At 42.4% G+C, this 288,358-nt stretch overlaps 11 protein-coding genes across 24 annotated transcripts in view; 8 read left to right on the top strand and 3 right to left on the bottom strand.

Moving 5' to 3' along the window:
- mogat3b (monoacylglycerol O-acyltransferase 3b) overlaps nt 1-6,964 on the bottom strand; it is an 11,674-nt gene extending 4,710 nt beyond the window's left edge. Inside the window, exons 1-6 of the mRNA XM_021618214.2 lie at nt 6,055-6,964; nt 5,558-5,648; nt 5,075-5,182; nt 4,836-4,906; nt 4,511-4,715; nt 4,145-4,319 (exon numbers count right to left, since the gene is read on the bottom strand). Of these exons, the coding sequence (XP_021473889.2) occupies nt 4,145-4,319; nt 4,511-4,715; nt 4,836-4,906; nt 5,075-5,182; nt 5,558-5,648; nt 6,055-6,066 (662 nt within the window). The 5' untranslated portion in view covers nt 6,067-6,964. The remainder of the gene's footprint in view (nt 1-4,144; nt 4,320-4,510; nt 4,716-4,835; nt 4,907-5,074; nt 5,183-5,557; nt 5,649-6,054) is intronic.
- A 15,297-nt stretch (nt 6,965-22,261) lies between these two features.
- LOC110533732 (neuronal tyrosine-phosphorylated phosphoinositide-3-kinase adapter 1) lies at nt 22,262-64,062 on the top strand. The gene is made up of 7 exons (XM_036990128.1): nt 22,262-23,046; nt 52,366-52,616; nt 55,092-55,468; nt 55,595-57,376; nt 57,568-57,822; nt 58,254-58,360; nt 62,730-64,062. Exons 2-7 carry the CDS (start codon nt 52,426-52,428, stop codon nt 63,153-63,155), a joined length of 3,138 nt encoding a protein of 1,045 aa, XP_036846023.1. The 5' UTR covers nt 22,262-23,046; nt 52,366-52,425; the 3' UTR covers nt 63,156-64,062.
- A 4,794-nt stretch (nt 64,063-68,856) lies between these two features.
- LOC110533731 (sodium/potassium-transporting ATPase subunit beta-2) lies at nt 68,857-102,900 on the top strand. Its single transcript, XM_021618212.2, has 7 exons — nt 68,857-69,330; nt 95,999-96,127; nt 96,307-96,405; nt 96,546-96,751; nt 97,003-97,062; nt 102,221-102,316; nt 102,531-102,900. Exons 1-7 carry the CDS (start codon nt 69,240-69,242, stop codon nt 102,696-102,698), a joined length of 849 nt encoding a protein of 282 aa, XP_021473887.2. The 5' UTR covers nt 68,857-69,239; the 3' UTR covers nt 102,699-102,900.
- Nucleotides 102,901-110,934: 8,034 nt separating this feature from the next.
- On the bottom strand, nt 110,935-116,766 carry gltpd2 (glycolipid transfer protein domain containing 2). Its single transcript, XM_021618211.2, has 4 exons — nt 116,167-116,766; nt 112,127-112,185; nt 111,786-111,964; nt 110,935-111,586 (listed from the first exon to the last, which is right to left on the bottom strand). Exons 1-4 carry the CDS (start codon nt 116,234-116,236, stop codon nt 110,959-110,961), a joined length of 936 nt encoding a protein of 311 aa, XP_021473886.2. The 5' UTR covers nt 116,237-116,766; the 3' UTR covers nt 110,935-110,958.
- A 25,808-nt stretch (nt 116,767-142,574) lies between these two features.
- Nucleotides 142,575-151,119, top strand: LOC110534897 (acetylcholine receptor subunit epsilon-like). The gene is made up of 7 exons (XM_036989347.1): nt 142,575-142,691; nt 143,789-143,861; nt 145,551-145,751; nt 146,679-146,793; nt 147,008-147,131; nt 147,996-148,187; nt 150,347-151,119. The coding sequence occupies exons 1-7, from the start codon at nt 142,575-142,577 to the stop codon at nt 150,359-150,361; spliced, it is 837 nt and encodes a 278-aa protein (XP_036845242.1). The 3' UTR covers nt 150,362-151,119.
- A 3,544-nt stretch (nt 151,120-154,663) lies between these two features.
- LOC118966630 (cornifin alpha-like) lies at nt 154,664-155,173 on the top strand. The gene has a single exon (XM_036989346.1). The coding sequence runs from the start codon at nt 154,664-154,666 to the stop codon at nt 155,171-155,173; it is 510 nt and encodes a 169-aa protein (XP_036845241.1).
- A 204-nt stretch (nt 155,174-155,377) lies between these two features.
- LOC110533729 (phospholipase D2) lies at nt 155,378-191,572 on the top strand. Of its 7 annotated transcripts, none has more exons than XM_021618210.2 (25): nt 155,379-155,533; nt 155,663-155,715; nt 159,355-159,508; nt 159,660-159,790; nt 159,922-160,064; nt 160,235-160,328; nt 160,601-160,666; nt 160,753-160,811; nt 160,936-161,181; nt 162,448-162,591; nt 162,696-162,779; nt 163,150-163,228; nt 163,713-163,823; nt 164,056-164,265; nt 164,396-164,570; nt 164,704-164,822; nt 173,176-173,292; nt 173,396-173,500; nt 174,258-174,346; nt 174,715-174,828; nt 184,636-184,682; nt 186,171-186,305; nt 189,617-189,770; nt 190,447-190,564; nt 190,721-191,572. In XM_021618210.2, exons 3-25 carry the CDS (start codon nt 159,367-159,369, stop codon nt 190,943-190,945), a joined length of 2,907 nt encoding a protein of 968 aa, XP_021473885.2. In that variant the 5' UTR covers nt 155,379-155,533; nt 155,663-155,715; nt 159,355-159,366; the 3' UTR covers nt 190,946-191,572. The 7 variants fall into 7 exon arrangements, with proteins under 7 accessions (XP_036846020.1, XP_021473885.2, XP_021473884.2 ...); XM_021618209.2 differs by having other exon boundaries at nt 155,663-155,868; XM_036990124.1 differs by having other exon boundaries at nt 155,637-155,715.
- Nucleotides 191,573-194,554: 2,982 nt separating this feature from the next.
- LOC110533727 (misshapen-like kinase 1) lies at nt 194,555-242,200 on the top strand. Of its 7 annotated transcripts, XM_036990118.1 has the most exons (33): nt 194,555-194,626; nt 195,656-195,713; nt 205,497-205,562; nt 206,957-207,139; nt 207,342-207,452; nt 207,609-207,699; nt 210,780-210,910; nt 210,991-211,045; nt 214,774-214,852; nt 216,422-216,597; nt 219,803-219,872; nt 220,072-220,285; nt 225,760-225,867; nt 226,475-226,561; nt 226,951-227,130; nt 227,432-227,602; nt 228,074-228,331; nt 233,401-233,480; nt 233,981-234,084; nt 234,219-234,319; nt 234,645-234,668; nt 234,803-234,954; nt 235,282-235,402; nt 235,583-235,699; nt 235,810-235,924; nt 236,211-236,366; nt 236,506-236,649; nt 238,389-238,523; nt 238,703-238,803; nt 238,970-239,119; nt 240,881-241,040; nt 241,132-241,271; nt 241,372-242,200. In XM_036990118.1, the coding sequence occupies exons 2-33, from the start codon at nt 195,657-195,659 to the stop codon at nt 241,453-241,455; spliced, it is 3,921 nt and encodes a 1,306-aa protein (XP_036846013.1). In that variant the 5' UTR covers nt 194,555-194,626; nt 195,656; the 3' UTR covers nt 241,456-242,200. The 7 variants fall into 7 exon arrangements, with proteins under 7 accessions (XP_036846013.1, XP_036846015.1, XP_021473874.1 ...); XM_036990120.1 differs by lacking the exon at nt 194,555-194,626 and having other exon boundaries at nt 194,654-195,713; nt 228,182-228,331; XM_021618199.2 differs by lacking the exon at nt 194,555-194,626 and having other exon boundaries at nt 194,654-195,713.
- A 9,052-nt stretch (nt 242,201-251,252) lies between these two features.
- Nucleotides 251,253-263,779, bottom strand: LOC110533726 (guanine nucleotide-binding protein G(I)/G(S)/G(T) subunit beta-2). Its single transcript, XM_021618196.2, has 10 exons — nt 262,933-263,779; nt 256,418-256,521; nt 255,721-255,759; nt 255,371-255,477; nt 255,177-255,240; nt 254,600-254,762; nt 254,121-254,187; nt 253,136-253,337; nt 252,711-252,927; nt 251,253-252,466 (listed from the first exon to the last, which is right to left on the bottom strand). The coding sequence occupies exons 2-10, from the start codon at nt 256,472-256,474 to the stop codon at nt 252,360-252,362; spliced, it is 1,023 nt and encodes a 340-aa protein (XP_021473871.1). The 5' UTR covers nt 256,475-256,521; nt 262,933-263,779; the 3' UTR covers nt 251,253-252,359.
- Nucleotides 263,780-270,089: 6,310 nt separating this feature from the next.
- Nucleotides 270,090-272,945, top strand: LOC110533725 (zinc finger protein 467). The gene is made up of 2 exons (XM_021618195.2): nt 270,090-271,551; nt 271,651-272,945. The coding sequence occupies exons 1-2, from the start codon at nt 270,927-270,929 to the stop codon at nt 272,388-272,390; spliced, it is 1,365 nt and encodes a 454-aa protein (XP_021473870.2). The 5' UTR covers nt 270,090-270,926; the 3' UTR covers nt 272,391-272,945.
- Nucleotides 272,946-275,586: 2,641 nt separating this feature from the next.
- Nucleotides 275,587-285,450, top strand: LOC110533724 (solute carrier family 12 member 9). 2 transcript variants are annotated; one of them, XM_021618193.2, is made up of 14 exons: nt 275,588-275,935; nt 276,369-276,632; nt 276,867-277,001; nt 277,659-277,796; nt 277,991-278,290; nt 278,502-278,609; nt 279,192-279,303; nt 279,450-279,607; nt 279,727-279,809; nt 279,906-280,030; nt 280,207-280,399; nt 282,260-282,434; nt 282,711-282,857; nt 283,072-285,450. In XM_021618193.2, exons 2-14 carry the CDS (start codon nt 276,431-276,433, stop codon nt 283,920-283,922), a joined length of 2,727 nt encoding a protein of 908 aa, XP_021473868.1. In that variant the 5' UTR covers nt 275,588-275,935; nt 276,369-276,430; the 3' UTR covers nt 283,923-285,450. The 2 variants fall into 2 exon arrangements, with proteins under 2 accessions (XP_036846012.1, XP_021473868.1); XM_036990117.1 differs by lacking the exon at nt 277,659-277,796 and having other exon boundaries at nt 275,587-275,935; nt 276,867-277,016.
- The last annotated feature ends 2,908 nt before the right edge of the window (nt 285,451-288,358 follow it).

The following is a 288,358-nucleotide window of genomic DNA, read 5'->3' as shown; positions in this document are numbered from 1 at the left end:
TAGTGAGTTTGGTACACATCCGGTGGATAGAGAGCCATTTATTGTGTTCAACGTAGGAGGGCCAAGCACAGGAAGCAGCTCTTTCAGTAGTTTAGTTGGAATAGGGTCCAGTATGCAGCTTGAAGGTTTAGAGGCCATGATTATTTTCATTTCATCATTGATATAGTACTAAAACACTTAAGTGTCTCTTGATCCTAGGTCCTGGCAGAGTTGTGCAGACTCAGGACAACTGAGCTTTGAAGGAATACGCAGATTTAAAGAGGAGTCCGTAATTTGCTTTCTAATAATCATGATCTTTTCCTCAAAGAAGTTCATTAATTTATTACTGCTGAAGTGAAAGCCATCCTCACTTGGGGGATGTTGCCTTTTAGTTAGCTTTACGACAGTATCAAAAAGTAATTTTGGATTGTTCTTATTTTCCTCAATTAAGTTGGAAAAAAAAAATAGGATGCTCGAGCAGCAGTGAGGGCTCTTCGATACTGCACGGTACTGTCTTTCGAAGCTAGTCGGAAGACTTCCAGTTTGGTGTGGCGCCATTTCCGTTCCAATTTTCTGGAAGCTTGCTTCAGAGCTCGGGTATTTTCTGTATACCAGGGAGCTAGTTTATGAGAAATGTTTTTAGTTTTTAGGGGTGCAACTGCATCTAGGGTATTGTGCAAGGTTAAATTGAGTTCCTCAGTTAGGCGGTTAACTGATTTTTGTCCTCTGACGTCCTTGGGTAGGCAGAGGGAATCTTGAAGGGCATCAAGGAATCTTTGTGTTGCCTGTGAATTTAAAGCACGACTTTTGATGCTCCTTGGTTGGGGTCTGAGCAGATTTGTTGCAATTGCAAACGTCATAAAATGGTGGTCCAATAGTCCAGGATTATGAGGAAAAACATTAAGATCCACAACATTTATTCCATGGGACAAAACTAGGTCCAGAGTATGACTGTGACAGTGAGTAGGTCCAGAGACATGTTGGACAAAACCCACTGAGTCGATGATGGCTCATCAGGCTTAAGCCATGTTTCAGTCAGGCCAATCACATCAAGATTATGATCAGTGATTAGTTCATTGACTATAATTGCCTTTGAAGCAAGGGATTTAACATTAAGTAGCCCTATTTTGAGATGTGAGGTATCACGATCTCTTTCAATAATGACAGGAATGGAGGTGGTCTTTATCCTAGTGAGATTGCTAAGGCGAACACCGCCATATTTAGTTTTGCCCAACCTAGGTCGAGGCACAGACACGGTCTCAATGGGGATAGCTGAGCTGACTACACTGACTGTGCTAGTGGCAGACTCCACTAAGCTGGCAGGCTGGCTAACAACCTGCTGCCTGGCCTGCACCCTATTTCATTGTGGAGCTAGAAGTTAGAGCCCTGTCTATGCTGGTAGATAAGATGAGAGCACCCCTCCAGCTAGGATGGAGTCCATCACTCCTCAGCAGGCTAGGCTTGGTCCTGTTTGTGGGTGAGTCCCAGAAAGAGGGGCAATTATCTAAATGTCTATCTTTTGGGAGGGCAGAAAACAGTTTAACCAGCGATTGAGTTGTTTGAGTTTATTTTTTATTTTTACAGGGACAGTGCACATTAATCAACGTTTCAGTAAAAGTGCCGGTTTTAGCCAGCCGGCTAATTTTCAACCGCAGTCCCTGGGCAGGTTATTAAAAACAATTACAATATAGACAATAGCAGCATAGAACAAGCAAGACATAGCAACATAGGACAAGCAAGACGTAGCATACAGACAGAGCAACATAAAACAAAAAGCAGCAAGACAAAATTCATAAAAGCAACAAAGTGTTTCCACACCTCACAAGCTACAGACAACAGACAACATGGAAAGCGGCAACACACAGCTAGGGACCATGTTCACAAATCTGATTGACCTTTAGCCATGTCTTCATGCATTTTGTGAAAGTGTGATAAGTGGTGCAGTTATGTGTGTCTGATGGCAGTGTATTCCAGACATGGGAAGCTCTCACAGAGAATGCAGATTTACTAAAGGTGCTTTTCCTTAGGGGAACTATACAGTCACCTCTCATGGCAGACCTTGTGGATCTGCCGCCATATGTCTGGGTTTTCTGTTTAACAAAAATATTGAGTGGAGGGGGAGCCAGGCCATTAAGGATCTTGAATACAAGACATGCGTCGGTGTATTGCACAAGATTTTCCCAACTCAAGAGCTCATGCTTTCTAAGGATGTGACAATGATGATGGCTATTGGGCTTCCTATCAAGCACTTTGAGAGCCTGTTTGTAGACAGACTGAATAGGTTTTAATGTTGTACAGCAAGCTTGGGCCCAACTAGTCAAGCAGTATGTTAAGTGGGGGAGTATCATAGATTTGAAGTACAGTTTTGCTACCTCTGTAGTCAAACAATTTCGTATAAATCGGAAATTAGCTAGGTTGAATTTGGTTATTTGAATTACCTTTTTCACATGCTTTTTAAAAGAGAGGTTGGAATCAAGTATGATGCCAAGGTACTTAAAATCGGATACCACCTGGAGCTTCTCCCCTGACACAGACATCTGGCTCAGTAGCATCTGTTGCCCTCTTTGTGAAGAACATGCAAACAGTTTTTTTCACATTGAGATGCAAACACGAGTCACTGAGCCACTTTGTAACCTGGACCATTATAGTAGTGAGTTCTTGTGCAGCTTGTTTGCTCTTTGCATGCACATATATCACTGTATCATCTGCATACATTTGAACTTCAGACCCAGTACAGACAGAAGGCAGATAATTAATGTACAGGCTGAACAGGAGGGGCCCCAGTATTGACCCTTGGGGCACGCCCACATCATAGCTACGAGTGGGCGACAGCTCATTGCTCACTCTGACACACTGAGTTCTGCCTTCAAGGTATGATTTCATCCATCTCAAGGCATCAGGGGAAAAGTTGAACTTGGACAATTTTGTGATGAGAATCTCATGGTTAACAGTATCAAAAGCCTTCCTTAGGTCCAGAAACACAGCCCCAACAGCACCCCCTTTGTCCATCTTGGACTTCACATTTTCCAGAAGAAAGCTGTTGGCCGTTTCTGTGGAGTGTTTCGCTCTGAAGCCAAACTGCATGGAATGTAATGTGAAGGGGCTGTTGTTGAGGTGGGCAATCAGTTGTTCTGCTACACACTTTAACAACCTTTGACACCACAGGTAGTATACTAATGGGCCTGTAGTTACTCACGTCAGCCCTGTGAGACTCTGCTGTAGAGCTCATCACTCCCCCTGACTGGGAGGGGGCCAGAGACAATTACTCGATGCCGACATATTTCTAGCTGATTTACACGCTGAAGCTATGTTGAGCTTTGTGACCTCTGACTGTTTCATCCTAACATCGTTGGTGCCGACGTGGATAACAATCTCTATACTCGCTAGTTTTAGCTTTAGCCAGCACCATCTTCAGATTAGCCTTAACGTCGGTAGCCCTTCCCCCTGGTAAACAGTGTATGATCGCTGGATGATTCGTTTTAAGTCTAATACTGCGGGTAATGGAGTCGCCAATGACTAGGGTTTTCAATATGTCAGAGCTAATGGTGGGAAGCTTCGGCGTCTCAGACCCCGTAACGGGAGGAGTAGAGACCAGAGAAGGCTCGGCCTCTGACTCCAACTCGTTGCTTGATGGGGAAAACCGGTTGAAAGTTTGTCGGCTGAATGAGCGACACCGGTTGAGCATTTCTACAGCATTTCCCTCCAGAAACCGTGAGAAAGTTGTCCGGCTGTGGGGACCGTGTGAGGGGATTTATACTAACATTACTATCTGCACTTACTGGTGGCACAGACGCGGTTTCATCCTTTCCTACACTGAAATTACCCTTGCATAGCGATTGCGTCTGAAGCTGGGCTTGTAGCACAGCTATCCTCGCCGTAAGGCGATCGTTCTCCTGTATATTATGAGTACAGCGACTGCAATTAGAAGGCATCATGTTAATGTTACTACTTAGCTTCGACTGTATGAGGTCCTGACGAACCATGTCCTGATAAAGCTTCCGGAGTGAAAAAGTTGAATGAAAAAAAGTTGAGTAAGGGAAAATCCCAAAATATAAACGGTAATTAAAAAGTAAAAACCGTAAAGGTGTCAGGTAGCAAAGTAAGGTTGGCCTTACTAGATTGGCAGTAGTCTGCATCAGTGTGAGTGATAAGATAGATCACTCACCCAAACTCCAGGGCCACCCGGACGAAGCCTTTCCTCTGCTTCATATACACAGTATTGACCCCAGGCAGACTCAGCAGAGACTCAGCAGCGCCCCCTATCACAATCACTACCGCATTGCCTTTCCCACTTTTAGACAGAAGGTGCTCTAGACTGGGCCTGCTGACTGGATAACAACCTGATGAGAGGAATAACAGACAGAGTAATTTATTGAACAGAGGAGAGTAAAAGGATATTGTGTTACATTAAGGGGGGAATTCATGGCAACACCACAACATCCCTTTTCCTCACATTAAACATTTACATCTCCTTACAATATCCACTACTACAGCTTCCAGAGAGCTAAACTTCCCTGGAAGCCATATATACCTGTGGCCATGGCATATTCCCTGTAGAGGGGGACCTTGAAGATGCCACCTAGTATGCAGAGGCAGGAGCGCACCCCAGGGAAGAGGTCCATAAAGCCACAGGCCTCAGTGCTGAAAGAGGTAAAGGCTCCCATACTCATGACTCCATGAGGATGACACCCTAAGATGTAGTTCTTGTTTGGATTCAACTCCGCTGTCTTCACCAACTGAACAAAGGCAGGGAGAGAGATACAGATTGGGAGAGAGAAGCAGGGTGTTTAAAATGATTAAGACAAAAAAACAAAACAATCATTCAGGTCAATTTACAAAGCTTGTCATCAACATACCTTCATTGGGAAGTAGTCCCTTACATGTTTCCACATTTTCCAGTTTCTCACAAATGCAGTTCTCCTGCCACCTGGTGGTGACAGAGCAGAACTTTCACACAAGCAAATTAAGTTGCACACATTCAGGAATTCATTTTTTTGTTTACTTGAGAGTTAAATAGGACCTTAAAAAGAGATTAGTATCACTTGAAAAATGCACAACATTGAAGAATTCAGGGCAACATTCAGTATGCCAGTACCTCTTTCAGGTGTGTGCCAGTCCTTCAACTGCCATATGAAGTAGAGAGTAGGCAGTGGCCACAGAGAGGTAAACATAAGGTACACCATCAACCCAATACAAGCCAGACCTGAGGAATAGGGAATGGTGAGTGGGTCCACAGGGAGGGATGCAAAATATGACACATACATTTTGCTCAATGCCAGTCAGCATAAGGGCTCCCGAGTGGCGCAAGGCACTGCATCTAAGTGCTAGAGACGTCACTACAGACCCAGGTTGATTCCAGGCTGTATCACATCCGGCTGTGATTGGGAGTCCCATAGGGCGGTGAACAATTGGCCCAGCATTGTCTGGGTTAGGTCGGTGTAGGCAGTCATTGTAAATAAGTTGTTCTTAACTGACTTGCCTAGTTAAATAATGGTTAAAAACATTTAATTAAAAAGCATGTTTCTCTCTCACACACACAAATGTACAAGCACAGATACATGTAAACATGGGGTCTCACCTAATAAGAGGAAGGTCAGTATCCATTGCAGCACACTGATATTCTCGAGGAAATCCTTCCATTTAGTCTTTTTCTGCTTCATCCCTTCAACCTAAAGAGCAAAAATAGATAGTTCAATATGATCAGGGATTCCCATCTCTGTCAGCAATTTGTGTGTTTCAACTGAGATGGTCTTGGGGACGTGTAGGCCTTTAGGCTAGGCTACTACACTTGTTGGAGACTTGAGATGATAAATCAAATGCAGTGGTATTGTCTACATCACTAATCTAAATTCAATTTGACTTGTGACCTTAACATTGGCGATAGCACTAATGTCTGTGCATCAATATATCATCATGTCTAGCCTACGGAATATCAATCAAAAGATCAGGGCAATGTATTAAATGTAACATCGATAATCCACAAAAAAGTTTACTTGACAATCTAGACAAACGACAATGCATTTTGGCAAACTGATTAAATTACATTTAATAGGAAAAGGATTTGATTCCTGTTACCTTTCCTGTCATTTCCCCTAAATTGTTCACAGAGCAACTGTCCGGAGTAGCCTAGTATACCTAACGTTATATCCTGCATGGACGTAGGCTACTTCGATCGACTGTCCGGAGTAGCCTAGCAGACCTGACGTTATACCCTGCATGGACGTAGGCTACTTCGATCACAGTTCAAGTTGCATATATGGCAAATAACGATCACTTCCACTCCCCCAACACTTTGACAATCTAACGAGCTATTGTTAGTGTGTCTAATATGTTGAACCATTGACAGTAGAACAAGTTACTATATTAACAATACTATTATCTTTAATAGTAACTCAATATCATCTATTTACTAAAACAAATCTCGGAGCGGAAGAGTATGTCCCTCAGTGAGTTTCCGGATCAACAGTCGAACCGCAGATAGAACAATGAGACAGATATTTCACTGGATGTATAAATATGAAGCATCCGCTTGGCGTTTCCACTCAATAATACATATGGTAGTGATGACGTTAGATTGATTTTGTCCAACGTTCCGCAGAATTTTTCCAAACGCTATAATCTGTTACGAACAGAGCGAACAACGTTTTTTAGACTTTTCCCCAAAGATGTAAAAAAAATTGCATTGTTTAAGAAGGAGTGCAAAGGCGAATTGGGTTTTGCACCCGCACACTTCACATAGCAGACGTTCCCTAACGGAAATATGCAAAGATCTGTAAGAACGCACCAATAGGACCTGCCAGCTTGTGCTTGGCTCTGCCCACTATGACTAATTTGTTCCCAATAGAAACGACGGGCTGTGGTCTATCTTGGTTTTGCTATAAAAAGTATTTGGTCAAACGATAGACAGCAGCCTGGATTCTTCTTCTGTGTGGTTTAACTGCGGTTGGCGTTCAAAAAAAGCATTACCGCCCCCAATTGGACAATAGTATAATTCCATTATACTTTTTGATACAAAATGGCAAAAAATGAAAATAAAAAAAAAACACCCAACTAACACTAACCCTACCCCTTTCCACTACTTTGACCTTATCTGTTCCTGCACCATGCCAACTGCCTGGGAGGACAGAACACCACCACTCAACACACCCTGTATCTCATACACTCAAGTACGTCTCTGCAGCTGCCACCACAACCTAAATTGTCTGTGATTTACGTTCCATTTCAGCGATACGGTTGATTACCATTGCTATGAACGATAAGAAGCCAACCTTACTGAAGCATATATCTGCTCCTTTTATTCTCTGTCCCCAACACATTAGACAACCAGTTCTTATAGCCTTTAGCCGTACCCTCATCCGCCTCCTCTGTTCCACTGGTGATGTAGAGGTTAACCCAGGCCCTGTAGCCCCTAGTTCCACTCCTATTCCCCAGGCGCTATCCTTTGTTGACTTCTGTAACCGCAAAAGCCTTGGTTTCATGCATCAGAAGCCTCCTCCCTAAGTTTGTTTTACTCTATGCTTTAGCACACTCTGCCAACCCTGATGTCCTAGCCGTGTCTGAATCCTGGCTTAGGAAGGCCACCAAAAATTCCAATATTTCCATCCCCAACGACAACATTTTCCACCAAGATAGAACTGCCAAAGGGAGTGGAGTTGCAAGATACTGCAGAGTTCCCTGCAGAGTTCTGTCATGCTATCCAGGTCTGTGCACAAACAGTTTGAGGTTCTACTTTTAAAAATCCACCTTTCCAGAAATAAGTCTCTCACTGTTGCCACTTGTTATAGATCCCCCTCAACCCCCAGCTGTGCACTGGACACCATATGCGAATTATTTGCCCCCCATTTATCTTCAGAGTTTGTACTGTTATGTGACCTAATCTGGGACATGCTTAACACCCCGGCCGTCCTACAATCTAAGCTAGATGCCCTCAATCTCACAAATTATCATGGAACCCACCAGGTACAACCCTAAATCCGTAAACACGGGCACCCTCATAGATATCATCCTGACCAACCTGCCCTTTATATACACCTCTGCAGTCTTCAACCAGGATCTCAGCGATAACTGCCTTATTGCCTGCATCCGTAATGGGTCAGCGGTCAAATTACCTCCACTCATCACTGTCAAACGCTCCCTGAAACACTTCAGCGAGCAGGCCTTTTTCATCTACCTGCCCCAGGTATCCTGGAAGGATATTGACCTCATTCCGTCAGTAGAGGATGCCTGGTTATTCTTTAAAAATGCTTTCCTCACTATTTTAAATAAGCATGCCCCGTTCAAAAAAATTTAGAACTAAGAACAGATATAGCCCTTGGTTCACTCCAGACCTAACTGCACTTGACCAGCACAAAAACATCCTGTGGCGTTACTGCATTAGCATCGATTAGCTCTGCGATATGCAACTTTTCAGGGAAGTTAAGAACCAATATACACAGTCAGTTAGGAAAGCAAAGGCTAGCTTTTTCAAACAGAAATTTGCATCCTGTAGCACTAATTCCAAAAAGTTCTGGGACACTGTAAAGTCCATGGAGAATGAGAGCACCTCCTCCCAGCTGCCCACTGCACTGAGACTAGGAAACACTGTCACCACCGATAATCTACAATAATCGAGAATCTCAATAAGCATTTCTTTAAGGCTGGCCATGTTTTCCACCTGGCTACCCCCACAGCACTGCACAGCACAGCACTGTAGCACCCTACAGTCAACAGCACTGCACCCCCCACAGCAACTTGCCCAAGCCTCACCCATTTCTCCTTCACCCAAATCCAGATAGCTGATGTTCTGAAAGAGCTGCAAAATATGGTCCCCTACAAAATCAGCTGGGCTAGACAATCTGGACCGTCTCTTTCTAAAATTATCCGCCGTAATTGTTACAACCCCTATTACTAGCCTGTTCAACCTCTCTTTCATATCGTCTGAGAGCTCTAAAGATTGGAAAGCTGCCGCGGTCATCCCCCTCTTCAAAGGGGGTGACACTCTAGACCCAAACTGTTACAGACCTATATCTATCCCACCCTGCCTTTCTAAAGTCTTGTTAACAAACAGATCACCGACCATTTAGAATCCCACCGTACCCACCGATTTGATTGATTGCTTTTGTGGACGGGTGTCTTTTATACAGGTAACAAACTGAGATTAGGAGCACTCCCTTTAAGAGTGTGCTCCTAATCTCAGCTCGTTACCTGTATAAAAGACACCTGGGAGCCAGAAATCTCTCTGATTGAGAGGGGGTCAAATACTTATTTCCCTCATTAAAATGCTAATCAATTTCTAACATTTTTGACATGCGTTTTTTTGGATTTTTTTGTTGTTATTCTGTCTCTCACTGTTCAAATAAACCTACCATTAAAATTATAGACTGATCATTTCTTTGTCAGTGGGCAAACGTACAAAATCAGCAGGGGATCAAATACTTTTTTCCCTCACTGTATTTATTGCCTTACCTACTTAATCGTATACATTTGCGCACACTGTATATAGACTTTTCTATTGTGTTATTGACTGTACGTTTGTTTTTCCCATGTGTAACTCAGTGTTGTTTTTTGTCGCACTGCTTTGCTCTATCTTGGCCAGGTCGCAGTTGTAAATGAGAACTTGTTCTCAACTGGCCTACCTGGTTAAATACAGGTGAAATAAATAAAATAAAAATATATATTTCACTCGTTTGCTTATCCCTCTGTGCTGCACAGATCTACTACTCACAGGGATCCTCTCAGGATTCCTCACTCTTGACCCATCCTCCTCTACTTTCTTCACTGCCTCAGCATACGACACCTTCTGCACTACTCTGACTCTGGCCACCTCAACCTGCCTCTCTTTCACCAGACACTTCTGATCCCCAGCAACATAGGCAGCCCTACAGTTGACACAGACAACTCTTTCCACCAAAACAACATAATCCTCTGTCCCATGCACTCCTGCACACTTCTCACATCTTGGAATCTCTCTCCTACACACTGCTGCGACATGACCATAAGCATTTTACCCGAAACACCGATGTGGATTCGGCACAAAAGCTCTAACAGGATGACTGATATATCCTAACATGACTCTGATTCAAAACGCAAAAGGACAGACTGTGACAACTCTGCTTCACCACACTCCCCATCGGGTCTGCGTCACACCAAACGACGGGCGTCACAAACACCAGGGATGTTCAACTTCAGTTGCTCCACCTCCACATTAAACGGTACCCCAGAAGTCAATCATTTCAATGGTGCCCTGTTCCTAAGAGCAAATGAAGAAACGGTACTTGACCCGAGTTGCGTGGCCATTCCCTTTTGGCAGAAGAAAACCAGACAAACATTACAGGTCCACTTTGAGTTACCTTCACTGATTTAACAGTACTCAAAATCTTTTCCACCCAACCTGATACCACACATGGAACAGCCAAAAGGCCTGAATCTCACTCCCACTGGGCCAAACTCAACTTTATTATAACCATGTCCATCGATGCAAGACTCACCGCACCTTTCATCTCACTTAAAACTCCCTCATTCACTTCCATTTTACCTCCAGAACTCGGTCTGGCAGATATCTCACTCTGTTCAGACATCTCACTCTGTTTTTACTTGACCCCAGTCATCTTCGACAGACCATCTCCCTTTTAATCACTATCTTCATCAAATTCAGATTTAACCTCAGCTTTCCTCATTCCCTTTGACCTCTCCTTTCTCTTTACCCTCCTCCATTCCTCCTCCGAAATCCACTTTTCCATGTTCCTGTCCCAATATTTCTCTTCTCCCGGCTTTGCTAGTGGCCTGGTGGCATCCCGACATACAGTGCCTTGCGAAAGTATTCGCCCCCTTTGCAACCTTTTGCCACATTTCAGGCTTCAAACATAAAGATTTAAAACTGTATTTTTTTGTGAAGAATCAACAACAAGTGGGACACAATCATGAAGTGGAACGACATTTATTGGATATGTCAAACTTTTTTAACAAATCAAAAACTGAAAAATTGGGCGTGCAAAATTATTCAGCCCCTTTACTTTCAGTGCAGCAAACTCTCTCCAGAAGTTCAGTGAGGATCTCTGAATGATCCAATGTTGACCTAAATGACTAATGATGATAAATACAATCCACCTGTGTGTAATCAAGTCTCCGTATAAATGCACCTGCACTGTGATAGTCTCAGAGGTCCGTTAAAAGCGCAGAGAGCATCATGAAGAACAAGGAACACACCAGGCAGGTCCAAGATACTGTTGTGAAGAAGTTTAAAGCCGGATTTGGATACAAAACATTTCCCAAGCTTTAAACATCCCAAGGAGCACTGTGCAAGCGATAATATTGAAATGGAAGGAGTATCAGACCACTGCAAATCTACCAAGACCTGGCCGTTCCTCTAAACTTTCAGCTCATACAAGGAGAAGACTGATCAGAGATGCAGCCAAGAGGCCCATGATCACTCTGGATGAACTGCAGAGATCTATCTACAGCTGAGGTGGGAGACTCTGTCCATAGGACAACAATCAGTCGTATATTGCACAAATCTGGCCTTTATGGAAGAGTGGCAAGAAGAAAGACATTTCTTAAAGATATCCATAAAAAGTGTCTGCCACAAGCCACCTGGGAGACACACCAAACATGTGGAAGAAGGTGCTCTGGTCAGATGAAACCAAAATTGAACTTTTTGGCAACAATGCAAAACGTTATGTTTGGCGTAAAAGCAACACAGCTCATCACCCTGAACACACCATGCCCACTGTCAAACATGGTGGTGGCAGCATCATGGTTTGGGCCTGCTTTTCTTCAGCAGGGACAGGGAAGATGGTTAAAATTGATGGGAAGATGGATGGAGCCAAATACAGGACCATTCTGGAAGAAAACCTGATGGAGTCTGCAAAAGACCTGAGACTGGGACGGAGATTTGTCTTCCAACAAGACAATGATCCAAAACATAAAGCAAAATCTACAATGGAATGGTTCAAAAATAAACATATCCAGGTGTTAGAATGGCCAAGTCAAAGTCCAGACCTGAATCCAATCGAGAATCTGTGGAAAGAACTGAAAACTGCTGTTCACAAATGCTCTCCATCCAACCTCACTGAGCTCGAGCTGTTTTGCAAGGAGGAATGGGAAAAAATGTCAGTCTCTCGATGTGCAAAACTGATAGAGACATACCCCAAGCGACTTACAGCTGTAATCGCAGCAAAAGGTGGCGCTACAAAGTATTAACTTAAGGGGGCTGAATAATTTTGCACGCCCAATTTTTCAGTTTTTGATTTGTTAAAAAAGTTTGAAATATCCAATAAATGTCGTTCCACTTCATGATTGTGTCCCACTTGTTGTTGATTCTTCACAAAAAAATACAGTTTTATATCTTTATGTTTGAAGCCTGAAATGTGGCAAAAGGTCGCAAAGTTCAAGGGGGCCGAATACTTTCGCAAGGCACTGTAACTCCATCTCTTGATCGTCCTGCTCACCTCTGAAACGTGTAATTTTCAGAAACTTTGGCAAACGGTAAAATCTACAAAACTTAGTCCACTCTGTTCGTAATAGGTTCTAGTTTTAGGAACAGAAACATATATTGAGATCAAAGGTTTCATCGATGAGAAAATTAGCAGAATGTTGTCCGAAATCCATCTCACTCAATCTTCTCCCACTGCCGGCCACTGGGCTTCCTCTCATCACCATATTTGGCTCAGATGAAACATCTGGTGAAACATCTGGCTCATTGTTCTATCTGTGTCTATACTACTCGGTCTAAACTCTAGAGTCTAGACCACAGGTGTCAGACTCATTCCACGGAGGGCCGAGTGCGGGTTTTTGCTCTCCCCTTGTACTTGATTAATGAATTAAGGTCACTAATTAGTAAGGAACTCCCCACACCTGGTTGTCTAGGGCTTAATTGAAAGGAAAAAACAAAAACCTGCAGACAATAGGTCCTCCATGGAATGAGTTTGACACCCCTGGCCTAGACTGTCAAGTGGCAGAAAAGTTGGTGGGTAACTAAAGATAGTTCACTCAGGCCATTTACCATTGGAAAAAATTGTAAGTTCCAGTCTACTTAACTAGGTGTCTCCCATAGACACCAATGCAATAGCAGGTCAGCCTGGTCTACTTGTTTCATTGACTTTCATTGAACCAGAAAACAAAACAAAACAACAGCGAGCGGCACTTCCTCTTCCATCTCTGATGACAGCCATTGGTGACAGCTCATAACAGGGAGACAATGCATGGAGTGCTTGGCAAGTTTCGGGAAATCATGTCAATCGCAACGTACCAGCTTGGACGCACATTTACATCTTACATGGTAATACATCTTACCAGATATACATTCTGCGCAAGCCTGCTCATATTAGAAGATAATTATATGATATTCATGTGGTTCATGAGACGTAAAAGCTTATCCAGGCATTGGAAAGCAGTGGAGGCTGCTGAGAGGACAGCTCATAACAATGGTTGGAATGGCGCGAATGGAATGGCATGATGTATTTGATACCATTCCACTGATTCCGCTCCAGCCATTACCATGAGCCCATCCTCCCTAACTAAGGTGCCACCAACCTCCTGTGTTGAAAAGATCTGATGTTCTACACACGCCTGCCCAGAATTTGTGTATCTGATACGCTCCTTATATGTCTTCTGACTATGGCTGTGTTCGAAAAGGATCATAACTGTAATGTATCATGATTAAATTGAGACTGACTGATCTACAAATAATAATGAGTAGTTATTTATGATGCAATGTTCTTTGTAGATCAGTAAGTTGGTAGTTGCCTGCACCTTTGGCTGCAATGTCGAACAAGCCCATTGTCTTTTGACTTTCGAGACCATGGGAGGAGGCCTGTAGGTCTAATACTATAGAGATGGAAGGGCCCTTCCGAAAGCGTGTGTTGATTACCACATCTGGCTATTCAGGGGCTGTGGAATATGAAAGCAAGGTGTGGACTCTCCAAATATTAATAAATATTAAAAGGGACTCACCATAAGCTACATTATCTTGGATATGTTTCTTATTGAGTTGATTATTGATTTTATCTCTGGCACATTTCTTAAATAGGCTACACTCTTAGAAAAAAAGATGCTATCTAGAACCTAAAATGGGACTTTCCCCATAAGAGGTCCCTTTGAAGAACCTGTTTTGGTTCTAGATAGAATCCTTTTGGTTCAAGGTATAACCATTTTGGGATCCAAGAGTAACCCTTTCCACAGAGTGTTCTACATGGAATCCAAAAGGGTTCTACCTAGAATCAAAAAGGGTTGTACCTCTAAGCAAAAATATTTATCCTATGGGGACAACTGAAAAACCCATTTGGGACACTTTTTTTTTCTAAAAGTGTAGATCTACTGGTGCTCTATATGCCTAGCGTCACCTGTTTCCCTTCAAAGGGACACAAACTATCATGGTCCAAACACTCCAAGACAGTTGTGAAGAGGGCATGACAACACCTTTTCCCCTCAGGAGACTGAAAAGATTTGGCATGGGTCCCAAGATCTTCAAAAAGTTCTACAGCTGCACCACCGAGAGCATTATGACCGGTTGCATCACCACCTGGTATGGCAACTGCTTGGCATTTGACCGTAAAGCCGCTACAGAGGGTAATGCATAAGGCCCAGCACATCACTGGGGCCAAGCTTCCTGACATCTAGAACCTAAACTCAGAAAAAAAGAAACGTCCCGTTTTCAGGACCCTGTCTTTCAAAGATAATTTGTAAAAATCCAAATAGATCTTCATTGTAAAGGGTTTTTTTTCCCATGCTTGTTCAATGAACCATAAACAATTAATGAACATGCACCTGTGGAACGGTCGTCAAGACACTAACAGCTTACAGATGGAAGGCAATTAAGGTCACAGTTATGAAAACTTAGGACACTAAAGAGGCCTTTCTATTGACTCTGAAAAAAAAAGAAAGAACCAAAAGAAAAACCAAAAGAAAGATGCCCAGGGTCCCTGCTCATCTGTGTGAACATGCCTTAGGCATGCTTCAAGGAGGCATGAGGACTGCAGATGTGGCCAGGGCAATAAATTGCAATGTTTGTACTGTGAGATGCCGAAGACAGCGCTACAGGGTGACAGGACAGACAGCTGATCGTCCTCGCAGTGGCAGACCACATGTAACTCCACCTGCACAGGATCGGTACATCCGAACATCACACCTGCGGGACAAGTACAGGATGGCAACAACATCTGCCCGAGTTACACCAGGAAATCATAATCCCTCCATCAGTGCTCAGACGGTCCGCAATAGGCTGAGAGAGGCTGGACTGAGGGCTTGTAGGCCTGTTGTAAGGCGGGTCGTCACCAGACATCACCGGTAACAACGTTGCCTATGGGCACAAAACCACCGTCGCTGGACGGACCAGAGAGGACTGGCAAAAAGTGCTCTTCACTGACAAATCGCGGTTTTGTCTCACCAGGGGTGATGGTCGGATTCGCGTTTATTGTCGAAGGAATGAGCATTACACCGAGGCCTGTACTCTGGAGGGGGATCGATTTGGAGGTGGAGGGTCCATCATGGTCTGGGGCGGTGTGTCACAGCATCATCAGACTGAGCTTGTTGTCATTGCAGGCAATCTCAACGCTGTGCGTTACAGGGAAGACATCCTCCTGCAGAATCATCCTGACATGAGCCTCCAGCATGACAATGCCACCAGCCATACTGCTTGTTCTGTGCGTGATTTCCTGCAAGACAGGAATGTCAGTGTTCTGCCATGGCCAGCGAAAAGCCTGGAACTCAATCCCATTGAGCATGTCTGGGACCTGTTGGATTGGATGATGAGGGCTAGGGCAATTCCCCCCAGAAATGTCCAGGAACTTGCAGGTGCCTTGGTGGAAGATTGGGGTAACATCTCACAGCAAGAACTGGTAAATCTGGTGCAGTCCATGAGGAGGAGATGCACTGCAATACTTAATGCAGCTGGTGACCACACCAGATACTGACTGTTACTTTTGATTTTGACCCCCCCTTTGTCCAGGGACACATTATTCAATTTATGTTAGTCACATGTCTCAGTTGTCACATGTCTCAGAATCTTGTTATGTTCATGCAGTGAAGGAAAAAAGTATTTGATCCCCTGCTGATTTTGTACGTTTGCCCACTGACAAAGAAATTATCAGTCTATAATTTTAATGGTAGGTTTATTTGAACAGTGAGAGACAGAATAACAACAAAAAAAATCCAAAAAAACGCATGTTAAAAATTTTATAAATTGATTAGCATTTTAATGAGGTAAATAAGTATTTGACCTCTCTGCCAAACATGACTTAGTACTTGGTGGCAAAACCCTTGTTGGCAATCACAGAGGTCAGATGTTTCTTGTAGTTGGCCACCAGGTTTGCACACATCTCAGGAGGGATTTTGTCCCACTCCTCTTTGCAGATCTTCTCCAAGTCATTAAGGTTTCGAGGCTGACGTTTGGCAACTCGAACCTTCAGCTCCCTCCACAGATATTCTATGGGATTAAGGTCTGGAGACTGGCTAGGCCACTCCAGGACCTTAATGTGCTTCTTCTTGAACCACTCCTTTGTTGCCTTGGCCGTGTGTTTTGGGTCATTGTCATGCTAGAATACCCACTCACAACCCATTTTCAATGCCCTGGCTGAGGGAAGGAGGTTCTCACCCAAGATTTGATGGTACATAGCCCCATCCATCATCCCTTTGATGCGGTGAAGTTGTCCCATCCCCTTAGCAGAAAAACACCCCCAAAGCATAATGTTTCCACCTCCATGTTTGACGATGGGGATGGTGTTCTTGGGGTCAAATGCAGCATTCCTCCTCCTCCAAACACGGCGAGTTGAGTTGATGCCGAAGAGCTCCATTTTGGTCTCATCTGACCATAACCCTTTCACCCAGTTGTCCTCTGAATCATTCAGATGTTCATTGGCAAACTTCAGAAGGGGATGTATATGTGCTTTCTTGAGCAGGGGGACCTTGCGGGCGCTGCAGGATTTCAGTCCTTCACGGCGTAGTGTGTTACCTATTGTTTTCTTGGTGACTATGGTCCCAGCTGCCTTGAGATCATTGACAAGATCCTCCCGTGTAGTTCTGGGCTGATTCCTCACCATTCTCACGATCATTGCAGCTCCACGAGATGAGATCTTGCATGGAGCTCCAGGCCGAGGGAGATTGACAGTTATTTTGTGTTTCTTCCATTTGCGAATAATCACACCAAATGTTGTCACCTTCTCACCAAGCTGCTTGGCGATGGTCTTGTAGCCCATTCCAGCCTTGTGTAGGTCTACAATCTTGTCCCTGACATCCTTGGAGAGCTCTTTGGTCTTGGCCATGGTGGAGAGTTTGGAATCTGATTGATTGATTGCTTTTGTGGACGGGTGTCTTTTATACAGGTAACAAACTGAGATTAGGAGCACTCCCTTTAAGAGTGTGCTCCTAATCTCAGCTCGTTACCTGTATAAAAGACACCTGGGAGCCAGAAATCTTTCTGATTGAGATGGGGTCAAATACTTATTTCCCTCATTAAAATGCTAATCAATTTATAACATTTTTGACATGCATTTTTCTGGATTTTGTTGTTGTTATTCTGTCTCTCACTGTTCAAATAAACCTACCATTAAAATTATAGACTGATCATTTCTTTGACAGTGGGCAAACGTACAAAATCAGCAGGGGATCAAATACTTTTTTCCCTCACTGTACAAATATTTACACATGTTCAGTTTGCTGAAAATAAACGCAGCTGACAGTGAGAGGACGTTTCTTTTTTTGCTGAGTTTATGTACTAGGTGATGTCAGAGGAAGGCCCCAAAAATTGTCAAAGACTCCAGTCACCCAATTCATAGACTGTTCTCTCTGCTACCGCATGACAAGTGGTACCAGAGCACCAAGTCTAGGACCAAAAGGCTCCTTAACAGCTTCTACCCCCAAGCCATAAGACTGTTGAACAATTAATCAAATGGCCACCGGGACTATTTACTGCTACACGCTGTTTATTATCTATGAATAGTCACTTTACAAATGACCTCGACTAACCTGTACCACGCACATTGACTTTTTTATTGGTACCCCCTGTATATTGCCTGGAAATTGTTATGTAATTTTGTTGTGTTACTTATTTGTATTTATTTTTTTAAACTTTATTTAGTAAATATTTTCTTAACTCTATTTCTTGAACTGCATTTTTGGTTAACGCTTGTAAGTAAGCATTTCACGGTAAGGTGTTGTATTCAGCCCATGTCGGCTGGCCCTCGCTACATATTCGTCGCCAGACCCACTGGCTCCAGGTCATCTACAAGTCCATGCTAGGTAAAGCTCCGCCTTATCTCAGTTCACTGGTCACGATGGCAACACCCACCAGTAGCACGCGCAACAGCAGGTGTATCTCACTGATCATCCCTAAAGCCAACACCTCATTTGGCCGCCTTTCGTTCCAGTTCTCTGCTGCCTGTGACTGGAACGAATTGCAAAAATCGCTGAAGTTGGAGACTTTTATCTCCCTCACCAACTTCAAACATCTGCTATCTGAGCAGCTAACCGATCGCTGCAGCTGTACATAGTCTATCGGTAAATAGCCCACCCAATTTTACCTACCTCATCCCCATACTGTTTAGATTTATTTACTTTTCTGCTATTTTGCACACCAATATCTCTACCTGTACATGACCATCTGATCATTTATCACTCCAGTGTTAATCTGCAAAATTGTAATTATTTGCCTACCTCCTCATGCCTTTTGCACACAATGTATATAGACTCTCTTTTTTTCTACTGTGTTATTGACTTGTTAATTGTTTACTCCATGTGTAACTCTGTGTTGTCTGTTCACACTGCTATGCTTTATCTTGGCCAGGTCGCAGTTGCAAATGAGAACTTGTTCTCAACTAGCCTACCTGGTTAAATAAAGGTGAAATAAAAAATAAATAAAAATAAAAATGTGACGAATATCATTTGATTTGATTTGAAAGGGTATAAAGCACAAAAGGTTGGCCTTTAACTAATGGTAAAATTAAGTTAAGACTATGAGTCGAATAGAGAATACATAAAAAATGTTAGTTATTTATCTAGAAAGGATATTACACATATGCACTCAGCTATTTTCGATTTAGGCAGCACCCCGCACCTCTCTGATTCAGAGGGGTTGGGTTAAATGCGGAAGACACATTTCAGTGGAATGCATTCAGCTGTACAACTGACTAGGTATCCCCCTTTCCCTATCTTTACTCTCATTTCGTCCATCTCCCTGGTTTGGAGCTTAGGCCTACACAGTAGCCTAATGGATATGATTCTTTCTATGATAGCGATATTTGCATAAAGTTGAAGTCAGAAGTTTACATACACCTTAGCCAAATACATTTAAATGTAGTTTTTTGCAATTCCTGACATTCCCTATTTTAGGTCAGTTAGGATCACCACTTTATTTTAAGAATGTTAAATGTCAGAATAATAGTAGAGAGAATGATTTATTTCAGCTTTTATTTCTTTCATCACATTCCCAGTGGGTCAGAAGTTTACATGCACTCAATTAGTATTTGGTAGCATTGCCTTTAAATTGTTTAACTTGGGTCAAATGTTTCAGTTAGCCTTCCACAAACTTCCCACAATAAGTTGGGTGAATTTTGGCCCATTCCTCCTGACAGAGATGGTGTAACTGAATCAGGTTTGTAGGCCTCCTTGCTCGCACACGCTTTTTCAGTTCTGACAACAAATTCTCTATCAGATTGAGGTCAGGGCTTTGTCATGGCCACCTTGACTTTGTTGTCCTTAAACCATTTTGCCACAACTTTGGAAGTATGCTTGGGGTCATTGTCCATTTGGAAGACCCATTTGCGACCAAGCTTTAACTTCCTGACTGATGTCTTGATATGTTGTTTCAATAAATCCACATAATTTTCCTCCCTCATGATGCCATCTATTTTATGAAGCGCACAAGTCCCTCCTGCAGCAAAGCACCCCCACAACATGATGCTGCCACCCCCGTGCTTCAAGGTTGGGATGGTGTTCTTCGGCATGCAAGCTCCTCCTTGTTACTCCAAACATAACGATGGTCATTATGGCCAAACAGTTCTATTTTTGTTTCATCAGACCAGAGGACATTTCTCCAAAAAGTATGATTTTTGTCTCCATGTGCCGTTGCAAACCGTAGTCTGGCTTTTTTATGGCGGTTTTGGAGCAGTGGCTTCTTCCTTGCTGAGCGGTCCTTCAGGTTATGTCGATATAGGATTTGTTTTACTGCGGATATAGATACTTTTGTACCTGTTTCCTCCAGCATCTTCACAAGGTCCTTTACTGTTGTTCTGGGATTGATTCGCACCAAAGTACGTTCATCTCTAGGAGACAGAATGCGTCTCCTTCCTGAGTGGTATGATGGCTGTGTGGTCCCATGATCTTTTTACTTGCGTACTATTGTTTGTACAGATGAATGTGGTACCTTCAGTCATTTGAAAATTGCTCCCAAGGATGAACCAGACTTATGGAGGTCTACCATTTTTATTCAAAAGTCTTGGCTGAATTCTTTTGATTTTCCCATGATGTCAAGCAAAGAGGCACTGAGTTTGAAGGTAGGCCTTGAAATACAGCCAGGGTACACCTCCAATTGACTCAAATATGTAAATCAGAAGCTTCTAAAGCCATGACATAATTTTCTGGAATTTTCCAAGCTGTTTAAAGGCACAGTCAACTTAGTGTATGTAAACTACTGACCCACTGCAATTGTGATACACTGAATGATAAGTGAAATAATCTGTCTGTAAACAACTGTTGGAAAAATGACTTGTGTCATGCACAAAGTAGATGTTCTAACCGACTTGCCAAAACTTTAGTTTGTTAACAACAAAATTGTGGAGTGGTTGAAAACCGAGTTTTAATGACTCCAACCTAAGTGTATGTCAACTTCCGACTTTAACTGTATAATCACGGAGAGCCTATGGCTACATACAGACAAAGAATACACTTATACAAACATTTCTCAGGAGGGACCAGGAATGCACAACTTTTTATATTACCTGTAACAAAGCATGTAATGGACTGTTGACTGCATGACTGAGACCCCAAGCATTGAACCCCTCCCTGCGTTGTAACTGGCATTGTAGAAGCCGCAAGTACAATGAAGATATCTCTAGCCTGCAGGAATCCATTGATAATCCTCACCGCCTCACAAACATTCAGCAACATGGCAACATGGGCAGTTAAGAGTTCAGCTCAAAGTCAACAGAAACTTTAGCACCACTGTTCAACTGAACAGCAATGCGCTCAGGCCCACACACCTTTTAGCACCGTGGACAGGCCCGCGAACGGCATGAAGTAGGCTAGCCTAAACAGAAGACTGACAGTTGATTCAGCACCATGCCACTGAACAGCGCTGCGCTCATGAGCACGGTAGTTCAGCACCATGGACAATACCGCAAAGGCGAAAAGCTAAGTAAAGAGAAGACCATCTAGATTCAGAACCACAGCTTCTGAACAGCGCCGCACCCAGGCAGCTCATATCCTGAGTGAACATTCCAAACCTCTAATTGTAGGCGGAAAGCCTGCTGACAGATTACATACTTTGCTATTGTTTCCATTCCCCTTTCCAGTCCCCCCTGAACTTTAGAATTGCGAACTTGTAGGAAATAAATAGAACATAACTGCAAAACTGCTCTCAGACTCTTTGGTATCCCGTTACACCCTGACAGTGTTCAGCTTCTGAGAATAAATCTGCTACATGTTTCCCTTCTTCACATGCCAACCTGTCATATAAGACAGTGATGATGGTGCAGCCATTTTCAAAGGTGCTTCTATTTATAGATTAAGAGGCGAGTGATGGGATGGAGAGGAGAAACTAGGCGGGATTGAAGGAATACCAACATGAAAGTAAGCCTTAGAGAACTTTAGGCTAAATAGGCAACTGTTATAGAGTGGTAATTGAATAGACTGGCTATCTGTTTAAAAAAGATCATAGTGGAATGTCAAACAGTTTTGGGACACTTCCACCGCCGACAAAATCCCAATTTAACTCAATCCCAATTCAGTTTGCAGTTCACAATATTGAAAATACAGACCTCAGGATGGGAAATAGGACTAGCCTAACGAAGTGACAGGGTTAATGCCTGTAATAAACTGTTCATAAGTAGGCCATAACTGGCTAGTCGGCAACGTCCTGAAATGGTTTAATGTATTTCTGAATAATTGTTTTGACCCTGTCTGTTGAAGTTCAATGAGTTTGGTGTGAATATGTGTCATGTCAACCGGTGCACAATGTGCTTTTCGCAAGCCGTGTGTTATTTTATGTGTGAATGTAATGTTGTAGCCTATGTCTGTCAGTTCCTAAGGTGAAGATGGGCTGCTATTGGGGATGTGCGTTTAGGAATGCACACGCTGTCAGTCTGCTTACGTCTGCAACGAGTCCGCAGACGAAATTGTAAATAGCCTCCTGGAGCCGAGTCAATTGATAGAGGTGGAGAAAAGGGCAGACATATACATTTAGAAAAAAAACGTCGTATAGAAAATTCGTAGGCTACTCGGTCAGGCGGGCAGATATGTTGACTCGACCATCGAAAAAAACGACGTCACATCGGGTTGAACGAGACGCGCATTATATAATCTTCATAAACCTGCCTCGTTGCATCCGTTTTTTTTTTTATCAACCAATGGCCTCTTCTGGACAGCTATGCATATGAATATAAATGCAAATATCTGGTAGCGCACTGCTTGAACCGAAATGTCTGTGTTTATTTGTGCTGTTGTTATTTTTAGCCAAAACCATCCATGTTTCATCTGATGGTTCCGAAAAGGCGCATAATTTAATAGCATTACATTATTTTATTTGTGAATGGGGTTTATCACTCTGTTTTTTTGGAGAGGAACATTTTTATAACGTCGCAATGAACTGCATCATGGATTTCAATCCGATTTCTTAGGGTATGGTGCCGGTTTAATCGGTGGAAAGAGGGAAACGCTGTTCATGTAAACAAGAACCGAGAATCCTCTCAGATCCGCCCCATTTATTTATTATATCTTTCAGTATTTCTTGACACATTTGGAAAAGTGTTTTTTTCTACCGTTCTTCCACAAAGACGGCAATGTCATCATCAACATCCCGGCGTGGTTTTGTTGTTGTCTGATTTTACTACTGGATATCGGCAGTTATCCCTGCGCCAAGCCATACATCAGTATTTCTATAAGGTAATGCCTTTACCTTCATTTCCCATACCATGTTATAGGAACAGCAAATGTTGCCCCAAACACCATAGATGAAATCAGATCCCTTAAATAGGTTTTTGCATACAGCCTTCCTTACTGTAATATTGCATGTGAAGTCAATGTAAATAGGAGCTAGAGGTCGGTGCAAGTTGTTTTTCCACAATAATTTACATGTATGCAATTTCTGCTGTAGCACAAGTAGGCATGGTAGATGATATATCGTGTGTTTGTATGCTATGCCATTTCCCACAGAAACTCAAGTCAGCATGTCTGCTTTATTGGCGATAGAATAAAGATAACGTATCCAATGTTTTAGTACTGTGCGTTTAACTTCAGTCGTGACGTGACTAGTGCTCGTAAATATTTCACAGAAAAACAAAAAAGTCCAGCAGCTGACTTGTGATGATGGATCCCATGCACGGTATCTTTCTAATCATATTTTAACGGATGGCTTTGTCAAAAAACCTCTTATCAGACGTGGCCATCGCGTAAACATACCAACAGTGTCGTTGGAATTCATAATAATGACATTGTTTCTGTTGTTTATGTGAATAAATGTGTAGACATTAGGCCTACGCACCGCGTCTGTGCGCGTAGTCAGGTGAATGGGTTTATCATGCGCGCGTCTTTGGGGTGTTGGGGTTGGGGATGTGCTCGTCTGGCTGGGATGATAATTTGTTTTGAGTTCATGAAGCTATTTTGATATCAGTGCTTTAGCTAATATTATTTCGTCTTAAACACATTTAATGACAGCGTGAGAATGCATATGCCACATGTACAGAATGCATCTATCAAGCTGGTCGTTAAATTGGACAAACAGAGGCGTGGGGGCGTGGCGTGTGTAACATTTTAGTGCTGGATACGCTGAGACGTGACGAGTACTCAGATACACCTTTCAGGATAAAATATTTGTATTGCAGACTGACAAATTAACACAGAATATAGGCCTATTAAATCACAGGAGGGAGTTTGGTGGGGTGGGGGATTCCAATATACACTATCTGTAAGTTATTTGTGTGACTGTGACTGCAGTCATTTGTCTCCACCCTTGTATTTGTCTCCACCCTTGTATAGAAAAGCTCCATGTGGAGCTTTTCTATACAAGCATATTTTCTATGCCAATACTTATAATCAATTTTATTTGAATACCAGGGTGTAGTGAGGAGTTTTAGCTTGGGGAAGGAAGCTTTGATAAAAATTAAAAGATAAGAAGCTCCACATGATAAGAAACTCCACATGTACAATGATGTCTACACATGTCTGGAGGCTAACAATTTATGTGACTGAATCCAATTTCATGTTCTGTCACAAGTTCCCACTGTATGTACAGTTGAAGTCAGAAGTTTACAAACACTTAGGTTGGAGTCATTAAAACTCGTTTTTTCAAACACTCCACAATTGTCTTGTTAACAAACTATAGTTTTGGCAAGTCGGTTAGGACATCTACTTTGTGCATGACACAAGTCATTTTTCCAACAATTGTTTACAGACAGATTATTTCACTTATCATTCAGTGTATCACAATTGCAGTGGGTCAGAAGTTTCCAAACGCCCGAAGGTACCACATTCATCTGTATAAAAAATAGTACGAAAGTATAAACACCATGGGACCATGCAGCCGTCATACCGCTCAGGAAGGAGATGTCTCCTAGAGATGAACGTACTTTGGTGCAAAAAGTGCAAATCAATCCCAGAACAACAGCAAAGGACCTTGTGAAGATGCTGGAGGAAGCAGGTACAAAGGTATCTATATCCACAGTAAAACGAGTCCTATATCGACATAACCTGAAAGGCCGTTCAGCAAGAAGAAGCCACTGCTCCAAAACCGCCATAAAAAAGCCAGACTACGGTTTGCAACTGCACAAGGGGACAAATATCGTACTTTTTGGAGAAATATCCTCTGGTCTGATGAAACAAAAATAGAAATGTTTGGCCACAATAACATCGTTATGTTTGGAGGAAAAAGGGGGAGGCTTGCAAGCGGAAGAACACCATCCCAACCGTGAAGCACGGGGGTGGCAGCATCATGTTGTGGCAGTGCTTTGCTGCAGGAGGGACTGGTGCACTTCATAAAATAGATGGCATCATGAGGGAGGAAAATTATGTGGATATATTGAAGCAACATCTCAAGACATCAGTCAGGAAGTTAAAGCTTGGTCGGAAATGGTTCTTCCAAATGAACAATGACCCCAAGCATACTTCCAAAGTTGTGGCAAAATGGTTTAAGGACAACAAAGTCAAGGTATTGGAGTGGTCATGACAAAGCCCTGACCTCAATCCGATAGAACATTTGTTGTCAGAACTGAAAAAGCGTGTGCGAGCAAGGAGGCCTACAAACCTGATTCAGTTACAGCAGCTCTGTCAGGAGGAATGGGCCAAAATTCACCCAACTTATTGTGGGAAGCTTGTGGAAGGCTACCCGAAACGTTTGACCCAAGTTAAAGGCAATGCTCCCAAATACTAATTGAGTGTATGTAAACTTCTGACCCACTGGGAATGTGATGAAATAAATAAATGCTGAAATAAATAATTCTCTCTACTATTATTCTTCTGACATTTCACATTCTTAAAATAAAGTGGTGATCCTAACTGACCTAAGACAGGGAATTTTTACTCAGATGAAATGTCCAGAATTGTGAAAAACTGAGTTTAAATGTATTTGGCTAAGGTGTATGTAAACTTCCGACTTCAACTGTATGTTCCTATGAGTGTACATGTGCAGTAATATGTGTCTGATTTGTGGTCATTTTCATTTAATTTCTGGTCATTTGAATTTAACATCAACTTCCAGTGCAATGCCTGAATTGACTGGCATCAAGATGGCAAACTGCTTCTTACTCGCTTGTGTGTTTGTTTGACAATTTTCTGCTATCGTGAAAGTTTACATACATATTGGTATTATACTATAAATGTGCATGCATATGTCGGGATTTGATCATATTTATATGTGAAAATCAATCTCCATATAGGTATTTATGTGCGTGTGTCTCTGTGTATGTCTATATTATTATAGGGTACCAATGTATCCTAAAATATTGTTGAAAACAAAACTTAAAAGCATTAAGTAGCCTAGTGGTTAGAGCTTTGGGCCAGTAACCGAAAGGTTGCTAAATCAAATCCCTGCCCTGACAATGTGTAAAAACCTGTCGTTCTGCCCCTGAACAAGGCAGTTAACCCACTGTTCCTAGGCCGTCATTGTAAATAAGAATTTGTTCTTAACTGACTTTCCTAGTTAAATAAAGGTAAAATGGTAGAAAAAGTATCATCATCCTTACCCAAAGTCCCTAAACTCCTCCAGTGTTCAGTGATTATAGCAACAAGATCATCTATAGCAACTCCTAGTGGTTGTGGATTAGAACACACAGCCTAAATATTTATCTTCCTACTAAGGTGGCTGATGCCACCGAACCCTTTCTCCCTGAATGTCACAGAATTCTGTTTTTTTTCTTTGCCAATGCTACCATCCACCTGAGAAAGGACAGTTACAGTGGAGTCGATGGACCTAATGAACCCTCTCTATATTGAGCAGCTTCTGACTGAAAGTACATGAATGAAAAGCACATGTTTCAGCAGCATTGCAGGAACCCTCTCATTCATTTTGACATCCATTTCCAGATATCAATGAGTAGGATGCAAACAGCGACACCGGCGTGGATTGTGTTGTGCCTTCAGAAAGATTTCACACTCCTTGACTTATTCCACATTTTGTTGTGTCACAGTCTAATTTCAAAATGGATTAAATATATGTTTTTCTCACCTATTTACACACAATACCCCATCATGACAAAGAGAAAACATGTTTTTAAAATCTCCTGCAAATGTATTGAAAATTAAATGCATTAATATCTCATTTACATAAGTATTCACACTCTCTAAAGGCTTTCCACACTTGGATTGTGCAACATTTGCCCATTATTCTTTTCAAAATTCTTCAAGACCTATCAAATTGGTTGTTGACCATTGTTAGACAACCAAGTTAAGTCCGTGTCATACATTTTCAAGTAGATTTAAGTCAAAACTTTAACTCGGCCACTCAGGAACATTCACTGTCTTCTTGTTAAGCAACTCCAGTGTAGATTTGGCCTCGTGTTTTAGGTTATTGTCCTGCTGAAAGGTAAATTCATCTACCAGTGTCTGGTGGAAAGCAGACTGAACCAGGTTTTCCTCTAGGATTTTGCCTGTGCTTAGCTCCATTCCGTTTCTTTTTTTATCCTGAAATACTACCCAGTCCTTAACGATTACAAGCATACCCATAACATGATGCAGCTACCACTATACTTTCAAATATGGAAAGTGGTACTCAGTAATATGTTGAATTGGATTTCCCCCAAACACAACACTGTATTCACTACAAAAAGTGAATTGCTTTGAGACTTTTTGTTACAGTATTATTTTAGTGCCTTGTTGCAAACCGGATGCATGTTTCTGAAAAAAAAAAAATCTGTACGGGCTTCCTTCTTTGCCCTCTGTCAATTAGGTTAGTATTGTGGACTAACTACAATGTTGTTGATCCATCCTCAGTTTTCTCCTATCACAGTCATTAAACTCTTTAACTGTTTTATGGATGCTTATATCTTTGTAGTGACTGGGTAAATTGCTACATCCAAAGTGTAATGAATAACTTTACCATTCTGAAAGTGATATTCAATGTCTGCTTTTTTAAAACCCATCTACCAATAGGTGCCCTTCTTTGCGACGCATTGGAAAGCCTCTCTGGTCTTTGTGGTTGAATCTGTGTTTGAAATTCCATGCTCGACTGAGGGACCTGACAGATCATTGTATATGTGGGGTTCAGAGATGAGGTAGTCATTCATAAATCATGTTAAACACTATAATTGCACACAGAGTAAGTCCATGCAACTTATTATGTGACTTGTTAAGCAAATGTTTACTCCTGAGCTTAGTTAGGCTTGCCATAACAAAGGGGCTGAATACTTATTGACTCAAGACATTTGAGCTTTTCATTTTTTCTTAATTTGTAAACATTTTTAAAAACATCATTCCACTTTGACATTATGGGGTATTGTGTGTAGGCCAGTGACAAACAATATTTAATCCATTTTAAATTCAGGCAGTAACACAACAAAATGTGGAAAAACTCAAGGGATGTGAATACTTTCTGAAGGCACTGTCGGTGTAAAACTGGTGATGACTAAAAGAGGGAAAACGAAAGGGTCCACTGCAATGAACGAGAGGGAAAGAGAGAGAGCCCACTATCTGGCCATTTGCCTGAGGAGGCTTAGACATTCCATCAGACACAGACATGCAGTGGGATTCCAGAGATGTTGAGTGATTGAAAGATGGAGGGATACTCAAATGAGCCTGACAGACAGGGGGCAAGAAAAGGCTCACAGAGGGAAAGACGGAAGAGAGACAAAGAGAGAGAGGACAGAGAGAGAGAGAGAGCACCGAGAGAGTGAGAGAGAGAGGACACAGAGAGAGAGAGAGAGGAGAGAGAGAGAGAGAGAGGACACAGAGAGAGAGAGAGAGAGAGAGAGAGAGAGAGAAGAGAGAGACAGAGAGAGGACAGAGAGAGAGAGAGAGGACAGAGAGAGGACAAAGAGAGAGAGAGGACAGAGAGTAAGAGAGGACAGAGAGAGAGAGAAAGACAGCGCGAGAGAGATGAAGGGAGGAACTGACGAGTGTCAGACAGACATGGCAGATGCTCACATTTAAAGCTCATTTCTCCACTAGAGTTCCGCACTGCTGGGCTCCTGATCTGGCTGATCCGCAATGAATCTTTTACTGCAGATGTCCTGGAAGCGCAAAATTTAATTTGACTGGACCAGAGTGTGAACAGTATGATTATATATAGTATGATTCAGAGCCCTGTTTGTGGGGAGGGGGGGAGAGAAAGAGAGAGCGGGAGAGAGGGGTAGAGAGAGGGAGAGAGAGAGAGAGAGAGAGGGAGAGAGAAAGAGAGAGAGGGAGAGAGAGAGTATGTGAGTGTGGGTAAAGGAACCAGAGCAGGTGTAGGAGTAGCACAGACTGTAGTGTGACTGTGGTGTCCAGCTGTAGTCCTCTCTAAAGCTGAGGACTGATGGGAGGAGGAGTGGGGTGCTCACGGGATCAGGATAATTCCCAGATTTGTTAGTAGATTAAGTTAAGGAATAAGAGGAACAAGGTGGCGGACTGAACACAGCAGTGCAGTTCACCTCAATATAAAAACTTAATATTCAATATCTGTAAGTTAGTCTAAATATTAGCACTTCACATACTGGTAGGTAATAACCTGGATAACAACACAAAACAAATCATAAGGGTAGAGAAATGTATCGACAAATATTACAAAAACAAGCAACACCCAAACATGATGGAGAACCAATCTCCAAAAGAAAACGTGACTCCTTGACGGACACAGACGATTTAAGCTTTTCACCAACAGGAATGGGAAGGGTGGATAACCGATCTGTTAAAATTGATAAATCACAATCTGGGCATACTTGAATTAGTTAGTGAAGGTATTAAGGAGTTGAAGGCGAGCCTTGAGATGAGTGATGAAAAAGCTGTGACAATGGAGAAAGAAACAAACAAGCTAAAAGGGACAGTCAATAAGATTGAAACGGACGTTAATGAACTTAAAAAGGAAACATCTTTCTGAGAGAAGCCTTAATTACATTCAGACCAGATCTAGGAGAGAACATCCTGTATTACTGGTATCCAAGAGAAAGAAGGAGATGTTCCTGAGGGTGTAGTGAGGGAGTTCCTCCTTACAGCGCTTCAGATCCCACGCAAAGCTGTCGACAAAATCCAAATGGAATGTGTACACCGTTTTGGACAGAGAGGACTGAGATATGAGCGCCCAATCGTTGCCAAATTTGCTATTTAAAGATCAAATAATGCTTAAAGCCTGGGTAAAATACTTGCTAACACAAAAATAGGCATGAATGATCAGTTCCCGAAGGAAAATGAAGAATGGCGCAGAGTTTTGTTCCTAATATTCAAGGAGAATAGAATAAAAGGGAAGCGTGAGGCTCTCAGAGTCAATAAACTGTATATTGATACAAATGTTCTGAGACACAAAGATGACTTCATGGCCATTCTAAATATTACAACGTTCCCATGGAAGAGTTGAATAATGGAACACCCAATACTAGCCATGTTAGGGATTGTAATAAAACAACTATTGTTAAAGAAATAAACTACAACTACACTATACCATTCTAGATGGGGAATGTTGTAAAATAATTAGTATTAGACTTTCCATTTATATTATTTCATGAATTGATAAGACAGCATTAGAAGAAAAGATAATTAGGGAAACAATACATTTTCAAATATAAGGAACTGGAACACAAAAGTACTGAATCAACATGGTAGAGATAAAACACAGAAGACATAGAAGGCTCAGTATGTTGGTATGTACAGATGTATTGTGATGGAAGGTGGGGTGTGTGTTTTTGTGTTTGGAAAAGTGTGGAGTTAAGTGAGTGAAAAAGGATAACGGTTGCAAATCCCAGAGCCCATGTGTGTTTGCGAGCAGGGTTTGTAAGCGAGAGCTTTTTTGTGCAGATATGGGATATACATTTGAAAATAAATGAGAAATATAGTTGATTTATTTATTGTCCTATCATGATGGAACACTCCCCAACCCTATACCCTAGACACCCACCTGAGAGACCCATACACTAAGGAGAAGTCCTTATCTGTTTATGGGCCTACTGTAAGTAGCCTATATGCAGCCAAATCAGAAAGATTAATGTGGTCAGAGACCTACTAGAGCAGCACCGCCCCCTCAAGATTCTGATCCTGTGGGGCCTCCCGGGTGGCGCAGTGGTCTAAGGCACTGCATGGCAGCACGAGCTGTGCCAACAGAGGCTCTGGGTTCGAGCCCAGGCTCTGTCGCAGCCGGCCGCAACCGGGAGGTCCATGGGGCGACACACAATTGGCCTAGCGTCGTCTGGGTTAGGGAGGGTTTGGCCGGTAGGGATATCCTTGTCTCATCGCGCACTAGCGACTCCTGTGGCGGGCCAGGCGCAGTGCATGATGACCTGGTCGCTAGGTGTACAGTGTTTCCTCTGACACATTGGTGCGGCTGGCTTCCGGTTTGGATGCGCGCTGTGTTAAGAAGCAGTGCGGCTTGGTTGGGTTGTGTTTCGGAGGACGCATGGCTCTCGACCTTCGTCTCTCCCGAGCCCGTACGGGAGTTGAAGCGAAGAGACAAGACAGTAACTACAAACAATTGGATACCATGAAATGGTTAATCAAATCTACCAATTTTTTGCCTTTTTTGCTCAGTTTTCCCTGCCTTCTTAAACAGCTGCAACTGTATATGCATTTGTAAATCAAGACGTTTCTTGAGTTGGGCTCGGGGATGGTGCAACTGTTGAGAATCTGAGACTATGGTTGGTTGTGGGGGAAGGGGTTGAGTGTGTGTGTGTGTGTGTGTGTGTGTGTGTGTGTGTGTATATCCCACAACTGTTGCTAGGGAGTAAAGATGTTAAGGACAATATAGGATGAATTACAATAATTGTTTGCTAAAATAATAATTGCTTGCTAAAAATGTAATTTTTGTAATGGAAATCCTGGTTAGAGGTAACAATCCTAGTTAGATGTAGCAATCCTAGTTAGAGGTAACAATCCTGGTTAGAGGTAACAATCCTGGTGGGAGGTAACAATCCTAGTTAGAGGTAACAATCCTGGTTAGAGGTAACAATCCTAGTTAGAGGTAACAATCCTAGTTAGAGGTAACAATCCTAGTTAGAGGTAACAATCCTAGTTAGAGGTAACAATCCTGGTTAGAGGTAACAATCCTGGTGGGAGGTAACAATCCTGGTTAGAGGTAACAATCCTGGTTAGAGGTAACAATCCTGATGGGAGGTAACAATCCACCTACATTATTACAAATATTATTTGTTAATTATGGAAATTAAGATAAGCAGGATTTTTTATATATATTTTATAAGCTATACTGTATATAATGCAAATTGAGGTGAGGGCGATGGAAATGCTTTTGGCTGTTGATCTGCTTCACTATGGTACTTTTTAATGATGAGTTTACAAACATATATTATGATAAATAGATTTGAAACTTGTGTCTCATTATGGTAAATGGTGAAATAAGTATAGCCAGTTATAATTGTAATGGCTTAGCAGATAATAAGAAAAGACTATCAGTGTTTACCTGGCTAAAAGAGAAGGAATATGATATCTATTTTTTTTTACAGGAAACTCAGTCAACAATTTTAGATGAAGTTGTGTGGAAAAAGGACTGGGGGGGGGGGGGGGGGATATACTTCTCCCATGGGCAAAGAAATTCAAAAGGGGTGATGATATTAATTAATAGTAATTTTGATCCGAATGTGCAAATTTTCGAAACAGATCCTCAAGGTAGATGGATGATTTTAAATATGTTATTGGCCCATAACAGATATGGCTCATTAACCTATCCGGTCCAAATAATGATGATTCACTCTTCTTTGAAAATATACAGTACCAGTCAAAAGTTTGGACACACCTATTCAATCAAGGGGTTTTCTTTATTTTTTTTACAATTTTCTACATTGTAGAATAATAGTGAAGACATCAAAACTATGGAATAACACATATGGAATCATGTAGTAATCAATACATATTTTCATATTATATTTAAATATACTCATATTTTATATTTGAGATTCTTCAAAGTAGCCTCCCTTTGCCTTGATGACAGCTTTGCACACTCGTGGCATTCTCTCAACCAGCTTCTTGAGATAGTCACCTGAAATGGATTTCAATTAACAGGTGTACCTTGTTAAAATTTCATTTGCGTAATTTCTTTCCTTCTTAATGCGTTTGAGCCTATCAGTTGTATTGTCAAATCAAATCAAATGTAATTGGTCACATACACGTGATTAGCAGATGTTATTGTGAGTGTAGTGAAATGCTTGTGCTTCTAGTTATGACAGTGCAGCAATATCTAACAAGTAATATCTAACAATTCCACAACAGATACCCAATACACACAAATCTAAGTAAAGGAATGGAATAGGAACAAATAAATATATGGATGAGCAATGTCAGAGCGGCATAGGCTAAGATGCAATAGATAGTATATGTCGTGTCTTTGGCTTTGCCGGATTAAGTGATATGACATGCTATAAAATCCTTTCTCTGTAATTAATATTACCTGATTGAGCTAATCATGTAAATGTAATTAACTAGAAAGTTGGGGCACCACAAAATAATATTTATGGAGCTGTTATCTTCAAAATAAAGTCTTAAAGACCTAGTAATATTTTACATCAATAGCAGTAAACATTAATCGTCACATTGTTTCAGTCTCATCTGAAAGTTGTAAATTCTTGGTTATCTTCACGAACCCTGGCTAACAAGTTGAATCAGCAATACAAAATTGGGTTTATTTATTTATTTACTTAATACCTAACTAATCACACAGAATTACATATACACAGAATGAATCATACATTGATTACAAATTATGTCATGAAGGAAAACGTCCCTAGTGGGCGGAACAGATATGACACAAAGAACGGGGGCTGGGTTTGAGTGAAAGAGCGGGAAGACTTGAGGAACAAAGGTAGAAGCCATGCTATCGTAAATACAGTATCTTATGCATTCTAAATTACTGCCCATTTGGAAAAGGAAAATGCAATAAATATTTACTCTGAGCTGCGCTTCAATAGGTTGGTGGTAGATGGAAGGCCGTGTTGCCCAACAGAGTCCTTTGTCCTTTGAAGAGTGTCTCTGGTGGTGAACGGGTTATGTTGTAGTGTCGTCGTTGTGTGGTAGAAGGGATACTCTGTCTGTCCTTTCCTAGCCCACGTTTACAGCTGCTGTTGCTAACTCAATGGCTAGGATTTCTCACTTCTTTAGTGAATAAGAGATCAAAGTTCATACCATTCACAACCAAAGCTCACGCTGAGGTTGGCTTAGTTCTGTCATCAGTAACACACTACCCCGCCATGGACTCAAATCCTGCAGTGCCAGACGTGTCCCTCTGCTTAAGCCAGTACATGTCCAGGCCCGTCTGAAGTTTGCTAGAGAGCATTTAGATGATCCAGAAGAAGATTGTGAGAATGTCATATGGTCAGATGAAACCAAAATATAACTTTTTGGTAAAAACTCAACTCGTCGTGTTTGGAGGACAAAGAATGCTGAGTTGCATCCAAAGAACACCATACCTACTGTGAAGCATGGGGGTGGAAACATCATGCTTTGGGGCTGTTTTTCTGCAAAGGGACCAGGACGACTGATCCGTGTAAAGGAAAGAATTAATGGGGCCATGTATCGTGAGATTTTGAGTGAAAACCTCCTTCCATCAGCAAGGGCATTGAAGATGAAACGTGGCTGGGTCTTTCAGCATGACAATGATCCCAAACACACCACCCGGGCAACGAAGGAGTGGCTTCGTAAGAAGCATTTCAAGGTCCTGGAGTGGCCTAGCCAGTCTCCAGATCTCAACCCCATAGAAAATCTTTGGAGGGAGTTGAAAGTCCGTGTTGCCCAGCAACAGCCCCAAAACATAACTGCTCTATAGGAGATCTGCATGGAGGAATGGGCCAAAATACCAGCAACAGTGTGTGAAAACCTTGTGAAGACTTACAGAAAACATTTGACCTCTGTCATTGCCAACAAAGGGTATATAACAAAGTATTGAGATACACTTTTGTTATTGACCAAATACTTATTTTCCACCATAATTTGCAAATAAATTCATTAAAAATCCTACAATGTGATTTTCTGGATTTTTTTTTATTCTTGTCTGTCATAGTTGAAGTGTACCTATGATGAAAATTACAGGCCTCTCTCATCTTTTTAAGTAGGAGAACTTGCACAATTGGTGTCTGACTAAATACTTTTTTGCCCCACTGTATATATATATACAATATATATGGGGGATTGGAAATTATGCAGAAAATTACATTGATGGAAGCTACAATCTATCTGCAATATTAAAGCTGATCTAACCCCTAAAAACATATACATTATAATAAAATAAAAGTTCCCCTACACAGAATATCCCCAAATGATGTAAGGTTCTGAGTCACATGGAAGTCTAGATCAATCATAATAACTGTCTTTATATGGCAATAAACTTGACAGAGATGAGGGTTTCAATGAGATATTGTGATGTGTATGTCTCTCATAACAACAGCCCCCACCTCTCCTCTTCTCTCCTCTCCTCTTTGAGAACTCAGCTTGTGTGGATGAGCTCCTCTCCGTCTGATCGAAACCCAGATATTAATTTATTAAACACTATATTTTTCTGCGCAGACATTAGTCCAACATTAGTATCTTCCAACATCAGTCGCTGTATCATGAGTCTAGCAGCGAGACTAGTCCAACATCTATTTGTGATCTGGTCGAGTTGACCTTTCAAATTGGAGGCACAGTACAATATGCCTTACAGTAGAATGCTGGTTGAAATGACCATAATGTGATTAGTGTTAGTGTTGTGTTGATTAAGTCCATTTTGTTGGAGCCAGCAATAAAAGCCATTCACCCACTGAACTGCACAAAGCTGACATACAGTATAAATGAAGATAAATGAAGGGGAAAGGGTTAATCAACTATTTAGACTGTAGTGAACAAGAGAGAGAGGGAGAGAGAGGTAGATTTAGAATATGATTCCTGCTCAGTAACAGTGCAGAATTTTTTTGGGGGAAAAGAGGCAGTTGAAAGGAACAAAAGAGGGCAGCGATAGGATAAAAACAAATAAACCACATAAATGTTTCAAAGAAGTGGTTTATTGGAACATGAATCATACACAACAGCGAGGGAGCGAAACAGGCATGGAAGGCAGTGCAGAGCAGCAGACCTCCTTCCAGTAGCATCCCTTTCTCCTCTCTTTCGCTGGCTGGCCCAGAAACAGGTAAACATTACAGAAACACTGCTCCTTGCTGCTCGCTCCACTTCAGAAGAGGTCAAAGGGTACACACCCCCAGGGGTAGGGCTCTATCTTCTCCAAATACTGTGTTAATTGTCATGGATCTCATCTCATCTGGGTTTGCCACACAGTATGTAAATATATTTAACTCAGAAATGTTTATATATTTAACTCAGAAACCTCAACTACAGTAGACAGACAGACACACTCTTAGACATTGGTGTCTTCTCAGACAGAATATGATGACAATTTTGGGAGATGGTAGAAATGAAAGGGGTTGGTACATGACTGTGGATCATGTTGTATGTATTTCACATAGTCCTGATTCATTGCCTCATGATGCTACTACATTTTTAATGATGTCAGAGGCATTGTAGGTTTGCCTAAAAACAAATTTGCATCCATGTTTTTCAATGTTTCATATATTTTCATAATTTTTTGATTGGTCAAGAAACAAACAAATGCTCTGAATTATACAAAAGATTTCAGAGTACCAAGGAGGGCGCAGGGCAATGTTGCAGGGAAATTGGCATCAGACGATAGGATAGTCAGATCCTGTTTCGGAAAGAATGCTGGCTTAGTGTTCAGGAGTGTGTGTCTTTAGGCTTCAGCAGAACGGGGCGCCCCGTCCTCCCTGAGGAACTGCATTTTTACCATTTTCATTACTGATACCAATCCTCTCTCTCTCTCTTTCACTCCTCTCTCACTTTCATTCTCTCTCTCTCTCACTCTCTCTCTCTCTCTTTCATATGCACACACACACACACACACACACACACACACACACACACACACACACACACACACACACACACACACACACACACACACACACACACACACACACACACACACACACACACACACACACACACACACACACACACCTCTTTCCACACTCACATGCCTTCTCTATACCTTAGCTACCCAGAGGGGAGGGATGAACCCAGTAGCACAGACAGCACATGACAGGAAGTAGTCACAGGAAGTACCCTCAACTAGCCAAGATGCTCCCCAGAGATTTCGAGGTGGGAGGGATATCAGTGTGTGTTTGTTTGCATGACATGCTGTTTTTTGTGTGTGCATGATTGAGTGTAAGTAAGTGAGTGTTTGTGTGTGTTCCTGTCTGTGGGTGTAAGACATGATGGTGGATACCAAATTTCCCATGGCAACGCAGGACACCAGCAGCAGGTCAAGCTGGCCTGGTCATTTGGAGTGTGTGAATTTCGGCTCACAGAGGCAGCTGAGGCAGAGTGTGTCTGTGTCTCAAGGGCAAGCTATCCTGTTGTATGAGAGACTCAGCAGCAACCCATTGGTGTCACTGAGGAGTGTGATGTGCTGTTGTGCCAAGCCTCTCATTATGCACATACTGTACCACACATGCTGAGCTTTCAGTGGCAGTATATACTCTGTCTCTTCCTCTCTCTTTCTTTCTCTTCCTCTCCCCCCTTCTCTCTCATTCTCTTTCTCTCTCTTCTTCTCTGGCTCCTCTATCTATCAACTTTCTCTCTCTCTCTCTCTCTCTCTCTCTCTCTCTCTCTCTCTCTCTCTCTCTCTCTCTCTCTCTCTCTCTCACTTCCACTCTCTTCGTCCCCCCTTCTCTCTCTCTCTTCCTCCCCCCTCTCTATCTCTCACTCTCTGTCTTTCTCTCTCTCTCCCCCTCCCCTCCCCTTCACCCTCTCTCTCTCTCTCTCTCTCTCTCTCTCTCTCTCTCTCACAGAGCAGCACTAAGGTATTGTCTGAGACAGTAGAGGTGGTTGTGTGTGTCTGGAGCTCTGGGGTTGTTTTAGCTTCTCTTCCATTTGTAATTTTCTTGAGCACAGTATGTGTGTGTGTGTGTGTGTGTGTGTGTGTGTGTGTGTGTGTGTGTGTGTGTGTGTGTGTGTGTGTGCGTGGGGCCAGTGAATGTTCATGTGTGCTGAGTGCACTGAGTCACCTTGGTTACTGCAGATACCAGCCAGAGATGATGAAGCCAACGGCAGGTTGGGGTAGGGAATGGAGGGCAGGAGGGAGGGAGGGGGAGAGGGAGGTCATTGAGTGCCTTTGTATGTTGACTACACCATGGTGGGAGAACGAGAGAGAGAGCACGACTAGTTTACTGTAATTTTAATTTGCTTGCAAAAATAAGAAAGAATCATAAGGTAATATACAGTATGGTTTTGGCCTTAAAAACATACTCAAAAAAAGTTACACTAATTCACTATGTACGCAAGTGTACGGTGGATTGGGAAAGTATACACCCCCTTGGCAATTTTCCTATTTTGTTGCCTTACAACCTGGAATTAAAATAGATTTTTTGGGGGTTTGTATCATTTAATTTACACAACATGCCTACCACTTTGAAGATGCAAAATATATTTTTTGGTGAAACAAACAAGAAATAAGACAAAAAAAATGAAAACCTGAGCGTGCATAACTATTCACCTGCCCAAAGTCAAAACTTTAAAGATCCACCTTTTGCAGCAATTACAGCTGTATGTCTCTATAAGCTTGGCACATCTAGCCACTGGTATTTTGCCCATTCTTCAAGGCAAAACTGCTCCAGCTCCTTCAAGTTGGATGGGTTCCGCTGGTGTACATCAATCTTTAAGTCTCAATTGGATTGAGGTCTGGGCTTTGACTAGGCCATTCCGAGACATTTAAATGTTTTCCCTTAAACCACTCGAGTGTTGCTTTAGCACTATGCTTAGGGTCATTGTCCTGCTGGAAGGTGAACCTCCGTCCCAGTCTCAAATCTCTGGAAGACTGAAACAGGTTTCCCTCAAGAATTTCCCTGTATTTAGCGCCGTCCATCATTCCATCAATTCTGACCAGTTTCCCAGTCCCTGCCGATGAAAAACATCCCCATAGCATGATGCTGCAACCACCACGCTTCACTGTGGGGATGGTGTTGTCAGGGTGATGAGAGGTGTTGGGTTTGCGCCAGACATAGCATTTTCCTTGATGGCCAAAAAGCTACATTTTAGTCTCATCTGACCAGAGTACATTCTTCCATATGTTTGAGGAGTCTCTCACATGCCTTTTAGGTGAACACCAAACGTTTTTCCTTATTTTTTTTCTGTAAGCAATGGCTTTTTTTCTGCCCACTCCTCCGTAAAGCCCAACTCTGTGGGGTGTATGGCTTAAAGTGGTCCTATGGACAGATACTCCAATCTCTGCCATGGAGATTTGCAGCTCCTTCAGGGTTATCTTTGGTTTCTTTATTGCCTCTCTGATTAATGCCCTCCTTGCCTGGTCCGTGAGTTTTGGTGGGTGGCCCTCTCTTGGCAGGTTTGTTGTTGTCAGGGTTTTCGCTGCTGGTCATTCGAGTCAAGTGCAGGACAGCAGAGAATAGGTGATCAGGCGGCTTCATTAGCCAAGAGCAACAAACAGATGGGCGCAAACAGCTACAACTCAAGCCAACTGGCAAAAGTGACAAGCCCAAAATACCGTATAACAATAAGGTTCATAATTCCTCAAATGGGGAACAGGCAATGCCCATGGTGAAAAACCAGACTGGCGCGATACAACAAACACAAAACAAAACCATTCCACACAAAGACATGGGGGGAACAGAGGAATATATATATATGCAGTGTGATTAGGGAATGTAAACCAGGTGTGCGGGGAACAAGACAAAACAAATGGAACAATGAAAAATGGAGCGGCGATGGCTAGAAGGCCAGTGATGTCGACCGCCGAACGCCGCCCGAACAAGGAGGGGAGCCGACTTCAGCGGAAGTCGTGACAGTTGTGGTGCCATATTCTTTCCATTTTTTAATAATGGATTTAACGGTGCTCCATGGGATGTTCAAAGTTTAGTATATTTTTTTATAACCCAACCCTGATCTGTACTTCTCCACAACTGCATCCCTGACCTGTTTGGAGAGCTCCTTGGTCTTCATGGTGCTGCTTGCTTGGTGGTGCCCCTTGCTTAGTGATGTTGCAGACTCTGGGGCCTTTCAGAATTATTTAGGGGCTTGATACATGAAATTCAAATAGAAATCCATTTAAATTACAGGTTGTAAAGCAACAAAATTGGAAAAACGTCCGGGGGATGAATACTTTTGCAAGGCACTGTACACACACACACACACACACACACACACACACACACACACACACACACACACACACACACACACACACACACACACACACACACACACAGAGCTCTGCTATTGGCTTTTCTTCACATAATGCAATGAGACAGAAATATATGTGAGGACGGAAGAAGGTATTTTGAGTATCTTTTTGGTTCCAACTCAATGAAAGATTCATCGCTCACTCAGTTTGTACAATGCAGAGGAAGAGGATCAGCCGTTGACTGGGCTGGGGCTGGAGCAGCCATTGCAGGGGTGGAAGAGGGATATGCCAACCAAGGAGGATGTAGTGTGTTTATATACAGTGTGTTTGTGCTTGTGTGTATGTGGTGTGCGTGCATGCGCATGTGTTTGTGCTTGTTTTTGCGCGTGTGTGTGTACGAGTCTGTATGTTCTTTGAACTAGGTGACTATACCCAGTGCACTTTGTTAGGGTCAGCATCCAATGTTTTTATTTAAAAGTGTACTCTCTCAGTTTAATTTGTTTCAGTGTCTTTCTCTTTCTATTCTAATTTTATTGATCTGGTAAAATTGAGTCTGTCATAATTATCACACAGAAATGGAAGATTATACTGCCTACCATATCAGTTTTAGTCAGCTTAGTCAATTGTATTTTTAAGTCCTCATGCATTTTAACAGTACATTTTCATTGCTCCTCCTCCCCCAGTATTCTCGGGAATACATCTGTGGAATGCCAGATAATCTATTCATTTTTTTTCTTTTTGGGGGGGGGGACTCAATTGGGGTCTCAACTTACTGTTGAGAGTTAGAATAGTAGAATACACAAGGTGCAATTTAGAAATGTGGTTGTGCATCAGCAGTTTTTCTCTTGCTATGTCAGACACTGACAATCACTCAATTAGCTCATGTCAGCTAACATTTTGCAGATTGGTAAATTAGTCTAGCCACCTATCTAAACTTGTATTAATCATGGTCGAATTACAGAACGGGGTGCCCCCAATGATTTTGTTAGTCTCTATCACTCAGATGTCAGGTTAAAAACTGCACCAAAATTTCACTTAGGGTCCCCAAAAGTCTAGGGCCGACCGACTCTGACTCCATGTGTGGGTATGGATGTGGGTATGCAGACTCTTGAGCCAATGCGACCCCTCATGATGAGTTCAGATTTTTTTGTGGTCCCCACCCCTTCTAAATTGCCCATCACTGACCTTCAGAATTGTATTGTACTTGTCTTGTACTCAATCTATATTCTATACATTGCATTATTTAATTATCTTCATTCTGAAGTGCTGCCGGTCACATGCAGTCATTTGACACCCAATACTGCTCTATTTCTCATGCATTGTAAGAATGAAGGTCTTTGTATTCATTTGTTTTAGTGTGAGGAGCCCAGTGGTTGGCAGTGATCCCATGGAGTGTCCCAGTGGGGTTCCTTTCTGACCATACATTACATCACAGTGACTCAAAACACTGTACTTTCTTAACTACCACAACAATATACACCAAATACAGCGTGATAACATCATCACACCATTGGAAAAGTTGCGTCCAATTTAATTTCATAATAGGCCTGTATGTATTTTCGTAATACATATATGTGGAATCGACTGGTAGCCTTAGAGATGACTGTGTATAATTTGGAGAACATGTGGAAATGGCACTCTACACAGTGTATGGTATCTATATTGTAGATATACTATGGAAATTAAGACACAATGTAGGTGTACACAGAAAGGCTAATTAAGCGGGGTAGAATTGGATCCCTAGCATGTTAACTTTCCCATTCAGATAATCATGAACGACAGCGCTAACATCCCCCTTTGTGAATATTTAGCGGTTGGAGAGAGACAAGTAGCAGACAGTGTTGCTAGGAGACCACACACGCATTGACTGGTGTGAAAGACATGTTGGTTTCACATGCAGCCCTCCCCATTCTTACAGTCCAGCTCCTTTTCTCTTTCACTGTTTATCTATTGCCTCCTTTTTTCTCCATTTACTCATCCCCTCGCTCTCTTTCTCCATCTCTATTTCTCTCTATCAATCTGTCCCCATTTCGTTTTCTTGTTTATCTCTACCTTGATCTCTCTCTCTGTCTCTATTTATCGGATTCCCTCATCCTTCCCCATACCTCCTCTCCTCTCTCCCCCATACCTCCTCTCATCTCTTCCCCATACCTCCTCTCCTCTCTCCCCCATACCTCCTCTCCTCTCTCCCCCATACCTCCTCTCCTCTCTTCCCCATACTTCCTCTCCTCTCTCCCCCATACCTCCTCTCCTCTCTCCCCCATACCTCCTCTCCTCTCTTCCCCATACCTCCTCTCCTCTCTCCCCCATACCTCCTCTCCTCTCTTCCCCATACCTCCTCTCCTCTCTTCCCCATACCTCCTCTCCTCTCTTCCCCATACCTCCTCTCCTCTCTTCCCCATACATCCTCTCCTCTCTCCCCCATACCTCCTCTCCTCTCTTCCCCATACCTCCTCTCCTCTCTCCCCCATACCTCCTCTCCTCTCTCTGTCAAGCTCCTGCCTGAGCTGTCTTCCTTCCTCTCCCTTCCTCTTCTTTTCTCTCTCCTTGTCTATGCATCTCTACCCATCCTACTCTAGAGGACCATTTATTTCTCCCCTCCTCCCCACTCCTCCCCTGTCTCTCTCTCTCCCTCACCCACTCCTCCCCTCTCTACCTCTCCCTCTCCCTTATCGCTCTCTTTCTCACTCTCTGTATCTCTTTCAATCGCTATCTCTCTCCCTTCCTCTCGGTCCCTCTCTCCCTGACTGATTGGCTGCAGTGTGTTGGACTGCCACGGCGTATAGCCGGGCGTGTCAGAGTGTGGTGATTGTGACATTGTGAATGCGTGCGGCATAACACGGCCACAGGGGTCAGGCCATAATAATACGCCATGTGGATCTGTGCTGTATGCTGTGACGGTGTGGCGGTGTGGTGGAGCCCTGTAACAGGCCAGCAATGTGGAGTGACAGACAGCTGCCCCACGGCCCAATAGAGCAGACGACCTGACAGCTAGGTGCAGCTAGGTCTCTGCCACCACTGGGAGGCAGGATGGGGGAGGAGGGAGGGAGGGAGATGCAGGTGGAGGCAGGGAGGGAGGAGGGAGACAGACAGAGAGGCAGGGAGAGAGGAAGGGACGAGGGGAGACATGGGAGACAGGGTGGGGAGACAGAAATGAGGGAGACAGTAGGAGGGGGAGAAGGGGTTGATGATGTTGGGCTCACTGTCTCGGGAGCACTGTCTCCCACAAACAATCCAGATGGCAGTGAATGCAAAGCCTGAATCCAGAAGTCATCCAAGGTTGAGTTTAAATAGGAAATGTAGAAACAGCCACAGTCCTTTGACACCCCAGATCCTCAATATACTGTATGCCTATAATGGTTAGCCACTCCCTTCCCTTTTTTTTATAACCAGAGATACTTCTCACAGTAATTATTGTTTGATTAGTTTAAATTGTGGGCATATCTCATTTTCACATATTTTCCCACATCATTACTGTGGCAAGTGTCTACATTCTAATACTGTGGCAAGCCTCTATATTCTAATACCGTGACAAGCCTCTACATTCTAATACCGTGGCAAGCCTCTACATTCTAATACTGTGGCGAGCCTCTACATTATAATATTGTGGCAAGCCTCTACATTCTAATACTGTGGCAAGCCTCTACATTATAATATTGTGGCAAGCCTCTACATTATAATACTGTGGCAAGCCTCTACATTATAATATTGTGGCAAGCCTCTACATTCTAATACTGTGGCAAGCCTCTATATTCTAATACCGTGACAAGCCTCTACATTCTAATACCGTGGCAAGCCTCTACATTCTAATACTGTGGCGAGCCTCTGCATTATAATATTGTGGCAAGCCTCTACATTCTAATACTGTGGCAAGCCTCTACATTCTAATACTGTGGCAAGCCTCTATATTCTAATACCGTGACAAGCCTCTACATTCTAATACCGTGGCGAGCCTCTACATTATAATACCGTGGCAAGCCTCTACATTATAATACCGTGGCAAGCCTCTACATTATAATACCGTGGCAAGCCTCTACATTCTAATTCTGTGGCAAGCCTCTACATTATAATACCGTGGCAAGCCTCTACATTCTAATTCTGTGGCAAGCCTCTACATTCTAATTCTGTGGCAAGCCTCTACATTCTAATACCGTGGCAAGCCTCTACATTCTAATTCTGTGGCAAGCCTCTACATTCCAATACTGTGGCAAGCCTCTACATTCCAATACTGTGGCAAGCCTCTACATTCTAATAGTGTGGCAAGCCTCTACATTCTAATTCTGTGGCAAGCCTCTACATTCCAATACTGTGGCAAGCCTCTACATTCCAATACTGTGGCAAGCCTCTACATTCTAATACTGTGGCAAGCCTCTACATTCTAATACCTTGGCAAGCCTCTACATTCTAATACTGTGGCAAGCCTCTATATTCTAATACTGTGGCAAGCCTCTACATTCTAATACTGTGGCAAGCCTCTACATTCTAATACCGTGGCAAGCCTCTACATTCTAATACCGTGGCGAGCCTCTACATTCTAATACCGTGGCAAGCCTCTACATTCAAATTCTGTGGCAAGCCTCTACATTCTAATTCTGTGGCAAGCCTCTACAGTCTAATTCTGTGGCAAGCCTCGACATTCGAATTCTGTGGCAAGCCTCTACATTCTAATTCTGTGGCAAGCCTCTACATTCTAATTCTGTGGCAAGCCTCTACATTCCAATACGGTGGCAAGTCTCTACATCCCAATACTGTGGCAAGTCTCTACATTTCAATACTGTGGCAAGCCTCCACATTCTAATACTGTGGCAAGCCTCTACATTCTAATTCTGTGCAAACCTCTATATTCTAATACTGTGGCAAGCTTCTACATTCTAATACTGTGGCAAGCCTCTACATTATAATACTGTGGCAAGCCTCTACATTCCAATACTGTGACAAGCCTCTACATTATAATACTGTGCCAAGCCTCTACATTCTAAATCTGTGGCAAGCCTCTACATTCTAATTCTGGGAGCATTTGGGGTTGTAGCTCCAAGGGTTTTGTTTGTGTCCATGTGTCACAATGTGTGTAATTGTTGTCCATGTGTCACAATGTGTGTGTTTGTGTCCATGTGTCACAGTGTGTGTGTTTGTTGTCCATGTGTCACAGTGTGTGTGTTTGTTGTCCATGTGTCACAATGTGTGTGTTTGTGTTTATGTGTCACAGTGTGTGTTTGTTGTCCATGTGTCACAGTGTGTGTGTTTGTTGTCCATGTGTCACAATGTGTTTGTTTGTGTCCATGTGTCACAGTGTGTGTGTTTGTGTCCATGTGTCACAGTGTGTTTTGTTTGTGTGTGTGTCTGTGTGTGTTGTGTTTGTTTATGTGACACAGTGTGTATGTCTGTGTTTGTGTGTTTTGTTTGTTCATGTGTCACAGTGTGTGTGTCTGTGTGTGTGTGTCTGTGTGTGTGTGTTGTGTTTGTTTAAGTGCTGAATGGCTAAATTTTCTGCAGCCTTGCATGCAGATCCAGGAATGTGAATCACGCCTCCATCTGCCTCCATCTGCCTCCATCTGCCTCCATCTGCCTCCATCTGCCTCCTAGCTCTAACGAGGTGGATTTAAATGACTTCTGACCCTGTAAATGCCTCTTAAGCTTCTTTTACAATCCCTGAATTGCTGATTTAATGTGTCAGTGTGGGGGCTTTGGTTGCATATCTACATTGTGGGCTGCATATACAGTATAGCCTATGTAGTGTGTGTGTGTGTGTGTGTGTGTGTGTGTGTGTGTGTGTGTGTGTGTGTGTGTGTGTGTGTGTGTGTGTGTGCGCGTGTGTATGCTTATAGCACATGTAAGACCTGATTAAAACTGGGACGTCTATGTGAGCGATGCTGTTGCCTCCATATTCATTTAGGCTCCGTTAAGGACATACAGTAGCTGCAGAATTTGTTTTGATTTGTGGGTGCTGGAGGGTGGGGGGTACAAACATACCCCTTTAAAGTAAAGCATTGCATGCATCTATAACACATACAGTTGAGCAGACATGTTTTTAGTTGCCTTTTATAAACGCATTTCTGCATCATTTATATGCTAGAAGACATTAGTAGAATATGTTTTAATACCACACAAATGGCCAATGCAGGCAACTCACTATTCAGGTAGGATGCAATTTTTTTACTTTATTTTTTGTTTTTTTTGTTCTATCATTATTATTATTTTAAATCATTGTTATTTTTGTAGACCTATTTATTCATCTAAACCAGTTCTTTAAATATGCAAATTATGTTTTGTTTCATTCTGTTTTGTTGGCTAAATGAAGTTTGATCTGTTTTGATCTTTTTAATTGTGTGTTCCTTATTTGGTTTAAGATTATAAGGTTATAAGTAGGCCTTTCAATATCATTAGCCTATTGCTGTCATTTGTTGGGTACTGCAGGCACTAGCTTTTCTTGGTAATTTCGGCAATATAGCCTTTTCAAAACTTTTATGAAGGTTTAAACCACTTAGCAAGTGTTTTGTTTAATTCTGTTGAGCCATTTTCTTTGGCCAAATTAAGTTTCCAACTGTAATGTTGTGTTTGCCATGATATAATATCCTGCTGGTATTTTCCCTATAAACAATGGCTTGACTTGGTGTTCCAACTGACTCCGACAGTTGAACTTGAGGTGAGGATGAATGTTTTAGGCCTACCAGAGTTACTCCTATAATCTAACAACATAATGCTTATTTTTACAAAAAATATTCTGATCGAAAAAATAAAACATTTGCCTTCTTCTGTATGCCTATATCTTTATAGCAGACAGCAGTAGCCTATCCGACAACGATAAAGCATATCTCTCACTCTCTCTTTCTCTGTGTCTAGGCCGAGGCTTCTCTTCATATCATACATATCATAGGCTTCTATTCATATCATACAGTGGAAGCCTAGGCCTATATGCATGTCACACCCTGACCTCAGTTATCTTTGTTTTCTTTATTATTTTGGTTAGGTCAGGGTGTGACAAGGGTGGTTGGTTTAGTTTTGTATTGTCTAGGTGTTTTTCCCTGTCTAGGGTATTTGTATATCTATGGGGTTTTAGTATGTCTAGGTACATGTAGGTCTATGGTGGCCTGAATTGGCTCAGGCCAATTCAGGTTTTGGTTTTGTGGGTTATTGTCTATGTGTAGTTGCATGTCAGCACTCGTGTTATAGCGTCACGTTCATTTTGTTTAGTGTTCTTTGTTTAATAAGGAAGAATGTATTCATATCACGTTGCGCCTTGGTCTCCTTGTTATGACGAACGTGACAGAATAACCCACCAAACAAGGACCAAGCAGCGTGAAAAGGAGGAACAGCGCTTAATGGGGAGATGGACCTGGGAGGAGATATTAGGTGGAGCAGGACCCTGGACACAGCCGGGGGAGTATCCAGTGTATCCTGTGCCTCTTCCCCGTACTCGCCCTGAGGTGCGTGTCACCAGCCCAGTACCACCAGTTCTGGCACCAGGCCTCCAGTGCGCCTCTAGGGTCCAGTACGCCCTGTTCCTCCCCCCGCACTCGCCCTGAGATGCGTGTCCCCAGCCTGGTACCACCAGTGTCGGCACCACGCACCAGGCATACAGTGCGCCTCGGCATTCCAGAGCGTCCGGCGACAGTACCCAGTCCAGAGCGTCCGGCGACAGTAACCAGTCCAGAGCGTCCGGCGACAGTACCCAGTCCAGAGCGTCCGGCGACAGTAACCAGTCCAGAGCGTCCGGCGACAGTACCCAGTCCAGAGCGTCCGGCGACAGTACCCAGTCCAGAGCGTCCGGCGACAGTAACCAGTCCAGAGCGTCCGGCGACAGTACCCAGTCCAGAGCGTCCGGCGACAGTACCCAGTCCAGAGCGTCCGGCGACAGTACCCAGTCCAGAGCGTCCGGCGACAGTAACCAGTCCAGAGCGTCCGGCGACAGTACCCAGTCCAGAGCGTCCGGCGACAGTACCTAGTCCAGAGCGTCCGGCGATAGTACCCAGTCCAGAGCGTCCGGCGACAGTACCCAGTCCAGAGCGTCAGTCCAGAGCGACAGTTCACAGACCGGAACCTCCAACAACGGGCCACAGTCCGGGGCCTCCAACGACGGGCCAGTCAACGGGTCCAACGACGGGTCCCCAGTCCAGAACATCCGGCGATGATCCACACAGCGGGGATCGGCGAGGATCCGCAGTCCAGAGCCTCTGACGATGATCCACGGGTCAGTGATACAAGAGCGGACTCAGTGTAAAGAAGGGGGGCGGTGTCCAGAACCAGAGCCCCAACCAAGGTTAGATGCCCACCCAGACCCTCCCATATAGGTTTAGGTTTGCGGCCGGGAGTCCGCACCTTTGGGGGGTCACACCCTGACCTTAGTTATCTTTGTTTTCTTTATTATTTTGGTTAGGTCAGGGTGTGACAAGTGTGGTTGGTTTAGTTTTTGTATTGTCTAGGTGTTTTTGCATATCTATGGGGTTTTAGTATGTCTAGGTATATGTAGGCCTATGGTGGCCTGAATTGGTTCCCAATCAGAGACAGCTGTTTATCGTTGCCTCTGATTGGGGATCCTATTTAGGATGCCATTTTCCATCTTGGTTTTGTGGGTTATTGTCTATGTGTAGTTGCATGTCAGCACTCGTATTATAGCGTCATGGTCGTTTTTGTTATTTTGTTAGTTTGTTTGTTTAGTGTTCTTCGTTTATTAAAGAAGAATGTATTCATATCACGCTGCGCCTTGGTCTCCTCGTTATGACGACCGTCATAATGCATGCAATGCCCTGATGGATTTAGTAAAGACATTACGAAAATAACACATATGGAATCATGTAGTAACCAAAAAAGTGTTAAACAAATAAAATATGTTTGAGATTCTTCAAAGTATCCACCATTTACCTTGATAACAGCTTTGCACACGCTTGGCATTCTCTCAACCAGCTTCACGAGGTAGTCGTCTGGAATGCACTTCAATTAACAGGTGTATCTTGTAAAATAAGTTAATTTGGGGAATTTATTTCCTTAATGTATTTGAGCCATTCAATTGTGTCGTGACAAGGTAGGGGTGGTATATAGAATATAGCCCTATTTGGTAAAAGACCAAGTCCATATTATGGCAAGAACAGCTCAAGTAAGAAAAGAGAAACGACAGTCCACCATTACTTTAAGACATTAAGGTCAGTCAATATGGAAGAATTTGTGCGACTGCACTTGAAGTCGCAAAAACCATCAAGCGCTATGATGAAACTGGCACTCATAAGGACCCAGGGTTACCTCTGCTGCAGAGGATAAGATCATTAGAGTTACCAGCCTCTGAAATTGCAGCCTAAATAAAAACTTCACAGAGTTCAAGTAACAGACACATCTTCACATCAACTGTTCAGAGGAGACTGTGAATCAGGCCTTCATGGTCGAATTGTCGCAAAGAAAGAAATACGAGCAATGGATATTAGACCAGTGGAAGTCTGTCCTTTGGCCTGATGAGTCCAAATTTGAGATTTTTGGTTCCAACTGCCGTGTCTTTGTGAATGGATGATCTCCACGTGTGCTTTCCACCTTGAAGTATGGAGGAGGAGGTGTGATGGTGTCGGGGTGCTTTGCTGGTGACACTGTCTGAATTATTTAAAATTCAAGGCACACTTAACCAGCATGGCTACCACAGCATTCTGCAGCAATACACAATCTGGTTTGGGCATAGTGGGACTATCATTTAGACTATCACACCTTCAGGCTGTGTAAGGGCTATTTGACCAGGAAAGAGAGTGATGGCGTGCTGCATCAGATGACCTGGCCTCAACAATCACCCGACCACAACCAAATTGAGATGGTTTGGGATGAGTTGGACCACAGAGTGTTGGAAAAGCAGCCAACAAGTGCTCAGCATATGTGGGAACTCCTTCAAGACTGTTGGAAAAGCATTCCTCGTGTAGCTGGTTGAGAGAATTCCAAGAATGTGCAAATCTGTCATCAAGGCAAAGGGTGGCTACTTTGAAGAATCTAAAATCTCAAATATATTTTGATTTGTTTAACACTTTTTTTGGTTACTTGTTGATTCCATATGTGTTATTTCATAGTTTTGATGTCTTCACTATTATTCTACAATGTAGAAAATAGTAAAACAAGACAAAACACTTGAATGAGTAGGTATGTCAACTTTTGACTGGTACAGTATATATATATATATAAATACTGTGTGTCCAGTGACACTGACTCACCCAATGATGAAGATGAAGCATAGGCTACTCACCAGTGATAAGATACTTTGAAAAACAATGCTGTTCACTCAGAATCCCTCAACAGTTGTTGATAAAACAATTGTTCGCTTCTACAGACAGATTAGTCTTCTATTTTCAGCAGTAGGCATTTGCTTTCCAAATGGTAGGCCTACGTTTTCTCGCTGATATCTATGGCCACAATGCTACAAGCTGTTCTATATTTAGCACTTGTTCTGCCCAAATTGTGACTTGTGATAAAGCTTAATCCACAGCTATTTTTTGAAGCTATTGATCCTCTTTAGCTAAATGATGCTCTCTGGTGTAGTATTTAGAATAATTTTATTTATGTCTGTACAGACAGGAGCAATATAATTTTGGGGGAAAATATGTTGTATGGCCCAAGGCTATGGATAAGACATGCTCTAGGAGTAGAGGAAGTGTGCTGTATAGTGGACTAGTGAACCTGACGAACCGTCTCCCAAGCAGTGTCCTTTTCCTCAGCAGCCTGCGTAATTGCACACTTCCCCACAGCTGTAATGCGACAATTGTACGGCTGCCTACTCAGCTGCCAGATCCTGGAAGCCCAAATCAGCGGCCCTGTTAACAGAAGCCCAACCTACACCGTCTCAACTCCCTAACCTAATTAACACTGAGTCATACAACACGCCACCCCACGCCATGCCACGCAGGGCAGCCAGGCCACAGCAATGCAGCAGGGCATTGTGTGTAGCGAGGCCAGGGCACTGGACAATAGGAATAGCGGGAGCTACAATGGCACACAGGGTGACACACAGGGCCATGTCAGAATCATGATGGGATGACACTGCTCTCTGTATGATGTCATCTCTCACTGTAGAGAACCCTGTGTTCTCAGAGCCATATTGTTCATGACTCTGCAGCCTGCGCTCTTCCACTGGAATCAGATTAAGGTTTAGATTTGTATTGGTTATAGATATTAAATTGGTCTCTTACTTATAGAATGCCAATCAGTAAAAATAGATAGTTCAACAGAACAACAAAGTACAGAGACAATAATTGATGTGTAACCTAATGGAATCAGTTTAGAGAATTCCCCGTGCTGTTGGAGAAGGGTTAATAAGGTTATGTATGGGTGGGTTCATTGAGTGCATTCTTGAATGTGTAGTAGCAGTAGGCCTCTAAATGAATTAGTCTACATTGTATTGTGTGCGTTTCATCCAATGTTTGCGTGATTATGTTCAAACTAAAACCAATTGCAAGGAGTGTCCCATGCAGTATAAGTTAAACCACCAAAAGCACTTGAACACTCACACTCCATTTTTATTACATTTAAGATGGAAAAATACTGGGAACCCTCATACACCAGCTGACAGCTGCGCTTTTCTTAGCCAATCGCAGCGCCGCGCTCACATACATACTCCAATGCACACAACACTGTTGGGCCCTCAAATATCTGCCCCACAACAAGCCTGACTCTTCATGGGGTGAATAGCGTGTGCAGGAAGCCCTGCGTGCGCTACATATGACAAACCACATTACTGCCTGGGTAGCAAACAGCCCTAGTTAGGCCACCCCAAGGCCCCCAGCCAGAGAGAAACACTGCAGCTGAGTTACCATGCTTACTCAGATAGTCATAATTGGATAATGAAAATATAAATAGTGTTTTCATGTGATCCACTGTAGGTTGGGCGTTGGGGTAAACAACACAGTGGACTGGGTAAACATACAATACCTTGCTACCTCACTACCTGGCTGCTTGGCTACCTGGCTGCTTGGCTCCCTGGCTCCCTGGCTACCTGGCTACCTGGCTACCTGGCTACCTGGTTCAATGCCCAGTTTATTTTACCCTGGAGGAAAGGATGTCCATGACACAAGGAGCCTTATTAGTTATGTTTCCTGCCTGTCCATCTATATGGATGTTTTCACATATTTTGGTCAGATATTGTGTCAGACATGGTTTATAATGCGACTTCTCTGGTTTTTAACTTTCACTTCTGGTAAGTCCTACCCTGTCTCTGAGCACCTCATTATGTCTGGAGGAATCCCTCCTGCCCTGTTCACCTGTAATGAAGAGAAGGAGCCAGGTACTATAACCATGTTGTAATTGCTACTGCCCTACATACAGCATGTCGACATGAGAGCTGTGTAGGGGAGCTGTATAATAGGACAACTGGACAGGGCTCTGTCATGTCAGCTCAACATATAATAAATGACTATTAACAATGACAATGTCCCCATCTTCTCCATGTCTAGGTGACTCAAGCTTGGTCTGCAGTGACATTCATCAACTTCACACTATTGGTCTTCTATACCATGAGCTCTGGCTCCGCCCAGGATGTGGCGGTGGAGCATTTCTTGCGTGACATAGAGAGGAGGGGCAAGCGGCTACATTGCGCTGTGATTGGCTGCGAGGAGGAGCAGTGTCCCCGCGGCGACATGAACCTGCTGTATCGTAAGAGCCGGCTGGACTGGAGGCACAAGGACCAGGAAGGCAATAAGAAGAGGTGAGGAGAGGTGAACTGATCTCAACTCACAGCTGCATGCTGCACTGGAGAGATGGAATGAAGATTATTCAGTTCAGTTCAATTGTACATTTCTGAACTGAAGTGGAAGAGTTTTGTTGTTCATATTTTATGTGCAACCTCTTAATTGTCATCCTAAGGGGAGTGGGGGCATGTAGAAAGGAAGATAAGAAACCAGATGAGAGGAACAGAAAATGGGAAGAGAGGAGCTTTATGGCCTTCATTACAGGGCCAATGTGGCCCATTGGTGTCTATCTAGATTATGGCACGCACACACACTTCCACACCCACAGGCGCACACACACACATATACACACAGGCACACTTAAAGACACACACACACACACACACACAGAGAGAGCTCTGCTCTTGGCTTTTCTTCACATAATGCAATGAGACAGAAAACAGTTGCATCTCTGTTCTCCATGATGAACATGCTCAGTGCTGTTTCCTCTCCCTGCGCCAGCTTTCCTCCCCTCAAAAGGAAGGTGCAAAGCTCACATTGTCTCCCTGCTGCTTCACCGCTTCAGAAGGAATGATGGCAGAATTAAGGCTCATCAGTAGTACAGGACACATTGTGACCTAAAAATTAGGCCTACATTTGACGTGTAGTTTGTTATGTTTTATCGCTCTTGCTTCCTCTAGCTCAAACAAACAAGGCAACATGCACTCAGGGTTCACTCACCTGCGATAACCTCCTAAATGAGGCCTTTGATTGCATGCTCAGAAGCTCAACATCTCCTCCTCCTCTTCTCACACACGTAAAGACCCAGTTACCTAGGCTTGCTCTTTCTCTCTTCTCTCTCTCTCTCTCTTTCTCACCAACACACACACATACCAGACATACACATACACAGATGTGTGCACCCACACACTCAGCCCTCACTCGTTCCCAGCAGGGAAACAAAAAGGCGGTTGTTGCCCCCGGCAGCATTCCTCCAGCACCATTTCTTCAGCACCATTCCTCCAGCACCATTTCTCCAGCACCATTCCTCCAGCACCATTTCTCTGGTCCTGCTAGGGAAGTCAGATCCCACCCATTCATCCCCTCTTTCCTTCCTTACAATGGCTACCTCTCCTCTCGTCGCCACGGTGGAACAGGATCAATAGAATCTGAGAAACAGGTTGAAAAGGACACGAGCCATAGCTGACACTCAGTAGAGGCTTTCTGTTCTGTGCCAGACAGCCAATCATTTCCTTCTAGATGGTTGTAGCGGTATCATTTCAGCTCTTTTCACGGTAGTTGTTGTGCACAGTGTTTTTCTAATGACTTCAGCCACTGTTGTTACAGCTGAGTCAGCTTTATAAAGGTTAATTTACAGACCTATACTGTATATTTCATATGCAATAACTCCAGATTTGGACCATGTCAGCTGCAACTCCCCATCCCATGTTGTTGCTCATCAAGATATACACTGTTGTATGGATTCTGCTCCAATTTAATCAATCAGTAGCTTTATTGTAGAGATATAGATTTTGGTTTCACCTGTTAGGAAACCAAAGATGTTCTGAATCTTTGGTGTTCATGCATGATGGTAGTTTGGATGTGGTCTTGATGACCTTCAAAAGACCTTCAGGGATTATCCATATGAAGTTTTTGAAAGTAAAATTGGCTTTAGAGAGCAAATAAGAATGGAGTACTCTGTTTAATCAAAGGAACAGCACAGTACTTTATACATTCAACTCCAATATATTTTAATTGAAGAAAACTCCAGTTTGAATTTTTATGCTGCACTGCCACACCTTTTTTTCCAGGCAATAAATAGCCCCAAAAAATTGCAGTTCCTTTGTGTGCTTGTTTGCAGTATGTTTAGTACTGTACATTGGCAAGCAATACCATGTGAAATTTCATGGGTTTTTAAGACAAACCACTAAACCAATAAACAGGCAAGCCAGTTGCCATGGAAACAGATCAAATGCTTGGCAGAGGTCATGACGAGTGTAGTGAAGAGACAACGTAATAAAACAGATAAAGAATTAGTTAGAGATACCCAGTGACACAGTGATGTACATACAGGGAGATTACAGTCAGAGAGGAGTTGCTAGATTTTGGGGAGTTTGATTTTAGGGGAAGTAATTTCCTAATTGAATGTGTTTGTGAGCTAGGGGAGCAGATGTGGAGGGAAATGGAAGGACGGAAGAGTCCCCCCTACACACAATACTGGCATGCACAGCTGCTGCACTGCCTCGCCCAATCTCTCATCACTCACTCTTCAACGGGAAGCTAGTCTCTCTGTGCCATCCATGTATGAGCAGCAGTGTGTGTGTGACAGACAGAGGGAGAGGAAGAGGAGTACAGGACTGAAGCTATTTAAAGAACATTTCTGAAGAGAAAAAGAAAACGGGAGCGAGGCAGAAAAGGGGAGGGGCAACACAATGGGGAAATAAATTAAGGTCCTTGACTGAGACGTGATTAACTGCTGAATGACGGAATGCTGTGCTTCCTGTGTTCTCCAGCTCCAGCCAGAAAGACCCCTCCTCAGCCACGGTGGGCAAGGTCCGTGACCTGGCGTCCTTCCGACGCCACTTCCGCATGGGCTTCATGACCATGCCTGCCTCCCAGGATCTGTCCCCTCACTCCTGTGCCTCTGCCATGGCCCCCCGCTCCCAGTCCTGCCATGCCGTGGGCGCTAGAGACACAGGTCTGGAGAATGGGGAGGATTACTCTGACACCCAGTCACAGCACGGCGGGCGCTGCCCCCCTACCAAACCCAAACGACACCCCAGCACCCGCCTCAGCTCCTCAGACCCCAGAGCACCTCACGTCCTCCCGGACACCCCTCCACCGCCCCTACCCACTCACTCGCAGGCCAAACACTCAGAGAAGAAGAATGGTAGGCTACTGCAACAGTAATGAGGGCAGTGAAGTGGGGAAATTTGGAAATTCGGGTTATTATTATTGTCCCTGTTGTGATGATTGAAATATCTCTAGTTCATTGCTCTGTCTCTTTCCCCTCCAGCAATGAAGAAGTCAGACTCGGGGGACATGTCCAAGAAGGTGCCGCCTCTGAAGCCCAAACGAAGTCCCAGCACTCAGCTCTCGTTCGACCCCCCACCGGCCCGCGTGCCCCCTCCTGCCACGCCCCTGCCTTTCCAGGGGGGTGAGGGTAAGCCCCAGGGTGAGGAGGGGGATGATGAGCCTGTCTACATAGAGATGGTGGGCCAGGTGTTCACAAGGGAGAGCCAGACTGCCACCCCTCACCCTGTCACTCCTGTCGCCACCACACCCGACTCAGACTCAGACCAAAACGAGGCCATCTATGAGGAGATGAAGTACCCGTTGCCAGAGGACAGAGAGGGACACAAACGCATCCCTCTCAAACACGAGAGACTCAAATCCTCCAAACACCACTCCTCTGGCATCTCTGCCCCTCTACCTCGCCCCTCCTCCTCCCCCTCCTGTTCCAAACCTAAAGCCACAGTGTCCATTTCCCACTCCTCGCCCCTCCCCTCCTCCACATCCACCACCCCTGTCCCCCAGCCACTCTCCTCTAGCCCGCAACCCCCACGGGCCCCTACTCCCTATCTCCTCCAGGGGAACAAATCAGAGACAGAGTCCACCAGTAAGATCCCGGCCCCCTTCCCCAACCTGCTGCAGCACCGGCCTCCGCTGCTCGCCTTCCCCCAGCCTGCTGCTGCCTCCAGCGGGGTCGGGGTCCAACACAAAGCTGTTGCTGCCAAACTGGGAACCATCAGCATCCAGACCTCCTCCAGTATGACAACGCCATCCAGCACCTCCTCTGCCTCTACCACCCCCTCCTCCAATCTCCCCATGCTCCTGTCAGGCTGTAAGGAGTCTAAGGAAAGAGACAAGCAGAGCAGAGACAAAGACAAAGACAGAGACAGAGACAGAGACAGCCAGCTCGACCCTGCACCGGGTCTAAGGGCCAGGAGCCACTCCACACCGCTGCCCCCTTCCTCCAAGTCCACCTCCCCTTACTCCCACCAGCACCACCACCCCCACCACCGCCCCTCACACTACCACCACTACCGCAAGCCAGATAGAGGAGACTCGCCCAACCCCAACACCAACAACAAGAATGGCTCAGAAACCTCCTCCAAGTCCACTGCCCAGACCCAGACCCAGGGCTCTGGCAAGGAGGGCAAGTCTGTGAGCTTCTACTTGAAGTCAGACAAAGGAGACAGGGACAGGGACAGAGAGAGGGACAGAGAGAGGGAAAGAGACGGTCACAGGGACAATCACAGAGACAGAGACAGGGACAGTGACAGAGAGAGACACAGGGAGAGAGACAGAGAGCGAGACCGTGACAGAGACAGAGAAACAGGGTCCCACTCTACCTCCTCTCAGGCTGAGAGCACTCCCACCACCAACAGCCATTCATCCCAGACCAGCACCAGTTCAAACCCAAACCAGTCCTCCTCCACCTCCTCTCACTCTCGCCCTCACTCTCGTTCCCACCTCCAACGCTCCCACACCCCTCATGGCCTGCCTGCCTACAAGCCCCCCTCCTCAGACAGCCCCCTGCTCTGGACCTACCCCTCAGTGGGCTTCCGGAGACCCCCGGCGTACGACAGCCTGCGAGGAGGGTCTCATCTGCCCTCCTTGCACCACCAGGGTCACGGTGATGTGGCCTCCAAAAGCAGCACGGTGCCTGGGCCCGTCCAGGGGAAGGCTGGGTTCATGCCCTGGGACAGCAGTGGCTTTGGAGACGACGGGTCCTACTGGCCCTTGCAGAGGAAACTCTCCTTCAGCCATGGCAGCCGAGAGACAGCAAGAGAAAGTAAGTTAACATGTGCTGGGGGGGCATCATGGGTTAAAATTAAATATGTATTTTTATCAGAAGTTCCTCTCATCCCTTTGAGGGATAATCAGACTATTAGACTGTAAATTGAGTGTCATCTGTTACTATACTGTCAATAGACAATCATTGTATGTTTACTCAACAATTCCCTTCTGTCATTCCCCTCTCAGAGGACGAAGGACGTGCATGGAATGGTAGTGCCGATGCCCTCCTGAGGGTGGACAAGGAGGAACTGGTCCCAGGGCATCGAGGAAGAGGAGGAGGAGGAGGCCACTCTGGGATCCCAGTACGCTTCACTGGAGGGAGGGGGTTGGGCCACAGTGAGTCCCTGGCCGGGATGGAGGAGGGGTTCTTAGGGTTCCGAGCCCTGCCTAGAGGGGGTCTCCCTCTCCCCTGCCAAACCTTCCCAGCCTATCGCAATGGAGGTAAGCACCTAGACACCTAGAACAGAATCCTTCTAGCAGAATCTTTCTGAGGGAAAGTGCTCTAAAGTATGTCAAGGATTTCACTTGCACACAAAAAGTTATTTAGAAAAGAGATAACATCAGCAGATGCCTCTGAAGATCCTATTAGGTGGATTTCTTCCATCCCCAGTCACATGATCATGGTGTTATGGGTTAAGATCATCAGTGGCAGCATGTGTAGTACCAGAGCTATATATACACACATATACACATACTTATGCACACAATACCTCCCCCACATGTACCAGCGGTTGTACATAGACACATGTAAGAATGCACTGCCTTCTATATGCACAGCTGTTCTCCCTGGCAACATGACCAGCACAATAACCATTATTGATTTGTGGCTATAGACAGGTGTATGAACATTGCTTGTTATTTTTGTGTTCCAGAACTGGGTCGATTCGGCCGCTCATCATCCACCTCTGGGGCGAGGCAGGTGGGTGGATGCGACGTTCAGAGGCAGAGCAGCCTGCCTCATCGAGAGGCACTGAGTCAGGTGAATAATACCTATTATTATAATAACGATGATCTTTGGTATTACTGTGATTACTATAATTTGTACAAGTAGTAGTATTGGAATTATTCTGAAGAATATGGTCATTCTTATCATGCCCTGTGCTGATAGCAACAACCCTCCTCCTGAGCTATTTATAGTGTGGAGATATGTTCAGTGAGCAGAATAAGGATGTGGCCAGCAGCCTTAAAGAATAAGTCCAGGAGAGAGCAATGCTCTAACTGACATATGCGGAGATGTAAGGAGTATGCTTCTCTACAGTGTTTTGGAGCAGTGAGCCGATGTCCAATCGTGTTGCGTTTTGCCCAGTCACTTGGCTGCATCTCAAATGCTGACGCAGTTCAAGTGTGCTGTGCTGTGCTGCAGAGACTGTCTGCGTGTGCTGCCTGACCCTCCCTCGCACACCACGGGGAGCCCCAGGCCCAAAGATGGTGTCACACTGCCCCCTATTGGCAGGAAATGGTGCAACACATTATTATTGACCCTGTGGTGGTTGCTGAGCTTGGTCTTCAATACTCAAATAAAATGGAATTGTATTTGTCACATGCTTAGAAAAAAACAGGTGTAGACTAACAGTGAAATGCTTATTTATGGGTCCTTTTCCAACAATGCAGAGTTAAAGATAAAATAAAAAATGTAATTAGTGACACAAGGAATAAATACACAGTGAAAAATGAATAACAATAACGAATAAATATAACATGGCTCTATACAAGGAGTACCAGTACCGAGTCGATGTGCAGGGGAATGAGGTAACTACAGTATATACAGTTGAAGTTGGAAGTTTACATACACCTTAGCCAAATACATTTAAACTCAGTTTTCACAATTCCTGATCCTAGTAAAAATTCCCTGTCTTAGGTCAGTTAAGATCACCACTTTATTTTAAGAATGTGAAATGTCAGAATAATAGTAGAGAAAATTATTTATTTCAGCTTTTATTTCTTTCATCCCATTCCCAGTGGGTCAGAAGTTTACATACACTCCATTAGTATTTGGGATCATTGCCTTTAAATGGTTTAACTTGGGTCAAACATTTCAGGTAGCCTTCCACAAGCTTCCCACAGTAAATTGGGTGAATTTTGGCCCATTCCTCCTGACAGAGCTGGTGTAACTGACTCAGGTTTGTAGGCCTCCTTGCTCGCACACACTTTTTCAGTTCTGCCCACAAATTGTCTATAGGAGGGAGGTCAAGGCTTGAGGATGACCACTCCAATACCTTGACTTTGTTGTCCTTAAGCCATTTTGCCACAACTTTGGAAGAATGCTTTGGGTTATTGTCCATTTGGAATACCCATTTGCGACCAAGCTTTAACTTCCTGACTGATGTCTTGAGATGTTGCTTCAAAATATCCACATAATTTTCATTTCTCATGATGCCATCTATTTTGTGAAGTGCACCAGTCTCTCCTGCAGCAAAGCACCCCCACAACATGATGCTGCCACCCCCGTGCTTCACGGTTGGGATGGTGTTCTTTGGCTAGCACGCCTCCCCCTTTATCCTCCAAACATAACGATGGTCATTATGGTCAAACAGTTCTATTTTTGTTTCATCAGACCAGAGGACATTTCTCCAAAAAGTACGATCTTTGTCCTCATGTGCAGTTGCAAACTGTAGTCTGGCTTTTTTATGGCGGTTTTGGAGCAGTGGCTTCTTCCTTGCTGAGTGGCCTTTCAAGTTATGTCGATATAGGACTCGTTTTACTGTGGATATAGATACTTTTGTACCTGTTTCCAGCATCTTCACAAGGTCCTTTGCTGTTGTTCTGGGATTAATTTGCACGTATCGCTCCAAAGTACGTTCATCTCTAAGAGACAGAACGCGTCTCCTTCCTGAGCGGTATGACGGCTGCGTGGTCCCATGGTGTTTATACTTGCGTACTATTGTTTGTACAGATGAACGTGGTACCTTCAGGCATTTGGAAATTGCTCCCAAGGATGAACCAGACTTGTGGAGGTCTACAATTTTTTTCTGAGGTCTTGGCTGATTTCTTTTGATTTTCCCATGATGTCAAGCAAAGAGGCACTGAGTTTGAAGGTAGGCCTTGAAATACATCCACAGCTACCCCTCCAATAGACTCAAATTATGTCAATTAGCCTATCAGAAGCTTCTAAAGCCATGACATCTTTTTTTCTGGAATTTTCCAAGCTGTTTGAAGGCACAGTCAAGTTAGTGTATGTAAACTTCTGACCCACTGGAATTGTGATACAGTGAATTATAATTGAAATAATCTGTCTGTAAACAATTGTTGAAAAAATTACTTTGGGTCATGCACAAAGTAGATGTTCTAACCGACTTGCCAAAACTTTAATTTGTTAACAAGAAATGTGTCGAGTAGTTGCAAAACAAGTTTTAATGACTCCAACCTAAGTGTATGTAAACTTCCAACTTCAACTGTACATACAGTGGGGCAAAAAAGTATTTAGTCAGCCACCAATTGTGCAAGTTCTCCCACTTAAAAAGATGAGAGAGGCCTGTAATATTCATCATAGGTACACTTCAACTATGACAGACAAAATGAGAAAAAAAATCCAGAAAATCACATTGTAGGATTTTTAATGAATTTATTTGCAAATGATGGTGGAAAACAAGTATTTGGTCACCTACAAACAAGCAAGATTTCTGGCTCTCACAGACCTGTAAGAGGCTTCTTTAAGAGGCTCCTTTGTCCTCCACTCGTTACCTGTATTAATGGCACCTGTTTGAACTTGTTATCAGTATAAAAGACACCTGTCCACAACCTCAAACAGTCACACTCCAAACTCCACTATGGCCAAGTCCAAAGAGCTGTCAAAAGACGCCAGAAACAAAATTGTAGACCTGCACCAGGCTGGAAAGACTGAATCTGCAATAGGTAAGCAGATTGGTTTGAAGAAATCAACTGTGGGAGCAATTATTAGGAAATGGAAGACATACAAGACCACTGATAATCTCCCTCGATCTGGGGCTCCACGCAAGATCTCACCCCGTGGGGTCAAAATGATCACAAGAACGGTGAGAAAAAATCCCAGAACCACACGGGGGGACCTAGTGGATGACCTGCAGAGAGCTGGGACCAAAGTAACAAAGCCTACCATCAGTAACTACGCCGCCAGGGACTCAAAACCTGCAGTGCCAGACGTGTCCCCCTGCTTAAGCCAGTACATGTCCAGGCCCGTCTGAAGTTTGCTAGAGAGCATTTGGATGATCCAGTAGAAGATTGGGAGAATGTCATATGGTCAGATGAAACCAAAATATAACTTTTTGGTAAAAACTCAACTCGTCGTGTTTGGAGGACAAAGAATGCTGAGTTGCATCCAAAGAACACCATACCTACTGTGAAGCATGGGGGTGGAAACATCATGCTTTGGGGCTGTTTTTCTGCACAGGGACCAGGACAACTGATCCATGTAAAGGAAAGAATGAATGGGGCCATGTATCGTGAGATTTTGAGTGAAAACCCCCTTCCATCAGCAAGGGCATTGAAGATGAAACGTGGCTGGGTCTTTCAGCATGACAATGATCCCAAACACACCGCCCGGGCAACGAAGGAGTGGCTTCGTAAGAAGCATTTCAAGGTCCTGGAGTGGCCTAGCCAGTCTCCAGATCTCAACTCCATACAAAATCTTTGGAGGGAGTTGAAAGTCTGTGTTGCCCAGCAACAGCCCCAAAACATCACTGCTCTATAGGAGATCTGCATGGAGGAATGGGCCAAAATACCAGCAACAGTGTGTGAAAACCTTGTGAAGACTTATACAAAACATTTGACCTTTCTGGATTTTTTTTTCTCATTTTGTCTGTCATAGTTGAAGTGTAACTATGATGAAAATTACAGGCCTCTCTCATCGTTTTAAGTGGGAGAACTTGCACAATTGGTGGCTGACTAAATACTTTTTTGCCCCACTGTATGGGTACAGGTAAAGTGACTAGGCAACAGGATAGATAATAGACAGTAGCAGCAGCGTATGTGGTGAGTGTGAAAGTGTGTGGGTGTGTGTGAGTGTGGCATTAGTATGCATGTGTACGCATGTTATTTGTGTGTGGGTGTATGTGTGTGTTGGAGTGTCAGTGTAAGTATGTGTGAGTGTGTGGGTAGCGTCCAGTGTGTGTGCATAGAGTCAGTGCAAGAGGGTCAATGCAGGTAGTCCGGGTATTTAGCAGTCTTGTTTAGTAGTCTTATGGCTTGGGGATAGAAGCTGTTCAGGCATTCAGTGCTACAACAAAGATTCAGTGTTTACAGGGATACAACATGGATGCCGTATTCATGCATACCCCAGGTTAAATTGAAGGTAATGTACTGATACAAAATACCCAAATCATGCATCTTCCTTTAACTCCCCTTTTTCTCCCTATCTGCCTCTCTCTGGCCAGTTGCATGGGCTGTCTCACTCCTCCCAGACACCCTGCAGTCCCAGTCTGTCTCGACAGCAGCAGCAGCTCCAACTCCATCAGCAGCAGCTGCAGTTACAGCAACAGCTCCAGCAGCTGCAGCAGCAGCACCACCTCCAGCTGCAGTTCCAGCACCTGGCTCAGCTAGCCCAGGGACAGCCTCCCAACACCGGGGGCGCCGCCGCATCCGCAGCCCAGACCCAGAGGGATGGTAAGCTGCTGGAGGTCATCGAGAGGAAGCGCTGCCTATGCAAAGAGATCAAGGCCCAGCGGCGCCCAGACAAGAGCCTGTGTAAGCAGGACAGCATGCCTATCCTGCCCAGCTGGAGACGGACCCCTGAACCCCGTAAGACAGGCACACCTCCCTGCCAGAGGCCCCAGGCTGTGGTGTGGGACACTGCCATCTGAGGGGGGCGGGTGGGGCAGGAGAGGTACAGTAGAAAGATAGGGGCAAGTACTATGTACTAAATAAGAACTATTGGGCACAATTGTTGTGAGACACAAGAAGTTTACAAGTGGAGAGAGATGGTGGAAATCACTTTCTACAAAAGGTGGAGGATTGTTTTCTCTCTTAGGAGTGACAGTGTGATTACCGCTGACCACAGAAGAGAGAGAATATGCATGAGAATAAGATGAGAGTTTTGTGCTCTCACATGGTAAGACACACTTCATGTGGAGCTGATACAAGGTCGTCAAGGTTACTGAGATGTTTAGAGGTGTGTGGGCCAGAAAAATAATGAACAACTGAAATATAAACGTGATTTAAAGTATGACTTTGTAGAGATGGAAAAAGATGGGGAAGATTCAGTTGAGGGATATACCAATACAACATGAAACCAAGAAGAGACATACAATCAGTCAGTACTGTGTGATATTTTACACTTTAAATGTGATTTCTTACCCTTTAAATGTAGTATTCTAAAAGCCTTTCCTTGACTCTTTATTCGTTTATTAAACTCTAGTCGACTCAACTTCGCTGATATAAAATAAAAGGGGAGTATTTATACTATAAGAGGGAGTATTTATACTCTAAGGGGGCGTATTTATACCCCAAGAGGGAGTATTTATACTCTAAGAGGAAGTATTTATACTATAAGAGCAACACTGGTTCAATTCATTTGGCCTAATTTTCCCTAAATTAAAGTAACTGTCCAGTGTTTCCAGATTACTATGAAATATTACCTATAACTACTTACATTATGAGTGAAATAGTTTTCCTTCCAACATTTTATAATTAAGTATGTTAAAAATGAGCTTTTCTGTGTTGGAATGGCGTGGGCGTACCAGAACAACAGAATGGTGTGGGTGTACCAGAACAATAGAATGGTGTGGGTGTACCAGAACAACAGAATGGTGTGGGCGTACCAGAACAACAGAATGGTGTGGGCGTACCAGAACAACAGAATGGTGTGGGCGTACCAGAACAATAGAATGGTGTGGGTGTACCAGAACAACAGAATGGTGTGGGCGTACCAGAACAACAGAATGGTGTGGGCGTACCAGAACAACAGAATGGTGTGGGCGTACCAGAACAACAGAATGGTGTGGGCGTACCAGAACAACAGAATGGTGTGGGCGTACCAGAACAACAGAATGGTGTGGGCGTACCAGAACAACAGAATGGTGTGGGCGTACCAGAACAACAGAATGGTGTGGGCGTACCAGAACAACAGAATGGTGTGGGCGTACCAGAACAACATAATGGTGTGGGCGTACCAGAACAACAGAATGGTGTGGGTGTACCAGAACAACAGAATGGTGTGGGCGTACCAGAACAACAGAATGGTGTGGGCGTACCAGAACAACAGAATGGTGTGGGCGTACCAGAACAACAGAATGGTGTGGGCGTATACTGGTGATTCAAAATATTAATGTGAGTAGGCCACTCAGGAGTATAGGAGGAAATAGCATGCATTTTTTAAACCTCTGAGATACAAGTTTAAGTAGTTTTTTCTCTCCAATGTATACTTTGGCCACAAATACAAGTATAGGACAAGTCAACAACATTATTTGGTATGAGTTAACAGAATATGAACTTTTGATGTGAGATTTTCACTGAACAGTTACTTTAAGTACAGCTTACATCAACTCATGGTTGACATGAAACCTCTCTCCCTCAAATGTCATGGACATTGGGAGGGAGAGTTTGAATGAGACTTAAGGTTGATCCTCAGCAAGATACATTTTATACACACTTGTGTTCAAGCATATAGACATAAACTTGGTTTCCATCCAATTGACGACAGATTTACATGCAAATATTCTCAAATCCACATAAAAACAATACGTGCATTTTCCCACCAGAGATGTGTTTCCATTAAATGAACTTGCTGCACATAAAAGGCTGTGAGTAATGAATTAGTGCACATAAAAATAAATGTTGCTATTAAATTGTACTGCATAAAAAATACTTTTTCAAGTCTACTGGTGGTTTTCGAACAAAACATGTTGCTTTATTATAGCGAGTGTGCACACCGATATTGATGAAAGATTATCATGGACAAAAGAGCAAGATTATGTGCATTTGTCAAACGGCAGCCAAGCATCGATGATCATGTCACCCGAATAAAACCATCAATATTTATTGGAAAGTAGCATCAAGCTCATCACCTTGCACGTTCACCACCCTGTGAACTTCATCGTAATTTATTTAATCTGTAGCCTTATGAACTGCATCCTTTCCCGACGAGTCCTAGTGAGATGACCACACAACATGTCATCGCGTGACTTCAAATTTACTTCGATATGATGGTTATAATATTAATATTTGCGCATAATAGCATTTACACCTATATTTCTTGCATAAATAATTTTACAGACACAAAAAGATCCCACCTTCTCTAGCATATTTTGTTTTGTCGACGTTTGAAAAGTTTACCAAAAAATGTTCTGTTTCCATCAGGCCTGGCATTACATTTTTTTTGTACTTTCCTCACAAAAAAAAGTTTGGATGGAAACCTGGTTACAGACATTTAAAACACACTTCTCTCTAGCCTTTTATAAAAATAAGATGGGATAAGGGATTCTTACTATTATAGAAACATTGAAAGATGTTGAGTACATATGAGATGGATTGGTTTGCCTTGTTGTTTGGGTAGAAGTAGATTGTTATTGTGGAGATGAAGTAATCATGATTGAAGAGGGAAATACAACCTGACTGTTTGCATATTTGTAATGTAAATATACAGACTTTCTCAAAGTTTCTGCAATTTTATAGCAATATGTTCCCAATGTGGGAGTAACGATGTTAAAGTGTGTCAGCTGGCCAAAACATATCTCAGACTTGAACTCAAAGTCACAGTTAACGTGTCATATCCTGCATGTCATCGATCAGACATACAGTACTGTTTAAAACCACATCAATAAATTGTGAGGAGATGGTCATTTGAGATTTTAACATTATTCTTGAAGATGCCATTATATAACTACATATAACTTGAAAAGTCCTGCTGAAATGTTAAATTGGAGTTGTTTAAAAATATGAAAGTGTTGCTGGGGGAATCATTTAAAAATACATTATGACAGATGGCACATTCTGTAAACTCAAATGCAATACAAAAGGACACAGATTAATTGTACAAAAAAACATCACCAGTGAAAGAAAACACCACTGGTCATGTGACTCACTGTTGCATATTGCTGATGAAAACAAAGCACGGACACACCTATCAACACAGACAGTAGAAGAAGCTGCAGTTGATAGGGCTGTGTAACATCATCACACACACACCTCAAACAGAATGCTGGAAGATCCTGCATAAAAACATAGCATAGGCTTACGAGAAACAAAACCCCTATATATTACTGTAAATATATGTACAACTGTATTGAAAATGTAGCAATTGTTTCCACTTTCATACTTGTAATCAATAAATATAATGTAGCATATAATGTATAAACGTACATTTGTTCAATTGTTTAAAAAAAAGAATTAGTTACTTTATCTGTTGCAATTGGTCTACACACACATTACTGTATGATTCCACCAATAAATGACAAGCCCTCAAGACGAAGGCAATGTCTCACAATTGTCGTATCATATTTGTGCAATATTCCCTTTAAGCAGTACATACAGTTGTTGTATTTATGCCCTTTTCTACATACATTGTATTTATGTACAGGTTTGAACAACTCAGTTTGAACATTGTTTGGACATTTTCTTAAATACTTTGCTGCTATCTCGAACTACTACTACTACTGTTGTTGTTAATTAAATTACAAATACAATTTCAGTATTCATGGCCATATCTAACATGACTACTATTGTGGTTGTTACATACTTGTTTTTATTTACTGAAAAAGCCATGTGAGATGGAGTTTGTACTTTGATGAGTCAATCCCTCTGTACTTGTATTCTGGCACTTGAATGTCTCCTGGTTGATGTTGTTGTTTTAATAGTTCGCACCAACCTGTACATTTACAGTTCCACCCTGTGAAAAAGTATCCAAAATGTTGAGGTGACATTGCACCAATGTTACTAAGTCACTGCTTCACTTTTTGCCCCCTTCACCAGTCAGTTTTGATGGTCCAGGTTATTATCAGTCATGTGACTATAGTTTAAAACAAACAAGCAATGATGAAGACCATCTTGAGGTCGAGAAGGAACTGCAATGCATGCAGGGATTCCTTACATTGAAAACATGTCAGAGTTTGGGTTCTATCCCAAATCCATTGAAAAGTGTGCCCAATTGTATTTCAGATATACCAAGTTATCATATTGTTTTTAATTCATCACAACAATTGATAACTTATGCATCATTTACTAACTAGTTTACAGAAGCTGTCAGCTTTGTGTGTTGACTAAAACAGTGGCCAATATATGAGTGCCATTCTATATTGATATGGTAAGATACGGTGTACCTTGGAAATCACTGTAGTGCTATATTCGCATTGATATTGTAATTAAATACATTTTATATAATGAACAGGATTTTTGCATGTTTATGTTTCATGTCATGACATACAAGCGTGCTAACAAACTCTTTGCTTTGCATTATATCTTCACATTTCTTATGTTTTAGGTCTTATATCTGCTATCATTGGTAACACAAGTAGTGGTGAATGTAGAAGATTGTCTCTGGTTTAAACCATTGCAGACAGTCAGAATGCACTCTAACAGGATTCTGCTGCAAGGCCATGGACCCGGTGACACCGCCCAGACACACACGTGTTGTAATGTCTTAGATCTCCATGTGAGGGCACCATTCTCATCAAATCAAATTTCATTGGTCACATACACATATTTAGCAGATGTTATTGCTGGTGTAGGGAAATGCTTGTACCAGTAACTGTACCAGTTACCAATCTCTGAGATTCATCAATGCAGTATACTGTATGTACACGCACACGCGCACACACACACACACACACACACACACACCCGCGCGGATGGATGCCAGCGGCAGAGCAGGCCACGTCATAATATGGCACCGGGACTACTGCAGAGTAATCCATCAGACTTTAGACTTGACCGTGCCCAGACACCACTGCCACGCAATGCAGGGATCAATTTAACTAAGGCAACTCCCCAAAAGATCTGGACAGGCTTTATACTGACTCTGCCTATAATCAGATCACCCTGCTTTTCCTTGTTGGCTAGCCTCTTTTACAGTAAGCTACGTTATCATTGACATCCAGTTGCCAGTTGTGTGCAAATAAGCATCACATTGATATTGTGTGAGTCAGCTCCATATGGCTCTCCTTCCTCTTCATTCCTTCCCTTGTGACGGCCAGGTTTAGAGGACTGCAGGGGAATTAACCACAAAATAATAAACACATCCTCGGGGGAATCTGCATTATTCACCGTGTGGGTTTCAGGAAGGGGATGTTGAGGGGGGAGACATTTCATTCAGATGGATGTGACTATGAGCTATGTTCAAGACTCTCATTCAATCCCACCAAATATTGAATATATTTCTGTGGCACCACTGTCTTTAGACACATGCACAGGCTGCAGTTGGAATCTCCAGTGCTTATAATTAGCTGGAATGCTTGTCACTCAAGTCCTTCCTCTGACGTTAACTGAACAACACAGGTTGTAGGGGGCCATATGATTGGTTAGAGAGGGATGGGTAGGGGTGAGGTTTGAGTGACGATGAGCGAGAGAGAGACTGGTAAAGAGAGAGAGAGATGAAGAGAGAGCGCTTTACTGCAGTATCACTACATTTCAGCGTCACTCATCAAAGCTCTGCGGCATGCTGACGAGAACGGCAGATGCCGGGGTTGTACCGAGTGTAGTGTCAACATTAACTGTAATTAGATACCCTAGCACGGAGCTGCCAGATTGTCATCCTTCTTGCAAAGCAGCTCTTCATTTGTGCACTTGATAGCGGTTTTCTGCTTTCTATCTGAGTAATTGGCACCCGTTTGTTTCCAGAGCAACTCTGTAACAAGTTTTGTAGTGTAGGCCTACCTCACAGCTAGATACTTCACATATCACCCTAACAACTATCTACATTAGGCTATAAAGCCCGGTAATAAAAACATCTAGAAATGGCAAAAGATGCCGAGAAGAGCACTTGGAAGGACACCATATGGAACCCCAGTACGCGGGAATTTTGTGGCAGGACAGCGAGCAGCTGGGGTGAGTCTACTCGTTGACCTGGTGATGGTCGCCTGCAGCAATGCAGCACATATGGCCCCTCTACCTCTAAAACCATGGAGGAAGACAGGTCTGTCTGTCATCAATGGCGTGAAGCCCATTGTTTAGTTTAGCAACAACCACGAAGGGTAAAGAAAGCTTCAAAACATCGGGAAATCCAATTACATGTGTTTTGCTTGAAATTAACATGCTATATTTGTAGGTTTAAAAAGTATTCGTGCGATTTGAAATGTCTGTATAATAGATAATTTACTACAGCGCTACTAATATTCAACTTGGACTTGAATAATGTATTGTAACGAGCCTGGGTTTATAAACTCGTGCGGAAATCGACTGCCGTACGAGCATGCTTTTGCGGCACAGTCGATAGCGCGCCGGACCTCGAGCTCAAAGGTCGAGGGTTCGAGACCTGCTCCCTGTTGTTTCATTACAGTATTTTCTGTAGTGTAAGTATTTCGCTAGCTAGGTGCCCATCGCTAGCTGGTTGGATGGGCGGCTAGCGGATTAAACTCAACGATTTACGATGGAGTTGAGCAGTGACTAGTGGATATCCGACGTCACACACATCAGTTTCTTTATCAAAAACTACTTACAGCACCCCAAAGTATAGCCCGCAATTTCACACAGTGTAGGCAGGTTGGTATGGCATAGATAACTAGCATTACAGATCGACAAAAAGTTAAAGTATTATGCCGGCTAGATTAAGCTAGCGTGTAACCTTATTTGGGTTATGAAACAAATTCCTAATTAGATAAATTAGCTAACTAGCTAACTTGTAGTATTTGGGTTGCTTGAAAGTTGTCATGTTCAAAATGCTCAAAAGCTTGCAGTTTAATCAGTCACTTTAGACCGCGCAGTCAGTCCCGACCGTAAAACACATGTTATTGGTGATGTCGTTTTCTCATCAATATGTTTTTATTTATGCTGATGAAGAGTGACACACTGTTTCTGAATTGCCACAAGCTATATATAGCTAGTTAGGTATGCATAAACATGCACGAGTCATGACAATTGACAAACGCTCCTCATTTTAGTTGTCTCATCGATATTAGCTAGCTACTTTGTCAGCCAGTCATGACATTGGCTGCTAAGTAATCCAACCCATAATGTGCACGATATAGTTCCAGTCCTAGCCTCCAGAAATACGCTGCAGTGGAGAAGTAAAGAAAAACTCAATGATAATGTTCCCACTCACGCTAGATAACAACCCAGCAAACATGTCTGTTTTTACAGTGGCACGGGACACCCGCCTGCATGCAGATACTGCATTTAGTTACTGCATTTAGTTAGAATTTTACTACTTCGGCTTCATAGTTTGAAATAAATGGTCAAAGTTATTTAATTTTTAAATTAGCAGGTCCGCAGCATCTCGTTATCTATAGGCTTTACAATGATGTCATGAGCATCCTTTAATTGTACACTTAGGAATGCGTAGTCAATTTGACCAGGCGGAAATGTAGAATTTGTGAACAGATTGTAGCATAGCCTGTAATGCGCAATTTAAAGCTTCTGCCTCACCCGAGCATCAGTTAATAAGATTGGTTGCTGTTGTAACGATTTTCCTCTTCTTCTGACAAGGAGTAAGAGAGGTCGGACCAATGTGCAGCGTGGTAAGTGTCCATTTTAGTTTATTAAACTGAATACAAAATAACAAAGTGAATGATACAAACGAAAACCCGAAACAGTCCTGAAATGTGAAACAAACATTACAACAGGAAACAATCACCGACGACTCAAAAGTGAAACCAGGCTACATTAGTATGGTTTTCAATCAGGGACAACGATTGACAGCTGCCTCTGATTGAGAACCATACCAGGCCAAACACAGAAATCCCAAAACATAGAAAAAGGAACATAGACAACCCACCCAACTCACGCCATGACCATACTAAAACAAAGACATAACAAAAGAACTAAGGTCAGAACGTGACAGCTGTCCAGTGCAAGGCTGTGCTGAAGCTCAGATGTGCCATTATGTGTGGTTTGAGCTTGTGTGAGCTCATGAAATTTTGCCTACATTATTATTTGTATTTATTAATTTCACTGAGTTTTATACGCAATGTGTCTGGACATACAACCTGACTTCATAGACTAGACGAAACATAGTAAATGGTAAATCCCGGACACTTAAATTAGTATAATATGTTACATTTGGTATGGTTGCGTAAGACAAAAGGTTACTGAAGGGTGGATGGGTGGGCGTATAACGCAAACATCTAGCAACCTGAAGGTTGCATGTTCAAATCTCATCTTGCACAATTTTAGCTACTTTGCAACTACTTATTATTTTTGAGCTACTTTGCAACTTCTTAGCATGTTAGCTAACCCTTTCCCCAACCTTAATCCTTTTAGCTAACCCTTCCCCAAACCCTAAAGTTAATCCTTCAACCTAACTCCTAACCTTAACCCTAAGCTTAACCTCTAACACTAACCCCTAGCCTACCTAACATTAGCAACAACAAATTGGAATTTGTAACATATCATACGTTTTTAATATTTGTAACATGTTTTACATTTTGCAAATTTGTCACATACATCCACCAATGAATGCATGCCATACGAAACATAACATGTTTCTACAATTCCACTACAAGGAATTGCAAAAATCACTGAAGCTGGAGTCAGATCTCCCTCACTAACGTTAAGCATCGGCTGTCAGAACAGCTTACCGATCATTGACACAGCCCATCTGTAAATAGCCCACCCAACTACCTCATCCCCATATTGTTATTTATTTAGTTGCTCCTTTGCACCCCAGTATCTCTACTTTCACATTCATCTTCTGCACATCTATCACTCCAATGTTAATGCTACATTTGATTTATTTTGCCACTATGGCCTATTTATTGCCTTACCTCCCTAATCTTACTACATTTGCACACACTGTATATATATTTTTCTATTGTGTTATTGCCTGTATGTTTGTTAATCCCATGTTTAACTTTGTGTTGTTGGTGTCGCACTGTTTTGCTTTATCTTGGCCAGGTTGCAATTGTAAATGAGAACTTGTTCTCAACTGGCCTACCTGGTTAAATAAAGGTGAAATAAATTAAACAAATTAAATGGAGTGTATCAGATTTTTTTATTTAACCTCTATTTAACTAGGCAAATCAGTTAAGAACAATTTCTTATTTACAACGACGGCCTACGTACATTTATGTACAGAATAATCCGAAATGCTCTGTGACCAGGTTGGGACATAAGGGTTGAAGCAGTGGAACTACACTATATATACAAAAGTATGTGGACACCCCTTCAAATGAGTGGATTTGGCTATTTCAGCCACACCCGTTGCAGACAGGTATATAAAATCGAGCACACAGCTATTCAATCTCCATAGACAAACATTGGCAGTAGAATGGCCCATACTGGAAAGCTCAGTGACTTTCAAGGTGGCACCCTGCTAGAGCCCCCCCCCCCGGTCAACTGTAAATGCTGTTATTGTGAAGTAGAAACGTCTAGGAGTAACAACGGCTAAGTCGTGAAGTGGTACGCCACACAAGCCCGCAGAACAGGACCGCCGAGTGCTGAGGCACGTAGAGTGTAGAAATTGTCTGTCCTCGGTTGCAACACTCACTACTGAGTTCCAAACTGCCTCTGGAAGCAACGTCAGCAAAAGAACTGTCGGCTGGAGTGGTGTAAAGCTCGCCACCATTTGACTCTGGAGCAGTGGAAACGCGTTCTCTGGAGTGATGAATCATTCTTCACCATCTGGCAGATGAATCTGGGTTTGGCGGATGCCAGGAGAACGCTACCTGCCCAAATGCATAGTGACACCTGTAAAGTTTGGTGGAGGAGGAATATTGTCTGGGGCTGATTTTCATGGTCCGGGCTAGATTTTCACTAGTTCCAGTGAAGGGAAATCCTAACGCTACAGCATACAATGACATTCTAGACAATTCTGTGTTCCCAACTTTGTGGCAACAGTTTGGCTAAGACTCTTTCCTGTTTCAGCATGACAATTCCCCCGTGCACAATGCGAGGTCCATACAGAAATGGTTTGTTGAGATCGGTGTGGAAGAACTTGACTGGCCTGCACAGAGCCCTGACCTCAACACCATCGAACACCTTTGGGATGAATTGGAACACCGACTGCGAGCCCAACATTAGTGCCCGACCTCACTAATCTGAATGGAAGCAAGTCCCTGCAGCAATGTTCCAACATCTAGTGGAAAGCCTTCCCAGAAGAGTGGAGGCTGTTATAGCAGCAAAGGGGGGACCAACTCCATATTAATGCCCATGAGGTGTCCACATACCTTTGGTCATGTAGTGTATTTTAAATTAAATTAATATGCCGTTGACCATCATTTAAAATACTATTCTCTGTTGTACTTTGTAAAGACTACAGTGGGCCTCTTTAGATTGAATACTCGTTACTTTAACCTGTCTTCTGGTGCAGAGCGAGATTTGAGGGCCAGTTGCTACTTCAAATAGCCTCAGCGTTGATAAGGCCTGTTATTAACCCGAAAAGGCTATACAAAACGCAAAAGTAGTGGGTTTGTGCTATTGATTTCAACTACATGCTATTATGTTGCAATCAATATTACAATGCAGGTTTTGTTTCAGTGAATAATTATTTTGATAAGAGAAATGATATCTGCTAAGTGTCAAGATCAGCACGATTATCTGCACAACCAAGATCTGCAATAATATATGGTAATGTATCTAACATGCGAGATTTGAAACGATGACCGCTACGTCATAAACACCCGACCTGAAACTATTTCAAATGTTCATGAAAATAATTGTGCGCATATCAAGATTAAAGTTTTTAATTTCAAGTGCAGAAGTGTAGTGAAATGAATTTCTTTCTCCAAACCGAACAATGCAGTAATCAATATCAATGTAGTGCTGAACATAACATAAGGTAGAACAAACACACATGAAATAAAAATAAGAAATAAGAAGAACACGAGAAAGTAAGCATACTATGTACAAAGTCAGTTCCAATACCATATCACTCAATACCATATCACTCTATATGTATAGGGTAAGGTGACTAGGCATCAGGATATAGGATAAACAAAGTAGCAGCAGCATAAATGATGATTGTATGTGAGTGCGTGTGTGTAGAGTCAGTGTCAGTGTGTGGAGTCCTGTGAGTATGCATATAATTAAATACATTCTGTTAGCTATTTAGCAGTCTAATGGCATATGGCTCTTTTCTTCCAAAAATGTTTTTTACCCCCTTTTCTCCCCAATTTCGTGGTATCCAATTGTTAGTAGTTACTATCTTGTCTCCCTGTCCTGTCGTACGTTCTAACCAGGTCAGGTCATACACAGTTTAATTGTTCTCTGTATCTTAGTCACACACACACACATTTCTACTTGTCTCGACCAAACCTTATTAGACTGAAGTTTATCATTCTAATTCATTATATATGTTACATCATCTTAATAATTACATTTCAGGGTGGAATTCTTTAGTCATTACCTTAAACATATAAATTCCCTTATCAACCCGCCATACTCAATCACACACAAAGACACACACACACACGGGCACCTGACTTTATCTGAAAGTGGGTGTGTAAAAAAATTGTGTATTATTTTTTTGTGAATTGTTTTAACCATTTCGTGCAAATAAACATTATAATATATTTTTAGAACACAAGTGCACATCAATGCCTAATCTATCATAACCATTACAGATAACAAATCCTAATTGCTAAATTGCCCCATATACATATATATTCAGTCAATAAAAAAACAAGTGCCATTTTAAGATTGATTTATTGAAACCATAATATCAACTTGGGTATGATGCTACAAGCTTGGCACAGCTGTATTTGGGGAGTTTCTCCCATTCTTCTTTGAAGATCCTCTCAAGCTCTGTCAGGTCTCTCCAGAGATGTTCGATCGGGTTCAAGTCTGTGCTCTGGCTGGGCCACTCAAGGACATACAGAGACTTGTCCCGAAGCCACTCCTGCGTTGTCTTGGCTGTGTGCATAGGGTCGTTATCCTGTTGGAAGGTGAACCTTCACCCCAGTCTGAGTGCTCTGGAGCAGGGTTTCATCAAGGATCTCTATGTACTTTGCTCTGTTCATCTTTTATTTATTTATTTATTTAATTAATTAATTTTGAATTTGACCCCTTGTTAGTAATTACTATCTTGTCTCATCGCTACAACTCCCGTACGGGCTCGAGAGAGACGAAGGTCGAAAGCCATGCGTCCTCCGAAACACAACCCAACCAAGCCTCACTGCTTCTTAACACAGCGCGCATCCAACCCGGAAGCCAGCCGCACCAATGTGTCGGAGGAAACACCGTGCACTGCGCCCGGCCTGCCACAGGAGTTGCTGGTGCGCGATGAGACAAGGATATCCCTACCGGACAAACCCTCCCTAACCCGGACGACGCTAGGCCAATTGTGCGTCGCCCCACGGACCTCCCGGTCGCGGCCGGCTGCGACAGAGCCTGGGCGCAAACCCAGAGTCTCTGGTGGCACAGCTAGCGCTGCGATGCAGTACCCTAGACCACTGCGCCACCCGGGAGGCTCTGTTCATCTGACCCTCAAGCCTGACTAGTCTCCCAGTCCCTGCTGATGAAAAACATCCCCACAGCATGATGCTGCCACCACCATGCTTCCTCCAGGCGTGACTCTTGGCATTCAGGCCAAAGAGTTCAATCTTGGTTTCATCAGACCAGAGAATCATGTTTCTCATGGTCGGAATCCTTTAGGTGCCATTTGGCAAACTCCAGGCGGGCTGTCATGTGCCATTTACTGAATGTGTGTGTGTGCACTCTGGACACGTGTGTAGAACGCAATTGAGTGAGTGTGACACAGAGGGGAAAGGGAATTTATGGAGAAGAACTGCGTGATGCCTGACTTGTTTTTGTTTTTTTCCTACGCAAATGCGCATGTAGGCCTACAAATGGAACACTAGAGTCAAAGCAATTCAACATGTCTTGAAGACAATAATAAATAAATACAAATCGGGACAAAATGTCACTTGCCCATTCGGGTAGCCACAAATCAGATTCCACCAGATAGTTTCAGTATTTGAAACAAATGTGATCTCTGGTTAAAGATCACATGTTGAGGTCTGTCGAGACTCATGCCCATCCACACCTCCGACGTTAACTTTTTTTTTGTTAGAGGCTAAATGCTAACGATCAAAAACAAACATAAACTAATTGCAAAGAAAGACAAATCCAGGTCATTAAGTTAGACAAGCTAGTAGCTACCAAATCTAATTTATGGTAAGTGTGGACATATACAGTGCATTCGGAAAGTATTCAGACCCCTCATATTGTTACGTTATAGTCTTATTCTAAAATGGATGTATATATATATATATATATATATATATATATATATATATATATATATATATATATATATATATATATATATATATATATATATATATATATATATATATATATATATATATACCTTAATTACATAAGTATTCAGACCCTTTGCTATGAGACTTAAATTGAGCTCAGGTACATCCTGTTTCCATTGATCATTAGCCTTGAGATGTTTTACAACTTGATTGGAGTTCACCTGTGGTAAATGCAATTGATTGGACATGATTTGGAAAGGCACACACCTGTCTATATAAGGTCCCATAGTTGACTGTGCATGTCAGAGTAAAAAATAAGCCATGAGGTGGAAGGAATTGTCCATAGAGATCCTACATGACTGTGTTGAGGCACAGATCTGGGGAAGGGTACCAAAAATGTGTGCAGGTCCCCAAGAACACAAAGACCTTCATCATTCTTAAATGGAAGATGTTTGGAACCACCAAGACTCTTCCTAGAGCTGGCCGCCTGGCCAAACTGAGCAATCGGGGGAGAAGGGCCTTGGTCAAGGTGATGACCAAGAAGCCACTCCTCAGTAAAAGGCACATGACAGCCTGCTTGGAGTTTGCCATAAGACACCTAAAGGACTCTCAGACCATGAAAACAAGATTCTCTGGTCTGATAAAATCAAGATTGAATTCTTTGGTCTGAATGCCAAGCATCACGTCTGGAGGAAACCTGGCACCATCCCTACAGTGAAGCATAGTGGTGGCAGCATTATGCTGTGGGGATGTTTTTCAGCGGCAGGGACTAGGAGACTAGTCAGGATCGAGGGATAGATGAACGGAGCAAAGTACAGAGAGATTCTTAATGAAAACCTGCTCTAGAGCGCTCAGGACCTCAGATTGGGGCAAAGGTTAATCTTCCAACAGGACAATGACCCTATGCACACTGTCACGTCCTGACCTTAGTTCCTTTTTTATGTCTGTATTTTAGTTTGGTCAGGGCGTGAGTTGGGGTGGGCATTCTATGTTTTGTGTTCTATGTGTTTGGCCTGGTATGGTTCCCAATCAGAGGCAGCTGGCAATCGTTGTCTCTGATTGAGAACCATACTTAGGCAGCCTGTTTTCCCACTATGGGTGATAAAGACAGAGAGAGTTGTATAGGGTGATAAATACAGAGAGTGGTATAGGGTGATAAAGACAGAGAGAGAGTGGTATAGGGTGATAAAGACAGAGAGAGTGGTATAGGGTGATAAAGACAGAGAGAGTGGTATAGTGTGATAAAGACAGAGAGAGAGTGGTATAGGGTGATAAAGACAGAGAGTGGTATAGGGTGATAAAGACAGAGAGGGTGATAAAGACAGAGAGAGTGGTATAGTGTGATACAGACAGAGTGGTATAGTGTGATAAAGACAGAGAGAGAGTTGTATAGGGTGATAAATACAGAGAGTGGTATAGGGTGATAAAGACAGAGAGAGAGTGGTATAGGGTGATAAAGACAGAGAGAGTGGTATAGGGTGATAAAGACAGAGAGAGTGGTATAGTGTGATAAAGACAGAGAGAGAGTGGTATAGGGTGATAAAGACAGAGAGTGGTATAGGGTGATAAAGACAGAGAGGGTGATAAAGACAGAGAGAGTGGTATAGTGTGATACAGACAGAGTGGTATAGTGTGATAAAGACAGAGAGAGTGTTGTAGTGTGATAAAGATAGAGAGAGTGGTATAGGGTGATAAAGACAGAGAGAGTGGTATAGGGTGATAAAGACAGAGAGAGTGGTATAGGGTGAGAAAGACAGAGAGAGTGGTATAGTGTGAAAGACAGAGAGAGTGGTATACGGTGATAAAGACAGAGAGAGTGGTATAGTGTGAAAGACAGAGAGAGTGGTATACGGTGATAAAGACAGAGAGAGTGGTATAGTGTGATAAAGACAGAGAGAGTGGTATAGTGTGATAAAGACAGAGAGAGTGGTATAGTGTGATAAAGACAGAGAGAGTGGTATAGTGTGATAAAGACAGAGTGGTATAGTGTGATAAGGACGGAGAGAGAGAGTGGTATAGTGTGATAAAGACACAGAGAGCGAGTGGTATAGTGTGATAAAGACAGAGAGAGAGAGAGAGAGAGTGGTATAGTGTGATAAAGACAGAGAGAGAGAGAGTGGTATAGTGTGATAAAGACAGAGAGAGAGAGAGTGGTATAGTGTGATAAAGACAGAGAGAGAGAGTGGTATAGTGTGATAAAGACAGAGAGAGTGGTATAGGGTGAGAAAGACAGAGTGGTATACGGTGATAAAGACAGAGAGTGGTATAGTGTGAAAGACAGAGAGAGTGGTATAGTGTGATAAAGACAGAGAGAGTGGTATAGGGTGATAAAGACAGAGAGAGTGGTATAGTGTGATAAAGACAGAGAGAGTGGTATAGGGTGATAAAGACAGAGAGAGTGGTATAGTGTGATAAAGACAGAGAGAGTGGTATACGGTGATAAAGACAGAGAGAGTGGTATACGGTGATAAAGACAGAGAGAGTGGTATAGTGTGATAAAGACAGAGAGAGTGGTATACGGTGATAAAGACAGAGAGAGTGGTATAGTGTGAAAGACAGAGAGAGTGGTATAGTGTGATAAAGACAGAGAGAGTGGTATACGGTGATAAAGACAGAGAGAGTGGTATACGGTGATAAAGACAGAGAGAGTGGTATAGGGTGATAAAGACAGAGAGAGTGGTATAGTGTGATAAAGACAGAGAGAGAGTGGTATAGGGTGATAAAGACAGAGAGTGGTATAGGGTGATAAAGACAGAGAGGGTGATAAAGACAGAGAGTGGTATAGTGTGATACAGACAGAGTGGTATAGTGTGATAAAGACAGAGAGAGTGTTGTAGTGTGATGAAGATAGAGAGAGTGGTATAGGGTGATAAAGACAGAGAGAGTGGTATAGGGTGATAAAGACAGAGAGAGTGGTATAGGGTGAGAAAGACAGAGAGAGTGGTATAGTGTGAAAGACAGAGAGAGTGGTATAGTGTGATAAAGACAGAGAGAGTGGTATAGTGTGATAAAGACAGAGAGAGTGGTATAGTGTGATAAAGACAGAGAGAGTGGTATAGTGTGATAAAGACAGAGAGAGTGGTATAGTGTGATAAAGACAGAGAGAGTGGTATAGTGTGATAAAGACAGAGAGTGGTATAGGGTGATAAAGACAGAGAGAGTGGTATAGTGTGATAAAGACAGAGAGAGTGGTATAGGGTGATAAAGACAGAGAGAGTGGTATAGGGTGATAAAGACAGAGAGTGGTATAGGGTGATAAAGACAGAGAGAGTGGTATAGTGTGATAAAGACAGAGAGAGTGGTATAGGGTGATAAAGACAGAGAGAGTGGTATAGTGTGATAAAGACAGAGAGAGTGGTATACGGTGATAAAGACAGAGAGAGTGGTATACGGTGATAAAGACAGAGAGAGTGGTATAGTGTGATAAAGACAGAGAGAGTGGTATACGGTGATAAAGACAGAGAGAGTGGTATAGTGTGATAAAGACAGAGAGAGTGGTATACGGTGATAAAGACAGAGAGAGTGGTATAGTGTGATAAAGAAAGAGAGAGTGGTATAGGGTGATAAAGACAGAGAGAGTGGTATAGGGTGATAAAGACAGAGAGAGTGGTATAGGGTGATAAAGACAGAGAGAGTGGTATAGGGTGATAAAGACAGAGAGAGTGGTATAGGGTGATAAAGACAGAGAGTGGTATAGTGTGATAAAGACAGAGAGAGTGGTATAGTGTGATAAAGACAGAGAGAGTGGTATAGGGTGATAAAGACAGAGAGAGTGGTATAGTGTGATAAAGACAGAGAGAGTGGTATACGGTGATAAAGACAGAGAGAGTGGTATACGGTGATAAAGACAGAGAGAGTGGTATAGTGTGATAAAGACAGAGAGAGTGGTATACGGTGATAAAGACAGAGAGAGTGGTATAGTGTGATAAAGAAAGAGAGAGTGGTATAGGGTGATAAAGACAGAGAGAGTGGTATAGTGTGATAAAGACAGAGAGAGTGGTATAGTGTGATAAAGAAAGAGAGTTGTATAGGGTGATAAAGACAGAGAGAGTGGTATACGGTGATAAAGACAGAGAGTGGTATAGTGTGATAAAGACAGAGAGAGTGGTATAGTGTGATAAAGACAGAGAGAGTGGTATAGTGTGATAAAGACAGAGAGAGTGGTATAGGGTGATAAAGACAGAGAGAGTGGTATAGTGTGAGAAAGACAGAGAGAGTGGTATAGTGTGATAAAGAAAGAGAGAGTGGTATAGTGTGATAAAGACAGAGAGAGTGGTATAGTGTGAGAAAGACAGAGAGAGTGGTATAGTGTGAGAAAGACAGAGAGAGTGGTATAGTGTGATAAAGACAGAGAGAGTGGTATACGGTGATAAAGACAGAGAGAGTGGTATAGTGTGATAAAGACAGAGAGAGTGGTATAGTGTGATAAAGACAGAGAGAGTGGTATAGTGTGATAAAGAAAGAGAGAGTGGTATAGTGTGATAAAGACAGAGAGTGGTATAGTGTGATAAAGACAGAGAGAGTGGTATAGTGTGATAAAGAAAGAGAGAGTGGTATAGTGTGATAAAGAAAGAGAGAGTGGTATAGGGTGATAAAGACAGAGAGAGTGGTATACGGTGATAAAGACAGAGAGTGGTATAGGGTGATAAAGACAGAGAGTGGTATAGTGTGATAAAGACAGAGAGAGTGGTATAGTGTGATAAGGACGGAGAGAGAGAGTGGTATAGTGTGATAAAGACACAGAGAGCGAGTGGTATAGTGTGATAAAGACAGAGAGAGAGAGTGGTATAGTGTGATAGACAGAGAGAGAGAGAGAGTGGTATAGTGTGATAAAGACAGAGAGAGAGAGTGGTATAGTGTGATAAAGACAGAGAGAGAGTGGTATAGTGTGATAAAGACAGAGAGAGAGAGTGGTATAGTGTGATAAAGACAGAGAGAGAGTGGTATAGGGTGATAAAGACAGAGAGAGTGGTATAGGGTGATAAAGACAGAGAGAGTGGTATACGGTGATAAAGACAGAGAGAGAGGTATAGGGTGATAAAGACAGAGAGAGAGTGGTATAGTGTGATAAAGACAGAGCGAGTGTTGTAGTGTGATAAAGACAGAGAGAGAGTGGTATAGGGTGATAAAGAAAGAGAGTGGTATAGGGTGATAAAGAAAGAGAGTGGTATAGGGTGATAAAGACAGAGAGAGAGGTATAGGGTGATAAAGACAGAGAGGGAGTGGTATAGGGTGATAAAGGCAGAGAGAGTGGTATAGTGTGATAAAGACAGAGAGAGTGGTATAGTGTGATAAAGACAGAGATGTATAGTGTGATAAAGACAGAGAGAGTGGTATAGGGTGATAAAGGCAGAGAGAGTGGTATAGTGTGATAAAGAAAGAGAGAGTGGTATAGTGTGATAAAGAAAGAGAGAGTGGTATAGGGTGATAAAGACAGAGAGGTATAGGGTGATAAAGACAGAGAGAGAGTGGTATAGGGTGATAAAGGCAGAGAGAGTGGTATATTGTGATAAGGACAGAGAGAGAGTGGTATATTGTGATAAAGACAGAGAGAGTGGTATAGTGTGATAAAGAAAGAGAGAGTTGTATAGTGTGATAAAGACAGAGAGAGTGGTATAGTGTGATAAAGACAGAGAGAGTGGTATAGGGTGATAAAGACAGAGAGAGTGGTATAGTGTGATAAAGGCAGAGAGAGTGGTATAGTGTGATAAAGACAGAGAGAGTGGTATAGGGTGATAAAGGCAGAGAGAGTGGTATAGTGTGATAAAGAAAGAGAGAGCTGTATAGTGTGATAAAGACAGAGAGAGTGGTATAGGGTGATAAAGACAGAGAGGTATAGGGTGATAAAGACAGAGAGAGAGTGGTATAGGGTGATAAAGGCGGAGAGAGTGGTATATTGTGATAAGGACAGAGAGAGAGTGGTATAGTGTGATAAAGACAGAGAGAGTGGTATAGTGTGATAAAGACAGAGTTGTATAGTGTGATAAAGACAGAGAGAGTGGTATAGTGTGATAAAGACAGAGAGAGTGGTATAGGGTGATAAAGACAGAGAGAGTGGTATAGGGTGATAAAGACAGAGAGAGTGGTATAGGGTGATAAAGACAGAGAGAGTGGTATAGTGTGATAAAGACAGAGAGAGTGGTATAGGGTGATAAAGACAGAGAGAGTGGTATAGGGTGATAAAGACAGAGAGAGTGGTATAGTGTGATAAAGAAAGAGAGAGTGGTATAGGGTGATAAAGACAGAGAGAGTGGTATAGGGTGATAAAGACAGAGTTGTATAGTGTGATAAAGACAGAGAGAGTGGTATAGTGTGATAAAGAAAGAGAGAGTGGTATAGGGTGATAAAGACAGAGAGTTGTATAGTGTGATAAACACAGAGAGTTGTATAGTGTGATAAACACAGAGAGAGTGGTATAGTGTGATAAAGACAGAGAGAGTGTTGTAGTGTGATAAAGACAGAGAGAGTGGTATAGGGTGATAAAGACAGAGAGAGTGGTATAGGGTGATAAAGACAGAGAGAGTGGTATAGGGTGATAAAGACAGAGAGAGTGGTATAGTGTGATAAAGACAGAGAGGTATAGGGTGATAAAGACAGAGAGGTATAGGGTGATAAAGACAGAGAGAGTGGTATAGTGTGATAAAGACAGAGAGCTGTATAGGGTGATAAAGACAGAGAGAGTGGTATAGTGTGATAAAGACAGAGAGAGTGGTATAGTGTGATAAAGACAGAGAGCTGTATAGGGTGATAAAGACAGAGAGAGTGGTATAGTGTGATAAAGACAGAGAGAGTGTTGTAGTGTGATAAAGATAGAGAGAGTGGTATAGGGTGATAAAGACAGAGAGAGTTGTATAGTGTGATTTAGACAGAGTGGTATAGGGTGATAAAGACAGAGAGAGGTATAGGGTGATAAAGACAGAGAGAGTTGTATAGTGTGATTTAGACAGAGTGGTATATTGTGATAAAGACAGAGAGAGTGGTATAGGGTGATAAAGACAGAGAGAGGTATAGGGTGATAAAGACAGAGAGAGAGTGGTATAGTGTGATAAAGAAAGAGAGAGTGGTATAGTGTGATAAAGACAGAGAGAGTGGTATAGGGTGATAAAGACAGAGAGTTGTATAGTGTGATAAACACAGAGAGAGTGGTATAGTGTGATAAAGAAAGAGAGAGTGGTATAGGGTGATAAAGACAGAGAGAGTGGTATAGTGTGATAAAGACAGAGAGAGTGGTATACGGTGACAAAGGCAGAGAGAGTGGTATAGTGTGATAAATACAGAGAGTGGTATAGTGTGATAAAGACAGAGAGAGTGGTATAGTGTGATAAAGACAGAGAGAGTGGTATAGGGTGATAAAGAAAGAGAGAGTGGTATAGGGTGATAAAGACAGAGAGAGTGGTATAGTGTGATAAAGACAGAGAGAGTGGTATAGTGTGATAAAGACAGAGAGAGTGGTATACGGTGATAAAGGCAGAGAGAGTGGTATAGTGTGATAAAGACAGAGAGAGTGGTATAGTGTGATAAAGACAGAGAGAGTGGTATAGTGTGATAAAGACAGAGAGAGTGGTATAGGGTGATAAAGAAAGAGAGAGTGGTATAGGGTGATAAAGACAGAGAGAGTGGTATAGTGTGATAAAGAAAGAGAGTTGTATAGTGTGATAAAGACAGAGAGAGTGGTATAGGGTGATAAAGACAGAGAGAGTGGTATAGTGTGATAAAGACAGAGAGTTGTATAGTGTGATAAAGAAAGAGAGAGTGGTATAGGGTGATAAAGGCAGAGAGAGTGGTATAGTGTGATAAAGACAGAGAGAGAGTGGTATAGGGTGATAAAGACAGAGAGAGTGGTATAGGGTGATAAAGACAGAGAGTGGTATAGTGTGATAAAGACAGAGAGAGTGGTATAGTGTGATAAGGACGGAGAGAGAGAGTGGTATAGTGTGATAAAGACACAGAGAGCGAGTGGTATAGTGTGATAAAGACAGAGAGAGAGAGTGGTATAGTGTGATAGACAGAGAGAGAGAGAGAGTGGTATAGTGTGATAGACAGAGAGAGAGAGAGAGTGGTATAGTGTGATAAAGACAGAGAGAGAGAGTGGTATAGTGTGATAAAGACAGAGAGAGAGTGGTATAGTGTGATAAAGACAGAGAGAGAGTGGTATAGGGTGATAAAGACAGAGAGAGTGGTATAGGGTGATAAAGACAGAGAGAGAGGTATAGGGTGATAAAGACAGAGAGAGAGTGGTATAGTGTGATAAAGACAGAGCGAGTGTTGTAGTGTGATAAAGATAGAGAGAGTGGTATAGGGTGATAAAGACAGAGAGAGTTGTATAGTGTGATTTAGACAGAGTGGTATAGTGTGATAAAGACAGAGAGAGAGTGGTATAGGGTGATAAAGAAAGAGAGTGGTATAGGGTGATAAAGAAAGAGAGTGGTATAGGGTGATAAAGAAAGAGAGTGGTATAGGGTGATAAAGACAGAGAGAGAGGTATAGGGTGATAAAGACAGAGAGGGAGTGGTATAGGGTGATAAAGACAGAGAGAGTTGTATAGTGTGATAAAGACAGAGAGATGTATAGTGTGATAAAGACAGAGAGAGTGGTATAGGGTGATAAAGACAGAGAGAGTGGTATAGTGTGATAAAGACAGAGAGAGTGGTATAGGGTGATAAAGACAGAGAGAGTGGTATAGGGTGATAAAGACAGAGAGAGTGGTATAGTGTGATAAAGACAGAGAGAGTGGTATAGTGTGATAAAGACAGAGAGAGTGTTGTAGTGTGATAAAGATAGAGAGAGTGTTGTAGTGTGATAAAGACAGAGAGAGTGTTGTAGTGTGATAAAGACAGAGAGAGTGGTATAGGGTGATAAAGACAGAGAGGTATAGGGTGATAAAGACAGAGAGGTATAGGGTGATAAAGACAGAGAGTTGTATAGTGTGATAAAGACAGAGAGAGTGGTATAGTGTGATAAAGACAGAGAGAGTGGTATAGTGTGATAAAGACAGAGAGCTGTATAGGGTGATAAAGACAGAGAGAGTGGTATAGTGTGATAAAGACAGAGAGAGTGTTGTAGTGTGATAAAGATAGAGAGAGTGGTATAGGGTGATAAAGACAGAGAGAGTTGTATAGTGTGATTTAGACAGAGTGGTATAGGGTGATAAAGACAGAGAGAGTGGTATATTGTGATAAAGACAGAGAGAGTGGTATAGGGTGATAAAGACAGAGAGAGGTATAGGGTGATAAAGACAGAGAGAGAGTGGTATAGTGTGATAAAGAAAGAGAGAGTGGTATAGTGTGATAAAGATAGAGAGAGTGGTATAGGGTGATAAAGACAGAGAGAGTGATATAGTGTGATAAAGACAGAGAGTTGTATAGTGTGATAAAGAAAGAGAGAGTGGTATAGTGTGATAAAGACAGAGAGTTGTATAGTGTGATAAACACAGAGAGAGTGGTATAGTGTGATAAAGAAAGAGAGAGTGGTATAGGGTGATAAAGACAGAGAGAGTGGTATAGTGTGATAAAGACAGAGAGAGTGGTATACGGTGATAAAGGCAGAGAGAGTGGTATAGTGTGATAAATACAGAGAGTGGTATAGTGTGATAAAGACAGAGAGAGTGGTATAGTGTGATAAAGACAGAGAGAGTGGTATAGGGTGATAAAGAAAGAGAGAGTGGTATAGTGTGATAAAGACAGAGAGAGTGGTATAGTGTGATAAAGACAGAGAGAGTGGTATAGTGTGATAAAGACAGAGAGAGTGGTATACGGTGATAAAGGCAGAGAGAGTGGTATAGTGTGATAAAGACAGAGAGAGTGGTATAGTGTGATAAAGACAGAGAGAGTGGTATAGTGTGATAAAGACAGAGAGAGTGGTATAGGGTGATAAAGAAAGAGAGAGTGGTATAGTGTGATAAAGACAGAGAGAGTGGTATAGTGTGATAAAGACAGAGAGAGTGGTATAGTGTGATAAAGACAGAGAGAGTGGTATAGTGTGATAAAGGCAGAGAGAGTGGTATAGTGTGATAAAGACAGAGAGAGTGGTATAGTGTGATAAAGACAGAGAGAGTGGTATAGGGTGATAAAGAAAGAGAGAGTGGTATAGTGTGATAAAGACAGAGAGAGTGGTATAGGGTGATAAAGGCAGAGAGAGTGGTATAGGGTGATAAAGGCAGAGAGAGTGGTATAGTGTGATAAAGACAGAGCGAGTGGTATAGTGTGATAAAGAAAGAGAGTGGTATAGTGTGATAAAGACAGAGAGAGTGGTATAGTGTGATAAAGAAAGAGAGTTGTATAGTGTGATAAAGAAAGAGAGAGTGGTATAGGGTGATAAAGACAGAGAGAGTTGTATAGGGTGATAAAGACAGAGAGAGTGGTATAGGGTGATAAAGACAGATCGAGTGTTGTAGTGTGATAAAGATAGAGAGAGTGGTATAGGGTGATAAAGACAGAGAGAGTTGTATAGTGTGATTTAGACAGAGTGGTATAGTGTGATAAAGACAGAGAGAGAGTGGTATAGGGTGATAAAGACAGAGAGTGGTATATTGTGATAAAGACAGAGAGAGTGGTATAGGGTGAGAAAGACAGAGAGAGAGGTATAGGGTGATAAAGACAGAGAGAGTGGTATAGTGTGATAAAGAAAGAGAGAGTGGTATAGGGTGATAAAGACAGAGAGAGAGTGGTATAGGGTGATAAAGACAGAGAGAGAGGTATAGGGTGATAAAGACAGAGAGAGAGTGGTATAGGGTGATAAAGACAGAGAGAGTGGTATAGTGTGATAAAGAAAGAGAGAGTGGTATAGGGTGATAAAGACAGAGAGAGAGTGGTATAGGGTGATAAAGACAGAGAGAGAGTGGTATAGTGTGATAAAGACAGAGAGAGTGGTATAGGGTGAGAAAGACAGAGAGAGTGGTATAGGGTGATAAAGACAGAGAGAGAGAGTGGTATAGGGTGATAAAGACAGAGAGAGTGGTATAGGGTGATAGACAGAGAGAGTGGTATAGTGTGATAAAGACAGAGAGAGTGGTATAGTGTGATAAAGACAGAGTGGTATAGTGTGATAAAGACAGAGAGAGTGGTATAGGGTGATAGACAGAGAGAGTGGTATAGGGTGATAAAGACAGAGAGAGTGGTATAGGGTGATAGACAGAGAGAGTGGTATAGTGTGATAAAGACAGAGAGAGTGGTATAGTGTGATAAAGACAGAGAGAGTGGTATAGTGTGATAAAGACAGAGAGAGTGGTATAGGGTGATAGACAGAGAGAGTGGTATAGGGTGATAAAGACAGAGAGAGTGGTGTAGGGTGATAGACAGAGAGAGTGGTATAGTGTGATAAAGACAGAGAGAGTGGTATAGTGTGATAAAGACAGAGTGGTATAGTGTGATAAAGAAAGAGAGAGCTTTATAGTGTGATAAAGACAGAGAGAGTGGTATAGGGTGATAAAGACAGAGTGGTATAGTGTGATAAAGACAGAGAGAGTGGTATAGTGTGATAAAGACAGAGTGGTATAGTGTGATAAAGACAGAGAGAGTGGTATAGTGTGATAAAGACAGAGTAGTATAGTATGATAAAGACAGAGAGAGTGGTATAGGGTGATAAAGACAGGGATAGAGATGTATAGTGTGATAAAGACAGAGAGTTGTATAGTGTGATAAAGACAGAGAGAGTGGTATAGGGTGATAAAGACAGGGATAGAGTGGTATAGTGTGATAAAGACAGAGAGAGTGGTATAGGGTGAGAAAGACAGAGAGAGAGGTATAGGATGATAAAGACAGAGAGAGTGGTATAGGGTGATAAAGACAGAGAGAGTGGTATAGGGTGATAAAGACAGAGAGAGTGGTATAGGGTGATAAAGACAGAGAGAGAGAGTGGTATAGGGTGATAAAGACAGAGAGAGTGGTATAGGGTGATAGACAGAGAGAGTGGTATAGTGTGATAAAGACAGAGAGAGTGGTATAGTGTGATAAAGACAGAGTGGTATAGTGTGATAAAGACAGAGAGAGTGGTATAGTGTGATAAAGACAGAGAGAGAGGTATAGGGTGATAAAGACAGAGTGGTATAGTGTGATAAAGACAGAGAGAGTGGTATAGTGTGATAAAGACAGAGAGAGAGGTATAGGGTGATAAAGATAGAGAGAGTGGTATACGGTGATAAAGACAGGGATAGAGTGGTATAGTGTGATAAAGACAGAGTGGTATAGTGTGATAAAGACAGAGTGGTATAGTATGATAAAGATAGAGAGAGTGGTATAGTGTGATAAAGACAGAGTGGTATAGTGTGATAAAGACAGAGTGGTATAGTATGATAAAGATAGAGAGAGTGGTATACGGTGATAAAGACAGGGATAGAGTGGTATAGTGTGATAAAGACAGAGTGGTATAGTGTGATAAAGACAGAGTAGTATAGTATGATAAAGATAGAGAGAGTGGTATACGGTGATAAAGACAGGGATAGAGTGGTATAGTGTGATAAAGACAGAGAGAGTGGTATAGGGTGATAAAGACAGAGAGAGTGGTATAGGGTGATAAAGACAGAGAGAGTGGTATAGTGTGAGAAAGACAGAGAGAGTGGTATAGTGTGATAAAGACAGAGAGAGTGGTATAGTGTGATAAAGACAGAGAGAGTGGTATAGGGTGATAAAGACAGGGATAGAGTGGTATAGTGTGATAAAGACAGAGAGAGTGGTATAGGGTGATAAAGACAGAGAGAGTGGTATAGTGTGAGAAAGACAGAGAGAGTGGTATAGTGTGATAAAGACAGAGAGAGTGATATAGTGTGATAAAGACAGAGAGAGTGGTATAGTGTGATAAAGACAGAGAGAGTGGTATAGGGTGATAGACAGAGAGAGTGGTATATTGTGAAAAGGACAGAGAGAGAGTGGTATAGGGTGGAAACGACAGAGAGAGTGGTATATTGTGATGAAGACAGAGAGAGTGTGATAGGTGAGAATTGTCTGTTAATTGAATGATTAGAATATTCCGACCCCTGAAACATAGAATTATATGGAATTGATTGGAATATATAAAATCATAATCAATACATCCTAGTGTCCTCCTAGTCAGAATTAGGGTAAAGACAATATGTCTTTATGGTATTATAACCACAGACTGTCTGAGCTTGGTGCCGACCTGACTAGAGATTGGGAGAGAACAGGGAGTACGTGTCAAGAACAAGGTCACAAAGCTCTGGCGGCTGGGTAGCAGGACATGTGTATGCGTCTGTTTATGTGTATGTGCGTCTGTGTGTGTGCGTGTGAATGTGTGGGCGTGAGAAGTCAGTATAAAATGAATTGTTTTGTATTCTTGACTTTAAAACGTTCTCTGAATAAACTGTACTAACCTTTTGTATAAGCTGAGTCTTTGACTAATTATTATTATACCCATGGTCTTACAAACCTCGGGAGTTGGTCAGAGCTATTGATTGATTGTTATTATCATTGGGATTGGAAATTCTCTTAGAATCCGTCTCGAAGGACCAATTGATATCTCAATGTATCTGCCCTGTTTGCTTAAAATATGTCCTGTCCAAACCTCAAAGGACCATATCTTCCCCTATTTATTATCGATGATGAATAGGATTTCTGTTCCTGTTGTAATACCAAATCAATACGAGCCAATTCGAAACCTTCACAGACAGTGTTTACAGAATCTTGAACCTCTTCCTCACTAGAGTGTATTTCCCCGCTCCCCATAATTTGTCCTGTCTCAATTCCACTTTCTCCTCTGAGACTTGCTGTACCTAGTGAACTGCTTATCTCTCCACCTCTCCTAGCTCGGCTCGCCCCCACCCTACCAAGTTCTGTTTCATGGTACGGCTTGTCTCGGGACGCATTCCACTGAGGAAAGCAATTTTTAATTGTTGACTATACGGGGCCAAGAGTCCCTCCACTGCCGGGGATTCTTTTAACCAAATATTCTCCCGGAGCGCTATATAAATACTACTACTGGTCAAAAGATAAAACTGGTCAAAAGATAAAACTGGTCAAAAGATAAAACTAAATTTTCAAATAACATGACCAGATCACAGTTACTTCTCTGGAACCCTCCACCAAGAGAACTTATTGTACCCTTGTGGCCATTGGAAGAGAGACTCAAGAATGTCTGCCCTTAGTCCAAGGCTATGCCATTTCTTTCTTCTCATTGGTTCAAATTACAACTATGTCAAGGAACTATAAACTCGTAAATAATTATCAGTTACTCAATTTAGCTTAAAATCAGTATCACAAATTACCTTAAATCATTATCCAAATGGCCCTCCCCTGAGGCTGATCAGACCCCAAAGGAAAAAGCCATGATAGAGGTCAAGAGTCATACCACCCTTTTACAGTCGTGTTACTCAATTGATATATTCCCAGAACATTCCCGTATCATAAGAATTCACGTGTTTAATTAAAACTCATCAAATAAAACGTATCATATTCCACACACCCCTTTAAGATTTCGTGTCTATAGAAAAATGGAAATCTCCACAAACCCTAAAGCTAAAAACGAACACAACATATCCAGGACTTTTCAATTTTGGTAGAAACATGCCTCTATTTCACTCACTCGCTCCCTTCAAGATTACAACCCCCGGAAAACATTTCCACAGAAAGACAATGAAGCATTACTTTTCCCCCCAAAAAACCTTTGTCAAATTACCCCAATTCAGTAACCCTAACGTTAACTACAACAAAACCTAATCATTCCATTTTACTCCTTCCAATCATTCGTTTTAGATTTCCTCAATGGTGATATATGAAACCCATTCAGTCCGTCTGCAGACAGTCTCCCAAAATTCTTAATAGGAATATCCTGCCATTAGATACCCACAACTGGGATTAACGTGCACTGTCCCTTTAAAATAAAATGAACTAACCTGCAATCCCCTTTACCGACCGGACATGGTTCCACGTAATGGAAACAGATTATAATGTTTGGAATACGTTAACATCCTGTTCAAATTCACTGGTGTTACCTAAACAATCAAACCAAAAATCAATAACCGGGAACTATCACAAAACTTTTACGATTCAACTATTCAGACCTCCCTCTCTTACAGCCAAATATAGCCCAGTGAGCCCCACCAACCAGTGATGCCCACCTAGCAATTTTGTTGCTAGATTTAGCATCTTTTCAGACTATCCTGACAAATTCAGCTACTTTTAAAAAATGTATTTGGAACTTTTAGCAACTTTTGAAAAGTGACTCAAAGCAATAATGCACGCATTTCCCCTCTAAATGACACAAACAATTTTCTCTGTCACACCCTCAGTCACAACATCATTTCCTTTGTTGCAAAAGTGCATTGTGAGTGATAGCAGTAGCAGGCGCTCAGCCCGAGCCCAGGCAGCAGCAACTTCAGCGAATTGCAAATCATTGTTGGCTGACTGCAGCAGCAGTAGTACGGGTTCGACTAGCCAAACCCAATGAATAAAGTTGGTCACGAATGTTTGATCTTGAACAGAACTTACAACATCAATCAACATCTCTCAATCAATATTGTACTGCCAGAAGTACAGAAAAAAGTGAGAGTCTCTACCTGAACAACTGTCAAATCAATTTGAGTAACGTTATTGTGTATTCTACTTAATGACGCAGTTTTACGTTATCACTCAATGTTATCACAACATCATTTAGCAACAAATCAACCTTCCTCTAGCAACTTTACCCTGAAAATTAGTTTGCAACACTGCAACCAACTCTCCTATTCCTGCCTCTAGGCAAAAATCTAACCCCTATTCAGACTGAGTTCTGCTTGAATTCTATCGTAAGAGTGAAACCAAACTTTCCAACTTTCTCTTCTCTTTCGGCTTCCCTTGTATGAAATGTCCAACATGTAAAAGTACCATGTACTTCGCTAAATTTATAACGTATGTCAGTCAATCCATAGGAATGAAAAACATTTCGGTGGGCACCACTCTATCGCAATTATCTCTCCGCTATTATGTAGAATTCATTAGACTTGGGTAACTGTCTCTTCTATGATTCAGTCATTTAAATACGACTCCATTCCCAATACGTTATTCCAGCAGATCATTTAGGCAAGACAACGCATTCCATCAAAATCGCCCCGCTATTATTTAGAATGGATTAGTCTTTCAATTGAACCTAAACAAGCTATTAAAACATTCAGTTTATATCCTAAACAAACACTACACTAACTAACAGTATCTCTCCCGGAAAAAAACATATCAGTATTTGCATTACAATCAGAATGAATTTTAGTCTATCGGTGCCAAGGCTGAGATACGAACCCGAGTCTCCCGCGTTGGGAGAAAATAGTCATAATTTAAAGGTCCAAGCGTTTCCCCAGCGAGGCTTCTCCTTACTCTCTCTCCCTTGGTTCTCTCTCTTGACCCTTGTCACTCTCTCTATCTCCTACTCAGAATTGAGGAATAATTACTATTATGACTTTTGATAAGTTATTAGGTCTCAAACACACATACTTTCCCCCCCTGCTGATATCCTTCTTGTAACTTTCTCGATAAGGTTGATAAATCCTGTCCTGGGGTCCCGTCACCGTTTCTTTTTAAAATCTTACTTTACTTTATTTCGCCTTCTATAGTACGTTTTCCGGCTACTGTACTTCAACCAGTTTTACTTTTAGGTCTTACTGTTAGATACCGTACTTCTACCAGTTTTACTTTCAGGTCTTACTGTTAGATACTGTACTTCAAAATGTCTTAATTAGATCTGTGACCCAGTGCCGCCAACACTAACATAGATACTTTTGTCTTAAACTTTCTCTACATTAGATTATATGGACGGTATACCGATACAAATCTTACTTGCTGTTAGTTTTACAGTTAAAATCCTCCCTCACATTTATCTTGCTCTAATTTTTTGTATGTTTAGAATTTAACCCCAAACGAATGAATAAAGATCACAGCCCTTATCTTGCAGCTGAGAATTCAATTTTGGTTGGATTTCGTCACCGTGTTCTGTCGTGTACCAGTTTGCCACCGGCCTGAAATGGAACCTCAATTTCCAGAGGTCAGGTCTTTAACTTACGGATCTCTGATCCGTCCGTGCACGTTTTTCGGCGCTCCCATGGGACGACAGAAAACAGGTATTGAAATCCGGCTCGAAGGACCAATTTGATAAGAGAATTTCCAATCCCAATGATAATAACAATCAATCAATAGCTCTGACCAATTCCCGAGGTTTGTAAGACCATGGGTATAATAATAATTAGTCAAAGACTCAGCTTATACAAAAGGTTAGTACAGTTTATTAAGAGAAAGTTTTAAAGTCAAGAATACAAAACAATTAATTTTATACTGACTTCTCACGCCCACACATGCACACACATACACACAAACATACGCACACACATGTCCTGCTACGCACACACTGCCTGTCTCACTACCCAGCCGACAGAGATAGACCTTGTCCTTGAGACGTACTGCCCGTTCTCTCCCAAATCTCTAGTCGGGTTGGCACCAAGCTGAGACAGTCTGTGTTTAAAATACCATAAAGACATTGTTTTATCCTAATTCTGACTAGGACTACACATTTATTGATTATGATTTTATACATTCTAATCAATTCCGTACAATTATATGTTTCAGGGCGGAATATTGTAATCGTTCAATTAACAGACAATTCTCACCTATCAGAGTGGTATAGAGTGATGAAGAAAGAGAGAGTGGTATAGTGTGATGAAGACAGAAAGTGGCCAAACTAAGTATTGTCTTGGGTCTTAGACAATATAACACCTACTCTACATGACCTTTTCACTTTTCAGCTTTTCAGGCTTTGTTTTTACATAGGGCAAAATCTTAATTGGTACCCTAATCTGTATAAATGAAAAATATGGAATGGCCATATTCTGTAATGGCCCCAGTGTAAAGGTAATAGGGTGCCATTTTGGACATACAGTGGGGCAAAAAAGTATTTAGTCAGCCACCAATTGTGCAAGTTCTCCCACTTAAAAATATGAGAGAGGCCTGTAATTTTCATCATAGGTACACTTCAACTATGACAGACAAAATGAGAAAAAAAATCCAGAAAATCACATTGTAGGATTTTTTATGATTTTATTTGCAAATTATGGTGGAAAATAAGTATTTGCTCAATAAAAAAAGTTTTTCTCAATTCTTTGTTATATACCCTTTGTTGGCAATGACAGAGGTCAAATGTTTTCTGTAAGTCTTCACAAGGTTTTCACACACTGTTGCTGGTATTTTGGCCCATTCCTCCATGCAGATCTCCTCTAGAGCAGTGATGTTTTGGGGCTGTTGCTGGGCAACACAGACTTTCAACTCCAAAGATTTTCTATGGGGTTGAGATCTGGAGACTGGCTAGGCCCCTCCAGGACCTTGAAATGCTTCTTACGAAGCCACTCCTTTGTTGCCCGGGCGGTGTGTTTGGGATCATTGTCATGCTGAAAGACCCAGCCACGTTTCATCTTCAATGCCCTTGCTGATGGAAGGAGGTTTTCACTCAAAATCTCACGATACATGGCCCCATTAATTCTTTCCTTTACACGGATCAGTCGTCCTGGTCCCTTTGCAGAAAAACAGCCCCAAAGCATGATGTTTCCACCCCCATGCTTCACAGTAGGTATGGTGTTCTTTGGATGCAGCTCAGCATTCTTTGTCCTCCAAACACGACGAGTTGCGTTTTTACCAAAATGTTCTATTTTGGTTTCATCTGACCATATGACATTCTCCCAATCTTCTTCTGGATCATCCAAATGCTCTCTAGCAAACTTCAGACGGGCCTGGACATGTACTGGCTTAAGCAGGGGGACATGTCTGTCACTGCAGGATTTGAGTCCCTGGCGGTGTAGTGTGTTACTGATGGTAGGCTTTGTTACTTTGGTCCCAGCTCTCTGCAGGTCATTCACTAGGTCCCCCGTGTGGTTCTGGGATTTTTTTCTCACCGTTCTTGTGATCATTTTGACCCCACGGGGTGAGATCTTGCGTGGAGCCCCAGATCGAGGGAGATTATCAGTGGTCTTGTGTGTCTTCCATTTCCTAATAATTACTCCCACAGTTGATTTCTTCAAACCAAGCTGCTTACCTATTGCAGATTCAGTCTTCCCAGCCTGGTGCAGGACTACAATTTTGTTTCTGGTGTCCTTTGACAGCTCTTTGGTCTTGGCCATAGTGGAGTTTGGAGTGTGACTGTTTGAGGTTGTGGACAGGTGTCTTTTATACTCATAACATGTTCAAACAGGTGCCATTAATACAGGTAACGAACCTCTTAAAGAAGAGGTTACAGGTCTGTGAAAGCCAGAAATCTTGCTTGTTTGTAGGTGACCAAATACTTATTTTCCACCATAATTTGCAAATAAATTCATAAAAAATCCTACAATGTGATTTTCTGGATTTTATTTTGTGTGATATTAATACTGTGTCTGTGTGCTGGCTGTGTCTCCCTCCCAGGCCTCATCCTGCTCTTCTACCTAGTGTTCTACATCTTCCTAGCAGGCATGTTCTGCCTCACCATGTATGTCATGCTGCAGACGTTGGATGACCACAAACCCACCTGGCAAGACAGGCTTGGCACACCAGGTATTATACACTAATACACCAATGCCACAATTTAAGAGGTTTTGATACACTTAAACCTCACATTACAAACCAACATTTTTTAAATTGCTACTGTATAGTCATGAACACCCCAGACAATCACACATTGTATTGTAAACAGGCTAAAATCCCTCCCGCTCCTCTTTCTCTCTTTTCACCAGGCATGATGATCAGACCCAGGGGAGACACCATGGAGATCAACACCCACAACACTGAGAGCTGGGACATGTATACCAAAACCCTGGACAACTTCCTCTCCTGTGAGCCTGCCTGCCTGCCTGCCTGCCTGCCTGCCTGCCTGCCTGCCTGCCCGCCCGCCCGCCCGCCCCTCTCTCTCTCTCTCTAATGTAATTTCCATTGGGGAAAACCACATGTTAAACTGTATTTCTCTCCTATCCAGTCTACAACAACTCTCTGCAGGCTGAAAAGAATGACAAGTGCACACCGGACCAGTATTTTATTCAGGCAGACAGCGGTGATGTGAAGAACATCCCCAAGCGCTCCTGCCAGTTCAACCGATCCCTTCTACAAGAATGCTCTGGCCTCAATGACCGTACCTATGGATACCAGGCGGGCAAGCCATGCATCATCATCAAGCTGAACCGGGTATGGTAGAAGCGGGGGGGGGGGTGTTGCTTGGAGACATAAGGGAGAGATGAATGGAGCAGGAAATGGTTGGGAGCCTGGAAGAGATCATACCAATTAAATGCAAACAACTTTGGAAAAGTTTAGAATTGTTTGTTTTATTGTTTTCAGAATCACAACATTTCTCAGTTGAATGGATCTGCTTTAAGGAGAAATGAAGTGGGGATGGTGGTGGAACTGCCAGGATAACACAGGTCTGTCTGTCCCTCTAGGTCATTGGGATGTTGCCAGGAAAGGATGGCCAGGCTCCATTTGTCACTTGTGGAGCGAAGGTGAGCCTCTCTCTCGCTCTTTCAGTCCCCCCCTCTCAGAATTAACCTATCCTGTATCTTTAAAAAAATATATATATACAGTGCCTTGCGAAAGTATTCGGCCCCCTTGAACTTTGCGACCTTTTGCCACATTTCAGGCTTCAAACATAAAGATATAAAACTGTATTTTTTTTGTGAAGAATCAACAACAAGTGAGACACAATCATGAAGTGGAACGACATTTATTGGATATTTCAAACTTTTTTAACAAATTAAAAACTGAAAAATTAGGCGTGCAAAATTATTCAGCCCCTTTACTTTCAGTGCAGCAAACTCTCTCCAGAAGTTCAGTGAGGATCTCTGAATGATCCAATGTTGACCTAAATGACTAATGATGATAAATACAATCCACCTGTGTGTAATCAAGTCTCCGTATAAATGCACCTGCACTGTGATAGTCTCAGAGGTCCGTTAAAAGCGCAGAGAGCATCATGAAGAACAAGGAACACACCAGGCAGGTCCAAGATACTGTTGTGAAGAAGTTTAAAGCCGGATTTGGATACAAAACATTTCCCAAGCTTTAAACATCCCAAGGAGCACTGTGCAAGCGATAATATTGAAATGGAAGGAGTATCAGACCACTGCAAATCTACCAAGACCTGGCCGTCCCTCTAAACTTTCAGCTCATACAAGGAGAAGACTGATCAGAGATGCAGCCAAGAGGCCCATGATCACTCTGGATGAACTGCAGAGATCTACAGCTGAGGTGGGAGACTGTCCATAGGACAACAATCAGTCGTATATTGCACAAATCTGGCCTTTATGGAAGAGTGGCAAGAAGAAAGCCATTTCTTAAAGATATCCATAAAAAGTGTTGTTTAAAGTGTGCCACAAGCCACCTGGGAGACACACCAAACATGTGGAAGAAGGTGCTCTGGTCAGATGAAACCAAAATTGAACTTTTGGCAACAATGCAAAACGTTATGTTTGGCGTAAAAGCAACACAGCTGAACACACCATCCCCACTGTCAAACATGGTGGTGGCAGCATCATGGTTTGGGCCTGCTTTTCTTCAGCAGGGACAGGGAAGATGGTTAAAATTGATGGGAAGATGGATGGAGCCAAATACAGGACCATTCTGGAAGAGAACCTGATGGAGTCTGCAAAAGACCTGAGACTGGGACGGAGATTTGTCTTCCAACAAGACAATGATCCAAAACATAAAGCAAAATCTACAATGGAATGGTTCAAAAATAAACATATCCAGGTATTAGAATGGCCAAGTCAAAGTCCAGACCTGAATCCAATCGAGAATCTGATGAAAGAACTGAAAACTGCTGTTCACAAATGCTCTCCATCCAACCTCACTGAGCTCGAGCTGTTTTGCAAGGAGGAATGGGAAAAAAATTCAGTCTCTCGATGTGCAAAACTGATAGAGACATACCCCAAGCGACTTACAGCTGTAATCGCAGCAAAAGGTGGCGCTACAAAGTATTAACTTAAGGGGGCTGAATAATTTTGCACGCCCAATTTTTCAGTTTTTGATTTGTTAAAAAAGTTTGAAATATCCAATAAATGTTGTTCCACTTCATGATTGTGTCCCACTTGTTGTTGATTCTTCACAAAAAAATACAGTTTTATATCTTTATGTTTGAAGCCTGAAATGTGGCAAAAGGTCGCAAAGTTCAAGGGGGCCGAATACTTTCGCAAGGCACTGTATATATATATATATATATATATATATATATATATATATATATATATATATATATATATATATATATATATATATATATATATTTTACATTTATTTAACCAAGTAGGCCAGTTGAGAGCAAGTTCTCATTTACAACTGTTACCTGGCCAAGATAAAGCAAAGTAGTGCGACAAAAACAACAACATAGAGTTACACATAAACAATTGTACAGTCAATAACACAAAAGAAAATAAAGATTTTTCTATTCATGTACAGTGTGTGCAAATGTAGAATAGTATGGAGGTAAGGCAATAAATAGGCCCTAGTGAAAATAATTACAATTTAGCATTTATACTGGAGTGATAGATGTGCAGATGATGGTGTGCAAGTAGAGATACTGGGGTGCAAAAGAGCAAGAGGGTAAGCAATAATATGGGGATGAGGTAGTTGGGTGGGCTATTTACAGATTGGCTGTGTACAGGTACAGTGATCGGTAAGCTGCTCTGACAGCTGATGCTTAAAATTAGAGAGGGAGATATAAGACTCCAGCTTCAGAGATTTTTGCAATTCGTTCCAGTCATTGGCAGCAGAGAACTGGAAGGAAAGGTGGCCAAAGTAAGTGTTGGCTTTGGGGATGACCAGTGCAATATACCTGCTGGAGCGCATGCTACGGGTGGGTGTTGCTATGATGACCAGTGAGCTGAGATAAGACGGGGGGATTGTGCAAGTTGCTGCAGGGGGTTCTGAGATGTTGGCCAAGGTAGGGGTAGCCAGGTGAAAAGCATGGACAGCCGTGGAAAAATGATTATTGAAATTATCAATTGTCATAGATTTATCGGTGGTGACAGTGTTTCCTAGCCTCAGTGCAGTGGGCAGCTGGGAGTAGGTGCTCTTATTCTCCATGGACTTTATTTAAGATGGAGAGGAAAGCACTTTTGAAGAGCAACCAGGCATCCTCTACTGACGGGATGAGGTCAATATCCTTCCAGGATACCCGGGCCAGGTCGATTAGAAAGGCCTGCTCACTGAAGTGTTTTAGGGAGCGTTTGACAGTGATGAGGGTTGGTCGTTTGACCGCGGACCCAGTACGCACGCAGGCATTGAGGCAGTGATTGCTGAAATCCTGGTTGAAGACAGCAGAGGTGTATTTAGAGGGCAGGTTGGTCAGGATGATATCTAAGAGGGTGCCCATGGTTACGGATTTAGGATTGTACCTGGTAGGTTCCTCGATGATTTGTGTGAGATTGAGGGCATCTAGCTTAGATTGTAGGACGGCCGGGGTGTTAAGCATGTCCCAGTTTTGGTCACCTAACAGTACGAACTCTGAAGATAGATGGGGGGCGATCAATTCACATATGGTGTCCAGGGCACAACTGGGGGCCGAGGGGGATCTATAACAAGCGGCAACCGTGAGAGACTTGTTTCTGGAAAGGTGGATTTTTAAAAGTATAAGCTCGAATTGTTTGGGCACAGACCTGGATAACATGACAGAACTCTGCAGCTATCTCTTCAGTAGATTGCAACTCCACACGCTTTGGCAGTTCTATCTTTTCGGAAAGTGTAATAGTTGGCGATGGAAATTTCAGGATTTTTGGTGGCCTTACTAAGCCAGGATTCAGACACGGCTAGGACATCAGGGTTGGCGGAGTGTGCTAAAGCAGTGAATAAAACAAACTTAGGGAGGAGGCTTCTAATGTTAACATGCATGAAACCAATGCTTTTATGGTTACAGAAGTCAACAAATGAGAGCACCTGGGGAATGGGAGTGGATCTAGGCACTGCAGGGCCTGGATTAATCTCTACATCACCAGAGGAGGAGTAGGATAAGGGTATGGCTAAAGACTATAAGAACTGGTCATCTAGTACGTTCGGAACAGAGAGTAAAAGGAGCAGGTTTCTGGGCGTGGAAGAATAGATTCAAGGCATAATGTACAGACAAGGGTATGGTAGGATGTGAGTACAGTGGAGGTAAGCCTAGGCATTGAGTGACGATGAGAGAGGTTTTGTCTCTAGAGGCACCATAAGGGCTAGCTAAGGAATATTGAGCAGGGCTGGAGGCTCTACAGTGAAATAAGACAAAAATCACTAACCAAAACAGCAATAGACAAGGCATATTGACATTAGGGAGAGGCATGTGTAGCCGAGTGATCATCGGGTCCAGTGAGTAGCTAGGTTAGCTGGAGACACGGCGATTCAGACAGCTAGCAGGCCGGGGCTAGCAGCAGGCTAGCAGATGGGCCTCAGGGGGACGTCACAACAGGAGAGTCTGAAACCCCCTCAGACGGTTACGTCGGCAGACCAGTCGTGATGGATCAGCGGGGCCCGTGTTGGCAGCAAATGGTCCAGGCCAATTACCAAGAGGTAATTGAAGCCCAGGGATTGCTTGATGGAATCTCTTCAGCTAGCTGGGAGATGGGCCTAGTTCGAGGCTAGCTCCAGGCTAACTGGTGCTTGCTTCGGGACAGAGACGTTAGACAAGAGTAGCCACTCGGATAGCAGGTCCGGTAATCCGGAGTAAAGTTTCAGAGCTTGCGATGGGAATCCGGAGATGTGGTACAGAAAAGCAGGCCGATATGCTCTGGGTAGATATCGCGCTGTGCAGGCTTGCAGGAGTTGCCCGGGCTGAGGCTGGCAGTCCGAGTTAACGGTGATGACCACTAGCAGTGGCTAACTGACTACTAGCTAGTAGCTAGTTAGCTGGCTAGCTTCAGAAGGTGGTTCCAGTTCGAAAGTGTAAAAATAACAGATCCATACCACATTGGGTGAGGCGGGTTGCAGGAGAGTATGCTCAGTACGAAGATGGGAAGAAAAAAAATTGTGCAAATATATATGATGAAAAACGATATATACAAGGGACGGGACAAGACAATCAAAACAGACATTCCTACTGCTACGCCATCTTGAAATCTTGTTCTCATCTATGTCATCCATTAGCTTCCTTTATGTCTGTGTCTTTCTTTGCTCGTCTGTGTTGCGTGATACAATGTAATTTCATCCTTTCATACCCTATGTGTAAGTTGTTGTTCTCTTCTTTTCTGTTACCATCCATTCTGTCCTTCCACTCTCAGAGGTACAAAGTTGGCATGAGTGGGTAAGGGTGCCACTGTAGTGATCTTAGCGACAGATAGATATGTATTGTAGTAGATGTGTATTGTATAGTTACTAGTGATACACTGGTACCCTCAACTTTTTATATTCCTAGCTAGAGAGATACAATAACGTTCTAGCATAGCATGTACAGGTAGACTCTGTCTAAAATAAATGCCAATAAATAGTAGTTTACTATTGCAAGTCCACAAGGACAGTATAGAGATAGACATGCAGTAAATGCCAAAGATACATTTCCATCAAGTCTACTCTAATCGTCATGGTGTCCTTTCAAAGCTCGTCCACTCCTTCAGATTGGGCAGTCCTTCCCTGCTCGCCCACACACTTTTGACCCAACATTCCCCAACTAATGGCCTTGATCCTCTGCCCCTGCAGAAAGAAGACTCTGATAAGATTGGAAAGGTGGCGTACTACCCTGAAAATGGTGCCTTCAACCTCATGTACTACCCTTACTATGGCAAGAAAGCTCAGGTGAGAATCCTGCGACACCAACCAGGCAACACTCACAAAGCATCCCTTATAATCTTATTTTTATGTTTAGAATAACTCATATTAGTGATCCAATGTCATTACATTGTTATTACGCATTCATCTGCGTAATAATCATCTATAGATCAAATGTTTATGGAAAACAGTGCTGAAAGCTTATGTAACAATAACTTCCAGATCTATTGTCTTGTTTCAGGTGAACTACTCCCAGCCTCTGGTTGCCATTAAGTTCCTCAACATCACCCTCAACGAAGACATCAACATTGAGTGCAGGATCATCTCCAACAACATTCCTCCTGGGAGTGAAAGAGACAAGTTTGCTGGAAAAGTGTCTTTCAAACTGAGGATCAACACTAAACAATAGATGTACATTCTCTTTCTCTCACAAATATTCACACCGACATGCTGTGCACAGGTACACACACACATACAGAAACAGATAACAGAATTAACACCCTCAGTTTGACGAATAGAATATGTTTACAACTTTCATTCACCCTCGATGTCGGGCATTGTATGCCCAGTTTAGTGATGTCAGATTGGTGCAGTAAAAAGGGGTTAATTCTGTCTCTGTTTTTGTGTGTGAGATTTGGGACTGATTCTGTTCTGTAAGTTAGTTTGACTTGAAGTCTATTTATCAACACGTCTTACCAGTTTACTGTGGGTCCTTCCTTGCTGCCTCCCTCTAGAGTGCCCCTTTATATACGAATATACACTAAATCCAATACAAAACGTGTATATCTATTTATATATAATATCCTTATATCAGTATGTCTATTTTGTTGCACTTGAATAGTTCAACAGCTAAACATATGATGTAAAAAACATATTGGTGGATGAATGCAGAGACAGAGTCATTTTTCATGTGTGTATTGTCTTTCGTGTCCTAAGAAAGCGGGAGGCCTAGTGTCCCAGCTCTCTGCTCTGCTCTGTGGGAATTATTCATTAGGTTATGTTAAACCACTGGTCACCAGCACTCTGCAGTGATCATCCAGTTTAGCCCCCCCCCCCCCCCCACACAGCCATTGTGTGAATGAAATGTGAGCTATAAGAAGATAGCATCTCCAACATGGGGGGTTATAGAGGTCAAGACCTTTGAGTATGTGTATGTGTGCGTGCGTTTGTGTACTGTATGTGTATGTTTGTATGTGCGTGTGTGTGTACGGTATGTGTATGTGTGTGCGTGTGTACTGTATGTGTGTGTGTGTACTGTGTTTGTATGTATGTATGTATGTATGTATGTTTGCGTGTGTGTGTGTACTGTATGTGTATGTTTGTATGTATGTTTGTGTGTGTGTGTATGTGTGTGTACTGTATGTGTATGTTTGTATGTGTGTGTGTACAGAATGTGTCTGTTTGTATAACAAAATTCAATTTGCAAGAAAAATGTTATACTGTAGGTTGGGAAGTTGCATATGCAATGTGCAATATTCATTAGAGTGACAAATCATATTCATTCTTCACATTAAACAGGACTCTTTTGCTATAAACACTTGAATTGCACATCAGTCATGAATTGGATCAGTCTCCCATAACATGAATATACATTGTTCTTACAGTGCACACACATGGTTTGTGTTCACAGCTGTGTCCCTCCAGCTCAAAAGGGTTAGGTCTTTTTGCATGTACATCACATATATTTCATGTCTCTGGAAAGGTAAAAAAAATAAGATGCTATTTTATTTTGTATTGATTTGCGCTGGTTTGTGTTTTTCTTGTGAAGACGAGATGCTTATGGTTCTGTGGAGAAGGACAAATAGAGAGTTTGTTTTTGTTTCTATGTTTGTTTAAACTTTTGTACATGGCTTGTTACTGCTGTGATAGCCTTCAAACTGAGATGCACTGACTCCAACATTTCTGATTACATTGACCAGAATGTCTATAGGGCTGTTTTGGTAATACCGGTCATTTGTTTGATTTTTGTAGGATTCTCTGCCATTCCATTGCTTTAAACAAGGGAGTACAACAGACCAACCAACCTTGGAGTTGGAGGCTGTACTCTAACTATAAACATTTACAATTGAGCGTTTAGGAATTTGCTGTAGCATGGTGGTCAATGTGCTGTGCATAGATACCCTGGATGTGCTGCTGACTTGATTTGGTACACATAATAAGAAAAGCCCATCCTTCAGTTGAGGAATCTGGATCTGAGCGAGCGCTGCTGAACCCAGGCACCTCGCCTTGGCTGATCCTGCTATGACATCATAGCAACACTTTCAGAACACTAGCATCTGTTCATTCAAATGAAGGATTGGGTTGACTTTTAGGGCCTATTATTTTCTGTCAGTATTGTATATCAATACATTCTCCTTCATTTGGATTGAAGTGGTGCCTCTGTAATATCATCATCAAGACTGACAGTAATACTATGTTTTATTTGATAGATGTGCTGTATAATACATGTTGAGGTATATAGGAGTGATTGAACAAAGTAAATTGACTCCATGCTAAACATGCATGCTGCATGTAGCCTACCAATAGTCCTTGTTTTTGAGCAGTGCAAGTGCTACGTATTCCTTATCATTCCTGCTCCACTCAGTCTGTCACGCTTCATTTCACTGTAATCTCTTAATCTGGTAAAATAATCCAAAACAGGTCCCCTTCTTTATCCTCTCTTTGTAGTTCCACCTTGTGTCAACCCTCTGTCTTTTGCGCTCTCTCTCTCTCTCTCTCTCTCTCTCTCTCTCTCTCTCTCTCTCTCTCTCTCTCTCTCTCTCTCTCTCTCTCTCTCTCTCTCTCTCTCTCTCTCTCTCTCTCTCTCTCTCTCTCTCTCTCTCACACACACATGAATCATCCATGCTTTCTGTTAAAATATGTAAGGTTAGGAAAGACTATGGTATGTGCTTAGTTCCACAGTTACTTTACACTACAATATTATCAGGGTTTTATCCATGTGACCCACATATTGCCATGTTGTACCACAAGCCATTTTTCCTCATGAGCCCATTCCATTCACAATTCAATCTACAAGTAAATGTGTATACTATCCATGGTGTGTGTAGCCACGCACTTACAGATATGTGGATATATTCCTGTTGGCAAAAGTCATGCTTTTCTTTGCTACATACAAGATTAGTCATGACACATTCCCTCCAACCAAAGGTATTCATGAGAATTTTATTAGTATGGAAAAAACGTGCTGCAACTGCCAGACCACAGATCTTTCTGAGAGAAAGGATTTAATTTAAAACATGTTTCAGAATGATGTGTGAATGTCATTTCATGAGCAGTCCTATTCTTACATAATGATACACATAGAAGGAGCATGTTTCACTAAATGACAACAGTGCCTCTTGGTGGACAGATCGTGTTGTTCCCCAGTGTCACTTGTTATGTAATACTATCTCCATATATCCGTTTTTTAAGTGATCATTTGGAACATATTTATTTGCCTGTGTGGCTGTATGTTTTTATTCTCGGAAAGACTGCAACAAATGTATAGTAACAAAAACAATAAAGAGCTTGAGGAAGAAGACAGAAAGAACATGGAAATATTACGTTCACATATAGATATACTTATGTTTGCTAATGCGCGTCTTCAAGATTGAACAATAGAAACATAACGGTTTTGTTTTCAAAAAGAGATAAAGTATTTGTATTGTTATTTTGTTGAAAAGAGGAAATAATGTATTAGCTTTGTATTGTATTAAGACAGGGGTGCTACCTGGTAGGTTTTCGACCTGTAATCTCAGAATTCTGAGTGAGACTGAAGAAAACTTGACAATTAAACACATGCCAAGTAGCATTTTCTTTCTTCTAAGTCTGACCCCTACTTTCTCTGTCTTGTTTTCAACCTTGCAGTATTGAATGGTTGCCCTGTTGAAACGCTTTCTCAGTCATTGTCTACTGGCTACTCTTTTAGGTGAACAGTGCATGTCTTTATATGGGCACCAAGATGATGAGATGAAGAAGGGCATCCTCTTCTGGTATTGGTTTGATCAGTTACACTGATTCAATAGAAAGCTTCATATTTACAGTAACTGCCAAGGATTTATCCCCAAACAGCACAATACTTGCCTGTGACCACTGCATGTGGAAACTAGTGTGAACTAGCAAGACAGCTTTTCACTAAAGGTCCTCCTGGAAAATAATATAAAAACGTTATGTCCCTGAAAATCTTGAATCAGACAGTTTATTAAAAACGTATCTAAGGCAGAACTCTTTTGAAACACTTTGGGATAGTCTCTCACCCAAAATGAATTGGCTGAAAATTCTATAATTTTTTTGCTGGATGTATATTATTGTATGTATGCATATCATTTTTTTTGCTTATGTTCATTGTATTTTTTTTGTTTGTTGAGAAATCAATAAATGTGATTGACAGATACAACCAGATAGGTCTGTTTTTGTTCCCTTGTTTCCGATCATTTCACCTCAGATTATGTTTCACATTTCAGTGTGCCTGTATACGCTCATCCATCCTTTAGTCAGTCAATCAGTCATTCAGACAGTCTGAGACAGTCTGAAATAATACCCTCTAGTCTACAGGATGACAACACTGACATAAGAGGAAGTTTATGTATTCTAATTTTTGACAGTTTGAGTAAAAGGAGACACCTGTAACAGAATAATTCACAAGTCAAATGGACAAACACTTTCACAGTTAGTTTTGTAAACGTAAACAGTAATCAAACGAAATGATTGGCTGATAACTGGTTTTGTATAAAGTTGAATCTGCCCAATAGAGTGAGGCTCTGGGGAAAGAGGAAGTAAGGGAGTGGTGGAGTCAAGCGGTGCCATCAGGCAGATGGATGTAATCTAAATGTAATTTTATTCACCATGACAATCCCTAGGCAGCTACTTCAACACTCATGTATCTTGCTTTCTGCTCTCCTCTGGCAGACTGTGGCCACCTACCAAGCCTGATCTCTGGACTTGACATCTAGCCAAGTACCCCGAGCATAAATACCCTTCATGGAAGACTTTGGCCTGTACTGTAGATCACCTGCGTTACAATGTATAATATTAACCTCGAGACAAATCAACCAAAACCACTACATTTTTGCACTTTCTTCATAAGAAGTACAAGATACGTAAATGTGCTAGAGTCCGACTATCTGTTCTATGATTGTTAATATGGCATAGTGGTTCTGACGCATTCACTCTGCTCTGACCACTTTACAAGATTACAACAGAATTTGACTCTCTCTCCCTCCTCCAATCTATCCTTTTTGCGATTGGGATCCAGTAGAGGACAATAGGAAGAGAGAGCAATGATTACATAGCATTAGAGGCATTTGTGGGTTTAAATAGTGTGATCAAGTGTAACGCAAGCGGCTGATATACCAGGCACGCACCAGCTTTCTCGCTCTCTCACACATTAGGCTTGCATCCACCTGTGCTCATTAACCCCCAGTTAATTTCTTCATAATACTTGTTTGGACTCTTTCCATTAAAATGTTTATGGAACTCCATACTCAATCTCATGAATAATATATAAATATTGTATCTAACCATAACATTACTGTACGACAGAGGTTAATCTAACTAGTCTTTTAAATTACAGTTTATTAAAAATATATATTTGTAGGTAAAAAAGTCATTGTAGTTTACATTGAAACATCTCTTAAAATGGTGGCATTATGCCATTCGCAGCATGTATGTCCAAGCGAAGGGAGGGTAAATTCTTGTGGTTTAGAAGTGATTCATGTTCATATAAATGACTTTGCCACGAACTGTTATTAGCATTCAGGGTTCAGTGAAACTGATGTGCATGTGTAGTACACTATGACCTCTGGTGGATATACTGTAATACTGCAACATAAGATCAAAATCCCAGGATATAATAACACGTTTGCCTGATGAATCTTAACATAATTCTTTCGCTGCACTAGTTCGCTACATAGTTCAGTCAGGCTGCAAACACAGAGTTTCTAAAACCTAGAGGTGCAACATTGCGAGACTTCCCTTGTGAAACAGACCATGTCCGGGGTTTGAGAAGTAAAAAATGATTCCTTAGTTGTTCATTTTCTCGAAATCTGAAGGCACAACCTAGATCTGAGCCAATGTTTTAAGCAGTTGAACACGTGTTTACTCCAACCTCGTGTTAGTGTCAAACTGACATTTTAATTTCTGTAAAAAACAACTCTATCTCGAAGGAGTGCCTTTGATTAGACGGCCTGAACTTGCGCAGTTCGGCGTGAGACGACCGTTAGGCCCGATGACATTGTCGCCATGACATCTTTGCTGCAATCATTGAAGTCATTTGTGTTGATGTCAAAATGGAGGCTGTTATAAAAAAAACAAAGTCACCATCTAATGGATAATCTCTAAACAATCAGAGTATCAAAGCCAGACGAATTTTGAAAACTTTGCACGTGTGTTCTGTCTCTGGCCCAAACCATTGGTTTCTGGGACCAATCAGATGGTCTAGAACGGGGCCCACACATCAATTTCCAACCAAATAAAATCATCAGTTTCTCTCAATGCACTCAATTAGCCCATGTAAGCGAACATATTTTAGGTTGGTAAGTTAGTCTAGCCAGCTATCTAAACTTGTAGTAATCATGGTCGAATTACCAACTGGGGGGGCCCCACTGGATTTTGTTAGTCACTAAGTCAGCTATCATATATAAAATAAAAAAAAAGCTATGACAAAATGTGTAGAATTGCAGGGAATTTGCTTTAAAACAGAATTTTATCTCTGCCCCATGGCAAAATGTGTAGAATTGCAGGGAATTTGCTTTAAAAAAATAATTTTATCTCTGCCCCATGGCAAAATGTGTAGAATTGCAGGGAATTTGCTTTAAAACAGAATTTTATCTCTGCCCCATGGCAAAATGTGTAGAATTGCAGGAAATTAACTCTAAAACAAACTTTCTCTCCTCTAGCTGTTTTGCTCACACGCCCTAAGAAGATTTGACCTAGGATCCCCCAAAAGTTTAGGGCTGTTTCTGACTGCATGTTTGGGAATGGATGTCGACACGCAGACCGGTGAGCCACTGCGGCACCCCATGATGAGTTCAGATGTTTTGTGGCCCCCACCCCCATCAAAGTTACCCATCCCTGTTCTAGAATGTATTTCCATTCTCAAAATTGTATGGGAGGTACTCAGATCCAGACTCAAAAATATTACTTCTGCAGTGTCAATTTTGTAGTAATGCATACGTACTTAAACCATAACTACAACAGTAGCTAAGATCAGTGAATCACTGCATTGTAAATGTGGTTTTGAGAACCCTGAATAAAGTCCATCTGATGTGTCCAGCAGCCCTAGAAGATCTTCACAAATGATCCCATATAAAAGTATTACATAATCACGATGTGGGTCATGGACAAAGTCCTTTGCCTTGTGATTGGCTTTTGATTCAATGATGGCAATGCTGAATTACACATCAATATACAACAACACAACAATCACTGACCTATGGAATTACATTGGCAACATCTTCAGAATTTACAACAATACATGATACGTTACTTGTTTTTCAACCAGTCTATGGTCTTCCAACACCATAACAAGTCCCGTGCGTGATCTCACACAGACAAACAGTGACATAACAATGACTTATCAATTGTACAATGAAGACATTTAGCTTCAGTTGATTGTTTTCTCCAGCACTTTGGTCATATGGCCCCTAATACAAATTGGCCCTTTTGGTAAACTCTGTTGAGAGCACTCACTCATGATTAATTGAGCAGCTCATTGGTCTTGCACACATGAGGTGGATGGGCTTGCATCCACCTGTGCTCATTAACCCCCAGTTAATTTCCTCATAATACTTGTTTGGACTCTTTCCATTAAAATGTTTATGGAACTCCATACTCAATCTCATGAATAATATATAAATATTGTATCTAACCATAACATTACTGTACGACAGAGGTTAATCTAACTCGTTTTTTAAATTACAGTTTATTAAAAATATAGATTTGTAGGTAAAAAAGTAATTGTAGTTTACATTGAAACATCTCTTAAAATGGTGGCATTATGCCATTCGCAGCATGTATGTCCAAGCGAAGGGAGGGTGAATTCTTGTGGTTTAGAAGTGATTACGTCACAAATGTTCATATAAATGACTGCCACGAACTGTTATTAGCATTCAGGGTTCAGTGAAACTGATGTGCATGTGTAGTACACTATGACCTCCATGATGAGTTCAGATGTTTTTGTGTTTTGTGCAAGACCAAGTCCAGTGCGTGATCTCACACAGACAAACAGTGACATAACAATGACTTATCAATTGTACACTGAAGACATTTAGCTTCAGTTGATTGTTTTCTCCAGCACTTTGGTCATATGGCCCCTAATACAAATTGGCCCTTTTGGTAAACTCTGTTGAGAGCACTCACTCATGATTAATTGAGCAGCTCATTGGTCTTGCACACATGTGAACTTTAGCCTGATAAAAGATAGTACAGCATATGGAACAAGGCACCAGGGGATAGACTGTAAGACCTAATTCATGCTATTATGCAAACCCGAACAGTAATGTGCTGGTTTTGCTATTCTATTTTCACATTGTCCTTACCAGTATAATTCCAACCATGATGGATGCGTAACCTGGCCAGCGCAGTACAGCTCAGCTCAGCCTGGTTCGGCTCAGTAGTGTGAAAAGAGTGTTACTGTAATGTCCAGATGTGGCTGAACCCCCCCCCCCCCCCCCCCCCCCCCCGCTCTTCTCCTACGGCAGGTCCAGCATGCCATGCTCCTCCAGGACCCCCTGAGTTCTGTCATACACTTCTCCGATGGCCCGGACCACCTTGTTCAGCACCACGCTGGCCTCTTCCTGGTTCGTCACACACACCAGCCTGTAGAAGAAGCTCCGCTCAGGCATGGCGATGAAGGCTATCTCCGCTGCCCTGCGTACAAACCAGGAGTGGTGGTGGGCCAGGGTGTGCTGATAGGCTTCACGGCAGAGCTCCGAGGGGCTCCGCAGCCGGCCGCCCACAGGCCCCTCCCCCAGCTTTTCCAGGAAGACCTGCAGCCACAACAGGGCCCGGTGCAGCCGGAGCAGAGTACGACACCCAGATTCTGTCATCTGCTGGAAGTCTACCAGGCCCTGGCTCAACTCAGTGTGGATCATAGAGCGCAAAGACAGGTAGGTACTGCTTGGTGCTGCCACTGAGGCCTCTGTCTCCTCCTGTCCACCACTATGCGCTCTGGTACCAGACACCAACCCCAAGGCTAGGCCCACTTCTCCCTCATCGCTGCTACCTGCCTCCCGCAGGGTCAGGTCACGGATTATGGAAGTTTTGGCTTCAATCTCCTGAGATATGAGTCCAACCATCGGTCCAAGAGCCTCCATGAACCTGTCACAGAGGATGGAGCAGGAGGAGGAGAGAAGCAATCAACAACCACACAGAGCCCAAATAATCCACATCTCTGTTTAGAGTTCATTCAGCCTGGTTCATTCAAGCGGATGTGAATGTCCCTTCTATTCAGCCAGTGAGTGTATTGACTGGCTGGAGTCTGGTCTCTGTGTCTGCATGTCCTGTCTGATGGGCTTACTTGATAAGCTCGTCCCAACTAGCCAGATAAGGCTGCAGCAGCACATCGTTGGTGGGTGCCTGCGCAGCCAGCAGGTGAGACAACAGCTCCGACACCTGGAACTTCTGACCGGGACACACCTCCAGTATGGCCCTGTCCTCATCACTATCAGCCTCACTGCCATTGGACAGATGGCGAGGCTGGGCATGGGGGAAGAGGAGTGGGAAAGGGAGAGGAGAGGTTCATGTGAGTAAATTTGGTGGTCCCTCTTAAGTTCATTCCAATAAAATCCAGCTGTGAAAATAGGTTTAGAATAAGGTTGTAATTGCATTTTACCATAGTTCTATCTCTTGTTGACTTACACTGTTTATCTGAATGTAACCTTTAAGACAAGAGTCCCACTGGTAATCCAAACTTCCTTCTGTAAAGAGAAAGAAAACTGCAAAGATTAAGATACAATGTTTTCAAAGATCAGGGGAAAATGTGTTAACTCATCTCAATGTCAATAAAGTGGGAGGAGAGGTAGCTATGGTCTGCTAAAGAATGCACTCAGAAACATTACCAGCACCTTATTCTACTGCACTGTATCCACTGGCATGTACTTGGCATTTGTAACCAACTAGTACAAAATTGTGCCAATTTGTACATGTTTTGAATCCCAAAGAATCAAACATTTAATGTACATGTTTAGGTTATTACACGATAATGATCATTAATCATGTCATTTCTAAGTTAATACCTGGTCATTTTTTTTACTGTAAAATAAAGTGCAACCAAAACATGTAATCCTTCAGAATAGTGACAAAACCTCACTCGGCTCTGTTAGACAGACATCATTTATAATCATTATGTTATATGACGGTCCTTCTTTTAGAACATTCTACCAAGCTGTCACACACGGTCATGACCTCAGGGGCAAGGTGCGCCCAATGGGAGTAATAAAGGCTAATTAGATCACTCATGCATTCCATCTCATATCATGAGACTGACATCTATGATAATGGGAGATGCATGACAATAGGCTACCCTGTTGATCTAAACAACATACATCATACAATTGATTATTGCAAACTTGTGAATAACAAATGTTGAATTCACATACATCCTTGCGGCATAAACAGCAGTCAACTTCTTGTAAACGGAATGTTTCTTTGTGGTTCCCTCCTCTCTTTCTTTGTTGAGTGCATGTTTTCCTCACTGCAACTAAAGGTATGGTGCTTTATGAAGTTAGAAGAGAAGACAAGCTTGCCCTGATTATGGTGTAGAGTAGCAAGATGTGTTGGTATGTGGTATAGAAAGCAGCAGGGCCGGCTCCAGGCATAAGCGACATAAGCGGCCGCTTAGGGACCCGGCCACTAGGGGGCCCCCGACCCAAAAAAAGTATAATATAGTGCCTTCAGAAACTAGTCACACCCACTTTTCTTTTTACACATTTTGTTGCTTTACAGCCTGAATTTCAAATGGATTACATTTAGAATGTGTCACTGATCTACACACAATAACCCATCATGTCTAAGTGGAATTGCTTTTAGAAATTTCTTGTGTCAAGAAGTATTCAAGCCCTTTGTTATGGCAAGCCTAAATAAGTTCAGGAGTAAGAATGTGCTTAACATGTCACATTGCATGGACTCACTCTGTGTGCAATAATAGTGTCTGTACCACACACAAACAATTATCTGTACCTCAGTCAAGCAGTGAATTTCAAACACAGATTCAACCACAAAGACCAGGGAGGTTTTCCAATGGAAGGGCCCCTATTGGTAGATGGGTAAAAAAAAAAAAGAAGCTGAGATTGAATATTTTGTCCTTCAGGTATTTCAGGGGGGTGCATGCTATCAGATAATAGCTTCTCATGCTTTCGCCGAAAAGCATTTTTAAAATCTGACATGTTGGCTGGATTCACAACGAGTGTAGCTTTAATTGAGTACCCTGCATGTGTGATTTAATGAAAGTTTGAGTTTTATCGAGTACTATTTGAATTTGGCGCTACGCATTTCCCCAGGCTATTGGCTAGGAGAGACGCTAGCGTCTCAGTGGCCGTAAGAGGTTAAGCATGGTGAAGTTATTTTATTTAAAACATTTTACCCCCTTTTTCTCCCCAATTTTGTGGTATCCAATTGTTAGTAGCTACTATCTTGTCTCATCGCTCCCGTACGGCTCGGGAGAGACGACGGTTGAAAGTCATGCGTCCTTTGCTACACAACCCAACCAAATTGTTTTATTTACTGCTTCTTAACACAGCGCGCATCCAACCCGGAAGCCAGCCGCACCAATGTGTCAGAGGAAACACCGTGCACCTGGCAACCTTGGTTAGCGTGCACTGCGCCCAGCCTGCCACAGGAGTCGCTGGTGCGCAATGAGACAAGGATATCCCTACCGGCCAAACCCTCCCTAACGACACTATGCCAATTGTGCTTCGCCCCACAGACCTCCCGGTCGCGGACAGTTACGACAGAGCCTGGGCGTGAACCCAGGGTCTCTGGTGGCACAGCCCTTAACCACTGCGCCACCCGGGAAGCCTCATGGTGAAGTTATTAATTACACTTTGAATGGTGTAGCAATACACCCAGTCACTACAAAGATGCAGGAGCCCTTCCCAATTCAGTTGCCAGAGAGGAAGGAAACCACTCAGGGATTTTACCATGAGGCCAATGGTGATTTTAAAACGGTTACAGAGTTTAATGGCTGTGATAGAAGAGAACGGAGGATGGATCAAAAACATTGTAGTTACTCCACAATACTAACATTAATTATTTCAAACCTGCATCCTGTTTGCAATAAGGCACCAAAGTAATACTGCAAAGAATTGTCCTGCCATCAAAGCATAATGTTTGGTGCAAATCCAACACTACGTCACTGAGTAGCACTTAATATTTTCACGGGTGGTGGTAGCTGCATCATGTTATGGGTATGCTCGTGATTGTTTGGATAAAAATAAGCAGAATAGAGTTAAGCACAGGCAAAATCATAGAGGAAAACTTGGTTCAGGCTGCTTTCCAGACACAGGGAGACAAATTCACCTTTCATCAGGACAATAACCTCATACACAAGGCAAAATAGACACTGGAGTTGCTTACCAAGATGAAATTGAATGTTCCTGAGTGGCTTACAGTTTTGACTTAAATCCGTTTGAAAATCTATGGTAATGATCAACAACCAACTTAACACAGCTTGAATATTTTTTTATAAAAATGGGCAAATATTGTACAATTCAAGTGTACAAAGCTCTTAGAGACCCAGAAAGACTCACAGCTGTGATCACTGCCAAAGGTGATTGTAACATTTATTGACTCGGGGGGTTGAATACTTACCTAATCAAGATACATTCGTTTTTTTTTCCATTAATAAAAAAAAAAAAATTCTTCCACTTAGGCATTAGAGTATTTTATGTAGATCGTTGTCAAAAATGACAATTCAAATCAATTTTCATCTCACTTTGTAACACAACAAAATGTGGAAAAAGTCAAGGGGTGTGAATACTTTCTGAAGTTAGGAACTTGGTCGGGGTCTCAAACTTACTTTTGAGAAAATAGTAGAATACACAAGATGCAATTTTTAAATTTCCTTGTGCATCAGCAGTTTTTATCTGGTTTTGTCAGTCGCTGACAGTCACTCAATCAGTTTACAATTTTTAGATTGGTAAATTCATCTAACCAGCTATTATGGTCATAAACCAAATGGGCACGCAGGGCATGTGCCCAGGGGCCCTGACCTCCATTGATTTTGTTAGTCGCTCATCATTAACATGGTATACTTCTTGGCAAAATGTGTAGAATTGCAGACAATTTGCTGTAGAACTGGACATTCTCTCTGTCCCATGGCAAAATTAGTAGAATTGCAAGAAAGTTTTTGTAAAATTGTTAAACGTCTCTCACCCCATGACAAAATGTGCAGAATTGCTGAAAACTTGATTTTAAACTGCAACAACTTGTCTACTCCCCATTGCAAAATGTGTAAAATTGAAGGAAATGTACTTTAAAAGAACACAAATCTATCTCCGCAGTCAAGATGGGGACCACCAAACCAAATGTTAGGAGGGCCACTCAAATGTTTTGCCCGTGAGGTGGGGGGCCCCCAACCAAATCACACTTAGAGCTCCCAAAAGGCTAGGGCTGGCCCTGGACCGTAGCCTAACCACCACAAGAGGAAAACAAACGTCTATAGATTCCCAGGTCAGCAGACACTGTGTGATATTATTCTATATATTCAAACAAATGAGGCATGTGTAAATCAACAAAGCTACACTATATGGCTAACACATGGAATGTTTACTGTATAGGCCACATGCTCAGCCACTCAAAGACAGTCACATGCTGCTAGCTCAAGTCACAGTAACACACATTCTCTAAAACACACACACAGCCTCCCCTCAGTGTTAGCTTGAGACAAATATGTTACTCACGGAGCCACATGGAGCCGAGGAAGAACAGTAGAACCACAATGGCCAAAGCCGCCTTGCCCTTTATCCCCATGCCGACTGCCTGTATGTGACTCAGCCTAGCCCTCTCTGTCCCCTCTCCCCCTTGATAAGCTACTATGTCTGCCAGCGTCTATCTATCCATACCGTTGCCTCTGCCTCGTGAGTGAGTTCTCTGGCCTTCTCTACTTGAACGGCTCCCACTGTGTCTTTCTCAGTCTTTCTATTGACCCCTTTACCTCTGACCCACCCTGTCTTCCTCAATCTGTCACCCTCCCCCTCTAACCACCAGACAAAAGTTGCTTTTGTCTCTGCTGTTGTGCCTCACTGCTTTAAGTGGCCACACCCATGACACTAATTCTATCAATCTTTAACTTTTAATCTTAAATGTTTGCTGTTGCAGTTTTCTCTCCTCTATTTCAAATTCAACTCTCTTGCTCCTGCTCTGCTCTGTCCGCTCTCTCCTTCTTTGACTTTGTTCCAGTCCTTCTCTCCTGGCTCCCTCTCTTTTGTTTACCAAACTGTTGATCTCTCTGTGTCAGTCTCCAACCTTGTTGCTCAATGGAAGGGTCCAGAGATTAGCTGTGTTCAGTCAGCCACTGGCTGATTAAGCAAGCAAGTCTGTCCCACCGACCAACCCGACCGACAGTAACCCCCTCACTCTCTCCAAACTCATAATCTGTTCATTTCGAAGCAATACCCATACACACCATCTTATACAAACAAGACTTCTCTCATCACCCCCTTGTAAAAAAATACAATCCCACTTCTAGGCTTGCCAAATTTCTAAGAGCATACCAGTTAGCAATGAGCAATTGGCAGGCCTGTGGCCCTCCAAATTAATAACGGTGTGCGGTCAGGAGATTTGCTCAGCGGCTTTACTGGCGCGGCGTCAGCTACTAGATGCAAATGAACCCATCAGATATGAAAATCAGGTCATAAGTGGCAAACTCTGTTCAACTGCTGGTGGTAGGACTTGATGGTCATCTGCTTTAAGGCAAATCAGGTAGTCTAGCAGTTAGAGCATTGGGGCAGTAACCGAAAGGTCGTTCTTTTGAATACCTGAGCCGACAATGTGAAAAATCTGTCGAAGGCACTTAACCCTAGTTTTCTCCAGGGGCGCCGTACTACTATGGCTGACCCTGTAAAACAACATTTCACCGCACATTTTGTTTTTTATTATTAGTATTTTTTCACCTTTATTTAACCAGGTAGGCAAGTTGAGAACAAGTTCTCATTTACAATTGCGACCAAGATAAAGCAAAGCAGTTCTACACAAACAACAACACACACTTTACATGGAGTACAACAAACATACAGTCAATAATACAGTAGAAACAAGTCTATATACGATGTGAGCAAATGAGGTGAGATAAGGGAGGTAAAGGCAAAAAAAAAGGCCATGGTGGCAAAGTAAATACAATATTTTTTTTATTTTACCAGGCAAGTTAGTTAAGAACAAATTCTTATTTTCAATGACGGCCTAGGTAGGAACAGTGGGTTAACTGCCTGTTCAGGGGCAGAACGACAGATTTGTACCTTGCCAGCTCAGGGGTTTGAACTTGCAACCTTCCAGTTACTAATCCAACGCTCTAACCCCTAGGCTACCCTGCCACCCCAATATAGCAAGTAAAACACTGGAATTATAGATTTGCAGTGGAAGAATGTGCAAAGGAGCAAAATAAATAAATAAAATAAAATAAATACAGTAGGGAAAGAGGTAGTTGTTTGGGCTAAATTATAGGTGGGCTATGTACAGGTGCAGTAATCTGTGAGCTGCTCTGACAGCTAGTGCTTAAAGTGAGGGAGATAAGTTTTTTCCAGTTTCAGAGATTTTTGTAGTTCGTTCCAGTCATTGGCAGCAGAGAACTGGAAGGAGAGGCGGCCAAATAAATAATTGGGGGTGACCAGAGAGATATACCTGCTGGAGCGCGTGCTACAGGTGGGTGATGCTATGGTGACCAGCGAGCTGAGATAAGGGGGGACTTTACCTAGCAGGGTCTTGTAGATGACATGGAGCCAGTGGGTTTGGCGACGAGTATGAAGCGAGGGCCAGCCAACGAGAGTGTACAGGTCGCAATGGTGGGTAGTATATGGGGCTTTGGTGACAAAACGGATGGCACTGTGATAGACTGCATCCAATTTGTTAAGTAGGGTATTGGAGGCTATTTTGTAAATGACATAGCCGAAGTCGAGGATTGGTAGGATGGTCAGTTTTACAAGGGTATGTTTGGCAGCATGAGTGAAGGATGCTTTGTTTGCGAAATAGGAAGCCAATTCTAGATTTAACTTTGGATTGGAGATGTTTGATGTGGGTCTGGAAGGAGAGTTTACAGTCTAACCAGACACCTAGGTATTTGTAGTTGTCCACGTATTCTAAGTCAGAGCCGTCCACAGTAGTGATGTTGGACGGGCGGGCAGGTGCAGGCAGCGATCGATTGAAGAGCATGCATTTAGTTTTACTTGTATTTAAGAGCAATTGGAGGCCACGGAAGGAGAGTTGTATGGCATTGAAGCTTGCCTGGAGGGTTGTTAACACATTGTCCAAAGAAGGGCCAGAAGTATACAGAATGGTGTCGTCTGCGTAGAGGTGGATCAGAGACTCACCAGCAGCAAGAGCGACATCAATTATGTACACAGAGAAGAGAGTCGGTCCAATAATTGAACCCTGTGGCACCCCCATAGAGACTGCCAGAGGTCCGGACAGCAGACCCTCCAATTTGACACACTGAACTCTATCAGAGAAGAAGTTGGAGAACCAGGCGAGGCAATCATTTGAGAAAACAAGGCTGTCGAGTCTGCCGATGAGGATGTGGTGATTGACAGAGTCGAAAGCCTTGGCCAGACCAATGATTACGGCTGCACAGTAATGTTTCTTAGCGATGGCGGTTAAGATATCGTTTAGGACCTTGAGCGTGGCTGAGGTGCACCCATGACCAGCTCTGAAACCAGATTGCATAGCAGAGAAGGTATGGTGAGATTCGAAATGGTCGGTAATCTGTTTGTTGACTTTCGAAGACCTTAGAAAGACAGGGTAGGATAGATATAGGTCTGTAGCAGTTTGGGTCAAGAGTGTCCCCACCTTTGAAGAGGGGGATGACCTCAGCTGCTTTCCAATCTTTGGAAATCTCAGACGACCCGAAAGAGAGGTTGAACAGGCTAGTAATAGGGGTGGCAACAATTTCGGCAGATCATTTTAGAAAGAAAGGGCCCAGATTGTCTAGCCCGGCTGATTTGTATGGGTCCAGATTTTGCAGCTCTTTCAGAACATCAGCTGACTGGATTTGGGAGAAGGAGAAATGGGGAAGGCTTGGGCGAGTTGCTGTGGGGGGTGCAGTGCTGTTGACCGGGTTAGGGGTAGCCAGGTGGAAAGCATGGCCAGCCGTAGAAAATGCTTATTGAAATTCTCCATTATAGTGGATTTATCAGTGGTGACAGTGTTTCCTATCTTCAGTGCGGTGGGCAGCTGGGAGGAGGTGTTCTTATTCTCCATGGACTTTACAGTGTCCCAGAACTTTTTTGAGTTAGTGTTGCAGGAAGCAAATTTCTGCTTGAAAAAGCTAGCCTTGGCTTTTCTAACTGCTTGTGTATAATGGTTTCTAGCTTCCTTGAAAAGCTGCATATCACGGGGGCTGTTCGATGCTAATGCAGAACGCCATAGGATGTTTTTGTGTTGGTTAAGGGCAGTCAGGTCTGAAGAGAACCAAGGGCTATACCTGTTCCTGGTTCTAAATTTCTTGAATGGGGCATGCTTATTTAAGATGGTTAGGAAGGCATTAAAAAAAATAACCAGGCATCCTCTACTGACGGGATGAGATCAATATCATTCCAGGATACCCCGGCCAGGTCGATTAGAAAGGCCTGCTCGCTGAAGTGTTTCAGGGAGAGTTTGACAGTGATGAGTGGAGGTCGTTTGACCGCTGACCCATTACGGATGCAGGCAATGAGGCAGTGATCGCTGAGATCTTGGTTGAAGACAGCAGAGGTGTATTTAGAGGGCAAGTTGGTTAGGATGATATCTATGAGGGTGCCCGTGTTTACGGCTTTGGGGTGGTACCTGGTAGGTTTATCGATAATTTGTGTGAAATTGAGGGCATCAAGCTTAGATTGTAGGATGGCTGGGGTGTTAAGCATGTTCCAGTTTAGATTGCCTAGCATTCTAAACTAAACATATTTTCTTGTCTGAAAATGTTGTAGTTTGGGATGAAAACTTCCTAAGCCAGGATTCAGACACAGCTAGAACATCCGGGTTGGCAGAGTGTGCTAAAGCAGTGAATAAAACAAACTTAGGGACGAGGCTTCTAATGTTAACATGCATGAAACCAAGGCTATTACGGTTACAGAAGTCATCAAAAGAGAGCGCCTGGGGAATGGGAGTGGATCTAGGCACTGCAGGGCCTGGATTCACCTCTACATCACCAGAGGAAAAGAGGAGGAGTAGGATAAGGGTACGGCTAAAAGCAATGAGAATTGGTCGTCTAGAACGTCTGGAACAGAGAGTAAAAGGAGGTTTCTGGGGGTGATAAAATAGCTTCAAGGTATAATGTACAGACAAAGGTATGGTAGGATGTGAATACAGTGGAGGTAAACCTAGGTATTGAGTGATGATGAGAGAGATATTGTCTCTAGAAACATCATTGAAACCAGGAGATGTCATCGCATGTGTGGGTGGTGGAACTAATAGGTTGGAGAAGGTATAGTGAGCAGGACTAGAGTGAAATAAGCCAATAAACACTAACCAGAACAGCAATGGACAAGGCATATTGACATTAAGGAGAGGCATGCTTAGTCGAGTGATCAAAAGGGTCCAGTGAGTAGTGAGGTTGGTTGGGGTCACAGCGATTCAGACAGCTAGCCGGGTCATCGGTAGCAAGCTAGCATAGCTGCAAGCTGCAAAACCTGGACCCGTACAAATCAGCTGGGCTTGACAATCTGGACCCTCTATTTCTGAAACTATCCGCCACCATTGTCGCAACCCCTATTACCAGCCTGTTCAACCTCTCTTTCATATCGTCTGAGATCCCCAAGGATTGGAAAGCTGCCGCAGTCATCCCCCTCTTCAAAGGGGGAGACACCCTGGACCCAAACTGTTACAGACCTATATCCATCCTGCCCTGCCTATCTAAGGTCTTCGAAAGCCAAGTCAACAAACAGGTCACTGACCATCTCGAATCCCACTGTACCTTCTCCGCTGTGCAATCTGGTTTCCGAGCCGGTCACGGGTGCACCTCAGCCACACTCAAGGTACTAAACGATATCATAACCGCCATCGATAAAAGACAGTACTGTGCAGCCGTCTTCATCGACCTTGCCAAGGCTTTCGACTCTGTCAATCACCATATTCTTATCGGCAGACTCAGTAGCCTCGGTTTTTCGGATGACTGCCTTGCCTGGTTCACCAATTACTTTGCAGACAGAGTTCAGTGTGTCAAATCGGAGGGCATGCTGTCCGGTCCTCTGGCAGTCTCTATGAGGGTGCCACAGGGTTCAATTCTCAGGCCGACTCTTTTCTCTGTATACATCAATGATGTTGCTCTTGCTGCGGGCGATTCCCTGATCCACCTCTACGCAGACGACACCATTCTATATACTTTCGGCCCGTCATTGGACACTGTGCTATCTAACCTCCAAACAAGCTTCAATGCCATACAACACTCCTTCCGTGGCCTCCGACTGCTCTTAAACGCTAGTAAAACCAAATGCATGCTTTTCAACCGATCGCTGCCTGCACCCGCATGCCCGCCTAGCATCACCACCCTGGATGGTTCCGACCTAGAATATGTGGACATCTATAAGTACCTAGGTGTCTGGCTACACTGCAAACTCTCCTTCCAGACTCAAATCAAATCAAGAGTCGGCTTTCTATTCCGCAACAAAGCCTCCTTCACTCACGCCGCCAAGCTTACCCTAGTAAAACTGACTATCCTACCGATCCTCGACTTCGGCGATGTCATCTACAAAATGGCTTCCAACACTCTACTCAGCAAACTGGATGCAGTCTATCACAGTGCCATCCGTTTTGTCACTAAAGCACCTTATACCACCCACCACTGCGACTTGTATGCTCTAGTCGGCTGGCCCTCGCTACATATTCGTCGCCAGACCCACTGGCTCCAGGTCATCTACAAGTCCATGCTAGTTAAAGCTCCGCCTTATCTCAGCTCACTGGTCACGATGGCAACACCCATCCGTAGCACGCGCTCCAGCAGGTGTATCTCACTGATCATCCCTAAAGCCAACACCTCATTTGGCCGCCTTTCGTTCCAGTACTCTGCTGCCTGTGACTGGAACGAATTGCAAAAATCGCTGAAGTTGGAGACTTTTATCTCCCTCACCAACTTCAAACATCAGCTATCTGAGCAGCTAACCGATCGCTGCAGCTGTACATAGTCTATTGGTAAATAGCCCACCCATTTTCACCTACCTCATCCCCATACTGTTTTTATTTATTTATTTTTCTGCTCTTTTGCACACCAATATCTCTACCTGTACATGACCATCTGATCATTTATCACTCCAGTGTTAATCTGCAAAATTGTAATTATTCGCCTACTATTCGCCTATTCGCCTGCCTTTTGCACACATTGTATATAGACTCCCCCTTTGTTTTCTACTGTGTTATTGACTTGTTAATTGTTTACTCCATGTGTAACTCTGTGTTGTCTGCTCATACTGCTATGCTTTATCTTGGCCAGGTCGCAGTTGCAAATGAGAACTTGTTCTCAACTAGCCTACCTGGTTAAATAAAGGTGAAATACATTTTTTTTTTAAAGGATGGAGGTCTGTTTTTAGCCACCTCGTTTCCGTCGTTAGGATTAGTGGGGTTCCGTGTGGTAGAGGGGATCAATCCAATTCGCAAAAAAAAATAAAAAAAAAATAGATATAGTTATAGTTCTAGAGGCCCAAGAAAAAAGAAAAAAAAGAAAAAAAAATATATATCCGGTGTATGTGACAAAAAAATATCATAGCAAGCTCCATGCTTTTCTTGCATGCTGTGTAAGAGTCGGAGGAACAAAACGACCGCAGAAGTCACAGTTCAGTGGATAAAGGTCAGGCTATGTTGTAAATATGTTATTTGTTGTTCCTGTCTGTTGCTTATTTATCAGCCAATGTGGACTGTATACTGTACATACTCTGACATGAGTCCAAATCAATACATTGCAAATAAAGGAAAGCCGCAGGTTCACTCAGATGTTTTCACTGTCATAGTGTTAACCAAAACCCACACACAATAGGAGGTTCCTGCCATAGACGTTGTATATTGTATTGGATATTAACAGGAATTAATCTGTCCTAAATAATTTTGCGTAAACATTTTCAGTCAACCTGCAGTAGGTTTTCCTGCAATTTATTGAAGAGGAGTTTGTCAATGAATCTGCAAAGTCTTCCCTGTCCGTTTATGTCAAAGTGAAGTGAAAAAATATAAAATATAATGAAGAGCGCAATCTGGTTCTCATAAAGAGAAGACGCTTTGCATCTGAAAGAAACATTTAGCTCTAAGCCCCTTATTCCGGAATCAGGTTTCGATGTCTTTATCCACCATTGTTGCAACAACAACAAAAAATATTCCCTTTTCACCAACCCTTCTGCTAAATGACAATTCTTCCATGGAATTTATGGTTTGCAAAAAAGGAATATGGCTAACCCGGATTTACATCAGCATAAAGGATGGTTGCATTACATTGGCAAGACCCTGGCAAGACATTGCTAACTTGCTATTATCTTCTATTATTGAAAAAAAACAAGAGAACTGGTATGATATATTGATCAGTAAACAGGGTTCTGTGTGGGTGGGGGGAGGGAATGGTGGGTATTTTATTTGATGTCTTGTCTTTAGTCCTAACCGTTGTCTCTTGTTTTCTTATACAGTAGAAAAGCTCTTTCACCACACCATATTGCCTATGTGACTAGCAGCATAAATGTTGCTTCCTAGGTTGGTGATTGGCTGTAGACCAACAGTATCTTGAAGTATGTTGACGTCAGATATTAACCTGAAAAACCCTGATGACACATCATGTAGATATCTGAGATGCATATGAGATCTGAGATATGTGGGTTGATAAATTACTTGGGAATGGGGGAAATATTGTAGGTGTTCCATTATCAAATTACTGATCAACTTTGGTTATTATCAGTGGCCGTGGTTTGTTGGGGTGGAGGAGGGGCAGAGACATTGGACTCAAGACTGTGGACTAATCACATTCATGTGATCAGGAGGGGAGGGGTTCTGCATAATTGTGCTTTTGTTGGAGGAGAGAAAGGGGAAAGCAAGGGCATTCATTAGGGAACGATGTAAGGGGAGGAGGGGTTGGTCATGTGAAGCATTTAGCCTACTACTTACCCTAAAGGAAGACAGCAATTGAGATAAGCCTTAAGTGGTGATGTAGTGTGTGTGTGTGTGTGTGTGTGTGTGTGTGTGTGTGTGTGTCAGAGAGTGAGAGAGATCAAATGTTTTTATTTATAAAGCCCTTTTTACATCAGCAGTTGTCACAAAATGCTTATACAGAAACCCAGCCTAGAGAGAGAGCATGTGAGAGAGAGGGCAATCAAAGTTGATATATTTTAGGCTGTTGTAACATTGAAATGGGCAATGTTACATGGGACATGTGTCCTGCTCTATGGCTTTGTGTGAAGTCTGCCATTGACCGTACGATAACTATCGGTCTCCTAGACACAGAGGTTCCGGTTACCTCAATGGAGCACATCTTGTCACATCTGCTCCTACCACGCCCTCTAGTGCTCATCCGGTGTCTCCTTGACCACCCGCCACTCCCCCAGTGCTCTCTCCCTCTCTCTGTGTGTGTGAGATTGTGTGGGAAGAGACAGGTGTGCTGGAGTCAGAGCAGATCCCCACCAGCTGAAACTTGTTCCATAATCAAGACCTCTACAAATACTCAGTCCTGCCACTTCCACACTGCCAGATCGTAATCTCTGCCCAGTCAGTCCATGTTTGATAACATCGTTATCAAATATCAACGACAATTGTATGCTGATATGATTGGATTCTTACCACTCCATGCATTTTGCGTACATAGGCCATACCAGTGCGCAAATAGGCTGGGACTAGAAACCTGGCATTTCTAACACACCGGCCCATTTTTTTTCGTTGAGGCCCCCATACCGGCCATATTTTTTTGTGAGGCCCCCACACCAGCCCATTTTTTTAATTGAGGCCCAAGTGCTGTGACTGTGAGCAGTGATGCTAGGTTTAGCACAGGCAGATTAGCTGCCTGCTGCGGAGGACAGTGCAGTAAAGGTAGGGAGAAAACAGAGAAAGACAGCCACTGACACAGATGTAACCTACTGCTACCAGTTTATATTGTGTCTGTATCGTATGAAATATTAGGCTAATTAACACTTTGTAGAGGTATTGTTAGAGAGCGGTGAAGATAAAGATTTTTGTTCAGGCGCCAGGCAGGTAAATGTCTAATAGAAAAGAGGGGGCTTAGCTGTGGTAGGCACCGAAGGCTGGAAGTATCTTCATCCCTCCGTCCATTCCCGTTTGTAAATTAGACTCACAAAAAGCTTCACAACAATGTTGCTAATAGTCCAGGGAGATTCAAGGAATGAACGGTAAAATAGAAAATAGTAGGATAGAGAGAATACCGCTGCCAGACATTATCAGCAGAAGAGACTGCCGAGAGTAAGAGTGTAGCCTGTTTACCAAATAGCCAGCGGAGAGAAAGGATACGACACACCACATAAAACACAAGTCACTGCACAGGTGTAACCCAAACAATAATACCTCATACAATAATAAGGATTATAGCGACTCATATGCAACGAACAATAAATAACGCAGTCATCAACAAATTATTTGCAGTAGTCTATCTCCGTCCCTCCATCCATCCCCGTTTGTAAATTAGCCCCACAAAAAGCTTCACAACAATGTTGACTCCATGGAGATCCAAGGAATGAGCGGTCCCAACAGGTTCCAAGCACACCAAAAAACAAACAAGACATGCAGAGTTGAACATACAGTCAAATCTGCCACGCCAACCTAGGGCTCTCGGAAGAGCCATATTTACTTCATCCTGCCTGACAACTGGTGCACTCTTAAAGTGTCAGCGCACAGTGAAGGCTCCGTGCAGGATTTCTCCACAACTTAATTAGGGAAGGGGGAATTCATGGTAACACGTATGACAGGCACTGAAGTGCAATAGCCTAAAAAGTCATTAGAATAGCTTTTATAACACATAAACCAATATACATCTATACAGGGTTTTTAAAAATTAAATACAAGTCATCATGTATTACAATGAAATACTGAATGAATGCATAATTGCTAAATAATCCTTCATCTGTTAAAGATAAATTAAAAGGCTACTAAAATGTGCAGTTTTGTCACACAACACAATGCCACAGATGTCTCAAGTTGAGGGAGAGTGCAATTGGCATGCTGAATGCAGGAATGTCCACCAAAGCTGTTGCCAGAGAATTGAATGTTAATTGTTCTACCATAAGCCGCCTCCAACATTGTTTTAGAGAATTTGGCAGTATGCCCAACTGGCCTCACAATGGCAGACCACGTGTAACTACGCCAGTCCAGGATCTCAACATCTTTATTTTTTATTTTATTTAACTAGGCAAGTCAGTTAAGAACAAATTTACAATGACTGCCTACCCCGGCCAAACCTGGGTGACGCTGGGCCAATTGTGCGCCGCCCTATGGGACTCCCAATCACGGCCAGTTGTGATACAGCCTTGATCGAACCAGGGTCTGTATTGACACATCTAGCACTGAGATGGAGTGCCTTAGACCACTGCGCCACTCGGGAGCCCACATCTGGCTTCTTCACCGTCTGAGACCAGCCACCCGGACAGTTGATGAAACTATGGGTTTGCACAACCAAATAACTATTGCACAAACTGTACAAAATCTCAGGGAAGCTCATCTTTGTGCTCATTGTCCTCACCAGGGTCTTGACCTGACTGCAGTCCGGCGTCATAACCGACTTCAGATGGCAAATGCTCACTTTCGATGGCCACTGGCACGTTGGAGAAGTGTGCTCTTCACAGATGAATGCTGGTTTCAGCTGTACCGAGCAGATGGCGTTGCGTGGGCGAGCGGTTTGCTGATGTCAATGTTGTGAACAGAGTGCTCCGTGGTAGCGGTGGATATTTGGTACGGGCAGGCATAAGCTATGGACAACGAATACAATTCCATCGATGGCAATTTGAATGCACAGAGATACCGTGACGAGGTCCTGAGGCCCATTGTCGTGCCATTCATCCGACACCATCACCTCTAGTTTCAGCATGACAATGCACAGCCCCATGTCGCAAGGATCTGAACACAATTCCTGGAAGCTGAAAATCTGAAAATGTACCAGTTCTTCCATGGCCTGCATACTCCCCAGACATGTCACCCATTGAGCATGTCTGGGAAGCTCTTTTTTTATTTCACCTTTATTTAACCAGGTAGACCAGTTGAGAACAAGTTCTCATTTACAACTGCGACCTGGCCAAGATAAAGCAAAGCAGTACTACAAAAACAACAGAGTTACACATAAACATATAGTCAATAACACAATAGAAACATCTATGTGCAAATGTAGAAGAGTAGGCAATAAATAGGCCATAGAGGTGGAATAATTACAATTTAGCATTAACACTGGAGTGATAGATGTGCAGATAGTGATGTGCAAGTAGAGATACTGGGGTGCAAAAGAGCAAGAGGGTAAGCAATAATATAGGGATGAGGTAGTTGGGTGTGCTATTTACAGATTGGCTGTGTACAGGTACAGTGATCGGTAAGCTGCTCTGACAGCTGATGCTTAAAGTTAGAGAGGGAGATATAAGACTCCAGCTTCAGTGATTTTTGCAATTCGTTCCAGTCATTGGCAGCAGAGATCTGGAAGGAAAGGCGGCCAAAGGAAATGTTGGCTATGGGGATGACCAGTGAAATATACCTGCTGGAGCGCGTGCTATGGGTGGGTGTTGCTATGGTGACCAGTGAGCTGAGATAAGGTGGTGCTTTACCTAGCAAAGACTTACAGACGAACTGGAGCCAGAGGGTTTGGTAACAAATATGTAGTGCAAACGAGAGCAGCCAACGAGAGCATACAGGTCGCAGTGGTGGGTAGTATATGGGGCTTTGGTGATAAAATGGATGGCACTGTGATAGACTACATCCAATTTTCTGAGTAGAGTGTTGGAGGCTATTTTGTAAATGACATCGCCGGAGTCAAGGATCGGTAGGATAGTCAGTTTTATGAGGGTATGTTTGGCAGCATGAGTAAAGGAGGCTTTGTTGCGAAATAGGAAGCCGATTCTAGATTTCATTTTGGATTGGAGATGCTTAAATGTGAGCCTGGAAGGAGAATTTACAGTCTAACCAGACACCTAGGTATTTGTGGTTGTCCACATACTCTAAGTCAGAACAGTCCAGAGTAGGGATGCTAGTCGGGCGGGAGGGTGCAGGTAGCAATCTGTTGAAGAGCATGCACTTAGTTTTACTAGCATTGAGAAGCAGTTGGAGGCCACGGAAGGAGTGTTGTATGGCGTTGAAGCTCGTTTGGAGGTTTGTTAGCATAGTGTCCAAAGAAGGGCCAGATGTCTACAGAATGGTGTCGTCTGCATAGAGGTGGATCAGAGAATCACCAGCAGCAAGAGCTATATCATTGATATATACAGAGAAACGAGTTGGCCTGAGAATTGAACCCTGTGGCACCCCCATAGAACGTGTCAGAGGTCCGGACAACAGGCCCTCCAATTTGACACACTGAACTCTATCTGAGAAGTAGTTGGTGAACCAGGCGGGGCAGTCATCTGAGAAGCCAAGGCTATTGAGTCTGCCGATAAGAATGCGGTGATTGACAGAGTCGAAAACATTGGCCAGATCAATGAAGACGCTGAACAGTAGTCTTTTATCGATGCCGGTTATGATATCGTTTAGGACCTTGAGTGTGGCTGAGGTGCACCCACAACTGGCTCGGAAACCAGATTGCATAGTGGAGAAGGTACAGTGGGATTCGAAATGGTCTGTGATCTGTTTGTTAACTTGGCTTTCAAAGACTTTAGAAAAGGCAGGGCAGGATGGATATAGTAGTTTGGGTCTAGAGTGTATCCCCCGTTGAAGAGGGGGATGACCGCAACAGCTTTCCAATCTTTGGGGATCTCAGACGATATGAAAGAGATTGAATAGGCTAGTAATAGGGGTTGCAACAATTTCGGCAGATCATTTTAGAAAGAGAGGATCCAGATTGTCTAGCCCAGCCGATTTGTAGGGATCCAGATTTTGCAGCTCTTTCACAACATCAGCTGTCTGGATTTGGGTGAAGGAGAGGCAGGGGGGCTTGGGCAAGCTGCTGCAGGGGTTGCTGAGATGTTGGCCGGGGTAGGGGTAGCCAGGTGGAAAGCATGGCCAGCCATAGAAAAATGCTTATTGAAATGATCGATTATCGTAGATTTATCGGTGGTGACAGTGTTTCCTATCCTCAGGGCAGTGGGCAGCTGGTAGGAGATGCTCTTATTCTCCATGGACTTTACAGTGTACCAAAACCTTTTGGAATTAGTGCTATAGGAAGCAAATTTCTGTTTGAAAAAGCTAGCCTTAGCTTTCCAAACTGACTGAGTATATTGGTTCCTGACTTCCCTGAAAAGTTGCATATCGTCGGGGATATTCGATGCTCATGCGGAACGCCACAGGATGTTTTTGTGCTGGTCAAGGGCAGTCAAGTCTGGAGTCAACCAAGGGCTATATCTGTTCTTAGTTCTACATTTTTTGAATGGGGCATGGTTATTTAAGATGGTGAGGAAAGCACTTTTGAAGTGCAACCAGGCATCCTCTACTGACGGGGTGAGGTCAATATCATTCCAGGATACCCAGTCCATGTAGATTAGACCTAGGCCTGCTCACTGAAGTGTTTTAGGGAGTGTTTCACTGTAAGGTCTACACCTGTTGTATTCGGTGCACGTGACAAATAAACTTAAACTGATAAACTGATTTGATTTGACAGTGATGAGGGCTGGTCGTTTGACCGCGGACCCATGACGCATGCAGGCAATGAGGCAGTGATTGCTGAGATCCTTGTTGAAGACAGCAGAGGTGTATTTAGAGGGCAAGTTGGTCAAGATGATATCTAAGAGGGTGCCCATCGTTATGGATTTAGGGTTGGACCTGGTAGGTTCTTTGATAATTTGTGTGAGATTGAGGGCATTTAGCTTAGATTGTAGGACGGCCGGGGTGTTAAGCATGTCCCAGTTTAGGTCACCTAACAGTACGAACTCTGAAGATAGATGGGGGGTGATCAATTCACATATGGTGTCCAGGGCACAGCTGGGGGCTGAAGGGGGTCTATAACAAGCGGCAACAGTGCAAGACTTGTTTCTGGAAAGGTGGATTTTTAAAAGTATAAACTCGAATTGTTTGGGCACAGACCTGGATAGTATGACAGAACTCTGCAGGCTCTCTCTGCAGTAGATTGCAACTCCGCTCACTTTGGCAGTTCTATCTTGTCGGAAAATGTTATAGTTAGGGATGGAAATATCAGTTTTTGGTTGCCTTCCTAAGCAAGGATTCAGACCCGGCTAGGACATCTGGGTTGGTGGAGTGTGCTAAAGCAGTGAATAAAACAAACTTAGGGAGAAGGCTTCTAATGTTAACATGCATGAAACCAAGGCTTTTACCGTAACGGAAGTCAAAAAATGAGAGCGCCTGGAGAATGGGAGTGATGCTGGGGGCTGCAGGGCCTGGGTTAACCTCTATATCACCAGAGGAACAGAGGAGGAGTAGGATAAGGTTACGGCTAAAAGCTATAAGAACTGGTCGTCTAGTGCATTCGGAACAGAGAGTAAAAGGAGCAGATTTCTGGGCGCGGAAGAATAGATTCAAGGCAAAAATGTACAGACAAGGGTATGGTAGGATGTGAGTACAGTGGAGGTAAACTTAGGCATTGAGTGATCGATGAGAGAGGTTTTGTCTCTAGAGGCACCATAAGGGCTAGCTAAGGAATATTGAGCAAGGCTGGAGGCTCTACAGTGAAATAAGACAATAATCACTAACCAAAACAGCAATAGACAAGGCATATTGACATTAAGGAAAGGCATGTGTAGCCGAGTGGTCATAGGGTCCAGTGAGTAGCTAGGCGAGCTGGAAACATGGCGATTCAGACAGCTAGCAGGCCGGGGCTAGCAGGCTAGCAGATGGGCATCCGGGGGACGTTGCAATGGAAGAGCCTGTTGAAACACCCTCAGATGGCGAAGTCGACAGACCAGTCATGATGGGTCGGCGGGGCTCCGTGTCGGCAGTAAAGGGTTCAGGTCAATTGGCAAAAGAGGTACTGTAGCACAGGAATTGGCTGATGGATCTCTTCGGCTAGCCGGGAGATGGGCCTAGCTCAAGGCTAGCTCCAGGCTAATTGGTGCAGAGACGTTAGCCAGGAGTAGGCACGGATAGCAGCTATCTAGCTGTGATGATCCGGTGTAAAGTTTCAGAGCTTGCGGTAGGAATCTGGAGATGTGGTAGAGAAAAAGCAGTCCGATATGATCTGAGTTGATATCGCGCTGTGCAGACTGGCAGGAATTGACCGGGCTGAGGCTGGCTAATGTCCGAGTTAACTTCTTTGGGACTGGGGGGCAGTATTGAGTAGCTTGGATAATAAGGTGCCCAGAGTAAACTGCCTGCTACTCAGTCCCAAAAGCTATAATATGCATAGAATTAGTAGATTTATATAGAAAACACTCTGACGTTTCTAAAACAGTTTGAATGATGTCTGTGAGTATAACAGAACTCATATGGCAGGCAAAAACATGAGAAAAAATCCAACCAGGAAGTGGGAAATCTGATGTTTGTAGTTTTTCAAGTCATTGCCTATCGAATATACAGTGTCTATGGGATCATATTGCACTTCCTAATGCTTCCACTAGATGTCAACAGTCTTTAGAACCTTGTTTCAGGCTTCTACTGGGAAGGGGGAGCGAATGAGAGCTGTTTGAGTCAGGTGTCTGGCAGAATGCCATGAGCTAAATCATGAGCGCGGCCATGAGAGGTAGCTGCGTTCCTTTTAATTTCTAAAGACAAAGGAATTGTCCGGTTGAAACATTATTGAAGATTTATGACAAAAACATCCTAAAGATTGATTCTATACATCGTTTGACATGTTTCTACGAACTGTAATATAACTTTTAAACTTTTCATCGGAACTAAGCGATTGCGCATTGAGCATTTGGATTACTGGGCTAAACGCGTGAACAAAAGGAGGTATTTGGACATAAATTGTGGACTTTATTGAACAAAACAAACATTTATTGTGGAACTGGGATTCCTGGGAGTGCATTCCAATCAAGATCATCAAAGGTAAGTTAATATTTATAGCGCTATTTCTGACTTTTCTGACACCTCTCCTTCTTTGGAAAATGGCTGTATGTTTTTCGATGGCTAGGTGCTGACCTAACATAATTGCAAGGTGTGCTATCGCCGTAAAGCCTTTTTGAAATCTGACACAGCGGTTGCATTAAGGAGAAGTTTATCTATAATTCCATGCATAACACTTGTATCTTTTATCAATGTTTATTATGAGTATTTCTGTAATTTGATGTGGCTCTCTGCACTTTCACCGGATGTTTGTTTAAGACAATGCATTTCTGAACATAACACACCAATTTCAAATGAGGTTTTTGGACATAAAGATTAATTTTATCGAACAAAACACACATTTATTTTGTAACATGAAGTCCCGTGAGTGCCATCTGATGAAGATCTTTGAAATTGTTGCATGTTGCATTTCTAGTTTTGATCATCAAAAAACTCAGCACAAAAAGATACGTCCTCTCAATGTCAACTGCGTTTATTTTCAGCAAACTTAACATGTGTAAATATTTGTATGAACATAACAAGATTCAACAACTAAGACATAAATTGAACAATTTCCACAGACATGTGACTAACATAAATGGAATAATGTGTCACTGAACAAAGGGGGGGTCAAAATCAAAAGTAACAGTCAGTATCTGGTATGGCCACCAGCTGCATTAAGTACTGCAGTGCATCTCCTCCTCATGGAATACACCAGATTTGCCAGTTGTTGTTACTCCACTCTTCCACCAAGGCACCTGCAAGTTCCCGGACATTTCTGGGGGGAATGGCCCTAGCCCTCACCCGCCGATCCAACAGGTCCCAGACGTGCTCAATGGGATTGAGATCCGGTCTCTTCGCTGGGCATGGCAGAACACTGACATTCCTGTCATGCAGGAAATCACACACAGAATGAGCAGTATGGCTGATGGCATTGTCACGCTGGAGGGTCATGTCAATGTTAGCCTGCAGGAAGAGTACCACATGAGGGAGGATGATGTCTTCCCTGTAACGCACAGCGTGCAATGACAACAAGCTTAGTCCGATGATGCTGTGACACACTGCCCCAGACCATGACGGACACTCCACCTCCAAATCGAACCCGCTCCAGAGCACAGGCCTCGGTGTAACGCTAATTCCTTCGAAGATGAACACGAATCCGACCATCACCCCTGGTGAGACAAAACCGCAACTCGTCAGTAAAGAGCACTTTTGTCAGTCCTGTCTTGTCCAGCAATGGTGGGTTTGTGGCCATCGGCAAAGTTGTTGCCGGTGATGTCTGGTGAAGACCTGCCTTACAACAAGCTCTCAGTCCAGCCTGTCTCAGCCTATTGTGGACAGTCTGAGCACTGATGGAGGGATTTCGCGTTCCTGGTGTAACTCGGGCAGTTGTTGCCATCCTGTACCTGTCCCGCAGGTGTGATGTTCGGATGTACCGATCCTTTGCAGGTGTTGTTACACATGGTCTGCCACTGCGAGGACGATCAGCTGTCCGTCCTGTCTACCTGTAGTGCTGTCTTAGGCGTCTCACAGTACGGACATCTGCAGTCCTCATGCCTCCTTGCAGCATGCCCAAGGCACGTTCACGCAGATGAGCAGAGACCCTGGGCATCTTCCTTTTGGTGTTTTTCAGAGTCAGTAGAAAGGCCTCTTTAGTGTCCTAAGTTTTCATAACTGTGACCATAATTTCCTACTGTCTGTAAGCTGTTAGTGTCTTAACGTCCGTTCCACAGGTGCATGTTCATGGTTCATTGAACAAGCATAGGAAACAGTGTTTACACCCTTTACAATGAAGATCTGTGAAGTTATTTGGATTTTTACAAACTATCTTCGAAAGACAAAAAAGGGGCCATTTCTTTTTTTTGCTGAGTTTATTAGGCATTTATTTAGTCATTTTCTTCATTATCTAATAAATCTGTCTATTCATTCATAACTAGGATGTAGCTGGGCCCAGCACTGGCAGTGTGGTCCCCTGGTGGCATAGTGACAACAGAGGAGGGAGAACGAACGTTCGTTTGAACGAACGAACCAACCAACCAGACAGACAGACAGACAGACAGACAGACAGACAGAGAACAAGGAGAAGCATAGACAGACAGGAGATGTTGAAGCACAGAGAGAAGGAGAAGCACAGAGTGACAGCAGAGAAGGTGCAGAGAGACAGCACAACAGGGAGGCAACAGAGGCACATTTAAAGTGGTGAGTTGTATCTCCAGTGGTGATTTACATGTTATATTTGTCTTAAACATGAGCTGGTTAAAGGACCATGTTTTGCCGGTCACTGGTATAGTAACATTTGAGAAACGCTGTACTACAGTGTACTGCTTATGTTCTGTGTCAGTAGCATTACTACCTATGTTTGGCTAATCATTTTTCTTTTCAGGGCGGGCTGGTTCCTGTTCTTTTGGAAATCGGCTTAATTCCTACATTTCAACACATTTTGCCATGGGGCAGAGAGACAAATGTGCAGTTTTAAAATGCTATTCAACACATTTTGCCATAAGGCTGAGGGAACATTTTGCAGTTAAAGCAAATTTCCTGCAATTCTAAATGTTACCATTGCTTATGACGTGTTCATACTGTATGCTATCTGAGGTGCCCCCGACCTCCAGGGAGTTCCAACCAAAAACAAGACATTATTGTGGGGGTCGAATCGACCTGTTCTGAATATGCCCCCTCCCCCCCCCCCCCCCCCATGGCAATTTTGGCATGGGAATGCCTGTGTACTACTTTGTATAGCCAGTTGGCGATGCTGATAGGCATTCCCATGCAACTTTCCAAATTAAAATGTTAACTGCAAAGTAGGCTTACCTGGTAGAATGATATGATACATATCACGATGATTTGTATCAAACAGTCTTTTGTTTAGCAAACTGCAGTTGCACATGCAGTACAGAAAAACACCACCTGGCAAACACCAGTCTCTTGCTGTGCACTATACCTCCAAAATATTTTGGGGATTTTCTTCCCCAGACCTCATCATGCTGTGGTTTAAGCATTGTTGTGGACTTAGAACATACATTTTTTATACAGTGCCTTGCGAAAGTATTGGGCCCCCTTGAACTTTGCGACCTTTTAACACATTTCAGGCTTCAAACATAAAGATATAAAACTGTATTTTTTTGTGAAGAATCAACAACAAGTGGGACACAATCATGAAGTGGAACGACATTTATTGGATATTTCAAACTTTTTTAACAAATCAAAAACTGAAAAATTGGGCGTGCAAAATTATTCAGCCCCCTTAAGTTAATACTTTGTAGCGCCACCTTTTGCTGCGATTACAGCTGTAAGTCGCTTGGGGTATGTCTCTATCAGTTTTGCACATCGAGAGACTGACATTTTTTCCCATTCCTCCTTGCAAAACAGCTCGAGCTCAGTGAGGTTGGATGGAGAGCATTTGTGAACAGCAGTTTTCAGTTCTTCCATCAGATTCTCGATTGGATTCAGGTCTGGACTTTGACTTGGCCATTCTAACACCTGGATATGTTTATTTTTGAACCATTCCATTGTAGATTTTGCTTTCTGTTTTGGATCATTGTCTTGTTGGAAGACAAATCTCCATCCCAGTCTCAGGTCTTTTGCAGACTCCATCAGGTTTTCTTCCAGAATGGTCCTGTATTTGGCTCCATCCATCTTCCCATCAATTTTAACCATCTTCCCTGTCCCTGCTGAAGAAAAGCAGGCCCAAACCATGATGCTGCCACCACCATGTTTGACAGTGGGCATGGTGTGTTCAGCTGTGTTGCTTTTACGCCAAACATAACGTTTTGCATTGTTGCCAAAAAGTTCAATTTTGGTTTCATCTGACCAGAGCACCTTCTTCCACATGTTTGGTGTGTCTCCCAGGTGGCTTGTGGCAAACTTTAAACGACACTTTTTATGGATATCTTTAAGAAATGGCTTTCTTCTTGCCACTCTTCCATAAAGGCCAAATTTGTGCAATATACGACTGATTGTTGTCCTATGGACAGAGTCTCCCACCTCAGCTATAGATCTCTGCAGTTCATCCAGAGTGATCATGGGCCTTTTGGCTGCATCTCTGATCAGTCTTCTCCTTGTATGAGCTGAAAGTTTAGAGGGACGGCCAGGTCTTGGTAGATTTGCAGTGGTCTGATACTCCTTCCATTTCAATATTGTCGCTTGCACAGTGCTCCTTGGGATGTTTAAGGCTTGGGAAATATTTTTGTATCCAAATCCGGCTTTAAACTTCTTCACAACAGTATCTCGGACCTGCCTGGTGTGTTCCTTGTTCTTCATGATGCTCTCTGCGCTTTTAACGGACCTCTGAGACTATCACAGTGCAGGTGCATTTATACGGAGACTTGATTACACACAGGTGGATTGTATTTATCATCATTAGTCATTTAGGTCAACATTGGATCATTCAGAGATCCTCACTGAACTTCTGGAGAGAGTTTGCTGCACTGAAAGTAAAGGGGCTGAATAATTTTGCACGCCCAATTTTTCAGTTTTTGATTTGTTAAAAAAGTTTGAAATATCCAATAAATGTCGTTCCACTTCATGATTGTGTCCCACTTGTTGTTGATTCTTCACAAAAAAATACAGTTTTATATCTTTATGTTTGAAGCCTGAAATATGGCAAAAGGTCGCAAAGTTCAAGGGGGCCGAATACTTTCGCAAGGCACTGTATATACAGTGCATTCGGAAAATATTCAGACCGCTTCACTTTATCCACATTTGGTTACATTACAGTTGTTTTCCCCCTCATCAATCTACACACAATACTTCATGATGACAAAGCAAAAACAGGTTTTTAGACATTTTTGCAAATCTATTAAACATAAAAAACTGAAATATCACATTTACACAAGTATTCAGACCCTTTACTCGGGACTTTGTTGAAGCACCTTTGGCAGCGATTACAGCCTCGAGTCTTCTTGGGTATGATGCTACAAGCTTGGCACACCTGTATTTGGGGAGTTTCTCCCATTCTTCTCTGCAGATCCTCTCCAAGCTTGGCACACTTGTATTTGGGGAGTTTCTCCCATTCTTCTCTGCAGATCCTCTCAAGCTCTGTCAGGTTGGATGGGGAGCGTCGTTGAACAGCTATTTCCAGGTCTCTCTAGAGATGTTACACAAACAACAAGTGTGCGGTTAAATTGGCAAAAAACACACATTTCTCTCCACAAGGCCATAGGGTGAGACAGGGATGCAGCTTAAGCCCCACCCTCTTTAATATATTTATCAATTAATTGGTGAGGGCACTAAACAGTCTGCAGCACCCGACCTCACCCTACTAGAATCTGAAGTCAAATGTCTACGGTTTGCTGATGATCTGGTGCTTCTGTCACCAACTAAGGAGGGCCTACAGCAGCACCTAGATCCTCTGCACAGATTCTTTCAGACCTGGGCCCTGACATTAAATCTCAGTAAGACAAAAATAATGGTGTTCCAAAAAAGGTCAAGTTGCCAGGACCACAAATAGAAATTCCATCTAGACACCGTTGCCCTTGACCACATAAAAAACGACACATACCTCTGCCTAAACATCAGCGCCACAGGTAACTCCCACGAAGCTGTGAATGAGCTGAGAGACAAGGCAAGAACGGCCTTCTATGCCATCAAAAGGAACATAACATTCGACATACCAATCAGGATCTGGCTAAAAATACTTGAATCAGTTATAGAACCCATTGGCCTTTATGGTTGTGAGGTCTGGGGTTAACCAAGAATTCACAAAAATGGACAAACACCAAATTGAGACTCTGCATGCAGAATTCTGCAAAAATATTAGAATAGAATTAGGCCGATACTGACTAATTATCAAAATCCAGAAAATAACCGTTTAATTCCACAACCACCTAAGCCATCACCTACATAGAGATGAACCTGGAGAAGATTCCCCTAAGCAAGCTGGTCCTGGGGCTCTGTTCAAAAACACAAACAGAACCCACAGAGACCCAGGATAGCAACATAACCAAATCATGAGAAAACAAAAAGTAATTACTTGACACATTGCAAAGAATTAACAAAAGAACTGAGCAAACTAGAATGCTATTTGGCCCTAAAGAGAGAGTACAGTGGCAGAATACCTGACCACTGTGACTGACCCAAAACATAAGGAAAACTTTGACTATGTACAGACTCAGTGAGCATAACCTTGCTATTGCGAAAGGCCACTGTAGGCAGACCTGGCTCTCAAGAGAAGACAGGCTATGTGCCCAATGCCCACAAAATGAGCTGGAAACTGATCTGCACTTCCTAACCTCCTGCCAAATGTATGACTATATTAGAAACACATATTTCCCTCAGATTAGACAGATCCACAAAAAAATCGAAAACAAACCCAATGTTGATAAACTCTCATATCTCATAGCAAAGTTTGTGACCTGTTGCCACAAGGGCAACCAGTGAAGAACAAACACCATTGTAAATACAACCCATATTTATGTTTATGTATTTTCCCTTTTGTACTTGAACTATTTCCACATCGTTACAACACTGTATATAGACATAAATGTCTTTATTATTTTGTGACTTCTGTGAGTGTAATATTTACTGTTCAGTTTTATTGTTTATTTTCCTTTACTTGCTTTGGCAATGTTAGCCCATGCCAATAAAGCCCTTGAATTGAATTGTTAAATCGGGTTCAAGTCTGGGCTCTGGCTGGGCCACTCAAGGACATTCAGAGACTTGTCCCGAAGCCACTCCTACATTGTCTTGGCTGTGTACTACCTGTTGGAAGGTGAACCATCACCCCAGTCTGAGGTCTTGAGCACTCTAGAGCAGGTTTTCATCAAGGATCTCTCTGTACTTTGCCTCATTCATCTTTCCCTCGATCCTGACTAGCCTCCCAGTCCTTGCTGAAAAACATCCCCACAGCATGATGCTGCCACCACCATGTTTCACCGTAGGGAGGATGCCATGTTTCCTCCAGACGTGACACTTGGCATTCAGGCCAAAGAGTTCAATCTTGTTTTCATCAGACCAGAGAATCTTGTTTCCCATGGTGTGAGAGTCCTTTAAGATTAAAATCCAAGCAGGCTGTCATGTGCCTTTTACTAAGGGGTGGCTTCTGTCTGGCTACTCTACCATAAAAGCCTGATTGAAGCTCTTAAAGAGACAGTGTAAAATGTTAAATATAATGCATCTCAATAGGTAGTGCTTTTACACAATGTAGAAACCTAAAATTCCACAAATGACTTTGTAATTTCCATGACAGGTTTTTGTATCAACATTTCAGCTTTGTGCAATTAACAAATGTATTTACAGGGTTAAATATGAGTTTCTAGAGCACTACATGTGCTTCAAAAGTATCTAGAATTCATATAGCTCAAAATGCTAGGCTATATCTCAATCAATACTTTGTTATTCTGGTGCGCTTAGATTTGATGTTTTACGCTTGACTTTAAATTGGGAGCACCAGTGGTATCATTGAGCCCTACACACACGTTTTCAAAGTGTTCAGTTGTGTTTTCCGGCATAGTGTTGGGCTATTCATAGTTTGAAACTAGCTGACATATCAAACAGAAACATTACCTTCATAATCGGTGTCACCACCACCCAATAGCATAATGATAATTATTATGGACGACCAGAATGTCGACAGAATTGAGCGGTTTCCGGCTGCTGTCTAACCCGAGCCGTGGGTGTAGCGACAGCAGGAGAAGCGAAGCGAGGGGCAGCGGGATAAGGCAGGCTACGAGCCTTTCGGAAATAACCTCTAGCTTTCTCTTTCTTTAAGTTTGTACATTACTCAAATCTGGAACTGTAAGTAAAGATCGGTTAACTTTGCGATGGCAACGCACTCCCTTTGGACTTGTTTGGTTGCAACTGTAGGTTTACTCTGGGGTGTGACAGTACTGGGTAAGTGTTTATATTGATAGGTTTTTCTCACGGTCAGGAACACTGCTCTTGGCAGTTGCACCTCTCGGTGTAGACTTCATCAGTGGTGTAAAGTACTTTAGTAAAAATGGTTTTAAAGTACTACTTACGTAGTTTTTTGGGGTATCTGTACTTTACTATATTTTTGACAACTTTTACTTCACTACACTCCTTAAGAAAATAATGTACTTTTTACTCCATAAATTTTTCCTGACACCCTCGTTACATTTTGAATGATTAAGAGGACAGGATAATGGTCCAATTCACGCACTTAACAGGAAACGTCCCTGGTCATCTGTTCTGCCTGATTCACTAAACACGTGTGTATTGATATGTAAGGTACGTGTGCCATTTTTTTGATGTAGTTCTATCCTTGTCTATTCATGTTATGTCAAGTTTCATGTTTTGTGTGGACTCCAGGAAGTGTAGTTGCTACTTTCGCAACAGCATTTTTTTCTTTGTATCATTACGAAACATGTTGTTTCTATTGTTCCTGGGAGGCAGGTGGCATTTTCTTTTTATAGGCACTGCGAAAACGTTTTGAACATTGTTACAACTTTTGGTGTTAAAGGCGCTACATGGTCAATTTGATGTCTGCATTGGCCATGCAGGATTAATGGTGATATGGCCTCTGAGGAAGTTAGTGCATTCATACTTCTTGCGCTTCGCAGAGCTGTTGTGAAGGAAGTGAGTTTGTGTTTATAGAGGACCTCCCGCACTCGCCTATCAACCATTTTTTTTCAATGCGGAGGAGCTGGGGGAGCCCTCGGCATTGTTACACATTTTGAGAGACGCATGGCTATGCGTTACGGAGCTCAATTTGGCCTCTGCGTGCCGCTGGAGGCTTCGCAATTGTCTCACAATCCATATGGCGCCTCCGAACATATTTTCGGATCAAGCATAAACGGTCTCTTACAGAGTTTACACATCCAATAAACTGCACCACATAACTAGTGATTCAGAATTAATCTCTATAGCCATCCAGTTAATTACTGGCTAAACAAAATGACAAGACCTTCTGAAATGTTGGAGTCCGTTTCCGGATGCTTGACACAGGAGCTCAGCCAAGATGGCACGATGTAAAAAGGCTGCACCGTTTTCTCACCCGAGTCTCCTCATTGCCCCACAGCAAAATGATCCTACATTTAGGCTATTGTTTATATGTGTATTTCACACTACGTTGAGGTCAAAATCAGAGTATAATACTTGTATGGATGTCAACCCCCAACACATGTTAATGTCATCGTCATTAATCAACTGCATTACAGTTAAACTACTTTGACTACCACCACCTACTTCTGTATGCTAGCTATGCTACCCGTTTATATGAATAGAGCCAACTTCTAAATGTTATGCAGCGAAAACAGCCAAATGTATCCAAATCCTTATTTTAGTGACCACATTGTGGGCCTGTTACAATACATCAATCATGACAGATTTGACAAATATCTGCTTTGTTAGATCAGATTAGTTGAATGTGCGCCAATCCAGCGTTCTTCGATGCCATGTTTTGCATTCCATTGACCTTTTTACCACATCTATCCCCATAACCTCCCAGAAATCTTTCCAGGAGTTCAAACTCATTATCGTGTCTTTTGAAATCCCTACACAAGGTATCATAAAGATGTTTTTATTTGTGAACCTGTTCGTCAGGGTTCTCCATGTTTGTTGTGAAGGAAGTGAATTTGTGTTTATACAGGATATACCTCCCCCACCTACTGAACACTAATCATGTCAATGCAGATCTATGCAGGTACCTCCTCATTGTTAAAACATGTGGGGGGCGCATGGCATCGCCACCGCAAGCCTCTGGAGGCTCCGCAATTGCTTCACACCCTCCACATGGAGCCTCTGATCCACATTGCCAGATCAAGCATAAATTGGCTTTTATGGTTGACACAGGGTGGCTCTAGCCTTGTGGGTGCCCTAAGTGAGATTTGGTTGGGGAGGATTTCGAACTTGTACCTTGTGTATTAATATCTAACGCTCAACTTCTAGCTGCAAGGGGCCCTAAGTGACTGCTTATGCCTGGAGCCAGCCATGGGTTGACATGCCTAGATGTTAATCATGTAAATTGAAAATGGTTCATTGGGTGCTTTTAGCAAATTGGTCACTGATTATTCAAGTTCCTTTGGCCTTTCAAGTGTTAAATCCTTTGAAATAGTATGCTTTATAGTCCCTATGGGTTTTATGCCACCCATATTTCATAATATCATGGGTTCCTTCCTTCCTTCCGCAGTGAGTTGTAATGAAGTCTAAGCTGATTGGGGACGTGTTCAGAAGCTACAACAAGAGTATTTGTCCAGCAGCGCACCCCACAGACAAGGTGGAGGTCAAGCTGATTCTGACCAACCTCATCTCCCTGGTGAGACAGACCACACCTGCTGCAACATAACAATACAACACACATACAGTAGATGCCAGTACAAAAATGTATGCACTGTAAGTCACTCTGGATAAGAGCTTCTGCTAAATGACTCAAATGTAAAACCATATATATATATATATATATATATACACACACACTGTCGGGGGTGCAGGGTAGCCTAGTGGTTAAAGCGTTGGACTAGTAACCGGAAGGTTGCAAGTTCAAATCCCCAAGCTGACAAGGTGCAAATCTGTCGTTCTGCCCCTGAACAGGCAGTTAACCCACTGTTCCTAGGCCGTCATTGAAAATAAGAATTTGTTCTTAACTGACTTTCCTAGTTAAATAAAGGTAAAAAAAACAAACAGTTCTGTACTTCCACCATGCAGGGTGCACTACAGTACTATCACATGGCAAACTGAAATAGACAAATGTCTTCATCAGACAATCATATTATCTCCTCTGAAAAGGAAGAGACTGTCTGGATTGTGTGTGTTTCTCTCACCAATCTTATCAATTCATTTATCATTTGTTTCTTGCACACTTTGACTAGATTCTGTTTTTTCCTTTCTCCTACTTTGAGTTTTTTCCATCTTTCATAGTCTTGAACTGTTTATTTTCCAGTGATTGCACGTTGGCCAATAGAACGGATGGTAGAGGCGTGTTATCCACTCACTGATGAATTCTCACAAGGCACCCTGATCTGCGCCCCATGTATCTCCTTATTTTCTTAATGCGAATGACTAGGATTTGGGCCTTTATATATCCTTCACGTCAGATTATATAGCATTATATCCTTCACGTCAGACTCATTAAAGAAAAAATCTTTGTCTAGTTCGAGGTGAGTAATCGCTGTTCTGATATCCAGAAGCTCTTTTCAGTCATAAGAGACGGTAGCATCAACAAATAAGTTACAAACAATGCAGAAAAACACACAAAATAGCACATTTGGTTAGGAGCCTGTAAAACGGCAGGCATCTCCTCCGGCACCATTCTTTAAATAAATTATATTTCAAAATCTACCTCCCCCTAATAGTTTCCCACCACTATTCAGGTCCTGCATGTGTGACACAAATACTGAATATACAACTTTGTAGTTTCTCAAAATCAATATGTACGACTCCAACACCATAAAGTTTGCCGAGGACATGGCGGTGGTAGGGCTGATCGGTGACGAGGCTGTCAAAGGGAGAATGTCAGAGACGACAACCTCTTCCTCAATGTCAGCAAGACAAAGGAGCTGATTGTGAAATACAGGAAAGGAGGTGCGAACACGCCCCCATCCCCATTGGGGCTGTAGAGGAGCGGGTTGAAAGCTTCAAGTTCCTCGGTGTCCACATCACTAAGGAATTATCATGGTCCACTCACCAACACAGTCGTGAAGAGGGCATGACAATGCCTCATCCCCCTCAGGAGGCTGAAAAGATTTGGCATGGGCCCTCCGATCCTCAGTTCTACAGCTACACCATTGAATGGCTGCATCACCGCTTGGTATGGTAACTGCTCAGCATCTAATCTCAAGGCACTACAGAAGTTAGTGCATATGGCCCAGTATATCACTGGGGCTAATCACCCTGCCATCCAGGACCTCTATACCAGGCGGTGTCAGAGGAAGGCCCAAAAAATTGTCAAAGACTCCTTCCAACCAAGCCGCAGACTGTTCTCTCCTCTACCGCATGACAAGCGGTACCAGTGCACCAAGTCTGGAACCAACAGGATCTAAACAGCTTCTAACCCCAAGCCATTAGACTGCTAATCAAATGGCTACCCTGACTACCTGTGTTGACTCTTTTTTTTGCACTAACTCCCTTGCAGTGACTACGCACACATATTGGACTCTACCCACACACTAACCCATACTTACGCTGACATCCCAACACACACGCATACTGACGCAACACACATTCACACTCACCAAATACGCTGCTGCTACTGTTTTATTTATCCTGTTGCCTAGTCACTTGACCTATATGTACATATCTACCTCAATTACCTCGTACCCCTGCACACGGACTCGGTACTGGTACTCCATGTATAGAGCCATGTTATATTTATTCGTTATTGTTATTCACTGTGTATTTATTCCTCATGTCACTTTATATTTGACTTTATTTTTCTAATCTGAAGTACATGGTTGGAAAAGGACCTGTAAATTAGCATTTCATTGTTAGTTGTGATGGAATTATTCTAATCAAAGAAACTTAGATTTCCTCAAAACAATTGAACTTCATTATTTAATGACTGCAGTAATGGAACGTTAACTATCACCCAATGGTGTAGTGTTAAAGCCCAAATAAACAGGATTCGGTTAGAACTATTTATAGTCTTCCTGAGTGCTTGTGACAAGGAACATAAATTATACAAAGGTACATTGTGCTCTCATGCAACATACATCAAGATTTACATGGCGCTAAATATCTGTCTAGCTCATTTACTACTTGTTTATACAGAAATACTAATGCAACCTAGAATACTACATCCTTAAATAAACTGGACATTGGTTCTCCCTGTTACCAATAGAGACACTAATCATGGAATGCAGTCTTTAGGTTCTCACCAAGCCATCGTAAATCTGAGGATTCTCTCTTCACACAGACACATGAGAGTCCTAAGAACCCTATTCTGTTGCCTCTAGAAAAAAGACAATGTTTTAATATAGGAATACATTCTAATGTAAAAGTAATGTGATTAACTTAATGTTGTAATTCTACGACATCGTCTAAACCTGTTGACGAAGCATGTGACATAACATTTGATTTGATTAACAGTTATCTGTAAACAATTGACAACCCATCAACAGGTCAAATCCTAATGAAATGGCTTCTATTGATCCCAGTGTGTCTGTTTCCACCCTGTTAGAGAACGGTGAGTGGGCCATAAAGCACAGGCCAGCCAGGAAGCTGATCAACTCACGCTACACTCCTGATGACCTGGAGTACAAGGAAATCTCCTTCAACCTGGTCATCCAGAGAGAACCTCTATTCTACATCATCAACATCATCCTGCCCTGCTCACTCATCTCCTCCCTGGTCGTCCTGGCCTACCTCCTACCTGCACAGGGTAGGTTGCAACACTGCTGCTGATTGGTCAGTGGTGTAGCTTAAGGATACAGGAAGATGAGTATGCCATACAGTATGCCATCAACAACTGATGTTAGCAGTTGTTCTGTTAGTGTTACAAGTGTTTTTTCCAATATTGACTATTAAATCAAATGATTTATATTTAAAGCAGCTATCAGCAGTTGAAACAATAACAAAGCGTCCTCCCTGCCCCCTTTTCAGTAAAAAGCTGAGGGATGGGGCTAGAGAAATATAACCACTAAAAATCATAAAACAGAGCTATGGATGCAAGGACTGACCATCCCATGGTATCAGAATTATAGTTAATGTTCTGAGGTTATGTGGTGTTTACATTTACTTTGTTTACAAACATTGAAGTAAAACAAGTTTATATTTTGGATTCTGATGGGGTACGAATGCTTATGAGGAATCAATAAGTTATTCAATAATCAATGGGTACATATCATTAATTTATGAGTCCACAAATGGATGTAGCAAGTGCAGATTGCCCCTTTATGCTCTAACATAGATTTCATGGTTTTGAGTTTCAAACTAGAGAATGCACTGTATATTGTCGGACTAAAATTGGATTCTGTTTGCTAGATTACAAATTGACCACAGGAAACCCAAACAGATAATGTGACTAAAACAACTTCAAACCTTGCTTAGGCTACATTTGTTTACGATCACATCTCTTTATTATGCTTGGGAATAAATAGGCCTATTTGGGATCAGATTTCCAAAATGTTTACCACTTGGAGCTGATTTGGAGCTGGAGCTGTCCAACAAAAAATGTTTTGTTGCTCAGAACACTTGGTGGGCCAAAATAAAACCATCTGTATATTATGTCTGTTGTCGTCTGATGATTATGGGAAAAGCACTGTACTCCCGCCTGTACCCCTCTGATTCTCTGCTGTCCTCTTCATAGATGGGGGGCAGAAGTTGACTGTGTCCATCTCTGTCCTGCTGGCTCAGACTGTCTTCCTATTTCTTATTGCTCAGAAGGTCCCTGAGACATCTCTCAATGTCCCAAACATTAGCAAGTGAGTTAGAATGTACCTGGGTGTGTTTGTATGATGATTCTGTGTGAGAGGCTCCATATAATAGTCACTGCATTCCTTTCTCAGCTTCAAATTGATGCCCTCATTAATGGGATTCTTCAGTCTCTTTCTTACTGCCTTCCTCCATACATTTCTGTTACTCCATAAGAGAGCCAAATCCCCTCTACATCAACATCGGTCTGTTCTTCTCTTCCAGGTACCTGATCTTTGTCATGTCTGTGACCACACTCATCGCCACCAACCAAATCGTGGTGCTCAACATCTCCCTCCGCAGTCCCAATACACACACCATGTCCCACACACCATGTCCCACACAGCACGTATGTATACATTGAAAAGCAAAATGATTTGTTTAACCACAAATGGGTGCTAAGTGGCATAAAAAAAATCCAGGTGCAGTACTTGTGTGGGTTTGAAAGTTAAATACTTTATTGCATAGGCCAAGTCATGATTAAAATACAGTCCATTCTGAAAGTATTCAAAACTTTTTCAACATTCTACATTTATGGATTTTCTCCACAATGACAAAGCAAAACAGGTGCCTTCTCTTCTGTACTTTGACCTAGAAGTGTAAATATACCCCATGCTCACCAGAATAAATTGATAGAATGAATGCTTCAAATCAGTTGACATGGCAAAGCTCTCTTTCATCTCTGCTTCTCTCATGTGGCAAAGACATGTATTATTAGGGGCCAGGGAGAAAATGCAATAAAAAAAATCAGTTTAAGGAAATGAAAAGCTGTTAAAACGACCCAACATGGTTGAAATACTATCAGTTTTTATGATTCTTATAAAGATAGCACCTTTACAGACTGTTCTGGTCCTTCTATTAATTTTCAACTCCATTTCACAGCTTTTCTCTTACTGAATTAAACTCCGATATTGTCCCTTTTGCCTCAGTGCTTCAATGTTAACTTTTTAAGCCTAAATTCCCAAAAGCTTTTGGCAATTGCCGTGTTATTAGCACGCTACAGTTGGGCCCTAAAGCTTCGGTAGAAGCTAGATAGATAGAACAACCTTAGTGTCGCCTATAGATATGAATTGCACAAGAATTATACTTTTTTTTTTATGCCTTGTTTTTTCTTTATTCAATACTATAACGAACCGATATGACATAAGATCCTACTTTGTCAGAATGAATTTGACTTTTTTGTTTTAATCCACCTTTCCTTTCCCCTGTTTAGCTCTTCCTGGAGCTTGTTCCTCAATTCCTGGGCATGGCCCCTCTGGTGGATAATGCAGAGGCGGGAGTGAGGGAGCGACGGCGTAGCTCGTTCTTCGGCCTGATGTGGAGAGCGGAGGAGTATGTGCTGAAACAACCACGCAGCGAGATGATGATTGACAAACAGAGAGAGGCATGGCCTCACGATCATTTGGTAAGATTAGAGATGCCGGTAGGGAGGGAAGAAAGGATAGCGCATGGGGAGGGGGGGTATACAACATTTGTTATGGAACCCAGAAACAGTTGTGCCAACAACATTTGAAACAGGTACGTGCACAGATGGGGCTCTACCTGTACAGAGCACATGCCCCTTTGCCCTTCCAGTCTCCAAAGTGCCCTTTTCAGTGGTGTTATAATTTCCCCCCAAATGTTTATTTTTTTAAATAAATGTTCTGTCGTGGTTGTTCTGAACCTACTGTCAGCAAGTCTTCATTAAATGATCATCTATGCTTCAGAACCAACAAGTTGCGCATCTTAATTGTTGACCAATGACTTCATCAACGTTGGAGCATAAAGAAGGGCACGCTAGTGGTGCACGCGTCAGCTGTTTGTTCACCGGCACCCGCCCGCAATTGCTAATAACACATCTGCAACCACACAACTATGTGTAATAAAGTGGAAATCTGAGAACCGACCCTAACCCGCAAATATAGAAAATGCATGGTAGGCTAGAGATGGCAGAATTTTTTGGGGGAAGATCTTTTTGCCTGATTTTCGATATGTTTCTGCTTATAATTTCCAACGTTTTGGTAGGCTATTTGTTAGTCAACTTGTCTGTAATTAGATACAGGTGGCTTCTCTTCTGTCATTATGTTGCCCGAAGAGTAAATAAACCCTTGCTCACCAGAATGTTATAAATCGATAGAATGAATGCTTCAATCTAGTTGACTTCGTTAAAGTTCTCTCTGTCATCTCTGCTTCTTTCGTGGAGCAAAGAAGTTTAGAGATCTGGGAGAAAATGCAATAACTCAAATCAGGAAAGATTTTCTGTGCAACATTTCCAAATGACATCAGTTTACCCGGTTGTAAGGGAAGCTGTGAAAACGACCCAACATTTTTCTGATAAGATTTCATTTTGGCTTGGATGCATATATTGTGATTGAAATACTATCAGCTTTTATGATGCTGATAAAGATAGGTACTGTTTATAGGTGCTAACTGTGCATTCGCATTCTCTAAAGATGAAAAAATATTTAGTTTCTATTTAACCCTTCTGAACAGTAGGCTACAGCTCCCTCAACATTAACTTTTTCTGCCCGTTACCAAATGCATTTGGTGATTGGCGTGTTGGCTATTTGGCGCATATACAGTTAGGCCCTAAAGTTTAGGCTTATGCACGAATGCAGATAGCCTAAAATAAACTAGATTGAGGTTTTTCTTTCATTAAGATGTATACATTGCACAATAATTATACATTTATGGATTTAAGGTATTGTCTTTATTCAACCCGCCCGCCACCAACCCGCCCTTCATCCACACAATATTTCATGACCCTCAACCCGCCCTTCATCCACACAATATTTCATGAACCTCAACCCGCCCTTCATCCACACAATATTTCGTGACTCGCCCTGCGGATATAACCACGGGGCCTGCGGTTTGAGTCAACCCGCGCACTGTGAACCCGAACAATTGTCTACCTGGTGATTTGATTGATCATTTTCATATTTCAGATAGGCCTAGTGTGGGTGGCTACTGGCTATATGTCTAAAGGTGAGCAGCTGTAACATCGCACTGCCATCAATATTACGGGACAAAGATAACATATTCTGGCGAAATTCTCATGACATTTGTGAGGAAGAACTGGGCTATCCGGCTGGCAATGAGCGCTTTGCAGGCAGGCATGATAGTGGCCACAAATAGAGTTGGGTTGGATATAGTAATGGTAGGCTACAATCTTCTATTTTGACTGGTTGGTCGTTGTTAATAAGTGCAGAATTTGAGTTCAAAATAGTTTAGCAACATAGTTTACTATTCAGATTGTTCTGCTTTCCCTTGTAATAATTGCTCAACGAGTCTGTGACCGTGGCTATTAGAACCAATTCTTTGGGGTGCCCTTTTTTGGGGGGTGCCCCCCTCCCAAAAGGTCTGCGGACAGCCCTTCTTTGAGATGTAGTTATGTATATTATCCAGCAAGCCACTTTTTTGAATAGATGTCTGGGTTAATTTGAATTGGTTTTAAAAAGCATTTGCTTGTATTTGTTCTTGTAAATAAGTATCACAATCAATAGGAAAGGAGAGAGGATAAAGATTAGCACTGTGGTCCATCACCAGCATATGTGTAGGTGACTGTATGTCTCTGTTACCCTCTAGTGGATGGCATTATGAGCACCACAGCCAGCCTGTACAAGAGCCTCGCCCAAGCTGCTCCTGAGATCAAGGAATATGTGGATGCCTGTAACTTTATCGCTGAGAGCACAAAGCAAGCAAATGACATTGGGTCAGTAAGTATTGCTTTTATTCTGGGGATGTAGGTCAGGTTTTGGGTCAGTTTCATTTCAATTCATTCTGCTCAGGCCCATATTCACAAAGTGTGCTGATCTAGGATCATGCTCTTTTTGATAAAATACATTTATTATGATTTTAAAAGGCCTACACTGAGACACTTTGAATACAGGCCCATGATGAGCTGAGGGTTAAGAAATCCTGATAGAACAGTGTGGGTTATTGTCTCCCCACTTCTGGCTCACCGTTAACTGTCCCATAGGAAATGGAGAGTTGGGTATTGATTGGGAAGATGGTTGACAAGGTGTGTTTCTGGGTGGCCATGGCCCTCTTCTCCATCAGAACTGTCGCCATATTCCTCACGGGACATTTTAACTCCGTCCCAGAGTTTCCATTTCCTGGGGAAAACAAACGGTACCTCCCCAGTTAGGAGGACAAGGCAATGCCCCTTCTCTTAACTTGGTCACAGAATATATGAATCATCATCATTGTCTTCATATCATTGAGACTTAAGTTGTCTTGCTCATTTCTTCACTTACAGTGCATTCGGAAAGTATTCAGACCCCTTGACTTTTTCCATATTTTGTTATATTACAGCCTTATTCTAAAACGTCTTATAGATCCCCCCCCCCCCCCCCCCCCCCTCAATCTACACACAATACCCCATAATGACAAAGCAGAAACAGGTTTTTAGAAATGTGTATTTAACCTTTATTTAACTTTATTTAAAATATCACATTTACATAAGTATTCATACCCTTTACTCATTACTTTGTCAAAGCACCTTTGGCAGCGATCACAGCCTTGAGTCTTGTTGGGTATGACGCTACAACCCTGGCACACCTGTATTTGGGGAGTTTCTCCCATTCTTCACTGCAGATCCTTGAAAGCTCTGTCAGGTTGGATGGGGAGCGTTGCTGCAGAGCTATTTTCAGGTCTCTCCAAAGATGTTAGATCGGGTTCAAGTCCAGGCTCTGGCTGGGCCAATCAAGGACATTCAGAGACTTGTCCCGAAGCCACTCCTGCGTTGCCTTGGCTGTGTGCTTAGGGTCGTTGTCCTTTTAGAAGGTCGAACCTTCGCCCCAGTCTGAGGTCCTGAAAGCTCTGGAGCAGATTTTCATCAAGGATCTCTATACTTTGCTCCATTCATCTTTCCCTCAATTCTGACTAGTCTCCCAGTCCCTGCCGCTGAAAAACATCCTCACAGCATGATGCTGCCACCACCATGCTTCACCGTAGGGATGGTGCCAGGTTTCTTCCAGACATGATGCTTGGCATCCAGGCCAAAGAGTTATCTTGTTTTACACCAGACCAGAGACTCTTGTTTCTCATGGTCTGAGAGTCCTTTATGTGCCCTTTGGCAAACTCCAAGCGGGCTGTCATGTGCCTTTCATTGAGGAGTGGCTTCTGTCTGGCCACTCTACCATAAAGGCCTGATTGGTAGAGTGCTGCAGAGAGTTGTTCTTCTGGAAGGGTCTCCAATCTCCACAGAAGAACTCTGGAGCTCTGTCAGTGACCATCGGGTTCTTGGTCACCTCCTTGGCGAAGGCCCTTCTCCTCCGATTGCTCAGTTTGGCCTGGCAGCCAGTTCTAGGAAGAGTCTTGGTGGTTCCAAACCTCTGGAGGCCACTGTGTTCTTGGGGACCTTCAATGCTGCTGAAAGTTGTTGGTACCCTTCCCCAGATCTGTGCCTCGACACAATCCTGTCTCGGAGCTGTACGGATAATTCCTTCGACCTCATTGCTTGGTTTTTGCTCTGACATGCACTGTCTACTGTGGGACCTTATATAGACAGGTGTGTGCCGTTCCAAATCATGTCCAATCAATTGATTTTACCACAGGCGGACTCTAATCAAGTTGTAGAATCATCAATGGAAACAGGATGCACCTGAACTCAATTTCAAGTCTCATAGCAAAGGGTCTGAATACTTATATAAATAAGCCATTTCTGTTTTTTATTTTTAAAAACCTGTTTTTCGCTTTGCCATTATGGGGAATTGTGTGTAGATAATGAAAAATATATATTTAATACATTTTAGAATACGTCTGTAATGTTACAAAATGTGGAAAAGGTCAAGGGGTCTGAATACTTCCCGACTGTACTGCTTACTTATTAGTCTTTTTGGCAGTAGATGACTGAAAATGGCATCGTCTTGATAACATGTCATCCTATTTGATAAATATTTCAAACTGTGTTTTGTGTTTTACCCTAACCATTTCTTGTTACACGTATGTATTCTATTTTTTAGTAAGCCATGGGACATGAACATGCCAAAACATGCCACAGTTTGTGGCAAAGCAGTTGTGATTTAATTCAGTAAGTCTGCTGTGGGCTTTGCTTGGTTAGAACAAAATGAAGAAGCCAGATCTCGGTTTCAGCCCTCACACTGCCTTAGGATGAGGTGCAGGTCTCCTATACCCTATAGATTTCTTGTCTGTCTTGTATCTCACTGTATGGTGATGTATATGTGACACAGGTCTTTACTGATGGATATAATGCAATTTCTAATGTAAGAAGACTATTATACTCTAAGAATATTAGATTTAGCTAGTTACTTTATTTTACACACGATACATTTACATGGTTAATGAATTGTTCTGTTTAACTTGTACTAAATAATGATACAATGACCCAGACACTTAATTCAAAGTTAAACTGAGGCCTTGCTTTCCTTTCTGCCCAATTGGTGCCTCATTTATAAAATGTTATATAATTAAACAATACATTTTTGTATACAATTAAAACACCTATGCTGCTGATGTTGGCATACACAAATCATCATGATCAACAATTTGTTTGTTTTACATTATGGCATTGAATATGGAGTTTTCGCATCAAGAGAATGTGTTGGATGGTACATAGTCAGCAAAAACATTGGATATTCAAACGTACTGTGTTTTACTGTTAGTATTTTATGTTATTAAATAAATACTTTTTAAAATCAAAAGACTTGTGGTCATTGTTGAGAGGGTGCACATACAATATGGGGCTATTAAATCTTGAAATGGCAGTTTGTTTTTTCAAATATAAGACAATGTTGAAGACGAAGGTTAATGCAGACCGCCTCAAAACACTGCTTGACTGATTCCAAGGCTTAGCTAAAATCATTTGTAGTCTACGTGTTTGCATATAGGGGTAGCCTACATTCTACTTGATCACCCCACTATAATTATGCTACTTTTGAGTGAATCAGAATAGGCTACACACCTTCAAGATCACATTTTGATGTTGCTTTGGGCAAGAAATTAGGTTTAATATAACAAAAGATTTTCTGGTCTTTCTATTGTGTCTATACATTTGTTTATGTATTTAGAATATTACAATGTAATTTGAGATTAAAATCTCTTTAGGTTCAACACAATTGACTGTTTCTACTGAGTGTAGAGGGTGTGGTCTGACTGACCACTATGACTAGACAATGTCTGCTGACTCACCCAAAGATCTTCTTTGTCCTCAATTGGGAGAAAATAAACATTTCAATTCAATGTCAGAGTTCATCTCTGTTCTTCAACTCCAGAGACTATGCCTCAGCACTGTGGAGTGAAAGCACTTGGACAACTCTAAATAACTTCCGTGCATCCATCCATGTCAATGTCAGAACTCTCATGCATGTGTTTAATTTGAAAGTGTGAGAGAGCTGATAATTGATACAACAAAACTGTTCTTGATTTAAAAAAAAGTGGCACATAGTGTATTTTAAACACTGACCCAATTCCCCTGCAGTAGGTACTACAAGGTCCAATTAAATTATCTCTGAGTGAAAACAAAGATATTACTACCCCAATATTGGAACCTCTCATAGAGTTAAAAAGCAATAGGTAATGAAATATGCTATTTTCCCAGATGTTTAGGACTTGTTCCTCCACAGCTAGGAAGGGATTTACAGCAGCTGTAGGGGTATCTAGTCTCCTTAATCATTTTAAATGTAACCTTAAATTAACTAAGCAAGTCAGTTAAGAACAAATTCTTATTTACAATGACAGCCTACACCGGACACCGCTGGGCCAATTGTGCGCTCCCCTATGGGACTCCCAATCACAGTGATGCAGCCTGGATTTGAACCAGGGACTGCAGTGACACCTCTTGCACTGAGATGCAGTGCCTTAGACTGCTGCACCACTCAGGAACCATGTGCTCCCAACATTCCTTCTGTTTGGCTTCTGGACCAAAGCCCCAGTTGAGACATGTCTCAGTTCAACAGTACTCATTCATTTTGTGTGAATGAGGAGGAGGAATGTCTTGAGCCAGCAAAACCAGACCTGCCAGAGCCAGCAAAACCAGACCTGCCAGAGCCAGCAAAACCAGACCTGCCAGAACCAGCAAAACCAGACCTGCCAGAGCCAGCAAAACCAGACCTGCCAGAGCCAGCAAAACCAGATCTGCCAGAGCCAGCAAAACCAGACCTGCCAGAGCCAGCAAAACCAGACCTGCCAGAGATAGCAACACCAGACCTGCCAGAGCCAGCAACACCAGACCTGCCAGAGCCAGCAACACAAGACCTGCCAGAGCCAGCAACACCAGACCTGCCAGAGCCAGCAACACCAGACCTGCCAGAGCCAGCAAAACCAGACCTGCCAGAGCCAGCAAAACCAGACCTGCCATATCCAGCATATCACCTCTGGTTTGCAGCTGGTTACACTTCAAATAAAGTAATCTCTTCTATTGAGAAAATCTCAAGCAACAAAGACGTTTGATAATTTAAAACCAATGAAAATCATATAAACCGGACCAAACTCTTATAATTTAGTTGTTGATTGTTAGTTCTCAATTTTATATTTGAATTTTAATAGAAGAAACGGTTCGATTCCAGGCTGTATCACAACTGGCCGTAATTGGGAGTCCCATAGAGCTGCTCACCATTGGCCCAACGTCGTCTGGGTTTGTCCGGTGTAGGTCTTCATTGTAAATAAGAATTTGTTCTTAACTGACTTGCCTAGTTAAATAAAGGTTAACTACTGTTGTGCTGCTGACTGTACAATCCGTCTTCAACTGGAGTGCTGCTGCCTGCTACGTCAGGCACTATGCGACATTTTCTTTGACAATGGAATAGCTAGGTAATTTGAAAGAAATGTATACGTTGTTGATACATTGATGCAATGTTTACCTGGACAAGTAATCGCGCACTATTGTATCATCAGACTATTTGTGCTTCTGTAGCGGATATTCTCGGTGAATGATTTCAGGAATATATCCTACCATGCAGCCGGAAGGAACATTTACATGTGCATGGTTTAGAGTAAGTACTGTATCGCTTTCCGTCTCTCTTTTACGTCAAAACTACTGATAAGTTTTCTAGGGCGAAGGGAGTAGGAAGAAAAACGAAGATATTTTTGCTCAAGGATATGGAATTTGACCCTCGTCTTCCTGATCTTTTCTATGTGATGCTTTAGTAAGTAGCTACGCCTCTACTAAAATGAATATCCTCTGTGATTCTATACCACTATAAAGGGAACTATCGTGATTTAGACAGTTTAAAACAGCACGGATGCAGAATACTAATAAGGCCTATGCGACATTTCAACGGGATACTTTATTATAGTTTCACATTGCCAATTCTGTTTGCGCCTTCGTTCTCCAACCTGGTATCATACACTAGACGTAATATAGTAAATGAAAAGGATCGGCCACTCATTAGTATAATATGTTATGTTTGGTATGGTTACATAAGACCAAAGGTTACTTACACGAGTAGTTCACTATTTTACAACTTGATGTTAAATGGTTCCTCACTCTAAAAGTAGTCTATGGGCCAGGGGAAACTGTAATCCATGGTTCAGTTTTCTTTAAACAGCCACTACAAACTTCAGCTAACTTTAGCCTCCACAAGTTAATCAATTGAAGTGATGTGGGTATGTGAGTCAAATCGCCTTTAAGTAATATAAAACTAGTTGATTTCCAGTGTTTTGGACATTCTTATATTTTTTTATAAACATGCTCATATGGCCCCATCACTTCCATTGATTGTTAGCTTGTTTCTAAGGTTAGCTGAAGTTTGTAGTGTCTTTTTAAATAACTGTACCATGCAATCTACTCTCTCGGCCCATAGACTACTTTCAGGGTGAGGAACCCTCTAACATCAGTTTTCCTTAAGGCAAAAACGAAAGGAGGGTGATTGGGTGGGTGTATAACATGAATATCTAGCAACCCAAAGTTGCGTGTTCAAATCTCATCACAGACAACTTTAGCATTTTAAATAATTAGCAGCTTTGGAACTACTTACTACTTTTGAGCTACTTTGCAACTACATAGCATGTCATGTAATCTTAACCCTTTAACCTAACTCCTAACCTTAACCACAGCAACAACTAATTGGAATTCTTAACATATCATACATATTGCAAATTCATGTCATACGAATTGTAATTTGTAACATTATATACGGTGTCCACCCACTCTGCCCAGAGTTGGTGAAAATGTGCATTGGTGATGACATTTCACTTCCTTATGCTATTAAATACATTTTACCAAGACAAATATGGTTCTGAATCTTTCAGTGGAGTTTTCTCCAACATATCACATTATATCGAAAAGTCAGATTTCATAAACTAATACATCCGATAATTAGCACCGAGCTCTATTGAAAGAGCGGTGGAGTTCTCTCACCCGAAACTTATGAGGATTTAACATTTTGTGGTCATCGTCATCCAAGTTGTTCCGCGGGTCGCAAATAGCATAATTAGCATGACACGAGCTGAATTAAATGTTAAAAACCTCTGTTGACATTTCAGAGATACGCTTGCTTTTGTAAGAAGTCTTGGAAAAAGAACAGAAACTTTGCATTAATATGAACAGCATATACTAAAATATCAAAATACATGTTATATCACAATCTATATCTATCTTACCTCTATTGATTTATGTCATCCGCATTTGAGAAGAAAGATGTTGAGTTCAATGGTGAGCCTGTCAGGTAACCTTATTTCTCGGACAGCATCCAGCCTAGATGATGCGATACTATTTCTCAGATTTTTGCCACTTTGTCTCTGGTCTCCTTTGAGTTTAGTCACCCTATTGTTGACAATCCTACAAGGGTAAAAACGCCAATAGGTTTTGAATGGATTATGATAGAGACATGAGGTTTGGACCATTGGTTTCTTAGGCCATTATCTACACAATTAACATATTATTTCACTCATTGATCAAAATATGATTTTGATTGGACACCTTATATCAGGGATCATCAACTAGATTCAGCTGCGGGCAGTTTCTTTTTTCTTGAGCAGATGGTCAGAGGCCAAAACATAATTACAAATCATTTGTAGAATGCAAATTGACCGCAAGAAACCTGAACAGATATAATATTTGATTGAAACATAATAATTTCAAACCTTGCTTACATTTATATACTATCACATATGCCTCTTTATTATGCGTGGCAATACTTGAACAGATTTACAAACTTAAAATCATTAGGAGCTGATTTCCTGGTGTTTTCAGTCTTATGTCCAACAATAAAAAATCTCAGAAAACCTGGGGGGCCAAATAAAACCTGGACCGCCAGTTGGGGAACCTGCTCTATATCATACAAAATGTGATGATGGAAATCCACAAATTAATACATACAATACGAAACGTAACATATGCTAATTTGAACGTCCCTGATTTTCATTTACTATGTTACGTCTACCCCTGAGTCCCACTCACATGCCAAGATGTTCCGTTTTTTCTAGAGTGCTTTGGAACTTATATTTAACTGCAGGGGGAATGGGTGGAGGCTATGGAAAATAGAATGATGGCTTCAGTGGGGAAATCTATAGTAGGCAATAGGCCTATCATTTTGTCATTTGAATGACTGACTGGCTAGACTAGATATTTTCTAGAGAATGTTGATTATGGTGTAATAAATTAAGCAAATATCTGGCTGATTGTAGATTTTGATTACATGGTAGTTTGTCCAGTGTGCACACTTAATAACATTTCTCCCCTCATGTTTTGGTGTGTTGACCCATCCACAGTTCAGAAATGTTTCCCTCCAAATGAAAACAACTAATGTTTCTTTATCCATGACTCAGAATAAGCCTACAGCACAAACTCACCAGTGGGTATAGATTTATGTTGGGAATTAGGAACCACTGTAGGGTCCCCTAGCAACAGTCCCTATGGTGAGACTTGTACAGCTTACTAGAATCTGTCCTGCATTACAGCAAAGACAATGTAGATACAGTACCAAGACCACTGTCAGAGCTAGGCTGATACTCTGCATAGTAAGAGACGTGGAGACCGTGATGCACATTTTGTCAATGCATCGCTCTCTCTCTCTCTCGATTTTGTTTCACCTTGGACTTGGTTGCCCTGGAAACAAAATCTACTCATCCAATCAGATCCCTCTTCCCACACGCATTTGCACAGACCCTTCTCTCTCATTGTGTGTGCTCCCTCCAAGACTTCTTATGTGTCACACCACTGATGATAAAACCAGGTATACACCACCAACACATGATTGTACTTTTTGATGCTGTTATCATGCCATTTGTTCCTCTTCAGATGGTGTGGTGGTGTGTGATCGGTGTTATCTGGTTCACTGCAGTGTCTGAGGCACTTGAGAGGTCCCAGGATTATATTTAGACAGTCTCTCCTAGTTCATAGATCAGTTCTCCCCACTATTTATAGTCATCTGTGTTAGGTGGCCTTTAATGTAATGTACTTCATAGATAACGTGTCTGAAAAAAATCTCGGCCTTATTGACACAGGCCTGCAATTAGTCTGAATGACTGTCATTGCATTGTACAGTTCCACTATTGTCAAGTATTTTCTATGTAATACAGTAAATTCAGCTAGATTAAAGTTTTTTTCTGGATACTATAGCGAGATGTTTGAAAGATTATGGTGATGGAATGTGATTCATATTTAGTGGAATCTTTCTTTGTGATGAAAGGGATAGAGCACAATGGCCAGTCCAGCACCAGCATGCTGCAATACCCCTCCATGTCCAGATGGGGGAGCGGCGGTGGCCCAAAAGACAAAGCACTTCATCACGGATGACTGTGAGCTGAGCAAGGAAGAGCTGGATGGCCTCATGAGGGAAGGAGGTGAGGACACAGACCCTAGTTGTTGATGTAGCCTATAATGTTTTATTCCCTCCATCCAAATACCTTTACATCACATTAGACTGATAAGACTTCAGTAGTGGTATTGAATTATTCTGTAATAGATTGCCTGTGTCATCTGATCTCCCCACAGAGGAGAGTCGTCCCTTCCTGGTGGTCCATCATCTGCTTGATGTGAAGGAGGCAGGTGTGCCTGTGTTACTGCCTGGGACTCCAGTCATCTGCAGAGTGGACAGCACCGAGAGATACACTACGCGCTCCAAGGTGTGTGTGTGTGTGTACATAGTGTTTATTCATGTGTCTGTATATTATATGCACACCTGTACCTTTCCACATGAGCACATGTTTACATTATGTGTAGGCTACACAAGTCAATGGCATGTTTTCTCTTCCAGGTCCGTGTGTGCACTCTGTACACTGTGAAGCTGACCCATGGCAAGTTCACCTGGACGGTTAAAAGGAAGTACAAGCACTTCCAGGAGCTGCACCGTGACCTCTACAAGCACAAGATGATGGCCCACTTCCTGCCTCTGGGAAGGTCCGACTCAGAGCACCAATCGGAGCTCAGACATGCAAATCAACCCATTATCTGTGCTGAGAATAATTTGTTTAGAGGGGATGCACTTCAAATCAGAGTGAAGGCCTGTTGTGATTTTGGTACGAGTTTAAGCAGTAAAATGTTTAGAATATTAAAATGTTTATTTTTAGATTTGCAGCCCAGAGAGCGCAACTGAGGGCTATGACAGAGGAGATGCCAAGTCTACACGGGACTGAGAGGATGAGACGAACTTCCAGCAAACCGGTATCACTCTTACAACCATGGAACCACACATACTGTACACAAAAAGACAGACACTGATAAACACCATGGTACACATGCAGACAGAGAGCCACACATCACTGTCTTACATCTACATAGTTGTAGATAATTCCCTCCACACAAAAAACGAGGGATCAATCTTGTGACTTTTTAAAATCATTATCAGGGGTTCTTCTGTCTATCTGACCATTTGATTTGTTGACATTTGATAATGTAGGTCCAGTCAGTTCTGATTTCTGATCTCTCTGTTATAGAAATACCTTGAGGAATACCTAAACGGCCTTCTGGAGAATTCCTTTTGTAAGAACTATCACGGCATGGTGAGTTAAGATGGCACACACATACACCAATTACCATTCATTGTCAGACAGTGATGATAGCACATCCTATCTTGTTCTGATTCCAGCTGGAATTCCTTGATGTCAGTGCTCTCTCCTTTGTCAGTGAGCTTGGACCCAAAGGCCTGTAAGCACTATTAATAGTCTATGAGAGTGTGTGTGATGTTATATGAAAAAGAGAGACAGTGTTATTCAGTATATTTTAATGTGACTGATTCTATGTCTGTGTGAGTGATGTCATTATGTTTCAGGGAGGGTTCCATCTTCAAAAGGTCAGGAGGTCACCGTATCCAGGGGTTGAACTGTATTGGTCATCACCAGTTCTGCTTTCGCTGGTCAAAGCGCTGGCTGGTGGTCAAGGACTCCTTCCTGCTCTATATGAACCGGGAAAATGGGGTCGTCTGCTTCGTACTGGTCTTTGACCCGGAGTTCAAAGTTCAAGTGGGTCGTGCATATACTGATACCAAGTATGGGGTTTGCATTCAGAACTTCACCAGGTAAGTTCATAGTGGAATCCAAAATATGATTACTTTTCGACAGACACTCAAAAGTGTACCCTCAAATAGACACTTGTATTCCTAACTGTTTTTCTTATTTATGAGTCAATTCCTAGCTGTTTGTGTATTTGTGCGGGCAAGTATTATCTCGCTATGTAAACTCGTGTATGTGTATTCTCGGGATGGACATTTTAAATTATTTCATTATTCAAATAATGCCATGATATTTTTTTGGATATCCGGGTAGTCGAAATACATGTTTTTAAATAATTATGATAAATGTTTTACTTTAATGGAGACTCGAGAGAGAGTTGGTGCGCTGTGCACGGAGGGAGAGAGAGAAAATAGCCAAACCGACTAGTTGACAAACTATCTATCAGACCATCTGGTATGGCCTGTCTTGACTACATCAAATTGTTGTGAAATAGCTAGCTACTGCAGCCAGATAAGTTAGCCAGTTAGCTAGCTAAAGTAGCAAAGCAAATAGAGGCTATTTTGCTGCACTCCCCATCCAATGTCTACAACAACTCCATTCATATGAAACCACAGCCTACCTGTTGGTTCATCATTATAGCCTACTCCTTTTCATTTAGCCTTTTTATTTCCATAAGTTTAATTCCATTTTGCATTGGTTAGAAATCGGCCACTTCACTTGCTACACTTGGAGCCTCTGAGTGTAGCTCCGCTTTGTTTGACTGACAATAACAACAAGCTACATGTGTGAAACCATAGACATTAAAACCAGTGTGAAACGTGTGTAAGCTACCGGTTTGTCTTTTTTATGCGGCACACTCATAAAACTGATGTTTTATTACCATTTTGGCTGTAATGGTCTATTCTTGTAGGCCGCCGAGTGGCGCAGCTGTCTAAGGCACTGCATCTCAGTGCTAGAGGTGTCACTATAGACCCTGGTTGGATCCCGAGCTGTTTCACAACCGGCCGTGATCGGGAGTCCCATAGGACGGCGCACAATTGGCCCAGCGTCGTCTGGGTTAGGGGAGGGTTTGGCTGGGAGAGGCCGTCATTGTAGAATAAGAATTTGTTCTTAACTGACTTGCCTAGTTAAATAAAGGTTCAATATAAAAAAAGATTTCGCAATATCAGATCATTTAATTTTGGACAAAGCCTTAAAAAATAATAATAGACAAAGCCTTTTTATAAAAAATGATTACTCTTCCAAGTAATCGAATAATAACATCTGTTCGGATATTCGAATAACCGTGCCCATCCCTATTGTGTTCTTACATGAGTGTTTTGTGTGTGTAGGAATCTGGTCATCAAATGTAACAGCTACAGACAGGCTCACTGGTGGAGCCATGAGATCAATAGGCTGGCTGAGCCCTGTGAATTCCTCCAGGTCCAACGCTTTGGGGGCTTTGCCCCGCCACGGGAGAACACACTCACTAAATGGTCAGATGTTGCTTCCAATTAGATGATAATGTGGTATGTGTACATGCTGTATACACCCTTAACTTGAATGTAATGTCTCTGTTTATGAATTGGTCATATTAAAGGTATGTAAATGGAAGTGGCTACTTTGCAGACCTGGCTGATGCTCTGGAGCAGGCCAAGGAGGAGATCTTCATCACAGACTGGTGGTGAGGAGCAGAGCTAGCACCATATAAATATATTTGAACATGTTATTATTATACAGTATATCTCTATGGCTAGTAAGCCTACTGTGTTCCAATACTTGTACTGATGTAAGCACAGTGCTCTCCATAATTATAGAGAGTGGTTATCCAGAGCCATATACATTATACTGTAGAAAATGGCTCTGCCGTGAGCTAAATAAGAGCATACAGCAAACAAAACAAGTATTTGATCTCAATATCAACGGAGATCACTGTTTCCAACATGTATTAGGTTTGTTTCGAATTAGTCTGTAAATAGCAGGACACAGTGTAAATATGTACATGGTTAACATTGCATGGTGAATACGTATTTCCCTCCCTCCCTCCCTCCCAGGCTCAGCCCAGAGGTTTTCCTGAAGAGGCCAGCTACAGACACATACTGGCGCCTGGACCAGATCCTCAAACGCAAAGCAGTACGAATCTACTTCCCAACTTTCTCCTATCAACATGTTTCTAGTCTCCCTTTTACCTCTCCTACTCCTCTCCTCTGAATGCACTGAAGGTTAATCCCTCCATTCCTCAAGCGTACCTCATGATCACACAGTTGTGACCCACTGGTCTGAAAAGGAGGCTGCCTGTTAATGAAATCTTGATTGGTTGGTTGGTTGGTTCTCTGGAATATAATTTTTTCCTGGGGGTTTGAGATTGTTTGGTTTGAAAATCAAACAGTTGTAATGGAAGGGGGTGGCACTCTGGGGATGTGTGTGGCTGTGCCTGTGGGTGTTTGAGCGAGAAAGACACTGAGGAGACCCAACCAGTAACAGCACAGCCCCCTTCATTATCAACGCATCGTGCCCACAACATCAAAACAGCCTTTCCAGACTCTGAAGTCAGAAGGACTTTGGTATCAGCCAGACTACCTTCTGTGTATATCCATCCTTTCTTTTCTCTGTGCAGGAACAAGGTGTCAAAGTATGTGTGCTCCTGTACAAGGAGGTGGAAATGGCCCTGGGAATCAACAGTGGCCACAGCAAGAGGACACTGATGGACATGCACCCCAACATCAAGGTCTGTCTGAGACGCTCCAATCTCTGCTCTGCAGTCAGGTGGTGCTTTACACCTGAAAAACCAATCCACATAGCTGGCTCTTAGTCATAACATTGTAGCACAGTGTCACACTAAACAGAGGAATCATACACATCCTCATGCTTTCATTACTACGTTATGTTAATCTGGGTATTATAATTTAAATTCAAAAATTCGATTTGTGTCCTTAGCTTCCCTAACATCTTCCCAACAGGTGATGCGACACCCCAACCATATGTCCGCTGTGGTGTTTCTGTGGGCCCATCATGAGAAGATGGTGGCCATTGACCAATCAGTGGCTTTTGTGGGAGGCTTGGACCTGGCCTTTGGGAGGTGGGACGACAGTCAGTACCGGTTGACTGATACGGAGACAACCAATCATATCTCTGAAGATGAACCAAAGGCTCCACTGGCTGAGCCAGAAGTGAGACACCTCAAGACAAAGTCAAGATTAATCTTTCTCTTGTGTTGTTCTGTTCTGGTAATCCATAGTTCAGTGTTACCTGGTGTTGAGCGGTGACTTCATTACCAGACTGTCCTACTCTGCCCCCTAGGCAGCTGATTCGGGTGACCAGGTGGATGGGTCAGACTTGGCCCAGGATCCAAAGCCTACAGAGCCAGAGGAGGTCAACCATGTGGACCTGACGAACAACACCCAGTTGTGGCTTGGCAAGGACTACAGCAACTTCATCAGGAAGGACTGGGTCCAACTGGACCGCCCATTCGAAGGTACAGTATGCACACACTATAGCTCAATTCATAACCCCCCCTATCACTCCCGCACTCACTAATACACACGTACATGCATACACAACACACCCAAGAGGGCTCATTCTTAAATGTAAAGTCCTTTGTTCCCCAGACAACATTGACCGCACTGAGGTGCCCCGTATGCCGTGGCGTGACTTGTCTGCTGCACTCCACGGCAAAGCTGCCAGGGATGTGGCCCGCCACTTCATCCAGCGCTGGAACTTTGCCAAGGTCAGAACCCAAATAAGAGGTTCCTAAGGATCTTTCTTTCATGACTTTACTTTGATGTGCATTCAGAAAGTATTCAGACCCCTTGACCTTTTTCCACATTTTGTCATGTTACAGCCTTATTCTAAAATGGATTCAATTGTTCCCCCCCCATCAATCTACACACAATACCCCCATAATGACAAAGCAAAAACAGCCCCCCCCCCATAATTATTGTGATATCCAATTGTCCCATCGCTGCAATTCCTGTAAGGACTCGGGAGAGGCAAAGGTTGAGAGCCATGCATCCTCCAAAACCCAACTTTGCCAAGCCGCACTGCTCACTAAACCCGGATGCCAGCCACACCAATGTGTCGGAGGAAACAACGTACAACTGGTGACCGAAGTCAGCGTGCATGCGCCCGACCCACCACAAGGAGTCGATAGAGCACGATGGGACAAGGACATCCCGGCCAAACCCTCCCCTAACCCGGACGATGCTGGGCCAATTGTGCGCCGCCCTATTGGATTCCCAATCACAGCCACTTGTGATTCAGCCTGGAATTGAACCAGGGTCTGTAGTGACGCCTCTTAGATGCAGTGCCTTAGACCACTGCGTCACTCGGGAGCCCATCAAATGCCAGTCCTACATTTTCCCACAAAACATAGCTATCTACCTAACGTCACAGAGTTTCTAAACCCAGAGGCGCAACATCGCAAGACTTACGGGAACGCTTGCGAAACAATCAGACCAAGCCAGGGTTTGGGGTTTGAGAAGTCAATGAGAGAAGTGAAATATTCTTCCTTAGCAGTTCATTTTCTCGAAATCTAAAGGCACAACTGAGATTCCAGTAGTTGAACATTTTATTACACCAATCTCGTGAAAGGGACAAACTGACATGTTTTCATTTGTCAAAAACAACTTTATCGAAGGAGTGCCCTTACAAAAAAGATTGCAGTTTTGAAACTGCAGTAAAATGCATTCGACTGTGGTATTTTGGACTGCAACATTACTGCAGTAAAAAACAAAAAGTTATTTGGATGCAGTAGTTGCGGCATTCTGCAGTTATACTGCACTCTTACTGCAATCTTTTTTCGTACTGGTGCCTTCGATTTCACGGCCTGCAAATGCGCATTTCGGCGCTAGACCCGATGATGTGTTTCTACGCATGAGCATCGCTAGAAAACTTCGCCATGACGTCGCCTATAAGTGTGATCGGGGATTTCCATTGGAGAAGCAGTTTTAGCCTATCTTCATACTGTACTGTCTTTGCTAACGCACATCAGTTCAAAACAAATGGTCACGCTGTTACCTTAGAATGCAAACAATGGTCTTTTGCAACACTAGCTGGCTAGCTAATCCATAGTCCAAGCTAAGGTAAAAACTAGCCATATTTCACTGAAACAAATGCACATGTATACAGTGCGGTTGGGCACTCCATTGTGCAAATGGATGCTTACTAGCATCAGAAAAACTCACCAGTTTCGAATTTCTAGAATAGATTCCAATACCCACCTTCTCCTTTCTTCTTAACATTTTATCCAAATCTGTGCTGATCAACAGTGCCAAACGAACAACTCTGCCATTTGACCATCTTGATTGTATACGCAGATTTGATTTGGATGCTGGACTAGCCCATGTCCAGCATCTCTATCTGTGTGAAGCTAGCCACAATAGATGAATTTGCAGGTTGCATTCAAAATAAAAAACAACTATTGAAATTGAATTTAAACTGATACAAGTAGTGTAATCATGCCATATTTTGACTAGTTAATGCTAAACAATAACGGAATGTTATATAAATACAACAGAAGACAATAATTCAAATCAGTTGAAATTGCACTGGATGTGTTAGACTTTAGAATTGCTTTGGGAGCATACTTACAGTGGAAGTCGGAAGTTTACATTCACTTAGGTTGGAGTCATTAAAACTTGTTTTCAACCACTCCACAAATTTCTTGTTAACAAACTATAGTTTGGCTAGTCGGGTAGGACATCTACTTTGTGCATGACACAAATCATTTTTCCAACAATTGTTTACAGGCAGATTATTTCAATTATTATTCATTGTGTCACAATTCCAGTGGGTCAGAAGTTTACGTACACACGTTGACTGTGCCTTTAAACAGCTTGGAAAATTCCAGAAAATGATGCCATGGCTTAGAAGCTTCTGATGGGCTAATTGACATAATTTGAGTCAATTGGAGGTGTACCTGTGGATGTATTTCAAGACCTACCTTCAAACTCAGTGCCTCTTTGCTTGATATCATGGGAAAATCATAAGAAATCATCCAAGATTGTAGACCTCCACAAGTCTGGTTCATCCTTGGGAGCAATTTCCAAATGTCTGAAGGTACCATGTTCATCTGTAATGACATCTGAAATGTTCACCGGTCTGATGAAACAAAAATAGAACTGTTTGGACATAATGACCATTGTTATGTTTGGAGGAAAAAGGGGGAGGCTTGTAAGCCGAAGAACACCATCCCAACCGTGAAGCACGGGGATGGCAGCATCATGTTGTGGGGGTGCTTTGCTGCAGGAAAGACTGGTGCACTTCACAAAATAGATGGCATCATGAGGAATGAAAATTGTGTGGATATATTAAAGCAACATCTCAAGACATCAGTCAGGAAGTTGAAGCTTGGTCGCAAATGGGTCTTCCAAATGGACAATGACCCCAAGCATAATTCCAAAGTTGAGGCAAAATGGCTTAAGGACAACAAAGTCAAGGTATTGGAGTGGCCATCACAAAGCCCTGAACTCATCCTATAGAACATTTGTGGGCAGAACTGAAAGTGTGTGCGAGCAAGGATGCCTCCAAACCTGACTCAGTTACACCAGCTCTGTCAAGAAGAATGGGCCAAAATTCACCCAACTTATTGTGGGAAGCTTGTGGAAGGCTACCTGAAACGTTTGTCCCAGGTTAAACAATTTAAAGGCAATGCTACCATATACAAATTGAGTGTGTGTAAACTTCTGAGGTACTGGGTGTGATGAAATAAATAAAAGCTGAAATAAATACTTCTCTCTACTATTATTCTGACATTTCACATTCTTAAAATAAAGTGGTGATCCTAACTGACCTAAGACAGGGAATTTATACTAGTATTAAATGTCAGGAATTGTGAAAACCTGAGTTTAAATGTATTTGGCTAAGGTGTATGTAAACTTCCGACTTCAACTGTATATGCACTGTACAGCCTAACCCTATGGATGTTGCACTCACGTAATGGAGTATCCACCTACTCAGTGACACTCACAGAACACAACCGTGTAGAGTTTACATCAAATATTAGCGTTTTCACTCTTATTGTGGGACTCTAAACATCAGTGTTTAGAATCTGATGATCAAATGAACCACATTAAGCTCACCAGTCAACCTACTGACGCAGCTCTAAGTGTACATGGGAATATCTTTGTTTAGTCTCAATGGCTGAGTTATACAACCTTCAAAAGTCAATTACTTAAAACCGTTTTCCTTTACTGTGCTTTCAATGGGCATTGAGTCATTTTACAATGTAAGACTGTCACAGTCAATTGAGTTATTCAACTTCTGAAAACTGCAGACAATTACTTTTGACTGTCCATGGTAAATTCTGAACATAACTGATTTGAGCTATTAGAGGGCAGCAGACCAGGGTTTAAATCATCAACCCTTGCAAGCAAACCACCTGTGCCATTAAGGCCAATACCTTTTGGCCAAATTTAAAGGTTAAAATAGCTCATTTCCTTTCTTCACATGTTGTTGAAATGTTGTATAATGCACCTTTTTAAAGCTGCAATATGTAATAAAAGTTAGTTATAGATCTGTCATTCTCATTAAAAGCAAGTCTAAGAAGCGGTAGATATGTTCTATGTGCGCTATTTCTATGCTTCCCATTTTGTTTTTGCGTCTTACTTTCGGGTTTGCACACCAGCTTCAAACAGCTGAAAACCTTTGTATTTTCACAGCAGTTTAGATGGTACAATGATTCTCTATACTATACTTTCTTGTTTTGTCACAAACTGAAATTAGGCAAACTATTAGAATTTTAGCAACCGGGAAAGGGCGGCGCGATTTCTACATAGTGCACCTCTAACAGAAAATCACCTTCCGGTGTAAAAACAATTGGAATTAAAAACATATTAAGTTAAAGGAGAAGTAGGCATTGGTCTGAAGCTGAAAAAGAAAGGAAATTCACATGAGCAACACAATACCTACTCCACCCATGCTCTACCAAGGTTTTCCAGCACTTACCTTTGACCTACTACAGTAGCTATGTTGGTCTATACATTCTACTTCAAACAATGTATATGCAGGTTGCTTAGGATTCAAACTTTCTCAAACAGCCTAATTCATACTCTTCAGAGGAATAATGAACTTTACAGTATCCTGCTATTAAAATTGTGTGTGTGTGTATGTGTGTGTGTGTGTGTGGTAGTTAGGGTAGTTACCTGGAATGCATTTAAAATAACAGGTGTGCCTTGTTAAGTTTATTTTGTGGAATTTCTTTCCTTCTTAATGCATTTGAGCCAATCAGTTGTGTTGTGACAAGGTAGAGGTGGTATATAGAAGATAGCCGTATTTTGTAAAAGACCACGTCCATATTATGGCAAGAACATCTCAAATAAGCAAAGAGAAACGACAGTCCATCATTACTTTAAGACATGAAGTTCAGTCAATCTGGAAAATGAAACGCTATGATGAAACTGGCTCTCATGAGAACCGCCATAGGAAAGGAAGACCCAGAGTCACCTCTGCTGCAGAGGATAAGTTCATTAGAGTTACCAGCCTCAGAAATTGCAGCCCAAATAAATGCTACACAGAGTTCAAGTAACAGACACATCTCAACATCAACTGTTCAGAGAAGACTGAGTGAATCAGGCCTTCATGGTTGAATTGCTATAAAGAAACCACTTCTTTCTTGGGCCAAGAAACACGAGCAATGGACATTAGAACGGTGTAAATCTGTCCTTTGGTCTGATGAGTCCAAATTTGAGATTTTTGGTTCCAACCGTCTTGCCTTTGTGAGACACAGAGTAGGTGAACAGATGATCTCCAAATGTGTGGTTCCCACCGGGAAGCATGGAGGAGGTATGATGGTGCTTTGACACTGTCTGTGATTTTATTTAGAATTCAAGGCACACTTAACCAGCATGGCTACCACAGCATTCTGCAGCGATATGCCATCCCATCTGGTATGCGCTTAGTGAGACTATCATTTGTTTTCAACAGGACAATGACCCAACACACCTCCAGGCTGTGTATGGACTATTTGACCAAGAAGGAGAGCGATGGAGTGCTGCATTAGATGACCTGGCCTCCACAATCACATGAACTCATCCCAATTGAGATGGTTTGGGATGAGTTGGACCGCAGAGTGAAAGAAAATCAGCCAATAAAACAGGACCATGTTTGCAAAACATGAATTTGAGCTTATGTTAATATTACACAGGTAAACTGACAGTTACAGAATTCAGGACTTGAGACAGGCTCTATAGACCTCTATATATGAGTGACTGTGACACCACCACTTGTTATGTTGGGCACCTATTGACCAAAAAAACTGTTATGTTATGTTATGAAATATATATTTTTCTCAATGTCATGCATTGCTAAAATAAAGGTTTATGGAAATACAGGCAGGTACCACATTACTACAAGACAAACAGCTCGCTCAATCAAGCATGATGGTTGTTTTAAACGTGAGCTTGTCTGAGATGTCGGACTCAACGACAGTTGCTATCCATTGAAGCACTGCGATTGGTTGCCCAAAATTATGGGGCAGGGCTTAGCAAAGGGTCAATTGCATGGCTTCAATATGGAAATATATTGTTAAACATAGCACTTTGAACCAGTGACGGGCAGTGAGGTCGGTGGCTGGGTGAGCACTGTTAATGATCAAAGCCAGATTTACTCACAAATAAACCTTGATGAAGCCCATGTTCACTATACAATACATGGCTCCAACAACCAGAGTGACATATGCTATTAACCGAAACTGGCAAACAATTTTCACCAAATGTAAATACCAATGTAGCCAAGATACACAAGTTACAGCCTCCATTGATGGCATATTTCATATAATCTGACAAAATTACAAACTGCTCAACTCAGCCATGTAGCATCCACAGTTACAACTGATAGGTGGCACTAAAATAACAATATGGACAGATTTAATCGGAATAATTCGCAAAGCAAACTCCATAGCCTTTCACAATGGATTTACAAATCTTCCAATGTGCCGCGCTCGCAAATACACACACATATAGAAGTGTTAGAACCTTTATTATATATGAACAATCAAAATGACTGAAATGTAATTCTAGCTTGATAAATGCATCCAAAGGGATGTTGTATATTCTCATGATTCAACAGTAGCCTAACCCGCAAGGGAAAATGCATTAAGGCCTATGTTTACTTGTAAAGTCCATTTGTCTGGTGAACCTCTCGTGACAGCGTTGTAGAAGTCACAGCAGAACCCCATGTCTGTTATTTTATTTTGAATGGACACACCAGGCCCACGGCCGTGGGGGAGGCCTCCTTTGATTCCATTTTCACACTGACACAAAAAGTCATACACACTCAAACAGTAGCTGGTAGCACAATTCTCCCATGCAGCACACAGGCAACTCCATCCATTGGGGCATCTAGCTTGTCGAAGAACATAATTCTCCTGCGTGAGTGCGCCCCCATGCAGCCATGCACGTAGAATGGTTGTAGTGTAGTTAATAGCATCCATCTTGTAGAAGCCAAGGCTCGGGCCCTGCATTGAGTGGCAGGATAAGCCCCATTCCTACTACATCCACAAAGTAAATAACCAAGATGTGTAAGAAGTCTGGGTAAAAAAGTATTAATTGATAATGGCCTTTCAGTCGAGTACTTGCCTGCCTGACAGCTAGCAGTTAGGGAGATGGTGGTTGCCTTGCCTGTCATGAATAAAGTCAAGTATTGTATGCTGTATGTTGCCTCTGTCTGGTCTTAACTTTTATTATAGTTGACTTTCCACTCCTCGAACCCTCCAAACAGCCGTTACATTACTCCAACTTGGAAAATAGTTTGAGGCGCAATGATGCAGTATGGTAGTGTCTATTTGTCAGGTTGTAAAAAAAAAACGGCTAGCCGGAGCTCGTCTGAGCAGTCTGCTGTGAATGCCCTCGCCTGCTGGTAATTAATGCTGATTGTTTTTTTGGTTCTGCCCACTATAGTGCTGTCCGGGCAGAACATGATGTTGAGGCCCATTACTGTCTTAATTGTCACCACCACACACGCGCGGACATAGTTGCTTCCATTGAAGGTATTTCTTTATGTGTGGTAATCCAAATGACTTGTGATTTTAATTGCAGATGCACGCACAACACTAAAAAAAACACTGTAAACTCTGTCTCCAGCCAAATTTACATATTTTGTCGACGACTAAAAACACTCTAAACTAGAGTGGGCGGAGACAGAGTCGATGTCCATTCAAACTCGCTGATTTGCTGGAAGGGCCTTTTTTACACAGGTTGTTTTGTCAATTACCAGTGACTGGAGTCAGGAAAGGCCGTGTGGGTCAAGGATTTCAATGGCTGGAAAGAAAGGCATGAGTACCTTGGCTCCGTTCCTGAGGTTTTGATGCATTTTAGCCAAATATTTTGATTTTGAGCATAAAAAAACACCAGAACCATTGAGAAAAAAAACATAACATTGAATTGTTTTTTATTTGACTTTTCATAAAGGCTTTTTTATTAGATTGTCACAGGGTAAGCACTGCCTCCCCTGACCGCACATCACTGATTCACACTGATATAGGAGCTAGCTAGGCCTTCTGTAAATCTGTAAATTGCATTATGTCTGAACCATGGACATGCCAAACTTTGTCAATCAGCAAGAATAAATTCACCGTTGATAAGGCTTTAAAAGAGTTAATCATTAGAGTCAAATTCCCCACCACCCCCCAAAAAATAGTTTTAGATAGGCTGTGTCTACAAAATGGGGGGAAACCAGTAATTGTTTGATGTTTCTAAATACGAGATTCACCGGCTGTGTCAGGGCTGGATAGGCTGCGCTTCCGCTCTCAAAATCCATGCCATTACCAACGGCATTACCTTTTAAGACCTGTCTTTTGGTGGGTCTTAAAACCTCCCTTTGGTGCTGCATGAAATGGTGACTTTTAGCTTGTCTTTAAGGACACACCTCAAATATTGTCACCCCTCCCACCTGATTTTAAACAGGTAAATTGCGGAACCTGGCGTAAGTGGTGGAAAATGCCAGTACGAGAGTTTTTAAATGACGAAATTGCAAACTAACGTGCGTTTAACACTTGCGCCTCCTTAGCGCCAGCCGAAAAGAGCCTCTAGGGTTATGTGAGAGAGACATCTGGCTCTTATTGTCTTTGCTTTGTCTGCCTGCAGATCTTTAAGTACAAGAACATCCGAGGCAAGTTCTTCCCTTGCCTTCTGCCCAAGTCTCACAGTACTGTTGACCCACTGCCATTCACTGTGCCTGGCTCCGGGAAGGCCTCTGTGCAGGTACACATGCTCACCCAGACACATACAAGCTCACAGAGAAATGCCTGTCTTTTTAACCACCAATTGTTCATTTATTTTCATTATTCTCCTCTCTTTCTCTCAGGTGTTGCGTTCTGTGGATCGCTGGTCAGCCGGCACTTGTGAGAGCTCTATCCTCAATGCCTACATTCATACCATCGAGAACAGCGAACACTACATCTACATCGAGGTAACTCTGCTACCAGCACATTACGTACATTACATACACATTATTTCATTGCACTCATTTACCAGACTCATAACCACACCACTTCTATGCCGTATCCATCCTCTCTACCTGTTTGCTTGCTGCAGGTAGAAATCAACCAGGGGACAAGGTTGTTTTTTTGTTACGCCAGACAGTGCCCTGGCCTCCCCCACAGTCTTGCGACTGTGTCTCTGTACTGAAGTCAACAGCTCAAAGTTGAGATAATGACCACCCTCATGTGCCTCCACAGTCCACATGATCCTAGTGCTATCAAGTCCAATTGAAAGCATAGATTTTCAAATGAGATGAATAGTCCAATGAGGTGTTTGTTTTTAAATATGCAAATGAGATGAATAGTCCAATGAGGTGTTTGTTTTTAAATATGCAAATGAGATGAATAGTTCAATGATAAATATGCATTGTTTCCATATCTCTTTTAACTGGAAATGGTTGTTTTATGAATGGACTACAAGGGTTAGAAAGATGTATTTTCTCCCAACCTTGCTTTATTTCCTTATCCCTGCCTATTCCTGTCTCTCTAACAGTGTCATGTGGGTTTTATTTGCTGTTCTATGTGAGCAGCTTGAAGTCTGAATGCTTTAACAGCAATGTCCCTTCCTGGTCACAAGTCCAGCTCCCTACCCATCACACCCCACAGCATCAAACAGAGACCAGAGCCATATATGCACGGCTCTGACAGAGATTCCATCTGTCCCTCTCTCTACCTCTCTGCTCTCAGAACCAGTTCTTCATCAGCTGTGCTGACGGGAAGAACGTGCACAATGGCATTGGTGACGCGATCGTGAAGAGGATCCTACGTGCACACAGGTGTGGTTCTACCACCATGTCTGTCTGAGTTTAATCTGTCAACACACAGCTTGGTTTACTGTATAACATGATATTACTGGACTGGTTTATACATGTTTTATACATGTTTGTCTGTTGATTATCTGTTTCAATAAGTAAAGTTAAATTATCATGATTCAATATTTTTTATGTTACAAATACATTGTTGCCAATAGTTTCTTTCTATATAACTCTCTCCTCTGCTACCCCATCCCATAACTCTCTCCTCTGCTACCCCATCCCATAACTCTCTCCTCTGCTACCCCATCCCATAACTCTCTCCTCTGCTACCCCATCCCATAACTCTCTCCTCTGCTACCCCATCCCATAACTCTCTTGTTATTCCTCAGTGAGCAGAAGAAATACAGGGTGTTTGTGGTGGTGCCCCTGCTGCCTGGGTTTGAAGGAGACATCAGTGAGGGAGGTGGGAATGCCATCCAAGCTATACTACACTTCACTTACAGGTCAGAACCCTCCCTTATGGGCCTTCATGCACGTTCACACACACGTTCACACACACATACACACACACACTGTACCCAGAAAACTGGGAACATTTCCAGAACATTAGCTAAGATTCCCATTAAGTTGTAGTTAAGGTTTTATCTAATATTAGGATGGTAACATTCTCCCCCCAAAAAATGTCATGAAATATCCTTGGAATGTTCTAACATTCACTAAAATATTGTGCACAACATCTGTAACAGCCACCACAGAACAGTCCCCTAAACGTTCTCATTAGGTTTCCAGGTAATGTAATAACACAATGTACCAGTCATGTTTTCCCAGCAAACAAAATTGGTTCTGTGACATTCGTTAGGTTGCGGCAAATGTTCTCGTTAGACAAAAACTATCCAGTTGTGCTGAAGATTATACACTGAGTGTCCAAAACATTATGAACACCTGCTCTTTCCATGGCATAGACTGGCCAGGTGAAAGCTATGATTCCTTATTCATGACACTTGTTAAATCCACTTCAATCAGTGTAATTGAAGGGGAGGAGACAGATTAAAGAAGAATGTTTGAGCCTTGAGACAATTGAGACATGGATTGTGTGCCATTCAGAGGGTGAATGGGTAAAACAAAAGATTTTAAGTGCCTTTTGAAAGGGATATGGTAGTAGATGCCAGGCTCACCAGTTTGTGTCAAGAACTGCAACGCTGCTGGGTTTTTTGTTTTTCACACAACAGTTTTCCATGTGTATCAAGGGTGGGGGGGGAGGGGTGCAACTCAATAATAGGAAGGTGTTCTTAATGTTTTGTACACTCAGTGTACAATACTTGTATACAACATTCACCTGATGTTGCAAGAATGTTCCCAGAATACATCTTGTCTGTTCTTTCATTAGGTTGTGGGAACAGTCTGGTGGGGACATCACAAAATATATGTTTCCAAAACACAAACAACTGGCCAGTTGTGCGGATGATTGTACAATGTTTATTTTAGGGTGCACAGGACATTCCCTTAATGTTGACAGAACACCTGGTCTAAGTTCTTTGAAGGTTCCCAGAACATTTCATTAAGTTATGTGAGTTGTCTGGGATGTTGCAAGAATATTATTTTGATATTCACGAAGGTTACACAGAACATTCCCACAATGTTCCAAGATGTCCAAATAAGTCAGTTTTTATGACGTTCATAGCTTATTTTGTTAATGTTTAACATAATATTCCATTGTTCACACAATATACATTTACCTCTTGGAGGTCCGCAGGACATTTCAAGAACATTTATAAAATTGTATATTTAAGTTTTACCTAATATTACCACAACATGCTCAGCATGCAAATGTGTAGCTCCTTAAAGCCGATTTGAATACATCCCCATTATGTTTCTCTCCAGATTTTATGGCAATTCGCATTTGAGGAATGTATTGTAGGCAATGGCGTGTATTCATGGATGCCAAGGCAAGCCAGGCTTCCCCCCCAAAATGTACCAATATATTTTTTTAAATTAGTAAAAAAAATATATATATATATATTTTATTTTTTTCCTTCAATTTGCAAGAGGCTGAATGTATCTCACTAGAAAGCATCCAAGCGAGCGAAACTGTGCCCCTCTGTCTCTTTCTGATGCTGTCTGGTCCAAACAAGTATGACATTGTTGCCACCCAAAGCATTGAAGGCAAGGGAAGCCAGTGAGTATCTGGCTTCCTTTTGACAAAAAAAGTGAATGGTCCTGGTGTACCGAAAAAAAAGTGAATGGTCCTGGTTTACTGAAAAAAAAGTGAATGGTCCTGGTTTACCGAAAAAAAAGTGTCAATGGAAGCCAGCTTGGACTTGGTGTCACTGAGCATATGTCATTGATTGAAAAACTTGAATTGTTGAATCTTGTTGTGTTGTCCTCCGGTGGCTAGCCAGCTAGATAAAATTGTCCCTTTCCTAAATTAGCCATGGATGGAGATGGGGATTTGGACGTGTAGTTTTACTTAATTCTCCGTATTGACCAATGATTCTAACTGCAATTCTGATCCAACCATTAATTCATACATTGTTGTGCCCCTGGCCTGAGAGGATAGAAGTTCAATTTGTAGCTCAATGTAGATGGCTATTGTTGACTAGCTAATATTGACCATGAATGGAAGTTAGGCTAGCAAGCAAGCATTTTTGCCAGTGTTAGGTTCTAAATAAAAACAGTAAAAACTCATGGAAGATTAGTGAATCTCAAACCAAGTTTATTCACCCACCGTGTCATACAGCTGCATGAGACAAAGACATATTCAAACAAGCACTGATATTTAACCCTTCCTCCTGAATCTCCTCCTTACACCTCTGAACAGCCAATACACCTCCGTTGCTAGACAGAACTTTGATATCTGTTCTTCCTCACCTCACCTGACCTCGGCCCCAAATTCCTCACTCCTCCCCATAGGATCCCTGATGTCTAACAATAACATATTTTGACAGAATGTAAACGTTCTTCATTCCCCTCTCTCCCTCAGTGACATGAATGTTTTCAAGTTTAGAAGTCAGAACCCTTCACCAGGTAGCCTAGGACAACAAAAACTAAAAGTGTGTACTATATGACAGAGTGATAGACCGTTTCTTCAACATAAGAGTGGAAGCCATCATCCATTGGTGTTTCTCTACAAGTAGGGTGTCAACATGTTTTTGTACTTGCACAAACTCACACAGAAATCAGAACCATGGACGACGAGCCACATCATATTTAGCTTACGTTGATTGGACTAAATTGTTTTTGGTTTCTTTTTAGTTGTCACTGTATTAGACTAAGCAGAGGTGATTTGATGATGTTGAAATGGTGCTGGAATAGTGGAGGCAGCTCCTGTTTTCTTTCCGTCTTGCGGTAACTCTCTGTGGTTCTAAATCAATAGTTGTTTAGTGGTCCGAAAATGTTGGAAACATTAACTTGCTTGACCAGGCTGTAGGTCATCTAACTGTCTGTTACTGTACATGAAATATGCTTTGTGGACAGAGGTTGCTATCTGTTTTTCTGTTAAAACAAAGGTGTGGTTGAATTCTTCTACAGTGTCTTCTTATTGTCTCGACCTTTAGATCGCGGTCGGAAGACATATGAATTAACAGGTTATAGAGCAAACAACCCAATTATCACAACACATACCGTGGCAAGAAAAAGTATGTGAACTCTTTGGAAATACCTGGAGTTCTACATGAATTGATAATAAGATTTGATCTGATCTTCATCTAGGTCACAACAATAGACACAGTCTGCTTAAACTAATAACACAAACAATTATACGTTTTCATGTCTTTATTGAACACACTGTGTAAACATTCACAGTGCATAGTAGAAAAGTATGTGAACCCTTGGATTTAATAACTGGTTGACCCTCCTTTGGCAGCAATAACCTCAACCAAATGTTTTTTGTAGTTGCGGATCAGACCTGCACAACGGTCAGAAGGAATTTTGGACCATTCCTCTTTACAAAACTGTTTCAGTTCAGCATTCTTGGGATGTTTGGTGTGAACTGCTCTCTTGAGGTCATGCCACATCTCAATTGGGTTGAGGTCAGGACTGACTGGGCCACTCCAGAAGGTGTATTTTCTTCTGTTGAAGCCATTCTGTTGTTGATTTACTTCTGTGTTTTTTGTTGTTGTCCAGTTGCATCCCCCAATTTATGTTGAACTGCAATTGGCGGACAGAGAGCCTTACATTCTCCTGCAAAATGTCTTGGTAAACTTGGGAATTCATTTTTCCGTCGACGATAGCAAGCTGTCCAGGCTCTGAGGCAGCAAAGCAGCCCCAAACCATGATGCTCCCTCCACCATACTTTACAGTTGGGATTAAGTTTTGATGTTTGTGTGCTGTGCCTTTTTTTCTCCACACATACTGTTGTGTGTTTTTTATTTTTAATGAATTTCCATTTGGGTCTTGGTTAGACTACAATTAGGGTGTAGAAATGTTATGCTCTTAATGTAACCTTTTATTTACCTAGGCAAGTCAGTTAAGAACAAATTCTTATTTACAAGGACAGCCTACTCCTTCCTCCCCATCGGGTAATTGAACCCCAGTCTCCCGTGTGCCCGCACGACACAAAGATTCTTTAGCTAAATAGCCAAGTACTGTAGCCTACTCCTGACCGTCATGTTATACAGCGCCATATTTTCCGTTCCATCCTAACGGAAACACAGTTTTTTTCCCGTTTTTCTTTAGAATAGAAACTCCATAATATTAATCAAATGAATTAAGCTACATTTCTTAAAATCCGTCCCATATACTATGTTCTTACAAAAATAGTTTTTAAATTCTCTAGTACAGCCACTATTGAAGGCTATCAAATGCTTCTCAAATATGCCCTCTGGTGGTCAAACTAGCACTAACAAGCATTAATGGTACCAGTGGTTGTCACTTAAATAACTTGCCATAGAATTCTGTGGCACAACGCAAACTGTGCTGCAGTAAGCTGCAACTTTAAGGACGAAGCACTGTAGAAGGCATTTAGCTTGTCTGGTAGGCTCATGTTACTGGGCAGCACATGGCTGGGTTTCCCTTTTTAATCTGTGATAGTTTGCAAGCCCTGCCACATCTGACGAGCATCAGAGCCGGCATAGTGAGATTCAATCTTAGTCCTGTATTGACGCTTTGCCTGTTTGACTCGTTGGAGGTCGTAGCGAGATTTCTTATAAACATCTGGATTTGTGTCCCGCTCATTGTGGATGTTGCCATTAATCCATAGCTTCTTTTTGGGATATGTGCTTACATTCACTGTGGGGACAACGTCATCTGTAACTATGTGAGCTGAGAGTTGGAAAGCAAGTTCAGGGAGTGAGTATTTTTTTAATAAATAAACACATAATAGAAAATAAACACTAAAAACGCACAGACATAACACAGAAACAATAACACCTGGGGAAGGAACCAAAGGGAGTGACATATATATAGGGAAGTGACGAAGTCCAGGTGAGTGTAATGATGGTGACAGGTGTGCGCCATAACGAGCAGACTGGTGACCTAATGGTCGGAGAGGGAGAACATGTGACAGTACCCCCTTCCCGATGCACGGCTCCAGCCGCAGGACGCTGACCAAAGGGACGATCCCGGGGAGCAGGAGTGGATCGGTCACCCCTGCTGATGTGGGGGAACCTGACAGATCGACTGAGGCAGGGGAGCCCGGCGGGCCGGCACAAGGCAGGGGAGCCTGTAGCGGCTCCCGGACTTGACGTCATTCCCACCGAAAAATTATAATAAAAAAAAACCACTCCCTGATGCTTCCCTTAGGGGAGGCGTTATTCTGTAACGATGTGCGCTGAGAGTCGGGAAGCAAGTTCAGGGAGTGAGTGTTTTAGTAAATAAACACAACATAATACAAAATAAGAACCACGAACAACGCACAGACATAACACAGAAACAATAATGCCTGGGGAAGGAACCAAAGGGAGTGACATATTGTAACGTTTTGAGTGTAGTGGGTGAGAAGTCAGGCAGAGAGTTCAGGGGAGTGCTATTTTAATGCACAACAACAGCGAACATAAGCCAACCCCCACGAAAACACAGGGCGTAATACAAAACAAACGCCCCAAACAGGGGGACTTAAACTGTCCAGAAAAAACCCACGAAATGGGAAAGCACGTAACTCACAGACGTGCACACAAGTTTACACAACACAGAAGGACACAATAATTAATCCCGCACAAGGAACCAGGCGGGCCAGCTGACTAATAAAGCCTCACTAATTATACACAACTCAAAACAGGTGCACTCAATAAACACATAAGGAGGGGGAGGAAATAATCAGTGGCAGCTAGTAGGCCGGCGACGACGACCGCCGAGCGCCACCCGAACGGGAAGGGGAGCCACCTTCGGTTGGAGTCGTGACACATATATAGGGAAGGTAATCAGGAAGTGATGGAGTCCAGGTGAGTCTGATGGCGTTCAGGTGCGCGCAACAATGGTGACAGGTGTGTGCCATAACGAGCAGGCTGGTGACATAGAGGACGGAGATTGAGCACACGTGACATCATCGATGCACTTATTAATAATGAAGCCGGTGACTGATGTGGTACACTACTCACTCCTCCACTTCCGTTTAGGTACTTCCTGTTTTGAAATTGTATTTTTTTACTCTGTATGGGAATTGTTTTAATAAGGTTAGGATAATTTTGATATTTAATTTGGAATTTTAAGACCCCTTGAAGTTTCAAAAATATATATTTAAAAAAAAAATGTTTTTAATGTTTATTTGGCCTTACTGCTTTTAGCCCACCCCAAAAATAAATCTAAAGGAAGTTTGTTCTGAATAGTCTGTCCTATATTTGAGAGATGGATATAAGAAAGATAAGGGAACATTTGTTGTTGTTTTACATGTATTTAACTCTTTATTCCCCTTATTTTTGGCACTAAACAGTATATGCTTCCATATATGTTTTCAATTGGTGCCGGGGGACCTTCAGTCGAGTCTTGTGAGGCATGTGGGCATCCTAAAGCAAAACAACCGACATGTACACTACCGTTGAAAAGTTTGGGGTCACTTAGAAATGTACTTGTTTTTGACAGAAAAGGACATTTTTTTGTCCACTTTTAAAATAACATCAAATTGATCAGAAATACAGTGTAGACATTGTTAATGTTGTAAATTACTATTGTAGCTGGAAACGACTCTGGGATGCTGGCCTTCTAGGCAGAGTTCCTCTGTCCAGTGTCGGTGTTATTTTGCCCATCTTAGTCTTTTCTTTTTATTGACCAGTCTAGCACCACTCTAGCTGTCACCTTTCACCGCAGATGCAGAAGTGTGACATAGGCGGATGCGGTGGATTGAGATGCATCCAATGCAAAAAACAGATATCTCTAGTTTAAACTGATGGGGATTTTATGGGGATTTTTTTTATTATGCTAATTACATTTCCTTGGGGGCATGGACAATGACCTTACAGGGTTATTAAATTAGAGATCGCACACCAGCTGTTGTTAATAAAGAGACACAGACCTCTCCCTTGAGTTTTACCCCAAGCTGCTGTTCTGTCCTGCCGATGCATAGAAAAAACAGCTAAATGTATATTATCCATGTCCTTGTGGATATGAGGACTGTCAACATATGAAGTGTAAAACATATGGTTGTGTTTGTTTGATTAAATGTTGTTCAAGTGCCCCATGAATGAAATAATGTCCAACTGTCAACATAAAGTCTAAAAAATATGGTTGTGTTTGTAGGATTTTAAATGCCGTTCAAATGTCCTATGAATGAAAATATAATCCCATGACGCTCTATCACCTACAGTACAGCTCTCAAATGGTAGGTTTATTTGAACAGTGAGAGACAGAATCCAGAAAAACGCATGTCAAAAATGTTATAAATTAATTTGCATTTTAATGAGGGAAATAAGTATTTGACCCCTCTGCAAAACATGATTTAGTACTTGGTGGCAAAACCCTTGTTGGCAATCACAGAGGTCAGACGTTTCTTGTAGTTGGCCACCAGGTTTGCACACATCTCAGGAGGGATTTTGTCCCACTCCTCTTTGCAGATCTTCTCCAAGTCATTAAGGTTTCAAGGCTGACGTTTGGCAACTCGCACCTTCAGCTCCCTCCACAGATTTTCTATGGGATTAAGGTCTGGAGACTGGCTAGACCACTCCAGGACCTTAATGTGCTTCTTCTTGAGCCACTCCTTTGTTGCCTTGGCCGTGTGTTTTGGGTCATTGTCATGCTGAAATACCCATCCACGACCCATTTTCAATGCCCTGTCTGAGGGAAGGAGGTTCTCACCCAAGTTTTGACGGTACATGGCCCTGTCCATCGTCCCTTTGATGCGGTGAAGTTGTCTTGTCCCCTTAGCAGAAAAACACCCCCAAAGCATAATGTTTCCACCTCCATGTTTGACGGTGGGGATGGTGTTCTTGGGGTCATAGGCAGCATTTCTCCTCCAAACACGGCGAGTTGAGTTGATGCCAAAGAGCTCCATTTTGGTCTCATCTGACCATAACACTTGCACTGGCAAAATTCAGACTGTGCTTTCTTGAGCAGGGGGACCTTGCTGGCGCTGCAGGATTTCAGTCCTTCACGGCGTAGTGTGTTACCTATTGTTTTCTTGGTGACTATGGTCCCAGCTGCCTTGAGATCATTGACAAAATCCTCCCGTGTAGTTCTGGGCTGATTCCTCACCGTTCTCATGATCATTGCAACTCCACGAGGTGAGATCTTGCATGGAGCCCCAGGCCGAGGGAGATTGACAGTTCTTTTGTGTTTCTTCCATTTGCGAATAATCGCAATTGTCACCTTCTCACCAAGCTACTTGGCGATGGTCTTGTAGCCCATTCCAGCCTTGTGTAGGTCTACAATCTTGTCCCTGACATTCTCAGAGAGCTCTTTGGTCTTGGCCATGGTGGAGAGTTTGGAATCTGATTGATTGATTGCTTCTGTGGACGGGTGTCTTTTATACAGGTAACAAACTAAGATTAGGAGCACTCCCTTTAAGAGTGTGCTCCTAATCTCAGCTCGTTACCTGTATAAAATACACCTGGGAGCCAGAAATCTTTCTGATTGAGAGAGGGTCAAATACTTATTTCCCTCATTTAAAATGCAAATCAATTTATAACATTTTTGACATGCATTTTTCTGGATTTTTTTTGTTGTTATTCTGTGTCTCACTGTTCAAATAAACCTACCATTAAAATTATAGACGGATCATTTCTTTGTCAGTGGGCAAACGTACAAAATCAGCAGGGGATCAAATACTTTTTTCCCCTCACTGTATATTCCAATTGGCTTTCTTATGCTTTAAGGAGGTACATATTTGTATGCTGAGAATGTTGTTGTAATAGTAGGTAAAAACTTAAATACAACATTTTCTAAATGTTCTTGAAACGTCCTGTGGACCTCCAAGAGGTAAATGCATTCGTGAACATCAATGGACTATTATTTTAAACTTTAAACAAATACGATATAAACGTCATAAAAACATACATTTTGGGAAATTGTGCAACATTGTGGGAATGTTCTGTGCAACCTAAATGAAAATTACAAGAATATTCTTGCAACATCCCAGACAACTCCCATAACTTAATTAAATGTTCTGGGAAACTAAAGACCTTAGACCAGGTGTTCTTTCAACATTTTTATAACATTCTAGGATTTTTCTGTGCAACCCAATTTAAACATTGTATGAATGTCATCACAACTGAGCATATTTTGTGTTTTAGGAATGTATCTCTTGTAATGTACCCACACTGTACCCACACAACCTAATTAAATGTTCTGGGAACCGTTTAAAGAACCCAGAACGGCTGTTCTGTCAACATTCTTGCAACAACAAAGGAATGTTTTGTGCACTCTGATACAAACATTTTCTGAATGTCAGCACAACTGGACAGTTTTTTTATGTTCCCAAAATGCTATCTCATGTCATGTTACCACAACCTAAATAAATATTCTGGGAGCCTTTAAAGAACAGATGAAATGTGTGCTAGGAACATTCTTGCAACATCAGGTGAATATTTTTTGTACCCTAAATGAAACATTGTAGAATCAGCCACACAGCTGAGCTGGAAAGTTTTTGTGTTTTGGTAACATATATTTTGTGATGTCCCCACAATGTTTTCACCTGACTGTAAATGTGTTCTAAGAACATTCTTGCAACATCAGGCAAACGTTTTATACACATTCTATAGTCATCAGTTTTGTGTTATGAGAACATTGCAGAACTTTCACAGAACCAATTTTGTTTTACTGCATAGACACTAAGACACAATCACGTATGTCATACTGTATGATGTTAAAACATTTTGTAGTGATTTTGTTTTTTAGACAACTGAGATTGTTGATTTGATGCTATAAGTAATATGTATTTGTCACAGGACCATGTGCCGTGGAGAGTACTCCATACTGATGAGATTGAGAGAACGTGAGTTTTCTTTCTAATTCAACCTAATATCTGTCATCTCTGATAACATTTCTGCTTGTCTTTTTCTCTTATGTTTGGTTTATCCTCCCGCTATCTGAAGACTCATAGGTACACTACAAAAGTATGTGGACACCTGCTCGTCGAACATCTCATTCCAAAATCATGGGCATTAATATGGAGTTGGTCCCCCCTTTGCTGCCATAACAGCTTCCACTCTTCTGGGAAGGCTTTCCACTAGATGTTGGAACATTGCTGCGGGGACTTGCTTCCATTCAGCTACAAGAGCATTAGTGAGGTCGGGCACTGATGTTAAGCTCGCAGTCGGCGTTCCAATTCATCCCAAAGGTGTTCGATGGGGTTGAAGTCTGTGCAGGCCAGTCAAGTTCTTCCACACCGGTCTCAACAAAACAATTTCTATATGGACAGCATTGTCATGCTGAAACAGGAAAGGGTCTTCCTCAAACTGTTGCCAAAAAGTTGGAAGCACAGAATTGTCTAGATCAGGGGTGGGCAACTCCAGTCCTCGAGGGCCTGATTGGTATCACACTTTTTCTCCATCCCTAGCAAACACAGCTGATTAATCAAATTGCATTTTAACCTGAAGATCATGATAGGTGATTATTGGAGTCACGTGTAACTGTGACACCGAGGACTGGAATTGCCCACCCCTGGTTTAGATTTTTCATTATTCCTCCTACACCAAACTTTACAGTTGGCACTATACATTCGGGCAGGTAGCGTTCTCCTGGCATCCGCCAAACCCAGATTCATCCATCGGACTGCCATATGGTGCATTGTGATTCATCACTCCAGAGAACGCGTTTCCACTCCTCCAGTCCAATGGCGATGAGCTTTACACCACTCAAGCCGACGCTTGGCATTGTGCATGGTGATCTTAGGCTTGTTTGCGGCTGCTTGGCCATGGAAACCCATTTCATGAAGCTCCCGACGAACAGTTTTTGTGCTGACGTTGCTTCCAGAGGCAGTTTGGAACTCGGTAGTAAGTGTTGCAAGCGAATGCAGACGATTTTTACGCGCTTCAGCACTCGGCAGTTCCGTTCTGTGACCTTGTGTGGCCTACCACTTCACGGCTGAGCCGTTGTTGCTCTTAGACATTTCCATTGCACAATAACAGCACTTACAGTTGACCGGGGCAGCTCTAGCAGGGCAGAAATTTGACGAACTGACTTGTTGAAAAGGGGTATTCTATGACGGTGCAACATTGAAAGGCACTGAGCTCTTCAGTATGGGCCATTTTACTGCCAAAGTTTGTCTATGGAGATTGCATAGTTGTGTGCTTTACTATCTATACTAACTATAGTATAGTTCTCCATTCTCCTCATACTTAATCAGTTCATCCTCTTTTCTGATAATGCCATGTGTCTTCTCATGTTTAAATTGTGCTCCCGTTTCCTTAGCGTTCATTTTTTAATTGGCTTCAGCTCTATGCCAGTGTGCCAACCAACCAGTGTGTCCCCCTCCCCCCAGTTGAGAACCAGTGGAGCAAGTACATCACCCTGTGTGGCCTGCGCACGCACTCCCAGATCTCCCAGTCCCTGGTCACAGAGCTCATCTACGTACACAGCAAGACCCTCATAGCTGATGACCGCCGCTACATCATCGGTGAGTCACCATCATCACAGCCATACTTGAGACAGATTCAGAGATGGGATGACACATAATTGTGTCTGGAATGGCACCTTATTCCTTATATAATGCAGTCATTTTGCTCTTGACAAAATGAGTGTACTAAATAGGGGTTAGGGTGCCATTTCCAATGCTGGCTGTGACTCATTGCTGGGATCAATCACAGGCTGCTAATTACTGCCTCTGCATAATAATCACAAGATGAAAAAACATGCTGCTATATATACATCCATCCTGGACTTAAGGGGAGGGTGAGGGAGGGGAATTTAAAAGGCACCACCCTCATTAAAGAATAATGCGATCTTTAATGATATCATTATACAATATGTTATGGTTTGTAGTAGGATGTTTATACACATGCACTCCACACTGTGTAATGTCCCTCCCTTTTGGTACCACCCACTGAAACTCTTCATCTGTCATCCCACTGCTAAGCTAAGCTTCCCCTAAAGTAAATTGAATTAAATTGCCAAAATGATATAGCCTATTTAGCCTACTCTTATCTATACAGAAATAAATAGAATCATTCAAAAAAGAGTAGTACACCAGTAAGGATGATTTTGGAGGATCTGAGAATCATGAGCTTCTTAAAAATAAAAAGCTGTGGATTGTTTTAAATCGCAAAGCCTGTCGGAAGGGCCTCTAATTTGGGCAGCGCATTTGGCAAATACCAAATAGATGATTGTTGAATTGCGAATGTCAGTGAACGAGAAGCCCAGCCAGGCATATCGCAATATTTCAAATTACAATTGTGGGAAAACATAGTTTGGAAAACAAATGGCTACTCCTGTAAAGAGAAGACAATGAAAATACTAAAATCTGTCTTTTAGTTATACAAATTCACAACTTAATTGAGCGAACGTTATATGCCATCTTATTGGCAGCAGCGTAGCATCGGCCATATCCCCAGTGAGTGCGCATATTCACTGTCTTTATCATTGGGTTAGTGCTTTTGGACAGTATTTGTGTCTCTCCTTTTTGTTGGCCTATTAGAACGTTCCAGACAACATCATTTTTATTGATCTATTTGTCAGTTAGCAGATTATTGTTATTGTATTTTAAAAGATTATTTGACTGGAGACATAAGTATAAAGTATAGTAGAATTGCATGAAATTAGTTTATAAAAGGCCACCTTTTTCTATTATAAACTGGGTGGTTTGAGCCCTGAATGCTGATTTGGCTGACAGCCATGGTATATCAGACCGTATACCACTGGTATGACAAAACATTTTCTTTTTACTGCTCTAATTACGTTGGTAACCAGTGTATAATAGCAATAAGGCATCTTGGGCGTTATAGGGCCAATATACCACGGCTAAGGTCTGTACCCAGGCACTCGGTTTTGCGTTGTGCCTAAGAACAGCCCTTAAACGTGGTATATTGGCCATATACTACACCTCCTCGGGCCTTATTACTTAAATATACCCTAGTCTAGGCCTATTCCACCACACGCTGCTTTGAACAGTCTTTTTGCGAACAGTGTTTGAGTTATATTATTTGGCTAAATTATGACTATCCAATCTGCTCATAACATTAGGAATAGTAGGCCATCTTACATAAGTCTGCAAATGTGATGATGCATGGAATGCTTTATTATAAAGGTGCATTTTTATGGTGAAAATTAGCTTCCCCAAACTTGAGACTCGTAACGCATATGCACTGGAACAACCACGTCATTTCAACGTGGACATTTGTTGATATTAGGTGGAGTTGTTGATCAATGCAATTTCAACCTTTTATTAACCTACTCAAAAAGACAACCAGAAGTTTGTTTAATTCCCAATGTACCTTTGTCACTATATGCTTTCAACCATCTAAAAGCACTACCAAATCCAATGGAAAAACAATGTCAGATTTTTGGTTTAGTTGTCATATAAATGTGTTATCACTGCACTTTCAACCATTTAAAAGCACAACAAAGTTAAAATTGGAAATCAGTGTCATATATTTTGTATTTATACAATAACTTTATGTATTATCACTCTGCTTCATCTAATAGCACAACCAAATGACCTGGATTGCAGATGAAGTTACATTAAAAGTACATAGTGGATGTGATCAGTGCTGTTTGAGATTCTGTGCAGATTATAGCAATTGTTTCTGGAAGCTGTGCTAAATTATTTTCCCCCATGTGAGCCAGTCTCCTAGCCATTCGAATTTCAGCCAATGAGCTTCATTCAGACCCTCACTATTTGAGTGACAGCTAGCAAGATGCTCACACACAGCAGAGAGAGAAAGAGAGAGAGAGAGAGAGAGCAATTATGTGGTGCACATATCTGCACATATGTGACGAAATACGCAATTTCCAAAGACCACTTTTGTCTCGTGAGTGCTACTTTAAGAACTACTGGCTAAAAGTATACAAAAGTACCGGAGCATCTCTTTAAAGAATAGGACGAGAAAAAATAAAATCAAACTTTAAATGCACTTTAAATAACGTTTGAGTCGATATAGTCCTATCCTTTAACATTTGCTCTGTTAAACCTACCCTTTGGAATTAGTTTAATAACAACAGTGAATCTATTTAGTTATTAAGAGATCTCTCAATAAACATTCTTGCAATAGCACAGTCTGTGACAAATCAAAGTTAAGAAGGGCTGGGCTTTGTTAAAATCCTGGATCGGAGACCAAACGGATAGCTATAGATAATCAACTTTCCAGTAGGAGGTGCTGCGCAGCCTATAGTTTTCTTCTGATAGTGGATATAATGTTGAAGATCTGACGTTGTTTCAAAGGTACAAACTAAACATATTTCATACAAGGTTTGTCTATGTTGAAAATGGGTTACCATGATAACATAATCCTGTGGTTGAAATTTCACCCTCAAAACAACAGTTTACTTTGATTACTTTTTTCAAATGTAATGTATTTTCCAAGTAGATTTCATGTCACAATACGTAGAAAAATTACATTAAAACAAAGTTTATGCAACCACGTTGTGCCAAGTGGGATGTTCCATACTATGATATGATTATAATTACACTGGGACTGGGTAGGGTAATTATGGTGCTCCTCTCAGCTAGATAAGAGTCCTTGAGACACAGGAAAAGGGTTTTGTAAACAGTGTTTTTTTGTTAACCTTCTATTTCCCCCAACTTGGTATTAAGAAAGTTTGCTGCTATCAACTCACATGCTTAGAATAAAGTACGTCGCTGCAGAATCTATGGCCATCATCACTGATATAAGTACTGTCACTACACTCTCCTCTTTGCTCTCTCTTTCTGGGTCTCTCTCTCTTTCCTCTCCGGTTTCTATTCCCTACACTCTCTGTGCTCCCTCCATCCAGGCTCGGCCAACATCAATGACCGCAGTATGCTGGGCAGCCGGGACAGTGAGCTGGCTTTGCTGGTGGAGGATGAGGAGAGGGTCCCCTCCATAATGGGAGGAGAGGAGTACCAGGCCGGACCCCTCACTTTGGCACTGCGCAAAGAGTGTTTCAGGTCAGGACTATGGAAAATATGACAGTAGGGTCGATACTCTTCTGCACTTTCTGGGATTTTACATTCAATTAGTTTACTGATAGAGAGGTTCACTGAGTTTGAGGGGTATATACATGATATAGCTGGGGTGAACCTGGATGTGTTTGGACTTGAAAGGGTTATCCCTTCTGCAGAAGTGAATCACTTCTCAGTAGATTAACAACTCCCACAGTCATTCTTATGTTAGTGAGGGAGGGGGTAACCAAGGTCCCTACACTGACATACTATTAACGCTGACTCCACTACTAGTAGATGGATCTATTGATTAGTAATTGTTGGCATTTGTGATGCACTAAAACTGTCCCTTGTCCCTCCTAGACAGAGTATGGATACACTTCACAGAGCTTGCCTGAAGCCTATTATGCCAGCAGAGCTATTAGTTTTGGCTCGAATCAGCAGCTACCAAGTATATCCTCTAGTTTCCAAGGGAACCATCTCAGATGACAATCGTGCGCAAGCGTGGTGTTCATTCTCTGTATGAAGGAATTCTTTTTTTGTTTTGTTTTTTTAAATATGCATTTGTGCACCAACCTTCACTCAGCTACTGTATTACAAACTGTCACTCTATCAACAGTTTGAATGTGCAGTTAACTTAGCTGCTTGGCAGTAACTGACTCTATGTGCATGTGCTTCCCAGGGTGCTTTTAGGAGCTGATTCTGACCCCAAGATCGATATCGATGACCCAATCAGCGACCGTTTTTTCTTGTTGGGATGGAACGCGGCGGCAAAACTGAATGCTAAGATTTATGACAAGGTATACATGTAAATTAATACGACTAAAAGCTATGTTTGGATCTCTTTTTCATGTGCATTGTTATTAGTCTCTCTTTCCCTATAACCTCCCTCCCTGTCCTCTCTGCTGCTCACCTTTCCCCTTGACTGTTACTTTCCTTCCCTTTACCTGGAACAGGTCTTCCGCTGCCTCCCCTGCAACTCTGTCCACAGCATGAGGGAGCTGAAGGAGCATTCAGGCCTGGAGCGCCTGTGTGACACAGACCCTCAGCAGGCTAAAGAGGAGCTGGAGGCCGTCAGGGGGCTACTGGTCCACTTCCCCCTCAACTTCCTGTCAGAGGAGAGTCTGCTCCCCCCACTGGGCAGCAAGGAGGGCATGGCTCCTACGGGACTCTGGACATAAGAGTACCAGACTACCAGCCACAAGAGCCGGGATGACACTGAAATATCCCAGTACAGAAGGGGAGCGCTTTATAGATTTTATCACCTTTGCCAGATACCACTCCATTATTAATAAAAAGATTGGAACAAAATGTATTCTAAACTGACCTAGCTCAAAAACACTAACTGATGTGTCTACGAAGAATGCAATTAGATGCAAGATGTTTACATACTGTAGCTGTTGATACAGAGTGGATTTGAACTCTGTTAAAACGGTCAAACATTTCAAAACAAACCCGATGATAATGTATCCCAGGGTTCCCCAATTGGCGGCCCACAGGTAATTTTATTTGGCCCCCCATGTTTTCTGAGCAAATAAATCAATTAAAAATATAATTTTTGGGGACACAAAAGACTGTAAAAACACCAGCAAATCAGCTCAAAGTGATTTTAATTTTGGAAATCTGTTCCAAGTTATTCCCACGCATAATGGAGAGATATCCACAGTGTATAAAACATTAGGAACGCCTGCTCTTTCCATGACAGACTGACCAGGTGAAAGATATAATCCCTTATTGATGTCACTTGTTAAATCCACTTCAATCAGTGTAGATGAAGGGGAGGAGGCAGATTTAAAGGAGGATTTTTAGGCCTTGAGACAATTGAGACATAGATTATGTGTACCATTCAGAGGGGGAATGGGCAACTGCCTTTGAACGGGGTATGATAGGGGCCAGGCGCACCGGTTTGAGTGTGTCAAGAACAGCAAAGCTGCTGTTTTTTTGATGTTCAACAGTTTCCTGTGAGTATCAATAATGGCGTCCAGCCAACTTGACACAACTGGGAAGCATTGGAGTCAACATGGGCCAGCATCCCTGTGGAACACTTTCGACAACTTGTAGAGTCCATGCCCCGATGAATTGAGGCTTTTCTGAGGGGCAAAAGGGGGTGCAACTCAATATTGGGAATGTGTTCCTAATGTTTTGTGCACTCAGTATATGTGATTGTGTACAAATGTAGACAAGGTTTAAAATGATTATGTTTTTGTCTAATGTTATATCTGTTTGGGCATCTTGTGGTCAATTTGCTGTCTGCAAATTATTTTGAATTATGTTCCGGCCCCCTGATCATCCACTCAAGAAAAGAACGGCCTGTGGCTGAATTTAGTTTATCCCTGATGTATACTAACGCATTTGAAGCCTTTTCTGTGCTCCAAGTGACTTTGACACATGGCTATTCGAAGGATTACCACTGTTTTAATGTCACATGTAAATTTTTATAAGGTTGAATCATTGCCACACTCAACTGACCAAATTTGTTTGTTAATATAATACTGAACCTGAGTATTTCCTTTTTTAAAGGTCTTAGGTACGAGTCTGCCAATACATAACATAACAGGAACAGAATGCCACTGTATGAGGCAGGAGGAGGAATGGAGATCAGAAGTCAAGAGTCTCAGATGATTTAGGAACATTGCGTACATTTATTGTTGCAAGGTTGTGGGTGGATAGCTCCTCTCTCTGTCTCTCTCAGCCTCTCTCTCCCCCTGCCTCTTTCTCTCTCTGCCTCTCGCTTCCACTCTCCATGCAGTGCCAGCAAATTTGTCAGAACATTTGTGGTTGTTATGGTGACGGTTATAAAGAGCTGACTAGATTGTGGCCGAAAGAGGAAAGGACAGATGAGCGATAGTCTGAATCAGACAGAGGTATATGACAAAATGGAAGACGAGGTGGCCTTGCAAATTCTGTAAAATGAGGGTCATTGGATTTGCAAGATAGGCAATGACAAAAGAGGAAGACCAAGGACCATATGAGGGGCATGGGGCGAATAGAGGGGAATGAGAGAAATATAGTCAGGGGGTGCTCCTGGCATGCTTTAATTGTTGCGTCTTTTTGTCGTCACCATGGCAACCAAGTGAATTATTGTTACTAACTTACCCTGTTGTCAGTGGTCCAGAACATTCCACTATATTTCAAAAAGGGGAGCAAAGAAAAAAATGTTTTTGTAAAGCACAGTTTCTAATCTTGGATGGGATGAGTCATTTTTTTACAGTTTTAATCAAGGAAAATGTGACTAACTGAAATAGTAACATTTATTTAGTGATACTGCTTATACCACCACCACTACTACAGGTGCTTTTAGCAACTTGGGTGTGTTTACATACACTAGCGTTGCTTTCAATTGTATTGGGTTGCACAAAAACAGTTGATGGGAAGCCAGAAGTTAAATACAATTCCATTTCAACTTACTGTGGATATGTGTAGGATAGTTGGTAATTATTACAGGGGGAAATTGAGACAAAATATCTAAAGTATTGTATTATTAAACAGACTTTCCAAATGTGGGTCTGTTGTAGACCCACTTCCTCTCTGCTTACCTCATGTCAAAAGAAAAGTCCACCACAAATTATTTATTTTTTTGTCCACATATGGAGCATGTGCAGGACTTTTTATTTTGACATGAGGTAAGCAAAGAGGAAGTGGATTTACAACAGACCCACATTTGGAAAGTCTGTTTAATAATACGACACTTTAGATATTTTGTCTCAAATCCCCCCTCTCATAATGACCAACTGTCCTGCCCACTGGCACAGTAAGTTGAAACGGAATTGTATTTAACTTCTGAATTCCCACGTACTGTTTCTGTTAATTATATTCACCATACTACTTTATGTTGAAAGAAGGGGAGTTGTAGCTCTAACATTTGAATAACATTTATATGACTTTAGTATTTTCTACTTATTTATGTAGGCCTAACTTTCACTGTATTTTAACATTTTAATGTGCATTAAATGTATGTATGCCTGCAACCTGGACTCAGGGGTAGACGTAACATAGTAATCGAAAATCTGGGAAGCTCAAATTAGTATATTTTACATTTGGTATGGAATGCATTAATTTGTGGATGTCCATTTCATATGTTACGAATTCCAAGTTGTTGTGGCTAACGTTAGCTAGGTGGCACCCACCCTCCTTTCATATTTGCTTTATTAAGTTACATGTCTTGTGTAACCATATTAAACATAACATATCCCATAGGGCTGCGCACAATTGGTCCCAGCATCGTCCGGGTTTGGCCGTAATTGTAAATAAGAATTTGTTCTTAACTGATTTGCCTAGTAAAATAAATGTTAAATTAAATTGAGAAAAATATACTAGTTAAACGAGTGTCCCGGATTTTCGTTAACTTCGTTAACTTTGTTACGTCGTGGGGCGGCAGGGTAGCCTAGTGGTTAGCGCGTTGGACTAGTAACCGGAAGGTTGCGAGTTCAAACCCCCGAGCTGACAAGGTACAAATCTGTCGTTCTGCCCCTGAACAGGCAGTTAACCCACTGTTCCCAGGCCGTCATTGAAAATAAGAATTTGTTCTTAACTGACTTGCCTGGTTAAATAAAGGTAAAATAAAAAAAAAAATAAAACGTCTAGACTACGAGACCAGCCTGATCACTTAATTATTAGAATAACTAGGCTATAGTCGATAGGCTTTTATTTTTCAAAATTGTCATCTGTACGAATGTAGCTATCTTTTAACATTTAATAAATATTTTTATAAGTTGTAATGTGAACAGTATTAGTTAATTTGCCTCGGGTTTTTGAGTCATGTCAATCCATGTGTGATTGTCCCAGTCAGACAGGTAAACACTAGGCTAGCCTACAGGCCAAGGCAGCTGCAGTAGTATGTATGTTTACTGATCATCTCTCAGGTAATTTGTCCCCGATGCAGTACCGTAGCACTCTTCGGGGTAGGGAGTGGGAAGAGAGAGAAAAAAAAGGAGTAGAGAGGAAGGGTGTTGTGTGTGTGTATAGATGCACACTTGCTGTAAAGGGACGTCATAGCCGATCACACAGACGAACAGGGCTAACGTTACCAAAACATGGCGATTAAATAGTTTATGGACTGTATGTCGGGAAATTACTTGGATGTTATCAACTATACTCTTAACTAAAGTATATATTTAGAAGTACGTAACCAGCTCAAATTCGTACAATTGGATCCGTACAGAAACTGCATTTTTCACCGTCGGTACAAGCAGTGTAAGGCGCGATCTGTGTCAACGCGAAAGGAGTGAAAGTTTGTGTTCAGATAACGAATGTCGGACATTCGACGTAGCTAGCTGGCTACATATGATCTACTGACCGCGCCATTTGCTTGCAACGTCATTTGTGGAACATTAAGTCTCTGCAGGACGCGAATTACGGCCAGCTAGAATGCAAGTTTATTCTAAATAAATGTTATTTTTGATTTGTGCGTGGGTAGCTAGCTAGATAACGTTAACAGCTCTGCTGCAGACCACCTTCGTATTATTGCGCTGTTATTATTTAGCCAACAGCTAGCTACCTAGCCAGGTAACTTAGCTAGCTACTTATTCTAACTTTTGTTTAATCTCACAAACATAATTGTATTGTGTAGTTAAACATTCAAAGTATATGTAGATGACCACCTCGTTCGAATTGTCATGCAACATATACGTATTAATATTGCCAAAATGAACGCATAGAGTGCAGCACAATATTGGGTCTCTAACGCAATGGGACTAGCTTGCTAGCGAACTGCATTTCGCCTTGACGATTTTGCGTCTGGTTGTTTATGTTAGCAAGTCAAGTCTCATAAGGTACCCCCATATCTGTCTGCGCGGGACCTGACAGTGCAGGACACCGCTAAATTAAACATTGGGCCACCTGGATTTTCTACCCGCTGCTACTTTTTTAAACTAATTTACTACTTTTGCCAGTATGTCCGAAAACGCCCCCACACGAAGCTTGGATGACATCGACCTCGCAGCTTTGAGGGTAAGTACAGCGCGTGCCAAAGCTTCATTGATGATTGTCATTTTTGGAAACTTACGAGTACTTTTCAGTTTTGATGAGCTTCCATCTAGCAAACGTTCTATTTAGGTTAAATGGCCAGTTGTGGGTAAAACATGTGTTTTAGCTTTGACTGACGATAATCTTATTAGCAAGCAAGCACTATTAGTATTTGCTGAGGGAGAGGCAGTACAGACACGCCTAGCGCCTAAACTGATGACGTTTGTCGCGCAGCGAGAGTCGAGTGGAGACGTACGGGTTCAGTCAGTCGTCCAAAACTGTCCACGCCAAACTTGGTGCAAAACCACGCCCACGAGAAACATAGCAACATTTAAAACCGCGCTGATTGGTCAGAGTTCGGTTGTTCACTGTGACGAAGTAAAGGCGCGCGAGAGACGGAGGAAGTAGAGACAGAATCCCCACCAAAACATTTCCAGCCTTACCTTGCTTTTCCCGAATTTGTGTAGGAAGTTGCATTGAACTATGTCGATTTTTTTGTGTGAGTGATTACAGCCAGTCTGACTGACCAGATGGATAGCATCAACATCATGGATAGTTGCGTTGTTTTTGGAGGTAGGTAAACTGTGCAGAGTTTTATTAAATTTTTGTTATTTGAATGCTCGGCAGACAAGTGTTATCAATCAAATGTATTTATAAAGCCCTTTTTACATCAGCCAATGTCACAAAGTGCTATACGGAAACACAGCCTAAAACAGCAAGCAATGCAGATGTAGAATCACATGTGCAGGACTTACTCCCTAGAATGCAGGAACCTAGGAAGAAACCTAGAGAGGAACCAGGCTCTAAGGGGTGGCCAGTCCTCTTCTGGCTGTGCCGGTGGAGATTATAACAGTACAAGAAACTATCATTTCGAAAACAAAACATGAATTCTTTCAGTGAAATACAAGACCGTTCCGTATTTTATCGAACAGGTGGCAAACCTAAGTCTAAATATTGCACAACCTTCAAAGTTATGTCATAATTATGTAAAATTTTGGCAAATGAATTACGTTCTTTGTTAGGAAGAAATGGTCTTCACACAGTTCTCAACGAGCCAGGCGTTCCAAACTGCTGCATATACCCTGACGCGAATGCGCTTTTGTTAAATCATCACCCGTTTGGCGAAGTAGGCTGTGATTCGATGACAAATTAACAGGCACCGCATTGATTATATGCAATGCAGAACAAGCTAGTTAATCTAGTAATATCATCAACCATGTGTAGTTAACTAGTGATTATGTTAATATTGATTATTTTTTATAAGATAAGTTTAATGCTAGCTAGCAACTTACCTTGGCTCCTTGCTGCACTCACGGAACAGATGGTCAGCCTGCCACGCAGTCTCCTCGTGGATTGCAATATAATCGACGTCCAATAATGCAGATTACCGATTGTTATGAAAACTTGAAATCGTCTCTAATTAATCGACCGTGCCGATTATTCGGTCGACCTCTACTCTCCACGGTTCTGAAACACATCAGTGCGCTGTTGAATTGGCGCCTTTTCCTACAGCTTTTCCTTGTGCATAATAACAAAGTTAACCAGTATATTGGTGTTGAGAACAATGCAGGGGAGGCAGCAGCAGAATGAGATGAGAACACAGCCCTTGCCTTATTTTCTAAGAAAAGTGAGGAGAGAGGAAACCCAAACTTAATTAGGTCTATAATCCATAGCCTAACTGTTAAATGTGCCTGTCTTTATGAATCATCAATATATCTACAGAAATAAGACAACCTGCTTCTGTTGCCTGTTTGAGTGTTTGTTTAATAGCCTACTGATTCCGTGAACACCAACCCTCACACAATGACATATCAAGTCAACAATACATTTTTTTTGCTTAGCTGTGATAAAGGCTTTGCACTTCTTTTTTTTCATTAGAACAGACTCTGGTAATATTTATAATTTATTTAGTGTTTACACTTCCAAATTGTCAATAATTATAATAATAACACTCATTTTTCTTGATCTCATTATTATAATAATAATTGTCATTATCATTAGTAGGCTTAGTATAGAAGCCTTGTATAACCACATTGAGCTGTAGGTCTAAGAGCGCATCCTGTTTAGTCTTAATACCGTAACTTACTTAGGCCTTTATTTCAATACTTCTATAGGCTACTGTATCAATCATTCATTCATTAATGTCATCACACAGCATTATGAGTCTTTCATGATTTGAAATGCAATCAAGCGTTTTAGTTTTAAAATAAAGCAAGCCTAGAATAATTAGCTTAAACAAGAATAAACCGTTCCATTTAGAAAATTGCATTCACGAATGAATGCTACTGTTTTAAGTCTGCTGTAATGAAGGCTTAACAATTTTTTTTTACAACAGACTCTCTAGTATGCTTATACATTATTTAGTGTTTACATTGTTCAAAACAATCAGAGAAATTATATTGTAATCTATACAGCACCTGTTTGACACACACAATATGCACACAGTGCTTGCTCCTTACCTTCTTTTTCTTGATCTCCAGTATTTTCCACAACTAGTCACATTTATTCCACACATCTGACTTTCCCTTTACCTCCTAAGCAACCTGTAAATATTCCCCTTTTTTTAGTTTATTTGTCATGTCCTCTGCATCCATTTGACTGTCACATTCAGAGTTTGTTATAACAAATTTATTGATGTGGGGCGATTTCGGGAGCCATCAGCCACTAAATAATATAATAGGACCCGTAGGAAAGGTTTTCATCTTTAGCACACAATCTGTTGGTACTATACGATTAGAATGGTTAAAAATGTATGTAAAATAGCACAATTTTAAAAATATATGGCCCATGGAAACCAACTGAGGGTGGTCTATGGTGATAGGTGGGATGGGCTGAGAATGGCTAAGGGGTGGGGTTAAAGAGCTTATGTTTGGTAATTTATTATTATGTGATTGCTTTATATAAAAGTACCATGTACAGTACCAGTTAAAAGCTTAGACACACCTGCTCATTCAAGGGGTTTTCTTTATTTTTACTTTTTTTTTGCATTGTAGATTAATAGTGACAATATCAAAACCATGAACTAACACACATGGAATCATGTAGTAAACAAAAAAGTGTTAAAATCTACTTTGGGTGGCTACTTTGAAGAATCTCAAATGTATTTTGATTTGTTTAACACTTTTTTGCTTACTGCATGATTCCATATGTGTTATTTCATAGTTTTGATGTCGTCACTATTATTCTACAATGTAGAAAATAGTCAAAACAAAAACCCTTGAATGAGTAGGGGTGTCCAAACTTTTGACTGGTACTGGACATACATGGGCAATATTGATGGAACTTATTTGGCAGATATTGTGCTTTTCAATCTAATTCTGGCTAAGGGTGGGATAATGTGGATTTGATTGGATAGAGCTTGAGCTGTCTGATAATTGAGATTTGTTTGACAGTATTTGGTGAAATGACGGAAAAATACATGTACTTTCAGAATTGTTTGGCGACCTGCTTGTAGCTTGCAATCAACCTGTTGGAGACCCCTGATCTAGCTTCTTCCATCTCTTTACTGCGGCGAGCAAGAGCGAAGTATACGCTGCCCCGTGTTGTTGGCTTGCAGCGCAAAATCTCCACCATTGAGCAGGGTAGACTGTAACACGGTGACATCCAGTTGGTTACTACCAATAATATTACAAATGATTTATTGTGTAGGCTGCAATCCTACTCTAAATAAAACAAAGTGGGGTGGAACAAGTTGGACATGGTGACTAGGGCTGTTACAGTGACTTTATTATTATTACGAGTCATGAAGGCAGTCAAATTCCACGTGACTGTTTAGTCACGGTAATTAGGCTTCTCCAAGCTCTGATGCTGCTGATGGTCATTAGTAGCCTACCAAACGTGCTAACTGCTTGGAACTCAGCACTCCATGGTCTCTCTAACCACTCTGACATCAATGCAAATGTAATCGAAAATCTAATCAAACACTTAATGAGAGCCCATGAGCTCATGTTGTGCAACATTTCAATAGGCTTTGCAATTGCTTGAGGCCTATTATATTTATTTCTCAACTTCCCTAATATTAAGCACATTGCTTATCTTTACAACAGCAGTATAGCCTACTTGACTGGCATGAAAATGAACCACGGGAAAAGTGCCCTCCATTCACTATTTTAGTGCATAGATGTATTTTTTCCCCTGCCCCTGTTTTCGAGACAGGTGCCTGATTAATGGTCCATTCTAAATCAAAACAAATTTCACACATTATTTAGTATATGTAAAGACACGATTAAATCAAGAATAGTCTGATGGGTAACAATATTAGCCTATCACTTGTGAATGATACATAATCACTTGTGAATGATACATAATCACTTGTGGATGGTGCCCCGCATAAGGCAAGAAACAATGCCTTTTTTGTGCAACTTTTTTGAATCATAGTCATGCACCTCATGTAGCCTCGTCCATAGGCCTATATGTTTTGATAAGGTTTGTATCACAACTAAAGATGCCAAATAACTTCTTAAAATTAAGCACATTAAGCCACTTTACAACGGGTGTAGAGCCTAACTGGCATACATAAGTAGTGCGTGAGTTTCAAGTTTGTAGAAGGTAATTTTCACCATAAAAATGCACCTTCATAATAAAAGCATTACATGCATAATCACATTTGCGGTCACTTTTGATAATGGTGTTTTCCCGCTAATGGAACATTTGTGCTTATAGCCTACCGCTGTGTGCAAATTGCTGCGCTTATAATGTGAAGAAATAAACTATTAGGTCATCAACATTGCGTCAAACATTTTTGGGGATGCTAGTGGATGTATTCATTTGGGATCTATCGCATCCCACAACTGTCCCAGACTTTGTTTGGAATATTTATTTGTTTGGAATACTTTTGTACTATGGAGATATTAGATCTTAGTGCTTTTTCTGTTTGTTAGGCCGACTCATCTTGTTGGCTGAAAAAGTAAATGTGGACAGTTCTTCCAATATCTTCAATATGCACCTCGGAATTGGATAAGGACGTGCGCAGCTGCATCGCCGATGTGTCTGTCTTCACTTGTAGCCTGTGAGAAAGACCTGATCACGTGATGAAGAGCCATGTGAGTGAGAGGTGCTTCGGAGCATGCAGCACCCAGGGAGGAGTGGGTGTTGTATGCTATAATTATTATATTTAGCCCAAGGGTACAACGGCCACTAGCCGCAAAAGGCATGGATTTTTTTAGTGGGCATTACGGCCACACAAAGAGGATGCCGCCTGGAAATTCAAGGCATTATCAAGTGCTTGTCAAATTGGGAATGGGAGACTGATGAAGTGTGTACAGCCTGTGTAAAAAAATAACATAAAGGATAAACAAATCCAGATTTTCAGTCGCTGACTTTCCACGACCAGATACCTTTTAAGGTATCTGTAAAATGAGATGAATTTGTAATGTGGGCCATCATTTGAGGTTGGCCATTCTAATACCATGATCTGGTGTCAGTATATCATCAAACAAATACTAAGGAGCATCTAACAGGGTGGAGTATAGTTAGATAAAGGGACATTTTAATATCTCTCACCAACACACTCTAGCAATTTCAGTACAACGAGTTACAGACCAGACCTCTCCAGGCAATGCTATTTAATTCTCCATTTTTTAGAGAGGGCTCTGAGAGGGATGATTCACTTGAGCTTATTGTTTGATAGCTGTCCTTATAACACCCACTCTGCCTGCTGCACATTACACACACACACATAAACACACACATTCACATAGCAAGTAGAACCTACAGTAGGCTAGTAATAGTGCATGACAATGACTTCTCTTTATGCAGAAGACTCAGATTATAGTGGTGTAGTTAGTAGAATAGGCTAAATTCTTCATGACTCCGCATCAGAAAATGTCAGGTGGTCTGACAAGTGTCAACACACATTGAATCGACGCTTACCTTCAACTCCCAAATCTGTTCTAGGCTATTTGTTGACCGACCGGCCCCCTTACAGACACCGTTGTTGTGTTTCTTATTTGACGTTTTGGTAGTGTGAGTCTAAAGGCCTCATTATTTGTGGTTGTGATGGGCTTACTTGTCCAGGGAGAGAGATGGTTTTCTCTAGGTAAGTACACAGACATTAGGGGAGTCTTCTGACACACAAAGATCCAACAGCATTGTCAATGGATGGAGTTTGTACTTCTGCACCCAAGTTAAGTTGACGGAAGTGAAGTTACCAGTTGGTCCACAGTGTGTTGCTCTGTCTGTGATCAGTGTTGACAGTTTGTTGCTGGTACAGCCCTCTGCACTCCTTAGCTTTAATACAGCTCCACCCTCCCCCTCAATCTCTTTTCCTTCCCTCTCTTCTCACTCTGCGTTGGACGTGGGCGATGCTGCCATCTCTCTCTCCTCCCTCTGGATGATTGCATTAGCCTCCTCTATTCCATCGTTCCCTGTCATTTCATTCATTTCCCCTATTTTGAACACTTGTACTCAAGAGCTTTTACTCCAACCATTTTGTCAGTCTGTTGATCCTGCTTCTCCTGCTCCTAGTGCTCCTCTTACACACAGCATGGATGCACTAATTGGACCGTTTGTCATTCCCACTGTTTATTTCATATTTTTCTCTCAATCCCTTAGCCCTAATGCTCACATCTATGTATGTATGTATGCCTCAGTCTCTTGTACACCTCTCTCACCTCTCCCTGTATGATTCTCTCTGTTAATTAAAGACAAACACTGGAAAAAGTCAGGAATTGACAGACCCATTATTGAAACAATATGAAAGCAGGATGGTCACGCTGTACATTTCCAACCTAAACCAGCAGCAGGTCCACCGCCCAAAGATCCTACACAGGCCATATTGAATCACATGGTGAAAGTGGAACTGGGTGTGTCTCTTTTTTTTTTTTTTTTTTCATGGAAAAAAAGCAATGACTTATTTTAATATTTCGTTTGAAGTAGCCATAATGAACGTCACCTGTGTTTTTTATCTTATGGTGGGGAAATACATAGAAAAGTCAATTACTCCCTTCCCTATAACAAAAGTTGGATGATGTCTAGCTTTTATGTGGCTCAAAACATCTCAATATCTCTCTGACCTCCTTATTTGTGGGGTCAAGGCCTACAGTGCCTTCAAAAAGTATTCATACCCCATAACACTCACTCATGTCATCATGAAGTGCTTTGAGAAGGTAGTCAAGTATCATATCACCTCCACCTTACCTGTCACCATAGACCCACTTCAATTTGCTTACCGCCCCAATAGATCCACAGATGATGCAATCGCCATCACACTGCACACTGCCCTATCCCTTCTGGGCAAGAGGAATACCTATGTAAGAATGCTGTTCATTGACTATAGCTCAGCATTCAACACCATAGTACCCTCCAAGCTCATCATTAAGCTAGAGGCCCTGGGTCTCAACCCCGCTCTGTGCAATTAGGTCCTGGAACTCCTGACGGGCCACCCCCAGGTGGTGAAGATCCACTTCGCTGATCCTCAACACGGGCTCCACAAGGGTGTGTGCTCAGCTCCCTCCTGTACTCCTTGTTCACCAATGACTGCGTGGCCATGCACGCTTCCAACTCAATCATCAAGTTTGCAGACGACACAACAGTTGTAGGCTTGATTACCAACAACGACGAGACAGCCTACAGGGAGGAGGTGAGGGCACTCAGTGTGGTGTCAGCAAAACAACCTCTCACTCAATGTCAACAAAACAAAGGAGATGATTGTGGGCTTCAGGAAACAGCAGAGGGAGCACCCCCCTATCCACATCGATGGGACAGCAGTGGAGAAGGTGGACAATTTTGACTTCCTCTGCTTACGCATCACGGACAAACTGAAATGGTCCATCCACAGAGACCATATGGTGAAGAAGGCACAACAGCGCCTCTTCCCTCATAAGGCTGAAGAAATATGGCTTGTCACCTAAAACCCTCACAAACTTTTACAGATGCACAATTGAGAGCATCCTGTCGGGCTGTATCACCGCCTGGTACGGCAACTGCACCACCCACAACAGCAAGGCTCTCGAGAGGGTAGTGCGGTCTGCACAACGCATCAACGGGGCAAACTACCTGCCCTCCAGGACACCTACAGCACCCGATGTCAACGGAAGGCCAAAATAATCATCAATGACAACAACTACCCGAGCTACTGCTTGTTCACCCCGCTACCACCCAGAAGGCGAGGTCAATACAGGTACATCAAAGCTGGGACCGAGAGACTGAAAAACAGCTTCTATCTCAAGGCCACCAGACTTTTAAACAGCCATCGCTAACACATACAGACTTGAAATCATTGGCCACTTTAATAAATGGATCTCTAGTCACTTTAAAATGTTTACGTATCTTGCATTACTCATCTCATATGTGTATACTGTCCTTTATACCATCTGTTGCATCTTGCCTGTGCAGTTCTGTCATTGCTCATCCATATATTTACATGTTAATATTCAAATCCTTTACTTAGATTTGTGTGTTTATGTAGTTGTGGAATTGTTAGATTACGTTAGATATTGCTGCACTGTCGTAACTAGATGCACAAGCATTTCACTACACTCGCAATAACATCTGCGAACCCATGTGAATGTTACCAATACAATTTGATTTGATTTGATACCCCTTTACCTATTCCACATTTTGTTCTATTACAGCCGGAATCTATTTTATTAAATATATTTATTTTCTCTCACACATGTACACACAGTACCCCATAATGACAAAATGAGATATTTTTGCAAATCTATTGAAATCTATTAAATGTTGGCAGCGATTGCAGCTGTGAGTCTTTCTGGGTAAGTCTCTAAGAGCTTTTCACACCTGGATTGTGCAACATTTAGCCATTTTTTTTTATTATTCTTTTTTTAAAATTCAACCTCTGTCAAATTGGTTGTTGATCATTCCTAGACAACCATTTTCAAATCTTGCCATAGATTTACATCAAAGCTGTGTTGTATTGGATTTGCCACAAACATAACACTGTATTCAGGACAAAAAGTTCATTGCTTTGATATGTTTTTTTGCAGTATTACTTTGTGCCTTGTTGCAAACAGGATGCATGTTTTGGAATATTTTTATTATGCTTCCCTTTCACTCTGTCAATTAGGTTAGTATTTTGGATGAACTACAATGTTGTTGATCAATCCTCATAAAGTCACCATTGGCCTTACAATGAAGTCCCTGAGTGCTTTCCTTCCTCTCCAAAGGATGTATCTTTGTAGTGACTGGCTGTATTGATACGTCATCCAAAGTGTAGTTAATAACTTTACCATGTTCAATGTCTTTAAAAAGTTTTTAGCCATCTACTAATAGGTGCCCTTCTTTGTGAGGCATTGGACAATCTTACAGGTCTTTGTGGTTGATTCTGTATTTGAAATTCACTGCTCGACTGAGGGACCTTACAATTATCTGTATGTGTGGGGTACAGAGATGAACATGTTAACACTATTATTGCACACAGTGAGTCCATGCAACTTATTATGTGACTTTTTAAGGACATTTTTACTCCTGAGCTTATTTAGGTTTGTCATAACAAAGAGGTTGAATAGTTATTGACCCGAGACATTTCAGCTTTTCATTTTTTCATAATTTGTTAAAATCACAAAAAATATCATTCCACTTTGACTGTGTGTGTGTGGGGTCCAGTGACAAATCACAATTGAATCAATTTTAAATTCAGGCTGTAACACAACCAAATTTGGAAAAAGTAGAGGTGTATGAATACTTTCTGAAAGCACTCCATGTGCTCACCATGTCTGTCTCGGCATCTTGTCTCCAAGTCCGTCTGGCCTGGTGGTCTGTTGTGTCTCTGTCTGACAATCTTAATGAATCTGTCCATCTTTTTTCCAGGACCCAGCAGGGATCTTTGAGCTGGTGGAGGTGGTTGGCAATGGGACCTATGGACAGGTGTACAAGGTAAGACAAGACATATGGATGGGGCTTGGATCAGCAATCCAGCGTAGGTGAGAGACACTGAACCACCGAGACAATTTAAGCTTATATTGATGCTGTCTGAGTGTCTCCCCTTATCAAACCCTCGTTGTGGTAGTAAATCTGAGATTAGGCCAGATTAATGCAGCTGTGCTGGACCACGCTGAGGCTGTCAGTCTGAGGAGCCGAGAAGACTGGTAGTAGTAATGAGAAGATGGAGAGAACTGAAAAGTAGACATGAAGAGAAAATGATGTGGTGAAACATACAGCATAATCACTCTCAAAACAGATTAAACCAGGGCAGAGTTCCTTTAACTATTAGAGAATTTTTGCTCAAAGTTAAGATGTGTTTTTAGAGCTGACATCTGCTGTCCTAGCCTTCAGTTTCTTGTTTTGATTGATTGACCAGTTAAGACAGGGGTTCTCAAACCTTTTGGTGTCTGGAACCCCTTTTGTGATAGAAAATTAATCATTGACCCCCTCATAATCATAACACAACTCGAGTGAGATAAAAATAGCATACAACAAGTTCTACTATGACTTTGGCAGGGCATGACTGGACAAACCAAGTCTCGGGCCCTTGGAAGGAACTTTTTTTTAGCAACGTTTTCGAAAATAGTATTTGGCCGTTTTCAAGCTTCCCCCCCCCCCCCCCCCGCAAACATTTTTAGGGGAATACAATAAGTATTAAGTAAAAAAAGGTGTAATTGGTGAAGTACTATGAATACCAATATCCCTATGAGCCTCCCAGGCCCATTGCCCACCCAGGGTTAAGAACATACATTTTGATTAGGAGCTATATGTCATATTTTTGCATTGTAATTTCAGAAAATGTCCTTAATATACCTACAGTAATAGTGGAATGATGGTGTTTCACAATATTTCCCCCCCAAAATGCTATTGGGTACACACATAATTGCATTCTAATGATGCATCCTTCTTATTGGTGTGTGTCTTCTAGCCCCAGTCAATTTGAAAAAGAGACAACCCATCTTTTGTTGACCAATAAGAAGGCTGCACCATTTTGTCTGTGCCCAAGAAGATTTTTTGTGGAAAAAAATCTGTGAAACACTATCATTCCACTATTACTGTAGATATATTGAAGACATTTTCTGAAATTACAATGCAAAAATATGACATAGTACCTTTTAATATTATTGTATTGTATTACAGCGTATATACTTATTCCATGGATCCCTTGGCCAAAATTAGTTTAATCTGTTCATTAGTTTAATCTGTTAGTACTATTCATAAAAAAAGCAATGAAAAAAATATATATCTATATTTATTTTGAGATCTGGCCGCCTGCAGTACCTCCGCAGACACCACTTTAAGAGCCCCTGAATTAAGATGATCAAGTTTACTCTGCCTTTATTCAGGGGCGTCATGTTAAGACGGGCCAGCTGGCTGCCATCAAGGTAATGGACGTGACAGAGGAAGAAGAGGAAGAGATCAAGGCTGAGATCAACATGCTGAAGAAGTACAGCCATCACCGCAATATTGCCACCTACTACGGAGCTTTCGTCAAGAAGAGCCCACCTGGACATGATGACCATCTCTGGGTCAGTGTGATGGCTGTTGTCCCTGTCTGGTGGTATAATCTGAGGGAGAGCTTCATTATTTAATGGGTTGTCTCTGATATCCATGAATGGCTTAATGCACAGAAACAATATTATGATTACTGCAGGAAGCATTATTTATTACAGTGAACATTGCAGTCTGTCTGTGTATTTATGTGTGCTAAGTTCCATCCTTTCTGTATAGCTGGTGATGGAGTTCTGTGGGGCGGGCTCCGTGACAGACCTAGTGAAGAACACCAAGGGTAACTCTCTGAAGGAGGACTGGATCGCTTACATCTGCAGAGAAATCCTCAGGGTGAGAAACCACACTGCACCCAACCGTAGAACCATTACACAACAGTCTTTAGGCCAAGCACCCACGTAAATACCTACAGTGGAAAAGCACCATTACAGACTCCCTCCAGAGGGCGTCGAACCCCTGACTGAACTCTGACCACTCTTTGATACCCAGGGCCTCTCGCACCTCCACCAACACAAGGTCATCCACAGAGACATCAAAGGACAGAACGTGCTGCTGACGGAGAACGCAGAGGTCAAACTCGGTGAGAGGATGGATGCTAAACTGTTCATGTGTTTGCTCTGCTGCTTCCTGTGTGTTATCTACATGGTTTATATGTACAGTGTGTGGGGTTGTTGTGATGAATATGTAATCCTGAGCACTATACTATCAATCTAGTTTGAGGAGGTAACTTTGGTCAACTCTGAGTTCAACTCAGGATAACCGGGACCACAAAATTGGCTCACCTTTTAGCCAGGTACATTTCTATGGCAATGAATCCTTCAAATGTAATCTGGTCCGCGGCAGGCTAACTCAGGGCCAACTACATTTATACTGAATGTAGTGTCTGAGCGGCGAGTTAAGGACAAATTAAATCAGATTCCCTCCCTCTCAGATTACGTCATCATCCCCTTCACCTGAACAGCTTCTACCCCCAAGCCATAAGACTGATACGTAGTTAGGTACAGTGGGGCAAAAAAGTATTTAGTCAGCCACCAATTGTGCAAGTTCTCCCACTTAAAAAGATGAGAGGCCTGTCATTTTCATCATAGGTACACTTAAACTATGACAGACAAAATGAGAGAAAAAAAATCCAGAAAATCACATTTTAGGATTTTTAATGAATGTATTTGCAAATTATGGTGGAAAATAAGTATTTGGTCAATAACAAAAATGTATCTCAATACTTTGTTATATACCCTTTGTTGGCAATGACAGAGGTCAAACGTTTTCTGTAAGTCTTCACAAGGTTTTCACACACTGCTGCTGGTATTTTGGCCCATTCCTCCATGCAGATCTCCTCTAGAGCAGTGATGTTTTGGGGCTGTTGCTGGGCAACATGGACTTTCAACTCCCTCCAAAGATTTTCTATGGGGTTGAGATCTGGAGACTGGCTAGGCCACTCCAGGACCTTGAAATGCTTCTTACGAAGCCACTCCTTCGTTGCCCGGGCGGTGTGTTTGGGATCATTGTCATGCTGAAAGACCCAGCCATGTTTCATCTTCAATGGCCTTGCTGATGGAAGGAGGTTTTCACTCAAAATCTCACGATACATGGCCCCATTCATTCTTTCCTTTAAACAGCCCCAAAGCATGATGTTTCCACCCCCATGCTTCACAGTAGGTATGGTGTTCTTTGGATGCAACTCAGCATTCTTTGTCCTCCAAACACGACGAGTTGAGTTTTTACCATTTTTTTAAATTTTGGTTTCATCTGACCATATGACATTCTCCCAATCTTCTTCTGGATCATCCAAATGCTCTCTAGCAAACTTCAGACGGGCCTGGACATGTACTGGCTTAAGCAGGGGAACACGTCTGGCACTGCAGGATTTGAGTCCCTGGCAGTGTAGTGTGTGGTAAGCTTTGTTACTTTGGTCCCAGCTCTCTGCAGGTCATCCACTAGGTCCCCCCGTGTGGTTCTGGGATTTTTGCTCACCGTTTTTGTGATCACTTTGACGCCACGGGGTGAGATCTTGCGTGGAGCCCCAGATCGAGGGAGATTATCAGTGGTCTTGTATGTCTTCCATTTCCTAATAATTGCTCCCACAGTTGATTTCTTCAAAACAAGCTGCTTACCTATTGCACATTCAGTCTTCCCAGCCTGGTGCAGGTCTACAATTTTGTTTCTGGTGTCCTTTGACAGCTCTTTGGTCTTGGCCATAGTGGAGTTTGGAGTGTGACTGTTTGAGGTTGTGGACAGGTGTCTTTTATACTGATAACAAGTTCAAACAGGTGCCATTAATGCAGGTAACACGTGGAGGACAGAGGAGCCTCTTAAAGAAGAAGTTACAGGTCTGTGAGAGCCAGAAATCTTGCTTGTTTGTAGGTGACCAATACTTATTTTCCACCATAATTTGCAAATAAATTCATTAAAAATCCTACAATGTGATTTTCTGGATTTTTTGTCTTCTCATTTTGTCTGTCATAGTTGAAGTGTACCTACAGGCCTTCTCGTCTTTTTAAGTGGGAGAACTTGCACAATTGGTGGCTGACTAAATACTTTTTTGCCCCACTGTATCTATTTAATCAATAGCTACTCGCACAATCTGCATTGACCCTTTTTGCACTCTTTTGACTCATCCAAAAGCTGTTGCAGTTTATCTATCCTATTGACTAGTCACTTTATACCCATCTATATGTTCATGTCTACCTCAATAACCTTGTACCCCTGCACATTGACTTGGTACTGGTACCCTGTGTTTATGCCTTGTGTTATTATTTTTCTATTATTTCTCTTCTTCTCTCTGCATTGTTGGGAAGGGCCCGTAAGTAATTATTTCACTCTTAGTCTAGATATGTTGTTTACGAAGCATGTAACAAATACAATTTGATTACATTTTTATACATTTGATTTTGATTTGAGGAACACAACGGATTAAATATTTTATTCATCAAACGTGTTTTTGTGTGTAGAGAAATACCTATCACATTGCACATTTAGTAATGACGAATGCACGTCACGCACAGAAACTTTATGACAAATGCACGTCACGCACAGAAACTTTATGACAAATGCACGTCACGCACAGAAACTTTTGTTTCACTTAATACAATTATTTGATCAATAGGAGTGGGGAACAAGGTGCTCATATATTGATAACCACATCAAAACACACCAAAGTAATAAAATAAGGATGCAATTTCTAAAAGTCTCTTTCACACGATAGCCTGCTGAATTTGCAAGATACATTTTCTTTCAATTTAAATGTGGCACTGACTCAATGAAGAGTTTGGCATTCAACTAGCCATGTGCGACATGCACACGCAGTTACAAGCCTGCTAGAGGCAGGCGGTCAAGCAATATCCACCGTTATAGTACGGATGAAGCCTGAGCTGGAATGGGAAGCTAACTGAAGCTGGCTAGCTTTAGAAAACCCTGAGTAGATCTAGCTTGCAGGGGGTATACCCCTCTGCTCTTTGAGCCTGTAAGTTACCCTTCAGTGTGTGTTTACAGCAGCTTTCCTCAGTCTAAACATTGACTCACCCCCAGGCACTCTATGCATTTGTATTATTTCTTTATCTACAACTTAACTAAATCAAGACTTGAAGCAAAGTCAAAAAAGAGAATAGTTGCTAATATTCTACTACTAATACTGACTTCTGTCCTCTCCACTGTGGCCAGTGGACTTTGGGGTGAGTGCTCAGCTGGACAGGACTGTGGGGCGCAGGAACACCTTCATCGGTACGCCTTATTGGATGGCCCCTGAGGTCATCGCCTGTGACGAGAACCCTGACTCCACCTATGACTACAGGGTAATGACCCCTTTCCATCCTAACGTGTGACTATGTTTGTGTTTGAGAGTGGCTACTAATTCTCACTGGTGTGTCCACAGAGTGATATCTGGTCCCTGGGGATCACAGCCATAGAGACGGCAGAGGGAGCTCCTCGTAAGTACAGTACAGTGAGCCCACACACACATCTGACTCCACTTTATTACCCTATTCATCTACAAACACACACACACACACACACAGCCACGAAACAGCTTTATCTCCAGCTCTCAAGAACACATTCCGCATAACATAAACCTGCAGTAGAGAGATTGAATAATCTTCCTCCTGTCTCATTACTGGCCCGTAAATCAAGCCCCGTGTTTAAGAGGTGGCTCATTCACCACTGTGCTGCTCATGTAAGATACGAGGTGGGGGGGGGGGGGGGCTATTGATCTGTGGCGCTAGATTGTCTACTCTATATCAAATCGCAAAGCACTACAGTGCCTTCAGAAAGTATTCGTACCCCTTGACTTATTCCACATTTTGTGTTAGACTGAATTCAAAATGTATAAAATATATTTATGTTCTCACCCATCTACACACAATACCTCATAATGACAGTGAAAATGTTTTTGGAAATTTTAGCTAATTTATTGAAATGAAATGCAGATATCTAATTTACATAATTATACCCCTTTGCTATGACACTCCAAATTGAGCTTCGGTGCATCCAATTTCCTTTAATCTTCCTTGATGTCACTACAACTTCATCCACCTGTGCCAATTCAATAGTTTGGACATGATTTAGAAAGAAACACACCTGTCTATATAAGGTCCTACAGCTGACAGTGCATGTCAGAGCAGAGACTATACCATATACCAAGTTCAAGAAACTGTCTGTAGATCTCAGAGACAATTATGATGAGGCATATCTGGGGAAGGGTATAAAACAATTACTAGAGTGCTGAAAATCTCCAAGAGCACAGTGGTCTCCATCATTGGGAAATTGAAGAAATATGGTACTACCAACACTGCCTAGAGCTGGCTGTCCAACCAAACTGAGCAACTGGACAAGAAGGAACTTTGTCAGGGGGGTGACCAAGACCCCAATAACCACTCTGACAGAACTATGGAGTTTTTGGGCTGAGATGGGAGAGCCTGCCAGAAGGACAACTGTCTCTACAGCATTTCACCAAGCTAGGCCCCACCCACTTGGGAGACTGGCCCACCCACTGGGGAGCAAGGCCCAGCTTTTCAGAATTGGTTTTTCCCCACAAAATGGCTTTATTACAGACATGAATACTTGTCATTTTCATCAGCTGTCTGGGTGGCTGGTCTCAGACGATCCCGCAGGTGAAGAAGCCTGATCTGGAGTTCCTGGGCTGACGTGGTACATGTAGTCTATGGTTGTGATGCCGGTTGGACGTAATACCAAAATCTCTAAAACAAGAGGCGGCTTATGGAAGAGAAATTAACATGACATTTTCTGGCAACAGCTCGGTTGGTCATTCCTGCAGTCAGCATGCCAATTGCATGCTCCCTCAACTTGAGACATATGTGGCACTGGGTTGTGTGACACAACTGCACATTCTGAGTGGCCTTTTATTGCCCCCAGCACAAGGTACACCTGTGTAATGATCATGCTGTTTAATGAGCTTGATATGCCACACCAGTCAGGTGGATGGATTATCTTGGCAAAGGAGAAATGCTCACTATCTGGGATGTAAACTAATTTGTTCAGTATAATACATTTTGAATTCAGGCTGTAACACAACAAAATGTTGAATAATTCAAGGGGTATGAATACTTTCTAAAGGCACTGTATCACTTCACACTGCTCCCACTGTAGGCAGCTTTGAAGGGAGGGGGGGGGGGGGGGGGGTGCCTAACTGAAGGAGTCTCTCTCGGAAGCCTGGTGCTCCTGCTGTTGCTGTACCCACCTAGTATGCATGACATAGCCCATGGGTCGTTCAATGACATTAGTGTTTTTTGTGTCCCTTTTGATATTTTAAGAGTGTGCACAAATATTTAATTTTAAAAGCCTGTGATATTAAATGAAGAGCCCTCTAACATGGACCACATGAAAATGAAGACTTGCTAAAATGAAGCATTTTGACATAACCCTCTGTGCACCCTTTGTGACCCCATTTCCGTTTCACCATCATTGTAAAGCCCTAGTTATGTTGCATTGACAAGGTCATTTATTATGTATTTACTGTTATTATTGGTTCCTTTTAAGGTCAAATAAAAAAAACTGTACCCTCATTTTAAGGTCAACCCTGTTAAGTGAACTAAATACATTTTAATATGGTGAAACTATTCCTTAAAAAAATATTTTTTATAAATCCAAACAGCATTTTAACATCTTATGCTCAAACCCTAGTGTAAAAGCAGGTGAGCTGGCTCTACTCTTTTTGGCCAAGTTCTGGTGTTTTGTGGTGGAAAACTGAGCATGTCAAGCATAACACGTCAGCCCTGTTATCCATAACACGTCAGCCCTGTTATCCATAACACGTCAGCCCTGTTATCCATAACACGTCAGCCCTGTTATCCATAACACGTCAGCCCTGTTATCCATAACACGTCAGCCCTGTTATCCATAACACGTCAGCCCTGTTATCCATAACACGTCAGCCCTGTTATCCATAACACGTCAGCCCTGTTATCCATAACACGTCAGCCCTGTTATCCATAACACGTCAGCCCTGTTATCCATAACACGTCAGCCCTGTTATCCATAGCTAGAGGCTAGAAATGTTTTATATTTTTTTTGTTTGTATTATCTTTTACCAGATCTAATGTGTTATTCTTCTACATTCATTTCACATTTCCACAAACTTCAAAGTGTTTCCTTTCAAATGGTATCAGGAATATGCATATCCTTGCTTCAGGTCCTGAGCTACAGGCAGTTAGATTTGGGTATGTCATTTTAGTCAAATATTTTTTTAAAGGGTCCGATCCCTAAAAATAAATCGCCAACCCTGTTACTTTACTTGGCACTTAATAGGCACTTACTATAGTAATTTAGTTTATTTAACCTCTTGAGATGGGAAAACAAATTGGTGTGGTGTGCCGTCATTAATTATGCAACATGGACTTACATTCTCACTAATACTGTGTTAGTTTCTACTGGTTACTGTGGGATACTACTGGCTAATTGTCGTTTTTCAAAACCTTACCAAACCACCCTGTGGTCTGACATGAGCAGACTAGTTTCACTAATTTGAACAAACCGACATACATTCTAGATGTGCAAAACAGGTGAAACGTGCCCGTCTGTCTGTACAGGTGGTCTGTCTGTACAGGTGTCACATTTAAGTTCCCACAGATGCACATACAAAACATATCCAGCACAACCCTCGTATAGAGTAAGGTATGGCCAACTTCAACTGGTCATGTAATCATTGTGTCGTCACAAGGTTCTGAAATAAAACCCACTGAATGCCTTGGGCAGTATCAGAAGTACCGCCAGTGTATGCATTCTAGAATGCCTTTTATTGTTGAGCTGATAACCTAACCAGACAGGTTTTGCTAGCTACGCTGGGAAGACGAGGAGTAACAGTGTTGCTCAAACAAGACAATGGGGCAATAGGTGTGAGGGAACAAAGAAAGGATAACGATTGGGATTAGGAAGACCACAGATATTGACTGGGAGTAGCTAGGTTATTAGTGTCACAATTCTCTGCAAAGAACTATGTGCTCCATTACAAGTGTATACTGTATAGTAATATACTACTGGTATTTATACTGTATAGTAATATACTACTGGTATTTATACTGTATACTAATACACTACTGGTATTTAAATTCTGTTTTGATTTAAATGCTTGGTGGGTATAATACCAATCCATAATACCTTTTCCCCATACCTCTTGCTCTCCCCCCTCTCTCTCCACCTCCAGCTCTGTGTGATATGCACCCAATGAGAGCTCTGTTCCTCATCCCGAGGAACCCTCCTCCCAAACTCAAGTCCAAGAAGTGGTGAGTGTGCTGTTTAGATTCTGCTGTTGTTTTATCTGAAACGTCAGTTTTATTTTAGGACATAGCTATTTTGTCTTGACTCCCCTCACTGCCCTCCATCCCTTCCTCTGCAGTGATAAGATTCCTTCCTTACCCTAGCCCTGCTGCGCTTTACGGAACTATTTACATCCAACACCAGCTGGATTCCTTTCATACACTGGAAGTACAGTGGCATATGAGAAATGTTATCACTAAGACTAAATCAACATTAGGGCTGTGGCGGTCATGACATTTTCTCAGTTGGTTATTGTCATGCAAAAGACTGCCAGTCTCACGGTAATTTACCGTTAATTAACATAAACACGTTTAGTATTTCCAGGCCTCAACACATACAAGCCGCTGATACGCGCCTTTGGAACATCTACATTAAAACGTAGTATAATAGTATAATATAGCAATTGAATATACACCAACACAATAAATCCATGATTTATTTTATTCACGTCTAAAGAAACATTATGATATGAGGAAAATGTATTTCCGAAGAACAGAATATGAGTTGGCCTACTGTAGGCGTATGTTATTTGGCAATGCTCCTGCTTTAGGCTTGTTCATTTAGCTGACAAGCTATTCTTATGTCCTGTGACATTATATTATTTTATGTTATAGTAAGAAGAATATAATTGAACTTAGCTGAATAAAGTAGAAAGGATATTTTTACCATTACAGAGCAAGTGCGCATATGAAGTGGCTATGTTGAGCAAGTCCTATGTGCTAGATTTAGAGTGAATTGTCAACTTTAGTTGTGAATGATACAGACCTTTTTAGAATGCCTTAGAAATCACAAAATACATGGGCTACATGACGCTACTATAGGCTATTGATGGTTTGAGAAAGTAGCAAAAACATCTTGAGCTCTGTTCTTTGCCTCATCAGTCAGTTAACATGACCATAATGAATTCTGTAGCCTTTATGTGCTTATTTTGATTATATAAATGCTTCAAAATTCACAAAATTATCTCATAGAACTCTTCTAAGCCTGTGTTTACCACAGGCCTTATTTTTGGTGTTTATCCCCCCAAAAACGATTCTTTCCCCATTAATTCCCCCATAGCAATGGCTGAACGAACCAGAGGTAACTCATTTACATTTTTTAGGACTACAAACTGTGGAGGTCTATTAGTCCAGTAGTCACCAACCGGTCGATATCCAAGGCATTCCTAGTTGATCATCAAACGTTTCTGTAAAAAGCCCAATGATAAAAGCCTTGCGTTCCCATGAAAATACCAGTGAAAGATCTACCTAAAGGAGCACTGTTGTACATTGCCACTTTAAATGAATGGACACTGACTGTCTTGCTGTCTCTATTTCACTCTCCCACACACACAGACCTTTCCTGTTCTTCTTCTCTTTTTCTGAACACTCTTCTTGGGATAGTTTCATTCCCAATTACATGTGACCTACAGGAGATACCAGGCCTCCTAAAAGTCCCACTCACACCAGCTGTCCCATCTCTGTCCACCAAACAGATGTTACTCATTATCCTCCTCTGCCTCACCTGACTCTTACATTCATTACCCCCCCCTTCAGGTCTAAGAAGTTTATAGATTTTATTGAGGGCTGCCTGGTGAAGACGTACACCAGCCGGCCGTCCACAGAGCAGCTCTTGAAGCACTCATTCATCCGGGACCAGCCCACAGAGCGCCAAGTCCGCATCCAGCTCAAAGACCACATTGACCGCACACGCAAGAAGAGGGGAGAGAAGGGTGAGAGAGGGAAGGGCCGGCCTGAACCTGACTGAGGCCTCTGTAATTTGGGTTGAGCTATTTTGTGTTTTCCATATAATGGTTGTTGGAGGGTGGGGTGTATTTTTGATTGGAGGGTGGGGGTGAGGTGTATTATGGTATGGAGGGTGAGGTGTATTATGGTATGGAGGGTGAGGTGTATTATGGTATGGAGGGTGAGGTGTATTATGGTATGGAGGGTGAGGTGTATTATGGTATGGAGGGTGAGGTGTATTATGGTATGGAGGGTGAGGTGTATTATGGTATGGGGAGTGAGATGTATTATGGTATGGGGAGTGAGGTGTATTATGGTATGGGGAGTGAGGTGTATTATGGTATGGAGGGTGAGGTGTATTATGGTATGGAGGGTGAGGTGTATTATGGTATGGAGGGTGAGGTGTATTATGGTATGGAGGGTGAGGTGTATTATGGTATGGAGGGTGAGGTGTATTATGGTATGGAGGGTGAGGTGTATTATGGTATGGGGAGTGAGATGTATTATGGTATGGAGGGTGAGGTGTATTATGGTATGGAGGGTGAGGTGTATTATGGTATGGGGAGTGAGATGTATTATGGTATGGGGAGTGAGGTGTATTATGGTATGGGGGGTGAGGTGTATTATGGTATGGGGAGTGAGATGTATTATGGTATGGGGAGTGAGGTGTATTATGGTATGGAGGGTGAGGTGTATTATGGTATGGGGAGTGAGATGTATTATGGTATGGGGAGTGAGGTGTATTATGGTATGGAGGGTGAGGTGTATTATGGTATGGAGGGTGGGGTGTATTATGGTATGGAGGGTGAGGTGTATTATGGTATGCAGGGTGAGGTGTATTATGGTATGGAGGGTGAGGTGTATTATGGTATGGAGGGTGAGGTGTATTATGGTATGGGGAGTGAGGTGTATTATGGTATAGAGAGTGAGGTGTATTATGGTATAGAGGGTGAGGTGTATTATGGTATGGGGAGTGAGGTGTATTATGGTATGGAGGGTGAGGTGTATTATGGTATAGAGGTTGAGGTGTGTTATGGTATAGACTCTATACCATAACACACCTCAACCTCTATACCATAATACACCTCACCCTCCATACCATAATACACCTCACCCTCTATACTATAGAGGGTGAGGTGTATTATGGTATGGGGGAGTGAGGTGTATTATGGTATGGAGGGTGAGGTGTATTATGGTATGGAGGGTGAGGTGTATTATGGTATGGAGGGTGAGGTGTATTATGGTATGGGGGGTGAGGTGTATTATGGTATGGGGAGTGAGATGTATTATGGTATGGGGAGTGAGATGTATTATGGTATGGGGAGTGAGGTGTATTATGGTATGGAGGGTGAGGTGTATTATGGTATGGGGGGTGAGGTGTATTATGGTATGGGGAGTGAGATGTATTATGGTATGGAGGGTGAGGTGTATTATGGTATGGGGGTAAGGGTGGGGTGTATTATGGTATGGAGGTTGAGATGTATTATGGTATGGAGGGTGAGGTGTATTATGGTATGGGGGGTGAGGTGTATTATGGTATGGAGGGTGAGGTGTATTATGGTATGGAGAGTGGGATGTATTATGGTATGGAGGGTGAGAGTGGGATGTATTATGGTATGGAGGGTGAGAGTGGGATGTATTATGGTATGGAGGGTGAGAGTGGGATGTATTATGGTATGGAGGGTGAGAGTGGGATGTATTATGGTATGGAGGGTGAGAGTAGGATGTATTATGGTCATTGTTTGCAGTACTAAAGTGCATTCTGCAAAATATTTAGACACCTTCACTTTTTCCACATTTTGTTACGTTACAGCCTTATTCTAAAATGGATCAAATATTTTTTTTCACTCATCAATCTACAAGCAATACCCCATAATGACAAGGAAAAAACTATATAATGCATTATTTACCTAACTATTCAGACCCTTTGTTATGAGACTCGCAATTGAGATCAGGTGCATCCTGTTTCCATTGATCATCCTTGAGATGTTTATACAACTTGATGGGAGTCCATCTGTGGTAAATTCAATTGATTGGACATGATTTGGAAAGGCACACACCTGTCTATATAAGGTCCCATTGTTGACAGTGCAAGTCAGAGCAAAAAACAAGTAATGAGATCAAAGGAATTGTCCGTAGAGCTCAGAGATAGGATTGTGTCGATGCACAGTATCAAAACATTTCTGCAGCATTGAAAGTCCTTCAAGAACACAGTGGCTTCCCATCATTTTTAAATGGAAGAAGTTTGGAACCACCAAGACTCTTCCTAGGCCAGATGGAAGCCACTCCTCATTAAAAGGCACATGACAGCCTGCTTGGAGTTTGCCAAAATGCACCTAAAGGACTCTCAGACCATGTGAAACAAGATACTTTGGTCTGATGAAACCAAGATTGAGCTATTTGGCCTGAAAGCAAAGTGTCACATCTGGAGGAAACCTGGCACCATCCCTACGGTGAAGCATGGTGGTGCCAGCATCATGCTGTGGGGATGTTTTTCAGCGGCAGGGACTGGGAACCAGTCAGGATCGAGGGAAAGATGATTGGAGCAAAGTACAGAGATATCCTTGATGAAAACCTGCTCCAGAGCACTCAGGATCTGACTGTGGCAAAGGTTCACCTTCCAACAGGACAACGACCCTAAGCACACAGCCAAGACAATGCAGGAGTGTCTTCGGGACCCGTCTCTGAATGTCCTTGAGTGGCCCAACCAGAGCCTGGACTTGAACCCGATCGAACAGCACTGGAGAGACCTGAAAATAGCTGTGCAGCGACACTCCTCATCCAACCTGACAGAGCTTGAGAGGATTTGCAGAGAAGAATGGGAGAAACTACCCAAATACAAGTGTGCCAAGCTTATAGCGTCATACCCAAGAAGACACAATGCTATAATCGTTGCCAATGGTGCTTCAACAACGTACTTAGTAAAGGGTCTGAATACTTACGTAAATGTGATATTTCGGGTATTATTTAAAAATAAATTGCAAACATTTCTAAAAACATGTTTTTGCTTTGTAATTATGGGGTATTGGGACTAGATTGATTGAGGCGTACATTTTTTTTTTTAATCCATAATTGAATAAGGATGTAACGTAACAATGTGGGAAAAAATCAAGGGGTCTGAATACTTTCCGAATGCACTGTAGATGCTATGCGTTCTCACTTCTGTTCTCTCTCTTACTGTCTTTGTTTCAGAGGAGACAGAGTATGAGTACAGTGGCAGTGATGAGGAGGATGAGAACCGTGGGGAAGACGGAGAGTCCAGGTAACACAACACCACCCCAACAACGTTACTACCCCAAGCAATACTGCAGTAATATAAGACCACATTGCCCTGAGATGAATGACACAATCTCCTGCTTCTCTACTATGATCTTTCCATCACCTCATCCTGCTATATGTCTCTGTCTCTCTGCATCGTCCTCTCTAACCCTTCAACCTTTCTCTCTCTCTCCGTCCTCTAGTACCTCCATCTTGAATGTGCCTGGTGAGTCGACGTTGAGGCGGGACTTCCTGCGTCTGCAGCAGGAGAACAAGGAGCGATCAGAGGCTCTGAAGAGACAGCAGGCCCAGCTGGCCGCCCAGCGCCGAGACCCAGAGGAACACAAGAGACAGCTGCTGCACGACCGACAGAAACGCATCGAGGAGCAGAAAGAACAGCGCCGCCGCCTGGAAGAGGTAATACACACAGGCCTTATATCAATTACATTTGCTCACCTCCTGCGCCTTCTCTCCTCTGTCCTCTCTCACCTCCTGCGCCCTCTCTCCTCCGTCCTCTCTCACCTCCTGTGCTCTCTCTCCTCTGTCCTCTCTCACCTCCTGCGCCCTCTCTCCTCTGTCCTCTCTCACCTCCTGTGCCCTCTCTCCTCCGTCCTCTCTCATCTCCTGCGCCCTCTCTCATCTGTCCTCTCTCACCTCCTGCGCCCTCTCTCCTCCGTCCTCTCTCACCTCCTGTGCCCTCTCTCCTCCGTCCTCTCTCACCTCCTGCGCCCTCTCTCCTCTGTCCTCTCTCACCTCCTGTGCCCTCTCTCCTCCGTCCTCTCTCATCTCCTGCGCCCTCTCTCATCTGTCCTCTCTCACCTCCTGCGCCCTCTCTCCTCCGTCCTCTCTCACCTCCTGTGCCCTCTCTCCTCCGTCCTCTCTCACCTCCTGCGCCCTCTCTCCTCCGTCCTCTCTCAGGAGGGTAGGACTGTCTTCTGTTTGTCTACTAACAAATTTACACACACCTCAACCACTTATCGGTTTCCGAGTCACGGAGGAGAGAGGACGGAGGACTGGCTTTTGCCCAAATGAGAGCACTCCACTTACACACGATCACACACAGCCTTATCAACTGCGGCTAGTGTTCTTTAGCAGGTTCAAGTAAACCACAATTTTACCCTTTGAGGTAAAACCAGTGACCAACTTGGTTCAGCTGACTTTATTCTAACTTACAGAGAATGAATCATCACAAGCTTTTATACAGCTATCTATGTCACCCCAAGTCTCTAAGGTTTTCACAGTAGCCAGGTTTACTGGGCTTGTACTAGGCTGTTATGTATATTGCCAAAACACACTGTACAGTATTTTTGAAGATGCCATAATACAGCAGGATATGAAGCTTGCTAATTTAGCAAGTTGGTAATGCCAGGTAGCCTAGTGGTTAGAGCGTTGGGCCAGTAACCGAAAGGTTGCTGGGTCGAATCCCTGAGCTGACAAGGTAAAAATCTGTCGTTCTGCCCCTGAACAAGGCAGTTAACCCAAGGTTCCCCGGTAGGCAGTCATTGTAAATAAGAATTTGTTCTTAACTGACTTGCCTAGTTAAATAAAAGTTAAATTAAAAAAGCTATCTATATTGCAATTTTTTTATAACTAATATTATAATAAATAATTGTACATTTCTGTGCCAACTAAAATAATTCAACTGGATTTAAATCTCAAATGTTAGATTCACCACATGCAGTAGATGGGAATTGATTATCAGGTCAGGGAGAGAACATTTTTTTATCGCTGAATGTTCTCTGGAGATAGTTCATTAATTGGCAACAACAAAAGAGAAGACAAGCATCTTAAATGTAAAACATGTCATTAGCAAGTTATATCTTGTTTTAATACAACAATGAGGAAGCCTCTCTTAAGGGAGATGTTTTAATAGGGAGGATGTATTCTCTTTTCAGAAGGCGGCTTAAATCTATTCAGGGCGATACTAATTAAAGTGGTGCTCCAGAGCTTTTGTATAATTTCAGCCAGTAGTTTTGGAAGTAGTGCTCACAAACCAAAACAGATCCCTGAAAATTGTAGACAATTGTGTACTACGTCATGCAATTCGTATGATATGTTACGAATAGGAATTTGTACAAGTATGTTAAGAATTTGTAAGTGCTGAAGATCCCGGACTGCATCTTTAACCCTTTAGCCCTATTCTCAACTGGCTGGCAGAGCATGTTTTGACAATGGATTTCGAAGTGGATATGAAAAGAAACTTGACGTTAACTTAATTGGTCAACTCCCCCAGCCCTACTGCATCAAAAAACATACTTTGTATATTTTGGGGTTGCTGCAGTTCAGTGTTGTGGCACTGTAACTTTGCTCACTCGGGGCTGTAAGAACTCTGTCACAAAATATATGGGATAAGAGGCAGGAATTCAGTTGATGAGGGATTAATATTGCACCATTCCTGTTAGTAGAGACCTTGAAGAGTAGTCATGTGAAAATAAATTAAAATGTAAAAAGCCTAAAAAGTAAGAATTTTGTAAAAATGTGCTCAACCAGGCGGTTGTCACTGTATGTAATAAAAGAGAACTACACTTTGTCATACATTATTATCTCAAAATGTCTGAATATGTGGGAAACATGGTGGAAGAACCTGGATCATTTTAAATATATAATTCCTTTTGGAGGCACATTGTAACATACACAACCTGAAAACACATTAATTTCAATGTAATTGAATATTCATGTTTGAACATAAATTACCATAATTTGTATTTTTTATAAATCCACATTTACCAAAGCGTACCCATCTATAAACTCCATTGAAGCAGACCTAAAGTATGTTTTTAAAATATTATTGAGTCGAGTAAAATCAAATGTATTTATATAGCCCTTCTTACATCAGCTGATGTTACAAAGTGCTCTACAGAAACCCAGCCTAAAACCCCAAACAGCAAGCAATGCCGGTGTAGAAGCACAGTGGCTAGGAAAAACTCCCTAGAAAGGCCGGAACCTAGGAATAAACCTAGAGAGGAACCAGGCTATGTGGGGAGGCCAGTCCTCTTCTGGCTGTGCCGGGTAGAGATTATAACAGTACATGGCCAAGATGTTCAAATGTTCATAGATGACCAGCATGGTCAAATAATAATAGTCACAGTAGTTGTCGAGGGTGCAACAAGTCAGCACCTCAGGAGTAAATGTCAGTTGGCTTTTCATAGCCGATCATTAAGAGTATCTCTACCGCTCTGTCTCTAGAGAGTTGAAAACAGCAGGTCTGGGACATAGCACATCCGGTGAACAGGTCAAGGTTCCATAGCCGCAGGCAGAACAGTTGAAAGTGGAGCAGCAGCACGGCCAGGTGGACTGGGGACAGCAAGGAGTCATCATGCCAGGTAGTCCTGAGGCATGGTCCTAGGGCTCAGGTCCTCCGAGAGAGAGAAAGAGCGAGAGAGAGAATTAGAGAGAGAAAACCCATTACATGGGTTTCTGTACAGCACTTTGTGACATCAGCTGATGTAAGAAGGGCTTCATAAATACATTTGATTGAATGCATTTCAATTCGCAGGTGTGCCTTGTTGAAAGTTAATTTGTGGAATTTCTTAATGCAATTGAACCAATCAGTTGTGTTGTGTTGTGACAAGGTATACAGAATATAGCATATTTGGTAAAATACCAAGTCCATATTATGGCAAGAACAGCTCAAATAAGCAAAGAGAAACGACAGTCCATCATTACATTAAGACATGAAGGTCAGTCAATCCGGAATTTCAAGAACTTTCAAAGTTTCTTCAAGAGCAGTAGCAGAAACCATCAAGCGCTATGATGAAACTGGCTCTCATGGGGACCACCACAGGAAAGGAAGACCCAGAGTTACCTCTGCTGCAGAGGATAAATTCATTAGAGTTACCAGCCTCAGAAATTGCAGCCCAAATAAATGCTTCACAGAGTTCAAGTAACAGACACATCTCAACATCAACTGTTCAGAGGAGACTGCGTGAATCAGGCCTTCAATGTCGAATTGCTTCAAAGAAACCACTACTAAAGGACACCAATAATAAGAAGAGACTTGCTTGGGCCAAGAAACACGAGCAATGGATATTAGACTGGTGGAAATCTGTCCTTTTGGTCTGATGAGTCCAAATTTGAGATTTTTGGTTCCAACTGCTGTGTCTATGTAAGATGCAGAGTACGTGAACGGATGATCTCTGCATCTGTGGTTCCCACAGTGAAGCATGGAGGAGGAGGTGTGGGGGTGCTTTGCTGGTGACACTGTTTGCGATTTATTTAGAATTCAAGGCACACTTAACCAGCATGGCTACCACAGCATTCTGCAGCTATATGCCAGCCCATCTGGTTTGCGCTTTGTGGGACGGTAATTTGTTGTTCAACAGGACAATGACCCAAAACACACCTCCAGGCTGTGTAAGGACTATTTGACCAAGAAGGAGAGTGATGGAGTGCTGCATCAGATGACCTGGCCTCCACAATCACCTGACCTCAACCCAATTGAGATGGTTTGGGATGAGTTGGACCGCAGAGTGAAGGAAAAGCAGCCAACAAGTGCTCGGCATATATGGGAACTTCTTCAAGACTGTTGGAAAAGCATTCCAGGTGACACCTCATGAAACTGGTTGAGAGAATGCCAAGAGTGTGTCAAGGCAAAGGGTGGCTACTTTGAAGAATCTCATGTTTTGATTTAACACTTTTTTTTGGTTACTACATGATTCCATATGTGTTATTTCATAGTTTTGATGTCTTCACTATTATTGTACAATGTAGAAAATAGTAAAAATAAAGAACCCAATGTGGTTACTAAAGTCCGATTTGGCAGTTTTCACTGCATAACATTTAGAATAAGGTTTAGAAGAAGTGACTGCTAAAAGCTAACTCTCGTTCATATAAGCTGGTAGCATAGGCAGCATACAGTGGTGGTAGTCAGTTGTTTTTAACTAATGCAGTTGATTGGTGATGATGACATGAACATGCATCTATACATGCGGTAAAGCAGCGTTGGACTAGTAACCTAAAGGTTGCAAGATCGAATCCCTGAGCTGACATGGTAAACATCTGTCGTTCTACCCCTGAACAAAGCAGTTAACCCACTGTTCCCCAGTAGGCCGTCATTGTAAATTAGAATGTGTTCTTAACTGACTGGCCTAGTTAAATAAAGATGAAAAAAAGAAAAAAGAACGGTCATTCGAACTCGACCAAAACAATGGAATTGCCATGGAAACACGTGGGAGAAAGATACTGAACAGCAGTATCAGCAAAATTAGCATACGTTTAGGCTATTGTTTGTGTTTCACACAATGTTGTGGTAAAAATTTGAGTATAATGTTTGCATATGGATGTCAATCCCAACACATGTTCATGTCATCAATCAACAGCAATACAGTTGAAAACGACTAACTACTACCACTGAATTCTGTATGCTAACTAACTTATATGAACCAGAGTCAGTGTTTCCCTGGCATTTACCGCATCTATGGCATTGCTGGTATGGCTGTATTTTGACTTCTCAACTGCCGGGTAGAGATCTGTTATTTCCTAAATAAACATCAAATTGAAAAAATTGATAGTTGATAGAATTGATAGAATTGATAGTACCTATTTGAGTTCTTAGTAGTAGGAATTTCAGTTAAAAAAATAAAATGAAAATGTTTTATAAGAATAGTCCGGTAAAGGTTTAAAAGAACAACTGGCCAAGTGTTTGAATAAGGAAGCAGGTCAGTCTCAGAAGATGAGTAGGGCTGCAGTGACTGGCGGTACATGTGTGACTCACAACCAACATCTCCCCCTCCTCCTCCCGCTCTTTCTCTCTCGCTTGCGCTTTCACACCTTTTATTTCCTCTCACATTGGAGGGGAAAAAACAAACGGTTTATCCATTATAACGACAACATAATATGCAAAAGTGGCTTCCGCACTCATTTCTCTCCCTCTCTCCTGTCATCCCTCTCAGCAACAGAGAAAAGAGCGAGAGATGGTGAGACAGCAAGAAAAAGGCCCCCATCGGAGACTTGACGATATCAGGAGGGAGGAGGATAGGAGGCTGGCCGAGAGGGAGCAGGTAACCAACCACGAGAAGCGCAGGAGCACAATCAGCCAATTGTGGAGAGGTGTGGGCGTAGCCTACTCTGCAGGCCACTCTGGCTGTGGAATGTCCGTGAGCTGGTTGCCATGGCAGCAGGGATCTAAATTAGAGTATTTATACAGAGATGAGTTTTCTGTGGGTGAGCTCAGTTTCTGCGTCTCCCTTTTGCTTCGTTTCTGCTCTACCTTAGTAACACTGTGACTGGCATTATATCACAGTCAACCTACGTTTTATAATCAATTCTTATAGTCTCCTTTTCTCCATAAACCGTTTAACTCTCCTACCATTGCCCGTTTCTAAGCGATAACTAACCTGCATCGAGTCCTAAATGAAGAAGCGATGCAATTTATATGGATTTGTATTGTAGAGACTAACAGTCAAACTACAAAAGCGAATACCTTTTTGCAGTAGCTTTTAGTTAACCTGTAGAATTTTAAAGCCATGACAAATCACTAAGGCTGTGTACTAACTAGTGTATGTCAGTCATAATTTCCCCCCTACATCGTGGTCTATTTATATCTATCCTCTTCTTCTTCATTGTCTTTCCTTTCCCTCTTCACCCCTCCTCCACCTCTCTCTTCAGGAGTTCATAAGACATAAGTTAGAGGAGGAACAGCGGCAGTTAGAAATCCTTCAGCAGCAGCTGCTTCAGGAGCAGGCACTGCTCATGGTAACTCTCTTCCTTCCTTTATCCTGCAGTCACCTCCTCTCCTCAGCCCTAGTCTACCCCTACCTCTGCCTGCAGGGCATACTGCTCACCTTACCCTCCTCCTCCTACTGGCACTTCACACCTCTCACCACTAGAGGCGTCAAGCACTCCAGTTTGATGGTTTGCACTAACGTACTGAATTTTACGAAAACATTTCTTGAGAGAACTAGAGAATCATTGAGAGAACTCTGAGAATAAGGCCCTTGTCTATGTGTACCCTGCATGATGTCCCCATCTTTGTATGTAGGATTGTGTCTGTTTGGGGGGCATGTCAAAGGGGTGTGTATTGTGTACTAGCCGTGCTCAGGCCTAGAAAAGTCTACTTTGACCGTATCATGGTGTGTGTGCAGGAGTACAAGCGTAAGCAGCTGGAGGAGCAGAGGCAGTCTGAGCGTCTGCAGAGGCAGCTGCAGCAGGAGCATGCCTACCTGGTGTCCCTGCAGCAGCAGCAACAGGACAAGAAGCCCCAGCCCCTCTACCACTACAGCAAGAACGTGGAGCCCAACAATAAGCCTGCATGGGCCCGAGAGGTACAATAATGCCACACGGACATGAACAGTGGAACATGCTATAACTTCAACTTAAATAACCCCTATCGACCACACCTTTCATTAAATAGGGTTTTATAACCTAGAGTAATACCGGAGGGATATATTTAGCAATTACCCTGTAACAAGCTAGCATCAAGCAGTTATGCAGTATCACCTTAAGTGTCATCTTTTTTCCTGAAAGTTAGTCTGATTCGACATCTCTGTGATGGGCTTTCTCCCTCCCTCTCCCTGTCACTTCTCCCTTTATTTCCTTCCATTTTCCTCTTTTCCTCTGTCTCAGGTGGAGGAGCGCAGTAAGCTCAACAGGCAGGGCTCCCCCAAAATCTGCAACACTGTCTCTGACACTGCCATCCAATCACGCTCTGACTCCATCAGCCAATCCGGAGGGGGCCAGGCTTCTCAGACCCCGCCTATGCAGCGGCCTGTTGAGCCTCAGGGGGGACAGGGCAAGGTGTGTGTTGGTGTTTGTTCATCTGGGATTATATTTGTGTGTACTTTATTAATATGTTTCCCTTGTTACAATATAGTGTGGACATGTTGTTGAAATAGTGGTTTATCACAATGGAGACAAAGTTGAGAGAAAAATAGGTGTTCTTTCCTTCCCCCATGTCTTTTTCCTTGGACTGCATTAACCCTTGTCTAATAATGTTTATTTTACCTTTATTTATTTTCAATCTTCTTTTCCTTCCTTTTCTCCCCTCTCCTCCTCCTGGACCCACCTTTTCCCTTCTTATTGCTTTCATATTGTCTTATTTCCCGAATTTCATAAAATGGCAAAAATCCCTATATGCCCTGCACAATCCTCCCCCCTATCACTCTATTTTGCTTGCTCTCACTACCTGACCCTGCCCTCTCCTCCACCTCCATACTTACTTCCTTTACTTCCTCCGTTCCCTCCTTCCTCACTGCTGCACCACTGCAGTTCCAGATGGCCCACTTGGTCCCGCTGAAGCCCTACGCTGCCCCTGTCCCCCGCTCCCAGTCCCTGTGTGACCAGCCCACTAAGACCATGTCCGCCTTCCCCACCCAGGATCCCTCCCCCACCCCCCGCCCCGTCCACTCCAGGGAGCTGGTCCGACAGAACTCTGATCCCACCTCCGAGAGCCCCGCCCCACAGCCTCGCAAAAGGGAGGACCGCGGCCCCTGGATCCGCCTGCCAGAGATCGAACAGCCGCCCAAGGTGAGAGGCCACCTGCTGGGTTTTAGTCTTTTAGATATATTGTACCAGTCAAAGGTTTGGACACACCTACTCATTCAAGGTTTATTTGTTAATTTTTACTATTTTCTACATTGTAGAATAATAGTGACGACATCAAAACTATGAAATAACACATATGGAATCATGTAGTAAGCAAAAAAGTGTTTAACAAATCTCAAATATAAAATATATTTTGAATCTTTAAAGTAGCCACCCTTTGCCTTGACAGCTTTTCACACTCTTGGCATTCTCTCAACCAGCTTCATGATGTAGTCGCCTGGAATGTATTTCAATAAACAAGTGTGCTTTGTTAAAAGTACATTTTTGGAATTTCTTTCCTTCTTAATGCGTTTCAGCCAATCAGTGTTGTGACAAGGTAGAGGTGGTATACAGAAGATAGCTCTATTTGGTAAAAGACCATGTCCATATTATGGCAAGAACAGCTCAAATAAGCAAAGAGAAACGACAGTCCGTCATTCCTTCAAGACATGAAGATCAGTCAATCTGGAACATTTCAAGAACTTTCCATGTTTATTCAAGTGCAGTCACAAAAGCCATCAAGCGCTATGATGAAGCGATCTCATGAGGACCGCCACAGGAAAGGAAGACCCAGAGTTACCTCTGCTGCAGAGGATAAGTTCATTAGAGTTAACTGCACCTCAGATTGCAGCCCAAATAAATGCTTCACAGAGTTCAAGTAACAGACACATCTCAACATCAACTGTTCAGAGTAGACTGCGTGAATCAGGCCTTAATGGTTGAATTGCTACAAAGAAACCACCATTAAAGGACACCAATAAGAAGAGGACGCAGAGTAGGTGAACGGATGATCTCCACATGTGTGGTTCCCACCGTGAAGAATGGAGTTAATGTGATGGTTTGGAGGTGCTTTGTTGGTGATACTGTGTGACTTATTTGGATTTCAAGGCACACTTAACCAGCATGGTTACCACAACATTCTGCAGCAATCCGCCACCCCATCTGGATTGCGCTTAGTCCCACAATCATTTGTTTTTCAACAGGGTAATAACCCAAAACACATCCAGGCTGTGCAAGGGCTGTTTGACCAAGAAGGAGAGTGATGGAGTGCTGCATCAGATGACCTGGCCTCCACGATCCCCCAACCTCAACCCAATTAAGATGGTTTGGGATGAGTTGGACTGCAGAGTGAAGGAAAAGCAGCCAACAAGTGCTCAGCATATGTGGGAACTCCTTCAAGACTGTTGGAAAAGCATTCCTTAGGAAGCTGGTTGAGAGTATGCCAAGAGTGCAAAACTGTCATCAATGCAAAGGGTGGCTACTTTGAAGAATCTAAAATATATTTTGATTGAACACTTTTTTGGGTACTACATGATTCAATATGTGTTATTTCATAGTGTGGATGTCTTCACTATTATTCTACAATGTAGAAAATAGTAAAAAATAAAGAAAAACCCTTGAATGATTAGGTGTGTCAAATTTTGACTGGTACTGTATATTTACAAAATATATGGGGGAATGAAAATGATGCAGACAATTACATTGATGAGAGGTTCAACCTATCTGAAATATTAAAGCTGATCTACCTGAAAATTGCAGATGTACTTAATGTTTTGTACACCTAGTGTACATGCGTTAGAGGCCAATGGAACGCAGACTGTGGGGGATAGAAGGACTTCGCATTGGAGCACATTAGCAAATCAGATTTAACAAAGTGGATATTCGTCATCCGTCATGATTGATGTATTGCAACAGGCCAACAATGTGGTCAGATTTGGCAGTTTTCACTGCATAACATTTAGAAGTTTATTTTCAGGTTTAGAAGAAGTGACTAGTAAAAGCTAACTCTCGTTCATATAAGCTGGTAGCATAGGCAACATGCAGTGGTGGTAGTCCGTCGTTTTTAACTAATGCAGTTGATTGGTGACGATGACATGAACATGCATCTATACATGCGGTAAAGAGGTCAATCGAAATCTATCAAAACAATGGAATTGCCATGGAAATACGTGGGAGAAAGATCCCACATCTCCTTCTTGCCCGCCAGCAAAATTAGTCTACGTTTAGGTTATTGTTTGTGTGTTTCACACAATGTTGAGGTAAAAAATTGAGTATAATCCTTGTTTTTGGATGTCAACCCCAACACATGTTCATGTTTAAAACTTTTTGGTTTACTACATGATTCCATATGTGTTATTTCATAGTTTTGATGGCTTCACTATTATTCTACAATGCCTTTCTAAAGTCTTCGAAAGCCAAGTGAACAAACAGATCATCGTCCATCTCTAATCCCGCCGTACCTTCTCCACTATGCAATCCGGTTTCCGAGCTGGTCATGGGTGCACCTCAGCCACGCTGAAGGTCCTAAACGATATAATAACTAACATAGATTTTAAAAAACAGTACTGTGCAGCTGTCTTCACCGACCTGGCCAAGGCTTTCGACACTGTCAATCACTGTATTCTTAACGGCAGACTCAACAGCCTTGGTTTCGCTAATGATTGCCTCGCCTGGTTCACTAACTACTTCTCAAACCGAGTTCAGTGTGTCAAATTGGAGGGCCTGTTGTCCGGACCTCTTGCAGTCTCTATGGGGGTGCCACAGGGTTCAATTCTTGGGCCGACTCTTTTATCTGTATATATCAATGATTTCACTCTTGCTGCTGGTGATTCTCTGATCCACCTCTACGCAGACGACACCAGTCTGTATAATTCTGGCCCTTCTTTGGACACTGTGTTGACAAACCTCCAGACGAGCTTCAATGCCATACAACACTCCTTCCTTGGCCTCCAACTGCTCTTAAATGCTAGTAAAACCAAATGCTTGCTTTTCAACCGCTTGCTGCCTGCACCCGCCCGGCTGACTAGCATCACTACTCTGGACGGTTCTGACTTAGAATATGTGGACAACTACAAATACCTAGGTGTCTGGTTAGACTGTAAACTCTCCTTCCAGAGTCACATTAAGCATCTCTAATCCAAAATTAAATCTAGAATCGGCTTCCTATTTCGCAACAATCCCTCCTTCACTCTAGCTGCCAAACATACCCTCGTAAAACTGACTATCCTACCGATCCTTGACTCCGGCGATGTCATTTACAAAATAGCCTCCAACACTCTACTCATCAAATTGGATGTAGTCTATCACAGTGCCATCCATTTTGTCACCAAAGCCCCATATACTACCCACCACTGCGACCTGTATGCTCTCATTGGCTGGCCCTCGCTTCATATTCGTCGCAAAACCCACTGGCTCCAGGTCATCCATAAGTCTTTGCTAGGTAAAGCTCCGCCTTATCTCAGCTCACTGGTCACCATCGCACCAACCACCTGTAGCACACGCTCCAGCAGGTATATATTTCACTGGTCATCCCCATTGCCAACACCGCATTTAGGCCGCCTTTCCTTTCAGTTCTCTGCGGCCAATGACTGAAACGAATTACAAAAATCAATGAAGTTGGAGAGTTATAGCTCCCTCACTAACTTTAAGCGTCAGCTGTCAGAGCAGCTCACAGATCATTGTAGCTGTACACAGCCCATCTGTAAATAGCCCATCCAACCAACTACCTACCTCATCCCCATATGTTTTAGTTTTTTTCTGCTCTTTTGCACAGCAGTATTTATACTTGCACATCCTCATCTGCACATCTATCACTCCAGTGTTAATTGTAATTGCTTTGCCTCTGTGGCCTATTTTTTTGCCTTACCTCCTTACTTAATTTACACACACTGTATACAGATTGACACTACATTTGTTTATCCCATGTGCAACTCTGTGTTGTTTTTGTCACAGTGCTTTTCTTTATCTTGGCCAGGTTGCAGTTGTAAATGAGAACTTGTTCTCAACTGGCCTACCTGGTTAAATAAAGTTGAAATAAAAAGTAAAAATAAAGAAAAACCCTTGAATGTTTAGGTGTGTCCAAACTTTTGACCGGTTCTGTATATACAAAAGTATGTGGACACCCCTTCAAATTTGTGGATTCGGCTATTTTAGCCACATCTGTTGCTGACCTGTGTATAAAATCAAGCGCACAGCCATGCAATCTCCATATATAAACATTGGCAGTAGAATGGCCTTACTGAAGCGCTCAATGACTTTCAACATCGCACCATCATGGAATGCCACCTTTCCAACAAGTCAGTGTGTCAAATTTCTGCCCTGTTAAAGCTGCCCCGGTCAACTGTGTTGTTATTGTGAAGTGGAAATGTCTAGCAGCAACAACGGCTCAGCCGTGAAGTGGTAGGTCACACAAGCTCACACAATGGAACCGTCGAATGCTGAAGCGTGTGGTGTGTAAAAATTGTCTGTCCTCGGTTGCAACACTTACTACCGAGTTCCAAACTGCCTCTGGAAGCAACGTTAGCACAAAAACTGTTCGTCGGGAGCTTCCAAGCCTAAGATCACCATGCCAAGCGTCTGCTGGAGTGGTATAAATCTCACCACCATTGGACTCTGGAGTAGTGGAAACCCGTTCTCTGGATTGATGAATCATGCTTTACTATCTGGCAGTTTAACAGCCAAATCTGGGTTTGGCGGATGCCAGGAGAATGCACCATTTTATGGCTCGGGCTAGGCCCCTAGTTCCAGTGAAGGGAAATCTTAATGCTACAGCATACAATGACATTCTAAACGATTCTGTGCTTCCAATTTTGTGGCAACAGTTTGGGAAAGGCCCTTTCCTATTTCAGCATGACAATGTCCCTGTGCACAAAGCGAGGTCCATACAGAAATGGTTTGTTGAGATCGGTGTGGAAGAACTTGACTGGCCTGCACAGAGCCCTGACCTCAACCCCATCAAACACCTTTGGAATGAATTGGAATGCAGACTGCGTGCCAGGCCGCAGTGCATCAGTGAGGCCTGGCACTGCGGGGAAGCAAGTCCCTTCAGCAATGTTCCAACATCTAGTGGAAAGCCTTCCCAGAAGAGTGGAGGCTGTTATAGCAGCAAAGGGGCTACCAAGTTCATATTAATGCCCATGATTTTGGAATGAGATGTTCGACGAGCAGGTGTTCACATACTTTTGGTCATATAGTGTATTTAGTAATGTCGGATATCTCTCTATCTTTCGCAGATTCCCCAGAGGACCGCCTCCATTGCCACAGCTCTCAACACCAACCTATCGTCTGGCATCAGGCATCCAGTCAGAGCCAGGTAACTCAGACAGACAAATCTAAGCTACTCTCATTCTAATTCCGGCTCCTAGAACCAAATCTCCCGCTACTTGATTTAGGTTTTGGCGGCAAACACTTTCCAATCGGTCTTAAAGAAGTCCATACCTCCCTCTGCCAAAGCCTGTTCCCAGTCTCTCCCTCCCTCTTCAGAAAGGGCACGTGTTTATTCCTATTTTATGCACTACATGCTAGCGTGCTATGCTATCTGGCGACGTTTTCGATGAAACTATTTTGCGGGCAAGCAATGTTTAGAGAATTAAACAACCTAAACAACACTCCGAAATCATGCACCAAACAGAAAGTTTTACTCCCTGTCTCACTCATGAGCTCATTTGGCAATACATTCACATTTTAAACACGTGTCAGAAGACTATTCTGATTCCAATAATGACCCATGGATGATGGTAGATCATGACAGAGTTATGATATTCACCTCTTGAGGTTTTAATAACTAGTAATCTTATCTCTTCCTTGTAACAGCAACCCAGACCTCAGCCGCAATGACCGCTGGGAGAGAGGAGATAGCATGAACCTCGTATCCAATCTACCCCAGACTGGCTCTCTGGAGAGGCACCGGATACTCAGTGAGTCTATCACATTCTCTGTGATTCTGCTTATCTATCTCCTTCTCTTTCTGTTGCTCCCTCTTATGGGATGAAAACAAGTCCCAGCAATGATGTTAGCAATTCCATGTTGACATTCAGAATGTTGGTTTCAGGCTCCTCCAAAATAGACTCCCCCATACTAGGCCATGACGGGCGCATGGCGGGGCACAAGCCAGGGGAGTCTCGCACGTCGTCCCGCCCCAGTCGCCCTGCTGTAAGTACCCCTCACCTGTAGAACACCCTCACTATGAACACTGCATGAAGGATATTCAGATACTTTACACACCCTTCCCATTTGTCAGCTGTTCACACGCATCTTCTTTTCAGCTTATCACTTTTTAAATGAATTTTCACTGACTATTCCGCACTATTGTAACACCTGCACTCACTCCCCAACCCTACAGCAGATCTTTTTCTGGATATTGACTCCTACACTAACAGTTTCTCTTTTTTTCATATCCTATTCTCTGCACTTTTCTTTTTCTCTCTTCCTACACCGCTCACTTCCCTGTTTGTCCACTGCTTCTTCCAATGCACAGAGTTACAAGAGAGCTATAGGAGAGGTTAGTATCTGTGTGTGTGCTGTGATACACATGTATTGGTTTCATTATGTCAGGCTGCTGTGTTAAGTTACACATGCCTGTCCTAGTATGCTGGCAAAACCTGTCGTCTGTGTGTCGTGTGTGTGTGTGTTCAGGACCATGGGCTGTATGCTAAGGAGCGTCCTGAGGAGCAGCCCAGACCTCCGGTGAAGGCCAATGACTACTCCTCATCCTCAGAAGGCAGTGAGAGCAGTGAGGAGAGTGAGAGTGGAGAGGGGAATGAGGAGGAGGACAGCCCTACAGACCGGTCAGTACCAGGGTGGGAGAACACACACACTGACAAACAGGAAGGAGAAAAAAGGAGAGACGGCTTATTGTGTGAATAATGATATTGAAAGGGGAGACGGCTTCTTGTGTAAATAATGACATTGAAAGGAGAGACGGCTTCTCGTGTAAATAATGACATTGAAAGGAGAGATGTCATTATTCTCACAAGAAGCCATCGAAAGCCCATTCTTATCCTCTTTATACCGCCACCCTCACCTTCCCTTCTTTCATTTTCCTGTCTACTTCATATCCTCTGCTGTTCTGTCATTTTCCTTCCTCCTTGACATCCTCTCCTGTCTGTCTTTAGTCCCCGGGATGCCGACACTGACTCGGTCAACACCATGGTGGTTCATGAGGAGGAGGAGGGCGAGGGAGGGGAGGAGGGGCAGGCTGGAGTCTACAGGGACCAGACCATGCTGGTGCAGAGGGTGAGTTATGTCTTTCAGGAAGTAGCCTACTGGACTAGAGAGAAGTCATCTGTATTAAACACACATATGTATACATGCATGTGTGTGGAGTTGTGTAAATGTGTGTGGGTGGTCAGGTTACTCTTTATGTAGGAGGTTGTGTTGGGCCATTGTGACTGGTTTGTCCCCGTTGCCTGGCAGACACCAGAGAAGCGGAGCCACAATGGATACACCAACCTGCCTGATGTGGTGCAGCCCTCCCACTCCCCCACTGACTCCGCCTCCCACTCCTCCCCTGGGAAAGACTCTGTCTATGATGTGAGTCTCTCTGACTGTCTCTCTGACTGTCTCCCTGAATACAAGTACAATCATGGACATGGTTCTCTGCCCAAAACTCCATTCTCTCCCTTCCTTCCTGTTTCCTCCAGTATCAGTCCAGGGGTCTAGTCAAGGCGTCAAGTGGCAAGTCCTCCTTCACCACCTTTGTTGACCTGGGCATGTACCAACCACCAGGTGACACTGCGGATGCCATCTCTGTGGGCAGTAAGTACAGACAGAATGTCTCATTATCAAGAGGTTAAATGAGGTTCCCCTATACACCCTCAATTCCTTAGTTCCCTATTCTAGTCTCTAGCTTCATTACTCGGCTCACAATCCAGCATCTTTTACTTTACTGCTGTTAGTAAATCTGAGTCATGGAAATGTCTCACAGCAGGAGGGCAGCATTTGCCCACAGTAGCTTGATTCAATATCATTCCCTTAAGGAAGTTTTCTCTCCTCTTCCCTCTAAACTTTGCCTGCTTCTCTGCCTCCCTCCTGCTGTGTCCAGGCCTGGGCTCCAGGTTTGAGCAGCTGAAGATGGAGGTGAGGAAAGGCTCCATGGTGAACGTGAACCCCACCAACACACGCCCCCACAGCGACACCCCCGAGATTCGCAAGTACAAGAAGAGGTTCAACTCTGAGATCCTCTGTGCTGCTCTCTGGGGTGAGACAGACAGCTGGTCTAAGCTATAGCCAACACTGTAATCATGTTATTCCATCCACCATGAGCATCTTTTACATATTTCCTGTAGGTCCTGATTGTTTGCATTTTGGGAATATTTGTATCTGTGTGTGATTCCCAGGTGTGAACCTGCTGGTGGGGACGGAGAACGGTCTGAAGCTGCTGGACCGTAGTGGTCAGGGGAAGGTCTACCCCCTCATCAATTCCCGCAGGTTTCAACAAATGGATGTCCTGGAGGGACTGAACCTGCTCATCACCATATCAGGTGATTAGTACTGCTCAGCACTTGAACAACACTCTGCGCTCATCTGGGGTCCGTTCAGGATTGTCACAAAATCTTCAGATAGAATCTGTTAGCTCTACATTTTGCCTTTCTATCTGCAACGTTCTGAACGTTTCATTTCAACTGAATACACCCGTGGCTAGTTAAGGATCATATCACCTCTTCCTTACCTGTCACCATAGACCTACTTCAATTTGCTTACTGCCCCAATAGATCCACAGACGATGCAATCGCCATAACACTGCACATTGCCCTATCCCTTCTGGGCAAGAGGAATACCTATGTAAGAATGCTGTTCATTGACTATAGCTCAGCATTCAACACCATAGTACCCTCCAAGCTCATCATTAAGCTAGAGGCCCTGGGTCTCAATCCCGCCCTGTGCAACTGGGTCTTGGACTTCCTGACGGGCCGTCCCCAGGTGATGAAGGTAGGAAACAACACCTCCACTTCACTGATCCTCAACACGGGCTCCACAAGGGTGTGTACTCAGCCCCCTCCTGTACTCCCTGTTCACCCATGACTGCGTGGCCATGCACGCCTCCAACTCAATCATCAAATTTGCAGACGACACAACCATAATAGGCCTGATTACCAACAATGACTAGACAGCCTACAGGGAGGAGGTGAGGGCCCTGGCAGAGTGGTGCCAGGAAAATAACCTCTCACTCTGTCAACAAAGCGAAGGAGCTGATCGTGGACTTCAGGAAACAGCAGAGGGAGCACCCCCCTCTCCACATCGTCAGGACCGCAGTGGACAAGGTGGAAAACTTCAAGTTCCTTGGCGTACACGTCACTGACGATCTGAAATGGTCCACCCACACAGACTTGTGTGGCGCAACAGTGCCTCTACAACCTCAGTGGAGGCTGAATAAATTTAGCTTGGCTCCTAAGACCCTCACAAACTTTTAGAGATGCACCATTGAGAGCGTCCTATCGGGCTGTATCATCACTTGGTATGGAAACTGCACCACCCACAACCGCAGGGCTCTCCAGAGGGTGGTGCAATCTGCACAACGCATCACCGGGGGCAACTACCTGCCCTCTAGGACACCAACAGCACCCGATGTCACAGGAAGGCCAAAAAGATCATCAAGGACATCAACCACCCGAGCCACGGCCTGTTCACCCCGCTATCATCCAGAAGGCGAGGTCAGTACAGGTGCACAAAGCTGGGACCGAGAGACTGAAAAACAGCTTCTATCGCAAGGCCATCAGACTGTTAAATAGCCATCACTACCACACGGTTACTCAACCCTGCTCCTTAGAGGCTGCTGCCCTATGTATATAAACATGGAATCACTGGTCACTTTAATAATGGAACACTGGTCACTTTAATAATGGAACACTGGTCACTTTAATAATGTTTACATACTGCTTTACTCATTTCATATGTATATACTGTATTCTACTGTATTTAATCAATGCCACTCCGACATTGCTCATCCTAATATTTATATATTTCTTAATTCCATTATTTTACATTTAGATTTGTGTGTATTGTTGTGAATTGTTAGATATTACTGCACTGTTAGAGCTGTGAACACAAACATTTCACGACACCCGCAATAACATCTGCTAAGTATGTGTATGTGACCAATAAAATTAGATTTGATTTGACAAGGACCTGTGCATCACAAACTCCATCTGTTGCTACTCAGCCCCTTTTCTTATCCACTGTATAACCTCTTCCTGTGTGTGTGTGTGTGTGTCCGTCCCAGGTAAGAAGAACAAGGTGCGTGTGTACTACCTGGCCTGGCTGAGGAACAAGATCCTCCACAATGACCCGGAGGTGGAAAAGAAGCAGGGCTGGACCACTGTAGGGGAGATGGAGGGATGTGTCCACTACAAAGTGGGTGAGTAAAGGAAGGATGGAGACAGAGTAACAGTGATGTGACCCGTTATTGAACCGTGTATCTATTATCAATGCATTTTCCAACCATGTATATTTACACAAATGTTTTTTGCCTTTTTGGTAGTGTTTATTTATAGTATAATATAAAGGCTCTAATCCCGCTTTGATGTTTGTGTCTAGTGAAATATGAGAGGATCAAGTTCTTGGTGATAGCTATGAAGAATGCGGTGGAGGTATATGCCTGGGCTCCCAAGCCTTATCACAAATTCATGGCCTTCAAGGTAGGTCTCACTTTTCCTGCCTCATTGTTCTGAGTGCCAGGTGTTCTATTTCCCCTCAGTCAGTCAACCAGAACAACATTCAAACCCCCTTATGTTCTCCCTCTTTCTCCTCTCTCTTTCCGTCTCCCATCTCTCTCTCTCTCTCTCTCTCTCTACTCTCCTCTAGTCCTTTGGTGACCTGCCCCACAGGCCCCAGTTGGTAGACCTCACAGTGGAGGAAGGTCAGAGGTTGAAAGTCATCTATGGCTCCATTGCTGGCTTCCACGCCATCGACGTTGACTCTGGGAACAACTATGACATATACATCCCAGTGCATGTAAGTGGATAAGTTCCTAGTGACACCACACACAGATAAACAGGGCCAGACAGAAACTATGGGGGCAGAATATCCTTAAGCCCCCACAAGTTCTTCCAAATCAGATCGAATACATACACACCTAAAATAGCTACAGAACATGAATAATAACCTGTTTTATTGATTAGATGCCCAAACTTGACAGGTATTGATGTAAAAACCTCCTCCACAGTTTTCACCCACTTCTTGCTAGCTATACATTTTTGTCACTTCACAGCAGTGTGGAAGTACTGGAGTCCAATTTTTCATGACTTCTGACTCGACCATTGGTGACTGACTCGCCTTTTTGTGACTTGTATTTTCACTTGGACTGAGTATGCTACTAGGATAAGCAGAATATTAGCAGAACTGTGTGCGCAGAGCAGCGAGGCTTCTGTTCTCTAGCAGTGGGAAGGACGCGCCACAGCCTACATCAGCTGGTGAGCTGCTGCGATGCAAGCAATGAGTGTGGGCAGACAGGCAAGGCAGGCTCTGTGTCCCCGTAACCACCAGACTACTATTTAGCTTTGCCTGGTTAAGAAACACCAACTGCTTTATGAAATTGAAAACCATAGTATTGAGTTGAAGAGTAAAACAGTCTCACTGTCGTCTCACTCTACACTTCTAATTTCCCCCCTGCAACCTATAGCTAGGTTCTGACTAGTCTTAAGATTTCAATCTGCATTAAAAAACCTACACAAATATCAGTGGGCGATTTACAAAAAAAGTAGCTGAGAGCCTGTTACAATTATTGCAAGTAATAGTCTGGTCAATCTGACAGGAGCAATAGCCAATTCCATCTAGAGAACATTCATCCATTACTAACTTGACATAACTATTGAACATTACATTAAAATAAAATGTGTGAGCCTGTGTATGAATTACTTATTTGTTTCATAGTCTATTGCATATTGCAGCCATTTATCACCATTGGGCAACAGGAGGTAAATCTTGCGTTACCTCAATGCTCACATTAAAATCTTCCCACCATCCCGCCACTAGTTGTTGCTGGGAAGATTTCTTCTACTTCATCTGAGCTAAATCAGTAGAGGTGGGAATCTCTAGCAACAGACGAGCATCGAGCCATCAGTACGAGTGTGCAAACAGCAGTAACCAACTACCAAACCCCGAATCATTAATTTTGCTTTCCAAAGTTTACTTAGCCGTAGGGACTAGTGACTCGACTATTGGTGATTCGTACTTAGCCGTAGGAACTAGTGACTTGGCTATTGGTGATTCGTACTTAGCCGTAGGAACTGGTGACTTGGCTATTGGTGATTCGTACTTAGCCGTAGGAACTGGTGACTTGGCTATTGGTGATTCGTACTTAGCCGTAGGAACTGGTGACTTGGCTATTGGTGATTCGTACTTAGCCGTAGGAACTGGTGACTTGGCTATTGGTGATTCGTACTTAGCCGTAGGAACTGGTGACTCGGCTATTGGTGATTTGGACTTAGCCGTAGGGACTAGTGACTCGGCTATTGGTGATTTGGACTTAGCCGTAGGAACTGGTGACTCGACTATTGGTGATTCGTACTTAGCCGTAGGGACTAGTGACTCGACTATTGGTGATTTGGACTTAGCCGTAGGAACTGGTGACTTGGCTATTGGTGATTTGGACTTAGCCGTAGGGACTAGTGACTCGACTACAACACTGCTTCATAGACTCTTATTCAGAATGAGAATCAGTGCATTTAACTGTTAGGTCAAAAAATATTATACTCCTTCTCTCTGTGTGTCCAGATCCAGTGCCAGATCATGCCCCATGCCATCGTGTTCCTGCCCAGCTCGGACGGCATGGAGATGCTGCTGTGCTACGAGGACGAGGGCGTCTATGTAAATACCTACGGACGCATCATCAAAGATGTGGTGCTTCAGTGGGGCGAGATGCCCACCTCCGTTGGTATGGCACATGTGTACAAACACACACACACTACACTTCCTCTTAAAGTTGCTGTGTTCTGAGTTATCTCTCTCTCTTTCTCTCTGTTCAGCCCATATCTGCTCTAACCAGATCATGGGCTGGGGAGAGAAGGCCATAGAGATCCGTGCTGTAGAGACGGGCCACTTGGACGGAGTTTTCATGCACAAGAGAGCCCAGAGGCTCAAGTTCCTCTGTGAGAGGAATGACAAGGTGGGTCACACACTCACACAAACAGGTACGCACACACATGGATTCAGAAATGTACCCAATCTATATGCGTGTGGTTGTAATCTTCTGTTTTGCATCTCAGGTGTTCTTTGCTTCGGTGCGCTCCGGGGGCAGCAGCCAGGTCTACTTCATGACCCTGAACAGGAACTGCATCATGAACTGGTGAAACAACATTGTCCCATACAACTATGTCCCGTAGTCAGTCAGTGTATGGAAACCACCAGGCCAAGTGAAAGACACTCAACCCCCCCCCCCCCCCCCCATACGAGGACACACCACACAGTCAGACTCAACACAAACACATCACACACATACAGCTCACACAAGCCTACTGTAAATCCATTCCAGCCTAAAGTCTTCATGACAAAGTCTCTCACCTGCCACCTGCTGACTCCCCTAAACTGACTGAGCTCCCTCTGAAATGGTAGCTAACTATGAGACATCACCACAGGATTCTCATGTAATATCATCTCTACTCTACTGTGTATATATACCTGTCCTGTATTATTGTACCTCAGTCACTTGGTGGACCTGTGTTTAGTCGTAACTACTGTAGTTAGTTCCTTCTTATGTTAAACACATTCCTTACTGGTGAAATACATTTGGAAGAAGGCAAGATTGAACCAATATAAGTCAAGATTGAATTGTAAATAGCCAGTGTCTAACATGTTCACATGGAAGAGAACATGGGTAGATTGAAGTCACTGGCAGACCTGTATATTACACCTCCATTTGGGGCGTTACCATGGACCTGATATATACTGTACTGGCACACCCTAGAGGTTTGAAGTATTGTTGCAACACTTCACCATAGAAGCTCACTCACTATGCTAAGCTTCTGATTCCCTATGACATCATTATTCAACTCATTGTTTAAAAATAAGAAGTGTCGTTTGATTAAAACTTGATTTAATGTTTGTTATTTTGATGTTTTTTGGGATGTAGGTTTAAAAAAAACCTCCTAGGAAGATGGACTATCTATGATGTGAACATACTATTGTTCTATTCCTTAGTAAATCCAGAGAAGTTAAAGAGAACACACTGCTGTGCTCTAGCTATACACCTTCTATTCCTTTATTATACCCTTGCTACATCTCGGAGATGGGACTTCCTCACCGTTTAGGAGGCTTTCTAACTGGCTTTAGATATTTCTACCTTTGTTTCTTGTCAATATCGCTACAAAGATTTGATATCTGTACGGTTTCTGTATTTGGTATTAGCCTAACTGGTATTCTTACTTTTATCTCTACTGTTATATTGCCGTTATATTGCAATATATATGCTGTTCTAGTGCAGTTCTTGTTCGGAGAAGGGAGTTCAGTTAATTTGTTGTGTGTAAAATATACCAGTGGAAGGGAGTGAGGTGACTTGTTAAGATGTGGGGGTCGAGGGGTGATGAAGTATGAAGGCTTTGAATTCACAGTAATAAAGAGGACATAGCGGATTTGGAAGAGAGAGAGATGTAGTTGTAAGAATATTATAATGGAAGTCAGGTTTTCTTCATCTTGCGGATGTTATCCAGTTGAATATAGTTCCCTTTTCTCTTACTAGACCTACTCTGTCCGCAACCTACGTTTTTAATGTATTTTATGTTCATTGGTATGGATTTGGGTATGTGTGTTTGTATGCAAAGGTGTGTGTGTGTGAACGTTTGTAGGGATGGGGCTGCAGTGGATAATACTGAACTATTATTGTGGTTTCAAGCAATAGCTGTGTGGTTCTTGAGCCAGTATTGAACTTCACTGAGTGATGCTTTAGCAGTCCCAGTTTTGTGTCATCTTTGGCTTTGCAATACTGTACTAGAGGACTCAAACTCATTAGGGACTTTTATGTATCATACTAAACTGGTAGTAAGACAAAAATAAGGCAACAAGTTGTTGAATCTATTGGTATTGTTGTTTTCCCTACCAAAATTCACAATACTTCTCTGAACATACTATGAATCTACGTTGATTCTTTAAGAGATCAGGGGAAATGCTTAAGCTGTGGGTATTTTATGTACTTTACTCTAAATGGATTCTATATATTATAAATATATTTAGTATAAAAGCAAATATTATTAACACTTACTCATTCAAGGGTTTTTCTGTATTTTTACTATTTTCTACATTGTAGAATAGTAGTGAAGACAAACTATTAAATAATACATATGGAATCATGTAGTAACCAAAATCCAAATATATTTGTAGCCACCCTTTGCATTGATGACAGCTTTGCACACTCTTGGCATTCCCTTGACCAGCTTCACCTGGCATGCTTTTCCAACGGTCTTGAAGGAGTTCCCACATATGCTGAGCACTTGTTGCCTGCTTTTCCTTCACTCTGCGGTCCAACTCATCCCAAACCATCTCAAATGGGTGGAGGTTGGATGATTGTGGAGGCCAGGTCATCTGATGCAGAACTCCATCACTCTCCCTCTTGGTCAAATTGCCCGTACACAGCCTGGAGGTGTGTTGGGTCATTGTCATGTTGAACAACAAATGATAGTCCCACTATGCGCAAACCAGATGGGATGGCGTATCGCTGCAGAATGCTGTGGTAGCCATGATGGTTAAGTGTGCCTTGAATTCTAAATAAATCACAGACAGTGTCACCAGCAAAGCACCATCACACCACCTCCTCCATGCTTCACGGTGGGAACCACACATGGGGTGATCATCTGTTCACCTACTCTGCGTCTCACATAGACACAGCAGTTGGAACCAAAAATCTCAAATTTGGACTCATCAGACCAAAAGGACAGATTTCCACCAGTCTAATATCCATTGCTCGTGTTTCTTGGCCCAAGCAAGTCTCTTCTTATTATTGGTGTCCTTTAGTAGTGGTTTCTTTGCAGCAATTCGAACATGAACGCCTGATTTCATGCAGTCTTCTCTGAACAGTTGATGTTGATGTGTTTGTTACTTGAACTCTGTAAAGCATTTATTTGGGCTGCAATTTCTGATGTGCAGTTAACTCTAATGAACTCATCCTCTGCAGCAGAAGTATCTCTGGGTCTTCCTTTCCTGTGGCGGTCCTCATGAGAGCCAGTTTCATCATACCGCTTGATGGTTTTTGCAACTGCACTTGAAGAAACTTTGAGAGTTCTTGAATTTTTCCAAATTGACTGACCTTCATATCTTAAAGTAATGATGGACTGTCATTTCTCTTTGCTTATTTGAGCTGTTCTTGCCATAATATGGACTTGGTCTTTTACCAAATAGGGCTATCTTCTGTATGCCAACCCTACCTGGTCACGACACAACTGATTGGCTCAATTGCATTAAGGAAAGAAATTACACAAATTAACTTTTTAAAAGGCACACCTTTTAATTGAAATGCATTCCAGGTGAAGCTGGGTGAGAGAATGCCAAGTGTGCAAAGCTGTCATCAAGGCAAAGGGTGGCTACTTTCAAGAAGCTTACATCTAAAATATATTTTAATTTAACACTTTTTTTAACACTTTTTTTGGTTACTAAACTCAGCAAAAAAAGAAACGTCCTCTCACTGTCAACTGCATTTATTTTTAGCAAACTTAACATGTGTAAATATTTGTATGAACATAACAAGATTCAACCACTGAGACATAAACTGAACAAGTTCCACAGACATGTGACGAAAAAAGGGGGGGTCAAAAGTAACAGTCAGTATCTAGTGTGGCCACCAGCTGCATTAAGTACTGCAGTGCATGTCCTCCTCATGGACTGCACCAGATTTGCCAGTTCTTGCTGTGAGATGTTACCCCACCGGGAACCTGCAAGTTCCGGGACATTTCTGGGGGGAATGGCCCTAGCCCTCACCCGCCGATCCAACAGGTCCCAGACGTGCTCAATGGGATTGAGATCCGGGCTCTTCGCTGGCCATGGCAGAACACTGACATTCCTGTCTTGCAGGAATTCACGCACAGAAATAGCAGTATGGCTGGTGGCATTGTCATGCTGGAGGGTCATGTCAGGATGAGCCTGCAGGAAGGATACCACATGAAGGAGGAGGATATCTTCCCTGTAATGCACAGCGTTGAGATTGCCTACATGACAATGAGCTCTGCTTTGACACACCGCCCCAGACCATGACGGACCCTCCACCTCCAAATCTATCCTGCTCCAGAGTGCAAGCCTCAGTGCAATGCTCATTCCTTCGACAATAAACGCAAATCCGACCTTCACCCCTGGTGAGACATAACCGCGACTCGTTTGTGAAGAGCACTTTTTGCCAGTCTTGTCTGGTCCAGCGACTGTGGGTTTTTGCCCAAAGGCGACTTTGTTTCTGGTGAGGATCTGCCTTACAACAAGCCTACAAGCCCTCAGTCCAGCCTCTCTCAGCCTATTGCGGACAGTCTGAGCACTCTGTACCTGATGCCATCCTGTACCTGTGATGCCATCCTGTACCTGTCCCGCAGGTGTGATGTTCGGTTGTACCGATTCTGTGCAGGTGTTGTTACACGTGGTCTGGCACTGCGAGGACGATCAGCTGTCCGTCCTGTCTCCCTGTAGCGCTGTCTTCGGCATCACACAGTACGGACATTGCAATTTATTGCCCTGGCCACATCTGCATGCCTAAGGCACGTTCACGTGGATGAGCAGGGACCCTGGGCATCTTTCTTTTGTTTTGTTTTTTAGAATCAGTAGAAAGGCCTCTTTAGTGTCCTGAGTTTTCATAACTGACCTTAATTGCCTACCGTCTGTAAGCTGTTAGTGTCTTAACGACAGTTCCACAGGTGCCTGTTCATTAATTGTTTATGGTTCATTGAACAAGCATGGTAAACAGTGTTTAAACACTACAATGAAGATCTGTGAAGTTATTTTGATTTTTATGAATTATCTTTGAAAGACAGTGTCCTGAAAAGGGGACTTTAATTTTTTTGCTGAGTTTATATAATTCCATATGTGTTATTTCATCGTTATGTCTTCACTATTATTCTACAATGTAGAAAATAGTAAAAATAAAAACCCTTGAATGAGTAGGTGTGTCCAAACTTTTGACTGGTACTGTATATTAAAATGGAGAGTACGGAACAGAATCGATTGTAAATGGATGAAAGCACTTAGTACAGTTAAAATGTCTATATTTTACTCTGAGCATGCTTGCATGCACATATATGACCAATTCCTCCTGTATCACAATTCAGTATCAATTCTTAGATTAGTTTCCCCCTAGCCTACTTTATTGCATATCAGCTGTGTGACATTGTGACTGATATCTCACGTTTTTACACACTCCACAAGTAGCTCTGACAGTCATGTAAATGGTCCTCCTATTTTAGTAAGCCAAACTGCCATGTTTACAGTTTAAGCAGTGCCTTGGAGTAGGGAAGAGACTGGGTGATGAGGGTTAAAGGGGAGTAGTGAATATGACCCTCCAATCGCTCTTATAACTGAACTCCAGGAAGAAGAGGTTATACTGAAGGACAGTTTACAATAATAAATAGTTGCCTCCTTTGTTACTGGTGTCCTGTGCCAATGAAGTGCACTTACATAGAAACCAGAACATCCCTATATGACTCAACTACTTTTACATTTGTAACATTGTCAACGACTATAGATTTGATTCTGTAATAACCTCAATGTTTGCCTACTGCTTTTTAGATGTAATAGACTCTCAGCAGTTACAGTGACTGTAGATCTGTTGCCATCATGTGGAAGAGTTAGTGTAGAGGAAATATTACACATGTAGTCTGTAGGCATTTTCTATATAATTTTAATCAACATTTCATTTCAGTGAAGTATTAAATGCATACAATATCCTTGTATGACCCATTCATGTATCTACAATATTGGCACAGGACAAATGTGCAGTTCATGGCAGCAAACCTACCAAATTTGGAATTTTGAAAATGATTATATGCCTATAAAGATACATTTTGTCAGAGGTTGATGTGATAGTCCTCTAGACAGTGGGAGGGGGCCAATATACCATATAAAAGCCATAGGAGTATTCCACATTTGTTGAGAATAATTTGATAGTATTTTGTATGTTCAAATGAAACTTAAGCCAGTGACCTGGGATGTGATGTTCGAGGCGCTTGAAATGGAGATAAAGATGCAGGTTTTTCTTGAGTGATCAGATATGTGGACTGGGTGAGATGCAGTGGGAAATTAACTAATTTAATATATTCTGAAAGGACTATTTTATTAAAGCATATGTAAATTATATTGAGAGATTTAACTGAATGAATGTACATTATAAAACAGATTTGTTTAACATACTTTGCGGTCTGGTATATGAATTAATCTAAGCACAAGTATTCTAATTTACGGCACAGAGAGCAAAGCTATAAATGTGGGTGTGTACATAAATGTTTGGACGGTCTTTGTGGGTGTGACGCATGAGCGTGATGGTGGAGCTGTATGTATTTCCAGTGGAAGTGCAGATTCCTCTTGATACTGCCTAACTAGTAGTCATACTGTTGGTTGAGAGGAAGGGAGGGACCAGTCTGATATTGAGGACATGTATTGTCATTGTGAGATGGGGGAATAGTCAACTGAGACAGAAAGGTTGGTGAATGGAGAGGGTCAACAGTTGTCATTAACTTTTTATTGTCCAATCTAAATTCATTATCAGTTAAGTGTAGTGTTACGACGAAGTTCTAACAGTAAAACGGGCTTGTTTAATGTTTTAGCCCCACAGAACATCGGTATATCACAAAGGCTGTCCTTGCCATATCAAATGTTGTGACGTTTCTCCTTCATAAGCAATATGAGCGTTAAGAACAGATTAAGTTCAATTCTCTGCAGTCTGTCTGTGAGACTTGTGGGAGGGTGTTTGTCGTGGCCTTTGGCAGACTGAATCTAAGCTGGACTGTTTGTCCTTGTCTCGTTAGTGAAGGAGATACCCGTATGTTGTTTAATAAAAAAATGTGGGGTCTTAATCACAAGAAAATATACCTTCTAATCCACAGTCTGCATAATACTCATACATCACTTTAACAGTTATGATGCTTGTCTAGTTTTGCATTCATTCCTTTAATCCAGTTATTGCCTTTTGATGAACTATAAGGTGGATCATAAGGCTGTGAGGCAGCTCAATTCAGCTCTTGTCAATTTCCTTTCGCTAAGTCCCGCACCAGAATTTTGGGCAAGCAATCGCAGCAACTGTGTCGAAGCCTAGCCAGTGTTGCCAATTTAGTGACTTTGTCGCTATGTGTAGCGATTTTATTTTTGTTTTAAAAATGCAGCCTGAAAGGGTCCCTTCAGTGACTTGGGAAGAGGCTAGCGACAAATTCAGTTACTTTTAATTTCAGGCTGTATTTGGTGTTTTGCCACCGAGTTTCCGAGCTAATTCCCCCCGTAAATTCTGAGTTGGAGAACACAGGCAGAGAAGCACAATGGGAGGGCCCGTGTGCCGTGGGTTAAAACTACATTGGGGGCCGCAGCTAGGCAAATCTGTGCTGTGACGTCGAAGCGGTACATTAACGCCAGTGAGGGGAGTGGAGGAAAAACGTAGTTTCCTGAAATGCAGAGCCTGTTGGAGCATTAATCTGAAATTATACTTTTGTTCCATTGTTTGTCAGATCAACTGGTTGGCTAGCCAAGGTTAGCTCTGTCGCACTAGGCCGTTTTAAACTGCAATGTTCTTAGCCTTGGGCTAAAATCTTCCTTAGCCCTGGGCTAAGGAGCAGTGTGAACGCATCTATTGACAACCTAACGTAATATAACTTGTTTTCTCAATGTATGTGAGCTAGCAAAATTATCCATGCTATTAATACAACTCCCATCTGCTGTTGACATCAGGATATGATTTGAGAGCACTAACAAGTTAACTCCAAAAGTGGTTAGTAGCTTTGACTGCATGCTGACAGTGAATTCAGAGTCATTCAGTGGCTAACCACACTAGCTACAAACCAGTGGAAGCTGCAGAGGGGAGGACTGCTCATAATAATGGCTGGAACTGATTTTGTTTTTACCAGGTTCCCGTAAAGCAATTATAATGACAGTCCACCACAACATACCCAAGAGATTCCTGATTAGCCAGGGGTAGTCTGTTTTAATTTAATTGTTGTGTATTAAAACAGTTTGACATCATTGCGAGGGGATTTCACCAGTGGTTGACAAGGGAATTGGGCTTCCAGGGAAAATGTTGTCAGAGGTTGTAACAGTAACCAAGGGGGGCAGAGCTTAACGTGGGTAAATTATTGATATATCTGATACCCATCTGATATTTTCCCCAATGTGTAAACAACAAAAACACATTTGAATCTGATCTTTTGACTTCCGATTTATACCACATGTGGATCTCAATCATGATATAATTCTGATGTTCCGTATGTGACCTGTCTGGATGATTAGATTTGTTTTTTTGCACATTTACCTGCCATTACCATGACAACCACAGCTACATTTAAAGGAACAGTGACAGAATTAAGCATTGCATCTGTGTGTTACATCAGTGGAAAAAGGTTATACGGACACTCCTGACCTGCAAAACAATATTTAATTCAAACATTTGTTAAAATGAGGTAAGGGTCAGTTTGATTTTGGCTTCTACGCTGTTTGTGGTTTTAGGCTAGGTTTCTGTATAGCACTTTGACATCTGTTGATGTAAAAAGGGCTTTATAAATACATTTGATTGATTACAGGTCAGGAATATCCTTATAGCCTCTCCCACATCCGTGTGAATGCAAAAATCTGATATGTGCACATGTAAAGCAGTGTGGACAGTCAGAAGAAAAATGCAGAATTGTGTTCTTAGGGTGGCTGTGTAAACAGCCCAAATGAAGGATAATACACTGTTCTCATTTGGGTGGGTTTTTTGCTTCTGTGTAGTAAGTGTTTTAGGCATACTGTCTCTGAGCCTCTGCCTGTTGCTATGGAGGCAATGACCTGCTTCACCCAATGTAGTCACACTTTAATCAAGACACTATTCACAGATATTATATAGTCAGACTGTACAAAATATTGGATCTCCTTGTAGAATAACATTTAAAGTATGAATGGAGTTGTGATTTTTAATAGATGCTTGTTGTTGGAAATAGGACCGGTGAAGGTCGGAAAGCTGATATCTTTGGACGGGTCTATAATCTCTTATCCTTTTTCAGTTAAGAAATTAAATGTCTTTACAATGTTGTGTTTCTGTTTTTGAGGGGTTAACTCCAGATTGTATTTCATAGACTGATGAACTTTCAAGATTATGTTAAATGGACTCATGAGTCTGTAAAAGTCTTAATGCAGAGTTGTTTGAAAAATAAAACTACATTGATCTAATCTTAAAATTGTTTGTATTACTGTGCCTTTATTCATAGTTCATGTTTTACACCCAATGAAAGAATGGGCTAAGCATGTGTTGTATAATTGACCTCCATTCTTCTATAAGGAGTTCCTACTATCATGCAGGCCTTCACTCCAACCAACACATTTACCAGGCTTGGGTCCCCCAAACTCTGTCCTGGGGCCCTCCCTGGGTGCATGTATTATTATTTTTTTCCTATCACTACGCAGCTAATTCAAATAATCTAAACTTGATGTGTTGGTGATTTGAATCAGCGGTGTAGTGCTCAGGGACAAAACTAAACGTGCAACCAGGGGTGGGCCCCAGGACAGAGTTTGGGAAACCGTGCTAATCAACCATATCCCTGAAGTGAACATGTACACTCCCCCTTGTGGAATTAGGGAATAGACTGGTGTAAAGAACATGGTGAACTCCCTTGGTCTTGTATGCACCAATCCAATCCCTTTAAAATCCATCTGTGGGAGTGAACGCTCCTGGAAGAAAGGTAGAGAATCATATAGAAGCCATGATTTTCATGAATACATCTGACTATTCTAAAAAAAATGACCTGACACTATGTTATAAATCAGTTTGTTTAGAAACTGGAACAGAAATCTGGGCGTCAGGTAGGTTTCATAAAGGTTCAAATTGGTTCATCAAAGCATTTCAAATTAACTGTTTGTTTTGTGCTAAACATGATCCCCATATCTCCCTTAAACTAGCATGCATCATTTTAAACACGCAATGCTAAAAAAGAAAGTACACACAACTGGCCGAAACTGGCAAGAGGCTACATGTATTTATTAATAGTATGTACAATGTATACCATCATAAAGTTGACATAATATATTGACAAAGTCAAAGTATGAATATTGCCCCCTGCTTATTTGAGAGTTGTCTCTTGATAATCCATTTCTCACTCATCTTATGAATCTCTCATTTTATTGATTTCATTTAGTTTAATTTCATTTTCTATTAATTATCCTTAAAGTGTATCTGAGGCACACAGGGAAAACATGAATAAAATAAGCGTAAAAAAAAATAAAAAAAATTAATACAACAAAAACATCAAAACCAAAACTATCATATTTACTTATGTGGGTGTACATATCTATAAAAACAGTAACTATATGATAGCATTTTGTTTGAGCCAGGAGAAACTTTAAGAATTTATGGTTTATCTTGATTTTCCTTTAACTGTCACTGGAAAGTCGGCTCTATCTCCCTGTCTGTAGTCTCTCGAGTGTTAATGGATTCACTTATTCTCTTGCTTTTCCAGCCCATCAGTCTATTCCCACTACTGTCACTTTTTTCACCCTGTCACAGAGACACACATCTACTGTAGCACAGAAAATCCATTTTAGGGGTATTTGGGACTGAGTAAACAAACGAAAAACAGAATTGTCCAATAACTACCTCTCCCCCATTTAGCTCAAGGGATAGAGTTTCTCTCAGAAATAAACATGTACTGTATATGTGTGTGTGTGCATGTATGTGCATGTTTTAGTTTAGCAGATGTGAGGATTTTATTGAATTTGGTCACATCTTTTACGGTGGCTCCAATGACATATGGTACTCGAGTGTGTGCTGTGTACATATCAGTTGTGGGTAGTGTTGGCATTGGTTTGTAATTCTGGTGGACTCTTCCTGCATACAATGGGATTGGTAACATGTCAAATTGCAAGTGGCATGTGTGTCTGTGTAAACTCATACCTAATTGCCGTTATATATATATTATGTACAATGTTTCAATGTGTATGTGTACATCTTTACGTACAGTGTGAATACAGTGTGCAAACTATGTGTACCAAAATGTGAGATGTGAATACTTTGTATGATCAATAATGTGTGTATGTGTGTGTGCGCGCGCATGGCTCAGGTAACTTGTCAGTTCCAGATCTTGAGGAAGCTGTCCCAGGACCCAGTGGCCACAGCCATGCCATCATCAGTCACGCCTAGACAGCTCACACGATTGTCATGGCCAGCTAACACTCCTGACACAGAGAGGGACAAACAAATGTCATCAGGTGTCATAGTTAGCCATCTTATCAATACCCCTTAACACAGGGATCCCTTAGTGGAGAGTTGAATTAAACTTTACTGAGATCAGCTTGTGAATTGAAGTCTTAACATTTCAATAAAATCAGAAGATATACCATTGTCTTTTCTGATATCAGTCATTGGTCTGATGAATAGTCAGAAACAACAATGGCTGCCACTCCATTATACTCCACTGACCTGCTCGATCTCCCTTCATGGCGTCCCAGATGTTGCAGTTGAAGTCGTCGTAGCCGGCCAGTAGCAGCCGTCCGGATCTGGAGAAGGCCACAGAGGTGATGCCACAGATGATGTTGTCGTGAGAGTACAGGCTGAGTTCCTGGTCGGCGCGCAGGTCAAACAGCCTGCAGGTGGCGTCGTCGGAGCCGGTGGCAAAGGCGCTGCCGTTGGGAAAGAACTGGTGAGGAAAGAGAGAGGGAGGGACAGACATGGTAGATCAGCTAGCCATGCACCTAGCATTAGGTACATTAAACACTAGCATTAGCTAGTGCAGCTAACATGAAGGACTTTGGGAACAGTGACATGACTATGGTATCCTGGCTTAATGCCATGACATGAACCAGAAAGCAGGTCACCAGTGGCCCCCAGCTTTTCAGCACACTCACACAGACTGCGTTGATGTCAGACTCATGGCCCGTGAACGTCTGTCGGCACATGCTGTCCCTGATGTCCCACAGCTTAATGGAGGCGTCACAGGCTCCGGACACAAAGGTGCGGAAGTCTGGGGACAGAGACAGGCTCATGACGTCACCGCTGTGGCCCGAAAACACTGTGGTCTGCTGGCTGGTCTCGATGTCCCACAGCGCACTGGGGGAGAGAACAGAACAGGGACCCACTGGATTTAACAGCTGTTATTAGACCATTTTAAGTGCAAGTTTGGGTTAGCTCATAGCTAGTACCAGTATAGACCAGGGATGGGCAACTGGCCCTTTTGTAGGCCCGTGGACCAATTTTACACCAATAAAATATATACAGTACCAGTAAAAAGTTTGGACACAACTGCTCATTCAAGGGTTTCTTTATTTTTACATTGTAGAATAATAATTGAAGATGTCAAATCTATGAAATAACACATATGGAATCATGTAGTAACCAAAAAAGTGTTAAACACATCAAAATTTATTTTAATGATGTCTTCACTATTATTCTACAATGTAGAAAATAGTACAAATAAAGAAAAAACCCAGGAATGAGTAGGTGTGTCCAAACTTTTGACTGGTACTGTATATCTTTTTTGGAACTCAGGTCGGGGTCTCAACTTACTGTTGAGAGTTAGAATACACAAGGTGCAATTGGGACATGTGGTTGTGGCCATGCGCAATTAGCCCATGTCAGCAAAAAATGTTTAGCTGGCCGCTAGACTAATTTACCAATCTAAACATTAACATTAATTGATCATCAGTTATCATATAAAAACTGCAAACACCGTCCTCTACCCTATGGAAAAATGTGTAGGAATTGCAGGAAATTAACTTTAAAATGTAAAAAAAAAAAAAGTAGCTTCGCTTTCACGAGGGGGAATGTGGGAGGTATAGTATATTTATATTTGCATTCTCCATCAGCCTTGGTAACTAATCCATCAGGACTCACCAGGTAGTGTCTCCTGAGCTTGTGATGATTTGATTGTCATCGATGAAACGGCAACAGGACAGGTAACCTGTAGCACAAATAAAAACATCTATTAGAACACTGGCTGTAGCATATAAATGCATGTTACTCCTACAGAGACTTAACTACAACAATACTCATGCTATAGAATGTGACTCATTTGAAGCCACAGGTGAGCTAGCACTAACGCAGCTAAGGGACATTCTAGCGGATGTCTCAGGTCGTTATAATTGTGTTGCTCTGTGACTAATTAGCCATGTGAATTAAAGTCATCCTTGTTTGGAACCTGGGGCTCACCGAGGGACAGGTAGGAATACACAACTGAACTGCATACACAACCATATGTAGTGCCACAGGGGAAGGTAGCTAAGACATTTCCATGATTTCTCAAAGGAAAATGAACACAAAATCCCTCAAGCTTTTTGTCACATAGGTATTTGTGTGTAGTAGTGCTTCTTCACCTGTGTGTCCAGGTAATTCCCTGCTGACCCTGACGTTGCCCTCACGGGTCTTCAAGCAGTAGATGGAGCAAATGTTGTCCAGACCTCCACAGGCCACGTAGTTACCAGAGGGGGCATATGCACAGGTCATCACCCAGGAGGAGCGCAGGGGGATAGCATGCATCTGGAGGGGGGGATAAGAGTTGGTCACTGTGTCACAGAATAAAGGCATGGCCATGGAGAAGGAGAGTAGCATCACAACTGGGGCCAGGCATGAGTCCTGCTCCAAGTCCAAATCCAGACACAGCAGAAGTAGCACAATAATAGTCCATTGTGCTTCCCCTATACTGAATTGTGGGGGTCTTTTCTGGGTGCCGTTGCATAATGTCATTTACAATGTTTGAATGTCAAAGTGACTCTGGGTGGTTATGATGTAAGCAGATTATGAGATGAGTCAAACACACATTCCTAGTAAAGGAAGGTCTTTAGTATGCTCCCATTTAACTTCCAATTCCTGAAGGCAGACAGTGAGTCAACCTAGTCAGGCCTCTTGGGGAGATTGTTGTTGTTATTATTGTTATTTGGGTGCAGCTCTCACCTTGTTAGTGGTGTAGCTGTCCCAGATGATCAGTTTTCCATCTTGAGAGGCGCTGACCAGGAGTCTGTGGAGACAAAGAGGTAGAACCATTGTATTATACCTACTCAAAACAAGCACAGCTTGTACCACCATGAGTGAGAGTGTGAAGAGAGAGGGATAAGCCCCCTAAGGGGTTGGCATAACGTTACACCCACCTAGAGTCTGTGCCCCAGTGCATGGCATAGATCTTAGCCAGGTGGCCACGAAGAGTGCGCCTCGTCCGCATCTGAATCCTCCCCACTGGATCCAGACCTGCTGTTATCTGGTTGACACACAAACACACAGAAAAGTATTGTCAAGACAAGTTCATCACAGGGTTAATGTGGCAATGTAATGTACTGTCGGCTATATTGTCTGTCGGTTAAGGCATTGATAAACACTTTTATTGACTGTGTTCTTAAGGGGCTTCCAGACACAAGACACATCTATACCAATCATACTGTCTTTTATGTGGCTATGTGTTTATAATCATGTTGTCTTTTATGTGGGCATGTGTGCTACTTACCTGTGTTAGGGTTGAGTCCCCACATGCTTTCCTGGCATCCTAAGAGACAAAGAAAACAGAGAGTGGTTAGACAAGCATTAGCACTCTCCCTCAATCTTACCCAGGTCAACCCCCCACCACTCCATATGGTTCATTAGGCCAACTCCCTTTTCCACCATCCCCCTTCTCTCCTAAACCCAATGGTTTTACTGCTTTAATTGAGATCATAAAGCCTCAGAGTAGGACTGCTGATCTAGGTTCAGGTCCTTCTGTCCATATCCTGTAATCTCATTCTTTATGATCTACAATAAAAGGTAAAACTGATCCTAGATCAGCACTCCAAGGCTCTGGGACTTTGTAAATGTGGGCCCAGATCAGTGACATTCTGGCTGCGTTTACACAGGCACACCAATTCTGATCTTTTGCCCAATTATTGGCAAAAGAGCTGAACTGATTGGTCAAAAGACAAATTAGCAAAAAAAAGATCACAATTGGGCTGCCTGTGTAAACGCAGTCTCTCTACAACGCTTGGGTCGTGTTCCACTGCTCAGACGTTGCTGACGCATGCCTGATCTTACTTCGTCTGGATAGGTATTTTATGTGTCAGCTAACGACATCATATGTATAGTAATCTAGTGCCCGACTGCAGTGCACATTGATAAGACACGCAACCATTGGTTGATGCATGCAACGTGTGCGCAGGAGAACGCGGCCATACTCTTATCTGGTTCCTAAGTTGTTCCGCCTCCTGACGCAGCTGCTCCAGCTCGCTCATTTTGGATCCCTGGCCTCGACGATATCCTCTGTCACTCAAACAGTCACCTGGTGGGAACAAAGGATGGAAAATAGGATGAAAGGTGAAACTGAAAACATTCATGCAGATTGCCAGGAGAGTGATAGAGTTCCAAGTTAGGATTCCGTCGAAGAGAAGAAACGTCAAAATAGAATGATGGACAGTGCCTGCGTCAGAACAAACCAATCATCTGCTTGTAATGTAATGACATAGCATGCGTATCAGGTTGAATGATTTGATTGCAGTGTTATCATGGTGAGTAATTGACTCAAACTACATCAGAGGTCTTGTGGTCCTCTGCTGGTCTCAACCTGATCAATGGGTGTGATCTGATCATAATCATTTTGGCATATTTCACCCGGAGACTAGTTGTTTTACACCATCACAAACATGGCTGCGGAGCGGCAGCTAGATTGAGTAAATTGGGTGTATAAATTGTAAAATAATACTTAATTCAGTATTTTAAGTGCATGGTTTACCAACATAGCACATGTAAAAATATGGAAAGCTTGTAATCTGTATGTTTATGGTTGTACAGCCTTGTCTGGTTTATCAGTGGAGAATAATCTCTAATCTGGTATAATCTGAGAAAGCGCTTCATCATTTAATGGGCTCTCTGATATCCACAAACGACTTAATGCACGGAAACAAGATTAGGATTACTGCAGGCAGCATTTGTTATTTATTACAGACACATTGAACAACCATTGTTAAAGCAGTTTTGAATCTCTATTTAGCATAGCTGTCATTCAAAGAATTTGGCAGTGGAATTTTTCCATAACTACCATGTTATTGCCTGTTTCTTACTATATTTTACAACGACTTGTTAATGATTCAACATTCCAACGATTATGGTCAATTCTGGTGGACACAAAAATGTCAATTTGTTCAATCTGCCGTATCAAGCGGCCTTTCAGGTTGTGTCGATATAGGACTCGTTTTACTGTGGATAAAGATACTTTTGTACCTGTTTCCTTCAGCATCTTCACAAGGTCCTTTGCTGTTGTGGGATTGATTTGCACTTTTCGCACCAAAGTACGTTCATCTCTAGGAGACAGAACGCGTCTCCTTCCTGAGCGGTATGACGGCTGCGTGGTCCCATGGTGTTTATACTTGCGTACTATTGTTTGTACAGATGAACGTGGTACCTTCAGGCGTTTGGAAATTGCTCCCAAGGATGGACCAGACTTGTGGAGGTCTACCATTTTTTTCTGAGGTCTTGGCTGATTTCTTTTTATTTTCCCATGATGTCAAGCAAAGTGGCACTGGGTATGAAGGTAGGCATTGAAATACATCCACAGGTACACCTCCAATTGACTGAAATGATGTCAAGTAGCCTATCAGGAGCTTCTAAAGCCATGACATTATTTTATGGAATTTTCCAAGCTTGATGTTTTTTGCGACTGCAATTAAAGAACCTTTCAAAGTTCTTGACATTTTCCGGAATGACTGACCTTCATGTCTTAAAGTAATGATGGACTGTCGTTTCTCATCGCTTATTTGAGCTGTTCTTGCCATAATATGGACTTATAAATAAATCACAGACAGTGTCACCAGCAAAGCACCATCACACCACCTCCTCCATGCTTCACGGTGGGAACCACACATGGGGTGATCATCTGTTCACCTACTCTGCGTCTCACATAGACACAGCAGTTGGAACCAAAAATCTCAAATTTGGACTCATCAGACCAAAAGGACAGATTTCCACCAGTCTAATATCCATTGCTCGTGTTTCTTGGCCCAAGCAAGTCTCTTCTTCTTATTGGTGTCCTTTAGTAGTGGTTTCTTTGAAGCAATTCGAACATGAACGCCTGATTTCATGCAGTCTTCTCTGAACAGTTGATGTTGATGTGTTTGTTACTTGAACTCTGTAAAGCATTTATTTGGGCTGCAATTTCTGATGTGCAGTTAACTCTAATGAACTCATCCTCTGCAGCAGAAGTATCTCTGGGTCTTCCTTTCCTGTGGCGGTCCTCATGAGAGCCAGTTTCATCATACCGCTTGATGGTTTTTGCAACTGCACTTGAAGAAACTTTGAAAGTTCTTGAATTTTTCCAAATTGACTGACCTTCATATCTTAAAGTAATGATGGACTGTCATTTCTCTTTGCTTATTTGAGCTGTTCTTGCCATAATATGGACTTGGTCTTTTACCAAATAGGGCTATCTTCTGTATGCCACCTCTTCCTTGTCACAACAAAACTGATTGGCTCAAATGCATTAAGAGGGAAATAAATTCCACAAAGTAACTTTTAAAAAGGCACACCTGTTAATTGAAATGCATTCCAGGTGGACTACCTCATGAAGCTGGTTGAGAGAATGCCAAGCGTGTACAAAGCTGTCATCATGGCATATAGATTTTATATATTTTGATTTGTTTAACACTTTTTTGGTTACTACATGATTCCATGTATGTTATTTCATAGTTTTGATGTCTTCACTATTATTATACAATGTAGAAAATAGTAAAAAATAAAGAAAAACTCTTGAATGAGTAGCTGTCCAGAATTTTGACTGGTACTGTATATATACACTAAATACACTAATACAAAAGTATGTGTTGTATGTGTTGACCCCCTTCAAAATTAGCCACACCTGTTACTGACAGGTGTATACAATCAAGCATACAGCCATGCAATCTCCATAGACAAACATTGGCAGTAGAATGGCCTTACTGAAGAGCTCAACGTGGCACCATCATAGCATGCCACCTTTCCAACAAATCAGTTCTGCACATTTCTACCCTGCTGGAGCTGCCCCGGTCAACTGCAAGTGCTGTTATTCTGAGGTGGAAATGTCTAGGAGCAACAATGGCTCAGCCGCAAAGTGGTAGGCCACACAAGCTCACAGTACAGGACCGTCAAGTGCTGAAGCGTGTAAAAATCGTCTGTCCTCGATTGCAACACTCACTACCGAGTTCCAAACTGCCTCTGGAAGCAACATCAGCACAAGAGCTGTAAGCAGGGAGCTTCATGAAATAGGTTTCCATGGCCGAGTAGCCGCACACAAGCCTAAGATCACCATGCGCAATGTCAAGCATTGGCTGGAGCGGTGTAAAGCTCGCCGCCATTGAACTCTGGAGCAGTGGAAATGCGTTCTCTGGAGTGATGAATCACGCTTCACCATCTGAATGCATAGTGACAACTGTAAAATTTGGTGGAGGAGAAAAGGGAAAGGATGTATTCAACTGAAATGTGTTTTCCGCATTTGACCCAACCCCTCTGAATCTGAGAGGTGCTGGGGGCTGCCTTAAATTGTCATCCATGTCTTCGGCGCCCGGGGATAATGGTCTGGGGCTGTTATTATGGTTTGGGCTAGGTCCCTTAGTTCCAGTGAAGGGAAATCTTAACACTACAGCATACAATGACATTCTAGACGATTCTGTGCTTCCAACTTTGTGGCAACAGTTTAGGAAAAGCCCTTTCATGTTTCAGCATGACAATGCCCCTGTGCACAAAGCGGAGCCCATAAAGAAATGGTTTGTTGAGATCAGTGTGAAAGAACTTGACTGGGCTGCACAGAACACTGACCTCAACCCCATCGAACGTCTTTGGGATGAATTGGAACACCGACTGTGAGCCAGGCCTAATCGCCCAACATCAATGGAATTAGAAATTGGACCCAGGGGTAATAAGTAATCCTCCCATCTACATTCAGCCCCACAAGAGAAAGAGAGAGAGAGAGAGGTTTCACATTCAAATTCTATCCCAAATTGGGCACAAGTATTTACATGAGTTGGTGGGCCTATTCAAATCCGTTAGACACCGATGAAATACCTCTAACCATTCTACTCTGTTTTGCACATTAGATTTGCATCACTGTCAATACTATACCTCTGTCGGTGGCAGTGCACCGGTACTTGGAAAACACAGATATTAAAAAAGAACATGCATTCACAGACAGGTAGACTGCCTGTATCAGGTAGTATCACAGGTAGACTGTAGACTGCATGTATCAGGTATTATCACAGGTAGACTGTAGACTGCATGTATTAGGTATTGTTCACAGGTAGACTGCATGTATCAGGTAGTATCACAGGTAGACTGTAGACTGCATGTATCAGGTAGTATCACAGGTAGACTGTAGACTGCATGTATCAGGTAGTATGACAGGTAGACTGTAGACTGCAAGTATCAGGTAGTGTTCACAGGTAGACTGTATACTGCATGTATCAGGTAGTGTTCACAGGTAGACTGTAGACTGCATGTATCAGGTAGTATCACAGGTAGACTGTAGACTGCATGTGTCAGGTAGTGTTCATAGGTAGACTGCATGTATCAGGTAGTGTTCACAGGTAGACTGTAGACTGCATGTATCAGGTAGTGTTCACAGGTAGACTGTAGACTACATGTATCAGGTAGTGTTCACAGGTAGACTGCATGTATCAGGTAGTGTTCACAGGTAGACTGTAGACTGCATGTATCAGGTAGTGTTCCCAGGTAGACTGTAGACTGCATGTATCAGGTAGTGTTCACAGGTAGACTGTAGACTGCATGCATCAGGTAGTGTCACAGGTAGTGTTCACATTTTTCATATATTCCTCTAATCCCAGTGCCTCATAGTTAGTTAGCATTACCTAACACACACATGCACAAACAACCAGAAACATCCACACCATCGCCATCTACTAGGCTAGGGAGACGAGCAATTAGCTGGGTCATTGTTCCCTGGGGGAACCTCCAACCAGATGGATCACACAGCACTAATGGAAGGCGACAGGAGGAAATGAGTGGGTCACAGTCTCCTGGCACAGCTGCTCATTTAGCCAATAAAGCACTAAGGGGGGTGGTGGTGGTGCATCATCACCAGACACCAGGGCGGGAGAGGAGAGGAGTGGGCATCATGAAATGTGATGAGATGCAATCGCCCATTGACATCATCAAATGCCCCATTTTTGGTTTCACCTTTCCACATGCTTTCTTGGACTTTGGTATCACAATGCAATTCACCTCACCAGGTAGTAACCAAACCAATCCCATGTTGTCTGGACACAAATTCCTGTTCCTAACCCTTCCGCAAGAACATCACTGTATGAAAGGACTTCTGGTAGAATTGAAGTGTTTGTCCACTGTTAAAAATCATTTAGAAAGCTGTATAAAAGGACACAAATCACAGAGTACAACTGGATGAAATGTTCCTTATTGAGTACAACTGGTTATGGACCTCTACTCAGGTGTGTGTGGGGAGGGGGGGGGGGGGGTACAGGGGTGCACAGGTTGTTCTTGATGCTGTGGACTGAAGGCATCATTTACATAAATTTGTGTTGTAAGCCTATTGCATATGTACAACAATTGTAAAATACACAGTAGACAAGACCTTAAAGTGCCCCATCTAGGCCAGGATGTGTTCCACACAGTGGATTCTCTGGGAATGGAATGCTATATTTTAACGCTCACTTTAATCTGTATATGTAATAATTGTTAAAATGGTGCTGCTGTAGCCAATCTTATTCCAATCCACATGTGCGCAGGGCCCTGGACGCCCATCACAAAGAGACAGATTGTTACAGAAGGCCAGATGATGGAACACTGCTGAATAGTGATGATGATTTATTGTACCGAACAACCAGCGTGTCCAGTGCTTAGAATATGTGGGCTAAAATGTAACCATAATAGCTCTTTAAGCCTTTTCTCTAAGACAAGAGATAACCAATGATAATTGACCTAAACTATGGGTCAAAGACATGCTTCTGCTTTGGAAGAATTATGCAAAATGACAATGTGGCCACACCCCTTATGTTCATGCACAGTAAATGATAGGCCTACTACTGGTCTATTCGGTTGATATTTCACAGAGAACCAAGACTGGTAAACTCATATTAAGCACATTATATTAGCGTCATTGGATTGACGTTCGGTATAATTTTCTAGAAATCTAAACAAATTCCTTGCATTGAATGTGAAATCCATTTTAAGGTCAGATAGCAGCACAGACAATGTTATACAGCCCTCCCTGATCAACAAATAGGTTGCCTACATCGGCCTTGCGGCGCAACTCAGACGGCTACTCCCTCACTGCAAGCAACAGTAGCCTAGGCTACCTACAAATGTATAGAGCTACTTGACATAGGTAGCAGTAACTTGATGAATTTAAGGCCCTAATTCGATTATTATAGCAGTGAGCCATGGGCATTCACGGTTAATGGCACTGACACCCTGACAACCCTGGCATTTTTCGAAGCCGCTAAATATGCAAACGCTTAAGGGGTTTTCTATTAATATAGTTTATCGTAATAATGTACAGCAAGTTATGCTATACGCAGATATAAAACAATTTGTACAGTGGGGATGTTTGTCCATATGTATATATTTACCAAAAAATACAGATGAAAAACTATTTCATCGAATGATGAGCATAGTCATGAATAGGCCCATCATCATCCAGCCATCTTACATCCAAGACAATTCTGACAGCATTTTATAATGGATGGCTGGCTACCTGTTAGTTAATGCTTCCGATGAGGTTGCTGGTCTTTCTCGAAAAAAATATCTGGATGCAATGTTTCAAAAAGGCTGGGGGTGTTTATTGGCCCCTTTTTTCTTTAGAAAACAAAATAGGGACAAAAATATGTAGATATTTTCAATATCCTCTCTGCTCCTTGTCTTCTAGATTCTTGCTCAGAGTATCTCCAATGTAGGCTGTACAAATAAATATTAAAGATCGAAGTACAGAGACACCATATCTCCGTTTGATTGGACCTCTTGAAAAGATGAGATCTGCTGTTGTGTTACCGTTTCCTCTTCAGAATGGTTTGCCTTTCTACGCCCGAGACCTTCATAAACTCGAAAACATCTTTGTTGGAGCGAGTTGAACACAATTGCAGTCTGTCCACGCATCAAAGAAAATGCACTGAACCTTATGAAATTAATAAATGGGGTTTCTATGCTCCGCTTTTCTCTTGATTGTATTTTTCTTGATCCTCGCTTCCTTCCTCCCTTGCTAGTTCGCGGATCTCTTCCTCCTCCCTCTCTCCTCTCACTCCCTCGCTTCGTAATGACCGCCGCCTCCTCGTCAAAAATGAATTATTAAATAAATTGCAAAACACAGGCTTAAGCTCTTGAGAGAAAAATATAAATACAATTTAAAAAAGGCTATCTTGCCGGAGGTACAGGAAACCCACCCATCGGTACACAAATAAATAAATAAAATAATAGCATGCAATAATGTATATTCACATGAGGTGTTATTTTATTTTTATCTCTAAATTGCAGAATTCTAATACATCTAACACAAGAACGTAATTTCAGATGAAATCTGCGCTTGCTAACGTTAAATCTCATAAACACGATTCAACCACACCCATTTCGGGCTGTACCATTTTAGAACCCCCCTCTGGTGTCTACTGGATACGGGTGGGATGACTGTCAGAAGGTCCTCGGCCTACTGCAGATTTAGATCATCACAGGGTCGCATTTGTCTACTCTATGATAACCCTTTCGCGTCTTAGTTATTGACTAATCAGACTGTCCCTCACTGCAATGTGCGATTATAGCGTTAACTACTTCCACTAGCCTATAGGAAAATGACTGCCCACCCACCAAGAACCACATAACTGTTGAAGTTGCTCCATTGGGCCTCAACTCATCACTCAGCATAGCCGATTTCTTACTTCTTCCCCTTCACTTTTTGATTAAACTACTTGTGTAATTAATACCTCAGAGTAGCCTAATTACTCTGGAGATGTAACTAAGGGTTCCTTTAATTATTTTTTATAATTAACAGATGTGTGTGTGTGAGAGAGAGAAAGTGCAAGGCCATAGGCTGGTGAGAGCTGCTGGGGTTTTTATCAAGCCATGATTTTATATTCATGATAGGAAGTAATCCGCTAATTTCGAAATCATCTGTCACATTTTTTTTTTTCTTTCGCTTTATTTACTGTCATTGACTGTGTGAACATTACAGTGCAATAGAGAGGTCAGAGGCCTGTGCGTACACACACACCACACAAACACACACAATATAGAATACACACGTCATTTGCATAATAATTATATTCTTATGGGCTATATTAATGCATTTTTAAACTGTCATTGAACTGTATACACCTTAGAGTGTGATAGAGAGACAGAGAGGTGTGCACATGCAAACACACACACACATACACACAGACACAAGCACGCACACACACAAACAAACACAATATGCATAATCAAAATTGTTCAAAATTGTGTTCCAAACAAACCAATGTTCAAAATTGGACCAAACAAACCAATAATTCTTATTTATAATAATGACCCCAGGGTAGGGGGAAACCTAGGCCTTCGATCAGTCAAAATGGCTGTTTCTTCAAAGAAAGACAAAAAAAAAGATTGGACTTTCTGAGATAATGCATTTTAATCAACAAAACAATAACAAAAAAGCTCTCAATTTCTACATAAGTATGCTTACTCCCAGCTAAAACAATATTTTTTTGGGCGGGCTTTCCCCAGAAACCCAGTGACTGGTTTTGGTTGAATTGGTGTCGAGACCTGCCATAGTCTGTGGATAGGTGAATGATCAACACACATCTAAAGGGAACGCATGATTTGCTTTCTTTGACACTTTGTGTGTCAGTGCATTCCAAAAAGTAATTGGAAAAGCTGAAAGGTGTGCTTTGAAGTTCAACATAATACAGTAGACTACCTTCTTTGGGTCTGGTTGCAGTGCACTCTGTTTCAGACAAAGGGGTTATAGGGCTTGTACATGCAAGTTAGTGAAACAGCAAGGCAGCAATATTAGAGGCAGGGACAAGCATCATCCCCCTACACAAAGTAAGGCAATGGTACATCCCACCTGCCCTGTCCCTCTGCAGGCCCCATAAGGGACTGTAGTAAATGAGGATAGGTTGCCTAGCAACAGCAAGGGCTTGAGCAAAGAGATGGACACAAGGAGCCATACATCCACAGATTGAAAAGACGCATGCATGCACATATTATACGTGCCACTAAAAATGTCTTACTTGAACTACTCATAAGCATACATCGTCAGATATTTTAGTTCCAATAGGGGTTCCCCTTAATCAGTGCAAAGTCCACACATAGCCCTTTTCTGCAGTCAAATGACCTTTAGTGGCCTCATGGGTGGAATGTCATTCATATTTTTCATAATTTCATAATGAATAAACATGTATTTATTTTTAATGCTGGATATACAGTGTAATATTGGCATGCAAACTCAAAATTATATATATTTTAACTCTGCAGTGCATTCGGAAAGTATTCAGACCCCTTGACCTTTTCCACATTTTGTTACGTTACAGCCTTATTCTAAAATGGATGAAATATTTTTTGCCCTCATCAATCTACACCCCTCTGCCCCATAATGACAAAGCAAAAACAGGTTTTTATTAAAAAGCAAAAACAATTACATAAATGTTTAATTACATAAGTATTCAAACTCTTTGCTATGAGACTCAAAATTAATCTCAGGTGCATCCTGTTTCCATTGATCATCCATCCATTGATGTTTCTACAACTTGATTGGAGTCCATCTGTGGTAAATTAAATTGATTGAACATGATTTGGAAAGGCACACACCTATCCCACAGGTAGGTCCCACAGTTGACAGTGCATGTCAGAGCAAAAAACAAACCATGAGGTCAAAGATATTGTCTGTAGAGCTCTGAGACAGGATTGTGTCGAGGCACAGATCTGGGGAACGGTACCAAAACATTTCTGCAGCATTGAAGGTCCCCAAGAACACAGTGGTCTCCATCATTCTTAAATGGAAGAAGTTTGGAACCACCAGGACTCTTCCTAGTGCTGGCAGCCTGGCCAAACTGAGCAATCAGGGAAGAAGGGCCTTGGTCAAGAAGGTGACCAAGAACCTGATGGTCACTCTGACAGAGCTCCAGAGTTTCTCTGTGGAGATGGGAGAACCTTTCAGAAGGACAACCATCTCTGCAGCACTCCACCAATCAGGCCTTTATGGTAGAGTGGCCAAACAGAAGCAGTAAAAGGCACACGACAATCCTCTTGGAGTTTGCCAAAAGCCACCTAAAGGACTCTCAGACATTGAGAAACAAAATTCTCTGGTCTGAAGAAACCAACATTTAACTCTTTGGCCTGAATGACAAGCGTCATGTTCGGAGGAAACCTGGCACCATCCCAACGGTGAAGCATGGTGGTTGCAGCATCATGCTGTGGGGATGTTTTTCAGTGGCAGGAACTGGAAGACTAGTAAGGATTGAGGGAAAAATGAATGGAGCAAAGTACAGAGAGAAAATGAAAACCTTCTCCAGAGAGCTCAAGACCTCAGACTGGGGTGAAGGTTCACCTTCCAACAGGACAACGACCCTAAGCACACAGCCATGACAACGCAGGAGTGGCTTTGGGACAAGTCTCTAAATGTCTTTGAGTGGCCCAGCCAGAGCCCGGAGAGACCTGAAAATAGCTGTGCAGCGAGGCTCCCCATCCAACCTGACAGAGTTTGAGAGAATTTCCAGAGAAAAATGGGAGAAACTCCCCAAATGCAGGTGTGCCAAGCTTGTAGCATCATACCCTGGAAGACTCGAGGCTGTAATTGGTGCCAAAGGTGATTTAACAAAGTACTGAGTAAAGGGTCTGAATAGTTATGTAAATGTGACATTTCCGTTTTTTAGGTTTAATAGATTTGCAAAAATTTTGAAAAACCTGTTTTTGCGTTGTCATTATGGGGTATTGTGTGTAGATTGGTGAGAAAGAAAAAACATTTTAATCCGTTTTAGAATAAGGCTGTAATGTAACAAAATGGGGCAAAAGTCAAGGGGTCTGAATACTTTTCGAATGCTCTGTATATGGTACAGGTGTCATCTTTTATTTTAAGCCCATAACCACGTGTGTGAGGTGTACACTTTTGTTTCAAAGTAGATTTGTTTGAGGCTACCAGGAAACACTCTGTGTGACCCTGATTTAGCCCACAACAGTACAAATGCTTTACGTAAAAAGGCATGGTTAGCTGGAGTAAATTCCAAAACTGGGTGACCGCTCTTATCTTTGGACCATAAAGCTTTTCCTGATTAAACCTTTAGATAAACACAATTGTGCATTTTGTGCTCCATTTTTTGCATGCAAGAAATGTCCGAAGTCCAAGAGGCTGATTTGATGTTCAATTCTTTGCTTAAACAGTGGGTGGCAGTGGAACATTTAACAAAACATAAAGACCACAATTGTCCTAAAATATAATGTGTTCCCATTTTAAGAGAATGTCACCTACTAGTCCTTGGAGCCGTTGTTGGGTCACATCAATATGAAGCTTTGTTCCTAAGGACACTGAATGCAAGGGTATGATAGGAATGGCCCGTGCCATGTATTTAGAGAGTTGGGCCAACTTTTAGAATCTGGAATATTGTTCTAGTTCTAGACATTCAGTTAAATATCATTGATGAAATATTCCTCATGTGATGTTAATGGGGAGCTAACATGGCTGCCATACAGTGTTGAAGTGTCATGTGTTGGATTCTGGCTAAACTTTGAACATTGATATATTAAAGACATGAAAGATCAGACGCATAAAGGAGAGATCTGTAGAAAGACCGAGTGGCTGTGGAATGTGCTGGGTGGACGGGAGAGAGTCACGGGAGTGCGATAGGTGATACGAGAGGACATCTGTGGATTAGGCGATGGAGGGGTTGCGGTCAAGAGGTCAGGTCAGATCTCCTAAAGGGAGAAATAATGGTTATTATATCATGTTACCCTCTTCCTGTGGAACCATAAGATGTAAGGATTGGAGAGCAGGAGGAGTGTCTAAACTGGAGTATATATACTTGTGATGATGGGAACATGTCTTTGTCTGAATTACAGCTGTAACGACCCTTTGGGAAGAATTAAATTTGGTTAAGCTTCTCTAATGTCCGTGAGTTATTTACTCTGAAAAATAAGAACCTAACACATGTAAATGTATCATAATACAGAAACTGCATTGGCCCAGCTTTCTAAATATATGGCTCTGGGAATGGCTAATTCCAAAACAAATGAACAGAGTCATTATTGGCCACATAGGCCACATAGTTATTTAACAACGATCTGGAAAATTGTGACCTTAAAAATAAGCAATATTGAAGACGACCATTCATTTATTGTCAAGTTTGGAAGCCATTCTCACCTGGAGGGATTAAAAAACATGATATGACAGTGTCATAGTCCATCAAATAATGTTTCTATGTGATATTTGAGGAGCTAGCTAGTTATGTTAGGTGCATTTGGGCTTTTTTGAAAGGATATAGAGAATCTTACCTATCATTCTAGACTCGTAACATCTGACCCTCTGTCAGTACTAGACCTATACTATACTTTCCCCTATTTTAGCTGTCTCTCTATGCTGTTATGTAAGTAATGCTGGTTAAAATGACTGTATAGTCATTGCACGACATGGGGTCTGTCTGCCCTCTGCTAGAACTACAAGGCCCACAAAGCTCCTCCTTCACTGTACCACATTTGACGGCATACCTAAGCGACACACAAAAGTTGATGCATGGTGAGGCGTGCCAAATACATCTCATTATTGTAATCATTATTTGAATATTCGATGAGGGTTGTTGACCTCAACCGCTTGTATTCAATGGAGAGAGTTGCTATGTTACTAGCCTAATTTCATAATATGCATTTCATAATATGCATAGCCATCTCGAGATAACTGTTATAAAGTGTTTTTTCTCAAAGTTGCCGGGACGACACGTGTCCTACTTATATCAGTACACTCTTAACAATTAAAAAATTAGGACATTTCTATTTGATCAAATAAATCTCACTTAGCAAATAGGGCTCCCGAGTGGTGCAGCGGTCTAAGACACTGCATCTCAGTGCTAGAGTTGTCACTACAGACCCTGGTTTGATTCCAGGCTGTATCGCAACCGGTCGTGATTGGGAGTCTCATAGGGCAGTGCACAATTGTCCGGGTTAAGGTTTGATCGGGGTAGGCCGTCATTGTCAATAAGAACTTGTTCTTAACTGACTTGCCTAGATAAATAAAGGTTAAGTAAATAAAAAAATAATCCATTCATTTTTTTGTTGACCAAATTCGACACTCATTGACCTCCATTCAAAAACTCCTTGCTTGGTGGGAGAAACAACGAAAAACTGCCACCTGCTGGAGGGAGAGAGAATTTCCACCGAGTTGGGCGTCTCTCTTCCACTTCTTCTCTGGGTGAGTTTGCAAACAAGAAGTCCAAGAAACAGGATATAATCACAGATACAACAATGAGCCAGATATTTCACCGGATGAAATATTTGAAACATCTGGTCGGCATTTCAACTCCCTACCAAATATGGTGATGAGAGGAAGCCCAGTGTCAAAAAAAGAGAGAGAAAAAAGGAAGCCTAGTGGCAAGCAGTGGAAGAAGATGTGGCGAAATGGGATTTTGGCGGACATTCTGCAAATGAATTGATGAAACATTTGATCTCCACACAGTTTTCTGTTTCCAAAAGTAGAATCTGTAACAAAACGAGTGGACTGAGTTTTGTAGACTTTACCCTTTGTTTCTAAAAATTGCATTGTTTAGAAGGAGCGCAAGAGCGAATTGAGTTATTGCAAACGCGCACTTCACGGCGTAGGCGTTCCCCAACGGAAATATGCAAATAAATGCTAGAACGCACAAATAGGACCTCGCTAGCTCGTGCTTGGCTCTGCCGACCCCCTTGCTTGTTCTGCCCACTATGATTAATTTGCTCCCATTTGAAACAATAGGCTCTGGTCTATTATAAAAAATGGGTTAGTTATAAAAAATACATAGACTTTGCTACGCTACTAGCCTCATCGACTGTGCCGTCGGGCACCAGATTGATTATAATATATGACGTGTTTAGCTGTATGCGTCAGCAAAGCCTGGGAAGAGGAACGCGCCCATAATCTGCGCAGAAATGTTTTGGGGTCTTCAGGAAGGAAGACCATTGCAGGGATTAGGCCTACTGGCCGCAAATGTTCCCTCTCCCAGGCCCCCGAGCCTGTGCAGGGATGTGATATCGATCGGTATGTGACTGAAGGAGTGGGATGCGCTATTATTTATTTTTGTTTTTTTATAAGTAATTTTTCCTGGAATATTTTTTTCCCTAAATTCACTACTCCGTACAGTAGGTGGCGGAAATACAGTTTATAGTTGTGGACCACAATTTGTAGTCTGTCTGGTTGCCATAAAACCTCAGAGAAGAAGAAAGGTGAGCTAGCAAAACATTTAACACAAGTTATTACCACGTTTTTGAATAAGAACATCCGAGAAACAAGTTGACTCGATGTATGAGTAATTGAGTTGTTCAGTATGTTTGATTTAAAAACTCTTTAAAATGACTGTCACTTGTGTATCATGCCAGAGCGGCTTTCTGGACATTTAACGTTCGCAGGCTAAGTAGCGGAGTTACGTAGCTAACGCAGTTGCTAGCTAGCTACCTTGCTTACAAAACAAGGACTGAATCCTGAGCCTCTTGTTGTAGCTTGCTTATTAGAACTGTTGGGAAACGTCCCATTACTAGCTAATCACTACCATGAGTCTGACGATGGAGGCCAGTGTCTCTTTCCTTCAATATGAACTTGCATCGACCATCGAACGGGCAGTAAGGTGTGCTGTTGAAACCGTTTTAAAGGAAACTGCCAGGGTAGTCGGCATCAAAATGACCGCAGCTCGGACTGCTGCTGCTGAGTCTCATCGTGAGAACCAAAGTTTGAGAGAGAGACTTGAGCTATCGGAGGGTGAACTCAACGCTGTACGGTACTACATGACAGCAGCCGAGAACAACATCAAACAGTGTTTACTCCTTAATCACAACCATCCTAGATCAGGTACTTTAGGTCCTGGTACGGGGAGTCCATCCAGCATGCTGAACAGGGGCACGACCCGTGTGCCCAAGTCGTTTCGAGCCTCATCCACACGATCCCAGTTTTCGAAGTCACTCCCTAGTGTAGGTCTTTGCTTACCAACAGTGCAGCATGAATGGCCCAGGAGCAGCTCAAGCTTGAGAGGAATACGGACATCCTCCTCCACTGTCTCTTGCTCCAATTCTTCACAAACATCCAAAGTGCCACAAGTAGAGGTTGAAAGCTCACCTCAACACACTGAGGAGGATGCAGAGGATCAATTCTACATCACGGATGATGGAGTTGTAGAGAAAGGTAGGCTTACGCCGGACACAGACATCAATACTTGCATGCACTCAATAAGTGAAAAGTCTCCTGCTCACTGGTCATGATGATGTCATTCATCTCTTTCAGAGTACAAAGTCAGGGCAAGTGGATTAGAGGACTCTAGAAGAATTCCACGCGAGCAGGAGGGGGATACAGTGGCAGTAGAGGTCCCTCACAGAACCTCTATTACCAACTTTGAATTTGAGATGGGTCCGAGTCACCCAGCAGGCAATGTGAATGACCTGGGCCTGATCCAGGTGCTGGATGAGGTGCAAGAAGTCAAAGGAACAGTTAAAATTGAAAACGACCCTGAGTTACCTAGTATGCTGGAGTCACAACTCCCTGAATCATCACAACTGCCGCCACAGATGCCAACTCACATCGATAACCATGACAATGATGGTAACTTCATGGGCTTTGTCCCACCTATTGTAGAAGGCCCTGGTCTTGTTGGGGCTTTTGAAGTCAGAAGGGAGAGCTCAGATAAGGTGCATCGCTGCAACGTGTGTGGCCGGGGCTTCCGTCGCTTCTACTGTCTGAAGACACACCAGCGCATTCACACGGGTGAGAGGCCATATCCTTGCAGGTATTGCGAGAAGCGTTTCCGCCACCTGGACAGTCTGCATAAGCACCAACGCATCCACACTGGGGAGAGGCCCTACCGCTGTGCCCAGTGTGGCTGCTGTTTCAGGGAGCTGGGCCAGCTCAAGAAGCATAGGCTGACCCACTCACCTTCTCCCACCACACCCCACCCATCACTGTCTTTACTTCAAGCAGGGCCCTCCTACACATGGCCACACCACCACTCACAGTCCCTGGATTCCTGATCAGGATGGATTTGGTACACATTCATACACACATTTGATAAATGTGATTATTTGTGTTAAGGTCATCCTAATCAGAAGTTAATATTATTAAATTGACAATGTAGACAAGCTGATTGTGTATAGAGTCATATTTATTCTCTTTTCTACTTGTTCACAATTTTCTTCATTGGCATTAAAAGGGTGTTCATTATGTTGTCAAAGATATGAGAGGTTTGCAGATTCCACCTGGAAAGGTTCATACAGCCATTTTGCATCAAGGGTTGATTTCCATTTACTTTAAAAATATGATTTTTTTGTATAAAATGGAAATACAGAATACTTGAGCTGAGTTGGGATCACAATGCAGAAATCATTGGTGTGTTTTTGTTGGTATCACATTGCCATTATCAACAGTTTAATGCCATAAATAGCCCATAACAGGGAAGTGATATGCATTTTAAATTATTATTCTGGTGTATTGTTTTTATATGGAACTGTGTGAGTTAGCCTGTTCATTTTGAACAGCAATTACATAAAGTTTTTGACAATTTACCAATAAAAAGTGACACTTTCACAGTATTATTTGATTATTTTGTTTAACCTCTTTGGGATATGTGTTTCCCCCCCTGCGGGATGGTTGAGCTAATGTGATTAGCATGAGGTTGTAAGTAACAAAAAAAAATCCCAGGACATAGACATACAGTTGAAGTCTGAAGTTTACATACACCTTTCCCAAATACATTTTAAAATCAGTTTTTCCACAATTCCTGACATTTAATCCTAGTAAAAATTCCTTGTCTTAGGTCAGTTAGGATCACCACTTTATTTTAAGAATGTGAAATGTCCAAATAATAGTGATTTATTTCAGCTTTTATTTCTTTCATCACATTCCCAGTGGGTCAGAAGTTTTCATGCACTCAATTAGTATTTGGTATCGTTGCCTTTAAATTGTTTAATTGGGTCAAACTTTTTGGGTAGCCTTCCTCAAGCTTCCCACAATACATTGGGTGAATTTTGGGCTATTTCCCCTGACAGAGCTGGTGTAACTGAGTCAGGTTTATAGGCCTCTTTGCTCGCACACGCATTTTCAGTTCTGCCCACAAATTTTCTATAGGATTGAGGTCAGGGCTTTGTGATGGCCATTCCAATACCTTGACTTTGTTGTCCTTAAGCCATTTTGCCACAACTTTGGAAGTATGCTTGGGGTCATTGTCCATTTGGAAGACCCATTTGCGACCAAGCTTTAACTTCGTGACTGATGTCTTGAGATGTTGCTTCAATATATCCATGTAATTTTCCTGCCTCCTGATGCCATCTATTTTGTGAAGTACACCAGTCCCTCCTGCAGCAAAGCACCCCCACAACATGATGCTGCCACCCCCGTACTTCACGGTTGGGATGGTGTTCTTCGGCATGCAAGTTCCCCCTTTTTCCTCCAAACATAATGATGGTCATAATGGCCAAACAGTTCTATTTTTGTTTCATCAGACCAGAGGACCTTTCTCCAAAAAGTACGATCTTTGTCCCCATGTGCAGTTGCAAACTGTAGTCTGGCTTTTTAATGGAGGTTTTGGAGCAGTGGCTTCTTCCTTGCTGAGCGGACATTTAGGTTATGTTGATGTAGGACTCGTTTTACTGTGGATATAGATACTTTTGTACCTGTTTCCTCCAGCATCTTCACAAGGTCCTTTGCTGTTGTTCTGGGATTGATTTGCACTTTTCACACCAAAGTACGTTAATCTCTTGGAGACAGAATGTCTCCTTCCTGAGCGCTATAACGGCTACGTCGTCCCATGGTGTTTATACTTGCGTACTATTGTTTGTATAGATGAACGTGCTACCTTCAGGCGTTTGGAAATTGCTCCCAAGGATGAACCAGACTTGTGGAGGTCTAGAATTTTTTTTCTGAGGTCTCAACTGATTTCTTTTGATTTTCCCATGATATCAAACAAAGAGGCACTGAGTTTGAATGTATGCCTTGAAATACATCCACAGATACACCTCCAATTGACTCAAATGATGTCAATTAGCCTATCAGAAGCTTCTAAAGCCACAACGTTCTTTTCTGGAATTTTTCAAGCTGTTTAAAGGCACAGTCAACTTAGTGTATGTAAACTTCTGACCCACTGGAGATATGATACTGAGTTATAAGTGAAATAATCTGTCTGTAAACAATTTTTGGAAAAATTACTTGTGTCATGGACAAAGTAGATGTCCTAACCGACTTGCCAAAGCTATAGTTTGTTATCAAGAAATTTGTTGAGTGGTTGAAAAACGAATGACTCCAACCTAAGTGTATGTAAACTTCCGACTTCAATTGTATCTGAAATGGGCAGAAATCTTAAATTCTTGTTAATCTTACTGTCCTGTACAATTTACAGTAGCTATCACAGTGAAAGAATACAATTCAATTGTTTGAGGAGAGTACAAAATTATGAACTTTGAAAATGTAATAATAAACCAATTAGGCACAACATTTTGAACAGATATGCAATGGTTCATTGGATCAGTCTAAAACGTTACACATACACTGCTGCCACACTGGCCAAAACCTAAATGGGGTGGATTAATACATTAGGACCTTTCTCTTGCATTTCAAAGATGATGGTACAAGATATTTTAACAGATCTTATGTGTTATTCTCCTACATTAATTTCACATTTCCACAAATGTCAATGTGTTTCCTTTCAAATGGTATCAAGAATATGCATATCCTTGCTTCGGGTCCTGAGCTGCAGGCAGTTAGATTTGGGTATGTCATTTTAGGTGAAAATTGAGGGAAAAGGGTCAGATCCTTTTGAAAAACAACTTCTGAAAGGGACCCAAGACACCAAGTTTATTCATAATCTTAAATATAGTTATTACAATATTTTCTACATATCACAAGATGCAGAGAACTATACACCTGACCTTTGCTGTCTGGCTTTGCTCATCTGGGGCCCTGTGTTTTGTACAATCGTGACTAAACACAGGGCCCCAGATGAGAATTACACCCAAAATTTAAGCAGTTGTCTATGGATGGTGGTGGACCGTCTGACATAAGAAAAAGGGTACCATGTGATTAATAAAACTAAAGATTAAAATCCAAGCATGTCACATGATTGCGCAAAACACAGGTCTCTAATCATTCGTGACATATATTTGTGGTATTTTCACCCTCCCCTTTTTGACAGTCACATGAACAGTTTATACTGTCCCGTGACCTGCACCGAACAAATAGAGGCGGCAAGTAGACAGCATCATATCTGCAAGCTGCTCAATGTCTATGGGCATATGTAGAATACAGATGTACATTTGAATTACATCTGTTTAGATTTAGGCATTTCTGTTTAATATCTTATGCGCTATTGGATAATATGTATGTCGCCTATGCTACCTATGGCCAGTAGTTTTCAAATCTACTAAAATCAACTATTAACTAACAAAACACGCATGTGTTAATGCTGTTAAATTACGTCATCATTTAGCTGTGAACTAATACGCGGGCAGTCTCAGAGACAGAGGCCGACTGAGGAGGTTTTTAACAAGCGGAAGTGCGCGCGCTGATTCTTGCTGACGGAGTTGAGGTGAGTTTCTGTTTTCATCTGGCTATACCTACCATACGGCATTATCGCAAAGCAAACAACACAATAAACAAATGTTTTATCATTAGTCAAACTACAAGTTTATGGAATTGCGAGGTTGAATTGTAGAATGACCTCGCTGAGAACCACTGTGTATCGCCGTTTCACTTCCCCTTTGTGGATACATGAAATTAAACATCAATTCGATACAATCGCGCAACTCTTAACGTTGCATGACCTTGAAGCATCATGTTTATGTAGAATGTCTGATGCTTTTCTGGTGGCTCATAGTTTTATTTAAAACCCTCCGCTCGCCCCTTCTATTTGAACCTGATTTTTTTGTTGTTGTAAACATAAAGCCATACTGTGTTTTCAGGAATATGTCCTTTTGTCAGCGTTGCTACGAACTTATACAAATAATGACTCCATTTAACAGGGTTACAAAAGGTTCAGGGGACGTCTGAACCATCTAAAAACAAAACGCTTCTGCTGAAAGCCATGTCTAATGAACACACACCCCTCCTCGCCCATGGGGTATGTGGTCTGTCAGCAGACAATGCAGTGTGTGGCATAGGGGCGTCAGAGGGCACTGGGGAGGCCAGCACTCCTAATGCTGTACCTCGAAAGCTCAACACCTTCTTCGGGGTGATGGTGCCCACTGTCCTCTCCATGTTTAGCATTGTCCTCTTCCTCAGAACTGGTGAGTGCAGCATCTAGATGTCAGACAACTACAAATATAGGCTGTGAATGTGGAATTTATTTACAGTGCGATGTGCAGTGATGCTTGCTGATGGTCAGAAACTGCTGTTGGCTTCAAGCTTTGCTAGATTATTTTTTTTAAAGTGTGTGTAACTGTGCATGCATGTGAATGCATTAGGTTAATATATTGTGGTCCTGTAACAAGACTAATACTGTGTAATGATGTCTCCTATAGGGTTTGTGGTTGGTCATGCGGGGCTCTTGCAGGGTCTTGTGATGCTGCTTGTTGCCTACACCATTATCTCCCTCACCATCTTGTCCATCTGTGCTATTTCCACCAACGGTGCTGTGCAGGGAGGTGGGGCCTATTGTATCCTTAACACCGGTTTGTTCTCACCCCCCAAAAACATTTTTTTTTTTTTAGCAATTGTTTTTTATTCCTCTTAAGTATTAGTGCAGTTTAAAACAGCTATGCTTTTACTATTAAATCTTGATGACAGTCTTTACAGTAATTCTAGCCCTTATCTTTAAGGAAAATTTCACCACGATTTGAACATCATTTTCATAATCTCCAACACCAACCCAACATCGTGAAAATGGCGGGATTCTATGTTTTGTAGTCAAAAAGATAACCGTTTCTGATGACATCTGGACATGGTAAAGACATGGTGGACCCCAAGAAGAGTAGCTACTGCATGTTCAACAGCTAATAGGGATCCTAATAAACTAAATGAAACATCATCTGATGCATCCAGGCCCAGATTACCTAACAGACACGAAGGGGACATGCCCCGAGGCCCCCGACCTCCAGGTGTTTTGTGTTTTCCCAAAAATATTTTTTTGGGGGGCCCTGGAGGTAGGTACCCTGGGCCCCGGGCCCCGGAATGCATTAGTCCAGCCCTGTGTGCATCATATGATTTAACCAACTGAGCAGGTTGCTATGCTGACTTTTGCCTGCTCATAGTTTTAAAACCACATGATTTTACTCCAGATCAGTGATATTTAACCCCTTGACCTTGTCTGCCAGTCATGATTAGTCGATCTTTGGGCCCAGAGTTTGGAGGAAGCATTGGCCTCATGTTCTTCCTGGCCAAAGTGTGTGCATGTGGAGTGTATGTGCTTGGTCTGGTAGAGGCACTACTTGACATATTTGGTCAGGATCCAGGTTAGTTTTGACATTCTATAATTAACAGCCCAATACTTATAATTCCTAGCATGCATGCCATGTTTTGTGGTACTGCTTAAAAAAAATCTACTGAATGTTTCTTAGAAGGTTGGTGCCTCATGCATTCAAAGTAGTCATTCCACAATGTGTCCATCTGACATCTTATCAACTTCTATGTCCCACTCCCACCTCAGCGTCCTCCTCTGCGTTTCGAGTGCTTCCCCAGGGCTACTGGTACACAGTGCTGTACTCTTCCATAGTTCTCCTGCTGGTTCTGATGGTGTGCCTAGTGGGCGCCCACATTTTCGCCCGCACCTCCTTCCTCATCCTGCTGGTGGTGACCATCTCCCTTCTGTCCATCTACATCAGCCCCCTGGCGCTGACCACGCCCCTAAAGTTCCTCATCACCCACCAGGGCCCTGGCAACCAGACCCTCACCTACAATGCCAGCTACACAGGCTTCAACGGCACCACGCTGAAGGACAACCTGGGCTGTGAGTACTGGCTGCCTGGAGTCAAAGGTCAGGGGGGGACGGTGCGATAGTACTTAGGTGCACTGTATAGGGAACAGGGTACTATTTCAGATGCATTCTAGTTATAGTAAGCCTTGATAGGGAAGTTGAACTGGATGTGTAAAAAGTCGTTAGTTTTATGGTTTGAGAGAGCTGTTGTAGAAATAGTGTTCTTCCTCTTTCTTATCCTTAGCGGGCTACACTGTGGACTACAGCACTGGTAAAGTCATGTCATTCGCCACTGTGTTCGCTGTCATGTTCACCAGCTGCACCGGAATCATGGCCGGAGCCAACATGTCAGGTACTGTCCACACACATTAAAACTCATGCCAGCTGGTGGATATTACAACTACAAATAGTTGTCATTAACAACTTTCCATATGCATTCTGAATCAAGGTAATGGAATCTTTTAGTTCCAGGTGCAAATCCACTGTAACCAATTACCCTGAGACTCCGATTTAGTTTTACTTTAAAATGTATGCCAAACAAAAACCATTGATTTCAAAGTTTACAACTCTACACACAATGATCACGTTTATATATGTACATCTTCTTATTCATTACTTTATACATACAAATGTAAAGGAGTCATTGTGAATTTGTTAGATATTACTGCATTGTCAAACTAGAAGCACAAGCATTTTGCTACATCTGCACAGTTGTACAATTTTCTATGGAAATTGTTAAAAGTAGTCTTGTGTTTTGTTCAACTTGGAAATCAATGTGTTTTTGTTTGGTATACATTTTAAAGTGATAAATCTGAGTCTTAGCATAATTGTGTTACCATAGAATTGCCCTCCATTACTTCACATCTCATTTAAGTGTCACGTAGACTCTAACTTGACATGTTCCACCATCTTCCCCTCAATCTGTTGTCTGTAGGAGAGCTGAAGAACCCCAGTGCTGCCATTCCCAAAGGCACCATTATTGCAGTCCTCTACACCTTCATAGTCTATGTCCTGCTCTTCATCCTGGCCAGCTCCACATGTGAAAGGTCTGAATGGATGGGCTGTTATTGAGGCTTGGAATGGTTGGAACTCTGTCACCCATCTAATTTTCTCATAATTTAATACCTGCATATTAATCATACTGAAAACAATGTAGTTTAATACAGCCAACTAATGAATGTCTTTTGTTTAGGACCCTGTTGGCTCAGGATTACGGGTTTTTCCAGCGTATAAACATCTGGCCTCCATTTGTCACCATCGGGATCTATTGTTCTGCCCTGTCAGCAGCCATGTGCTCTCTGATTGGGGCGTCCCGGATCCTTCACGCCCTCGCACTGGACCAACTCTTTGGTAAGATGTTGTTGAACAAGTTTCACATTAAAAGACAGGCTATTTCTGCAACAGAGTAAAGGACATGTTTTTGTTTAATATAAAATAAAGAGCATGCTTTGATGTTGTGTTATCCATAGGTTTTCCATTGGCTCCTGCTGCTATCACATCCAGCTCAGGCAACCCATGGGTGGCAGTGCTCTACACCTGGGGGTTGGCACAGGTGAGGAGAAGTGATGGGTGTATCGTATTTAGCTATGCAGTACAACTTTTAAAATTCTACAGGCTCTGAGACTGTGTCTTTGGTGTGACTGTGTAGTGTGTGGTGTTTGCAGGCCAGCTTAATGCCATAGCTGGCCTGGTGACAGTATTCTACCTGCTGGCCTATGCTGCTGTCGACCTGGCCTGTCTGGCTCTGGAGTGGGCATCGGCCCCCAACTTCAGGTAATCAAACACTAGCATCATGCTGTACAATCTGTTATAAAAAAAGAAGACATTGACCTTATTGTGTGATGATGCTGTCCTTAGTGAAGTAGTGTTTAACTAGAATACTTTTGACCATCAATGTCCAGTTTTCACCTGTCTTTCACCTGTTTTACCTGTCTCCCTGTCTTCACCAGGCCCACTTTCCAGGTGTTCTCCTGGCACACGTGTCTGCTGGGCATCCTAAGCTGTCTGGTGATGATGTTTGTCATTAACCCGGTCTACTCCTCAGCCAGCATCGTCCTCCTCTTACTGCTGTTGCTTTTCCTGCACTACAGATCACCAACCAGCAGCTGGGGATACATCAGCCAGGCTCTCATCTTTCATCAGGTACCCACACCACACACACAGACGTGCCAGTACATACAAACACACACAGTGGGGCAAAAAAGTATTTAGTCAGCCACCAATTGTGCAAGTTCTCACACTTAAAAATATGAGAGGGCTGTAATTTTCATCATAGGTACACTTCAACTATGACAGACAAAATGAGAAAAAAAAAATCAGAAAATCACATTGTAGGATTTTTTATGAATTTATTTGCAAATTATGGTGGAAAATAAGTATTTGGTCACCTACAAACAAGCAAGATTTCTGGCTCTCATAGACCTGTAACTTCTTCAAGAGGCTTCTCTGTCCTCCACTCGTTACCTGTATTAATGGCACCTGTTTTAACTTGTTATCAGTATAAAAGACACCTGTCCACAACCTCAAACAGTCACACTCCAAACTCCACTATGGCCAAGGCCAAAGAGCTGTCAAAGGACACCAGAAACAAAATTGTAGACCTGCACCAGGCTGGGAAGACTGAATCTGCAAAAAGTAAGCAGCTTGGTTTGAAGAAATCAACTGTGGGAGCAATTATTAGGAAATGGAAGACATACAAGACCACTGATAATCTCCCTCGATCTGCGGCTCCATGCAAGATCTCACCCCGTGGGGTCAAAATTATCACAAGAACGGTGAGCAAAAATCCCAGAACCACACGGGGGGGACCTAGTGAATGACCTGCAGAGAGCTGGGACCAAAGTAACAAAGCCTACCATCAGTAACACACTACGCCGCCAGGGACTCAAATCCTGCAGTGCCAGACGTGTCCCCCTGCTTAAGCCAGTACATGTCCAGGCCCGTCTGAAGTTTGCTAGAGAGCATTTGAATGATCCAGAAGAAGATTGGGAGAATGTCATATGGTCAGATGAAACCAAAATATAACTTTTTGGTAAAAACTCGTCGTGTTTGGAGGACAAAGAATGCTGAGTTGCATCCAAAGAACACCATACCTACTCTACTGTGAAGCATGGGGGTGGAAACATCATGCATTGGGGCTGTTTTTCTGCAAAGGGACCAGGACGACTGATCCGTGTAAAGGAAAGAATGAATGGGGCCATGTATCGTGAGATTTTGAGTGAAAACCTCCTTCCATCAGCAAGGGCATTGAAGATGAAACGTGGCTGGGTCTTTCAGCATGACAATGATCCCAAACGCACTGCCCGGGCAACGAAGGAGTGGCTTTGTAAGAAGCATTTCAAGGTCCTGGAGTGGCCTAGCCAGTCTCCAGATCTCAACCCCATAGAAAATCTTTGGAGGGAGTTGAAAGTCCGTGTTGCCCAGCAACAGCCCAAAAACATCACTGCTCTAGAGGAGATCTGCATGGAGGAATGGGTCAAAATACCAGCAACAGTGTGTGAAAACCTTGTGAAGACTTACAGAAAACGTTTGACCTCTGTCATTGCCAACAAAGTGTATATAGCAAAGTATTGAGATACATTTTTGTTATTGACCAAATACTTATTTTCCACCATAATTTGCAAATAAATTCATAAAAATCCTACAGTGTGATTTTCTGGATTTTTTTTTCTTCTCATTTTGTCTGTCATAGTTGAAGTGTACCTATGATGAAAATGACAGGCCTCATCTTTTTAAGTGGTAGAACTTGCACAATTGGTGGCTGACTAAATACTTTTTTTTGCTCCACTGTATGGGCCAGTTCCTGGGTCGTGTTCAGTAGAGAAAATATTTTGCAATGGGGAAGAACTACCTGAACTTGTCCAATTTAGAAAACAGATTTTCATTTTCTGATGCAAAATGTTTTTCTACGCTGTTTCCTACTTAACAGGACACTGGGGTGTGTCACTGCTGTCATACTTGATGCTTTGAATCTGGTTTCCACCCATTCCACCTCTCTTGTAGGTGCGTAAGTATCTGCTGATGCTGGACGTGAGGAAGGACCATGTGAAGTTTTGGAGGCCCCAGGTGTTGTTGATGGTGGCCAACCCTCGCTCCTCCTGCCAGCTCATCAACTTTGTCAACCAGTTGAAGAAGGGCGGGCTGTTTGTTCTGGGACACGTGAAGCTGGGAGATCTGGGTAATATTATATGGATGGTGACGGGAGTTCTGGTACCAGCGGAATCGTGATTGACTTACAATAAATGCTTGTCATGTTTATGACCACATGAAACCTAAAGCTTCTACTATTTGATACAAAAATTAGTAATCTACAGTAAGTGTGATATTCCTAGAAATATGACATTTCTATTCATAGACAATTCATTTAACATTTCATGGAAACTAGTCAGGCTCTTCTTTTGTTTGGGAATCAAGGCAGTCCAGTCATTCAGCCAGCCTCTCATCTGTGTTTCAGACACCCTGCCTTCTGACCCTGTCCAGCAGCAGTATAACTTCTGGCTGAGTCTGGTAGATAAGCTGGGGGTGAAGGCCTTCGTGGATCTGACTCTGTCCCCCTCTGTGAGGCAGGGAACACAGCATCTGCTCCGTATCACTGGCCTGGGTGAGTTACATATCCTCCTGCTTACCATTCTGGGTCGTATTGTTGTCCAGTTGATTTCTCCTCTTCACACACAACGGTGTCAGGAAGAGTATTGACACGACATATTCATTATAATATTACTACTTTGGAAAATGGAACATAAAACAGTTTTACCCATCAAGCAATATACTTTTTAGTGCATTTGATTATCCTCCTCCACTCTTATCTCTTCAAGGCGGCATGAAGCCCAACACTCTGGTCTTGGGGTTCTACGACAGCTGCACCCCTGAGGACTACTTCCTCCAAGACCCTGCCTTCTGTGAGTCAAAAGGGTCTGGAGGGGATGATTTTGGGGTGGATCTGCCCTCTCTGCAAGCCCACTTCCCCCCGGTCCGCCATGTGGAGAGCCCACGCTGGCTCACGTCAGAGGAGTATGTGGGAATCATCTCGGATGCCATCAAGATGAGTAAGAACGTGTGTCTTGGCCGCTATTTCTTCCAGCTGCAGGGAGAGGGCATGGGGACCAAGACGGACGGGGCCACGAGGATCATCGACGTGTGGCCCCTCAACCTGCTGCAGCCGAGCAGCACGTCTGCAGCCTCCGTGGATGTGTGCAGTCTCTTCCTGCTGCAGATGGCGTGTGTTCTCAACATGGCCAGCAGATGGCGCCATGCCAAAATGAGAATATTCCTGTGTGTGGAGGCAGAGTCCAGCGACCAGGGTTGGATGGTTAAAGAGGAGACCTACCGGGAGCTGTTGAGGAAGCTGAGGATCAGGGCCTCCATCAAGATAGTGCCCTGGGACTCTGTGGTGCAGCTCTATGGACAGAAACAGACACAGGACCCAGAGCTGGAGGGCCTGACGAAGCCGGCCCAGGCCCTTTCAGAGGACTTCCAGTCTGCAGTCAACAGGATGCTGATGGAGCACAGTGCTGAGGCAGCTGTCCGCTTCCTGTATTTACCACGCCCCCCTGCTCACTCCAGCCAATCACACACATATCTCAGTCAGTTGGAAGCTGTGACTTATGGTTTAGGCCCAACCCTCTTGATTCATGGTCTCACCCCAGTCACGTGCACTGAGCTTTGAGTGTCACTGTATGTTTATGGGATCAAAATGTCATGTAATTAACTTCATCCTGAACATGATAGAAAGGACAGTCTAAATGCTTACAATATGAGCTACTTTACATAACATACTTTTTAGTTAGAAAATAAACACACAGGCACACTACACAACGGGACCTATAAGTATAGCTCTGTTCCCTGGGCATGTAGTTTCACATCTTGTATTGTAACTCATTGACACATCCACTCATTTCTCAAATGAACACATTCAACACCTAGTCAGTCACAGTGGTACCTACCTACTTTCTGTAATGTATTTATTTGTTAACTGTAATTTAATGGAGTACTTGTCTCATGCCGTTGTGTTGGTTGGGTAATAATATAAGTACATTTATGTTGTGCCTAACATAGCAGATGTAGTTTTCATAAAAAACCTCTGCTCTGGAATTGACCGTGTGGCCTGAGAGTGACACTGATTCAGTGTGAGTGAATGTTACATGTCAGTAGATCAAATGGTCTGTTCTGCGGCACAGGACCAAAGAAGAATCATATGATAGGTTGAATGTTGATGGAGGGAAAATGGATTCTGAAATAGAGAAAGGGCAACATATGCTAACTAGCTATGGAAACTAGAATTTTGTGTTCCTTGTGTTCTTTTATTTGTTATTTGATGCTGGTACAATCGCTTTCCATTGATCCCTTTTCCCAGTGTATTCCTCTTCAGATTGTGACCCAGTTTGGGAGAGCTCACGAGTGTCTTTGGACCAAATAATCTCTTAGGATTTTGGGTCACTCACCAATTGGTCGTGCTTGAAATGCTGCTTCTTCGGACTACTCTGTGGTCCATGATGGAACATGAATTCAAACTTCCTGAAACCGCTATGAACTACATTAGTGCCTAATGCTTGACAATATTGTCATAATACACAAGCATTAAGCCACTGGCAGGCAGACTAAATATGGATTGCTGATATATTTAGTCTAATTTATAATGCATCACCCTTCTACCAAATGCTAAGGATCATGCCATTCATTTGTTACTTGGGAAAATGATTTCTATTTTTATGCTGTCTTGCTATGCTTTTCTCATGGACAGATTTGGAAACAGAATGTTACTGCAAGGAGTTTGGTCTCCATGAAAACAATTATTATTAATTTAGAGGCATGTAGTCGGCGCTAAATGAAAGCTTACACATTTCACAACTTGTGGTGGGATGTTTGTGCTAAAGCAGAAATAGTTTCCTCTTTACAGTCCTATGAAGTTACTGTATATTTCTGACTCTGCTCAGAATGTACTGTTCTCAGGTTGTGCCACACAGACTGTTCTCTAGAGTCTGTGGACTGATCAGTGAGTGCCAGACAGGCTGCTTGTGAGTTAATAAGGACTCTGTCCAAGCAAATGACTCAATAGAAAATGTCAAAAACCAAAGTAATTACATTAAATGTTTTTATAACATACTGTTTCCTTTACACATATGTTACTCCGTAACAACAATTTGATAGTCATTTGTGAATGGGTTGGCAAAAGGCAATAAAATAAACAAAAGTAACTGTCTCTATTTATTTCTAAGAAAATCGAGATCACAAAAATGACGTTACGGTTGATACCAAAAATTGTACTATGTTAAAAGTCCAAATCAACCAGAACATGTTTAAGCGTTCAGTTATGTTGGAGTCTATATCCCTAATATGTGTATATAGCTAGAACATGTACTATAGAAACCTGTTTGAGAGTTGCGTCTCCCACAGATCATACTCTGCTGCACTCAGGCTATATAGTTCATGATGGATTTGGGGTCAGCTTGTTTACATCACATCAACATTACACAATCTCTTTCCTATTACCAATACCTTTCAATGGCAGTCGATGCAAAAACAGTAACATTGATCAATTAGTTCCCTACATATGAAGTAAAACTTCTCATATCAATTTCCAATATGACCTCTTTAAAGCACTCCTTAGTCCTCTTTGCTCGCAGAACGTTCTGTCATTTCATCAATTTTCTTCTCCATGCTCGTTGCAAATTTCTCTGTCTGCTTCACACAGTAGGATGAAAGGCGTAGCCAATCAGGGAAGAAAATGGACAGAGCAATGTTCTGTGAGATGGCAAAGAGAGACCGAGATATTTACAATCACATAAAATAGTCTAATAGGATATTCTGCATGGCTCATTTTTGGCTAAGGTAACAAAAACGTTATAGAGTAGTTTGTTTTGAATATTTGAGTGGATAAGAGAAGTTCCTACTTGAAGAGCGTGAGAGACACAGCCGCTGATGTAGCTAGAGTGACCCACTGTGTTCAGAGCTTCACGGGCAAAAGCACTGGCACTCTTCAACAACAGGTTGGGGGGGCAAGTTGTGGGTCATGTTAGTGGACACCATAAAGGGAGCCACACACTAAAGGAGAGGAAATTAAGAAAGCACAAGCGATTGGAAGAAACACAAAGATGCAAGGAAGGATACTGTAACAGGAGTGCAAGTGATACAAAATTCTTAAAGTATTTTACCTGAACTGTTATTCCCTGTGACTTGTACTCTGAATTCAGAGATCTGGAAAAATATGTCACAAAAATCTGCCAAGAAAAGAATGGATAACATTGATCCTCTGTAGCTGTTATAGAGCATGTCACTGACAACACCAGGATAGTGGGTTTGATTCCCGGACCATCCGTATGTAAAATGTATGCATGCATGACTGTAAGTCGCTTTGGACAAAAGCATCTGCTGAATGGCATATACAGTTGAAGTCAGACGTTTATATACATCTTAGCCAAATACATTTAAACTCAGTTTCACAATTCCTGAATTTAATCCTAGTAAAAATTCCCTGTCTTAGATCAGTTAGGATCACCACTTTATTTTAAGAATGTGAAATGTCAGAATAATAGTAGAGATGTATTTATTTCAGCTTTTATTTCTTTCATCACATTCCCAGTGGGTCAGAAGTTTACATGCACTCAATTAGTATTTGGTAGCATTGCCTTTAAATTGTTTAATTGGGTTAAACGCTTCAGGTAGCCTTCCACAACCTTTCCACAATAAGTTGGGTGAATTTTGGCCCATTCTTCCTGACAGAGCTGGTGTAACTGAGTCAGGTTTGTAGGCATCCTTGCTAGCACATGCTTTTTCAGTTCTACCCAAACATTTTCTATAGGATGAGGTCAGGGCTTTGTGATGGCCACTCCAATACCTTGACTTTGTTGCCCTTAAAGCCATTTTGCCTCAACTTTGGAAGTATGCTTGGGGTCATTGTCCATTTGGAAGACCCATTTGTGACCAAGCTTTAACTTCCTGACTTCCTGTCTTGAGATGTTGCTTCAATATATCCACATAATCAATCTCCTCATGATGCCATCTATTTTGTGAAGTGCACCAGTCCCTCCTGCAGAAAAACACCCCCACAACATGATGCTGCCACCACCATGCTTCATGGTTGGGATGGTGTTCTTCGGCTTGCAAGCATCCCTCCTTTTTCCTCCAAACATAACAATGGTCATTATGGCCAAACAGTTCTATTTTTGTTTCATCAGACCAGAGGACCTTTCTCCAAAAAGTATGATCTTTGTCCCCATGTGCCGTTGCAAACTGTAGTCTGGCTTTTTTATGGCGGTTTTGGAGCAGTGGCTTCTTCCTTGCTGAGCGGCCTTTCAGGTTGTGTCGATATAGGACTCGTTTTACTGTGGATATAGATACTTTTGTACCTGTTTCCTCCAGCATCTTCACAAGGTCCTTTGCTGTTGTTCTAGGATTGATTTGCACTTTTCACACCAAAGTACGTTCATCTCTAGGAGACAGAACGCGTCTCCTTCCTGAGCGGTATGACGGCTACGTGGTCCCATGGTGTTTATACTTGTGTACTATTGTTTGTACAGATGAACGTGGTACTTTCAGACGTTTGGAAATTGCTCCCAATGATGAACCAGACTTGTGAAAGTCTACCATTTTTTTCCTGAGGTCTTGGCTGATGTCTTTTGATTTTCCCATGATGTCAAGCAAAGAGGCACTGCATTTGAAGTTAGGCCTTGAAATACATCCACAGGTACACCTCCAATGGACTCAAATGATGTCAATTAGCCTATCAGAAGCTTCTAAAGCCTTGACATTGTTTTCTGGAATTTTCCAAGCTGTTTAAAGGCACAGTCAACTTAGTATATGTAAACATCTAACCCACTGGAATTGTGATACAGTGAATTATATGTGAAATAATTTGTCTGTAAACAATTGTTGGAAAAATTACTTGTGTCATGCACAAAGTAGATGTCTTAACCGACAAGTCAAAACTGTAGTTTGTTAACAAGACATTTGTGGAGTGGTTGAAAAACAAGTTTTAATGACTCCAACCTAAGTGTATGTAAACTTCCGACTTCAACTGTACAAACACAGTATACAGACAGACAGACATAGTACACAGACACAGTACACAGACAGCCATCTTCACAGCCAGATCTAAGTGAGCTT

The sequence above is a fragment of the Oncorhynchus mykiss genome, chromosome 10, assembly GCF_013265735.2.
Source record: "Oncorhynchus mykiss isolate Arlee chromosome 10, USDA_OmykA_1.1, whole genome shotgun sequence".
Taxonomy (NCBI): Eukaryota; Metazoa; Chordata; class Actinopteri; order Salmoniformes; family Salmonidae; genus Oncorhynchus; species Oncorhynchus mykiss.
This window is presented reverse-complemented; position numbering and strand designations above follow the sequence as displayed.

Excerpts from the sequence above, each read along its gene's own strand:
- LOC110533732 (XM_036990128.1), top strand. The coding sequence starts at position 52,426 with ATGAGCTCTGGCTCCGCCCAGGATGTGGCGGTGGAGCATTTCTTGCGT. Across the intron at positions 57,823-58,253 it reads CCCAGCCTATCGCAATGGAG|AACTGGGTCGATTCGGCCGC; the intron begins GTAAGCACCTAG and ends TTTGTGTTCCAG. Across the intron at positions 58,361-62,729 it reads ATCGAGAGGCACTGAGTCAG|TTGCATGGGCTGTCTCACTC; the intron begins GTGAATAATACC and ends CTCTCTGGCCAG.
- LOC110533731 (XM_021618212.2), top strand. The coding sequence starts at position 69,240 with ATGGCAAAAGATGCCGAGAAGAGCACTTGGAAGGACACCATATGGAAC. Across the intron at positions 96,752-97,002 it reads TCATCATCAAGCTGAACCGG|GTCATTGGGATGTTGCCAGG; the intron begins GTATGGTAGAAG and ends CTGTCCCTCTAG. Across the intron at positions 97,063-102,220 it reads TTGTCACTTGTGGAGCGAAG|AAAGAAGACTCTGATAAGAT; the intron begins GTGAGCCTCTCT and ends CTGCCCCTGCAG.
- gltpd2 (XM_021618211.2), bottom strand. The coding sequence starts at position 116,236 with ATGGGGATAAAGGGCAAGGCGGCTTTGGCCATTGTGGTTCTACTGTTC. Across the intron at positions 112,186-116,166 it reads CCTCGGCTCCATGTGGCTCC|AAGGAAGTTTGGATTACCAG; the intron begins GTGAGTAACATA and ends TTCTCTTTACAG. Across the intron at positions 111,965-112,126 it reads GTTACATTCAGATAAACAGT|CCTCGCCATCTGTCCAATGG; the intron begins GTAAGTCAACAA and ends CCCCATGCCCAG.
- LOC110534897 (XM_036989347.1), top strand. The coding sequence starts at position 142,575 with ATGAAGTCTAAGCTGATTGGGGACGTGTTCAGAAGCTACAACAAGAGT. Across the intron at positions 142,692-143,788 it reads TGACCAACCTCATCTCCCTG|TTTCTCAAAATCAATATGTA; the intron begins GTGAGACAGACC and ends ACAACTTTGTAG. Across the intron at positions 145,752-146,678 it reads CTACCTCCTACCTGCACAGG|ATGGGGGGCAGAAGTTGACT; the intron begins GTAGGTTGCAAC and ends TCCTCTTCATAG.
- LOC118966630 (XM_036989346.1), top strand. The coding sequence starts at position 154,664 with ATGTCTCAGTTCAACAGTACTCATTCATTTTGTGTGAATGAGGAGGAG.
- LOC110533729 (XM_036990125.1), top strand. The coding sequence starts at position 159,367 with ATGGCCAGTCCAGCACCAGCATGCTGCAATACCCCTCCATGTCCAGAT. Across the intron at positions 159,509-159,659 it reads TGGCCTCATGAGGGAAGGAG|AGGAGAGTCGTCCCTTCCTG; the intron begins GTGAGGACACAG and ends ATCTCCCCACAG. Across the intron at positions 163,824-164,055 it reads ACATGCACCCCAACATCAAG|GTGATGCGACACCCCAACCA; the intron begins GTCTGTCTGAGA and ends TCTTCCCAACAG.
- LOC110533727 (XM_036990118.1), top strand. The coding sequence starts at position 195,657 with ATGTCCGAAAACGCCCCCACACGAAGCTTGGATGACATCGACCTCGCA. Across the intron at positions 235,403-235,582 it reads AGACCATGCTGGTGCAGAGG|ACACCAGAGAAGCGGAGCCA; the intron begins GTGAGTTATGTC and ends GTTGCCTGGCAG. Across the intron at positions 236,650-238,388 it reads CCTGCTCATCACCATATCAG|GTAAGAAGAACAAGGTGCGT; the intron begins GTGATTAGTACT and ends TGTCCGTCCCAG.
- LOC110533726 (XM_021618196.2), bottom strand. The coding sequence starts at position 256,474 with ATGAGCGAGCTGGAGCAGCTGCGTCAGGAGGCGGAACAACTTAGGAAC. Across the intron at positions 255,760-256,417 it reads AACTTAGGAACCAGATAAGA|GATGCCAGGAAAGCATGTGG; the intron begins GTATGGCCGCGT and ends TTTGTCTCTTAG. Across the intron at positions 255,478-255,720 it reads GGGACTCAACCCTAACACAG|ATAACAGCAGGTCTGGATCC; the intron begins GTAAGTAGCACA and ends TGTGTCAACCAG.
- LOC110533725 (XM_021618195.2), top strand. The coding sequence starts at position 270,927 with ATGAGTCTGACGATGGAGGCCAGTGTCTCTTTCCTTCAATATGAACTT. Across the intron at positions 271,552-271,650 it reads TGATGGAGTTGTAGAGAAAG|AGTACAAAGTCAGGGCAAGT; the intron begins GTAGGCTTACGC and ends CATCTCTTTCAG.
- LOC110533724 (XM_021618193.2), top strand. The coding sequence starts at position 276,431 with ATGTCTAATGAACACACACCCCTCCTCGCCCATGGGGTATGTGGTCTG. Across the intron at positions 277,002-277,658 it reads GCAGGGAGGTGGGGCCTATT|TCATGATTAGTCGATCTTTG; the intron begins GTATCCTTAACA and ends CTTGTCTGCCAG. Across the intron at positions 282,858-283,071 it reads GCTCCGTATCACTGGCCTGG|GCGGCATGAAGCCCAACACT; the intron begins GTGAGTTACATA and ends TATCTCTTCAAG.